The following is a 251551-nucleotide window of genomic DNA, read 5'->3' as shown; positions in this document are numbered from 1 at the left end:
GACTATAGTGTTATTATTGACAACTGTATGCACCATGTGAGAATGTATTCAGTCGTAGTATTAATGCTAAACAACTCTGACGGTCATTGCTGTCCCAGAACCAAAGATTAAGAGTGGTGGAGTTACTATAATCTAATCTATCTAGTGGCCAGGTAAGACAATGGAAAGGGGCAAAAAAATGTAACAGTAGCGGTAGGAGAACAGATAGTGACGTTGCGATTTTATGCTTGTTTATCTGTACGCACGCTGGTCAGAATTGGCAGTGCATGCTAATAATTTTTCCTGAAGATTGGGCGTCTTTGGCTCCAGCTACCGAGTGTGGCTAGGGTGGGACCTTTTAGATTTTAGTTTTGGGGGAGGTTTCTAACAATTTCACCTCGTACCTTTGAACTTTTTAATATCCTCGTGTATCTCACTTGATCCTACAAAATGATCACAATAGCCTTCATATATTAATATTTTTTCATATAATTAAACAACCCACTCCTAATCTTGTTCATATGAATGCATCACACAATAAAACACTTAATGGAAACCAAAATAAAATTCACTTGTGAAATAACCGATTATGTCCTTATGACATATTAAAAATTAATTTTAACTTTACTTGAAAGATCTGCAAATGAATAGAAAAAGATGTAAATTGGGTTCAAAAAAGATAGGGATGATATTAGTACTCCATTGTTTGGGGGATAAGATGTTGTATTGATGTGGTTATTGAATTTTTTTTGAGTTTAGCTGTGCAAATTTTTTAAATTTCGATTGAGTGGTGATAATGGCCATAATAGTACTAATTTGAGATATGGTAATATGAAAAGTTTAAAATAGTAGATATGCGATTTGAAAATGAGATTGAGATTTTATACATGTTCCATAGTTTTTAAATGATTTTATAAAAAGGTAAAATGAATTTCACAATTTCATGAGAGTATTTTGGGTTATTCATTGAAAAATTTTGACCATTAAATAGTTTTAGTTACGAAAATGGTGAACTCGGGAGAGATATATATGTAATTTTTCAAATGACAAGAGAACTAATTGAAATTGTTAAAAATCTAAAGGGAGGTTTATGAAATTATCACTTTAATTTTTTGGGAGGATGAAATTAGTTGATGAAAGTGGGTTAACTAAAATATATGTAGGAGTATGCAAAATCGAAAATTTTCGATTTATGAACCGAATTCGGAATTTTCGAAATTGGTAATTCGAAATTCGGCAATGAAATTGGAATTTTCGATTTCGAATTAAGCGAATTTGGCTCGAATTCGATAATGGAGTTTTTGAAATCGAAATCGAAATTTTTTATTTCAATTTTGTATTATAATATATATATATATTAATATACATCTATTTATATATATAATAATATTTTTTTATTTCAATTTCAATTTATAAATATATATAATAATTATAATAATATTTTTTATTTCAATTTCGTTTTATAATATATATTAATATATATAATAATATTTTTATAATATATGTAATATAAAATTTATATTGTATTACAATACATCTAACAAAAAAGAAAAAAAAGGAAAAAAGGTTTCCGAATTAGGTGAATCTGGAATTTACTGAATTCCAAATTGAATTCAAAATCGGAACTGGTAAATTCAAAATCGAAATCAGTCGGTAATTTCTATTTCAAAATTTTGAAAAATTTCGAATTCTAACTTTCGAATTACTGAATTCGAATTCGTTGCACGCCCCTAAATATGTGTCTACAACATATAGAAAATAAAATGGTGTGTTTCTTAAGCCATACCTACTAGTTAAAAATTTTCTTTTGAGGCTTGAAGTGATGAAATTTGTCATTTTGCAGGATGAAAATCTCAAAAGTTATGGTGATATTTGTCTCCTCTAATGATTGAACCCAACTCGGAGCAAACCTAGGATTTGGAAACTCCCATTATTTATGATCTAAAAAGTTTTGAAGGTACGGTTTCTCATGAGATAGGACAGGGTACAAAAGTTGTTTGGCTAGATATTTTCACCGATATACCATATTAGGTTAGAATATTTAGTACCGAGGCTAAAAACCGCAATTGCCATCGCGGAGGGTTGGTTGGGTGGTGCGGGGGAGTAGGGATGCACGTCGAAATCGAAAGCAGTTAATTTGATGAATTGGATAACTCAAATTCCAACCTATTTATTTTGAATTACCGAATTTAAATTTGTTCTGTTTTTAATTTGGAATTCGGTTTAACATCGAAATTATCGAATTGTTCCCCAGTTCAGCAAACCAGAAGCACAATCTACTCAATCTGAAATTTACATTTTAGTGATTTCACAACAAAATTAACCGAATTAACCTGTGTCAATTGTACCCAACACAAGAATAAGCACAATTCACATTTCACCATCACAACTGACAAATGATTACTGATAAGGCAATCACAACTTACTACAGGTCTACAACTACGAACCAACTAGTGGGAGTACCCGTGCTACGCGCACGGTGTTGACATTATTAAAAAAATAAAAATAAAAGGTGAACAAATAAAGGTAAAAAAATTGTACTAACAAAATTAAAATATAATATCTGTTTAACAATAATTTGAAATATAATAGAATGTGTATATCATTCACTGTCTTTTTTTCGGAAGAAGGGTCCTAAAAAAAATAAAAATTTATAGTAATAAAGGGAATGATTCTGTAGGGAATGTGTATATCATTCATATTTGTCATTGTCATTTATATTTATTATACTACTGTAATCGTTTTCTATTTATAAATTTTGTTTCATTTGTTGCTAATCTTAACTATCATCTACGTTCCCCACTTTCTATATTCATCGTAACTAATTTTACTTAATATATAAGTCTAATTTTATAATATATTTTCATAACTTATTTTTCAATTTTTATAAATTTGATTGCTCATAAGTAGTATTTCACTATTTTGTTTCAAGTCACTTATCAACTTCATATTTTTACTTATTCGTTTGAGAGTACATGACATTAGGCTTTAGACTTCCCATTTAATTAGGAAAAGATAATATAATAAGTTGATTAGAATGGGCATTATGCATGCCAAAAACAAATGTACCCTAAGATGCTTTAGGTCCCATTTTGCGGCTACGGTGTTTTTACTAAAGAAGGACAAAAGCAATCTCATGTGTTTGGTGAACAGCATTTATTGAAATTTAGGAGTAGAGTTTTTAGCCAATGAAACATTTATAGAATAAAATCAAGATTAGCGTTTTTAGAGCAATTTTTGTGTTACAATAAATAAAAATTGAAATTTATACATTATCAAATAAAAAATACTTATATAAGTGTACACCCAAACAATATGATAAATAATTAATAAATACATTGATGAAATTTTTATTAATTAAATACTTTTAACAAAGTACAATGACCTTAAATCTTATAGTTTTCAGATGCCCGACCCCCGCACCAAAATTGTGAACTGATTCGATTCTTATAGTTCAACACAAAATCAAATCGTAATTGCCCACGACCACACGATGCCCACATGGTCAAATAGTCAGTATATTCTCAAAAAAAAAAATTGTAATAATGCAGAATTAAAAACTAACTAAAAATCTATAAATTCATTATTTGGTCATCATTAAAAGTTAAAACTAATAATTATTGCATAACCATCATCTTATATATTCATCTAAATAAATTTTGCTTCGTGGGCCAAGTACCGGACTTATGAACATTTCTGACTGTTCAACTTCTTTTATTTATTTATGTATGATATTGTTGATCTTTTGTTCTAAAAAAAAGTCTATGTTCCTTTATATTTGGGAAATAAATGACGTTGGTTATCAACGTCAAAAAAGGTAGACTTGTCGACAAATATAATTCAATCATTTTGCTTCTTTTTCTTTTTCTTTTTTTTTTCAAACATAACCCTTGTCACATCATTTTTATCTCTGATAAAACACCAAACAATATAGTCTTTTAATTTGGCAGCCTCTATAATTTTTATTTTTTTCTTTTGGTTTAAGTTCAGTTAGAATTCAGAATTTTTCAAATACTAAGAGAAACCAAAATTTTTTTTTATCACCATCTTGAATTCCCCATCTAAAGACCGTTGTGGATTTACCGATTATGATTAGGATAGATGATGTGATTATTAGAAATTAAAAGCTATCGCCATAGTGTTTCCTTTTCCGTTTTTCTTTATTTCTTTTGGGTCAAGGTAATCCCTAATCCTTGCGAGAGGATAGGAAGGTAGATTTTGTACATCTTGATTGCTGGGCTTACTACATGTATTATTAGTAGTATTATTATTGATTGTGTGTGGTGCTCCTTTTATGAACTGGCCTGCTCTGGTTACGGAATTTTATACCAAAATGAAGTATGATTAACATGTAAAAGTATTAAGAAGAATGGGTCTCTCTATACGCAAATGGAAACACATAAATATTGACCCATCAGAACTCATATTCCCTAATGCATGAAGGTATGGGATGACTTCATCCTAAGTGGCAGGACTCGAAATAACACATTGCATTGGAGAGGGTAATTTAAGTTTTAGAAATATGCTTTAACAATAGACATCAAAGTGGAGTAGCATCCTTGCAAAGGAATAGAGGCTTATCAAAATTGTGTACTTGTCCTTATAACATGCGTCATTAAATGTCAAATAATGTCCATGGAATCACTACGTGATAAAAAGGTTTTAATCAACTGAGAAGAATAAAAATACCAAAAATAAATAAATCAATCAAAGTAACCGCTGTGAGGACAATGAAGAAGGCCTAGTAGGGTATAAGTCTTGGATGCGTCAAACATATCATAAAGTAACATGCATTAAGTTGGCAAGAGAGAGAAACTCTTTTATCTCATTGTTTTCATTAGCACACGAAAACTAAAAATGCATGTAAATGATAACACCTAGATTTTATCATTTAAGCAACACTACTATGGATTTTTGCACATTAATATCATGAATGCATTTTCAGGTGCATCAAAAGGTTAACAGATGGAAAAAAGCGATTCCTCTTCCTTTCATGCAAGTCACATCCTTGTGTTCAGATTTAGCCAAATTAATATCTAGTGATAGGAGAACATAAAATAACAAAAGGGAAAAAAAGTTTGTACCCCGAGAAAAAGAGAAAGAGACAGAGATAAGAAAAGAAAATGGATGTATCTTTGAAAACGTGAATATTCCTGCATGGCTGGACTCCCACATAGATAAAGAAGAAAAGATGTCTCTAATGCAGGTTGTCCAATGTATGTCACCGCTATTAAAAATTTAAGACACTACTGTTGACAAAGTCATTAGTCGACCATATCCATTGGCCTAAAGAGAAATAGCACGCAGCTGTTCACATGGCCTCTTTAAAGCATTGATCATGTATGCAATCAAAACCATCCGCCAGCCCAGAAAATAAAAGGAGAAAAAAATAAAGAAAGTAAAAGACCAAATCACCTTAAAAGAAAAGCAAACATGACCAAAAGGAGGGGCAGAGGGTACCAACTCGAAAATTAAGCCGGCAAGAATATACTTCCAGTTCTCCGCAAGAAGGTTGATTTCCGTTGAAATCTCTGCACATAATCTCTTCCATAACTGTTCACAAAAAAGACAAAATCAATACATTTACAAAATCAATAGATGAAAGAGATAATAGATTCTTGTTTTGGTTAACCAACAAATACGAATGAGCATGCAAGAAAATTGAAGGAGAATGCTACATTTGGAGGAGTTTTAATTGGGGTGGAATTCTTAATTGGAGAACTCTTAATTGGAGTAGGAAATGTGAGAGAAAATGTGGGGGGAAACGTAAAATGATGATTAGAGGATTTGTAGGAGTGATTGTAGGATGAGTTAAGAGATAGTGGAAATATTTTAAATTTAAATTTGATTGGTAATAAGGTGGGTTATAACCCACTACTTTTTATGTATTAAAATAAATACAAAAATTTAGAAAAAAGAATGAAAAGTTTAAAAATCATTGAGAGGGTTTATGCTAATAATCCCTTCTTGAATACATATAGATATAGATATCTAGCTACAATGATTCAAAAGAAACAATGCCAAATCACATGGCCACAAGTCACAAGTTGCTCAAAGGAGTCACAACCTAACACAATTGATAGATTACAGTCACTACACAATAATTAATCAAGTACCAATGTCCATTTAGCCAACAACAACAACAACAAAGAAAGACAAGAGAAAGTGAATAAGGATTGTCACAGCCACACCAACATGTTCAGGCCACGGAGGATAGGCTTCCAAGTTCCAAATCTGAAAACTGTAATCACTATTTGAGACCTCAATTCAAATATCAATTATTGTGCTTTATGCACCTCTCTTGACCAAATCAGTTATGAAAATAATAAAAAGAATAAAGTACCTTAAGAATATCTAAGAAATGAAAAAAAAATATTTCAAATTTGAAAGCAATAAAGAATGTAATTTACCAGATCCAAAATTTTCAAACTCCACCAAGGATAGCAAGAGGAAACCATAACCAGCCGTGAGTCTTACCTCTTCTTTCATTGAATCCGTTCTGCAAAGTAGTTGACAAGCAAGAGAAAGAGGACGACGAGCTGTGAGCGACCGAGTGTGCTGAAACCTGGACCTGCTGGTGAAGTACAGTGTTACATCTGAAAATAATTCTTGATAATTGTATTATTAATTTTTTATTGCAGTAATTGCATAAGTAGTGATTATAATGATTGCATAAGTAGTGATGCCAGTTTGAAGTTAGTTACTACTATGTCAGGCAAGTTGGTTAGGCCACGTTGGACAAATTAGTTAGTTGGAAGTTAATTTCAGAATTATAATGACGGTGAACGATTCTTGTATAAAGGGCCAAGAGGGATGGGAAATATATCATTCTAGAAAAATTGTGTCATTCTAATTCATCCTCTTCATTTCATCATCAATCAATAATATCATCATCTCGTTTGAGTTGCCCTCTCAATTCTATAACTTCTGATTGAGTTAGTTTCTTACAACAGATCTCTACTGTCTTTTGCATCAGTGATATCAGAGCTAGGTTAAACCAGCTCAAGTAACAATGGCAGAGAGTACTAGATCTCAATGTAGCAGGAGATTATAGGAAAGTGTGAAAGCCATGATGAAGGAGCAGAAGGATCAGTTTGAAAAAGAAATGGCAGCTCTTAGAAATTTGGTGTTGGAGTTACACTCTTAGAGGGGTCAATCTGAAAGAAATTCATCTTCCTCTGATAATGATCAACATTTGACTTAGGGAAGAAACTATCAAGCCCCTACTCATTTTTCTCGCTTGAAGTTTCCAAAATTTCATGGGGAGGATTTCAAAGGATGGTTGTTCAAGATTAAACAATTCTTTGAAGTAGATGAGACCCCCAATCATATGAATGTGAAGATGGTAGCTATGAATTTGGAGGGGAAAGCTCTTCAGTGGCACAAGGTATTTCTTAGGTTACGCATAACTAGAGATTTACCCCTGTGAAAAGAATACATTAGGGAAATGGCATCAAGATTTGGAGGATACTTATATGATGATCCAATAAGAGAATTAAAGGCTTTAAAGTGGGAAGGATTGGTGCTTGAATACGAGGAGCAATTTGATGAATTATTGAACAGGGTGGATCTTCTTGAAGATTATGCCACGAGTTGCTTCCTTAGTGGCTTGAAGGCAGAAATACAACTGGTTGTGAGGATGTTTATGCTTAGAACACTACAGTTTGTCAGAATGCTAGCTAAATTAGAAGAAGCCAAGATTCTGACTCAGCAAAAAAAGGGGATGATCAAGACTGGCTTCAATCCTAATTTATAAGACAAGTGAAAAAAGGAAAGGAATCCTGAAGGTTCTTGGAGAAAGGAAATCATTCCTGACAAAGCTTTAAAAAAAAATAAGGCTTTACTGCTGTAACGATTTGGGTCCAAGGGTTGGCCCAAGTAATTTTGGATCGATATTCACTGGTCGAAAATAGTTAACCTAAATTATTATGTAGTCCAAGCACCTAAGTTTTTAAACCATTCTTTTTCTCTTTCTCTTACCGATGTGGGATATCTTATTCTTCCCACCTTTAGGACTTTGTGTCCTCGCAAAACCCACAAAATTCAAACTGCCAACTTGGTCAATGCCGGAATTCTAGAGGTAGTTTGTACAAACTCTAAGTCTCTAGAGATGGCCCCTGTTCGACGTGGCACTTAGTCCCGCAGGTTCTAAATGTGGCATCCGTCGAACGTGGTATTTAACCCCATACAACACTTAACTCCTTGCACTCTCTTGCACAGTCAGAATTATAACGCACTGGTCCAAACTCATCCCACGCAGATGTCACGCGAGATTCGTTCTGGCACCAAGTATAACGACTCAAGTCCAAAGGCTGCCCCAAGTAATTTTGGATCGAAAATCACTGGTCTAAAATAGTTGATCCAAATTACTATGTAATCCAAGCATCCAAGTTCTTAAATCATTCTTTTCCTTTTTCTCTTACTGATGTTATCGAAAATTATACCAAAAAACCTTTTAAAAGACTGTCTTTTGTTGAAATGGATGAAAAAAGAGCAAAAGATTTTTGTTTTTGATGTGATGAGAGGTTTGGAGTTGGCCACATATGCAAGAATAGATATTTATTTCGATTGGACGTATGTGCAGAAGATGATGGTAAAGGGCTGGAAGTAGCGTTTGACGAGGATGGAGAAGATTCACAAGGTAACCTTGCTCATATCTCTTTGAATGCCATGACCCTAACTACTGTTCCTTAGTTTAGAACAATAAGAGTATCTGGTCATGCGAAAAAAATTTCAGTGAATATTTTCACAGACTATGGGAGTTCTTATAATTTTATCCACCCAGATTTAATTAACAAATTGGGTTTGAAGATTCAAAAAACTTCACCTCTTTTGGTGGAAGTCGCAGATGGCAACAAGATTATCACCAACAAACTGTATATTGATTTTACCCAGAAGATGCAAAATCAAACTTTCAACACTGATGTCATGGTACTTCTGTGAAAGGCTGTGAATTAGTGTTGGGCATTCAGCGGCTATCAACTTTAGGAGATATTAAGTGAAACTTTGGAAAGTTAAAAATGAAATTTCTAAATGGAAAGAGGAGGGTGGTGTTAAGAAGATAGGGCCAGCAGGCTATTCAATTGGTTCATAGGAGAGCTATGCAAAAGATTCTGCATAAATCAGAGCAAATTGCTTCTACTCAACTGTGTTTCAGCATACCTGTGTAGGACGCTTCAAATGAGCAACTAGGTAGCCTCTGTCATGTGGAAGGAAACTCTCAAGTAACCAATCCTGTATATGAACTTAAAGCATGTGAATTAAATAAGTTGTTAGCAGAATTTGAGGATATTTTTAAAGAACCATCTAAACTTTCCCCATATAGATCTCAGGATCACAAAATCGTTTTGAAGGAAGGGACTATCCCTGTGAATATAAGATCGTATAGGTATCCTGTTTATCAAAAGAATGAGATTGAAAAGTTGGTTCAGGAAATGTTGCAATATAGTGTCATTAGGTACAATACAAGCTCATTTTCATCTTCAGTTGTGTTAGTAAAAAAGAAAAATAAAACTTGAAAAATGTGTATTGACTATTGGGAGTTAAATTTAACCACTATAAAAGGCAAGTTTTCTATACTATTGGTAGAGGAATTGATTGAAGAGTTGTTTGGAGCTCACTTCTTCACTAAGTTGGATCTCAGATCTAGTTACCACCAGATAAGAATGTACTCGAATGATATTGCTAAAACTGCCTTTAGAACTCATAAGGGACATTATGAGTTTGTGGTCATACCATTCAAGTTGACCAATACACCCTCTACTTTTCAGAGTTTGATGACCATTGTGTTTCGACTTTATTTGAGAAGGTTCATATTGATTTTCTTTGATGATATTCTTATCTTTAGCTCAACTTGATTTGATCACTTGGACCATCTAAAAATCACCTTTGAAACTCTAAGACAAAATAGCCTGAAAGTGAAAAAAAGTAAGTGATTTTTTGCAAAAAAACAGGTGACCTATTTAGGGCATGTGATTTCAAGAGAAAAAGTGCAAGCAGATCCTCAGAAAGTACAAGCTATCCAACAATGGCCAACACCTTCTAACTTGAAAGAGTTAAGAGATATTTAGGATTTAGTTGGGTACTACAGAAGATTTATTAAAGATTTTGGCAAGTTGGCCAAGCCCTTGACAAATTTACTTAAGAAGAACAATTTTATGTAGATAGAAAAGGTTACAGAGGCATTCTTACGGCTGAAAATAGTCACGAGTTCACCTTCTGTACTTGCTTTGCCAGATTTTTTTACAATTTTTTTAAGTGGAAACAGATACTTCAGGTGATGGTACTGGGACAATTCTGAGTCAAAAGATGAGGCCTCTGGCATATTTCAGCGAGGCTTTAGTTGCTAAGCACAAAGGTCTCTCTGTGTATGAGAAGTAGATGTTAGCTATTGTGAGTGCAATGCAAAAATGGAGACCTTACTTGTTGGGTAAACACTTTGCGATTAAAACTGATCACCAGAGTATGAAAAATGGCATTATTTTTCGTGAACACATTTTCCTATCACCTTTTTACCTCACATACATCAAATCGTTACAGTATTTTTTCAATGAAAAACCCATGAAAAATACAATCCAAACACAACCTTAATTACCTGATTGAGTATAGGGTATATCTACACCTATGCAGCAGAAATGGGTAGCAAAACTCATGAGATATGACTATGAACTTCATATAGAAAAGGAGTTGATAATATGGCAGCTGATGCATTGTCAAAGCAACCTACTTCTGGAGTAGCAGTATTAGCTCCAATATCAGTCATCAGATCAATATTGATTTATGAGATTCAGCAAAGTTGCCATCGAGATCCTCAATTGCAAACTCTCATTCAATAGCTGCAGGACCTAACAAGTGCTCCTCACCATACACACCACACCTATCAATATCAATAATTAAGAAGAAAAGGGAGATTGCTGATAAGAAATTATTCAAGCTTAAGACAAAAGCTTATCAAGTTATGGCATGATACTCCAAATAAGGGACATTCAAGGGTTTAGGTAACCTATAAGAAGCTTAAGGAGTTAGCGTATTGGAGAAGTATGCAAAAAAATGTAGAGCAATATGTGGCTTCCTGTGATATTTGTCAGAGACACAAGGTTGAAAATGTGGCATCCTCAGGTCTGCTGCAGCCTTTACCTATTCCTGAGCGTGTGTGATTTGAGATATCAATGAATTTTATTGATGTTTTACACAAATCTGATGGTAAGAACACTATCTTTGTGGTAGTGGATAGACTTAGCAAGTATGGTCATTTCATTCCTCTCAAACATCCCTACACTGCACTTTCAGTTGCTCAAGCATTTTTAGACAATATATATAGGCTCAATGGTTTCCCTAAAACTATAGTCAATAGCAGGAATGTAACTTTCATTAGTCATTTTTGGAAGGAACTATTTCAGCTGCTGAAGGTACAACTGCATTTATCTACTACTTATCACCCTTCGTCAAATGGCCAAACTGAGGTTGTTAATAGATGTTTGGAAAATTACTTGAGATGCATGTGCAATGATCACCCAAAGCAATGATGTTTCTGGTTGCCTCTGGCAGAGTTTTGGTATAACACAAACTTTCACTCAACTATTAGGAGTACACCCTATGAGCTTGTTTATGGGCAGTCACATCCACTATAGATAATGTGTATAGAAGTCTGACCGCAAGAGAATCTACTCTTCATTGTTAAAGCACAACCTCCAAAAGGCTCAACATTGAATGAAACAGCAGGTTGATCAACATAAGTCTGAGAGAACCTTTGAGCTAGGGAACTTCGTTTATGTTAAACTCCAACCTTACACTCTTGTCAGAAGTTATCTCCATGTTATTTTGGACCCTTTCAGATCATTGAAAATGTTAGTTCCCTGGCTTATAAATTACTACTTCCTATAGATGTCAAAATACATCCCACCTCCCATATATTTCTTTTGAAGAAACATGTGGGAAATCAACCAGTACAGTAACACATTCCTACTAGAGTCACTGATCAAGGCCATTTGCTTATAGAATCAATGGCTATTTTAGACAGGAGGTTGGTGAGTAGAGAAAGGACTGCTGCTACGCTGGTTCTTGTACAGTGGAGTGACAGCTTTCTAGGGGATACAACGTGGGAATACTGGTTTGATCTTCACCAGCAATATTCTCACTTCAGTTCTTGAGGAAAAGAAATGTTTGAGGGGGAAGTATTGTTACATTTGAAAATAATTCCTAATGATTGTAATATTGAATTTTTATTGCAATAATTGCATAAGCAGTGATTGTAATGATTTGTGTAATGATTGCATAAGTAGTCATGCCAACTGGAAATTAGTTATTACTATGTCAAGCAAGGCGGTTATGCCACGTCAGACAAGTTAGTTAGTTAGCTGGAAGTTAGTTACAGAATTAGAATGGTTGTGAACAAATCTTGTACTAAGGGCCAAGAGGAATAGGAAATAGATCAATTTGGAAAAATTGTATTATTCTCAACTCATCCTCTTCATTTCATCATCAATCAATAATATTATCATCTCTCTCTCGAGTTGCCTTCTTAATTCTATAACCCTTGATTTAGTTAGCTTCTTACAACAGATCTCTATTGCCCTTTGCATCATACAACTGCTTGTGAGAGATGAATGCTTGAATCATTTAATTAAGAGGCGGAGGACGACAAGTCGTGATTGTTGTGACAGCTGTGGCTGGGGGTTTGGGCGACGAAAGCTGGAATGAGTAGAAGGAGTGTGAATGGCAACAACGGCGCTAAGGTTAGGAGTTGCAAACTTGGGTCTTGAAGTCAAAACCTAAAAGTTTCTTGTCTTAATCTCACAAGTCATTTGTCATTTGTGTATGTGTGCATGTATTTTTTTTTATTTCTTATTTGTTTGGTAAATGGCAATTGGTATTATTGTATTAATATAAGTATTATTGTTTTACTATAATAACTATATTTATATCTGCATAGGTATATATATGTCGATATCGAAATCGAAACTGGTAACCGTTTTCATTTTTGAATTATTAATTCGAAATTGGTTTATCAAATTTAAAAACCCTCCAATCCGATTTCGATACTAGTTCGATATTTATGAAATCGAAACTTCCGTTTTACTGATCATGTTATGTTTTACTGATTTCATTTTACCAAATTGAATTCGAAATCGGTTGGTAAATCGAAAAATATCGAATATGCACAGCCCTAACAAAGAGCAAGAAGTGTAAGCAAGAGGTTTCAGAATCGAAACATTTCACTTACACTTAAAAAAAAAACTTAATTGTTATTGCGAGGGAGGAATTGAGTTGGATTATAAGAAAGGAGGGATTGGAAATAGTAAATTTTTGATTCAAAACCTTCTACTTGTAAAAAAAAAAAAAGAGAATAAATATGAGATTTTGAAGTGGTGGACCACTGTGACAGAAGCCAAAGCTAGAACAGAAGGAAATGATCACCTATCTTTAACAGCCAACATCCTCTGGCACATATGGAAAAGCAGAAATGCAAGAGAGTTCGATGGTAAGCAAAGGCAGCCATGGAAAACGGTTCAGAAAGCTCAGGAAGAGTGGTTTGAATTTAAGGAAGCTAATGAAATACCATCAACACGGAGTACAGAAGAAACAAGAACTCGGCAGTCACAAGTGCAGCTACAAGAGCAAGACCATAATATAGTGACACTGAGATTAGCAATACAGGAGCGAAAGGTCACTTCTCAACTCGGAATTGGGATCATATGCACTGGGAATTTTCAACACCAGGCTCAAGGGTGGGCGCTACATGAGAGAAGTTCCGGGAATCATCTCATTGATGAATTACAAGCTGTCAAATTACTGCTTAGTAAAGCTGCTGTATACCAGTTTGAGAATATTCACGTGCAGTTGGACAACAAGCGAGTCTTTCATCTAATTCAGAATGCCAAAACGCTGGACATGCGCGTCACAACACTGCTAGAGGATATTCTCACTTTGAAGGCCTTGTTTCGAATGTGCTCTTTTTGTCTAGTTGATGGAAATAATAATCATTTAACTAATAGGATTAGCGCTTATGCGTTGAATATCATTCAAGATGAGGAATTTGTGATTCCTTAGTGCCATTGTGCACTAGTTGTTTTTAGTTATCAAGCCTTTGCTTGAATTGTATAGTTTATTTCATGATATAAAATCACTTATCGTTTCGACAAAAAAAAAAAAAATTCAAGGCCTACAAATTACAAAAAAAAAAAAAAAACACGTTGATTGTCATTGCAGGATTACTATCCAAAGGTTAGAGTGGTGGAATGAATCAAATAAGGGAAGGAAAAGAAAAGTAATAAGAGAACAAATAGCGGGGTGCAATTTTATACTTAGGAGCATAATTTATCTGCACAGCAATCAACATAGCTGTGAACGGTAATCATTTTTTAGGAATATTATTTGTGCCTGGCACACAAATTAATTACATTGAGACATAGTACAATACAAGTATCCGTGGACACCTGCCTTTATAACCATCACTATATTTAGCACAATAGCCAAAATAGCCATGTCCGGTAATTATCTTTTGAGATATTTGTCAAAATTTTATTTCTTGTATAGTCAACATATTTTTTAACTATTTTTTTATCTCATATATATCACATCAAAAAAGTGATACAAAATTTTTTTACAAAAGTCATTCCAAATAATTTACTATCCAAATACACTCATTATTTGTGTTTGGTATACACATTAATTACATTAAGACATGGTACACTCAAAATTAGTATTATTGGGCAAGGTATGTCTAGGCTCCAGCGAGTGCGCTTAGGAACTTGTATCTTGGGCCTTTAGATTTTAGCTTTGAGGCAGTGACATTCGTTTATGAAAGTGGGTTAACTAAAATCTGTGTCTACAACACAAAGAAAATAAAATGGTGTGTTTGTTAAGCAATACCTTCCAGTTAAAAATATCCTTTTGAAAACTTTTAAGTGACGAAATTGGTCATTTTTCGATATAAAAATATCAAACTATATGGTGAAATTTAAGAAATTACTGTTGTAGTAAAGATGATGATACAAGTAGATGAAAGAGACTACGTAAAATTGTATTATGAAAAATCTCAACAGAGATTTCTAAAATTATCCCCAAGTAGAATGCAAGCAAATGGTAATACATGGTAAAATTGCATCAACAGGTATACACTTGGGTTATAAGGTACAGTTGGTTTGTCTTGGAATTCGAGTAAAAATAGAAGGAACCTAGGAAAGTGAATATATATAATTGTCTTATACAATTAATTCATTAAACACTAAAATTGTAATTCAAAAAACTCGTGAAATATTTCGACGTTCGAGAAAGTCAAGAAACTATTTCTGTTAATCTGTTTTTAGATACATGAAGCAGATGGGAAAAGGCTTAAACATTTCTTCAATGAACCAGATGAACGTTCACCCCAAAAAAGGGGAACAGCAGCCACTATTGTTGCCTTCGTGTGATGCCAACATCAAAGCTCCGCATCTCAATATTAAGCCACTTTAGTCAGTTATCGATCTCAGCGTTGGTACTGTTCATTTAATACTCAGTGCTAAGCTTCAGATGTGCTCAGCAGCTGATAAACTACTGAAATTTAATTCGTTAATCACCAAAAAAAGATTGTGTCCTTATGCTAGGCGCACTTAAATCCTACTGGAAAAAAGGGGGCGTTCTTCTCTGCCGTACAAAATCATCATAAAAAAAGCGAAACTGATGATCAAGGACATCTGAAGACCACAGGGAGCTGAAGGATCATATAAGATTCTCCAAAAAATTGCCACATAACGAGTGATGGTTTATAATAGGAAAGCTACAATACTGAGATACAAATCATGCAGAGTTTGGGAGAAAAAAAAAACTATATTATATTGTGCAAGGGGGTAATCCTTGAAAAGAGATGGATCATGGATGCAGTTGACAACCGAACCATAAGGAAAAAGGGTAAGATCAGCCAGATGTGCGTCATCTTTGAGTTCTTTTGGAGGAAAAAATGGACATTAACATTATCAGTAGTTTGCTTGAGAAAACTGTGAGAATCAAAAACCCCTGATGACATTCATAGCGTACCAAGTAATAGCCATATACTTCCTATTCAGCCTCAGTCAATTACAGCAAGCACTACATTATCCTTCGAAAAGCATAAACGCCTCCAGACTTAAGCGTATTGCTCAACCTGCATAACACGATGTATGTGAATCACTAGTTCCAAGAAAGAGAATCAAAATGATGAACAGGCATATAAAAGAAAGAACTACAAAGACAGATAGCAAATATGCTACTGTTTGCTACAATTGCAGCTCAAATCTTCATTCAAGCAAAGAGGACCTGGGCCCGACTGACCCAATTTCCTCATAATAAAGGCATAATACATTCCAATTACTAAAAGCACCAACTCAAATTCAGCCAGCGTAATATTTACCAAAGGTTGCAATTTCAATTTTGTCCTGTTTCATGCCGATTCAGCCATGCAAGTTCAAATAAGGTAAACAAAAGCCTCTGTACCGCCACCCATGGACACAAGCTACGACCCCTAGAGCTCAGAAACTAACATAAACATTATAATATTCTAAAAGAAAAAGAAGTCTAAAGAGCTAACATGAATATGATAAGTTGGTCATATTGCATTCACCCCAGGGGACCAGTCAACAGCACTGGAAAAAGCTAACGAGTGATGCATGTTAAGTTTGGGTGTCTATAATAGGTTTATGATAGAGTGCAATAATTCCAGAGGATATCTCCAACAATCAATATGACTTGGCATTGCCATCAAAACTTTGTCTTACCAGTCCAAGCCCTCAAACAGGCCTTCTCCTTTTATGGCTGAAGTTTTGAAAATGGCCCACTGCCGGTTTTTAATCTTATGCAATTCTAAAGCCTCAGTCACTGCAGCATCATCAAGTGCACCTGGAAGATCCTGTGCATAAGAGAAAAAGAAATCAAGAAATATGTCAGCAGAAAACTAACCAATGCAACACGAAGGTACCAAGCCAAAGTCAATCTTTCTGTGTTTGAAAATAAATTAATGATTCAAGATTTTCATCTTTAACCAGAGAACAATAGCCAGTAACACTAACCTGCTTGTTGGCATATATCAGAACAACAGCACCTTTCAACTCATCCTCCTGTTAAAAGGTCAAATCTTGAGCTTTAATGGAAATTAACCCAATCTGACACAATTTATATTCACTTAATAGTGACTAAAACACTTGGCTGCTTTCTATGCATCAACAGTTCAACCACCTAGTAATAAAAGAAAAGCCATGAAAATGGAGGCCACCATGATAGCAAATATATTGATTTTCCTTAAGTGGAAGACAGCTTATCAAGTCAGCCAAGAAATCCATAATTCAAAATCTAACTATTCAGGAGTCATAAAGCTAGCTTCAATATATCAGATTCTCCAGTGCTTTCACTCTCAAATCACAATCGCTCTACCACAATACTTGACCGAAGAAAGAAAAAGCTTAACCCAAATCATTTGAAAAGAGGGACAATGTACCACAATCCAACTTCTTGCCAAATGATTAACTCGTATTAAAAGAGCCACTCCAAAAAGATGTGAGTTTTCAGACTCACCAAGACATCAATGGATAGCTTTTACAGTGCATCTCAATCAAAGCCATCAGTAGCTCAACTGAAGATCTTTTTCACATATGAAGCTAACAGACATGGCTATTGCTTGTAGACAACATATTAAAATCACTGGTAAACTACAGAGAGCACTCTTGAGGTTTCTCATCAATGAAAGAATATCCGATGTGGTTTATATACTTGAGGTTTCTCATCAATGAAAGAATATCCGATGTGGTTTCCTATATAAAACAGACCACAATTTTTCATACTTTCCATTTGACACTAAGGTAACAAATTTTCACCCATCTTTTAGCTGCAAGTGACTCCATTCTATGTAGTCTCTGAAGGAATAACCATGTCATATATCTTTCATTTAAGATAGGCCGAACAACTTTTTATGGTGTTAAGAGATATATGAGAAATTTGCTTACACTAAGTTGAAAGGAAAACCCAGGTAATTTAAGAACCTTTAGGTAAGGTGCCCGCATTCGTAATGAATACAAATGCAAACTAATGCAGTCTCAAACGCTAGACATGATCTTTGTTCTTCTTCGGAAGATAGTCCAGTAGAGATAGTTTAGCATGTGGTTAAACATAATCCCCCAAAATCTTACACAATGAAGATATGCTTAACTACCTACTTCTTGTCCTTCACATAAAACATTTAGTTCAGTTTTGTATTCATTGCTGCTATTTCATCTCTAAGACAAAATGCAAGGATCATGCAAAAATATGCAAGAAAGAATGTTTGACTCTGACAGTTTCAAGCTCCAATTTAGCTGTTCCAAGGAGAGAGGCTAATGCTTTGGTCATAAACACTTAGGCTGTGATTTCAATAATTCCCTCCCCCAATTTATGAACTGATTACAGAATGAATCATTCGCGATCATAGGTCTAGTATTCCAATTTTCTCTCATTGTAAAGTAAAACTAGCGAATTGAAACATAAAGTCATTGAAATAAAAAAGAGCTACAGCCAGTTTGGTTTACAACAAAACTTGCTAGGCCAAAAAGAACCATCAGGATCAAAATTGATGACGTATGAAGTAATAAGTGAAGCTAGCATCCACAAAATTCAATTTTATGTTGGAAAGAAAGTTCACAAGTAAACAACAAAAAGAATAAGACAGCAATCTGACCTCCAATATTGCATGAAACTCATCCTTAGCAATCACCAGCCTATCAGTGTCACTTGAATCAACAACATATATTATGGCTTGAGTATTTGGAAAGTAACACCTCCAATATGGTCTAAGGTAACAAAAGAGAGTCCAAATTCAATTTAGGATCTTGCTAGGAACATGACTAGCAAGCAGCAAAAATAAGTGTTTATATCAATATTAAGAAATCCAATTGAGGATGGATGAAAAAAAAATTCCATTATTCAATACCTTATACTTGTCTGCCCACCTGCATCATCAACAGGAGAGGAGGTGGGGGGGGGGGGGGGGAGAGAGAGATCAATAATGGGGTAATTTCAGATAATCAATGAAATGAAAATTTAGATATGAAATCATATGGCTTTTGTGAATTAAGGAAAATAAAACCTGGTCCACTCCCATAAATCAAACAACCAAGCAAAACAAATATATATATATATACACACACACACAGAGACGGACAGAAACAGAAACAAGTCAAAAACTACAAACTAGGATAGACCCAATAAACCTTCAATGATTTGTTCACATGAAATTTGTTCACATGATTTGTTCAAGTCTTTTTTTTTTTTTTTTTTTTTTTGTCTATTGTCACCATTGACACCTACTCCTACTCTAACCTATATTAGGGGGGGTGAACCAACAGGGCCACGGGAAACTGATGGGGACTAAACCACTATCGGACCATACGAGTGTAAGATGCACCCATATGGATCTAAGAGAAGCCACATTAAGTGGCAACTTTTTGATAGGAGGTAAGGTATGAACCCTTAACCTCCCACCCCACAAAGACGTGGTGGGCAACTACACTAGAGGTAGTTGGTTCAGAAAATTAACAGTCAATGAGTCCGCAGAGTGAATCTGGAACAGTATTAATGTTTTTAAACATGCAATGCTTTGATCAAGTTCAATGTTCTCTTTCGGAATGTCCTTGGCATGATAAGCAATAAAACAAAGAGTTATTCCTATGGTCTCTTCTTACTTTCACACATGAAGATGGTCCTAAAAGCAGATCACACTTTCAATTCTACTACAAATGTGGATATAAAAACCCTATGCACGATTCCAGTAAAGTACATTAAGCACCTAAGATATATACCACCAAAATGTTAATTAACAGATACTTCTAAGCTTTACAAGAAAAACCATGCTGCTTGTTCATTTTAGAAGAAAATTGCAAAATACTGACTAGACCCCAAACACAAGAATGAGTCATCTCGGTGTTCAGTGATATGATTTGCTCAACCAATCATTCAATTTGGATCAGCAGTAAATTAATTGGAACCCATACCTAGATCCCAAACTTGAAACTTTATGTTGTTGTATTGCACCGTCTCCACATTAAACCCAATTGCTGCATCCACCCAAACAACACACAATTAATACACATTCTTTCTAAACCCCCAAAAATTCAAAATTACAGCAACTTAACAGCATCCCTCCCCCAAAATTCCCTAAAACCTAGTCCAATTGCTCAAAATTACAAGGATAATCCCCACAATTATGGTAAGAATAACCTTAATCTTAAAAGAAAAAAAGGAACCAAATACCAACTTGGAATAGTGGAAACAACTTCACCCATCTGAAGCCGATCTGAAACAAGCAAAATGAAAACAATCCATCAAGAATTATTCAAACATAAAATAACACCAGAAAGACAAATATTCAAAAGTAGCAAAATTGAGGAGGGAAGGAGAGGTATTCGTACATAAAATGGTAGTTTTCCCAGCATTATCAAGGCCCAATACTAAGATCCGAGCTTCCTTATTACCAAAGAGAGATGAAAATAATCGCGTAAAAACAATACCCATTTGACCCTTTCGCTTATATCAATCGTAAAATACCGCAAATTAACTCAAATCAGATCGTAGCAGTCCTCCCTGTTAACAATAAGAAGAATCCCAAAAGCAACAAAAAAAAAAAATGAAACAATTGAATGCCTTGTTATAGGTAGGATAATTAAAGTAACTCAGCAGCTATTAAGAGTGAGAATTTGCCTACATTTCCTTCCTTCAAAAAAAAAAAAAAAAAAAGAAGAGAATTTGCCTACATAGAGATAGGGTGAAGAGACCTAGGGAGGAGGAAAAAATATTACCTGGGAAAAGGGGAGGGGTCTGCTTGAGAGAATGGAGGACGAATTGGGGATGAATTTTATAATTTTGAAAAGGAGAGGGGGGTTCTATTATAATTTGAGTGTAGCTGGGTTTAGGAGAAATGAAAAAATCTTCTTCAATCAGTAGAATCTGCGTAAGAGGGAGCCCATAGGTGCAAGATTTGGCGTGGTATGGACGGGAAGGGAAGGGCGTAAATGGGTGCCCGTTATGGAAAACCCGACCCGGAATAGAAAGAATTTTAGTGATGTTGCGGATGTCTAAGGTTTTTGATAATTTTTCTTATTTACTACTAATGTAGTAACATTTTGTAGATTTACTTATTGTTTTTCTTTTTTCTATTTTTTTTTTATTTTTACAATTTTGAAACTGAAACATTTTGGAAATCTGTATTCTATTTGATTTTTGAAATTAGTCAAATTTTCTATAATGCAAATCTCGCTAATATTTCTAAAGTAAGTGTCAATAGAGAACTCAAATTCTCACTTTGTCTTTTCCCCTCTTTAGAAAAGCAGATTAGTTATGATAATGCAGTACTGTACTAAATGTATGATGATTATTATACTTTTAACTGGAAGTTTTTTTTGAAGATTTCAAAGAGAAAAATGCTTTAAAGCAGTAAATTGTGAAGTTTCTGTAACATATAATTAATATTAGGCCTAACACATTTTTTCCTTTAAAAACAAAAAAAAAATAAGTCGAAATAAGTACGTTGGTGTGTGATTAACGGATTGTATTATAGTATTTGATCAATTGAGCGATGATCTGTACAGAAGAGTTAACTGACTCTCGATTGAGCCAATAGTTGTGACCTTTTCAGCTCGTTTCTTACATATTCTAAATCAAGAAAGATGAGCTTTCTTACAGTTTAAGACACGAGACAAACTTGAGTTTTGCATCAATCCGGGGGGAAGATGTGAAAGGGTTTGAATCTGGGTTAGAATTTCGCGACTTAACATGAGATACTGCTTGAAGTTCGAGTTCAGATGAACAAGAACGACGTTTAGTACAGTAAATTCAAGTTGAAATTTGAGGAAAGCAGAAAGGCCAATAGATCCAATTTCTTATTTCATAGTCAATGAAAAAAAAAAATCCTAATGTTCTTTGTTCGTGGAATTGTAATGTTCTCGACAGTAGCAATTTTCTCATTCAGTACTATAGCCTTTTATACATATCAAGAACTGGTGAAGAATTGTAAACATAAAATGTCACTGTACGACTGTGGAAACATTGGCCTAATTAAAAATTCGTTTTATTCATATGCTCATAACAAGCAGCTCACGCACCGTTCCTATTCTTCTATATTAGGAGCTGCATTATTTGATTTATTCTTTCACGGTGCGTAATTTTCCTAAGAATACACGAGCAAAAACAACTGTTATTGTTGCATTTGTGAATTTTCAGGGACAAAATACCACCCGATAATTAGTTCCACCAGGGCAAGTGAAGGTGCTAGCTAGTTTGATCATCCTTGGGGTAACTTTAAGCATCAGGGCTCGAATAATTCGTAGGTCCACACGTCCCGGAGTTGCAACAATATTGATCAGTCTTGAAAACTGTGCATGGATTGTTGCGGCCGCCGGGAGCCTTCAATGCTCTAGGTTGAAAGTGCACTTGGTTCGAGCCCAGATGCGGGCTTGTGCCCTGTGAGGTGCTACGTTGAGGGTCCAAGTTTGGCCGCGGTCTAGGCGCCGGCCACCACCGGGGACAGCTGCAGCCCAGACAGTGTAAGGGCACTGGTTTCGGATGGTAAGAGTAGCTGCATTTGTGCAGTTGATGAGAAGGGGCAGAGAGAGCAAGAAGCAGAAATGGTGTAAATATGCCATCTTATGAAGACGTTTCTGCAATGGGATGAGAATGAGAATATGCACCGAGACAACATGGTGTTTATATTGTAGGAGGATATGGTGACTGACTACTGGACTCCTAATGTATTAATGCAAAGATCGTACCAAGAAAGCAGCTCGTTGGAAAATTATTTGAGTAGTGTCATATTATATAACTGGTGGCTAATAGGTCAGTCAACTTATTTTGACATGAAAAGTTCAAGCCATTGAGTTTATAATCTATATTGTAAATCATGAGACTCTTAGTTGGATCTCGACTTTTCTCTTTTTCGCTTATAAAATAATTGAGTCTTCCTTAAAAGGGGAAAAAAAAGTTGTAGATCCAATGAAATACTCCAACGACAGTAAAGAGAATGTGCCGAAAATGTTTAAACATTCTTTCTGGACTGGGGGTAAATTGGGACTTTAATGATAGTTTTAGCTCAGATAATTTATACTAGTATTTTTCTAAGTTCCTCGTAGAGCAAGTCGAACAACAAAGTATGGCGCAAGTTAATGTTCTTAATGTTTCCGCTTGCTAATCACTATTGCTGCAAAGCGGAGAAGGATCCGTTCCTTGAAAAAACAACACACATGTCTGGCAATTTTGAAGCATAAAAGTAAAACTACTCGTATTGATTATCTCACAAACTCCAGTATCTGCCCAACAGCTAACGTAAAGTTGACCAGTTCCACAGAAGATGGAAACCTAAAAAGTTTAAAGCTCGACAATTTGACTTGTGCCAAAAAAGAAGTCCAAAGCAGTAAGAATAGAAGGGTTAAAAAAGAATTTTCAAAACAGAGAAAGAAAGTCTAGAATTGGGTCCTTCTCAAGGTTTCAAACATTTAAAATACAGCTCCTATCAAAAATTTGGTGCCTAATGCTTACATCAGGCCTGGTGAAAATGATTGAATTAGCCTCAAATCTTACAAGGCATTTGACAATTGCGTGAACTCAATCAACTAAATCACTAGTTAAACGAATTAATAGATATAATCACAATTTAGAACTAAAAAATCTAATTTGCCATGAGAAAAGTGTCCTTTTCTGATTGATATGTCCAACCCAAAAGTTAAAGAAATCATACTTGAGAGATCGAGAAATTGACATTATTTTTTTTTTCGAAGAGAAATAGAGTTTGAACTTGCAGTTATTGTGTAGCTAAGGGTTTGAGTGCACTTCAAGACGAGGAAAATTGCTCTCTAATTCTTGTCAACAAATTTCTGAGCATGAGCATCTTAATTAAAGCAAGAGGAAAGATTTTTTTTTTCTGATGTCCAAATTTAGGAATTATGTTATTTAGTTGTAGATTCTCAATTTTTTCTTGATCATACCAAATAATGGCCTACAAGTGAAAACAGGAGGTTCGATCATGCATAAATTTGAAAGCAGGGCATGCCATTTAATATGTATACTCTTTAATTGTTTGTTGCCGCTGCTATATGAGTGTTAATTGAAGTCTATTGCACATAGTTGCACAAGCCCGAAATTGATATAATGATATGTTGCATTTGCTAGCACTTGTACCTACAACCCCTCACTTTTGGCTTTGTTAAAATGACAAAATATAGTTTTACATAACATATTAACTACCTAATGTAACATACGGGGGGCATTTTTGGACCACAATGTCTTCTTTCTTTTTAAAATAAATTTTTACTTTTTTTTATTTTGAATTGAGTTGACTTGTTACAAGCTAATTAGTTTTAAGAGAGGCATCTAAACTCTTTTGTTTCTCAAAAACGGTTTTTGTATTTGGAGTCTACAGTAACACTCCAAATACAAGTCTAAAAACAATATTTTCCAAAATTATTTCAAATAATGTTTTGCTTGCATCACAAACATATTTTCCAACCTACCTTTTTATATTCCCAATCACCTTTTTATCTCACATACATCATATCACAAAAAGTGCTACAGTAATTATTCCAAATAATATTTCAAATAATACACTATCCAAACAAACCTGTAAAAAACATACACACTTTCAAATACATTTAAAAATAAATAAATAAATAAAATTATACCATCTTTCTTTTTTCACTCTTTTACCACCCACCACCAACACCACCTACCATCGGCACCTACAGCCATCACCTACCACGGGCATCACTCCCTCCCTCCTCCTCTCACTGTTTCCCCCCTTTCTTCTGCCTTCTTATTCTTACTCCCCTCCTTTCCTCCTCCTTGCTCATTTCTTCCTTCCTCTCTCTTCTCTTCTATCCTTTCCCGCCGAAACCCCCTTCCCCTCCCCTCTCTATAGTTCTCTCTGGTCACGACCTCAAGGAACTCCGATTGTGACTCTCTAGTTGCGATCTCCCTCTAGTTGTAATCGAATAGTCATGATTAGATTTGGTCGCTTCCCTCTAGTTGTGATCAGAGAGGGGATGAGAAGAGGAAGAAGAAGAAAAGGGAAAAGGAGGAAGAAAGCGGTGTTGGTGGTGGGTGGTAGCGGTGGATGCCAGTGGTCAGTAATGTTATTTTTCATTTTTTAAAATTACCATAAAATTTTTAAATTCTAAAAATACCCCAACATATATTACTTAAAAGCACCTTCAAAATAAGTAACAGTTTTTCAAATACATCGCTACAATAAAATTTTTAGAAAACACCCCCAAAAAAAAGCTAATTCAAATGGACCTATGTTTTTGAAATCTTAAAGGAAATCAGCGCAACTGTCAGAAACATTTTGACAGTCCTCGGCACTATTCAATACTGTAGTCCCGAAATGTTGCAACATCAAATGCGAAAAACCGACCGACAGACAGAAGTGATGTTTGGAGTTTGGGGATCTTATTGCTGGAAATTTATATGGGACATTTCTCTTTTCCCCGCATTGATAAGTTTCAGATTTACAACGAGATTATTAATGACTTTGTTGTTCCTGAGTTGTCCAATCTACCTCACAGTTCTGGGATTTTGTTCAGCGATGTTTGATTAGGGATGTAAACTCCAGAGCATCTGTTGATGAACTACTGAGTCACAATTTCTTGCATATGTTTCATTAAGATGTGGCTCTTTTCCGGTGGTTGTTTTATTGACAAGCCAGTCTTTGTAAGTTAGTCCCCTGTGCTATTGTCCGGTAATTGTTCTTTTGAGAAGAGTCTTCTTTGGGATTAGTATTAGTTGTTTTCACAAGTTAGTCTTTTGTTGATACTACTTACTTTAACACTGATTGTGGAGTCATCTAGTTCCCTAGCTAGGAGCTTGCTTTATAGACATCATAGTAGAATTGTCATGGTCATGGTGATACACATATTTAGTATAAAAGTTATTCACAAAAAAATACATATATTAAGTCTTACACAATATTTAGTAATAGATATATTTTTAACTCATCTTAAAGCATAGAGCACATTGATATTCACTAATTAATTTTTTTGTAGATCTTTGAAATATTACTAGGTAAAGATTTGTTAGAAATTTCTGAATTCCTCCTCCTTTATTGTTAACTATAAGATGTCAATTTGATATTTTAAATAACTATTATATATATCTCAAACCACTTTAATTGTTGGGTAAGTACGTTTTTGTTTGTGCCATGTGCATACAATCAAAATGGTAAGAAAAGCTCATAAATATATTTTAAAATATTTAAGGGCAATGACATAATATTTAAAAATTTTCAGTATTTGTAGTCAATTCTTTTGTATTTCTTGCTTTTGTTCTAATTAATTAATCTTTTTTCATAGTTATTTTACTTTAGTAATGGGGTCCAAAAATTCAACTAATTCAAATATCAACATGGTACTATATCAAACACAAAATAATATTAACACAACATATTATTTTATTTATGTATAATTGGTCTCTCTTTAATTAACATAACATAACATAACATGGTATTACAAGAGTTGAATGTGGAAATAAAGTTGTAATCTTGTAATGTTTTTTTTTCGTAATAAGAAAAGATTTTTTCTTCGTGGATGTATGTTTTGAATCATCCTATGCTGGTTCAATTACTAACGTGGTGGGACCAAAAAAAAATGGTGGGACGGGTTTGCTTGTAAATTTACTGGTTTCTGTTTGATTTAGTATTTGCACATTTTCAAGAGGATGATCGTTGATCAACATCCTACGCCAGAGGCCTAGAGGTCCTCTGAGAGCAACTACAATGAGGGGTTATTATACCCCCGCTACACCCTATGATTACGGACACCTACTGGAGCTGTGTAATAAATATTATCCGCATGGATCAAGGGCACTAATGATTGTCAATAATAATCGTTGTGAATGATGTAATATTTTCTGAATAAGGTGTAACTCTATCTGATCTACTTGCAAAATTCAATAACGGAGATATAATTATTACAGATGGGACTCACATAAACAGTAATAAAATATCACATCTTTGTTATAAAAATGTACAAGAAATTTACATAAAATTACAAAACGTTCAAAAAATGTTACAAAACATTCAACCGTCCGTGCCTCACTCCCTTACAGGCATCATTAGTTTTGCACCATGTAAATATGTAATAGAGCTAAAAGTGGGACTCGGCTATGATGATAACAAGGGAAAAGATCTACTCAACAACGTTCAATTCTGTTTTTTTTTTTTTTTTTTCCAACAGGCATTTTCTAGCCATTTACAACGGTCATTTTCTGGCCATTTTACAACAAACATTGACAACGGACATTTTAGTTTTCTCACTATAAATACACAGGACTCTTTTTTTTTTATTTCACCTCACAATCTCCTACTTTATTTCTTCTATTTCCTTATTCATTGTCTTCAACCTCTTTACATAATTTTTAAAATTTCAGTATTTTGTCATTATCGATGAGAATTTTAGTAGTTTTAAAAATAATCAATTTTAAAATAATAAATTTATTTATTTACGAGATATAAGTTATGCATTATTAAACTAAATATTTGATATGATTGTGGATCCATGTTATTATACTCTGTGGAGTGTAATTCATTGTGAATGAGTGTATAATAATAGAAGGGATAGTGAAATGGCATAAGTGTAATCTACTGTGAATGCCGTAAGGGTGTAATTTGTATAGTAGTCACTTTTTGGGAAAATGTTAAGTATTTCTTGTGATTCTCTTCATTGGCCATTGATTATCACATTCATACATCAAATGTAGCAGTGTGCAGTTCTATTGTAGGCTAGCCAAATGGTGGGTTGATTTTCCATTTTCTTAATTTCTTTGCGTATGGGAAGAAAACAGTAGTGCCATTCAAAGGCTACCAGTCTAGAAATCAGAGCTGGTATGCTACAGCCACGCTGGAATGGACTACGGCAAGGGCAAGGGCAAGGGAGTGGTGATACCAATACAATTTCATGTGCTGCAACCGCAGTAGTCTGTAACCCAAATCTTAGTGATGAAAGGACCTCGGGAATTTTGATAGCACACTTGAACTACAGCATCCTACTCAGGGTTTTGGATGCTGCTTATTTGACTAAGTTGCAGCTGTGCTACTTTTCAGAGACAAGCCGAGAAATGTGGAGTCCCCGAATGCTCATGTAGAAATGCGATGTCGAACCTAAAGTAGTTTTTGTTTCCTTTCTGCTGCCCTATATACAAGGGATGTTTCCACTGCAGGATCTCACGTCAAATCCAGTTGTTTCCTATTCAAAATTGACATGGAAGAGGTTTTTGAAAATTTTGATATGGCTCTTTGAAAATTTTTTAATTTGCATACTTTATTTGGGATGATTGGTGAGGAAGAATTTGTTCGTGAAAGTATTGATTTGAATAAAAATGTGTGTGAAAATATATTTGTGGGGTGGATGAATGTTTTGAAAATTTTTGTAGGGAAAAGTATTTGCAAAAAGAAAGGTATAATGTCAAGATTTGTGCGGATGATTGTCATGAATGCGATGGCCTTAATAGCGGATGGTGAATATTGATGAACTTTTTGATCAAGTGGGATTAGTCGCGGAATTATGTGCAAAGTGCAAGTATGTTCCACTTTCACTGGTGAAGATAGAAACAAAAATTAAATTGCAGTTGAATGCTAACCATACTACGACAGGGATTTGCACGCTCAGTGATTCAAGTTGAAGATAAGAGTTGAACCTCTAATTACTTGAAGAGCTTAACAGAGACGGTGTTGACAAGTCTCACTCAACCAAGCTAATTAGCATTTGATGTGGTTAATTAGGTGATTTGTAAGCTTTGCTTCCGTCATTAAATATCGATTGGAATTATAATTGTCTTTAATTGTTATGTTTTGATGAATTTTTGGATACTTTGCTGCGTAATTAAATGCAAAAGGAAAAAAAAAAATGAAATGCAAGAGGTTAAAGGTTAGAAAAGTAACTAAGCATGGGCAAATCAAATGCAAAATCGTTGGTAGTATATTTTTACGGAAGCACCCCTAAACACTAAGAAAGTGTTTGAACTTTTATCGAAATTCTAAAGGGCCCAAGCGACTTCTCATGCCCGCTTTTAGCCTTTAACAAATAAATAATCATTCAAAGCCTCTAATAAATAAGGTGTGGAGATTGAGCTGGTTTCGTGTCTCAATGCCATACGATCCTGCATTAAGTGGCGGGAACCGCTATCGTTCAATTTATTTTATGTGCAATTAACCTACATTCTGGTTTCCAATTCGATTGCTGCGCTAGGCGTCGTCCACTGAGGAGATTGAGGGGCTGACAGCGGCCGAGGAGCCAAAAAAGAGGCAAGCGGCAGAGGAGGAGGAGGAGAAGAAGAGCGAGACAGGGACGGAGGCGGAGACGAAACAAAAGGCGGAGGACGACGAGAGGAAGAAGAGGATGCAAGTGGCCGAGGACGAGGGGAAGAAGATGAAAACCTTGGCCGAAGATGAACGGCAGAGCCAGAGAGAAATGACTCCACCAAGCAATTGGTGGCTGCCGATGGTGGATCCTCCGCCGGGGGTGCCAACCATATACCTAGCCGACTACGAATATGACACGCGCTTGGGCTGGGGCTCCATCGGATATGTCGACAGGGTCCGACACAAACCCACCGGCCGACTTTACGCGCTGAAAGCTGTTCGCATCCATGACCACCAGCGCTGCCAAAATAGGGTGAGGGAGTACATGGCCCTTGCTCCCACACTTGAGTATCGATCCATCGTCAAATGTCACGGGGTTCAAACAGAGCGAGGTTACAGCCGCTTGTTGTATGACCTCATGACCTCCCCTCTCAGCGGCTTCCAAACTCATGATATGGAAATACTTTCCCATATTGCGGATAACATCTTGTTTGGCCTGCAATACCTGAGGAAGAAGAACATTGTCTTCAAATTTCTCAGTCCTTCCAATATATTCTACGACGACGCTGATATGGCTTTTAAGATTGGTGATGTCGGGGCTCCTAAGGATCTCTTGTTTGATCTAGATTGCCAGCCCGTGCCAAATGTAGAAGCGGAACGGTACGTGGCCCCTGAGCTCTTGAGTTATACGGTGCGTTTGTCTGTTGAAGGGGTGGAGAATTGGGATGTGTGGAGTCTTGGGATGTGTCTGCTCGAGTTCTATTTGGGGAAATTTCCCATTGACTATGACAAGAGGAAGGATACCAAGGGTGTTTCCCTGCCATTTTTTATGGCTGGGATGCCGAATCCTCCTCGAGCACCCCCCGAAGCATGGCCACCTTTCCGGCATTTCATCGAGTTGTGTCTCCAGCGGAGTCCAGCTGACAGGGCCAGTGTCGACCAACTGCTGTCTCACGAGTTTGTACTCACATTTGATTTTGAACACCAAGAGGGGAAGAGGAAAAACGAAGGGGATAGACTAGACTAATCTAGACTAACATGATGCGGGTGATCTCTCATTACATGATCTTTTTGGAAATGCCTGTATTGCTTATATCATTCCAGCACAGCTAGCACTCTATAATTCAATCGCTTGCCTTAACGTATCTCAGTTGACTGACATTATAGAGAGGCTAATTACGTCCAGTGTGCAGTACTATGTCCTTTGATACATGTAGCTATGGGCTTCTCTTTTAACTTCTCTTCCTCTGTGAATTTTCAATGTAACTTCATTGGACTTTCGATATCTCACCTTTGATTTCTAGTTAGTAGTTCATCTCAGGCTATTGTTACACTTTAAGGTCCTTACATGTGTTTCCTTTGGCTTCTTTTTTGACGTCTTTACTCCTGTTTGTTGTGTAAATGTAATTGATAACCCATCTCATAGGTTGCCCTTCCCAACTTCTCTTTGTGTAAAAACATCTTTTCCTCCGTGGAACTTTCTGTCCAAATTAATTAGTACGCACAGCTGTTTTACTCAGGATTTAAAGGTTTGTCAGTGCAAACTCTTTTCTCGAGTTGGGATTGAATGAGATGTTTATCGTTACATGTTTTCTTTGTTTCTTGCCTGACCAATGCAACTCTATGTGCATTACAGCTCTCTGAAATTCAATTGCTTGCCTTTGCACGCCTAAGTTGTCATTACAGAGAGGCAATTATACTTTTCCGGCTTACTAAGCTCTTAGTTCCAGAGCAGTTTTGTATCTTTTGTTATGGATGCGTATGCACTCCTCTTTTGATTTCTCTTGCTTTGTGGATTTTTGCCGTAACTTCTTTGGACTTCTGATCACACATTGCTGATTCTTAGTGGTGGTAGGTCTCAGGGTTTTTGCTATTTTCAGGTCCTTGTCTGTGTATTTCTTTGGTGCTTCGTTGACATCCATCTAATGCGTACTCGTACCATGCATCTCAGATTCGCTCTTTCAACTTCCACTTTGCAAATGCATTTTTCCCTCTATCTTGTTCAATTAGTAGCATTCTATTCAGGATTTAAAGGATTGTCACTGCAGACTTGTATCATGAGTTTGCTTTGAATAAGACGTTACAGTAACATGCTTCCTTTTGTAACCTCCACTGCCCATCAATCAACTCGCATAACTGCTTTGCAGTTAAAGGGTACCTCCCGTGTCTTTTGATTATTTCTTGCCAACACGGAAGAAGCTTAATAGGTTTAACTTTCCTTGAAGCAGTAGCAAAATGCTACATTGGGACTAATGGTATCTAGAAAGCTGTTTGGATCAAAAAATTAGGAGGCAAGTTGAATTCAAACATGCATTGGCTTTCACCAATACTAGAGAGAGAGAGAGAGAGAGAGAGAGATGGGGGTTCAGATCACAGAGAGCTATGTCATCAATTATCGACTAAATAGCTCTGTTTTCAAACTCGGACCGGACCGGGCGGTCGAACCGGTTGAACCGGGAACCGGCCAGGTAGCCGGTCCGAGTCACATTAGAAAACCGGAAATTTAAAACCCGGTCAAAGCCGGTCAAAAACCGGGTTTGACCGGGTTTGACCAGGAAAAAACCGGTTTTTCCGGTTCAACAGTATTTTTTTAAAAAAAAAATTCAAACTTTTTAATATTATGTTTTGACCCCCTAAATTGTTAAAACTTATTGATATACCTCAAATATTTGATACTTTATAAATATTGTCCTAAAATTTGATGTTATTTTTCAATTAAATTCATAATTTTAATTCTAAACTTGTTAATATTTATTAAATAATATAAATTGCTACTTGATTGTTCTAATTTCTTTGTATTTTCTTGTTAAATATATTTGAAACATCAAATATATATGAATATGCCTTTATTAATATCAATATATTATTAGATATTATATATATAACATTTTAATTTTAAAATAATTTTTATTTATGACGTCATCCGGTTCGACCCCTATCGACCCCCGGTCGAACCCATTGACCCCTGACCCCTGACCTCGGCCGAGTCGCTATCCGGTCCGGTTCTGAAAACATAGCTAAATAGTAGTCTTTAGCTAACTACACAAGGAAAAATATAAAAGATAATGCTGAGATGTGTCATCGACTCTTCGGCACTACAACCCGGTACTGCTGCTAAAAGGCACCAGGGATTATTCTCTAGAACAAGGGGCATGGAGGACGAACTCCGGAGGTGGGACAGAATTTTTGAGTAAAGGTGGTTTTTAGTTGAACGACTCTCTTCTATAATGCAGCCTGGAGAATCATCTCCGCAAGTTCCTAGAGCAATTTACAAGAAATTCAGTCAGTGAAACAGCAAAATGCACTAACAGTCGTTATAAGAACTGTTCTTGTCAAGACTTACCTGCTTGGCAGAAGGAACTTTGGGTTCTCCCCACTCCTTGGCTTTCTTCTCAAGCAGTTCGAAATCCGCCTTCCCGGCCTGTTATGACACATTATCAGTAATTCATTTCAGATAAAAGGAAGCAAAGTGATGACTAGTCAAAGCATCAGTTAAAAACTTAATCCAAAGATGTCACCTCGATCTGGGCTCCCAGTTCTGTATCAAAACTTTGATATCTCTTGCGAATAATTTCATCCAAAGAGCCATCCTGTTTTCAGGATCAATGCCCCAAAACAAACGTCATTGTTTGCTTAAAAAGTTTAAGCATCTTTAGAAAGGGAGAGGTGAAAGTAAAAAAGTAATTATCCAGTAAGAAACATCACCTCAATCAGCTTTGCAGCATTTCGAAGACCACGTGCAAGAGTATCCATTCCAGCAATGTGGCCAATGAACAAATCCTCAACATCTGTGCTCTCCCTTCGCCTGATAAATAGCGAAGAATAAAATTGTGAAGCAAAATTCTAAATAGAATCTTCATTGCAAGGCAAGGTTCATCCACGGAAATAAAGGCCAGAGAGGCCAAATATATTCTGCATTTTTCCATAATGGCGTGGGTTTACTTTCAATTCCACCATATCAAAATCGTTCGTATAATTGTGCAAAGAAGTTTACAAATTTGAGTTGTCTCCCACTTATGCACTGACTACAATTTTTTTTTCAAAGCACTACTAAACCGAGTTGCACCCATTCCATCTAAACATACTGGACAAAAATTACAAATAAATCCATGGTAATTAACAGGATATGCATTGGCAAAAGAAATGAGACTAAAACAACAAAGTGGGAGAAGAAACTAACAATTTGGCATCAAAATTGAACCCTCCTGGTGCTAATCCTCCCTGTAATCAACAGTAAAGCGTTAAACAGTGATCATTTAACATTTGCCATCAATTTTAATATGTTCAAGAGATAGACTATCCTGTTCATACATTTCTAATAACACTGAGCATAACCAAGGTTGCTTCCTGGATATCCATTAGAAATTGATCTGTGTCCCAACCTATAGCAAAAAAATTATTTTCACAGGATAAACAAGTCTCTGCCATGACCAAAAGAACAAGTCGATATCATGAACTTCATGTACCAGTTTGAGGGTCACCACTGTTTGCATCAATATTTCCCAGCAAACCATTTATTCTAGCAGTTTCAAGTTCATGATGACAGCTGCAACACAAACAGGAGCATGTAAAAACAACTCATTGCGTTTGTTCGCTTCGGAATTCAAATCAACTGAAAAGCCAGCTAAAGTGGAGATTTCAACTAGAATGTCGAAATCAGGAAATTTTCAAACCTGTGACCAGATAATGTGGCATGGTTGCATTCAATATTCAGTTTGAATTCATCTGCATAAGGTGGTACAAGCAGCGAATATCAAGACAAGAACCATCATAAAGCAAAGTTATCTCTTCCACTGTCCTCAAGGGTATACATGATGCTTATTTATGATTCGATTAGCTGCAATTACAGAGTTTTTCTATGCGGGCAAGCACAATTGCAGAACACTGATATCTCAAAAGATACCAGAAACAATGACAAATCAAGATTGGAGCATGATGATGCAATGGACTTTTGACTTTCAACACTCACTCCAAGAGAAATAATACGCACATTTACTAGTAAAATAGGGGCTACAAGAGCGTAAAACTCACCTATGAGGCCATATTTGCGCAAGAAATTAGCTGATGTTGCAGCATCCCAATCGTACCTGCCATCCATCAAAACAAATGAATATGCTCAAAATTATGGACTAAAATGCATAATCAAACATTAAAACATAAACGCACTGGTGTTTTGTAGGCTCTTGAGGCTTAGGCTCAATGAGAAAGGTCCCTGTGAATAATGAAAAAGAATTAGGTAAGTCAAGGCAAAGAGATAATAAGCACATAGGAATGCTAAAACACAGTTTCTACTTCAAAACCACTAGTCCTTAGCACATCATCTCATAAATCAATCAAATTAAAATATATACTCAACAAAGTGAATGGAGAAAAATACCATTGAAACCAATCTTCTTCTTGTAGGCAACAGCAGCTTCAAGAAACCTTGCCTGCGAAGAGATCCAACTAATTGTTATACTTAGCTAGTAGATAACAAATGTTACAGGCATGAAACAATGTACTAGGTTGCATAACCACAAAGAGAATAAATTCTTTAGTCTGTGGTAATGTTTAGCTGGATCTGTTTGATAAAAACTAATAGACAAAATAGCAAGAGATGAAAATGAAGACGTTGTACAGAAATATAAGTTTTAGCAGTTGCTCCACAAAAAGGCCGACAAAGAAATTACCAAATGATTCAGCTCTCTTTCCATATCAGTGTTCACAAGGGTTTGATAGCCCTCTCTACCACCCCAGAAAACATAATTTTCCCCACCAAGATAATGAGTGACCTGCAGAATTAAAACCAGCAAAATCAATTTGACAGAAGCAGGCAAGTGCAATTGACATGTAAAGAGCAGTTGCACTTAACCAACACATGCAACCCATAGCATCAGATGTGAGATCTATCAGTATCCCCTTTCATACTCTCACCACTGAAGTAAAGATTTTTTGTCCCATACCTCACACTTGAACACATAATAATAAACAACAAGGCAAGGCAATTTCAAGGATTATCAACACCAAAATGAGAAACACACCTCGATGGCTTTCTTAACTTGTGCTGCAGAATAGGCATATACACCTAATTCAGAGCTGTACTTCAAGAATTAAAAGAATATGAGCTCATCATTGATAATTTTGAGATCATTAAATCCATTAGAGAGCATGATTACCTGGTAGCAGCACCATGCATGAAGCGAGGATGCAGAAACAACTGGGCTGTGCCCCACAAAGGACGAATCTTCGTCCCCTGACGAGTTACACAAGAAATAAGAGAGAGAATTAAACCAGAAGAAAACGAAATAATTAATACTTATCAAGGATCCAACAGGGAGAACAGAGAATAATACAGACTGATCATTACAACATATTCTCTAGCAAGAGATCCATCTCAAAGCAGAAGACTAAAAGCCTAAAAAGACAGAATGACAAAACAGCTTTTTTGTTGCTTAAAATGAAATCTTATATTTTGATTACTGTATAGAACGTATGATATATACTTGATCAGTTAGAAATTACCTGAAGCTCTTTTGCAAGAGCTACCACTTCATCCAAGTTGGCATTGGTTTCCTGCATCATAAACAGTGAAATTAACGGCTCTTTCGGATAAATTTACTGATAATAAAATTCCAAATTGCAAAAAAACCATAAGAAGTGAATTTAACAATATTTGGCCAGTTAACTATATTATGAACTCCAGAAATTGCTACCTCCAGAAATTGCTACCTGGATAATATCAATTTCGTCCTATCCAGAACAATGGTCAAGCCAATAGTGAGAATACCAAACTAAGAAACTTTTCAACCTTTAGCCATACTGACTCGACTCTGCTATTAAGTTTGTGTAAGCATCCAACACGGTCCAAGTGACCTCTGTACAACAATCTCTTACTTGTGTCCTAAAAATAAAATGGAGTATAATAAACATATAAGAACGTAAAATATCTTACCTCAATTGTTTTACCATCCGGAGCAATGTCCCTATCATGAAAACACCATCGATCAAGTCCAAGCTTTTCCAAGAACTCAAAGTTTGCTCTCACTGAATCATACAAACATAATGTGAAAATTACCTATTTTAAAGATTGTACAGTTACGACAAGTAATAATTCAGAAGAGTAACAAATTGTTTATCTTACTTCTTCTCTTAGCCATGGCCAAGGAATTGGTACCGTCCTCCCACGGCCAAAGTTTTGTAGGTGCACCAAATGGGTCAGCTCCAGTCCCACGAAATGTATGCCAAAATGCAACACTGAATCTCATCCAATCCTAGATGCAAATAGTGAGTTCATGGATGCCGTTACTAAGCAACTTGAAATGACATTTTTTGGTTGGGGGGAGTTGGAGGCTGGGTTAGGGTAAATATACGTGGGAATTCGAATTCAGAAAATGGTAAAAAGTTTCTGAAAACTAACCTTCATCTTTTTTCCAAGAATCTCCTCATCTGCATTGTACCATTTGTATGCAAGTGGGTTCTTGCTCTTAGGACCCTACAGAAAGAAGTGAATGCATAAGACAAGTTCCTCCAAACCATCGAATTCCGGTGTAGATGTATTTTGAAACTACTCCTAAGTACAGCGTATTCATATGGTTTAAAGTCTATGCAACTTTCATCAATCAAGAACCTTCATTTTTCCTACCTTACCTCATATTTAATCTTAGGAATGCCTGGAAAGAATTCTCCTTGCCATTCATCTGAATCACTAGCACACCCACTACCAACATCTGCAGGACAAGTTGGCGGGCCCACAGCAATCTGCATCCGTGTTCAATCAGATGATGAATAAACATACAGCTTCACCATATCCCAGACTACTATAATCAAGGACGTGCAACCCAATAAAAACCATTAAGCTGCAATATGCTCCTACTATATGTACGCTATACAAATTGTTGGCAGAGCAAAATCATGTTTACCACAACGTTCAAGACTAAACTCAAACAAAGGCACAGCGATAAGATTTTCCAGGCCTTCATTGTGATGATCGCATGCAAAACTCTGCAACCTGTATCAATTAACTGAAAATGGCATCAATTTATTAGATAAAGAACGATAATACACCAAAAAAGAAAAAATAACAGGAAATTAATTTCATATTCCAAAGGCTGCATTCATAAAGCAACTCCATCTAATAACAACTTTACACGCTAAAATAAACTGCTTTCATTAAATCAAGAAAAAAACAAAAACAAATAAGGGGAAAAATGTAACGAGACATAAATAAGGCCTCCTTCCACTAAAATTCTGATAAAATAGATTAAAAAAAATAATACCCCTAAAAAATATGTTTACTTTATCCTATCAGTGAAAAACTAAGAATGTGAAGGAACAAACGTCATTAAGCAAATTATAATTCAATTGCAATATGGAGCCTTTTTTAGCCGCCTATGCATTAAAAGCCTTCCAACAAAATCCAGTGACAAATGAAGCAGGATAAGCCAAACTTTCGATTCTATCATCAACAAATTGACAAGATAAGTGCTTTACACCGAGTTGAAAAACCCCAAGAAAATTCCTACTTCCCCTGCCTCATATGATCATTCAACAATGATCAAAACGACAAAAGATTAATCTTTTTATCATTAAATTCAGTCCCTTATTCCCTCTATTCGAATAGAAATTGCTAATAAGCTGAAACAATTGTAAAAGACTTCCTTAAATGAACAGTCCTCAAAAGATCAATCATTTCTGGGATTATTTGCAGGCCCTTTTTACTTCTCCCCATTTAAAAATTGCTAATCAGTTCAGCCAAAAAAACTAGTACAATAAAAATAAAAATAAAAAGTAATGGAGAGAGAAATCACTTACTCAGGGATGTCAATGAAGAAAGACTGAGAGTTCAACAGAGCAAGGACAAGATTTCTGGGCAGAGAGAGACTAGGTGGGGTGTATTTTCTTTTTTTGAAGGAGCGAGGTGTTTTTAAGGTGACGTACGTTTCTTTGGAATTTGGATAGTCTACGGATCACTAAATCCTTAAAAAAGTGAAATTTAAAATGGGATATAGGCGTCTAATCAGGATAAAATCAGGTAATTATATATACTAATAAAGCCTGATTATAGATAAGGATATTACTCCTATCAAGATGGGATTTTTTATCATACGTGGCAAACATGCAGCTGGCAGATTTTTTTTCGTGGAAGAAAACAGAACATTTCAATCTTCAATTACAGCTTTAATTAACTAAAGATGGAGGGATTTTGCTGGAATATAAGTTGGTATATTTCCAGTCCTACACGTATGGGAAAGTTTACAGTATTGAAAGTTACGGTACAACATTCGGGCCTTATCCAAAAGGTTGCCCAAATTAGAGAAATCCGACTTCTTCACTATTCAACTTTTGAATCACATCAACAGAGTCGCTCTACAAAAGTCATGCCACCAATTCCAACTTCCTTAGCCCATTCCAAACCCTTATCAGCTAGTTTGGGAGTTTAGAATAGAAAAGAGAAGAAGAGAAATAATAGGTTAGAAAAGAAAAGGAAGGATCAAAGTTTCAATCTAAATTATTGGGAGTTTTAAAAAAGAAAAGAAAGTGGATAATTTTCTTTTGTTTGGGAGTTGAATGCAAAGGAAAGAAAAAGATACTCAAATAAATTATTTTACAAATATACCCTTTCTATAAACAAATATGAAATAAACATATTAATGTATATTTGGCCATAGAAAATAACAATGAAATAGAGATACCCCTTATTAGAAGCCCATCGAAGATATGGAAGGATGCAAATGGCCACCTATTTCTTAGAGGAAGAATATGATGGCTAATAAAGTGAAAGGAGATGTTCTATCGAGGGTTTTGCAGTGGAGGAATTCATCAGATATTAAAATATTTTGTACCAGAATTTTAAGGGTAATTTTGTCATATTAAAAAATTTACTTAAACTTTCGTCCGTTCCTTCCGTTTCCGCCCAAAATTAGGCAGAAAGTTTTCTAAAAGATGGAGGGGGGTGGAATCTTTCCTATTCTTTTCTTTTCCTTCTCATTTTTACTCCCAAACAATGGAAAAACTTTCGTATCCCTTCAAAACCTTTCTTTTCTTTTCATTTCCATCCTCCCAAACTAGCTGTTAAATGACAGCAAGAATTTCAGAAAATTCAGCAGATATAAAAGTAGTTTTACGGATTCTTCTCGCGAAGGCCGTCATGATTTGTCCTTCATTATCTCGGACAAACACCAATTCCCGCTTCCTCTGGAGTCCATGCTGCATCAACGTTGATCTTTAAAAGGCCTTGCTCTAGAGGGATGCCATTGCCTAATCAATTCCTTCGAGCTAGAAAATTTGCCTTCGTCTTGAGCTTCAAGAAACTCCAATAGATATGATTTAGCCCACCACAACTACTAGTTGAGGTCTCGCTACCTTCCTTCACTTTTTGTTTCCTGACATGCCCTTAACATTTGGGTTGGGGTTTCTAATTAGTATATGATCTGGTCCCGTTTGAATTTTTGGATGTGTTTTGGATTGCAATTTAAAAAAAAAAAATACATTTTTCGTAGATGCATTTTTTAATTACCTTTTTACTTCATATATATATCAAATCGCTATAATAATTTTTGTATAAAAAATTCAGAAAAATGCAATCCAAACAAAGCTTTTATTTTTCGAAGTTTTATTAAAAAATATATACTATAACAATTCCATGCATGTGAAGTAAATATGTTTGCAAAAAATGTGAATTTTTTTTTATAGAAAACTACAATCTATGTTTAGCTGTGATTAATTAGTGAGTGATACAAGCCTGTTTAAATCATTTTACGACTCAAGTTATTCAGGTGAGACTCAAAGATAAGAGTAAGGATGACAATTCTTAACACGACCCAAAAAAACACGATTCAAATCTAATATGAAATTAGAGAGTTTAGATTTACTCTTCAAGATTTCGAGTCAAAATCATGTCAGACCTCAATAACCTACCAAACAAATAGGTCCAAATCAGATCAAATTAGGGTTAACTTGTTTGACCCATCTAACCCATTTAATGTGTAAGTTTATAATTTAATAAATAAAATTTGGAGGTATAAAGTAAATAAAAAAGAAAACTAACCAAGCCTATAAATTAATATTATGAAAATGGAATCATGAATATTATGCAAACATAAGATATTTTATTTATGAAGTGTCATAGTTTTGTTTTTGTTCATAACCTTTTCTGTATAAAAAGGAAAACCAAAAAATTATTACCAGCACCATACACGAGATGTAGGATTGGACTGCAACTTTCTATATTCTTATGGAAACATCATTATAGAAAAATCCATCATACTACCAATGTGAGAAGAAAAAAAAAAAGAAAATTAAGCAAACAAGTTATTCAAATCGTATTCAGATAATTTCTGAAATTAGCAAATCGTGTTTGGGTAAAAAAAAGTTGACCCATTTAATTTTTCGATCGTGTTCAATATGACGTCTGTGCATTAATTTAATTGTACACCCTACAAAAACTGTGTGTGAAAGTCTGTTTCCAGTTTGAGAAGCCCAAGATGTGGACCTATCAAGTCCCACGTTGTGATGATGGCTGCTTGTGGTCAATTTGGAAGAAGCCCATCTCTGAGTTTTATGCAAGTCTTTGGAAGTTCAGATGGAATCTGTAGTTTCTCACTCCTAGGCCTAGCAATGTCTAATTCTGAGAATTAATGAGTTATAGATCATTTCAATTTTACCTATATTAAATATTATTTGAATTATATTATGTGTTTAAAAATTATCTTTAATTTTAAAATAATTTTAAAAAATAACTAATCTTATCTTAACGATATCTGCTTTCTATCAAATTATTACAACGATTATATTATATGTTTAAAAATTATTTTTAATTTTAAAATAACTTTAAAAAATAACTAATCTTGTCTTAATGGTATCTGCTTTCTATCAAATTATTACATAAAAGTATAGTAAAAACTTTTTAAATCACAATTATTGAAATCTTACATATCCCATGACTTACTTCCTTTCACCACCATATCATTGATTAGTATTCAAATTGTTCATTATCTCTTCTTAATTTTGAGTTAACTTAGTGTAAAAAAGAGAATTAACTGTTACACTGATAGATTTACTAATATTATTGAAAATCAAATATTTATTGATGAATAAAAATGGATTAATGGATCTTTTTCTACTTAATTAAGTATAAATATATAATTTTAGATTTATGGTCATTATAAAAATTTAAATTATCTAAAAGAGTATTTATAGAAAATAATATCTACCAAGTTTGGATATGGGCTACATTATTTGATGTATACTATCGTATTATAGTGAAAGTATGTAAACAAATTTTTAAAAATTAGTAAATAATTGAACATTTAAAATACATTAATTTTTTTAAAATTAATATGAATGAACATGTAGAACTGTGTTAATTTTTATATTTAAATTATTCATATTCCTATAAATGCACAATAAATAAATAAAAAAAAGAGACCATGTTAAGGCACCGGTAAAATTCTAGTAATCATGTTAGAAATGTTTGATCATTCATGTACCTCTTGTTTATTTATTTATTGATTTAATTCTTTGATAAATACCAATGACACATGTACATATGATGGCTATAAAGAAAATTTCAACAAGCAAAACCGAGGAAATGGTAAGAAAAATCAAACCACATGACGCTTTGATAATGTGGACGATTATAAATTCAACTCTTCAAATCAGTAATAGTTTCTTAAGTTCTGGATATTCAAACTCACTACCTAAACACATACGTGTTTAGAGTTATTATTACTTGAAAGTGTTCTAGTAAAAAACGTATGCGTTTATCCAAGTCAAATGTTTTATATGTTCTTATCTCTTTTTAACATCTTTTACTTTAGGTTCTTTAGGAAAGACCAACTTCATTTTATCAAAAAAAAAAAAAAAAAAAAAAAAAGATGAAATATGTGAAAAATTGACCTACCCATTTCTCTACTCTACTAGAGAGTATCAAAAAAGGACCAGCGTTCTCTGGTCATATTGACTACTTCTCAAACTAAGAGTTGGTAATCAAAAACAAAAAGGCCCTTTATTACATGTTTATCCAGTGATTTAAGAATTTGACACTCAACAAACATTCAAGACTAGGACTGGAAGCAATTAATTGATGGCTATTGTATATGTTGTTGTTGTTGTTGTTGAATAGTTGCTATTTCCAATTTTGCTGATCATGAGCATCCATACAATCTTTTTTTTTTTTTTTCTTATTTTTTGGGGGTCCCCAGAAGCAAAGATAAGTTGGATTTATGGCATACTAATTCGCAGAGTCTGCGTCCAGCATCAATCTACCACCACCCCAAGAGAAGAAGGGGAAAAAAAATTTCAAACGCAGCAGCTTGTTTGCTGTGTGGGGGCTCGGGACTCGATAGAATGGCAACATCAAGAAGGAAATGGATGTGGATTTTCTGCAGTCATATTTTTCTTATTGGATCCTACAGCTAATAAATAGCAGTGACTGATTTTAATTGAGTAAATAAGATAGATTGTGAATTTGTGACACACATTTCAAGGGATGTCAAAACTTGTAGAGTTTTTCATATTATTATATTTGCCATATTGGTGTTTACGTATTGTTTCATATAACTGGGACGACAATTGTAAAAGCCTCAAATCCAAAGAAACTTTGTCCTGGGCTCTTGGATTTCAAGAATGACTAGATGATTTTAAGTGGAACGTTTTTCAATGTTGCCCCAGCCGAAAAGCAGGATAATGTGGAAAACGAAGTAGAGAGGCCTAGCCCCAGAGAGATGCTCAACTCAGTAAGGACCCCTGCTTCGGATTAGCGCGAGTTAAATCACCATCGGAAAAAGTCATTAATCCGTAACAGTTACATATAGATTATATAATGACAAATTGATAGGAGGCAAGAGTTAAACTCTTGCCCTCCCGCTCCATCGAGACTTAAGTTGTCGTTGATGTTGATCATCAGCCCAAAGCACTGTCGGTGCCAATAACGTGCTATTGGAGTAGGAGGAAATTAGTACTTTCACCTAACCTTCTCTAATCTCTGAAGGACTGGCAGAATTAAAACAAGTATACAGAGTTAGGTTGAAATTTCTGGGCTTTCAATTTGACTGTTGAAAGTTTAAAAGAAAAAAAAAAACAGACGAGAAACCAATCATGCGTTGACATGGTGCAGGTGGTCTCTGATCCATTAGGCTTGGAAGTTTGTCAGATGTTGCTTCTGGTTTATTGGTTTACCAGGCTTGTTTCCCACAAAGTTACTCCCACCGGCAACCAGAGGGTTAGTTTGACGGAAAAGTACAAATTTGGAATCACAAACTCATTTCACCTTCCATTCAAACTCCCATCTCTCTCATTCAACAACTAGCCAGCCAGCATACAGGTCAATCCTCCCTTCTTTGCGTCATGCACAAAGGAGACAGAGTTCAAATTTGATTAAATTTTTTTAAGAACAAATATTCAACATAAAAAATTGTGGCCCTCTTCTTTAAAACTGCCAGAGCCACAAGAACGGGGCTTTAATCAATCAATCTCAGAATACATGGAAAGACTAGAAGTGCAGGTGCTTCACACGGGGACAATCAAACATTTCCAGGGAGTTCAGGGAAAAGAAGCTGCAGCCTTTTTTTGGAAATAAATATCTTGAGGGATAGGCATTGGTTTTTCTCCTTATGAAGAATGGGATTCTCCGACAAGATTGGCAAGTATCAGCTTAGCAGAACAATTGGAGAAGGCTCCTTTGCCAAGGTGAAATTGGCCATAAACACAACCACTGGACAATATGTAGCAATCAAAATCATTGACAAGCAAATGGTCTTGAAAAATAACTTGATGCAACAGGTAATTTTACCAGCACATCAACTATGTTTGTCTATCTTTAGTTTACTGTTTTTGAGCTTTCTCTATTTTGCAATTTTGTTTTATCTCTAAGTCTAAAATTTTCATTTAGGTGTCAAGAGAAATCAGGACGATGAAACTTCTACATCACCCCAATATAGTTAGAATTTACGAGGTTTGTTCTTTTGAATCAATCATGGGATGCTAATCAATTATCCATTCATTACCAGTGGTTGACCTCTAATTTCAGGTACTAGGCACAAAAACCAAAATTTACATTGTTATGGAGTATGTGTCAGGGGGACAGCTTTCTGATAAGCTGGTAAGCTTCAAAAAGACCACATTTTACCTAGTGGCAGTAATTACTATCCATGGAAACGAGTCATTCAAGACTAAAGTCCATGCCATTTCTTATCTCAGTCTTATTTGAAGAAGTTAAGTGAAAGAGAAGCAAGAAAATACTTCCAGCAGCTAATTGATGCTGTAGATCATTGCCACTGTAGAGGGGTGTATCACAGAGATCTAAAGGTTAGCATGGATTACTTCTCACATCCTTTTCTGATTTCTAGTCAAGATACTAAAATGCAGATACATGTAATCTTGCATATTCTTTACTTGCAGCCAGAAAACTTGCTTCTGGACAACAAAGGAAATGTGAAAGTGTCTGATTTTGGCCTTAGTGCACTAAAACAGGTAGGAGCCTTTTGTCTAAAGTGACCTCTCCATATTATCCTTTGCCCTAGCCTTTTTTAAGATTTAACTGACGGTTAGCTGATCCTCTACTTCAGAAACCAGGAAGCCTACTCTCTACTGCATGCGGATCTCCAAGCTATGTAGCACCAGAGGCAAGTGTTACTTTTTTCTTTCCGGTTGAAGAATTTGCTATGACATTTTCTGTTCTTTCCAAGGGTGAAAATCTGAAACTAAAAGGTGTACCTAAAACGGACGTCAAAAATTTGTGTGAAAAAGCCGGGAATATTTTCCTGATGGGGTGGAGGTAAAGTTCCCTTCACCTGTGACAAACACTTTGTCTTTGATGAACAGCTTTTAACTGATAACGGCTATGATGGAGCAGCTGCAGACGTTTGGTCCTGTGGAGTAATACTTTTTGAACTGCGGGCTGGATATTTACCCTTTGACGACTCTAACCTGACAAACTTGTACAGAAAGGTATGATGACTTCCAAATTTTGCAACAGAAACCACAGGCCAAGTAGAACTTCACAGAGTAACTACCTTTGGCTGGCAGTGCAGATATATAAAGCAGAATTTGCATTTCCAGAGCGGTTCACAGAAGGTGAAAAACAGCTCATTTCTAGATTGCTCGATCCAAACCCAAAAACTGTAAGTTTCAAAATAGCAGGATAAAAATTTAGGCCAAGAATATGAGGAACAAAGGTAATTCTTTTCTTGATTTGCAGCGAATAACTATAGCAGAAATCATTGACCATCACTGGTTTCAGATGGACTATGAGCCAGCTGAGGAAATAGGGCAGGAAGAGGATTTCAATGTGGATGATGTTCATGATGCATTCACTTCACTCAAGGTAATGGCTAAACAAATATAGCAACACTGAGAACAAGAAAGTGATGAGCCATTGCTAAATCAATTGATTTTGGTATAGGAAACTGAGACAGAAGTGAGTGTCCCCCGTGCCTCGAGTTTCATAAATGCTTTCCAGCTTATAGCAATGTCAAATGACCTAGATTTGTCAAGACTCTTCGAAGAAAAGGCAAGTACACGTCAAAACTCAAGCTGGCTCATCCTATGAATGCTTCCCCCTCCATTGAAAAAGTCACAGACGTTTCTGTTGCATAATAGGGAAATGAAAAGGAGAAAAAAACAATAGGATCTAGACACACAGTCAATGCAACCATAGAGAAAATTGAGGCTGCTGCAAAGGATGTGCATCTGGCAGTTGAAATGATGAACCACTCGAAGGTAAAATCTAGACCTTTCAAGAGAATGTTTCATGCATTTCAAGTGAACACGAGTCCTTTATAAATAATTTCAGATGAAAATGCACCCGCGGAAGATGACTAGATGTTCAAGATCCTGTCTTGACCTATCAGCCCAGGTAAATTCTCATGCTATGCTTCGTGTACAGGGATCATGTTGAGGATTTCATAAATTGTGTTATTTCAAATGTTAGGTTATCGAGGTGGCCCCTCAACATTGTGTTGTACAAGTATCAAAATCAACAGGGGAGCTGGGATTGTACAAAGAGGTAGTAGTATTACGCTCCTGTGTATGTTGAGACCTAAACTTAAAACCATTTGATATCCAGATAGATTACTTATTCTAGTAATCTAATCATGCTTTACCAGTTCTGCAAAAGTTTATCAAGTCTGCTGGCAGAAGAGCTAGACATGCCATCTGAAGTGACTCAGCATCAAGTGCCTGCTCAAGATCATCTTAACACGATTACTGAAGATCCTGTATCCACAACTAATTCAAATGGTAAACAGAACTTCAATCACCAGCTTGGTTGAAAATGTTTGAAGTTGTGGAAATCCCTAAACAATAAGGAGAGGCCTAAGTGGCTACCATGACATTTTATGCAGAAAGCAATACATCTTCTTCCTTCAACTCTGAACTCTATACAGATAGATTCTGACGTTGCTAATGTATCGAAGCCAATGGAGAAGGAATAAATTATTTTTCCCCATGCTTCTATATTTGGTCCAAGAAATCAGCATTAGTCAATTAATATTGTGCCCGGCATTTGTGAATTCGGTCAAAATAATAACTATTTGCAACCAAACCATTTAAGAGTTATTTGATGAGGGAGCAATTTTATACAGTTACATCTGAGGTACAAAACGATACCTAGGTATAGTTTAAGCCGATAAAATGCATCTTAGTCGAAATTGGATTTGTTAATGACGCATCATTACCTACACCTCTTACACCACAGGCTGGGCTCAACCGGAAACCATTTTCTCCTCTCTAATCAGAAATACGTTGCACCATCAACTGATGCAGACGGTGTAACCACGCAGCTTTGGCTATCTTAAGGGCTATTGCCAGCCCTGATTCATCGTTCGACAAATATCAATAAAATTTGTTAGGTAAACTACATATAAAGTTTTTTTTTTTTTATCAAGTAGTGTGAAATTCGATTCCTATTTAAAAGAAAAAAATATTTGGTAAGTGAACGTAATAAACACGAGCGTGAGAACTGTCGAACTTTATATGTTTATTGACGTTTTTAGAAAAATTTATTGCACTCCATCCCTCTCCCTTTAAGCGCATAAAAAAGGAATGGAGTGCAAGAGGATTTTTTTTTTTTTTGAAGTGCTAATATCATTTGCCAATCTCTCTAGGTATCTGTTAATATCGGCGGAAAGAGAACAAACTTCTTTCAGAAAGACAAAAACTGGTAGAACAGCAAGTTGGGTGCAAATATCATCGTAATGATAAACTTCAAAAAGTTTTGATGGTTCAATACCTTGACTTGTAATAATGGATATTCAAACACAGAATCAACTGATTTTTCCTTTTCCTTGTTACCATGGAAGCGCACGGCTTAAATACAGAATGAAATCCCTTTGTTTGGATGCAGAGAAAATAAATAGTGTACTTCTTGTAAAACTTAGCACTGATGTAGGACTAGCAACTTCAAATCAGGAAACGATGGAAGGCCCCAGCAGAGCTTTCTGTAGCAGCTCATAGAAATATGCAGAACTCCTAGTTATGGAAGAAAAAAAGAAAGGGTTTTCCAAAGTCCTTTTACAAATCTTACCGGTGGCCTAGTACGCCAATTAGCAGCTCTACAACCACCAAATGGGTGAAAACAAGAGACATCTGTAAACAAAGAGCAGTCAAAAAAGAAGCTCTTCCATACCAAGTCAATATTTAGGTTATATAAATACAGGGACGCTCATGCAATACCACAAGTAATGAGATATGAGTTAAGAGGAAATAATTTTCCACACATCCTTTTTAGCAGCGAAAATGATCATCCGAAGATGCTCGGCTGCTAATTGCAATAGTTCTTGTGGCGGATGGAGGAAATAATTGTCCACACATCCTTTTAGCAGCGAAAATGACCATCCAAAGATGCTCAGCCGCTAATTCAATAGTTCTGTAATTAAAAATTTCTTGTGGCGTCATGCATTTTTTCTCCCTTCTCTTCTATTTAGCTGGACAAGGGACTAGTTGTATGCTTCCCAGCCTGCTAACCACATGTATATCTAGTGAAAAGTAACTCTCCACACTCTACCCTTCTGTCTAGAACCTTAAGGCTCCAGGCGAAGATCTTCTATTTCAGCTGCAACTTAGGCCTTAATGAGAAGATGCAAAATTGTTCACGAACAGCAGCCAGGACTGAGCATCGAATGTACGACCGAGATGCTAATTAACCACATTTCACAGTCCAAGACAATATGTACAAAACAGACTGAGGGCATGTAAAAATGCGGCCGATCGAACAGAGACAAGCAACCTAACCCATCACTTGAATAAACACTTGCAAGGCTTCAATGTACACGGAAAAGAAGTATCCAGGAGTCAGTTGTTTAGACAATGAAGTTATCTATCATATGCTGAACCACATCAGCCCCATCCGAGTTCAACCAATACCGGTTGACCTGCATTAGAGTGGTAAAAATGTCAATTGATCAAAGGCAAGAAAGAGAAAAAAAAAAAAAAAACACATGCCAGCATCAATTGTCAGCCAACACCTCCTGGAAATAATACAAACCTTACCTATATAACAAACCAAATCTAACTTTTGCCTCTGACTTACAGCTTTCATCCTTTTAGAAGTTTTTACTCAATAGCTGGAAGAAAGAAGCAAGAAATGCATTGGGCTTAAAACGAACTACATATTCGAGTGACCCAAATTTGAACCATTCCAAGATATAAGCGCAAGAAACTACTGAACCAAATCCAGCTCAAGTCATTAGCCAGAAGAAACAACTTAGTGATCTTGACAAACAGCCTTTGCCATAGGCCTGTAGACGCATTCTCATGCTTTTACTCTAAAAAGTTATTGGGCATGCTAATCCCCAAATGATATGGAAAACAGTCATACTATATCAGAGTCCTATGGCAACAGACTGTTTCACCTTGTCATTGATAGACAGCAACGTGTTTCTTTAGTTTGTCATTCCTAAATTATTCAAGTGATTCTTGTTGACAGTATACAACACTTCCATGTCCAAGTTAGGTTGATATCAATTATTGGAATATTTCTGTAAGTACAACTCCAAGAACAGGATAACATGATGATGATTTAGTAAAACTCTGATATTTACTTCTACAAGCCTCTGATTTTTAAAAGCTATAGTGCTTTATCCACATCAAATGTTCCTAGCTTATGAAAAAAGGCAATCATAACTACCACTACCATAACAATCAAGTTCAAAAGCTTGCCTGAATGGTATTGTGTGCAACATATCGCTGTGTGCTTTTCTGAAAGCTAACATCAATACGTTCCCAAGGTACTTGAGTGAGGCCTCTAATCATCTCCTCTGCGCGCACAAAATGCAGGCTTGCATCAGATCCAGAATTGAAATTTTTTGTCTTAAAATATATGAAACAGATAACAAGCAGACAAGGAAGCATGTGTATGCCTTGTTAAAAACATATATATATGTACAATGTACATACTATTATGCATACATATACATAAAGGGTGACAATCTTTATTGCCAATCCTTTAGCTTTAACTGCTAGTCAGACTAAAGGTGGACCGACAATAAAAAAGAAACTTCTTGTCCAAAAGCTAAGTAGCATATAATACATAACATTCTCGCTACTATGACTAATTATTATATACATTTAATCCACAAACAAGAATCTTTCTTCACAACCCCAAAAAAGACACTAAATATAGTTCACTCTAAAGTATGTTAGCAATCTGTGATTTGTTGTGGGGAAAAAAACTAAACCAAGCATGTATTTGGATGACTATGTTTTATTTTCTTCAACATCATCTTAGCAATATGATCTACTATTTACTTTACAACATTTATCACAATGGACTGACCCATTATATACAGACAAAAGGGGGAGGGGAAGCAAAAGTCCGTTTGCATATAGTATTGATTTGAACTTGTGTGACTATTCCTGCAACATCATCATTAGATAACAGCATTAAAAGTAACATGTATATCTGCTTTTATATTTTTAAGCAACTGCTACTTATAGTGCTGCAAGAGCATCACAAAGAAGGGGCCACAGAGATGGTTCAGTAATTCAATTTACTTTTTAAGCCTAAAGATACATTATAAATCTCAGCAAGTGACAGAAAACATAGCCATATTTAGAAAAGAACACTGTCTATGCCCGACAATTGACGAAACCAAAAAATTCATGCCATCATTCTTTGCTTCTGTGAGAGACAGAATGTCAGAACTCTACCTTCTACAAGAATGGTGCACATGAAAGTTTCCAGAATATGGATTTCTTCAGTAAGTATTTATGATATCACCATTAACGCAGACAGAAGGAATATGACCAAATTCTTCTACGAGAAGATGGGAAATATTTTATAACTCATTGTTCTTAAATGAGATTTTCTATTTGATCATACCAACCTAAATTATTGTAATTGTGTTCTAATTTCTGGTGACATCAAAGGACCAAGATAATAAGATAGAAGATTGATCTTACAACCAAAGTGATCCTCTCCCATTAATTATTTAGTATTCAAACAATGTTTATACTCATTACTAAAAACTTTCACAAAACAAGGATGCTTATTTTCAAGAAGCCAAGTGACACCAAACACCTGTAGCTCTTAGCTCTTTGAAGAACCAAGAAAAAAATGAAAAAAAAAGGGAAAAAATGGAAGGAAAATGAAAACAATGGATGGGAAAAAAAACCATCACCATATCAATCTGACCACCCTCTTTTCCACACTTCCCCATCTAAAATTACCTTGTTCCTATCCAATCTCTCCTCCCTCTTTTCCGTTGTTCTCTATCATAAGAATCTGAGACTTTTCATGCTTCCCCACCTCTTTGAACAAACAAGGATGGTAGGACTCTTGCTCCCACCACATTGCTCCTCCCTCTTTTCCTCTCCTCTATCATAAGAACCCCAAGGAACATATTTGGAATCTTTCACTACTCCACATGAACAAGTTTATTAATCCAGTAAGAGAAACATTGTCCAGTGTATCCTAAGAGAAACAAATTTATTGATCATTCCCACCTATCCCATAGTTGAATCAGCAATGCATTTTAGGCTTGAAGAAAGTTGAAATTTCAATATTACAGATCTTCTTGTGCAACTATCCTTGAGCGTATACACTTAAAAGCAAAAACATGGGAAACTTTGTCTTTCTTCATAACTGTGACATAAGAGAACTTGAATATTGGCACAAGTGGACATCAAGGATGAGTAAAAATGGCAAAACAATGTACAGTCACAGGAAAGCCAAAGCACCTTCCAAATCAATTACTTCTGTTCCGACCATGGACAATGATCTGCTATTATTGGCTTCCATGCTTCCTTGATCAACGTGAACAATGTGAGGGTACTTCTCATTTTTCAGAAGAAGTTTAGCCTAGAAAGAAAGAGAGTTCAGTCAGTTGATGGAAGTTGAAATGTACGACAGACATAAATCAATTTAAGAGACAGTGAAGCACCTTTGGAAGTTCATCCTGGCGTCTGATTGATGATGTTCTCCAGCCAACAATATCTTAAGATCAGTAAAGGTAGACCACAAGACGCGAAGTGTGTATAAAAAGGAACTTCTGTGTATAAAAAGGAAAAATCTGACTTGCAAAGTGTGGATTAATCCAACAAAGGATACGATCATAGTTTGCATTTGCGTATGCCACACGACGCTTGAAAGCTTGCAAAGCTGACCTGTATAAGTCATAAATGATGTTATTCAAATCATGATGATAATCTTCTTTTTTTCTTCACTTTTGCTTATCAAGAATCAGGTGATGGAAGTTTAGTACAAACATGAATTTGAGGTCATCCGAGTCTTCAACCATCCGAAGGAGGAGAGGAGGCATTCCATTGTCGTTATCAGTTAGGAACAAATGCTTACCAGATCTCCCTGCAATCCAGTGTGCAGTTTGAGATGCACTTCTCTCTAAGAAAGGAAGACCGCAAAGTAGTGGGAGCTGATGAAGCAGAGAGACAAAAAAATATCAAAGAAAAGGCTTCAACGGTGCAACACATTAGATTGGTTTTTAAGGCACATATATGGACTCTGAGTCAGTCTGAATGATAAAGTCTTTGAGGGAGTGCTAGCGTGCAAATTTTGCAGATACCACCAGGATGTAAATTGAACCCTCATTTTAAGATCCACAATTTGATTTGATACGCATAAAATCTCAAACCTGTTTTGCGATTTTATCATATCAGGAGACCAAGAGCCATATTCATTCTCATCAATTCTAATAGGTGAATATTGATACAAAACCACAGAAGAAAAGCAGCTATACACAATAACATACTACAAAAGGAAGTTAATTTACTTGCAACAGGAAACAATATCAAAACAGAAGAAACCTGCTTATGTCCTCTGGAACCCAAATGCGGAGTTGCAAATGTTATAAAATTTACAGGCTCCAGTCCAGCAATCCTTGCTTCATAACATAGTTCATGGAGTTTTGCAGAATTATTTGCTTCCAATACTGAAGAGGGCTCATTTTGGTCAGCATTTCCAATCCTAGCAGAAAGTTCAAATAATCTTCCAATGGCATATCTAGCAATAAGGCCACCCAATGAGTGGGCAACAAAAGAGATCTTGTGTAAGCCAGGCCAATTTTTTACAACATTGACCACCTGCACTATAAAGGACAGAAGTGTATCAGTCTCTAGATATTATGGTGTCAAAGTATAGCTTTTTTCTACTAAACTAAGTTCCAGTAACCAGAAATACAACAAAAATGGAAGCATGATAAATGCTAATTAGCAAAATACCTCTTCAGCTAATCTCTCCCCCATCAAATCAACACCATCAAAAGTCAGCTTTGAAGTATTGCATTCACTACCTGGTATACATCAAGCTACAATATAATCACATTTCTCTATAATTTAATCATCTTCCATGAAGATAGAAATATCAATGCACATTCCAGAAAAAACTGCAAAAGAAAAAGAATAATTAACCTTTTCCTAAAGAAAGTTAAGTATAACTTGAAATGGAAAGCTAACGGAAAAAACATCACTACACATTCCAATAATTCTCAGAATGAAAAAGAAAGAGAACAACAAAACTTTTCCTAAAGAAAATTGAGTGTCAAACAAAATTTTAAGACCTTACAGAAGAAAAGCATCTGTTATCAGCAAAACCAACAAGAGAACTAGATAACTACTAAACACGATATTGGCTAAAGCAAATAGAAACACAATCTGTATATTATGTAAACCCCAAAACTCCAATCTCTGCGTCTCAAGTAAAAAATAACATATCAACTATTATTATCACCAAAGGAAAGGGGGGGGTGGGATAACCAATCAACCAAGTTCAGAAACAACTTTAAGCATTTCAAAACCAATTGCAACATCAAACAAAGCGCAAAATCTTCTGAAACCTGTTTAAGCAAGGATATTATAACATGAAGAATTTATTCAAAAATAGAAAAAATAAACCTTTTTCATTTTTGAAAAAGCTTAACTTACGATGAACAATAATTTTGTCAGGAACTCTTTTCACAAACTGTTCAGCAGCATATCTCCAATCTGCAGCACTGAGAACAGAGCAGGAGTACTTGTGAAAGAGTTGGTGCAAGAGTTACAAATTGACGTAAAAGTACCATGCCTGTACATGAGTGTTTACGGAAACAAAGTGTCTACAGGATAATGGCAGAGAGAGACCAGTGTAGAGAAACATTTGTTCATGAATATCAAGAAGAAGAAGCAAGCTTGGTACACGTCCAAAAAGCTCATAGTGGCATATGTCATTGGGTAGTAATACTAAATTGACATATTTTCATTGTAACATTGAAGATCTCAGATGTATAATAGTTCATTTAACTAGCAAATATTTTTCAAAACCAATAAAAAGTTTGCAGATTTTGTATCTAAAATGCAGAGGAATATAGGTTTTAAACCAATGCCTATAGCAATCGGAAGTAGTTTCCAGGATTTACATAAGAACTACACAATTTTTTTCTATAAAGGTACAAATAGTATTAACTAGCAGAAAAGAGACAACTATAGATAATGCGATAAAGGTACATATTAGATGTTTGCCAAGCCCTCTGTAGATCTGCAGTACTATCTTCGAGTAATACACCATTTGCCAAAAATAGACTGAGAAATAAAAAAAAAACTATACACTCTAAATGGAAGATGGCATTTGTTGTTACGTGGTACTATTTTTCTTGTAAACAACTCAAAAAACTCCTAACCTTGCACTTTAATATAAAATTTTCCTAATTCTACTCTTGCCAAAACCACTATCTTAAGTCTGTAACATCTGTCACATAATCTCAGCATAAAAAATTGAAAACACTAAGACGATCATCTCACAGCTTCTTAGAGGTCTGAAATCAAAATAAGGTAACCTTTTCCCATTACTAAACTTACACAAAGATCACAATTTGAGATGAGCACAGGAACGCTATGCACAAGAAAATTAAATCTGGTAACAAGCACTTCTACACTTGAGGTGAAAAAGACCAAGGCCCCTGTACAAGATATTATCACAAGCACTTTGTACCACTTACACCCTTCAGGTACTAAACTAGAAGCATCTAGCAAATGTCCAACATTTAATAGAGAGAGAGAGGTAACATATAGGAAATAAAGTGGTTCTTGGGTGGGTGTATTGTGCAAAGAATGGTTCTAATTCGGTTGGGGAAAGAAGTAAAATGTGACATGGGCAGATTTGAGTGGATTTATAGAAATTGAGTACACATGACTTGTCACATAGCTAAGCAAGGTGCATATTCTTGTTCTACATATTTGCAACTTACAAAGCAGTCATTTGGATATGCCATTTGGCAAAGAACTCCAACCTCTGATCTATTAGATTAGACTCCTTTCCCATGCAATACCATGTTACTAACTCCAATTTTCTGGATTGTACCTTGTGAAGTCTTTAGCACGTGCATTGAGAATATTTCCAGTGGATCAAATTGTGGTTTTTGGACAATTATCTGATATCAGGAATACTTGGCGGTTCTAGTCATCCTTATTATTGCAAAACTAAGTTCAACACTAGTCTATAACACGAACGATACACAACTAATAAGCACAGAGTTCCAAGAGCTAAACTAGCACAGTGTGGTCATCCATCGGAGAACTTTTGCAACTAATTATCTTTTTGCTGGATATAACAGATACCCAACGGAAAGCCCTCGCTATATCTTTCACTCAGCTGTACTTTTACCGCTTTCACGTCATGAAAATAGCTATATGATAATTACATCAAGGAGAATCCGCTACATTGCTTAACTAAATTTTCCTCCAACAACAATTATTCACTGAGGAACTATTATCTGATCTACCACATTTATCTTAACCCATTCCAAAAATGAGTTCAAAACCGTAACCTTTTACCTATTACGGCTACTGCACGCAATTAGCAACTAATACTCCCTCATCTCACCTTTCCGTACATAACCACCCAAAATTTCTATCCTTTAACTTTGATATAACCAAACAAAAAAACCCCATTTTTTCTAGAAGATTACCACAATAACAAAATCGCATAAAAATGCAGAGATAAACACACAAATACACAGTTAAGCTATTTTACCTTCCAGCAAGGCCATTGACCATTATGACAAGGTGTTGAGGCCGCACCTTGGATTCAGCAGTTGCAGCATCAAAAAAATCCTCGCCACCATTATCTGATTCAACTTCCACCTTCTGTCCCTTCTTTGGACTATCAGGAAAGCAACCTCTTGTTAATTTCCTCAAGAGTTCCATCCCACCCGAAGTACCACTCTCATAATCTGCCCAAATCAGCCTAAGGAAGCCTCCTTTTTTTCTGGGTTTTGTTGATCTAATTCCCAAGTTGAAACTCAGCACAGCTTTGGCAGAAAATCTTGGGGTGCAAAGGGTTCTTGAGATTTGGCTTGGGGGGTGAAGGGGTAGTTTTGCTACGGTGATCATGCGTGAATGGTTGGGAAAGTGAGAATCATTAGACTATAGACAAATGAGGGGTGGAGGCTTGCGAGTTGGGACTAGGAGGAAATAGTAGAGCAAAAAGAATCGCGATATGGCGTAGTTAAATTTAACTAGCAGAGAGCAAAAGGGGTTTAAGAAATTGCAGTAAAATTGGCAGCTCTGTCTGGAAAGGTCCCAAAGAACTGAGGAGGCGCGGGAGTTACGGTTGCGTAAGCAGAGGAAAGCAAGAGAGAGTAGTAGTATTAGCAGTGTCATGAGGAAAAGATTTTTTGTCATTGTTCCTTGGCCGGTAGTTAACTTTTTTTTGGATAAATAAAAGAAATGCATGATATTATTTAACTTGTATTTGATGTACAATCTATAGACGGACTCTCCAATCTTATTTGAAATATTCTGATTGATCTTGAAAATTAATTACTAGACTTGTAAAGTAGTTTATTTGATAGTGACTAAGGAGTAGTTTTTTTTTTTTTTTTCATATAGTTGTTTAAAAGAGGTAAGTATTTGACTTGGGAACTTGATGCTTTTGCCAGTCAAGGATCTTATACAGTATTTTGGGGCGGTTGGAAACAGTAGTGGAAAAACATCTTTCACGACCGATTAATTGCCAGAAATTTTCGAGCATAGTTAAAAGAAGACAGAGATGAGGAACAAGGATAGACTTCCAATGAATTTTTGACCAGAAGAACACGTAGGAGTCCGAATCCAACAAGTTCCAAGCATCCGTTTCACTTGTTAGCTGACTGAAACACGGATTTCCAAATTTTAGATCAAATATTCAAAGTCAATCGGAAGTTGCATTTCAAGAAATGGAGAGAGAGCATGCGTGTCCGAGACTAGAGAAACTTTTCCCCTTTCAGTCGTTCCAAGGCAAGAATGTTGTCCTCCAAGATTCATTCTCAGAAACTTTCTGTCATGCCAACAGGGATAAACCCCTCGAGATTTTGTTGCAGTCTAAAAGACATACTCAGAATTCCAACAAATTACAATCAATTGGTTGAACAAAAAAAGATAAATTTTTTCTGATCTTAGTTGCCACTTGCCAGACACTATCTGATCTTGACTGCGGGTATTAAATACAACTATTCCCAACTAACTCAACCACATTTATGATACACCATCTGAAGACAGGTGCAGCAGCACTTGACAATATAGACCTGAATAATGGGCGATGGGCTGCTCTAACTTCCAGAGAAATCGCTAGCATCCTTCCTTCCTGCCTCAACAAAATCTTAATTAACTATCTCGATGCTGCAGGAGTTACACTTGTTGATTTTTTTTTTTTTTTTGGCTTTTGGACACCACTAATTCGAAATGTAGTACCTAGTACTAATTTAACCCATATAACTTACATAGCTTTACATTTTAATGGAACTAGACCGAGCAACATTCAAAGAAATGTCACTTAATATGGCCGCTCACCAATATAATTCCCGGGTGGATAATAGTTGCAAGTCATAAACACATCCCCACTTTCACAAATAGCTCGAGCACATCCAATTCTCCTCGTGGTTTTCCACACAATCTGAGTATAATGCCCACACATCTGTCCGTCGGCGCAAGAATTAGCCTGGTAATTGTAATACTTCTCTTCATCAGCCCAAGCTTTGACTGCATCAGTTGGAGTCCATGTTGAGCCGCCTCCCCAGAATATATTCTCTCCTAACTTGAAATCGCCTTCTGGGAATGAATGCTTTAGCGCACAATCCGCTTGCCTTTGTCCCGCCCACGAATTTGCATATTGTTGTAGCTGAGAATCCCATATGAGAGGCAGCTCCCACTTTGCAGCTCTGACTAAGTTGTGAGAAAACAGGAACTCTATGGATTCTGCTAGGCAGTTCCAGCACAGTTTCTTGGAGATTTTGTAGATTGTTTCGTTGTCCGATGGCCTTTCCCTGGTTGCTTGAGGTGGGAGGGAGGCTTCTGAGGATGCTGAGAGGACGTTGCAAAGCAGAGTTGTGAGAAGAATGAACAATAGAGGATGATATTTTGGATTCATTTCGTCAGTATGGAATGGAACTTCAGGCTTGAGCACAGAACAATTAGAGCAGGACTCAAGAAAGTGCATAGAGGACCTTGGATCACTTGGCTTGAGACTGCAGCACTCATATATAAGCGTTTGGCAAGAGTTTTTGACATGCGAAGAGACTAATTAACAGTACGAGTGGAGCAAAGAGACAAATCTTGAATTGAAAAAGGAAAATGTAGACCACACACCACAAATTGATTGAACAATTTCTTGGAATTTGTAGGACACATGACACGAGCAAATTAAGGATGGGCCTGCAAAAAAAAAAACTGCATGTTATGTGGGGCGTTGGAGCCAATGAGTGTGTGAATTGAAAGGCGTTTGAGAATTACGATCATAGAATATAGGGATGGCTTTTTGTCCCAGCATAAGCCAATAATTCGAAGGTTTCGTCACTCGTGAGAAAGGGTGGAAGGGCAGGTTGTCCATGTTGCACCCGTGAACTGGCTTCTCTATTTGTAGTTCTATCATCCATGGAACAGCACGGAATGCCATGAACCATCCTAGAACATGCCGCGTGGCATTCATCAACTTTTACTTGGATTTCCAAGAATCTAGTATAATACAACCGAGATCCTTCTTGTTTTTGTTTTATGCTGGTTCACAAGCTCAGGATTTTCCTGCTGCTTCTTATCTTAGGAGGAGGTGCTGATGAAATGTTGAGGTTGACATTTTTCTTCACGGGATCACTTGTGAATTATGGACTAGTTCCCTTTCCTCCGCAGAAGAACATCTAATCTTCACTTGATTTGACTGGTATCAAAGGAATTCTTAGTACTAGCATTCTGCCAATCCTCTGTATTCTATTGCGCTAAAAAAAAAAAAAAAAAAATCATTGAGCGTAGCTCCAATAATCAAGAGAACCTCTTAGAGCTCCCCGTGCACAAGATCAATTTGAATTCGAGTTTCAAGTAAAAATGTTTGAACTTGTGCAAAATTCTTAAAAGTTGAGGTCGAGATCAAGCTCGAATTCAAGCTTATTTTACCTTACTGAACTTAAACAAATCAAGCTCAATCGATTTCTCAAACTTTACTGTTTTGGTAAATTTTATAACTCTCTTACCTATAAATGTAATTTTATAATAAATAATTGTATGATAAATTCACTATTCGATAAAGGCTTGACAAATGCTCGAATTTTGATTTTTTTCTATTTGCACTTGACTCGAATACCTCATCGAGTGGTTCGACATTGATTTCAACTTGTTCAACGCTAAATTTAAATTATCATTTAACCAAACTGTTTTGGCGTTCGAATTGAGTTGTTTGATTATATTAACTGCTTAGGAGTTTGAATAGAGTTGTTTGATTATATTACAGCCTTGGATATGATACTGAACATTACAAATTGGGTTATCGTCATTATCAGTTTGAATTCATGTAGTGCACTATTCGAGTAAAAACACTTCACTTCAATTTTGATTTTTTTCTACTTACACTTGACTCGATTACCTTATTAAGTAACTCGACCTCGAATCAAAATCAATCAACGTCAAGTTCAAGTCTAGCCTTCCAACCAAGTTGCTTACAAGTCCGAATCGAGTTGTTTGATTAAATTGCACCCTTGAGCATGATACCGCGCCTTAGGCGACTTACTGTGGGACTCAAACTCGAGTGGTAAGGATCAAGTCCTTACCAGTTGTCCTTACCAGTTGAGCCATAAAGCGGAGGCTCATCCCTAGTGGGTTACTAGTAGTTTACAGGATCCAACACATCCTCCGTTCGCCACTGGCCCAATGTCAGTAGTTCTTATTTGAACTTCCTCACCACCCACGATCAAATCAAATAAACCCAACAAGTCGCAACAGGTTCAACTCTATATATGATGGACTCAATGAACTTCATCCCACAAATTAAGGACTTCATTAATGCCATATCTTCTCAAATTAATTTCCAACAAACAAACCAAAGCACATTTTTTTTTTATCAATGTGAACGCAACCACGCATATGTTTATCAATGTACCTATGAATGCGGTGTTGTGTTGTTATGTATATATGAGCATTGCTGCTACATTTGTTTTGCCCTTTTTTTTTTTTTTCAATATAGACAGATTGCAGTGTGTCAATAAGAAAAAGAAAAAGACATATGACAAAAAAATCCTTCTTAATGCATGAATGAATTCTGTGATTTATTTACGTAGATTGAAGAAACTTTACAAGGGAATCAGATTTTAAATAGGAAAAAATCATCCAACCAGCTGCATGTTATACTTGATTTAGCTTTTAAAAAGCATGCTGCTAAAGGCCCCTCAATTTCAACATCGCCAGCTCTATATAATTGAACCTTCCCTTGAGCCACACCTCAAAAGGAAAAAATGGAAAAATGTTACTAAACAATTAATCAAACTTAACCACTGGAGTTGGCCAATGGTTAGGGATCTTAAAGTTCTTCTCGCTAACAAGTTCTGGGTTCGAATCGTGTGTCTGATAGTTTGAGATAAAAAGGCTGTGAGAGGGTTGAAAAAAAAACACACACGCGCGTGCATGCACATTTGACCAAATAACAGTGAAGTGTGCAATAAAATTGGATGAACTCTTTCTTCAATAGCAAAGTTCATAAATTACTTACCAACTTTCACATTAAAATTTGCAGAAAGGTTTCAGGGCATCTTTGTCTGGTCTGGTATAATACTCAATGCCACAGCGAGATTAGCACCTTCATCAATTTCTACCAATTACTTGACTATCATTATCAGGGCATGCATTACACACATGATGTCGAGATTAACTAATCTGCCTGATGAGGCAATGAATTCGTTCTCTCTTCCCTCTCTTCTTGATACTGAAACACAAAGGTTTCAAAACTTCTAATACTTAGTTTACTCTGTGTTTACAGAGGGAAAACTTTATTAGAAACTGACTAGGTTCTGGAAAGTGAAGCAAAATTTCCATCCTTTGCGAACGTGTAGCTAAGTATTATCATGAGTTTTATCCTTTGCGAACGTGACACATGACACATATCATACGTTCACACTGGAGTTGAAGTTAAAGAAAAAGAGTTTCAAAATTTAAAAATATTCCAAGGGGTAAATTCATTTGGAAGCCTTAGATAACACAATTCAGCAGAGTATCTCTCTCACTGCCAAAAGAAAAAAGAAAAAAAGAAAGAAAAACATGTTTGACATCAATCGCATGGAAACATGTTTCACATCAATCGCATGGGTTTAATAATAATGAGAAATACGGCAATTGATGTACACATGAAGCCCAAAAGGCAAATATGTTAGAAACAAATATGCATATTCAATAAGGTCTCTCTCCAATATAATTTCCTGGAGGATTATAATTGCAAGTCATGAAGACTCCCCTGCCACCAAAACAAGTCACTCTAGCACATCCAATCCTTGTAGTCTGTCTCCACACAATTTGTGTATAATGCCCGCATTCCTGTCCCAAGGCACATGAGTTAGACCAGTAGTTGTACCATTTCTTCTCCACCACCCACGCCGCAGCCGCCTGAGCCGGTGACCACCCGGTGCCGCTGCCCCAGAAGATGTTCTCGCCATAGGGTCCATCAGAGTGCCTCAAAGCGCAGTCAAATCTCCTTTGGTTTGCGTACGATTGTGCATACCTAGCCAAGTTTGCATCCCACACCAGCGGTCTCATGCGCAGGGCGGCTCGGGCAGCATTTTGGGTTGCCAAGAATTGGTTCACAAATCTTGCATAGCTGTTTCCATTTTTGACAGCAGCACCTGTGATTGCAATGTGGAGGAGGAGAAAGATGACAATGGAGCCATGGTACGGCCTCATCCGGGGTGGAAAAAGTAATTCTAAAGTTTTTAGTAGTTGAGGAATGTAGTTGGGGGAGCTTTTTGGTATAAATTCAGGAGTATTTATAAGAGAGAGAGTTTAGGACTTAGGAGTGGTTGGATTTGGAGCTTTTGTTTTCAACCATGGTGGGGTGGCACCCATGTTCGATAATGATTACCACATTTGTTTTTGCAGGGGCCAAGTGAGAGAACTTAGCCTGCTGTTTGTGTCCTTTGATCATCGTGTGCTGTTCTTTATTGGTTCTCTTGACTAGCATAGCATGGATATGTTATGCGACCATTATTCCATTGTCCAAGTGATTGTCCTTCAAGGATGAAGGATTAAGTTAGCTTCTGTAACATGTAGTTAGTATTATAAACTTTGTGAGAAAAAATTAAAATAAAATGTTAGGTAGTAAGAAATCATTCTTTTTTTCTCTTTTTTTTTTTTTTTTTTTGGTTATGTTGGAGATAGATGAAAATGAGTCCAATTGGCTTTTCCTTATCACTAAAAGCTAGAATTAAGATCTCAACCGCATTAGGGTTATCTCTGTTTTGAGCACTTTGGTGGCATGTAGAAGGGCCACATGATTTTTGTTGAAGAAGGTGGCGAAGGCACACGTCTTTCTTCCCCTATTTGAAGTTAATTAACTAGATAGGAAAATGAAGAAATGAACATCAACCTTTACTAATATAAGAAGTGCTACTTGCAAGTTAAATTGTGATCCATTTCAGATCACTTGTAGCTGATTGATGACAAAACAGTAGCAAGCAGCAATATTGCAATTGAGAACCTCGGTCCCGTGGTTGTATTTCCAGTTGGGGGAAAGTCACGTCCAGGGATCGAATCCCGGTTCTACCGTGGCTGGTGACGCTTGGGGCAGGCCTCTCCCAGCCCGCAGTGGAATTAGTTGGATCGTACGGTAACCAATCCACGGACCCAAATACCCACTGTGATGAAAAAAAAAAAAAAAAGAGAGAACCTTGCTGCATTCTTTTACTTGGGCTTGTTTGGCTTGCAATTTTTTTTTAGGCCAAATTATTTTATTTCATGTATATCAAATTACTATATTATATTTTTTAAATAAAAATTTCTAAAAATAATAATCAAAACGGGTGTTCATACGGATCCTTTAATTCACCTAGGCAAGCTTTTGAGCGACTCGAACTCGATTCTAGGGTACTTTGACCTCTCAACCTTGTGGGGTCGCATGCCCCCACCTAATGGAGAAAAGAATTTTTAGCCAGGATTCTGAGGTTGGTACTTAAAACAAGTAAAACATTTCTCAGGGTATATTATTGTTCAGGCGAGAATTTCGCCGGCCTTAAAAGCGCCGAAAACTCCGGTGATGATTCTGGCCTAAATTAGCGGACGAAAATAGCTTTTTCTCGATAAAGTCAGAAATGGAACCCCAATTTCTTTAACTACCTTTGGGTTCGTTTGGATTAGCTGTTTTTGGGGTTGTTTTTCAAAAACAGCACTGTAGCATTTCGTTTTTCAAATACAAGTTCGTTTGAATTAGTTGTTTTTGGGGTTGTTTTTCAAAAATTATATAAAAAGCTTTTACTGTAGATGTTTTATGGATTATTTTTAGATGTATTTTTAAAACATATTTTCGAGTATTTTTATAATTTATAATTTATATATTTTTATAACAATATATAATTATACATTTATAAATATTTATAAATAAATAAATTTATATAAAAATATATAAATGTATTATATTATATATAATACATAATATAAATATATTTATAAATGCATAAATTATAAATGAATATTATATAAATGTATAAATTATAAATTATAAATTTTATATATTTATATTTATATACATTTATGCATTTATAATACAGTTATTAATATTTATAAATAAATATATTTAAATATTTATAAATAAATATATTTGTACTTTTATAAATAAATATATTCATATATTTATATATAAATGTATTATATTATATATAATACATAATATAAATATATTTATAAATGTTTAAATGTATATTACTATAAATATATAAATTATAAATGAATATTATATAAATGTATATTATAATTTATAATTTTTATGTTTTTATATTTATATACATTTATGCATTTATAATACAATTATAAATATTTATAAATAAATATATTTATATATTGATGAATAAATATATTTATATATTATTCTAAATAAGTAAGTGTATTATATTTATAAATAAATTTATATATTATATATAAATAAATAAGTGTATTATATTTATTTATTTATTATATATTATATTTATAAATAAATATATAAATGTATTATAAGTGTATTATATTATATATAATACATAATATAAATATATTTGTAAATGTATAAATGTATATTATTATAAATGTGTATAAATTATAAATGAATATTATATAAATGTATATTATAATTTATAATTTTCATGTTTTTATATTTATATACATTTATGCATTTATAATACAATTATAAATATTTATAAATAAATATATTTATATATTATGTATAAATAAATAAGTATATTATATTTATAAATAAATTTATATATTATATATAAATAAATAAGTGTATTATATTTATTTATTATATATTATATTTATAAATAAATATATAAATGTATTATAAGTGTATTATATTATATATAATACATAATATAAATATATTTATAAATATATAAATGTATATTATTATAAATGTGTATAAATTATAAATGAATATTATATAAATGTATAAATTAATATATTATAAATATATATTAATACTATGTATAAATGTATTAATGTAATAAATATAAATGTATACATTTATTAATATTATGTATAAATGTGTAATTAATATTATGTATATTAATATAAATGTATAAATGTATTATATTATATATAATACATAATTTAAATGTATATTATAAATATACATAAATATATATATTATGTTTAAATGTACATTTATATAAATTAATGTATATTATAAATATACATAAATATATATATTATGTTTAAATGTACATTTATATAAATGTTCAATATATATAATATATATTATGTATATATTAAATATATATAATATATAACATTTATATAAATGTATAATAACATATTTATAATATATATAATTTATATAATATATAATATTTATATAAATATATAAAAATATATTTTATATAAAGTAAAATATTTATAATATGTATAAATAAATATATTTAAATTAATATAATATATATATCCTATACATAATTGAAATATATAAATTGAAATAAACATATTAAATATGTATTTGGAGTTGTTTTTGATATATTGTTTGGATATTGGTGTTTTTGGAGTTGTTTTTGAAATACACATTTACTGTAGCATTTGGATTGTGAAAAACAGTTTTTCAAAAACAGGCCCAAAAACAAGAATCCAAACGGACCCAAGAATTTTCCAAAAAGCCTTTCAAAAGAAACAGCAAACTGGTTTCAATAACATAAAACCTGTATAAGGGAGGAGGATTCTGGAGTTCAATCAATCAATAGATGTTGTCACAGTCCCTACTTCGTTAACAGTATAGTATCAGCTATGACATATTTGCCAATCCTTTCAGACAGTGAGAATCAGCTCTATTTTAAAAGGAGAACTTTTTTTGGTTGTTATATGAAGGTCACCACGTTAATTTAATATGGCCTAAAAAATTGCATGATTTAGCAATAAAGGAGAGCTTTTTTGGTTGTTTTATGAAGGTCATCACGTTAATTTAATATGGCCTAAAAAATCGCATGATTTAGCAGTATGTGGACGTTTTACTGGAGGCTGAAGCTGCAAAATAATAAGTACTGTAAGATCCAAATTCAAGGACCCTTGTTGAGATTTGTCGGATCAATAATAGTATTATATCCCCTTATTCAGAAAAATATTATCACTGGCAATGCCATAGATTAAGGCGAAGTTGATTTTTGTTCCTAACCACATTTATATAGTCATGCTCATGAGTAAAACTGCCAAAACATTCTGATTTCTTTTGAATTCTATTCAATCCAAAGGATGCGTGCATGTATGAGGTCTTAGTCCACTAGATAAAAAACCGATAATGTGATTCAAAAAGATGATTGCTGCTGTACACTATTTTAAAAGCCTTATTTTGTCGTGTTTACACCATCTTGAGCAACTTAGAAAAGACAGATCCATCGTTCAAATTAGAATATTTGTGATGCTTGGTGCTTGCAATTTTGTTGATCTTTTAAAGCATTCAAGTTTCTTTTCCTCTGTTCTTGCTCCCACTACATTTCTTGAGCAGCAAATCGCATTTGCTTCATGCCTAGTAGGAGCTAGTTAAGCTTTTGTATCTGAGAGCCTGAGAGCAGCAGTGCAGCTAGGGAGCAAAGGTAATGGATGATGACCAACAAATGCCAGACCTTGAAACGCCACTAATTTCAGACTCACAAGAAAAGGGTATTGAGTTGAAAGGACTATTCAGTAAAGATGATATTCTTGCAGAAGCGAAAAAGCAATTGTGGCTGGCAGGGCCTCTGATGTTCGTCAACTTACTGTTGACTCTAATTCAAACAATTTCAGTCATGTTTGTCGGTCATGTTGGAGAGCTAGCTCTTTCCGGTGCTTCCATGGCCACCTCCTTTGCTTCAGTGACCGGATTTAGTCTGCTGGTGAGTTGAGATTCAGTTCTAATCTCAGAGTATACTGAGGGATGTTTGTCGAATTAACGTTGTAGCTTAATTACTACTGTTGAAAAATATTGCAGCTTTCACATTTCACAGTTGTCCAACTTCATTTTGGTGGAAACTAGTCATTTCTTCGACTTACTGAACCTCAAAATTATGCTGTGTCTGCATTTGACACAATTCTGAAATTTCCTAATCTTCAATAATGATTGGAACCATATCAGGATTTGGTGTCTCGGTCAGTCTTAGTTAGACTTGTTTTGGACAATCTGTTATCTTCCTTGCTATTTATTCTCGTCAAAAGGTCTACTTTTGGTTTTACTCGAACTTTTTCACCGTAAGGATTTGCGGTAGTTTCACTTCAGCACTTCTTGGTTTCTAGCGCAATGTATTGTTAGTAGTGAAGACTTCATAAATCTGTCAAACATAGATAATTCTTTTCACGTTGACATCTGACTATTTCGCTGTCTAGCCCTCCTACCCTAAACCTCTTTAGGAGCTCAACATATTTTCCTTTGACTTCTTCCTTATATAGCTCTTCACAACAATGATGATGTAGGTTAGTTTTCTGACTTGTGCAAATTTTCCTAATGGAACTCTAGATCGGATTGTGTGGTGCACTAGACACTTTCTGCGGTCAGGCCTATGGAGCAAAGCAGTACCATATGGTTGGCATCCACACACAGAGAGCCATGTTTGTCCTACTACTCGTCTGCATTCCTCTTGCTTGTTTGTGGGCTAATACAGGACATATTCTTGCATTTTTCGGGCAAGATCCAGAAATATCAGCCGAAGCTGGGGTATATGCCCTTTACATGATACCTACAATTTTCCCTTATGCACTGCTCCAATGCCAATTCAAGTTCCTGCAAACACAAAATATTGTCATTCCTATGATATTAACATCAGGAGTCACAACACTGCTTCACATACCTACATGCTGGACTCTGGTATCTAAATTGGGTCTTGGAAATAAGGGTGCTGCATTGGCTAACGCCATTTCTTATTGGATCAATGACTTGTTCCTAGCACTATACGTGAAATATTCGCCTTCTTGTAAGAGCAGCTGGACAGGCTTTTCAAAAGAGGCATTCAAAGACGTCTCAAGGTTCTTGAGTATCGCAGTTCCTTCGGCCATCATGATCTGGTAGCTCTACTTGTTTATAAAGCTTACTACATAACTTTTAAATTATGTATTTGAATAACTACATCATCTTAATTTGGGATTTGAGTCATAACAGCTTGGAGATTTGGTCATTTGAACTGATGGTCCTTTTAGCCGGTCTTCTTCCAAATCCTGTAATTGAAGCATCTGTTCTGTCAATTAGGTAAGCTATTTGGATGCATATGAGACAAAGATCAACTGTGGTAACACATTGGTATTTGAGATTGTAAATCTTAATTGGATGTTGTTGTCTGATACATTGCTGATGGGTTGCACTTTTTGCTAGCCTGAACACGAATACCATGGTCTACATGTTACCACTTGGACTCGGCTGCGCAATAAGGTAAATCAGCCTTCAAAACTGTCCTATTCCGGGACTCGTTACTTCTTTTGGTTGCATGATCTTCTATATTATCTCAGTGTAAGAGTGGCAAACGAATTGGGTGCCGGGCGTCCACTGGCTGCTGGATTGGCTGTTTGGGTTGCAGTAGTCATGGTTGCATTTGAAAGCATTATGGTGGCTGCGATAATGATCTTGGGGCGCAGAATCTGGGGCTACTGCTTCAGCAGCGAAGAAAGAGTGGTGAAATATGTAGCAGACATGATGCTATTACTTGCTGTAACACACTTGTTGGATGGAACTCAATCTGTGCTAAATGGTATGGCCATTTACATTTTTCCATTTAAAGTGACATTTGCCTAGCATAATACCCCTTAATTTTCAAGGGCCTAACTTTCTTTTTCAGCATAAATTCAATCAATTCCACTTTAAAATTGCTGCTGCAGGCATTGCTAGAGGATGTGGTTGGCAAAAGATCGGTGCAATCATCAATTTGGGAGCTTATTACCTGATTGGTATTCCTTTGGGTGTGTTTTTAGCTTTTGTCCACCATATGGGAGGGAAGGTAGTCACAAAATTTTTCTCTTGGCCCTATGACTCTCTTCAGCAATCCAAATGAGAAAGTGTACTTAGATTCTGAATTTTATTCGTGATCCACATGCAGGGTCTCTGGACTGGTATAATAGCTGCTGTATTTTCACAGACGATGTTCCTTCTGATCGCTACAGTACGTGCTAATTGGCAGGCGGAGGTAAACAAATTTTCTAATTCCAGTAATGTTTATTCATTAGAGAATTATTTTCGCTGGTGAATTGTAACATAGTAATTTGTTGTGTTATCCTTTTGCAGGCAAAGAAGGCATCTGCAAGAGTTTTGGACTCACAAATCGCGAGTCATCAGTCACCATAATATTCAACACCCAGAGAAAGAGAGAGAGATGGAGAGACATTTCAACTTGGGAAACAGAAGGCAATATTTATTTGTCCAGCAGTTCAAGCTCCTTAGTTCGTTCTATGGGGGCTTAATTTTAATACTCCCTTGCCTGCGTTGTCAATGTCATGTTTTTACTTTATTGATAGTTCCAAAATAACAGTTATCATTTCAAATTCAATACATGCTTTTCACTTTTGCCATTTGAAAAGGTAACTTTTTAAAATTTCAAAGCACATTTAACAAGAAAATATTTTATGTTCAAAGGATACATATGTAAATTTATCAATATTTTCTCATCTAAAAATATTGATTATTATTTCTCCATAAAAAGTCGGATTCCAAAAAAATAAAAACCACTCCAATATTGGAACAAAGGGAGTATATAACACGATAACAATAGATCTTTGGAGAATTTTTCGAATTCCAAGAGGAATAAATGTAATAACTAGTCTGTTCATGCATGTGCTATCACACATTGGCAGGATAGTCTTAATTAAGTTCCTATATTCCTGCCTAAAAAAAAAGGCTTTTATATTCCTACGTCACCTTAAGTGACCAAGTAGAATCTAATACACTGGGATTTTTTTTTTTTCTCACTATTGTTTGATTCTTAACATGAATGTTCATGAATTCCAAAAGGAGTTTGGCAGCCAAAAAGGAATTGATAGAATGGAAAAGATGGTTTGAAAGAAAGGATTAATAACTCTTAAATTCCTGAATTGTAGAGACTAGCGTTTTGAACTTTGCTATGGACGGGGTTATATTTCAAATCAAAATAATATTGCATATATTTATAAATTGTGGAACAGAATAATATATATATACTTTTAAAAGTTTTAAGATGTGTACGCTTAACATGTTGAAAAAAATTTAATTTATAATGATTTACATGATAGAAGGATTGTTAACGCATTTAAGGAAAGGGTTAGGTTGGGTGATAAGATGAGAAAATTTTTCTTAAAAAAACCAATTTATCAATATCCGACAAAATATATTATGTTATACCCATATATCAAAACTTATATATAAAAAAAATTATAACCAATTTATTTTCTTCGATTTTTAGAAAAAAATATTATTCTTTCTCCTATCTTGTACCCTTAAAATTGTTGACTGCATTTAGATTAGCATTTTTCATGAATTTTAATGTAGATTTTAAAAAAATCTCTATAATATGTGTTTTTAGAGTTCTCAAAATTATTAGAAATCACCATCATTTCCCTTATCTCTTACACGCCAGCTAGTCATCAGATGCCTCCTACGACTTCTGTACCTTCTATCATGGTACCACTTTCTCTATTATTTTTTTGTCATCCCTGTTATATCCTTACAATTCCTTTTCTTCTTCTCCCCTTGTTCCGCTCATCCTTGTAACCCACATTTCTTCTTCAATCTTTTCTGCCATTTTTCAACTCCCCACCATTCCCTTCCCTCCCTTGTCCACCCAACCTTTAGATTCATATTCCTGCAACCCAATATATTTAACTTTATCTATCATAATGAAAATATAAAACTGAAAATTGATTGCAATGGTTGCAATTATTAGGATCTAAAAATGGAAATGAAAAACTGATTATATTTATAATACCCTCAAGTACTACAATCAATATATATATGCTAAATATATATATATTAACATATATATATATATATATATATATATTTTAACATAGCAAATACATATTTACATATGAAGATAACAATAAGAATACATAAAATAATTAATGATACCAAAAGTTATCCTTAGTGTTTGGGTTTTGCATTCTTATTCAAATCTAATCAGGATCAAATTTGGGTAAGATATATACAAATTAAGTGGTATTTTAGGATCGAATGTTCTATATCTTTCTCTTAAACTATAATCTTACTTTTTTAAAAAAAAATTTTTGGTAGAATTGGTGTTGTTATTATCATTATTTTTATCAAAAATGAATATTTCAAATTAAAATTTCCACGTTAAAGGCTAGTAGTAATTTGTTTTTTATTTAGTAATTTCATAATTTTGATTTCATAAATGATACTATTATTGATTTTTTAAATCCATCACATTATTTCCTTTTTGTTTTCTATTTAATTCCACCCTTTTACTTAGGATTACTAAGTTAAAAGATCAAATATTATCATTTGCTTTTTTACTTTTACTAAGTTTGGCAATGTTTTCTTTTTATTTACCCTCCCACTAATAAATTTCAAACCAAATTTCTATATAAGTGGAGCCACTTCTTACATATTTAAATTAGAAAGGGGGAAACGTGATGAGTTGAGGTTCAAATAGGATAACATGCACATTAACTATCAATTTGAAATGAAATGATTTTAAAAAGTAACTAACAATTTCAAATGTAAAATGTAGATAGGGAAGTTGAGAGGAATATATTTTATAAATTAAATTAAATATAAAATGCTAGAAAAATGGAATTGGGAGTGGGAAGATGTGTGGAGGTTTGCTGATAAAAATCCCTTCTCAAATTTATATAGATATAGATATAGAATATAGATTGTCACGCTATAATGCCGCGGGATTTGGAATACACCTTTTCTCCTCTTAAAAATTTAATCAAACCTTAGAACAAAACTATAGTGGATGTGGTCATAAGCACCCTCCATTGCAAGAATTTTGTTAAGGGTTATTTTGCCAGGGCGACATGCTTGAATATTTCTTTTTTCCCCAAATAAAACGTGTACAAAGTTTTTAATAGGCTCTGTGAAAGCATGAAGAAGCAGGTGCGAATTTTATTTCCACTTATTCATAAAATGCACTGACAATAAGATGCAACCGTCATTTTTTGTCACAAATTCAAGTTGAACGATATCAAAATTAACCCAGCATAAATAAAAATTGAACCATCATTTTTTTTTAATGCATTTTACATATTTCACATTTTGTGTTCATTCACATGACACTCTATAGCAACTTCCATGATTTTCCCTTTTATATTTTTATTATGTTTTGCATTAAAACTTTTTTTGAAACTATATACACTTGAAGTCTGCTTAAACAATAGTGCGTAAATTTTACTAGGATTTTTTGTTTTAATTAGGAGTAGCACACTATGACCTGCATTCGGTCATTTTATGCAAATTCATCGGGGAAGGAAGTTCCTAAATTTGAGAGCCCAACTGTATTAATTCGGTTCCCTCATTGCACCAAAAAACCGTACCATAATTAATGGATAGCTCTCAATCTCATCATGAAAATTGACAGTTTCCTCTCGGTCTGAAAGCGTATCGAGTACGCCAGAGTGAAAAGTGTGTCTAGTACGCTAAGGAAAAGTTAAAAAAAAGTAAAAATAATTATTTGTAGAATTTGGAAGACCACAAGACTCCTTACCCCGTCTAGTCCTATATATAGCCCTGTCAGTTGTCTCCTATAACGCAAATCCATCGCTCTGTTTCTTCCACCGTCTGTTGTCATTTTCTCTCTAGTCTAGACCAGCACAAAGAGAAGAGAAGGAAAGGAGGAAACAAAAAAAGATGACAGGAAAAAAGGCTTCCATTGGGTTTCTGGTTGCAGTACCATCACCAAAATCTGGTGTGGTGGTGAGTGCAGGAAGCAAGAGGGGTAGAACCGAGTCATTTGAGGCCGAAAACACCACAAAAACTCTGTACAAAAGCCATGGTGGTGGTGGGTGCTCAAGCAAGATGACCCAATCCCACAAGGCAGGGGAGTTTGTCGACAAGAGGAGCGGCAACAAAGGGTTCAAGGAAGAAGTCATGTGCAAGTCTTCTGTCAAGTTTGATGACAAATTTGAAGGGTGCACTACTGAGTACGAGGCACAAGTCAAGTTCAAGAAAGTCACTACTTTTAACAGTAACAACTCCAGCAAGAAAGCCCGTGTTGCTGCTGCTCCTAAACCTTCCGCAAGCTACAAGCGCATCAGTTACGACCATTGCGACTATTACGACTATTATTAGCATGTAGTTTGTAGGTTTGTCTGGGAAGTCTTAACTATTGAGGTTAAGATTTGATCTATATGACTATGGTTTTGTTTAGTTCTTGGTAGATATGGGCTTCATGTCAGATCTGATTATGGATATTTAGGTTCTTGTGCTAGTAGTTTTGACTATCAAGTTGTTGCTAGTTCCTATTTAGGGGCTTAATGTAAGTTATGAAGTTGTGGTTCTTTATGAAATTGTGTGGTTCTTTAAGAGGAACTAAAAGACATAGTTAGTGATGCAAAGAAATGACTTACAAAAGACTTTCCATTGAAGGTTTGAAAATGACTTGCAAAATCTGTCTCTTTGCTGGATTTCTACTGCCAAGAATTTCAGCAACATCCTGCTAAGAAGCGTTACTGGATTGGCAGAGTAATGGAATTAATGCTGAAGACGAACGGTTCCCTTAAAAAAAAAGAAAAAAGAAAAATTGACCGAACGGTTGCCCATAACTCGCCACGTGTACACTTGAAATTCTGATCCCCGGTTGGAATGGTTCGTGGGTTTCGAACGGCTGTAGCAGCCGAACCCGATAAAATTGCAATTACAACCCAAGAAGTAATAAGTGATTGGCCGTCGACTTGAAAACCTCCTATTTGCCAATAGAGATGTTGGCTTACTTCCGCATCGAATACATCGTGTAACTCTTTTACTTCCACATCGGTTATATCGTACACCCTTTTTAGTGTGTTTGCTAGAATATTCATATTTTTCTTTGAAAAAAAAATTAAACTTTAAACAAAATTATTCTGATTCAATCATCTCTTCGTCGGATGCAAAAAAAATCTATCAATTATCACATTAATTGATTTTTTTAAAAATTCGAACGAATGTGTAATGCTAGTCCGAGTTAGTGGTAGTTTAGTCCTCGTAGGCCCCTCTAGATCTAATTGGATCTCTTTCTTAGATTAGAATAGTATAAAATGCTGTAAACAAAGTGGCGATAAAAAAAAAGTCACTTGGATTCAAATAATTTCTACCCAATCTAATAGTGTAAAATACTATAGACAAAGTGAGGATCAAACAAAAAAAAAAAAAAATCACTTGGATTCAAAAAATTCCTACCCTACCCGACATTCATATCGAACGTGCTATGAAGACCTGCAAATAAGCACCCACGATTTTCCATATTCCCTGCTACGTGCGATCGAGGTCCAAGAAGTGCGCCCACCGCACCCTGTATTCCCTGGTATACAGGAGCCACTCACGCACACAGACACCGGCGGTTTTAGGTATCTTAAGTTTCATTTTTTTTATTCTCACTCTTTAACCAAAATCTAGTGTCCTTTGGGACAATAATAACGGCAAATTGATCAAGAATATAAAGGAACATGAGTAGAGAATGAATGGGGAATGAATATTATGTTTTCTCTTTCATATAATTGATTCGGAATCAGAAGAAAGGAATAATAGCTTCTTTTTTTTTTTTTTATCGAATCGCTAGATACATTTTTTTAATGAAAAAAAATTAAAAAAAAAGCAATTCAAATGGTTATAAAGTTTCAAGAATTCAACTAATCCACATTTCAAATTAGTAGATAAATGCGTGATTGTGCCTTTTAATAAAAAAGGAGGACAGCTTGGAACCGAAATGTTTTACCAACCAAAAGCTCACAAATCATTTACAGTACTACTCTCTCCAAAAGAAAAACGAAAATCATCATGTATCTGGAAGGGACATTCATAACGGGGATTTTATTGCCAAACCACATTGCTAACATTTTAACTCCAGGACACTGAAATGATAGGGAAATATATTGGAATACTCGAAGGAAATAACTTCACCAGGGGAAATTTTCTTTCCATCTTTGAGTAGGCAGCTGCCATGACCTGTACGTCTAAAGATCATCGGATTAACCAAATTTGCAGATGCAAATTCTCCACAACTTATTTCTACATCAAACACCACCACATTCATGTCCCACCCTTCATTGATAATTTGGACTGCAAATTTCGGTACGTGAAGACTCGTGAAACCTGAGGGGGACTGATAAATCCGAATGTCCCGGGAATTGCACCTTCCTGAATAATCGTGCCAACCTGCAAACATGTTATGAAAGCTCTGAAAATATGTAGTTTTTGATTTTAACCCAATAACAAAAAAAGCGTAGATTTGATGCTTAGAGAATTGGAATTTTGATGCTTAGAAAGATCACATACATGAAGTTGTGACCAGAAACAGCGAGAAGATACACAGAAAGGCAAAGCCACGAGGAATTGCCATATTTTTAGAAAGGGAGGTAAGGAAAATGAGAGCGTCTTCGTGTGCAAATGGCAGCATATGCAGCTGCAGGTAGGATTCACGGTGGCATTGAATCTTTTGTTTTCAAGAAACGTGGTTCTCGAGTCTTTGGTATTCATTTAATTGGCTGCCTTTTGTTGTTTATTGCATTTTCAAATATTGTTATACTTTTTTAGCATAAGCTTTATTGGGTTTGCAAAACGGGGAATTTGTTCAACTTCTCGTTGCATATTTTCATTAGCTAGGCTTTTGTTTAGAAGATATGAAGGAAGGAGAATTAGTGAAATTTTAAGTGCAATGCTAATGCAGCACTTAACCCTATGCCGTTCTAGGCTAACCTTCAGCGTTCGGGATTCTGCAAGAAGTTAATTTCTGAAAGGAATGTTGCAAGACAATCGATCCCAAGAAAAAAGCACGAGGCGCTTGGACTCGACCTATTGGCAAGAGAAGTCGAGAGACATCCATCTCTATCCTTGGGTGCGGGCGATATAGGCAGCACAGTAATAATGTACTACTATAATGCGTGATATGTTGAAGGGTAAATTATAAAGAATCCTCCACAGTTTCATTTATTGCTATATGACTCCCTTAATATTTTAAATGTCTACATCATCTTTTATGATTTTGTGTGAAGTGAAAATTTAACGAAAAATAACTTGTGTAACGTTGTTAGTCAAAATACTAGTAGTGTCTTCAATTAAATGTCGAATCAAATGATGACTTAATCACCATATATAAAATAAAGGCAAATTACGTAGATAAACATAAAAATGACAAGGGTAAAATGAATATTAATGTTGACCGGTTGAACCGCGAATCAACTATGTCTCCGGTCCGATTCAATTTAAAAATCAAAGAATTAATTGAACTGGTCAAGAACTGGTTGAACAGGTAAAAATTGGGAGGTTCAACCAATTTTTATTAAGTATTTATTTCCTAAAATAAATATTTTAGTTTTATTCAAAATTCTTAATACTAAAATGAATAAAAAATTATTAAATCTTTGAATCAAGATCGAATCGGTTGAACTGTTTGAACCATAAATCGAAAGGTTTTTTGATTCGCTCTCCAGTCCAGGTTTAAAAACAGGTTTTGACAGGTTGGAAAGTCCACCGCTGAGTGCCAGACTGAAGTCACGTTCAAGAAAATCACCACCACTAATTATGCTAATAATCCTTTGTCCAACGGGTCTTCAGGCAACAAGCGCATCGACAACTACAAGTATTACTCGAAGTATTACTAGTAGTTTAGTAGCATTTTTGTAATTAATCTTAGCCATGCAGCTGAGGGTGGTGAACGATTTATTTTCATCTATGTTGCTCTATGACTTTCTTTTATCTCCGATTATTAATTTATCTCTAGTCTTTCCTAGTTTTAGGTTCAGGGTTATGAACTGATGATGATGACCACGATCAAGATTTACGGAACTTGATATGCTTAATGGGTACTTCTGCTTTAGATAATTTTTACTTAATTTGTAGCTTCTTATGGAAATATGAGGATCTAATGGATGTTGCATTTCCTTTATTGGTGGAGATTGATTTTTGCAATTTCTTTATGCGGGTTGGATTCTTTAGTGCTTGTTCCATTGGAAGATTGCAGGCTTAAGTATCAGCTCTTTATCCCATCTGAAATTGGGTCAATTTTTTAATGCCTATATTTCACGAGCCAACAGGATAAATGAATCCATTTTGGTTGAAACCCTGAATCATTTTTTCACCCTTCGTTCATAATTAATCGTCCGTTAGCATCACATGACGAGTAATTGAACTGTGTTGTTTTGTCAGAGCCGCAAGCTTTGACTTGTGGCATAATTTTTCATTTCCTTCTCATCCCACATCGGAGCCTGCTGAAGAGAAGCCGGCTACTCGAGGCCTATAAATAGAAGGGTCCTTTGAAGGATTTAACTTGCACCACTCAAGAGAGTTATATGGGCTATTAGTTTCTTGAGTCATCTAGCCCATTCAGTTAAATATTTTAGGCTCTCTTGTATTGTGTTTAGGAATATTTCCTAAACTCTTTTGTAAGTGCCTATTGGCCTAGGAACCACTTTCCTACGGCTTTTGTATTTCTTCTTCATAGTAGAAATATTGCTCCTCTCTCGCCCGTGGACGTAGGTCAATTTGACCGAACCACGTAAATCTTTTGTGTCTCTTATTTGCTTTGTTATCCGTTTTTATATGGTCGGTTTTATCGCCTAATTATTATATGGCTGGTATCTACCGCCTATCTATTAAATGGTCGGTTATACCGCCTAATTTGTGCTAACTTGAGTTTGTCTATTTCCTGGCCCGGTCCTAACAAACTGGTATCAGAGCTGGTTGTTATATTTTGCAAGACAGGTTCATCTGGTGGGGGCCCGTTCATCTGGTGGGGTCCGTTCATCCTGTGGGGCCCACTCATCCTGTGGGGTCCGTTTATCCGTGGGGCCCGCTCACCTTGTGGGGTCCGTTCATCCCCGTGGGGCCCGCTTATCTCGTGGGGCCCGCTCACGAGACTTGCATATTTGTTTGGCCAGTTTTTTTGAGACAAATTTCAAGTTACAGATTTTGTGGCAACAATGACGATAACAAAGACGGTTGTCGAGAAATTCGACAGGAATGTCAACTTCGGCATGTGGCAGCTCAAGATGGAGGCCATTCTTGTTCAAGACGGAGTTGATTTGGCAATTCAAGGAATTGAGGAAAAGCCAGAAGATGTGACAGATGCAAATTTTGCTGAGATGGATAAGAAGGCAAGATCCAGTATTATCCTAAATCTCTCCGATGAGGTATTGCGTGAGGTAGCAACGGAGATTTCGGCCAAGGCTATGTGGGATAAATTGAAAGCCTTGTATATGAAGAAGACAGTCGAGAATCGGCTATATTTGAAGCAGAGTTTGTATATGCTTCGGATGTCTGAAGGTACATCTATACTCTCCCATCTTGATAAATTTGATTCCATTATTATGGATTTGGAGAATATAGATTCGAAAATTGATGATGAAGATCAGGCCCTATTACTTTTATGTTCCCTTCCCCAATCCTTTAAGCATTTCCGTGATACTATGATATATGGAAAGGAAACAATTTCGTATCGGGAAATTAAATCTGCGTTAAAATCTAAAGAGCAGATAGATAGGGATATTACTGGGAAAACTAGTGGGAGTCAAGCCGATGGCTTGTTTGTTCGGGGTAGATCTGAAAGGAGAAACACAGAAAATAGAAGTAGATCTAAGTCCAGACATAAAAATGTGGTGTGCAACTATTGTAAAAAGAAGGGCCATATTATCTCTGATTGCTTTAAATTAAAAAATAAAGAAAAGCAAAAGGAGAAAAGGAGTGAAACCACCGAGGCTAGTATTGCCGTTGATGAGAATGATGGAACTATTTTCTGTGCAACGGAAAATAATTTTAGGTCTAACAATGAGTGGATTTTAGATTCGGGTTGTTCATATCATATGTGTCCCAATAAGGACTGGTTTTCAACATATGAATCAACTGAAGGTGGAGTTGTCTTAATGGGCAACAACGCTGTTTGTAAAGTTGTTGGCAAAGGCACAATCCGGATTAAAATGTACGATGGTATTGTGAGGACGCTCACAAATGTTAGACATGTTCCAGATTTGAAGAAAAATCTCATCTCTTTGGGCACTCTTGAGTCTATCGGGTGCAGGTATTCAGGTGGAGACGGAGTTCTTAAAATCACTCGAGAAGCTCTTGTTGTTATGAAGGCACACAGATCTGGTACTTTGTATATTTTGCAGGGATCTACTGTGACAGGTGCTGCTGCTGTTTCAACATCATCTTTGTCAGATACAGACATCACCAAATTATGGCATATGCGTTTGGGGCACATGAGCGAAAAAGGCTTGGGCATACTGAGCAAAAGAGGACTTCTGTGTGGACAAAGTACCGGTCCATTGGAATTTTGTGAACATTGTATTTTTGGGAAGCAGAAAAGAGTCAGCTTCAGTTCACCAGCAATTCACAAGACAAAAGGTACTCTTGATTACATTCATTCAGATCTATGGGGTCCTTCTCGTGCTCCTTCTAAAGGTGGTGCCAGGTACATGTTGACTTTCATTGATGACTATTTAAGGAAAGTTTGGGTCTATTTTCTTAAGCACAAAAATGATGTTTTCCTAACTTTCAAGCAATGGAAAGTTTTGATTGAGAAACAAACAGGAAAACATGTTAAGCGGTTGAGAACAGATAATGGCATGGAATTTTGTGGAGGTGAATTTAATGAATTTTGCAAAAATGAAGGAATTGTTCGGCATCACACCGTCAGGATGACGCCTCAACAAAATGGTGTGGCCGAACGTATGAACAGAACTCTTTTGGAGAGAGCAAGATGTATGATCTCCAATGCAGAGTTGACAAACGACTTTTGGGCAGAGGCGATCAATATGGCCTGTTATATTGTAAACCGTTCTCCTTCTGCATCTCTTGATTTCAAAACTCCTGAGGAAGTTTGGTCAGGTACTCCTGCTGATTACTCCAATTTAAAAGTTTTTGGGTGTCCAGCATACATGCACGTGAATGATGGAAAATTGGAGTCTAGGGCTAAAAAGTGCATTTTTCTTGGGTATGCTTCTGGGGTGAAAGGATACAGATTATGGTATCCTGATCCCAAATCCCAAAAATTTGTAATCAGTAGAGATGTTACTTTTGATGAATTATCTCTGTTATCTTCCAAGAAGGAGTCTTCTAGTCCTTGTACTACTGATAGTACACAGAAGCAGGTGGAGCTTGATATTGGCAGTTCTGGTCCTTCTCAATCCAAATCTTCTATTCAAATGCCAGTAGATACACCTGAATCTACTGTTGAAGATAGTTCTGAAGAAGAAGAGTATTCCATAGCCAGAGATAGAGCAAGGAGAGACATTCGACCACCACAAAGATATGCAAATTTAGTTGCATATGCTTTGTCTGTTGCAGAAGAAACTGATGCAGTTGGTGAGCCTTCCACCTATTCAGAAGCAGTTTCTTGTGATGATTCTGCAAAGTGGTTGATTGCAATGAATGAAGAAATTGAATCTCTTCATCGTAATGAAACTTGGGTTCTTGTAAAGCCGCCGTCAGCTAAGAAAATTGTTGGATGCAAATGGATTTTCAAGAAGAAGGAAGGTATTCCAGGGGTTGAAGATGCAAGGTATAAAGCACGATTAGTTGCAAAGGGCTATAGTCAGGTACAAGGTGTTGATTTTAATGATATATTCTCACCTGTTGTTAAACATAGCTCTATTCGTGTTTTGCTTGCTTTAGTTGCCATGTATAATTTGGAGTTAGAACAGCTCGACGTTAAGACAGCTTTCTTACATGGCGAACTTGAAGAACAAATTTATATGAGATAACCCCAGGGTTTTGAAATTGAAGGTAAGGAAGACCATGTTTGCTTATTGAAGAAATCCTTATATGGATTGAAGCAGTCTCCAAGACAATGGTATAAGAGGTTTGATTCCTTTATGTTGGGTCATGGTTATTTGAGGAGCATGTATGACAGTTGTGTTTACTTCCGGAAGTTAAATGATGGTTCTTTCATTTATTTGCTGCTTTATGTTGATGACATGCTCATTGCTGCCAAGAATTTGTCAGAAATTCACACCTTGAAACTGCAGTTAAATAGTGAATTTGAAATGAAAGATTTGGGAGCAGCTAAGAAAATTCTTGGCATGGATATCAAGCGAGATCGAGGAGTAGGGAAGTTATTTTTGACCCAGAAAAATTACCTTGAAAAAGTTTTGGAGCGTTTTGGCATGAAAGATGCTAAACCAGTATCTACTCCTCTTGCTAGCCATTTTCGGCTATCTGCTGCTCAATCACCAAAATCAGATGAAGAGGAAGATTATATGGCACGGGTTCCTTATTCCAGTGCAGTCGGCAGTATTATGTATGCAATGGTTTGTACTCGTCCAGATATTGCACAAGCAGTCAGTGTTGTTAGCAGATATATGTCTTGCCCTGGTAAAACACATTGGCAGGCTGTGAAGTGGATTTTCAGATACTTGCGAGGTACTTCAAATGTATGTTTGGAGTTTGGAAGAAATAATAACACTTTGGTTGGTTTTGTAGACTCAGACTACGCTGGGGATCTTGACAGGAGAAGATCACTTTCAGGCTATGTATTTTGCATTGGCAGTTGTGCTGTTAGTTGGAAAGCTACTCTACAACCTGTCGTAGCTTTGTCTACTACTGAAGCAGAATATATGGCTGTGACCGAGGCAATCAAAGAAGCCTTGTGGTTGAAGAGTTTATTTAGCGAGTTAAGTCTATATCAAGGTGTTACTGATATTCACTGTGATAGTCAAAGTGCCATACACTTGACTAAAGATCAGATGTATCATGAGAGGACGAAGCATATTGATGTGAAGTATCACTTCATTCGGGATATCATTGCTGAGGGAAAAGTCCTTATTCAGAAAATCAATACTAAGGACAATCCATCCGATATGTTTACGAAGCCTCTTCCAAATTACAAGTTCAAGCAGTGCTTGGACTTGATTGGTGTTCGTTTGTGATTTAAGCCCATTGGGGCTTATGTGAAGAAGGTGGAGAAATTTTTACTATTGTCGATGATAGAATTCAAAATTATGCCAAGGTGGAGATTTGTTGTTTTGTCAGAGCCGCAAGCTTTGACTTGTGGCATAATTTTTCATTTCCTTCTCATCCCACATCGGAGCCTGCTGAAGAGAAGCCGGCTACTCGAGACCTATAAATAGAAGGGTCCTTTGAAGGATTTAACTTGCACCACTCAAGAGAGTTATATGGGCTATTAGCTTCTTGAGTCATCTAGCCCATTCAGTTAAATATTTTAGGCTCTCTTGTATTGTGTTTAGGAATATTTCCTAAACTCTTTTGTAAGTGCCTATTGGCCTAGGAACCACTTTCCTACGGCTTTTGTATTTCTTCTTCATAGTAGAAATATTGCTCCTCTCTCGCCCGTGGACGTAGGTCAATTTGACCGAACCACGTAAATCTTTTGTGTCTCTTATTTGCTTTGTTATCCGTCTTTATATGGTCGGTTTTACCGCCTAATTATTATATGGCTGGTATCTACCGCCTATCTATTAAATGGTCGGTTATACCGCCTAATTTGTGCTAATTTGAGTTTGTCTATTTCCTGGCCCGGTCCTAACAAACTGCTTAAAAACACGTATACTAGCACTACCCCATCTATTTGAAGTGCCTCTGCTTCCATAACTTATGAAATGGGATAATGACCAAAAATGCCAATCTTTTTTTGGCTGGTATATAGATAGAGAGGTTACTCTCCATTACTCCTTCTGTACACTTTCACTGTGTGAGATTCTCTCATAGTAAAAGCGGATAACTGGGAATGAGTAAGAAGCCATGCATGCATTGAATGGCGATGGGACGGCATTGGTTTTCTTGTCTTGCTGCCAAAGAAAGAGCACCGGCCTACAGTTGTACATGCTACATTCAATTGCAAATTCATCTTTTGGTCATTTTCAGCTCAATGCTAAAGTAGCCAAATCTCCAAAAAGAAAAAGGATGATACCTTGAATGGATTTATCCTTTGTGTTCAGCACACCCCGGCCAAAAACAACAAAAATCAGACTTTTAGGTACAGATGAGCCCACAGATTTAGAGGCCATTCGCTCGGAAGCCTGTGGTAGTAATATACAAGAATACTACGTTTATGTGATGTGTACTGTGTAAGTCTTTACGCTCCTGACTACATGAAATGGTCAGCAAGGTTAGACCACAGAATCCACTTTTTGGTACCAAACAAATTTTGTTCCAGAGTATCATGATACAAATTTTGTTCCTTTTTTTTTTTTTTTCTCAACTCACAAATACGCACATTTTTCTCAAAGATTAGAGAGCTAGAAATAATTTTCCTAAGTAAATGATAAGAATGTAAATTCATCAAAATTACTTGACATCATCATACATAATCGTCAGAACACTTCCTTACTCATGTCCCAGTCTAGTTAACCTTAACTACTAGTACATTTTTCCAAATAAATACAGTTCATATATCTGTAATGAAAAGTTTTTTTTTTTTTTTCTATATAAGAAGACTCAATAGATAACACGAACCACTAACTTAATTTCTATAACTTAAATTATAAAAATTCAGAATTTTTGTTTAATTCAAAACGAACCTTTATGTGTACTTCTTATTGGACACCAAAATTTATTGTAAACTACTGACAGTTTTTGAAGTCCACAAGAAACCATCCTAGTCTCTCCCCATAAATAGCGTCCTGAACACTACAAAAACTGCACCAGCAACAAATCCTGATCACAGAAACAGGAACAAGCAAACACCAGCCTACATCCCGAATCCTTACATCCAAAAATCCCTCTCCCATTTCTTCTGCATCCATCCAAAAAATGGGTGAAGAACACTGCCACTGTAACAATGGGTACAATCATCATATAGTCCCTCATGCACCCTACTGCCGTACACTGCGTAGAGGGCACAATGAAATAGTCCCTGCAGCTTCATTTCATGGTTATGGTTTGGCCATGGCAAGGGCCAGAAACGATGAACCATATGAGCCTAGAAGCACCATTAAAAAGGTTGTTCACAAGGAGCACCGAGGAATCTGTACGTCAACCAGGGAGTTCACCAAAACCCACGAGGCTGGACATTTCGTGGACGAGAAATCTGGAAAACTTGGGTTTAAGGAAGAGGTCAGCTACGTGTCTTCCTATAAACCTGGAGGGTGCAACAGCACTGAGTACAAGAGTGAAGTTAAGTTCCAGAACGTCACCATTTTCCCTGGCAATAATCCTAAGACTACCGATCCCAAGACCAATAAAAGCAAAGGTCTCCACGTCTTCCGATGCTGCTTCTCCTAAAGTCTTCAAACTACAAGCGTATCATCATTCATCAGCTGTAAATATATAGTACTAGTAGAATATATTATATATACCTTTGAAGGAACCTCATTAATCTCTTATGTCTAGCTATATTTCTGGATATTTACCTTTTTCTTTCTCCTGGTTTCGGGGTATGAAGTGATCATGATGATGGATCTTGATATGGACTAAAGGCAAAGGGTTGTTCTTCTGCCAACGCTGCCTCTCCTAAAGTCTTCAAGCTACAATTAAGTGCATCATCATCATTCATCAGCTGTATACAGTACTAGCAGCATATATTTTACGTTTGATTATCTCTTTCTATCTAGCTTCATTTCTGGTTACTTACCTTTTTCTATCTCTTGGTTTTGGGTTAAAAACTGTGATCATGATGATGGATCTCCTTAGGTATATCTGCTTTATACAAAAATTTACTTAATTGTAGCTTCTTATATATGGAAATGTGTGGTTAGATGGATGTTGCCTTTTTTTTTGGGTGGATTTTTTTTTTTTTTTTTTTTTTTGCATATTCTTTATATGGGTTCATTGTTTATAATTGCTGGAAGGTAGTAGTTTCAGTTAAATGTGTTTCTCATCAGAAATCAAAAGGGGGATATTTTGGTATTTATGTCATTTTGTAAAACTATAAATCCTTTTTCTTTGAAAATCCAATTTGATTTTACCCTTTTTCAATATAATTAACTAACTTCAAAAGTCTGAAAAAAAAAATATATATATATATATATATATTTTTGTTGTGACCATATTTTATTAGATGAAGCCCAAGTGCATCATTTCTTTTTATTTTTAGATCATAATTTTTGTTCTGGAATCACATGACAAGATATTTGAACTACTTAAACATAACACTACTACGGTAGCAGTTATTCTAAGTCGATCTGTTTCTTCTTTTCCAGTTTTATACTACTATTTGGGGCCAATTTTTAGAGGTAGATAGAGAGAGTTTCATTTTTCTACACCGTCACTGTGTGAAATTCTCTCATAGTGGAAATGGAGCGAGGAACAATATTGGATGGAGTGCATTCCCCATTTGGGAAATCTTGAGCTCAGGGGAAAGCACCGGGAAGTTTTTGCGGGCATGGCCGAGTCAGACTGTCATAGGCCTTTTCCATTCTAGTCGGGCCTTAATATAGTAGGACTAGGCTTCCACGTTTAGTAAGTTAAGATCATTATGGCCCATGACGGTCCATTAGTTGGAACATGCAAGAAACCTTTGTTGACTTTCTGTTACTTGGGCCATGTCTACTTTCTTCATTTTTGGATTTTCTTTTTCGTGGATGGTAAAGAAATAGAGATCCAAAAAAACTCCTCATTTCAGCATTTTGTCTAGAATTTGAAGGCATCACATGCTTTTGCAATGTTATAAATTTTTAAAAACAAAATTGTGGAAGTTAACCAGATACACTATCAATGTAGAACTAGGGCGAGTTAATTTTGTTGGAAGAAATGTCATTAAGTGTTACTTACCATAGGCTGCTATGTTTGGATTGTAATTTTTCTCCAAAAATTTTTTATATATTTTGTGAACACATTTTTCAATTACTTTTTTTTTTAATTTCAAATCACCACAGTACATTTTTTTAATATCAAAACTCCAAAAAATAATAATTCCAAACGGGAAAGCTTTTGCATTTTCAAACTCTCAATAATGCCTATTGCAAATTTAAGCACGCATGTTTTGTAAGAGGTTTATAAAATTGAGCATACATAGGATGTGTTGATAAGTTAACAATATGGGTTTGCGGATAGAAACATTTTTGATACAGCTGGTGTAGATTTCATTGTTGTGTAGGTTGGATTCTGTAGTGAATTTTGAGAAAACAATTGGGAATTGATATTGGCACTCCCTTTTTAGTCCTTTTTTTTTTTTTGGTACTCTAATTCACTCACTAAATTATATGCATCCAAGGAGTGTAAGAGGCTGATTTGGAAGTGTAAATATCACTTTCCAAAGAATTTCTTTACCAAAAATAATAAAGTGTCCCCTCATGGAAAAAGATTATGAAAGTAATAAGTGATACTTTGTTGCTTTTTCTAGCCGGAGGATAAATTATTTGGCCATCTTACCCGCTTCCAAACACCAAAAGCACCAGCGGTAAACTCACAAAATGGAAACAAGTGAAAAGATGAAAAAACACATAGAGCATTTTGTTAGAAAACTGGTAGGCCAAAACATTGAATTTGTCATACTCATATGCAGTTTACTTTTCCTGGTTGGGGTGTATAAATGCTCAAAATGTTTCTATTTTTATTTATACTAGCAAAGAGTCCCACGCAACGCGTGGGAGTTGATACCTATGTTGTGAATAAGTAGTTAGAGTAGCAATTAATAAATTTGTAATATTCAGTTGAAAAGAACATGGGACAAAGTAAAAAAGAACTGTCAATATGTAATACTCTAAATTTAGTCTTCTAAATATATAGAACTCATCATTCATAACAAGTGAGTGGTTTAATCGGTAAATTCACCGTGAAATAAAGCATGATTTTGTATAGAATAAAAAATATTATTTTCTTAAAAATGAGGGAACCTAGTACCGAAAAAAAATAGAGGAGATCAAGGCTACAAAAGTGAAACAGGTGCATCGCACTCTCATAAGATGAATAATAATAAGTTGAGTTTTCAAATGTATAAATTACCTGTAAGTAGTTGCACACCATACCTGGAACAATATCATCAGCTGAACCAATGATTATAATAGGAAATTTAGGATGAAAACACATGGCTCAAATACCATGGCCTTCAAGCATTCGGAGACAACTTTTGGCTTGATCATCCCACAGCTGATTGGAGTAAGACATGAAAAGGAGATCAGAATTGTATATAAATTTAAACTATTTAATGGATCTTAAGTATATAAGGATATGAAAAGCAAACCTTAATAGTGGGATCATCAGATCCAATGATTAGTTAAACCTGCGTCTACCAGGACTGAAACAATTAAACAAAAGCAGATTCCAAAAAAAAAAAAAGATACAACCCATTGATATCTTATCATACATATATAACAATGCTAATATGGAAAAAAGAACATCGGATTTTTGAATCAAAGAACTTAAATAACAAAAAACAAACTTTTCAAATCTAATCAAGGAATATAAGAAGGAGAAGGGTAGCAAAATAAGCATACCTTCACGAAGGGTTGAAATGGAAATCACAAGGAAAGGAAAGAAAAAGAGTAACAACATGTGGTATGAACCATAACCAGTTGAACCAATGAGGTTTTATATTAACAACCCTCATTATTCCAACTACCTCAAAAATTTGCTCAACAAATGCTACTGAAGAGGAAGAGTTTTACAGTTACACTTTAAAGATGCTTTCCAAGAGATTCCTCATCTCTCATGCATTACTCCTATGTTTAAGATGTCATAATTGCTCATTTTGATCATCCCACTCTTTGTATGAGTTCAATTGCACATGCAGAAGTTCAAGAGAGGAAAACGTCTACAGTTACACCTCCACTATAGAGTAGTCAATTAATCATCATCTTGATGCATTCATATGGTCTTAATGATACTTCAGTTACTGAATTCAATTAATCCTACTCTTTGCACAAGTTTAAATTTCAAATTCACCCAACTACCTCTTTGTCTTAAAAACAGATTTAATGGATGGTTAAAAGGGTAGAGTTGTCACTACTGCTACATAAGCTTAATTTGAGAATGTAATCATCATGCCACCAAGGGTACGCTTATCAACTCACATAGCAATAAGCATAGTATGCTTGCACTCGAAACTGGATCAGTTGTACTATGCCAACATGTTACCTAAATTACCCCTAAAAAAGTCGGATGAAAAACAACGAACAGTCAAATACCAACTCCTTTTTATATATATATAGGATATAGGATACGTAAAAATCCGAACCCCAACTAAAACCAATTTACGGTCAAACCCAAAATGCTAACTGGAGAGCCTACACTCCATTATAAATTTTCACTTGAGCACTTCAGATGCTCCTCCCTATCTTTTCTTCTTTTCCTTCTCTTTTGGTGGCCGGGGGAAAAAGGCTGTGGATGGGGTGGGTATACCTTAAGGTATCAGCATTTAGCGACTTTAGTTTAGCCATTTTGCTCAACTTGCGGGTAAACATGTGAAATCTGCACCGGAGTTTGAAGTGGAAGAATTTGAAAAGACAAAATGGAACTAGTAATGTAAAGGTGCGGGGAATGAACCGTTAAATGAAGCGTATAACCTCCTGCTTCTTAAAAATCTGAATCTTGAAGCAGATTGATATAACTCTGTTATTTCTTGCTAATTGTGAATATTATTCCCTTTTCATGTATCTCTTTTGGTAGATATTTTCCACCTTCTAATTCCAGTTATGAACACATTTCATCAAAATAATTCCTTAAATATTGTATGTTCTGCACCTTTTTCATTCCAATGTTTTGTCTCTAAGCTTCAAGCTACTTAGCGCCTTGGCTGGTTTGTATGAACATGACCGAAAAATGTCAATGCAATGGGACGGGAACTTTAACACGACGCTCAAATTCATATAAAACTGTTCTGTCGATCAACAGTCATATCGAATACATATTTGCAAGAATACAAGGACATAACATTATTCACACAATTTACAACAACTCAGCCATCAGTTTTTCCATCTTCTCCTTCTTATGAGTAAAACAATATTCTCCTAGAAGTTCATATGACTTGGACTAGCCTAGCTACTAGGCTTGCTTACATATTGTACCCTACTGCATAATCCTGATACATTCCTCCGGATTGTTGAAGAAGAGAAGCAGAATCCCAAGAGTTCGAGGATGCTGAATTTGTATCCATGTCATTAGACCACCACATCAGGGCGTCCCTCACACCGTCTATCTCTTTGAAGCAATCAAATTCAGCCATCTGATTATCTGATGATAGAAAACCAGCGGTTTTGCTGCTGAGAAGATTTTCAATTTCAGCTGGTGTAAAAGTCGAAATGGGCTGATATTCTGAACCAGGCTGTTGCATAACGTTTGATTTTGGAGCCAAAGTTGAGTCTATGGGATTGTTTCCGGGATTCAAAGGGTTAATAGAGTTCTCCAGCTCTTGTTGAAGCCTAGAAGAAATAGCAGATTGCTCGAGGAATTCAATATTTTGGCCCAATCCAGATTGAGGGCTAGGAGAAACTTGTTGCATTGATGGATTCTGGGATTCAGTCAGATTTTGGAGGCTTTGGATCATCTTCTCTTGAAGGGGATTTAACTTGGGCCAAAGTGCTGGATTATTGTAAAAAGAAAAAGGGTTTTGTAGGCTCTGAAGTTGCATATGGAGTTGAAGCCTCTCAAGAGCTGAGCTGCTCAAGTTTTGCAAGGTGTTTTCTTCGATACCACCATGTGCATCCTTTTGGTCCTGGCCTGAACCCGAAAGTCTGTTCATTTGGGATTGTTTACGCCTTCCCAGCAACTTCTTTTTCAGTCTGGTGTTCCAATAATTTTTGATATCATTGTCCGTTCTTCCAGGCAACTGGGCTGCGATGATTGACCACCTAACATGGCGAACATGCACTTCACACAATCAGATTTTTGGTAATAATATTGAAGATCAACAGGAAAGAACATGAAAAAATTTGTACAAATTAGGATTTATGTCCAAGGATGAAGAATTTGTTCTACAGACAAAAGCATAGTTGACAAGGGCAAAAGGACAAGCAAGTACTAACCTGCTGCCAATACTAATATAGAGGCTGCAGATGATATTGTCTTCTTCTTCAGTGAATCCCCCATGCTTGATGTTGGGTCGGAGATAGTTTAACCATCTAAGCCTACAACTTTTTCCACACCGCTTAAGCCCTGAAGACCAAATTCATCAGGTCATATATTTTCTACGTATACTATTGAAAAAATCAAGCCTAGGGTGAGATCAAGCATTCAATCATCACGTGAAAACATACCGATCTTCTGGGGAAGAGCAATCCAATTTCCACCAGTTCCATGTTTCTCAATATATGCCTTAAGCTTAGCATCTTCTTCAGGAGACCATGGACCTTTCTTCACGTTAGCTTTGTCACAGCATGGAGCTCTGCCCATCTTTATCTTTGTTCAGCTTACGAGTTTGCCTGTATATTTTCTTCTTTTTTTTTTCGGGACAAGTTTTCTGAACAGATAGAAGCTATCTTTGATTTTTGATAGAAAGTGTTTGATGGAAGATGTTAGAAGAGAAGACCGGGCTTTATAGTAGGAAGACTGTGGGTGATGTGATGCTTATGAGAAGCAAAAAGTCTTCACATTTCTTCTAGGGTTTCTGCATCTCTCTCACACGGAAACACGTACATTTGGATTAGTTCAGTCAGCGTTTTTTATTCCTTGACAATTAATTTGTGTTGTAATCCGACAAATTACTACACAAATTTCTCTCAAGTCAATTATAATAATCAGGTTGCTTTTTGAATTACCGATTAGTTTATTATGTGGAGGCAATGCTATTACAGCTAAAATCAAGAAAGAAGACTCCATCATTTTAATTTGTCACCAACCTCTCTTCAAAAGTTCGACTATTATTGGGCTTCTTTTCGTTTTTACGTCTCACTAGAGATAAAACGTTCCGTGAAAGTGGTCTGACATGATTGTGGTGATGAGAAACTATCACAAAAGATTTTTCAGTATTCCGATTTTTCCATTCCAAAATATCCCAATTTGCTTTGCAGTCATTACTCATTAGTCAAAAACTTCATGTAGAAGCTATTCTCAGTAGATGCTATTAATAAAAGTTTTCTGAAAAACACGGTTTAGGGATACTAAAACATTTTGTCACGAAGATAGAGATTTGAGACTTGAGATATAACAACGCTGCAAGCAACGAGATAACAAATGATATCCAGAGTTTAGTCATTAATGTTTCTAAACTAAGAATTAATCATGCAGTTCTTTCCACAAAGTTTAGATTGGGCAGGAAATGGTTCTGAAGTGTTTTACGTACTGGAAGAACAAAAGGGAAAATTAGTTTGATCAAGATAACGGCCATCGCAGCTTTAGCTTGTAAAACTCAAGAGAATGGGAGTGATGTGATAGTGAAGGCCTGAAGGGTGGTGGGTCGTCTGGCTTTAACAAGATTACGTGAACAATGCCTCAAAATTCTACCAAGAAACAGAAATTCAATCCTTCGAAAGGTTTCTTTGTTGAAAAAGGACCAACACGGAAAAGAAAAAAGATGGGAGAAAAGGGGGGCAACCATAATACTTGTTCACCACCAATCAGATGGCTTGAAATTTGATCTGTTTCCTACGGCTTTTGTCCTTCTAGACTTCTAGTTGGCATTAACTTTTCAAAGCAGAGGTGTATTGTCTTCACAGAAAAAGCAGTTCTATGAATTGTTTTTCTGTTCTTAATTCCTGAAATAAACCGGGACTTTTCATGTTTCTAAAGAACTTACGGAGTATATTCATTTTCAAGCTGGATGTCCCAAACTTATCACCTGAGCCAATCTAATCTCTCACTCTCTCTCTCTCTCTTAATGAAAACTCAAGCGAATCAACCCTAAGAGATGTAATGCCTAAAAAGTCAGTTCTAATATATGGATAATGCTCAACACACATTTAGATAATTGAAGCCTAGATTGTTGTGTTCTAACCAAGTTCTTTAACCTGAGCTAAATGCAAGAAAACTTCCTCAATTTGCTCTCAACTAGTTAGGAAAACCCCCTAATTATGCTAAAATTAATTTGATACCACACTACTCTATTTTCTTGCACCTTACTTCGGTGAGAATGTGAAGGGAAAATAGTGCCTTGGAGAGGGTAAAAAAAGTTAATGCACCATAGTAGGCTTTAGAACTACAGAAAAAAAATGCTATTTGTGTTATTCTAGGGCATATTGCTGAACTTCTTTGGTGAGGTTAATAATTCTGTGTTCTTCGTATGGCCACATAAAAGGAGAAAAACACAAGCCAAACCAGAAATAAATAAAGGAAGGAAAATTGAAGGCGAATATATAAACTTTTAACATTGCAGAGAATTGGAATTTAGGTGTACTTTAAGATGTCAAACAACTTCAGGTAGTGATAAAAAAAAAAAAAACTACTTTATATAAGTGAATGTCAATAACTAAGATTTTAGACAACCAAAAGGGTAGTAGAAGTTTTAGCATCCTTTTGCACTTAAAGCTGGTTGAAATGTCAAGTTTAATTATTGTTTGCTAAGATTAAAAGGAAGGAAGACTAATCTGAGCCATTCATAATTAAGTAATAGTACACCACTGCGGTTGTCAAATGTTTGAGTGGGTATTGAGGAGAAATGGGAAAAAGTGTGTATCGTGGAGGAGCCCAATCCATACTCATCATGGTAAAGGTTTCAGCTTCACCTTAGGTTAATTTCAAGGGTTAAAAGGTTTCAGCTTCAGCATATGTAAACTGTAAAGTAGATGAGGAAATTAATGTTTTTTTTTTCTTGAGTTGACAGAAACTACAATATTTATAAGCTGGAAATAAATGCTGATGTCTACGTACTTATTTGATTGGCTTGAAAAGTTACATTTTAGATACTAAATATTTATGTTGTTAACATTCATGAATGTCCACAAAGGTATTGGTTATGTACGTGTAAGTACAAGAAAGTTTCCATGAATTTCACCAGCAAAAGCATCGCTTTTCAGCCTTCCACAGTTTCCTCGAGCTGCAAACAAATACGAATGAGCCTAAGTAATAAGGTAGCTAGGATTCAGACAAAGCATAAAAGCATTGTAAATTTTCAACTCAACCTCTCATCATAGACGCAAGTTGAATTTCTGGTGCGTGAAATGAATTTCTTGTCATTTGGTAGCTAATTACGGCATCATGATTGATGATACACCTTGGTTTTTTTTAGTCATTCCTTTTGGCCTTTACACCTCAAGAGCTACAAGTTGTCAAGCTAGGATTTTCTTAGATATTACTGGAAACTAAAAAGCCAATGCATGATTCTGAGTATAAAATATTCAAGAGCTTTTTGGGCAGCAGGCCCATTGATTGACCTTGGTTCCCTAGATTAATATTTTTGCTACGGTTAGGGCTAATGAATGAAAATTTAAAAAGAACAAGGAGGTCCAGGACCGCACTTAGCGTAGAAATAACAAGCAGAAAACTATCAAATTTCAAAAAGGGATTCTTTGAGATATTAATATCTTAATGGGCAAATGGACTCAGATCTTTGGGACGAAGAAAACATGCTTCTGCTTGTCTTTCTCTCGCGGCTAGAATCTCTCTCTCTCCATTGACACTGCATTTCATGCATCATCAAAGAAGACCAGCTATCTTAAAGATTTTTTTTTTTGGGTAGGTTTAATTCTTTAAATATGAGAGCTGGTGAAGGTTTTCTTGATGAGAAGATAAGAACGGGCCACAATGGCCTAATTACCAAAATAATACGGAATGATTGTTGCTAACCTAATTTACTTCTCTGGATCATTTGCATATTAAACTCTCTCTCTCTCTGAGACAAAAGAAAAACCGCTCCCAAAGTACAAGTCGGTGACTTCACAAGTCACAACAACCGTACACTTGCTCGAGCTTCAAAAGTACATGTACATGAATGAATTATGATGTATCTGTTGTTTCACATTAAATGTGGCTGTGTAGGAGTTTTCTTGAAAACATGAATCTCGTCGTCTAAAATCAGTAGAAGAAGACATTTAATTCAAGCAGAATGGAAGAAAGAAATCTAGTGCGTAGCTACGGATAAGGATTTCTGAATGTTGTGAAAGAAACCAAATTCTTTAATTCCATATCCTAAAACTGTCTCTATCTATTCATTTTTTCAACACGGATATCATCCTCGTAAGCAGATCTTTGGAAGAGGGTGTCAAAGAAAAACAGTAATTTAAGTTTCTTTTATAGGGTATAATACCCAGATTTAAGATAGAAAGCAACGGTTAAATGAACCAGCTCGATGCATCATTGGTCATAAGACGTTCTAGATCCACGCAGAGCAACTTTGTGCAGGGTCATGTTCAAATTGTTCTGCTGAAAATCTTGCTTATTACGTTTGCAGAATTGAAACTCTATCCAGGTTGACTGTAAGATTAAAATACATTATGCGGGTTAAAGCTAACCTAAGGGTTAATTTCTAGTTTAGTTGATGCGACCGCCTAAGTGCTATTTGTTCGTTAGATGTGACTTTTATTCCTTATGTTTTAGAAAAGAAGAACAGGAGATTAGTGGTCAAGGTTCAGCAAGAAGTTGGTAGCACTGGATCAGAAGAGAAACCAATAACTAATTAGGTATACAAAAAGAGTGTAAAAAGGAAGTTCGTGTCAAAAAGATTAGCTGAAAGAAGGAACGAAAGATGATGATAGAGGTAGCATGCGAGAGAACACACGGGATCTTCTACTAAGAAAATTGATGTCTCTCAAACTTCAACATAAGAGTAATTAGCCCGCGAAATGTGTGTCATTCTCTTAGTCTACTTGATATATAAAATGAGAAGTCATTTTCATTGAGCCAAAATTCTACATAAAGTCCCTTATTTTCAGCTTGCACTCGTTAGAAATACTTTTCATAATTATTTCCTCCCCATGCAGGACAAATGTTTTCTAAAAACTTTAATCCGATTCTAGCTTAACTAGCTATCTCCCACCTGACGAGTTAGAAGCTTAATGAGCCACTTGACATTTAAATCATCACATGCATGTAAAGTGGGTTATTAAGGCAGGGGGTGGGGGGAGGAGGGACCGCTGAATTGGACGGTAAGAGGAGAGGGATCATAAGTAGAGGGTTTGAATTCAAGATTTTTCACTTACAAGAAAAAAAAAATCTGTATACATCAAGTAATTTACTATGTAGATTAAGTATGTATAAGTTGAGTACATTTTGCATGCTACTTCACTCAATGTGTTGCCCTGTGAATTTATCCGTAATACTGAATTGTTGCATCTCAAATCTCATATTCCACCGGTTAGCAATACTACTATTTTTTCACTATTGACTACCAAGATCATGCATGAATAAAAGCATGGATAAGATAAGAAAAAGATTTTTTTTTTAAAAAAAAAAAGACAAGAAAAAGATGATACGTATCAGTTGAGGTAATGCTTGATTAGTTAATTAATGATTATTTCTTGGCAACAAAACATATCTTCATGGATATATACTCGACTTGCTCCATGCCAGTTGTCACTCCTCTAAATAATGGAAAATAGACCTTATATTTCTTTATATTTTGTGTACAAGAAAGTGGTAGGCACAATACACCTCCATTTTATCGTAATATACTAATAAAAAGTGATTAGGATGTTTAAGCCGAAGAGGAGTGCAAATATGTTTTTCTTAGGCGTACTGCCGATGTATGTATTACATTAAGGCAGCAAACTCTACGAAACTGAAAGAGTCCCCTCTGCAAAGGGGTTGGCAAACATGCTAACAGGGGACTAATCTAGATTAATTATTCCTAGAATGAGACACTAATGACTTTTGTTTAATTTAATTAAAGTAGCATGTAGATTAATCAAGCTGTTATTGTCGCCATGCACTTTTTGTAAATGATCAAGCAAAGACGCTGCAAGCGGACGCAGTTGCTGAGCTCAATTGTGAGTCCTAATCCCTCCAATAACATGTTTTCTATATCATCGTCAACTCCATCGTTTAACAAATCCATCACTTTATGGCATCCAAGAAATTGACTTGTGCCTTATCACTTGCCATCCTACAAGTAAGCCGGTTACCATGCACATGCGCCTCTTTTATCCCTCTCTTCAAAGTTCAATTTGATCTCATTTCCTTTATATTTTAAAAATGATTCAATATATGATAGACTATTATTCTGACACGAATCTGTCCTTTTTATAAAGTTTAAATTGATATTTTATGAGACACCCAACTCGTCATAAAGTAGAGTAAAAGATAACCCATCTCTTGATTTTGTTTCAAAACCATTCTCAAGTCCATGTTTATCGTATAAACATCTCATGTTTTTATATAATTGAGCTATAAAATACATTTATTTACTTATTTCCTCGAGTTTCCCTATTGTAGCTTAAAGATATATTCATCTAAACCATACCCATCCCCCCCCCCCCCCCCCCCACAAGAATTCTCCTACCCAAGGGAATCGCACAAGGTGATCATGCACAAGCTACAAAGATTGGACGAAAGTAGATGAAAGCTCAAAATGTTGATATTCTTCATTCCTGACAGTAGTCGAGGCTAAAACCTCGAAACAAACAATGCTCAAGCAGGTGTGTTTTGTGTTCACCTGGCACGTGGCGTGAAGTCAAGCGGCAAGTAAGAATGTTGACTTTCAAATGAAAAGTCATACCCCGCGTATTAGGTATACAAGAATAGTCGGCAAGTGAAAGGCCCAGACATATATATATATGGGTGCTGGCATCAGCGAATTTGACCTTAGGATAATTTTAACTTGGTTGGTTGCTTCAATAATTAGCAAGCCTCAAAAGTCCACCCAGCTATCAACGCCGTTTCATGCAGGGGAAGACAATCAGGTCAACGGCACACACAAACACACACGAAAACACACACAATCATCTAATCAAGTTGGTAAAAGGGTGGGTCTAATGAAAAGTACAGGCAGTTTTTGTTCTGTCACAGTCGTTCATACTTGAAACAGATTTTCTACTCACCACAAAAAAGGAGAAGAAGAAAATAAAAGACACAGATTTCCAACACAACAAACCCACTGGGGACTCGCACTTGATTCTGGCCAGTTTTGCATCATTCTTGAACAAAGTTGAGAGAGAGAGAGAGCGGAAAAGTTGATCAATTACGTTGTATACTTTCCACATTGATGGTGCAAACGCAATTCCTAATTGGAAATTTGGGTAAATTATATTGTCAAAAACAGGAGTGTAAATATAGCTCGAAGTTTTGGAACTAAATCTTTGGAGCAGAGGAGTGGTTCCCTATTTAAAGCAACTAAAACTATGTACAGTAGCAAGACAATTCAACCTCAAGACGGAGATAAAAAAAAGGCTTCCATATTGGAAGAACAGCCTTGCCATCTTAACACCACTATGTTCGACAACCTGCACGTCAAAGTGTAAGCAAGCAAATTACGATCAACCAAAAAAAAAAAAAAAAAAAAGCATTTGACATACAGGGTTAGAATACATTAAAAAAAAAATGTCTTTTGTGAGCACTTACAGTCTGATCATGCAATTACGTCTCTCCTCAGGCTTTGTTGAAGTATATCCTAGCAATAGCAAGACCACAGAGCATACTGTTTTACTTCATGAAGATGTGTTGACAAAATAAAGGTGATGGAGAAGCAAGCTAATAATACTGCATTACTAGATTAATGAGAGTTAGGGAGCGGCAAGGATGAGAGTTGCAGATGTTTGCCTGCTTCATATCAACTTACTGTTCCTCTCAAAAATGAACAAAATCGTACAAAACAAGCAAATGGTTGCTGCAATATATTCATTATCATTTCAGATTCATTGCTGCTGCCATGCTTCTCAACTTCTGGGATATTTCTGAGAATGATGGCCTCTCTGCTGGATCAGCCGCCCAGCAACTTTCCATCAATGATTTCCATTCAGGATCGCACCAAGTTGGTATTTGTGGACGCAACGTGTTGTTTACAATCCCACCTGCTCAAATTATGGATAAATAATGAAAAGAGAGGAACTTTGAAGGGTGTAGCCAGATAAGGTCGAAGGCATTGAAGTATCTTTGCACATTGTGGCCAGATATGTATATTAAAGACCCAAAACTGCTGCTACAGGGTAATGCATTTCTTTTCTAAACTTTGATCATATGATACACAAAACCCCTAGAAACCCAGAAGAACACAGTTTATATACAAAAGATAAAAAGAATGCCATGTCAGAATATAGCAGATACCAATTATGGAAGCACAATGCATTTCTTTATATGGCTCGTCACCAGTTAGCAGCTCCCACATAACAACACCAAATGAATAGACATCAATCTGCAGAGCAGAAAAGAAAGTTAATTATACTAAAAGGAACAGGGAAAAAAAGAACAAAAAAAGAAAAAAAATGATTATGGTGGCCATAAATTTCATCAATTACGTTGGACAAATGTTACCTTTTCAGATACCATATTGCTTTTACCACTAAGGAGCTCAGGTGCCATCCACGGCAATGTCCCACGAACCCCTCCCGATACCAGAGTATGTTGTTTTACTTTTGATAAGCCAAGATCACCAATCTACAAGAAAAATCAGCCATAAATGACCAAAAGAGCCAAATAAAACGCAAGACATATATTATCAGATTATTCAACAGGATTCCTACTGTAAAACAGCAATAGTTTGTACAGCTAATCAAATTACAAAACTCAGCCCTGTAGATAGTTGAATCAAAGATAGATTGATTGTCAGATTAAGCATATTCAACATACCTTGCACACTGGTCGATGTGGATCTCTCATATTGACCAACAGATTTTCACATTTTAGATCAAAATGCACAATATTTTTTCCATGAAGATATTCCATGCCAAATGCAGTATCCATAGCAATCATAAGTCTCTTCCGACGGTCAATTGTTCTGTTGAACATGAACAAGAGAACCATCAAATCAATAATTAATTTAGATTTCCCCCATGAAACAACAATGTAACTTTTACATGCAAAAGCAAATTCTAGATAGTAAATAGCAAAGACGAGCAAAAAAATGTTAAACATACCTGTCTTTTTTCTGTAGGAACTGCTTTAGAGATCCATTGACCATGAACTCTGTCACAGTGGCCAAGGATCCACCGGGGCCATCACGGACGACACCATAGAAAGAAACAACATTTGGATGGTGTAGTGAGCTTAATATCAGAGCCTCTTTCCAGAAATCTGAAATCTAGATAAACAGAACAAATCAACAGATCAGACCTGACTCAGAAGTAAACTACTCATACTGAACCTACTATATGAGAAGGACAAAAGGCCACACTACACACAACTTACAAATAGCAGTTAATAGAAGACTAGGAATTCTAAGAGTCTTGGACACTGCATGTTTTAAATCGCAGGTTAAGTGTGCAGCTCGATTTGACTCTTTAATGTTCCAGCCAAAACCTACTTAAAACCTATTGTAACAGAAAATATAGCAACATCCTGCTTATAGGCAGTCACAGAAACCTCACAAGACAGCACATATGCCAATGTTGTCAGAACTAGCAGAGAGACAGTAACAACTAGACCTTTCTCTAGCTAGTAAAAGGAAAAAAAAAAAAAAAAAGAAAAAAGTAGAGCGAAAAGTATAATTATGTCATCCAAGGTAACTCTCCACAATTTGTTAATTTTTATTTTGAAATGTGGGGAGATTGGAGTTAAAAGAGCCTAAAGTGCTAGTGAATTCACTACTTCCTTAGGTTACTAGTATTGTTAAACTCATGAGAACTAGAGCATCTCTTCAAATGAAATTGTCAACCAAGAACAAACCACTCCTAAATGCCATGAAACACAGCCAGTCAGGATTTCTTCAGGTGACTCAATATTAACAGTAATCAACTGACACATAAAATTCTAAGCAATCCAAACGAAAATTGACCCAAAGTGATTAACCTTTTGCGACAGCAGTACTTATGGATATAAATAATGTGGGAAAGCATACAGGGGCTTGTGGTGGAGAAACACTAAAGGAAGGAAGGGAAACTACAAATTCTGTCGCTCAAAACATGATAATAACTGGCATTTCCTAAAAGAAGCTAATTTGTCAAACTTCAAAAATTTCATCTACCCAGCACTTCATAGTGCAAAAGGAATATGTAAAATCATGCTGCCACAGTTCAAAGAACGCTTGTTAGTTTTGCCATAATGGAGACAAGCATCATGACCCAAGCCAACGGTGGACCTATAGAACAGCACTGGAGGGAAAAATGGAGTACTACCCAATATACTAGCTGTTGATGGTGGTTAACAGATGGCCTTCATTGCAAGAATATACATATATTAATGGGCCATGATTTCAAACTGCTAACCACATTATTCAGGTAAAAAACACAATGGAAAACTTAGAAGCTCATTGTTAAGAAAATAGACAAGAAGAAAAATTAGGATTATAGCAAAATGTTTGACTACAATGCTGTAGTTGTGAATTTACATACCTATGCATGTCAGTTCTAAAGATTTGAATTTTTCAACTAATTAAGTACCCAGACCAAGATTCTTGAAATATCATCTCTCCTCCAAAAGCAGAGAAGCCACTAGAAAACAAATCCTTGTTTCCATTCATCCTTCAATTTCAAGCTCACTCCTTATATTACAGTGCTTACACTTTTAAAACATGATGTGAATCTATCATTTCAGCTATTCTCAAGGATGCAAAACTAAATATAATTTGCTAGCTCCCATATTTCACCAGAAAAATATTAAACAAAAGCAACAGACTTTCATTTACAAAGCACAAGAAAACCTTAAAGAAATTAAGGAAATAAAAAGTAAAAATGGAAGAATATTCAATACAATTAAAATACATCAGCTATGCATCAATATAGCATGTGAGATGCTAATGTCCACAACTGTGAAAGAAAAATACACTTACTATGACCTACCTTTCATGTTAGTGCCTGACATGCACATGAATCACTTTAACAATATCAATCATTGAAATTGATAGGTTTACAATCCATGCCTACCAAAATTAAGATAGGTTTACAACAGAAAGGAAGGAAATAATCCTTGTCACATTTGTACTTTGACGAATAAAAAAAAATTTACATTGCTCAAGCATTCACAAAATTTTAGGTAAATTTGCAAGACTTGAGAAACTGGAAGAGCAAGCCAACTGTTTTAGATGACCAACCGTATCGAAACCCATATCAAAACCACCACATGCTTCAGCTGACAGAAGCCCCAAGATAATCAATGAAATAGCTCTAGACAAGCAACGTACTACCTAATCACAGTAGTCTATGCAAATGCTAGTATTAAAATGACGACTGCAGAAGAACTAGAAGAAAGATTGAAAACTACCAAGTAGTAGGAAATTAGTAAAATGAAACAAAAAGATGAAATTTCTCCTCTATCTGAGATAATATTCAGGGTTAAATAGTTTTTACCCACTCTAGCCATTGCACCACACGTAATAGCTGATTGCAAAGAAATTCACGAGACATGCTACCATATGAAATTATCAAAATTAAAATTTTTCTGTAGCGTTGCATGAAAAAAAAAAAGAAATCTTTTGTATCTACACAGACCCACTAACAAAAATGACAAAAAGAAACAACACATTTCTTAGGAAAGTAATGATGTTAAAAGGGAATACAGGGTCATCCAGGAGAGTTTTTCCATCTAGGGAAAAAAAAGAAAAGAAAAGAAATTAATAAACAAAATGTAAAAGAAAGCATACCAAACGTTCTCTTTCAGATGGCCTTCCAGCAAAGCAGCTGGCCTTTATCCTCTTTATTGCTACATCAGATCCTTTCCATTTCCCATGGAAAACAGCACCATACGTGCCCGAGCCTAATTCACGGATCTCCTCCAGATCTTCATTTTTTATTGTCTATGTGGAAAATCACATGGCATAAATGGTCATACTAAAGTAAATAAATGAATTCTTCTCAAAACTCCATTCATAGAGATAGGGTTAGGATACAATTACATTTTCAGCTATCAATTCTTTCTCAAAAAGAATATGGTGATTGATGGGAACTCTCAATTGTTTTATTAAACAAAGAAGTTTTTATCTTCTTATGTTGGGGAAAAAAAAGTGTCCCAAATAACTGAAGGACAATAGATCAGTAATTTATAAAACACAAATGTTTTATTTGTCTACCTGCAATCCACGATTGATAGCTTCTTCCTCAGCTTTAGTTAGCTCAATCTTGGGACTATTTGAATTTTCATTGTCAGAATCTACCTCCAAGTCACCTTGAGCATCCTACCAAAAATGGGGAAATTTATTTGCTTTGCTTGAAACCAGAGACAATGTAAGGCAAAGCATGCAAATGACTCACCGACGCATCTGCCTCATTTTGATGTTCTTCTTTTACTGCTGCATCATGCTCAACATGCGGATCAGTAATATCTTGAACTTTAGCTTTCACCTCTTCAATACTATCTAAGGTCGCCTTTTTTGCAGATGCAATCAATTCAGGTAAGCAGCTTAAACGGTCATCAGACTGTTCCCTTTCAAGAGGGAAGCAAGTATCCTTTTCTTCAGGTTTTGTAGTGCCATTGCTTCTTGCACCATGCACCATCGGACCAGAAGTGATGGATTCAGGAAATTGGACATTATCAGAGTCTTTACTTCCCTTAGGATGGGATAAAACACCTATATCTTCAGCCTTCTCCAGATGAATTGCTTCTTTATGCCCTCCTTCAACAGTGTTATCCACCCAAACTGGTCTCAAAACATCAGTCTCAATTCTTGGTTCTCCTCTAGAAGTGGCTGATGAAAACAGCTTGTCATTTACAGCTGGTGCTGAATCAGATCTCATAAAAGGATCTGTTGGAGTAGCAATATTTAGCACATCAATGTTAGATCTGACAGGTTCTGTGTTATATAGAAGCTGGCTCTCCTGATTGTAAGTAGTGGGCACCAATTTTAGTGCGTGGCCATTAGGATAGTCAGATAGTAGAGACCCATCATTACCCACTACTTTCTGAGAGGAGTCTACCCAAGGATTCTGGTTCTCTAACCCAGCTCGCAAACTAGGACTGCCTTCCACTCTAATATATCCAGGACTGACCAAACCACCAGGCAACTGAGGGGAACTGGATCCTTCATAAGAAAGACCCCCATGCATTGGGCCATGAATGTTTCTCCATAAAGCATGCGCAGGTGTATGTCCTGCAACAGGGTAATGACTATCAGGAGCATAAGCATAAGGTGGATTCGCATACCGAACTCCTCTTTCATCTGAGGGTTGACCATGTATATGAGATCCTGTTGCAACAGTTGAGTCATGAAAGATTTGGCTCATCTCTGGACCAGATCGGATATAGCGAGGGTCATCTGGATGGACAAAATGTGATGGAATGTATAGAGAATCAGACACATTTACATGCCCATGCGAGATACTCACGTTGTTATCAACAATGTAGTGATCACTCAACCTTCCAGCAACAGAAACATGTGGTCTTGGTTCCTCAGGCCTGGTATTCGACTGATGTGGCAAAAGCCATCCTCTATCATGACTCTGACTTTCACTATAGAGTTGTCGAGGATCCTGGTCCCTAGGATAGTATATATGATGCATGTTTGGATCTGTGTTCAACATGAGAATTTCCCTATTTGGAGGGCACTCAGCACATGGGTTAGTGGCTTGATGAAACCCATTCCCAGGTGGCTCTAAATGTTGATGTTCCCCAGGCTTCCAAGGAGCATCATTATAAACTTGATTTCTCTGGAAAGGAACTCGACAATGATCACAAACACTGTTTCCTTCAAAGACATTTGCACCATGAAGTATGTTACCAGGGAAACCAGCCTTGTCACTGGTGTACAAGGCTAAATTCTCTGAATATTGAGGCTGGTGTTCATACAGGGATTGATGGTTCATTTGAACCTCAGGCATCCTATCAAAACTCTTGTCCGAGAACTCATTATACTGGGCCCGGTAGCGTCCCGACGAAGGTGAAGTTGGAAATTCTGCCACCTGTCTTGGGTCCTGGTGCCCATGTTGCCTAGGGGAGTAGTAAGCAGGACTCCATGGAGCATCCATCTCATTGTAACGCTGACTAGCTGTTTGCTGAGGCTGTCCTGAAACTAAAGTAGGTATTGTCAGTTGTCGAAGATTCATTTGTGGCATAGGCATCTCAGTGTTCCGCTGGTTTTGGACCACAGCTTCAAGATTCAGTTGGCTTAAAAACTGCTCCGCAACAACATGGGCATCATCTAATGGACCAACAAATTGGTTGTCCATAAGATGATTCCTTCTATATTCAGGGGATTCATTAAGGCTGTTTAAAGCATCCACATACCTCTTCTCATGGTCCCTCTCATCCCCGTCAATGAAATGCATAGTTCCATCTTGATCAGAGTGTGAAAACAAAAAAATCCGCAGCCTAGTGAACCCATCACCAGCACCCAACTTATCATACTCCTCCATCATATTGGTCACATCATCATCATTCACAACAGAGACAAGAGCATCAAGATCTTCATCCGGTTGCTGATACTTCAAAATCATAGCCCCCTCGAAAAGCTCCCTCATTTTTGCCATAAGCTCCTCATATGTAATATCACGTGGAACGCTCACAATTCTCGTCTCCCCACCCACATACCTAAGCTTCCCATCATGAGGCCTAGGCAATATGCTACCTCCAAAGCTACACAAGAACTTAATACGCGGGTTCTCATCATTCAAGTTTGGCGCAGAACCAGAAGCCACAGTCGGGCTGTCCATCAAGTACACAGCTTGATGCTGCTGCTGTTCTTGATTAATGGGACACTCAGATTCCAATTCTGATTCACTCAAAACCACAGTCCCTTTATTACACATGAATTTGTCTTGTTCCTAAAGCTCAAAAACTAATTGCGTCACTCCCATTTACCCTATAACGCACCCCAACACCACTCCCACAACTTTCATCAAACCCACAAAAAGAGGACAAAAATCACACCTTTTCCAACATAAAATTCTAAACTATTCCCAACAGATTAAACCATTTGAAAAGTACTTACCCCAATTAATCCAAAATTCATCCACGGAATCCCTATTGATCAAGCAAAGATTGAAACTTAAACAAAAAACCAATCAAAATCTTCAATAAAAAAAAAAAAAAAAACGAAATGACACGCAAACAAAAATGCGACAATCAAACAGTACCTAAAATTGGTGATTCTGATAATTCTGAAGCCAACAAAGCCTTGAATTCACCCAAGAAGGAATAAAAAACCCAATTGAGAAAACCCTTTGCTGAATCAGTTTGCCTCTTCTACAAACTTCCACCAAGCTCCTCACCGATTTAATTCAAGGAAAAAAGATTAAAAAGAAAAGAAACAATTGTGCATGCAAAAAGGTGCAAGAGCATATCTGGAGTTTGTCTGCGTGTGATTCTGGGGTGTGTGAGATTTCATGTTCCAGAAGAGACGAGCGCCATTTGAGGGGAGGAGGGGGACAGGCGTGACGAGGTGGGAGGGCAGTGGCAAGGCAAGGGTATTGATGGAAGATGCTTTCGGTTGGGCTGTGGCGATGCCGAGGTTGCCAGGTAAGGAGGACACGTGGCAGCAGATGAGTTCTCCAAATTTAGGAATCTATTTATCTCCACTCGGGCATATTCGTTTCCAACTCGCCCAAAAAGAGCGTGGGAAGACCGAAATGTTCGAGTCACCAGCTCGCCATAATAAAGGATGGGATTGGAACACCGATCGAATTGACCCATTGACAGGGATCCGGATCCAGACCCTGGCTCAGCAGCCCACACACAGCATTGATCATAAAGGACAATTTATGGCAGCAGATGGATTGATTTAAAATTGGATAATTTGGATTAAATTTGCACATTCCTTCCGTTTTTCTAAAATACTATAAAAATTTTTAAAAATACTCTAAAATATAATCTAAATTTTTTTAATGTTTAAAATATATTTTAAAAACTCTACTACTCTTAAATATTTCAAAATATTTTCTAAAAATATCCCAAAATATACTCTGAAAACTCTGCTACAATAAAATTTTTCAAAAACACCTCCAAAAACGGCTAATCCAACCGGAGCCCCTTGTAAGTGACAAAAGTTGTATAATTTTACATACCGTTGTCTTAGTGTCTACGTTGTTTTAGTTCAATGTCTACGTTATTTTTTATATCATGCAATTGATGTTAGCAATTTCAAAAGTCATAGATCCTTTTTGTTAGATGCTCTTGGTTTGGTATGCGATTCAAGCATAGATAAATGAAATCTAAAACTTAATAAACTTTCAAGTTCATATTCATATGGAATTTGATTCGATAAAAGTTCGTAAATTGTGATTTGGATATTAATCCCAATTTTATTGTCTATTTAATCAGTTAACAATACTAAATAGCTATCATGCAATTGAAGTCCTGAAATCTTCTGTGGTATCGGGTGAATATGGAGGCAATACCCTAGCTACTGTCCCATCTTCATTCGCAAAGAAAAGAAGTTTCTGAAGAAATGTAAATGCAAAAAAAAAAAAAAAAAAATCCAAAGTGCTTGCACTGTTTGTCTGGTTCCGAGGAAAAAAGCAAAAGTGCCAGAATTTACAGCATATGGCCATACCAATATATTGTGATTTATGAAAATTTACCTGCTAAAAAAAAAAGAAAGGAAAAATACATCACTTGAACTTCCTCTTAATAAGAAATGATTTTCCACATAAGACCATGAGCTTTTGTGAAGTCCTGATAAGAGATGATTTTGCTCGAAAAGGGAGTAAGTAATATATGATGGGATCATGCAAGATATTGAGAGATGCTTTTTGTAACATTCATTGATATATATGTCTGCCAAAACTTAGAAATGATTTTTATTATGTTAAACAAAAGCCGAACACTACCACGCTGAGGTTGCTTTTACCTAAATGTACATTTTTATGCCCCCATGAAAATGAAGTATAATATCCCGCAACGGATCTTCTGTCCCATATTTTGTGCCATTCTCTGTCACACTTTTAATTATATTGCTATTTCTCCTTCATAAATATCATGTTTTAGTTCTATTTTTGTTTCCTTATGATTCAATAACTATTAATTCAGTAAAAAATAAATACAACAGCTTCAAAAAAGTAATATATAATAGAAAATTAAAAAATACAGCAGAAAATGCATAAAAAATCTCATTTTTTTTATGCATTTTGATTTTTTGAGTTTGTTAAATTTTGTGTATTACTGCATTAATAGTTATTGGATCTTAAGAAAACAAAAATAGAACTAAAACATGATGTTTATGAAGGAGAAATAGCAATATAATTAAAAGTGGGACCGAGAATGGCATAGAGTGTGAGACAGAAGATCCGTTGCGATAATATCCCCCTTCGTTTTCTGGACCACTTTTTTTTTTTTTTTAACGTCTTTTCATTAACTATCTTTCTTTTCTGCAGATATTATGCATTTTGTCCAGTACCAAATTGTTAATCATGTCCATGTGGATACAGTTTGCATGAGTAAATTTCTTTGTCATGATTTGTACTATCAAGTCCAAGAAACTCCAACTGAAACTCCATTCTTCGACTATGATGGAAACCACAGCGATACCGAAATATTACGCGTTGTTGATATTTAGCATTAGAATTCAATGCTAATTCTACGAAAAATGTCACATCCAAACACAAGAATTGGAATTCTAATTGGTCCAATTCTATGGGGTGCCAAACACGCCCTAAGGAGAAGCAAGTCCATGAATTCTGTGAATTCACACAATCGTACGTTTTACGCATTAAGTTCTAAGTTTCTTTTCATTCACAAAAATCCAACATGTATTTTATATTAGAACAATTTTTTCATTTTCGCGTTGTTATCATTTTTCCGTCAAGAAGAACAGTTAATAGGCTCAGCTGTCAAGTTGTCTGTTGTTGTATCTTCTATCCCTATCAATGGAATATGCTAAGCTATAACGATAAGGAAGAAACTAATGGAACTCCTTAATTAAAAATATGCTTCGTATGGAACTCCTTAATTATGTGCATCATGCATCCGTGCACATAAATAGAGATGAAATTAATTTATCGTCGTTTGATCAATACAATATACTACCTGATCACACTGCAGTTCTTTTTTTTTTTTTTTTTTTTTTTGGGGAAAAAAAAAACAACAACAATGTGAGGAGGATCTAATGGTTGAAATCAAAGAATGATGTAACCATGAGTTTAAGGTGACACTGGGCAAAAATAGCAGGTAACCAGCACCTATTTGTGTGTGTGTGTGTGTGTGTGTGTTGTGAGACATCGATCGGGAGAAGTTCAATGCTTTTCTTTGCATGGGCAATAGAAGAGTGGAGGGCCAAAACTACAATTAATTACCAAGAACAGATCACAGCTAATGTCCAGTGGTATTTGTAATTTTGCATGCATGCATTACCAAAGGGTGCTGTGTTAGGACCAAATTTCCTCACTTGCAAGTTTCAAATGGTGATTAGTTCTATTTTTACTTCGTATTTGGAAATTGAAAGTGTGGTCAAGTTGAGAGGGGGACAAAATTCATCCCACTTGAATAATCATAGTATTATTACCTAAGGGGATTGATTGGCTCTGAGCACGCTGAAATTTGTGCTATATTTTAGAAGGGTATTGGTTGTGTAGGAGGTATTCATGTCCCGTATGTATTATCCTGGAAAGTGATGCTCTCGCCATTATCAGTAGACTAGGAGAATCAAAGACCCCACAAGAGGATAAAAATATTTGGCACCTCTTGGACATTTTATTCAGTTGATTATATAGCACTTTCTACTAGTTTTAGTTCTGTTGATTTCAACCCTGCGTACAAAGATGGTAGTAATACTCCTGGCTCCTGCTGATTCTTGTGGAGGAAGCTCCAGACGTCATAATGACCCGAAGTAGAGAGATTGACGTTGGGTTTTTCTATGGAATACAACAATTGACACACTGTACATGAAACTGAAAAAAAAATAAGAACCAGGCACTCCCCAGGAGTATAATCATGGCATGTTTATTGAACTATCTGCAGCCTTTTTAAGTGGTGTCTACTCATCTTATGAACAGGGCACTGCCCCAAATATTTCGTGGTACCCCATTTTCGAAGTCAAGCAATGAAGAACTTGACATCTTGAGATCTGTAATGACAAATCACCCAATTTCTTTTTTTTTTCTTTTTTTTTTTTTTTTACATATTTTAATGCCCAAAGGAAGGATTTCGATTACAATTGACTAGGGACAAAAAAGCTGCGATATTGATATATTAAGATCGTTCAAAAATTGTCACATGGACTAATTTCTGTTATAAATGGCAAGTTTCTTGCATTAGAAACAAGTAGAAAAAAGAAATAGAAGACAAAAGAGAAAAGGACGAGAATGTCATGTCAGTAATATGACATCCTGTTTTCATATTTCTTTCTTTTTTTACCGTCTTACTATTCATTTTGTGATGAGAAGTGACATGGTACTTGGTTTCCACATATTTCTTTCCTTTTATTGCCTTATTTTTCATTTATTGCATCAAGACACATGTATTATACAGACCATTGGGATAAGCCATGCAAATAGTGATTTTATCGTTGAAATTTTCAAGTGTTTTGAGTTTCTTCACTTTGTTAATTGTTCTAGTACTGCATACATCCTTTTTAGCCTTTAAAGTCCGATGTTTGTAGTATACTATACTTACAAACTTGATTCTGTATATGTCATCGGAAAAGCTTGGAATGCCTTGATTTTTCTTTTCAAAATGATGCTTAATTTTGATTACCTGATGTTTACTGAAGTCGGTAACTTAGATATATACCCCGCTGTCGCAGTTTATTTCCTGTCTAGGGATGTCCAAAAGGTTTGGAAACAAAAAGTCCATCCTGATGATCAAGGAACGTTAGGATAGTGTTTGATCAATTGATCTGAGTTGAACTGATTTGACTGCCAAACAAACTAACGAGATCATCTCAATTTGTTTCAGCTCCAGTTGTATCATCAAGGCCAGTTATTGCGTTTCTCTTTCTTTTGGTATTCACGATACCAACAATTGGTGCTTGTACTACTACTATTACTTCCATCGAATCTAGGCGGACTACATCATGGTGCTGTTGCAATGGATGGTGGACGATGTTCCAAAACTGGGAGGCGTATTCTGCTTGAAGGAGGCCATGCTGTTGATGCTTCAGTAGCTGCTGCTCTTTGCTTTTGTGTTGTAAACCTGCTTCCGGTGGAATAGGTAGAGGTGCATTTATGCGTGTAAGATCGCATGATGGCGAGGTAAAAGCATTTGACACGGGAGAAATTGCACCAGGATTAGCTTCTGAGGTACACATATTTGCAATACTAGACCATATTTGCATTAGGGTTTGTATGCACAAAATCCTAATGGGAAAGCAGAAGGTGTACTGTCTATTGCAGTTCCAGGGGAGCTTGCAGGCCTTTACAATGCTTGGCAAAGATACAGAAGGCTTCCCTGGAAGAGGCTGGTGAAGCCAGTAGAGAGACTTGCTCGAGAGGGATTCGAAGTATCAAAATATCTCCCACGCAGATGGAAAGTAAGGAATCAGGAATTTCAGCTGATGAAGGACTGAGCAAAATATTTGCACCAGCAGGGAGGCTATTGGAAGCAGGCCAAATCTGTCGAAATGAGAATCTGTCTAGAACGTCAAAACAAATCTCAGAATATGGTGTGGCTGCGTTTTACAATGGATCAATTGCAGTTGATCTTGTTACAGACATAATGGGGGCTGGAGGAATCCTGAAAATGAATGACCTGAAGCAATGTAAGTCGAACTTAGAGAACCTTTGGTTAATGAAGTTAAAGGGCCTCAAAATACTTGGTATGCCACCTCCGTCTTCCGGTGGTACCGCTGTGATTCTTGTAAGTTTCACTAGTCACACTGTCCTTCTAGCATGAACATGAAATGTGGATAAAGGAAAAAGGTACTTTTGCTTGTCTGCTGGCAGATTCTAAATATCCTATTCAATATGAAGATACTTCAAATATTTCCTCGTCACTTCAGATTCATCGAGAAATTGAATCTCTAAAACATGCATTTCCTGTGAGAATGAATCTTGGGGATCCTGATTTTGTTGATGTGAAGAAAGTTCTATCAGATGTGCAATCTCATGAATTTGCAGCTGAGCTGAAGAAAACCATATATGATAACATGACTTTCGACTCAAATTATTATGATGGCAGGTAACTAACCAGACGAAAAACATGATTTTGGCGTCTCAAGGAATCCGGACCTCAAAGAAACCAATTACTCGTTAGGTTTGCTAATATCTTGAAGGGCACTAATGTACTAAGAATAATTTATCAAGTCAGTAATTCCCAAATTCTCAGTAGCATTCTCGCCTGACTTTTTATATCTTCAAAATCTGAACCTCTGCGCTGATATCCTTCCTCTTATATTTCTTATGGAGTTGCTGATATTTACGAGTGGAAACCGATGCTTGACCATGGAACCAGTCACTTATCAATCGTAGATAGTGAAAGAAATGCAGTTTCCATGACAACTACCATAAATTCATATTTTGGGGCACTGTATCTCTCCCCGAGTACAGGAATTGTCCTCAACAATGAGATGGTCGACTTCTCCATCCTCGAAAATGTCACCGGAGATGGTGCACCACCTGCTCCTCCTAACTTCATCTGTCCCTTTAAACGGCCATTGTCATCCAAGACTCCCACCATTGTCCTCAAGGTACTGCTTCCTTCCTCTTTGCTTGTAATTGTCGAATATTTTCTAGTAATTCAGCTGAAGTTCAACAGCCAAACTCATTTGATCTACTTGTCACTGCACACTAACTAGGATGAGCAGTTGACAGCAATAGTAGGAGCAAGAGAGAGGAGCAAAGATAATTCCTGGAACCACGGAGGTGTTTCTGAGTCATTTTGCCAATAGGATGGATCCACTCTCAGCAGTCATGGCTCCAAGATATTATCATCAGGTTATCATGCACTTCCATACTACTATGTACACAATTTTCATACTTTCATGCAAGTAGCAGCAAAACCAGTTGTGGTCATAGGCTCGTAGCAGCAGCAAGAAGGATGATAACAATATGATCTGGTCATGCTCATGCAGTTGCACCCTAACATACTGCAATATGGAAACTGGACCACGGTACGTAATTGAAGACCACTTCGAACTTCCAGAAAAGAAGGGCCATAACCTAACGAGCCTTGGCGGGGGATCAATATATCAATTTATTGTTCAAGAGAACGGCCATGTCCTAGCAGCTGTAAGCGACCCAAGGGAAAGGGTGGCTTTCCAGCTGGTTATTAATCAGAACTATGTACTGACTTGGACTCTTTATATGATAAATTGAACAGCTTCCTCAAATCTTGACTGTTCCTCTCACTACTCTTCTGGAGATGACATCCTCGCAGAATGCAAAATAAATTTGGAATGAAAAGAAATTTGTTTTTGCTCGACTGCTCTCAGTTATCTCATCGTTTACTACAAAGATTTTGTACAACGTACAAGCTATTCCAAAAGCAAGAAAGAAGCACAGCTTGTCCTCTGTATGCTATCTGATTATTGTGATCAATCAGTTCCCAATGCATATGGTCTTAGATCAAGATCGACCTAGTACAGTTGCTTCATTCTGTGGATTTTGGCCAGCTTTAAATTACAATGAATCACAGGCTCACCCAAACCATGATCAAACATTTAAGTGGCACCAACACATTATATCAATTCTTTGAATGAGACCAAATTTTGCAGGAATACCGCACAATCTATATTGCCCCCTTCAAGCACATTGTCTGTTAAAGTATTACTTCATGCTTCGGAAGCTGAAGACCTGCGTTTGCAGCATGCCCAGAAACGCTACTATCAATCTCACCACAAACATAATAAGGTCAGATCCCAGAACTTGCAAATTTGGCAGCTTTCCCAGTTGAGGAATATTTCCTCCCATGTGAAATTGATCGAATATTAATTGAACTACGGACCATCTCTGGCGCCTTGCACCACAGACCTGATTAAGATCTCATGGCTTTTGGACAATAGAGAAATCAAAATTAACAATAAACGTGCACATACTTCGCGAACGAAGCCTGCAAAGTCTTATACATGCATGCAGAATCCAGCTAGCATGCTACCTCATTCCTAGTTTAAGCAGATAATTCCGTCCCTAAGATCACTCTCTTTCTGAAGCCCATATACTGTCCAGATTGAGAGGTTTGACCCATACATCCTCTTTGCCATTCATTTTACAGTTGCATAATAGTGCCCCAGAGACGGTGGGTTGGAGACAACAATGTAGTAGTAAAGCAAAGGATTGGAGGACGACAATGGGTGGTTTGGGTAATTCAGCTTCCATGAGATTGACTCCTGTTCTTTTTTTTTTCCCCTCCTTTTTTTAATAGTATTTCAATAGAGTCCGATTTTGTAGTAAAAATAAATATTGGTTCAACCAACTTAGGAATTACTTTCATTCTTCAAATTATAAGAAGTTAACTTAGTAAAAGTAAACGCAATAAGCATCCAAAAGACCTGTAACAGTATAGCTTGCTTAAATTTCATGCCATCCAAAAGGCTGAGAGGTATATTGAGGCATATCACTCCACTACGGTTTACAAATAGAAAGTACCATTTATAAATCAAAGTTGCATTCATCTACCTGATTTGCTTCTCTATAACATGTTGCTTGGGCTTTTTGTAGCTGCGACGAAAATGCCTCCTATGCTAAAGCTTTAGCCATGATTGAACGATGCTCCAGTTGTTGCTCATAAAGTCCACGGAAGATATGATATTTAGCATTATGGTAATTCTTCACCTTAGGATCTTGGGAAGGGTAGACAACCTGCCAGCATAGAAGCATGCAATTTGGACCAAAAAATAGAAACAAAAAGCGAAAATAAATGAAAGAACAAAGGATTTAAGAAAAGAAATTCAAGGGTTGACAAATTATAATCAATCTGGCACATTTGAGTCTCCCGAGTGGTAGTCATTTTTCAGCTGCTAGAAATTTATATCAGTTTAGTTTTCGTACTTTGTTCTGTATAATTGTTCATTCAACTTAATGGACCCAGATTGTGTTATGGCAAACTCTAAGCACCCACACTGAAAAAATAAATGCATTTCAAACTAAACCAATCTAACTTACCTCTAGACCAACATAATCACCATAATTTTAAACCTCAAGTTTGCCTCACCTAGTAAAATAGATGCAACTGAAGATAGAAATGGTAGACCGGATAAAAGCTTGATAAAGTATTAACTTTCAGTTTGAATAGTATTCACTCATCAAATTCTTGCTCAAGTCAAGCAACCTAAATTTGCATGACCGGTCTAAATCTTCAATGAGATTTTTCATCTGTTCCTTTTCGAGGATAAACATTGTTAAAATAGGATTATAACATAAACATTTCATGAAGTTTACACATTCCAGTACAGTTGCAATAAACGGACATATATGTAAGGTACTCGCTAATCCAAACGCAATCAGTTGCTGGGGTTAATTTACAGTAAAGTAGACATACATAAACACGCAAATCTCATGCATCAGATGCTTTAGTTGTTCATTCTGTCAAAACTTGAAAACTCCTATTTTTCTTTGGAAAATTCCAGGAGTTGAAGAATCTTCCAAACTATTTTACTGTAACGTCCCATGTCATACATCTCATAACATGCAACTCACCATCACATTGGTTTATCATACCTTCCCAAAATAAATAAACTACAGCTGGTTCCCCTCCCCTTCCAAGCAAGAATTTATCACCAAACAGATGTTAACAAGGTTCATATACCTGACCAGCTGCATTCAATGCCTTCATGGCGTGTCGGATTGTAATGTATTTCTTTGAAGCAACAGCCCCCAGAATTGCAGCTCCCAAAAGCACTGATTCATTTTCCCGTGGTAAAATTATAGGATAACCTGATAAAATTTCATGAAGTTTACTTAAATATGTTACGATTCCACATACTTTGAATGCTGCGGGTTGACTAAACATCTTTACTCATAAAACTGAACATTTTTGGATAGGAGGATAAGTGAGAAATGCACACAGAGAAAAAGAAAACAACACAGAAATTGGGGGGGGGGGGCGGAGGGTTGGGGGGAGGGGAGAGAGAGAGAGACCGATTATATCTGCATGTTCTTGGATATAAAGTGGGTTCTTTGCAAGTCCTCCACAAGCGAGCAATGTATCAACCTGCGAGCAAAATCATATAAATGACTCGGAATGAACTACTGTTGAGCAAAATTGCATAGGGAGAGCAACTTTATTGATCTATGTACAGGGTTAACATGGATTCAACTTAATTTACCACAACTTATACTACTACCATGAAAATGGAGCAACTGAAGTGGTGAACTCTCTCTATCCCCCCCTCCCCCTCTTAAAACAAAAAACCCCCAACAGGCACAAACCTATATTGCATTTCCTTTCACTATCTAAATATGATAATTTAACAGCAAAAACTCATGAAATGCGAGACTGGACAATAGGTACCCCATTGGAGAAAAATAGCTCTAGTATAATACAGTACAGTCAAAAGTCCAGAAAAATAAAATAATTATATTACATCAACAGCGGGAATACACACAGACATGTTTTTAACTCAGTCAATTGCACAGTCCAATTCTTCTGTTACAATAGACTCCAGACAAAAATAAATCCTGACAATCAGTACCAATTGTTAAAATAATGCTAAATAGGACAACTTAAGCATGGTATGATATAACATCCCCTGGCTTCTCGCCAAAAAAGGAGTACACATGATCTTTAGTAAACAGCATCCTAGTTCATGGGCTGCTCTTCATAACCCAGTTTACAAAACACCTTTGGGTTTACAGTATATAATTGAAATTAAAACATAGCAGAAAGCTTCACAGTAAGGTCTTGGCAAATGCAATCAATTTCATTAAATTGAAAGCTCATAAGAATTCTTGGTCATGATCACAGTGGATTCGCACAAGTTCACATGAAATATCCCAAGAATATGCACAACAAAGTCGTCTTCTTATTCTGCACATTCTAGATATGTATCTGGGAGTTCCTCCCATATAAATCAGAGTCTAAAATAAGTGCTCAAATTTTTCAAATTTTGAATTTAAAGATGGATAAAATTAATCACCCACAAAGGCAGAAACTTTTGCTAGTATCAGATGACAACAGGGATGGACCTTACTGGAAAGTAAAAAGCTGAAGTTCAATGAGGGGATATATTAAATGAGTTTTTACAACTTCCTTCTTGTTCAGAATGGTTAATATACATAAATAATTATATTGATTTTAATGTGTTATTATCATGTAGCAACATCACATTTCGAGTGAATTTTGGACTCCGCATAGATAGGACAAGAATTTATTGCAATATCAACAATAACATGGCACTCTTACTTTGTGTCCATGGGCATTGCAGTGCTCTACAATGTGACGTGTGCCATATGCAATAGCTTGTACTGTGGCAAGGTATAGAAGAGCTAGTTGTTTTTCACTAGCGTCAAGAGTTAAGCCACACAGCATTCCTTTCGATTTAGGGTCTGCAATGGGAGATCTATACCAAAGTGTTAGTAGATATTTTCTCAAAATTGCCCAACATACTGTATGTGAAAGGCATTACTCATCTTTGAAAATCACCTGTTACCATGAAAGTCGGGAAGAACATGTGTATCATTAGTCAAAGCAGCAAGAAATGGAGAACCCAGCTCATGCCTCATTGTCTCCAGTATCTCATTCAACAGCTCGAAAATTGAGATTCCTAGAAGTTATAATGAATTAAGACAACATCCAACTTCATTGCATACCAGGACAGACTTGTAAAGAAATAAAATTGTTCAATAAAATAATGCAACAAACAAAAAATTACTTACTTCGTGAAGCGGCAGATTTTACAAGGTGGGGTGAGGCAACATGATTTTCAATTACATAATCCAATAATGCCCCTGTGGCACTCTGGCCGCCCTCAGTGAGCCAATACTCAGGCACCATACCTTCAGATATTTAAAAAGAAAAAAAAAAAAGAGAAAAGAAACACTAGCTCACTAAAATAGAGTGATGCAAAACAAATAAAATCATCAGATACAGGCCATTCACTGTTGCTCAAAACACAAAATGGTAGCACAAAATGAGAGCTCAGAGGCTCAATTATCTTCCTCCATATAGAACTTATTAGGGAATAAAGGATCCAAACACCACGAACAGATCAGTCTTATTTAGTGAAGCAGTCGAAACTGCATTTAACAACAGGTTCAATATTTCAAGCCAAAAAAGGTCCCTATTTCTTCTTAGCAACTATAATATCGGTTTGACAAACTTCATTAAGACAGACAGCCTCCAGGAGCATTGAGTTCCTAAACCACCATCCAGTAGAATGCTGGCGCAGTAGCTATCTTAGTGGCTTAGTTTAATGAAGAAAGGGATTAAGGAAAAGGTAAAAAAATGGCACCAAGAGGATGAGCCAACAGTTTAACTAGTCCAGTTATTGTGTACATTGGCAACCCAGATGACAATTAACATGCGCCTCTTGTCATCAGGCCTTGAAAATACAAAAGTGAAGACATGAACTTATTAGAATAAAACATGGACCATTACCATACCAGACCAAAATGGTCCCCAAACTCCTGGAATGAACAGTTTTGTATGTGATACTGCCATATGGCAAGTGGATGTTCCACATACTAACACCATGCGACGACATATAGCTTCCACATCAGTCTCTACAAGCACAAAAATGAGTCACTAACAATGAAAAATAAATTGAAGTCAAATCAGAATATCCAATCCCATTTTTTATCCACAAGTAACAAGAACCTTTTGATTCAGGATCTGAACCAGCCTTGCTTTCCATCACACCAACACCACCAGCATGGGCATCTATCATTGAAGTACCCACAGGTGTCCCAGCCAGAAGGCCCAATTCCTGTAAACAGATACGGCAGCTTAGCACAGACACGGAAACACTAACTGAGCACAATTATTCAGCAACATGTGCACCCCTTGGAAAGTAAACTCGCATTGTTTGACCAAAATTGATAGACCTCAAGGGGAAGGCACTTTAAACGATACAAATTCCACTGAATGAGATCTTGCCTTTGCAGAATCTATTGTTAAACCACAACCCAGAGCATGACCAGGGAAAGCTACACTCCGTCCTGTGCACAAAGACACTCATCTCATAAGGCAACCAAGAAGTTGAAAGCAACATCATGTCTCTTCGATGCAATGACTGAATCCCAGTTGATCATATAGTTCAAAATTTTATTTCAACTTAGATGACAGAATGCAGGAGAAAAGGATGAAAGTAAGACACAAAAATTTTGCATAGAAAGAAAGTATGTAAGTTTTCAAAGATCACACTTAGGAAACAACGAAAGAAACTTTAATATCCATGTTCGTGGGTATCAAAGGAGGTGTACCAAAATAATTCCCAGAGCTCATGCTATAGGAAAGATTACCTTTAAGAACACAGATACAATAGTACAAAACTCCATATTGAACAAACAGAAGGCTTCGAGGAGAACTGAAAATAGTAGAAAACTTCATACTGACAATTGCCTATGCAAGTGACTATACTACAGAGAACCGACAATAGTAGAAAACTCCATATTGAACTAACAGAAGTCTTCCAGGAGACAGAATATTCAGATCAGCTTCAAATGGATATTTTATATTTGTATCTTCAAATAAGCACAAAATTTCTATCTTGCTCGATAACAATACAAAAGCCCAATACTGCTGATTCGAAGTAACAAACAAACTGATTAAAGTACATAACAAGCGTAACTTGTAGAGAAGCAAATGATCATCTGGAGCTTCTAGAACTCACATGCTTTACACTCAAACTACTCAATGAGTTTCTGTATTTAAAGAATTGTAGGAGGGATAAGCAAGAAACTTTTTCCACACCACTCTACAAGATTTAGTCCATAAATAACTCTTTATCTCTTCTTCTTCTTCTTCTTTTACTTTTTGGCTATTTTTCTTGGTAGGATTTTCACTAATCATCTTTTCTCCCTTGTCAAGATGATCTAATGTGGAACATAAAATAAGCCTGGATGATAAAACTTTCAGTAATTATAAGAAGCATTGTGCAAATTTAACTTTGAAAACCGTGCACTCTCATGGCCAGTCAACTACATTTGAAATTTTAGATTTAACAACTAAGTGTACCAGCAATATTGGTCCCATGGTCTAGAAAATTAACTCATCAACAAGAAGAGTCTAATGGCTGAGTTTGTTCATGAGAAACTAGCTCATGAAATTCTTTTTCACAAATGACCACATGGATTCTCAAATTCTGCAGAGATAAAGCTAAACGCTAATATACACAAGTACAAATGGACAGAGTCTGGAATCCATCCATGCAAATAAGATGAAATTCTCTTGTTTTATAATCTGAAAAATTAACTATAGGTCGTACATTTCATAAATTTCACTGCAAGCTCATTCACTAATCTAACCAGAAGCCTTAACCATTTTCAAAGAGGGAAAGCCATTTCATCCATTTTCAGAGTGAATACAGAGGCAAACCAAAAACAACATCATCAAGCATTAGTAAAAGTTCGAAGAAACTTACAAGCATACCTATCTTGGCATGATGGCCATCAACAAGATCACCTAAGCCAATCTCCTCCCAGAATTGATCATCCCATCCACAAGCTTCCATGTCCCGAGAGTCTTCTTCAGAGGCTTGATGCATGTGTGCATGACCCAGATAGGTCCATTTGCAAACAGTAGAGCACAAGCTCCTAGTGTCATCTCCTGTTGCTCTACAAGAATTGAGGATAACTCATGAGAGCCCATAGGATATGAAACTCAAGCTGTGTAAACCAAATGCATAAAGGCTTACTTATAAGACAACCAATCACTAAGGTCCATCCAACGAAATGCCATTGACCAAGATTCTTTCAGATTATCTTTCACCCACAAAAGCTGCAACAATTGTTTATGCCATATTAGATTGACACAGTAATCCAAGAAACCACCACATGTTTGGACAAGATTTTAGACTTCTAACACTTACAAATATCTTTCTCCATTGACAGACATGGTTCAAGGTGCAAAGTACTATGTTCAAAACAGAGGACATGTCAAGCAAAAGACACAGGCAGGCTCTGAGATATGCTATTTAGTGAAGATCTGATCTAAGCAGCATAACCTAGCAGCAAACGAAACTGAACATTATTTTGAGTTTCCTAGATACCTTTGGTGGTTCCATTTCTGGAAATACAGCTCCACCACAATACTGCAGAACAGGTGAGTTGGAGGAATTTATCCGTTCAGCTTGCTTTACTGCTCTATGGTCCATCCAAACTATGATATTCCTCCTAGTATCACCACTCCAAGAAACAGATACCGGCTCACCATCAGAATCCACAGCAACTGCACTTCAAAATCACTTCACCCAACTTATTTCTAGGCATCAATACAGATAAGAGGTAATGAAAGCACTTGAACAATTTCCTTACTGAGAACTGAGTTAGGTTATACCAAGGGAACAAGTGGCAGCAAATCCCAAACTTGTTACTTCTTCCCCGGCAACATTTGCAAGGGAGCATGCTGCTTTTACAGCAGTGCAGACGGCAAGCCAAATATCAGTTGAAGATTGCTGGATGCCAAAGTTAGATTAGGCATGTCAGAGGTCTATCAATGATCTAAAGACAAATTTTAAATCAGTTTGCCGCTTTGCTTGTCGATCATAAGATAAAGCAAGCATCAGACCTACAAAGAGTGTGTGTGTGTGTGTGTGTGTGTAAGAGAGAGAGGGGAAAGGAAAAGGAAAACATTTTGTAAGTTTGTTTCCTTACATGTTTGACCTATTCTAACATGTAAAAGGAATAGGTAATCAGGAGAAGTTATGTGATTATATAGAATATCCAAGCATATATAATCTCCATATTCACAATCTTCGCTTTCAAAATAGAATATTCAAACATCAGACTTCCAAAACAAGAGAGATAGAGACAGATGAGAGAGAGGAAAAGTAAAAGTAAAATGTATACTACATTTGTTTCCTTACACTTTTCACTTATTCTAACATGGAATAGTTATGAGGAGAAGTCATATGATTATACGCAATGTTCAAGCATCTGCATACTATTCTCCAGATTAATAATCATCGCTTTCAAAATTACCTCGATGCAGTCACCTTCTTTCCAAATCTGAATTGGGCTACTGGCAGAACCCAAAAGTTTGCCATCCCCGTCGAAGAGTCCTGCAAGTGAATTAATAGATCAGGAATAGCAACAGGTAGAATGCGCATTCATTTTCATAGACAGAAAATAAGGTAGTTACTTCGCATGACGGCTTGAACTTCAAGATGAAGAATTTCCTTGAAATCTCAAGTAAAGATCAGTAACATGAAAACATGGCTTCAAAGAACAAATTTGGAGCTTGTAGTATCTATAGTTTGAACCCCAGTTTGAACAATGGGATAATCCTAGCTTCTCAGAAATCATTCCTGACATTTTCTTCACCATACCCACTGAAAGCTGAATCATTTCGGCTTACAAGAAGGTCCATCTTAATCTTTAAAGAAAATCATGTAGTTTTTAGTCTATGCAACACTAGGTCTTTATTTCCATCCTTAAAGGTTTGCACATATAGCTATGATACAAGGGTTACACCACCTAAACCAGCTACACATTCATTTGCTAAATGACTCCTTGGCATGCTGACCCATCACCAATGCTGGCACTATCCTTCTAAGTACGCTTATGTCTGAGGAGATAAAGAGTAAAATATGCCACGGAAAAAACAGTGAAAAAAATAAAAACCTACCAAAACCGATTTCCAATAAAGCCAGCAGAAGATAATCAAAACCAAGACCGCCAATTTTAACTACTGTATACACAAAAAGACCAAGAAAACTCACGTCATTGGGAAAAGAGAGAAAAATAGTGGAGAGAGAGGTACCTGCGCGAGCACTCCCGGTGCCAACATCGACGCCAAGGTAGACTGTGCGGCGAGGCGGAGGAGGTGTGGTCATTTCGATGGCGGCAGGATGAGAAGAGAAGCGGTGGTGGTGGTGGTGATGGTCGTCGTCGTGATGATGTTGTTTTAAGAGTGGTGTGGTATCAGAATATGAATGTCTTGGGCCAGACATTTTATATTGCCATCCAAACACTGTATTAATTATTGCTATCGGATTACTGGTAATTTCTAGTTATCTATCCAAATTCTAACAGTAGTGTTTTACAATTTAATGGAAATCTAAACCGGAATTTTGAATTTTGATGTGAGATTAATGTCCATCAAAAACTCTGCTCATTCTTGATCATCTCTGGCTGTCCCTTTTCACCTTTCATTATGTTCCTCTTTTTTCGTTGCTTGGTGGTTGCCATTTTTTTATAATCAATAATTGCCCAGTTGCCAGTTGTGATTTGATTTTTGGTCTTTTCCTTTTTTTTTTTGTGCCTGTTTTTTTGTGCTTGTCAGCATTCAAGAATCGCTACAAGCCAGGGCAATGGTAAGTGGTGCTCAAAATTTGGCTACTACTAAAGTAAAGACGTATGGACCAGGTTTGACAGTAGATTTGGATGGTAGGAGGAAATGAGCAATGCATACTACATTTTGATGGGTTTTAATACCACATTATTTTTAGATTGATCTAATTTGATCGATAATGAACAGAAACCAAAAAATTTTATAATAATACCACTTGATTACGACTGATTACTATTTTAAGAAAGCATACTCAAAAACTTTATAAAATTAGACGTGAACTCTATGTATTTTGAATACACAAACAAGCTAAAGACAAGATAAGAAGATAAACTTATTGAGCGTGAAATAATTCAACATTAGTTTTTCACATCTCATTGAATGCTTAATTAGCTAAAAATTTAGTATAAATCATAAGCAAATCAATTTTGGGTACAAACGCGATTCAATCAATAATTTCATACTCAAACTGTAAAATTCAGCTTATGTCAATTTGTCAATTATTTTTATGTCTAACAAAATTACTAGAGGAGAATCCCGAATTTATTGAAGATTTTAAAATCCTTCCACAATAGAGGGGATTTTGGCGGTACGAGTGATTATTCCATTAGTCACATTCATTTACTACAAGAATTTGCATTTTCTCGAAATAAAAGGTATTTTGAGTCAATTTTTTTTTTTTTTTTTTGTCAATCTTCAATATCTAAGGCTAGGATTATATTTTTGTGTGCTACGTGATTAACTTACCTAAGGCAAGCTAATTATATTTTGGATGATAAAAAAAAAAAGTTGAATTTAAGTGAATAACGGATGTCACCAAAACCTTTGGAAGTTAAAGTTGAATTTCAGCAGGGGCCCCAAAACCTTAAGAAGTCAGGGGACAGAAGAAAACCTCGGAGGTCAACAAATGAGACGCGGGCAATTATAGAGGGGTAAATGTAGCCAACTCTTGCTCATTTAAATGTCCTGTCCATCGTCCACCTGCTCTACGTACTCCTCTCAACGTCGTCGCTGAAAATATATTATGCTTCTACTTGCAACTTTATCCAGACCACCAGTCCGCCGCCGTTTACTCCCTATATGTCTACTGCACCACCGCAACATCCACGCACAACCACCACCAGCACCTCCTCCCCCACCCACTATTGAATACCCTTTGAGTCATCCCATTTACGCCATTTGGGCTGCTAACACTTCACTCGGCAAGACCCTCGTCTCCGCCGGCCTTTCTATCGCTTTTCTCAACTCCTCCTGCTCTTCTACGTCCAAGAAATTTGTCTATCTCAAGCCAGTCCAAACGGGTTTTCCGGAAGACTCTGATTCCCGCTTCGTGTACTGCAAATTCTCTCAGTTTTCCCTCCAGAACCGTCCCAAGTTATCCGTTTTTGCTTCGAATCATGTTATCAATACTTCGTTCCCGGCATTGAAAGCCCTTTTGGGAGAAGACTCCAAATATGGGAACTTTGGCAGTGAAAAAGTTGGGAACTTTGGGGGTGCCTTTGAGAATTTGGGGTGGTACGAGGAAACGAAATTAGAAGGGGCTGAAAATGATGAAGCAAAGGGGGTGGGGTTGTGTTCTGAATTGATTTGTAAGACAATTTATGGGTGGAAGGAGCCAATTTCGCCTCATTTAGCCTCTGAGAGAGAAGGGGCAAGAGTAGAAGACTCTGAGTTGTTAGAAGTGTTGATGAGGGGTGTGCAAAGTGGGGATGAAGAAGGTGGTGATCGAAATGTAGACGTAATGTGTGTGATTGAGACTGCTGGTGGAGTCGCAAGCCCTGGCCCATCTGGTACTCTACAATGCGATTTATACCGGTATGTGATGTTACTCGTCCTCGACAGAACGATGAATTCTGTTGTATTTTTTTTCCCACAAAGATGAGTGCGGGATGGTTTCTGGCCTAGTATTTCTCGCTAGTGCAGTTGTTGAGTCTATTGCAAATATGAAGCTAATGCCTAATATTGTTAATTTTACTTGATTATAGCAATCTAAGTGAAACAGTTTAAGGATCCATAAGTTGGAACCGAGGTTAATTTGCACTGTACAAAAGAAATGACTGCAAATCACTGATTTTGTTTTGGTCGATTTGTGATGGTTAATCCGTGATCACCTAGTTTTGGAGGCCAATAATATCGGACCTATCAAGTTAGTTAAATTGATCTATATTTCTTTCCTGATGATTTGAGCTGAATCATGTTTGAAACTTTGGCCACTAAAATTGGCTAGAGTTGCAATTTAGCTGAGTTAAACTTCTTCTTAGGTACTCTTAAGACAGGTTTCTCTTAGCACCTTGACAAAGTTTCTAAATTTGCCTATTGAAGTGTGACATCTCTTTGGTGATATAAGCGCCTATGATTTTTCTCCGCAGGCCTTTACGGTTGCCGGCCATTTTGGTGGGGGATGGACGATTAGGTGGTATTTCTGGAACCATTTCAGCTTATGAAAGTTTGAAACTTCGCGGTTATGATGTTGTTGCCATAGTGTTTGAAGACCATGGTCTTACAAATGAGGTGCCATTGTCTTCTTACTTACAAAATAGGTATGAGACCTGTACATTTATCTCACGGATTTGATCTTTCTGTATCATTTTCAACAAGTATCAAGCCTGTGCAGTCAAGCAGCCATGATTGTGAACTATTTTGTGAAGCACAAGCTTAATTTTTGTGTAACCTTGTTTTGCATTGTGATTATGTGCACTTGTTTCTGTCATGGCAAATTTTGTCTTCATTACAGACAGGTTTATTTCGTGGACATTGTGATTTCCACCTCTGGCTACTTAGCTGTATCTTCTTTTTTATGCTCTTGGTTATGAAGTTGTTCTGCCTCATCTCAGGATCCCACTGTTTGTGCTTCCACCTGTTCCACAAGATATGTCAAATGACCTGGTTGAATGGTTCGAGAAGTCTCAAACTGTTTTTAGTTCTCTAAAGGACGTAATGTTGTCTGCATTTCTAAGAAGAGTGCGGAAATTACAGCACATGAGAAAGAAGGCTTGTGATATTCTGTGGTGGCCTTTCACTCAGCATGAATTTGTATCTGAAGGAAATGTTACTGTTATAGATTCACGCTGTGGGGAGAACTTTGCAGTTCATAAGGTGAGCTAGTTTCCCATATTTTATAGATGCGCAAGTGTTTTTTTTTTTTTTTTTTGTCTTGGTACTGTTGGAAATCTTGCTTGAGAACTTAAAGCAGATCGGGTATCTCAGATTTGTAATGCTTTTGAGTTTCATCGATAACATAAATTTCTTTGTCTTGGTAGGAGTTTCTCTACAAGTGCCACGAACATAATATTTGTCATTGCAATCATATTATGTGCTTATTTTGTTATCTGATTATGATATAGACCAGCAACTTGGAAACAATTACTCAACAATTTGATGCTTGTGCAAGCTGGTGGACACAGGGACCTGATGCTAATTTACAGGTCAGTGCTAACTTACCATAATACTTGTAATCTTCCTCCATACTTTTATTGAATGGTTGCATAGAGTAAAGTTTAGATAGATTAGGGCATAAATTTTATTTGTCTGGGAAAAGCTAATGCATCATCTTAAATGGAATGCAAGCATTAAATAGCTGCTGTTGGAGGCAGGGAAGAAAATAGGTTGGGATAGAATTGTCGAATAAGAAACCAATTCAATTAACTTGGATAACAATGCATACTTGCAACTGGGATGATTTATCTAACTACTGTACTTCGCACGAAACAAATTTGAAAGACAACAACAAAGCATGTCGTGTCTAGTTTCATATTGTACAATTCTACTTCCCAAAACTGTTTCAGTCGGTTCTTCCTTTCTTTGATCCATCAATTTAATGTTTAGATTCTCTTGAATGAAGTTGCCTTGGTCTCTGATGGCATGAACTGCAACCTAGTAATATATGCCTAGTACTTTCTTCCATGTTTTGTTTTTATTTTGTGTATGGTTTTTTGGTCTAAGTGATCCTTTTGGAACCAGCAGAAGATGTCTTTGAACAATTAATGAAGCTTTCATGAATTTTGATGTCTTTGAACAATCGAATGAGTAAATCATTGAATAAGGAAAAAATGCCTTTGGTTCTGTGTCTTGGTCAATGGACGTGGTTCTGCAACATGGCCTGCAGATGTGGTTCAGTGGCTTGATGAGGCTGCATGGAGTCCCGGAACTTGGTTCTGTGGCTTGGTTCAGAGAAATAGTTTTCCAAACTTGTTCACGGTGGCTTGGTCTGCGGCATAGCCGTGGGATCTGGTAGATGGGTACTGGTCCTTGATACCAGCACTTGGAATGTGGCAGCATTTGCTAAGATAGGACATGATACCGGCCCATTAGTGTCAACTACAGCTTTCTGGATCACTTGCTGATAATGCATGGCATTGAGTCTCACGTATTTTCCGTGCTTTTTTACCTTTCGATTGTTCCTTGGTTCTTTTGAAGACTGCAAATTTGTTCTTGTTTTCATTGGTTTTTACTTGGTCATGGATAAATGGTATCAAAATGGTCCATATTTATTCCTTCAATTTTCTATTTGCATTGTAGTACTAATTGGCAAAAACTTCAGACCCTCTCTGTCATATGTTGCAAAGCATATCTGTAAGATTCTTTGCTGCATTTTTGTTTTTAGGTGATTTCAGATTGAGTTGGCAAGGATTGTTGGCTATACTATTGGTCGTTATGGTCATGTAATGTTTCCCGAGAATGTTTACGAGCCAGTTCTTGAATGTGCTGAACTTTTGCTGGAAGGTGTTGGAAAGGGTAAGACTTTGCAGCTTTGCATAAGTGCCATTCTACAGTAAACTATATTCATCTTCTAGTTGTGGATGGAGGTTTAAATGTCATTTCCACCACAATAAGCAATATGTCATGCTTGGTTTTCCTGAAAAGTTGAATGTTTTATGTTCCAATTCCTTACTTCATGTACCGCATAGGTGGAGTTTTCAAGCTTTTGGTTATTACTTAGAAGCGGCTTGTTTGCCTTTCTCTCTCCCTCTCTCTCTCTTTTTTCCTGTAACGTGGATAACATTGTGAATTATGTTGAATTACCATTTAATGACATAGTCATAGTTCACGTATCTATTATTTGGGTACTATACAAGACCCTAGCCCTCTTCATTTGATTAGCCTGAGTGGATGTCTTCATAATTTGGAATATGAAACAGATACTGTCCTAGTTAAACATATGGGAATTCATACTTCTGTCTTTTTAATGATCCTATCTGCAAAAGCAAAGCAACCAATTATTCCTCTCAGATTTCTTTTTCCATATTATTGCAAGTATAAATACCAGCTACCCTGTTTCTTCTGTACTAAAACTTCTTTCCCCTGGCTAATCTGATGCCTTTCCACTTACTTTTTCCCACTTATCTAGCAGTTCCCAAGTCAAGCTCTATCTCTTGTATAATAGGACTGCCATCATCTATGTTAACTTGTAAGGACACCTAAGTTGAAAAAGTGTAATTGATAAAAAAATTTGACCTAGCTCTATATGTTTGACTTACGGTCAATCAGCACAGCCATCACTGGCATATTAATCTTTACATACCCTGTATGGGCTACATGAACAAATTAGCTGCCCTGAATCTGGGACTTCTGTTCTGTTTTCTAGAATTTATTCTGCACAACTGGAGCATATATGTATACAATGTAATGGGCAATTGTATGTGTACCCATGCTAGAGATTTTTTTTTAATGCTTTACAGAAAGTTGTAATTACTGAATCTTTTACTTCTCATCTTGCAATTTTTGAATTTGAGCTTAAATATTGAGAATCAAATCTTACAAAAAGAACTCATAAAAATGAATAATTTGTAAAAGACAACAGATATTTGATGCATATATCAATTCTACTTCCTTTTTTTTTGTATTTCTGAGCTTGGAAAAACTCCTTGTCAGGATGGGCTTCTCGAACATATTTCTCAGATAATGGATCAACAGCAGTTGAAATTGCTCTCAAAATGGCATTTAGAAAATTCTTGCTTGACCGTGGAATCCAGTTTGACCAGCTTAAAGTCAATGCCTCTGAAAGATATATCAATCTGAAGGTGAATTGTTTTATTTTCTTTTGCTATTTGGGTCCTCTAGATGAAATTGGTTCCATGCTATATCATGAAGTAGAGAAATGATTAAAGTGGCTCATTTTAGCTGACAATTTTAGGTACATTATCAAATTTGCAAGTTACTAGCTGTATTTTGAGAAACAAGAATCTTGTATAGGAGTCCTCTCTCTCTCTCTCAGAGGGATTATACACTTGCTGTTGCATGATCTTCTTATCGGACACGTGGTGTGATTTACTTTTTAACTTTTAGTCAGAAATCAAGGTTGCTTATTATTTGACCTTTAACCTTATTTTCAGTTAGTGATTGGATTTTTTGTCTCTTATGTGTGTTTCATTTCAAGAATGATCTTCATAGTACCTTCTTTTCTTGTCTTGTGGTTTACCTTTACTGTTTGGACAAGAATTTGAGTACTGGCTATCATTATATGCTAGTTTGTGCTTCTTCTTTTTTTTTGTTCAAAGCCATGAAATATTGGATTATGTATGTCTATTTAATACATTTGTATGACTATTTTAGTTTCTATTTTATATTTACTTACACTGGACTAATGTGGAGATTTTGTTTTCAAAATCAGGTATTAGCTCTCAAAGGATCTTATCATGGTGATACTTTGGGAGCTATGGAAGCACAGGCACCATCTCCTTATACTGGCGTTTACCAGCAACCTTGGTACGGATATTTCACTTTTTCACTTGTGTTAGATACTAGAATAATGATAAAACATTCTCACAAGTGTGACAATGTTTGGATTGTGGTCATACAAGCTGCACTTAGATGGTAAAAAGTAAAAGTATAAATAACAGCAATCATATGTTTATAAGGTAAATGTGTGTACAAACGAGCGTAAAGTACTAAAAATAACAAAACAATCTGGAGAAAAGCTTTTTTGAGCTGAGGACCAGACATAAATTAGGAAGAGCCCAATTCTTTGCTGTAGAAGATTTATGACTGAAAATTTTTGCATGCCTCAATGACTAATCTAATTTTGGCACTTCCACTTCCTCAGTTTTTCTTGATAAGCATTAGCTTATCCTCTTACAAGAAGGCCATATGCTTCTTCAATACATTGTCAACTGGTTACCTTCCTTTGATGAGGCATAAAAGCAATTATTGTGGTGGACTTGTGTGGATGGGGCTGACGGTAAAGAAGTAAATCTTTCTGGTGCTAGGAGGAATTACCATATTTGTTGTAAACGCTTATGTGTGCACTTTGATGACAATTAATAGTCTAAATTGCATAATCAGGACATAAACTAGGGCAAGACATGCTTCTTTTTAGTCTTTTACCAATTATTTTGTGGAGAGGGTTTCTGGAAGTTCATCTTCAGTTCTTTATGTTACTGCCTTATTGGCTGATACATCTTGGGAGCATCATGTTGCTTTCTGTGTTATTTTTTTGTTACTTATAGTTGGTGAACTTGACATTGTGGAAGAGTCTATGTTGTGAATTCCTTGCCACAAGTAGATATCCTATTATTGCAAATTTGTTGCTAATTAGGAAAACTGGCTTAGTGCTATGCTCAAACAGTCGTATTCTTGGATGTCATTTTGTTCAGAAGAAAGCTAAACAGTCAGAGATTTGTGGCTTGTCATTGCTCCAACTTTAAGAAAACTTCTTCGACTAACTAGTAATTGTATAGCAAAAATTAGGTCAATATGGTTCAGAATGGTGGTTATTAAATCAAGAAAAATCTTTCAGGTACTCAGGAAGAGGTATTTTTCTTGATCCTCCAACAGTTTTCCTTTGCAATGGCATTTGGAAACTCCAACTTCCCAAGAAGATTCAGGTTGAAAATGTGAAAATGGATGACTTCTGTAAGTGAAGTACACCATATCTAAGTTGTACTTTTCCACCATAATTTATTATTCAGTTCTCATTAATGAATTTGTTAAAATTCTTTGCAGGTTTTAACTTGCGTGACGAAATTTTTCAGGAGACCAGAGATGCCTCATTATTTGCCAGTATCTATTCATCATACATTTCAAAGGAGTTATCACATGTTAATTCTACACCATACACTGACATTGGAGCTTTAATCATTGAACCAGGCAAGATATTGCTCTGACTGCATTTTTGTTTATATTAAAATCAAGCAAATTCCTTGTTATTGTTATTTAGTGAGTTTATTTTGACCCATCTTCCACTGGCACTTGATGAATCATCTTAGTTAACTTCCAGCCTTGTGCTGGGTCTAAATTTCTATATTCTTCTGGCTTTATGTTTGCTGTTAAATTGACTGATTAAACTCATTGGAGGAGTAGCTCATTCCTGGACCATCTTTTGTTGGTCACTCCATTTATCTGTTCCTTATACATATGTCTTAAGGGAGTACTAATTGAGTTTCTTGGACCCAATTAAGATATGATAGATTTTAAGTTAAGAAAGAAAAATTGATTTTCCAAAGGGCTTAGAACTACTGCATATGTGTTGCTAAGGTTGTGACTTGGACTGATCTGGACAAACACAGAAATTCCAATTTAAACTATTTCTTCGAAATGTCAATAGAGCATTCTTTTCCGGGTGACCACTTAAATTGGTGAAGGATTATTTGAGATCTCTTATTTGAAGGCTACTGTAGTAGATTTCTGGGTAGTTGAGTGATGAAGTTGTATTGTTTTGTAGTGATACATGGAGCTGGTGGAATGGAAATGATTGATCCCCTATTTCAGCGCATACTCGTTAAAGAATGCCAAAGCCGAAAGATTCCCGTTATCTTCGATGAGGTTTTTACTGGATTTTGGCGCCTTGGAGTAGAGGTTGGTGTGAAATTCTTCTGCTTCTGTTCTTTTTGTTTATGTGTGATGTTAACACTTCCCTTTGTCAGTCTGCTGCGAAACTACTCTGCTGTCAGCCAGATATAAGCTGCTTTGCAAAGTTAATGACTGGTGGCGTTGTGCCCTTGGCTGTTACTTTAGCATCAGAGGCTGTTTTTGAAGCATTTGTTGGGGAATCAAAGGTAGATCATTTTGTTCAATTATCTTACTACAAGGAAGTGGTTATTTGTATTCAACTGTTGACTTGAAAAATGATCTCGTAACTCAGTGTCAAATCACAGCAATGTAAGCATTGATCTTAATGGCTCTGAATGACTTTGGATGGAGAAGTTACTCTTGAGCTATATCCTTTACTGTTTATGATGGTTAAAGTATTGTGGAATCTGTCAAATGATACCTTCACATGTATGAACTTGTTAATGATCAGTTTCCCTACTGCATCCTAGTTACGTGGATGCTTGGTGTGTCTTGGGTTCAATTTTTATGAGGAAACTCATGCCCAGGGTCTGACAGTAAAAATTTAGTTTGATCCGGAGAAGCTCATATTTAGATTTTGTCATGTCTGGTGACAATTCTGTATCTTTTGATTTGCAGAGTTGGTTTTGGTAAATATGTTTTTAGTTGCTTAAGAAAGCATCATCACTTTTGTAAGTTTTGAATGTTCACGTCTGAATTTCCCTGGTTGCAGCTCAAAGCCCTTTTGCATGGGCATTCCTACTCTGCACATGCTATTGGATGTTCTGCTGCTGTTCAGTCCATTAAATGGTTCAAGAATTCCCAAAGGAATGTTAATTTGATACCTGGAGCAGATTTGCTTCGAGAGGTAGGTCATATGATGCATTTGCATTGTTTAAATACTCTAATATCTGCTCTCCTCACCTTTGTTCCACTTGAAGTCTAGATACTCTATAATACTGGGGCAAGAGATCATCTTTTTTATATCTTTCATGCATTTTGTACCATAGATTCTTGATTTTGTCATAATTTGGCAGGGTAAATCTACTGTTGTCTTCTACTAGCATTTTCCTGCATCTCTGTTTGTATATCCTCTGGGAAACATGCTTGAAATCTCTGTTTTTTGTTCTGTCCACTCTCATGTTGGAAATGCTTGAGTCAGTTTTCGGTTTGGATTCACTAATACACTTAAACTAGTTATGTTACTTATATTCATGTCTCACAGGTATTCACAAAGCATGAAATCCAGTGCCAAACATCCTGAAAAATGCAGTAACTAACATTTGTATTTTATAATTTGAGAATAGTTATACACTGATTTTCACTTGAAATTTATCAAGAAAGGTACAGCAAGTTGAAGAAAAAATAATGAATGATGGCTGCACTGCAAGTCCAAGATGATACATTGAAATACTATCCTATGTCATTTTCATTTGGTATTTGATTATATGAAGCCTGGCACATAAGATATTCTTGAAGAAAGTTGAACACAATGGTGTACCCATGTAGGGCACTGTCATCAAATAGCCGGAACTAGCTGCAACTTATGTATTTCTTTCCTGCAACTAGACAATGGTAAATGTCCGACTTGTTTTGGTGCTTGCAGTTATGGGACACAGAATTGGTTCACCAGTTATCCTCACATCCAGCAGTCAAAAGAGTAGTTACAATCGGGACTGTGTGTGCCCTGGAACTCAGAGCTGAAGGCTGCAATGCTGGGTATTTACACATTTATTCTGGTTTCCTGTTCATTAGACATATCTGTGATTCCAGCAATTTACCCTCTGTAAAATCTTTTTTCAAAATATATTTGTAGTCAAAAATTAAAGATTATGTTCGAATATGTAAGTTCATGACTTAAAATATTCGAACATCTTTTTCCTGGGAGAAATATCGAGCATTTTGCTCCAAATATATGCCTTTTTCCTTTCCTGGTATTATTTACTCCAGAATCTAGACTATCCTTATTCCACCAGAACTGATAAATGCCTGCTGAATAACTGCAGGTATGCGTCGTTGTATGCAACTTCTCTTCTCAAGAAGATTCGCGAGGATGGCATTTATACGAGACCTCTGGGAAATGTCATATATCTCATGTGCGGACCTTGCACTTCTCCTCAAGTCTGCAGCCAAATAATGAATAAACTTATTAGAAGGCTTGACGAATTCAGCGAAGTGAAGAACGTTGAGGCCTGTCAACCTTAGGAATTCTAGTTATGAAATGCTGCAGTTGTTATGTCTACTCCAGTTTTTTGGTTGGAATTTTGTCTTTCTCAGTTTGCTGGTTGATCTATGACAAATTTTAGGAGGGAAAGAACAAAAAAGAAAACTTGCTACTATTTATTGTTCTGTGGTATTCCATTTTATTGTAGTTCAGCGACAAATTTTGCTACTTTTTTCTTCCGTTTGAGCTTTCCTGACTTATTTCTCGAGATCTTGAGTTCAGCAGAGTAGATGAATTTACACTATTGCAGTAATGATTTATTGGTGTTCCGTTGATAACCCATTGCTTACTACTACTCCAGGTTTTTTTTTTTGGGGGTCCTGCCTTTGGTCTCAAATAATGAATACAACCGTACAATATATCCCGGCCAGGTGGCAACTGAAAAGTTCAAATGTCTCAGACGTAGTAATCCTGAACTAGTGCAAATTTAATGAAGCATGCGGTTGAGACTGTCTGCTTCTGAAAAAGTACAAAGACCATTCTCTATAATACAGAAACTCTTTAATTCATAAATATATCTTACAAACAAAGCCAAGTTGGACACCATTTCCTGACCACCAGCCTGGAAATGCATGGCACTGCAAACTACGGCTTACAAACAGGAGGACTATTGCATGCAATGCATTGCATTATTCCTATCCATTTTCACCACAACAAATGATACAAATATCGGCTTACAACAGCAGGATAGATTTCCACAATGCATCAGCAAACTAAAGCCAAGAGAGGGTCTCAGTGAACTGATGCACATCATACCACTTGTGATCTTGAACCGCTACTCTTTTTTTCAACAACAGGAGCGTCCTGCTGCTGTTATCCTTAGGATTGTATGCGATAATACGGCTGGGTAGAAGAAGTATAACCTCTATACTCTCCCCATCTGGAGCCCTTCTAGTACTCATGATTGAGCACAAATAGTACCTGGCCGTATGAATACTAGTGTCGTTTTCATCATCAGTGTATTGAGTATTCACCCGGATTTCTCTAGTCATTTCTGGGAATTCCATTGCTATGTTATTGGGATCAAATCTGTGCTTCAAAATCCATCCTGAATAATCCGTCCTCATCTCATATATATCCATCGGTGGATTATGATAAAGGTTTGATTCAAAATCAACCAAATGTAGGTACCCTCCAGACTGCCCTAAAAACCTTAGCCTCTTGGTAGTATAAATATCGCTATGCATGGGAGGCATTGGCATAATTTTCATGACCTCGTTCTCAAGAACAAAGTAAAATGAGTCGCCCCCAAAATTAAGCCAGTGCATTGCACCATTGCAAAAAACCCCGCGATCAAAAACTTCCAGAATATCGAAAGGATTGCAGAAGGAGCCGTTCCAGAGTTTCCATTCGTCGGTTTCTGATGAGTAAATCTCAATTTCACAACTTCCAGCGTCCTGCATGAAGTGTTGGCCAACGCAGATGACTTTAAAATGAGGTGAGTTTGATGGGTCAAAAGCCAAATTCATACCGATAATCAGGTTGGTCGCGAGCATGCTCGGGGGAGGAAGTTTCCTGAGCTGCTTAGTTGTGATGTTGCCAACGCAATAAGCGTACTCGTGTTCTTTGAAGGCTGAGGTTATGAAACATAGCATCAAGCCACTGCACATCCCCAGAATCCTCATGGTTACGTCTGCGGTGATGTTGAAGAAGCTAAATGATGGGATTCGATAATCAGCATTAGTATTATTCTCATGGTTCCCAAGTGAAAGAAGGATTAAAGATCGATCATTGAGCATCAGCAGGCTGGATGATATGGGTTTTGAATTTCTACGAGTGTGATTGATGGAGAAGTAGGGAGTAGAAATAATGCTCTTCCATCTCTTGGAAACGCATTTGAATCTAAGTAGAGATTTCACAGGCAAACGGAAGAGAATTTGGATAAGCAAATCATCAGTCTCGCCAACTTCTTCAGCACTAGTAGTGGTACTAGTACTACCTTCAGCAGTAGCAACACTCGTACTAGCACCAGCACCAGCGGTGGTGCTAGCACTGCTGGACAGGCTCATCATCATGATCACTAAACCGTACACAAAGTTTATGTGAGCCATGAGGACAACGAGAAAGGGAGGATAGAGTATAGAGATTTGTTTTGGATTTTGGTGAAGAAGGGAGTGAAGGAAATGTGGCTCCATGAATGGAATTTATATGGGCTAAGTCACGATTTCCTTAGGTGGCACCAGTACAGGATGCATGAGCTAGTTTTGACAAATGGACGTGTGCATCCACGGAGTACTTTTAACGTGGCAGTCTAGGTTGAAGATCAGCCTCTTGCATTTCATCTCACGCTTTTACTCCTCTCTTCTTTCTAATTTGCTCTTTTTCAATTTTTAGAAATTATACCCATGCAAGAGAAAAGAATTGCCAGAGCAAGCACATTGAAAGGGGTTAATTACTTAATTAGGTAGTAAATTATTCATTCAAGACGTCCACATAGCTATAGCACATATGAATTCTCAGTAGCGAATCTAGCCCCATCATACAATGTCCATATTATTTACGTGAAGCAGTGTTTCTTTTTTTACTCCATGCTCATGGTAGACAAACAAACATAAAAAGAGAAATGAAAATATAAAAAAAAAAAAGGTTTAATCGTAAAAGTCTTCTCCAAATAATCGAATTTCAAGTTATAATCCAAAATCATTTCCAAAATTTTGCCGTCAAATTAGAAACAAATTTACTTCACTCTAACTATGTTTGTCCAGTTCAATTGATTACTTACTACATAATGCAGTAGAAAAATACTCGATTATGTATTTATTGTCGTTAGTGACTACCATCTGTTACGATTAATGAAAATGACTTACAGTTCAAAATTATTCTAAATTCCATAGCTCTAAATTTACATCTTGTCCTTTATGCCAAAGTATGGACAGAGTTATTGAGTATATACACTAAATACTTGCAAATATTTGTATGTGTGTTTATACACATGTCTCTCTCTCTCTATATATACATACATATGTATGTATTTATGTATGTATTACATACATATGTACACACATACGTGCATGTCGGGTGCGTGCGAGACATATATATATATATATGTATATATGTATGAATACATGTGTATGTATAGTTATGTATGAATTACATACATATGTACATAAATACATGCATGTCGCGTGTGTGCAAGATATATATACATATGTATGTATATGTATATTTATGTGTGTATTACATACATATGTACATATATACATGCCTGCAAGACAAATCTTGTTTCAAAAAAAAAAGAGTTAAAAAAACTAAGGTATAGTGATAGGCAATATTGGTTTATAAGGTAATTATGAATCACATCTGTAGATATTTGTTGTTTGTTAAGAGCATCTAAAATGTAGATCATACCAAAAAGTCACTTTTTTTAATTTTTTCCTTGTGATTAAGGTTGAAATCCTAGAATTTAGAGGTTCTAAATTTTAATCCCCTAAGTCCTCTCCATACTTCTTAAATTTTACTTAAAAAGTCACTTAATAATTAACACAACAAAGTTTCTTTTTTGTAAAAATTTTTTCTTTTGCTTTAGCTAGACTAACAAATATAAGTGGATGAAGCAAAAAAAGATCTTTAAGCTTTGATCACAAAGAAATGTACTTAAAATGAAAGTACTTAAGCTTCTTTATAGTAACAAGCTTTAAATGTGCCATTTCTTCGATTATATCAAACACGGGCAAATAAATACGAAAAGAAAACAATCAAAAGATAGATTTATTCCTCTTATGGATTGAACCTTGATGCAAAAATGGCATAGTTAAATAAAGGGTTATTTTATAGTAAATGAAATAGAATCTAGTATGGAATAAAATCAACAAAAGGGTCAAAATGGAAATGATGATTCATATACCCTTTACAGTTTACACAGAATATTTCTATACCCCACACGGGCCACACCATATGAAAATTGAAACGTAGTTAAAGAGAAAAGTAAAAAGAAAGGTGCAAAAGCTGTGCAGGCGAGGACAAAAATTACAGCTTGTACCGGGTTGAGCGAGGTCTTTTTAAGTCTTAGCAGCAGCTCGCTTGCTTAGGTTGTTATCCCACATCGAAGGTTTGGGTGGAGGGGGAGTTTTGGGTAGTTTATAAGTCTCCTCAGGAACCACAAGAGTTGTCGGCTTTTGTGATTTCCTGTGGAATTAGGTTTGTAAAATGCCAAAAGACCAGAATTAGGTTTGGAAAAAAAGACAATAGCCTGTACCAGGTTGAGTGAGGTCTCTTTAGGTCTTAACAGCAGCTCGCCTGTTTAAGTTGTTATCCCACATCGAAGGTTTGGGAGGGGGGCTTTGGGTAGTTTATAAGTCTCCTCAGGAACCACAAGAGTTGCCGGCTTTTGTGATTTCCTGTGAAATTAGGTTTGTAAAATGCCAAAAAGTCAATTTCTGGCTTTGGAAAAAAAGAGGAAAAAATTATTCCCCCGTCTCACTTTGATAGTCCTGTTTTCCTTTTTCGTCTGTCCCAAATTATAGTTTACTTTTCAATTGAAGAATATAGTTATATTTTAATTTTTCTAAAATATCTTTATTCAATGTAAGTTATTGTTACTATAAATCTATCTCACTTAATAAGAGTTTATATTTTTTTTACCATCAATTCAAGTTCTTATAAGTGATACTCTAATTAATGTGAGGGTATTTTAGGAAAATAGTTATCTAAATTGATTGTTGTAATAAAGTTAACTATCTTTTTTTAAATTATGTAAAAAAAATCAGAACTATCAAAGTGTGAAAAAAGTAAGGACTATCAAAGTGGTGGTGAGACGGAGGAATAAAAGTAAAAAATGGAGGAAAGATGACAAATTCTGACGAGATAACCTTTTTATCCACAGCCGTCACACAACTGCAAACTGACGGCCTAGATTTCACAAAACGTAGCATCCAACTGCATCCCGTCATCAAGCCGAGAAGTCCAAAAGGAAGCAAAAACGAAAAAGATCTTGGTAAGTTTGCAATTATCCTTTTTCAACCCTTAAGAGCCCAATAATTGTAAAACGGCGCTCAGTATTTTGATGTTTCATTTTCATTGCACTCGGCAAAATCTAAAAATGTAATAGAACTTGAAAAGTAAATAAATTTAATAGTTGGAATGAATATGCAATCGTAGATAGCTTGCCAACTAGAATTTGAAATCTTTTTTGTATTAACGTGTGGTGTATTAATGAATTTATATTCTCAATTTGCCTTCTCATATTAATTTCTATCCACATTTTTCTAATTTTTTCTACATACACAATTTCACTTATAAGATTGTTATGGTATATTGTAAATACATTATACAATAAATAGGATAGCACAAAATTGGCACAAGAAATGAGATAAAGGATTTGAAGTTATCCAAGATGAGAAGATCAAATGAGCACATAAATTGTATCGCTTTGAATTTCGATGATTTTTTGTCAAAAATTCTTTATCCATTTTCTTGAAAATTATTTCTTATTCACTTGAAATGATGACACTTAGTTTATCTTTACATTCAGTAAAAGTATTTAATGAATACAACTGACACATACTGTCAGAAAATTAACATGAAAAAATTTTCTTAACGTATTTTCTTGAAAATTATTTTTTATTCATTTGAAATGATGATGCTCAATTTATCTCTATTTTTAGCAAAAGTATCTTCTGAATACAACCGACATTTATTGTCAGAAAATTTACATAAGTAAAATTTGACACATTGAATCAGACTTATAGAATATTAGAAAATATATTCACTCATGAAAAACGCACGACTTATCCTAAAAATCAAGATCCATGTTTAGTAATCAAGTACACGAAAAACAAAAAATTTCATGAAAGTAAAGATTTTGAGCCCATTTAATTTTTTGATTGTACAAAAGCATAATTAGACTAAAAACTCACAGACACATTGAACCAGACTTATAGAATATTAGAAAATATATTCACTCATGAAGAACGCACAACTTATTCTAAAAATCAAAACAATGTTTAGTGGTCAAGTTTACCAAAAACAAAAATTCCATAAAAGTAAAAGATTTTGAGTCAATTTAATTTTTGGCTGTACAAAAGCATAAGTAGACTAAAAACTCAAGGACCAAATGCACAAATCCTCCACATATCTGAAACACTGTACTTGGCTGATACAAGTAGGCGAGCAGCTAAGATCCCCCTTCTTACCACATAGTCGTCAGAGTAGACTACACCCACTTCACCTAGAAACACCCAGTCGGTCGAATCCCGCCCGAGCTTCAGCTTCATCCTCGTTCGGACAAAGTATTAAGTCTTGTAAACTCATTTCAACTGTCAATCAGGTAAAGGATATGTAGACTACACGTCTTCGTATTTATCTATTTGTAAATAAGTAAGTTTGGCGAATTAGGGTTTTTAGCTGATTAATTGGTTTTGGGAATGTTTGTGGCGGGAGATGGGGGGTGCTAGACTTTTGTTGTGCTGAATTTGGGTCTATTTATAAGATCTGTTTGTTTTGTTGATCGGCTGATTTTTTTTTTTTTTTTATTGTAGGGTTTGCGGTATTTGTGGAAATGCAGACTAGGAAGAGGATTTTGGACGGTGAGGATGACCAACAGCAGGAGCGAAAACGGCCTGCTCTGGCTAGGTATAAGTTCTAACTTTGGGCTGATTTTGTCAATTTGTGTTTTCTAATTTATTTAATTTTATTTGGTTGAAGATTGACTTTGGCTGGTTGTGGGATTTGGTTGAATTCTTGTGGATTTGAGATTGTGTGGAGTGGCATTTTTGGAACTTAAATACATAGTTGTGTTCCTGTTCTGAATCTGGTTGCGAATTAGTTGATGTTATTTTGGTTTGGGGCAATTTGAAATTTGAGTTAGTCTTGGAGGCTAATGTGGTTGAAATTTGGTTGTTCATTTTGGGAGTTTCAATTATTTGTAAGGGAAATTTTGTAGCTGTGTTGGATACTATTGATTTCATAGTTTGTTATGCTGTATGATTTATCACGGGTATATGTAGTTGGGTTTAGTCTTAGGATCACTGAAAGTTCGGAATTTAGGTGAAAATTATTGTTCAAGATTCAAAATTGAGTAGCAGGTTACAAATTTGACAGTGATAGCAAAATTGGTGATTTTCTATCAATTTAAGACCTAGGAATCAACAGACAAGCAAACTCAGTCACGCATTCTCTATGTCTATGTAGCTATTTGTATGTATGATACATATATGTATGCTGGAGCAATGGTGGACCACATATGTTCAAGTGTTAGCTACAATATCTCTTTTACTTTATTAATGTATGTATATGTGTATATACGACGTATACATGTAGAATATGTATAGTGATTGTGGGCCTCATTTCTTGAACCATTGATTCTCTCTCCTGTACTATACATGATTGAAGAGGATGTTTTGGAGGATGTAGGATTCAGTAGTGGTATACATTTAAAACACGTAAAGCTGAAACATCTGGCAGTGCTACTTAACTTTAACGTCTCTTTCCAGTTCACGTTTTCCTTTTTGCTCTCTGGCTCCCACTTTCCCCCTCCCATATGAAACCGAGTCTTTTTCTGGCTCTAAGAAAAGAACTGTTTCAATGTCACACAATTCACCTTTAAAAATAATTTGTTTTTGGCAAAACACGAGTTTGATGTGGTGATGTTAAGGCAAGTGAACTAGAAGGACAAGTAGTTTACCCAGTGATCATCAGGAGCAATTATAATAGTTCAATTTTTAATTCTTAATTTTGAGAGTATACTTTGGATCAGTGTTATTATTAGGAGTTCTCCGATCTTTTGCATGGAGCAGCATCCTAGGAGAATTTCAAGTTAGGTGGGTCTAATAATTCCTAAAGTTGGATAGAGGGAACCAATGGATGACATCGGTAGTTCACCGTGTTCAATTTCTAATGTTAAAGATAGTGGGCGTCATTATTTTGCAATCCACATGCCAATGTTGATATTAAGCTGGCATATAATGCATGAAGACAGCTGGTATGTAAGGTGTTAAGTTTTTATGCGTGGTTTTAGTAGTGGACGTGAGTTTGTGTATTGTAGTGGGGAGGTTGGCCAACTTCCAAAATACAAGATACGACAAGAAGTTAAAGATAGCTGGCGTCATTACTTTGCAACCCACGTGCCAATGTTGATATTAAGCTGGCATATAATGCATGAAGATAGCTGGCATGTAAGATGTTGAGCTTTTCTGCATGGTTCTAGTAGTGGACACGAGTTTGTGTATTCTGGCGGACACAAGGTTGGCCAATTCCCAAAATACAAGATGCGGCAAGAAGTTAAAGATATCTGGCGCCATTGGCGTCATTACTTTGCAACCCATGTGCCAATGTTGATAAGGTTTGTGTATTGTAGTGGACACAAGGTTGGCCAATTTCCAAAATACAAGATATGACAAGAAGTTAAAGATATCTGGCGTCATTACTTTGCAACCCACGTGCCAATGTTGATATTAAGCTGGCATATAATGCATGAAGACAGCTGGCATGTAATATGCTGAGCTTTTCTGCTTGGTTTTAGTAGCGGACATGAGTTTGTACCTAGGTTTGTGTATTGTAGTGGACACAAGGTTGGCCAATTGCCAAAATAGAAGATACCAGGACAAGAAGAAAAATATGCAGGGAGTATTTGGATATGGCGCAACGCATAACATTGTCCCTAATTTTAAACTTGGGGTTCTAAGAATCTCTGTGTGCATATTGTAATACCAGATTGGGTATTATTGAATTGGGCGTTTGCTGATGGAAGCTAGATACCCTGAAGGATGCTACCAAACTTTCACCATTGTAGTCTCCTTTACTTCTTGTAGGTGCTGATTAACACTAAGGTTCTTTAGAATAGGCTGTAAGCACTGGCAGAGCCAAATATAGTTCAAGATGGACAATTGCCCTGCCTCCCCTCCCCTGGGGAGATATTTGGTAAAATCACAACCTAGATTTGGGAAATTTGAAAAGTTTGTAAAAATGTATCATTATTGCTCCCCCAAATTTTGTGATATTCCCTTTTATGGCTGCATTGCCACCCGTAACAATTAATATTTCATGCATTACCTTTCACAAGAGTGTTGGACCTACCTCAAGTTATATAATGTTAAACATTTTTTAGAAGAAAAATTTCTGATAGATAGAATTAAGTTATTGCTAAATTTATTATTACTAATTTAAGTCGTATTTAAAATTAACAGTACATGTAAGACAGATGTTTATTGGCCAGTGTTATTATGTTGCACGTAATAGTCATAAATTGCGCCCCCTTACCTAGGGTCATGTACCTGCCACTGCTGTAAAGTAGTTCTGAGCAGGGATTAATAAGGTCCAAGAGGCCTCATCTAAAGTCGTAATGCCAACTAAATATTTGACCAAATTTGACACATATTACATACCTGCACCGGTGTCATGTCCTATGACATGGGTACTTTGTGGTTTTATTAAGGGAACTTGTCTTATCTTCTACATTTCATTTCACTTTGACCAAGAACATTCACGGCTTTGATCCTGTCTTTCAAGGACATATAATTGTATTTCAATTTCAGAGATTGCATTAACATTAGCTACTTTAGTTGGAAAATTCTGTATGTTGGATTGAGAACAGAGAAAGATGGAGAACAAAATATGAAGTTTAATTTGGAAATCATATATTTCCTGCCAAAGGGTGCAATTTATAAATTTCTCAAGGTCTAAAAAGATATATGTGGTTTTTGCACCCTTGTTAATATGGAAATGGCCTGTAGATGATTCAAAGAATCAGGCCCTGTGAGACATTAAAGCTTTTTATGAAAGAATTCTCGCTTTTATGATGATATGGCATGCTATAAAAGAAATCTTAATCTAATGGTCTGTGAAATTTTTGAGAAAGTGTAATTCAAATTGTTTTCCTTTAATTGCTGCTTATTAATACTTTTCATAACTGCCAGAAACATGTCATTTGTATCTCTATCTCTAAGTTTGCCTTTCTAAATTGGTTTCCGGTTGACTTGTTACATCATGGTTTCACACTGTTTAAGAATACAATCTTCATGCAGTGTCATTGTGGAAGCGCTAAAGGTGGATAGTCTTCAGAAACTCTGCTCATCCTTGGAGCCAATCCTTCGTAGAGTTGTAAGCCCAACGCTGATGCTTTATAAATGCTCTGCTGGTTTTTTAAATATATACATATATATATATATATATTTTGGGGGGTTGGGGGGGGAGTAATTTCAATACTTCCATATGAAAGCTAACATTTGCAACCACATATATGCATTTAGATTAACCTTTCAAGTCTAAAGTTTTAATCTTTTTTTTTTTGCCTGCAATTTTGTATTGTTTTGCACTTGTTCAGTTTTTGTCTGTGATAACATATATTTTCGTATATTTTTCTGCCTTAGTTGAGTACACAAAGATGCTTCTTTGTTAAACTGGTTTTATCATATGTTGGGAGTGATAATATGACTTAGATATCCATCCGTGAAAGAGAACAGTTTTGTCTACAAGCTTACTGAAATTGAAACTTTGTCCCATCAACTAAATCTACATTATGTTCGAAACAAGTATGTGTATCTTCATGCTAGATCAGGTAGTTTAACTGCTGCTGCTTCTTCCTCTTCAGTGTTGTATGATTTTTTATTGATAATGTAACTGAACATTTCACCCTGTTTTTGTGGTATAAATTCTTCAAACAACTGTATGATAGCAGACAAAAGCTGCATCTTTACCATGACTATATTTTTCTTATGTTTATGTTACCCAGTAGCTTTTTGTTTGCTTAATGGAGTCTCAAGCTTCTTTTGTCTTATGTTCAAAATTGTTGCTGACAGGTTAGCGAAGAAGTTGAACGTGCTTTGGCAAAGCTTGGTCCTGCCAAACTCACTGGAAGGTTAATTTCTGGCTATAATTTGAAATTCTAGTTATTTTTTATGTCAGTGCATAGCTTTTTCCACTTTTTCAAACCTCTTCGGATTTGTATGTGAATAATTACTTTTATTGCAGGGTAGATTTGGTTATGTAGAATTGTAATGGTGAAGTAGTTAGAGGTTTACGTCTCATATATGGTTTAAAGTATGCATGGTACTTTTTCCTTGTAGCACATTTGTGGGCTATCTGCATTTTTGGTTTAAGTAGTATTTACTTCTTGCTCTCAGGCTGTCTCTACACTTTCACTACCTAAGTGATAAATGTACAGCTGTGTATGCTGCATTGATGGATGCACATATGCACAAATTACAACTTTTCAGTGTGGCTGAAATCCTTTGCACAAAATGTTTTTCTTCCTTGCTTTTGTTTTCTATTGATGAACTTGCTGATCTCTTGAATCAAGTACTTTTTAAATTGGAAATTTGCTTCCTGAAAGTTTGGAATTTTCAGGTCATCGTCACCTAAACGAATTGAAGGGCCAGATGGAAGAAATTTACAGCTGCATTTTAGGTCCAGACTTTCACTGCCTCTCTTTACTGGGGGTAAAGTAGAAGGGGAGCAGGGAGCTGCAATTCATGTTGTCTTGATTGACGCAAATACAGGGCATGTTGTCACTTCTGGACCTGAATCGTGTGTTAAGCTGGATGTTATTGTGCTAGAAGGTGATTTTAACACTGAAGATAATGAAAGCTGGACTCAAGAAGAATTTGAAAGCCATGTTGTGAAAGAGCGGGAAGGAAAGAGACCATTGTTGACTGGCGATCTACAAGTGACACTCAAGGAAGGTGTGGGAACTTTAGGAGAGCTTACCTTCACTGATAATTCAAGTTGGATAAGGAGTAGGAAGTTCAGACTTGGCCTCAAGGTTGCATCAGGATATTGTGAAGGCATACGAGTTCGTGAAGCAAAGACTGAGGCTTTCACTGTCAAAGATCACAGAGGGGAATGTAGGCTGCTTGATGATACTTGTTGGTTGACTTATTTGCTTGTTAACTTTGATAATTGGTTAAAAAGTTTTCTTTCCTTGTTGCAGTGTACAAAAAGCATTATCCACCTGCGTTGAATGATGATGTATGGAGATTGGAGAAGATTGGCAAGGATGGATCATTCCATAAAAGACTAAACAATGCAGGGATATTTTCAGTTGAACACTTCCTTAGGCTTGTGGTCACAGACCCTCAGAAGCTGCGAACTGTAAGTCTACTATACTATCCCTGCTTCCAGTATAAGAGAAACATGCCTTATTGGTATTTGACATATTCTTTTGGTGTTAGAGCAGATTCTTGGCAGTGGTATGTCAAATAAAATGTGGGACGCCCTCATAGAGCATGCAAAGACTTGTGTCCTAAGTGGGAAGCTTTATGTATACTATTCTGATGATTCAAGAAATGTTGGTGTTGTCTTCAATAACATCTATGAGCTGAGTGGCCTTATAGCTAGTGAACAGTATTTTCCAGCAGATTCACTTTCTGACAGCCAGAAGGTCTGTACTAAATTTGGTTGGGGAAGCTCCCAAAATTACCAATATCTAAATTTCATTGGCATAGCAAAAGTTGTGCATATTAACAGAATTTTCATTTCTTCTACCTGTAGCTATATGTTGATGGTTTGGTAAAGAAAGCATATGACAACTGGAACCTAGTTATAGAGTATGATGGCAAGTCTCTTCTGAACTTCAAGCAAAATAAGAAATCAAGTGCATCCCGGGATGAACTTCCAGTTGGGCCAGTGGATTATCCTAATGCTTTGGATAATCAGCTTTCAGATCCGCCCCGATTACCAGTACCAGTTCCATCTGAGCCATCTCCAGTGGATCCAAACATGCTGATTGGAGGTAAAGTCAACTTATAGAATATCAAATGAACTGCTATCTGGTTTGCTACCTTTTGAGCATGCAGTGGATGACTGGTTTGCTTTTTGTACAAGATATATGCATCTGTAATCTCCTAATGTCAACCCCATTTTCCCAAATGTTTTCTCAAACAACACATACAATTAAAGGGGAAGATGCATCATATTCTAAAGTAATGAAGCCATAGTAACATTTCAGTTAGGTAAACTATTAACATTTCATATTAACCTCTTGGACCTAGCATAGGCACCTTTTACTTTTATTTGAGTTGGGTAAACTATAATATCAGGTCAACATGATTGTTTTCCATGTTGTTGAACTTGTTCCCAGCTTCTCGTCCTTTGCCATGTAAGATCCATATGTTTTCTTTTCTTTTTCTTATTGCATTTCTTTTCCGTCCTGAACATTGAAGTATATGCATTTATCAGAAAACTTGGGTAATGTTTCCGGTTGGGTAGGATAATATGGCTTTGCTCTCTCTGATATGTTCCACCCTAAGGGTTGAGGCATTGTAGCAGAATTTGGTGAAAAGGATCCGACGCTTGTGGTTTGGAGTGAGAAGATTGGATACCATCAATCATGATATCAAGAATACCTAGGGAAGGATGTATTAGAGGATATAGTGCATGGACATGATCTGGTGTATGGAACAACTTGTTTCCCCTTTTCTTTTTATGTTTTTTTGTATCTTGAACTTTTTCTGAACCCTAGTGAGTAGTCAATGTGAAACATTCATATGAGATGGAGGCAATATGTGCCAAGACTGATGCTTGCTTATATATCTCCTTTGGGATTGAGAAATCCTCTTCCTTTGTTGCTTATGAGTTTATCTTCTATTTGAAAAGGGGTAAGTAAAGACAGGAGATTTGAATGCATTTCATTAGGGATGTTTTCTTTTCTGATCTCTTGGTTTCTAGTGGTACAAAACTGGGGGCTAATTACCTTTTCCTCCCTATGATTTTTCCATTTACATTGTGTAGTATCTTCTCTCAACTTCATTTACATATACACATTTACCGGTATGTTTTGTGGTTATGCAATGTTACTTTTGTTGGCCACTTTACATCTTACTGTAACCTTTACTACTACTATCTCGTGTTCAGGTTATAATGATAATATGGCTACCAGATATGCTAACCAGTCTCAAATTCTGAATTCAAGTTCCCGCAATCAGTATGGTAGTACTTCATATGGTTTACCTGACCAGCAAATCAGCAATTCTCACCAAATTCAGAACACAAGATATGATAATAGGGCAGCATTGGCCCTTGCTCCTCCACAGTCATCATCATCATTCCAGACAGTTGGGTCATCTGTTCAGCCATCCAACCTCAATCCTTTTGAAGACTGGACTCAAAATCGTGACAAGAGTGTGGATGACTTCTTGTCGGAGGAGGAAATTCGTTTGAGAAGCCATGAGATGCTCGAGAATGAAGATATGCAACACCTACTTAGACTTTTCAGCATGGGAGGCCATGCAGCTGTTAATGTGCCTGATGATAATTTTGCTTTCCAATCTTACATGCCATCGCCATCTCCAAACTACAGTTATGAGGAGGATCGCACCCGTTCTGGGAAAGCAGTTGTTGGCTGGCTAAAAATTAAGGCTGCAATGAGATGGGGCTTTTTCATCAGGAAGAAAGCAGCTGAGAGGAGGGCACAGATTGTGGAGCTGGAGGATGAATAAAATCGTGTTGGAGATAAACAATTGCCTGTGCAAAGTTGCTGATACTTGGCAATGCAGGTAGATGTTTTAGGATTCAGGACTGTGCAGACTTAGATTCTCTCAGGAGTCTCAATGACCATGTCTGGTTCTGTAACAGGCATCTAGATGTACATTCTCTTGTACAGTAAGAAGTTGGCATTGGACTCATAATTGACTTGATTGTTTCTGACTCTGCGTTTAAATTTGTAAGGGCTATGGGTTTGACTTATCCTGAGTTTTATGTCTGGTTCTATCCTTCCTGATGTAGACATTTGGGCAATATTTGTACAATTTAAGCATACTTAATGTCATATTGACAGTTATTTCTTCTGTAACTTTCTGTAAGATGGTGCTAATCATCTTAATGTGCGGAACGTTGTTTTGATTGCAGGGCTGGTTCATACCCGACAAAAGCTTTCGAATTCTATACGCCCTTTATTTTGCATGAGATTATAGAAATTGAATCGCTTGGGACTTACCAATTAGCCAGTTGTGGGTCATGAGGCACATTTACTTGCAAAGATGTCTATAGATAATTAGGGTCTTACCGTTTTTGTGGCAAGGATGTAGATAAGCTGTATGATAATTCCGGCAACGCGGGACAAATAGCTGCAGAAATATATCATTTACCATTTGATTTTGAGGGAGAAGATCATGCCAACAAGGTGCTGGTACAAGTACTTATGCCCTATTGTTCGTTGCTCGGGTTGCCCAATTCCTGTTTTCTGAAGTGAAAAAAAAGAGGGCTTCAGCTCTGGGAATACTGCAAGCAATTTCTCTCTCTCTCTCTCTCTCTCTCTCTCTCTCTCTCTCTCTCTCTATATATATATATATATATATATATATATATATATATATATAATTCGAGGAAGTTATCAGCTTGTGAGTTTCGATAGAGTAGACTTCCAAGTGGCACAGATAAATTCTCCATCTTGGAGACTTTTAACCTGATGCAGACTCTTTCAGGTAGGGGGAATTTATCGTCCATTAATGGTTTTTCATTCCAATGTCTTCGTGATAAATTCTGAAAACACATGGTGCTTCACAATGATTCCATGAGATTAACACAACTATAGAATTGTTTAATTTGCCGTGGAAAGTATTTGGGATCATGCAGATATTTCCAAATGCAGGCAGGGAGAAGAGAAGAAGGGCTTTTCTTCCCTAGGTTTCTCTGAAAATGACCATGAAGGACGAAATTAACCCTAAATTCTGACCTCCGAATCCTACAGGCTACATGTCAAATGACGGCTCTAAGTACTTGGTTGGGAGGAAAGCTTTTTCTCCACTGATTCTCTTCTTTGCAAGGCAAGATTTTAGACCCTTTTTTTGGTTAACAGTACCTCTCATTTTACCACCCAACACAACTCAATCCCCTGCAAAATTTCAGACTTGTCTAATCATTTGCTTAAAATTGGTTTATCTCTATATACATTGAGTTTTTCCCCCTTTTTTACCAATAATATCTTTTCCTTGTCTAATATCTTTTAAAGTTTAGACAAGCTTTGCATTTTAATCAGGAGTTACACACAATCATTATCTTGGACTTTCATATGCAACGAAAACCCAAAAAAAAAAAAAAGAAAAGAAAAAAGTGGTACCCAATTTAATTTTGGATTCAAGCTTTTTTGACGAAATTTCCTTGTTACTACGATGTGTTTTAACTCTTTATAGATTAGAGTCGAATACTTCGTAGTACCTCACTTCGTTTACTTTTTCTTTTAATAAACTTCGAGTGATCAAGAATAATAGTAAATTTAGCTGACTATAGGTACTCCAACACTTTTGAGACTTTAAAATATAAAGAGTACTTGTTCTCCAATTTTCATATTCATTTTGGCAAAAGAAATGACATCAGAAGAATTAAGTAAAACAGATATATTCACAAATTGTCATAACAATCTAGTAATATAACTCATTTTCGCAATTTCTACATAAAAAAAAAAAAGCCACTAAATATGATAACAAGCTAAAGAATCTTTGGAATATTGCAATATAAATATTCTAGCTTTCATTCTATTTCAACTTTTATTCAGGTACACAAACGAAAGAATATATAAATAATTATAACAAACACAATACACAAAAAGCATAAAATGCAGCAAACATTTTGCCCCTGATCAGTTTCTTATGACGATCCATTATTGAAGAGAACACTCGGCAGGAAAGCCTTGGGGAAAGCGTTTTGTATCAGTGCAATAATTGTAAATCATGTAATTCTTCCGGACCCATTGTAGCCTCTGTTGGCTTGTGGCATCCAACTCCTGATTCAGCCATGCATTATTGGAAGGAGAATTTGAATTGCACGAAGATTTTCCTGACGACCAAATACAAGCATTTTGGTTGAGGTTTCTGTAGGAAGCAGTGAAAGGAGCTCTGGACCAGTCTGTCTTGACAAGTCCACCTCTTGTTGCCCAGTCATCAGCATTCCACAGGCTTGAGTACATCTTCATTGGTTGGTTCTTTGGGTATGGAACACCCAGAGACTCGGGATTCTTGTATTCCCTGATAGGTGTGCCATCCACGGAAAAGCTGAAAATATAGAGCCAAAATTCAGGATCAAAACAAACTTGCATGTTTTGAAACTCTACTGACTAGTAATTAATTGAAAAAAAAAAAGAAGAAAACTATAAGTTGTATGTCATGTAAGTATAGATAGAACCATAGATTTTACGTTAACTATGGAAACTATAGTATATGTAAATTTAAGTATGCAACGTAAATTATTTTTAAAATTTTTGCAGGGTGTATGTTTAAACTAATAAAGAACAATATGCGAATGTTTTGATGTGGTCAAGTTTTTAAGTGACAGAATTTCTTGCATTTGTAGTTGTACTTACATGATGCGTTGTGGGTTCCAAAGGATTGAATAGGTGTGGAAATCCGCAGTGGGGTCAAACCAAAGGTAGAATTGTTGCTCCCGGCCACCCTTGCCTTGAGCGTATACATTAGTATGAAGAATATAAGGATCGCCACTCAGGTTTCCCAAGAATTCGTAGTCTATTTCATCATGAGTTGGTCCTTGTGATGATAGCTGCACCATGTGTGCAAGGACGTGGTATTAGTAACAGGATTTTTGAAAGGAAAACTTGATATATTTGCTCAGCAATATTAAATAGTACTTGGAAGAACCGTTCTTACATAATAGGCAGTTACAGTGCCAGCTGAATTTCCAGGGACAAGCTTGAGCTGCATATCAATCTTTCCAAAGAGATATTCATTCTTGGATTGAAAGCCCGAGCCTGAAGTTTTATCAAGGGAGAGAGTAAGAAGGTCTCCGTTGTTGAGGATTCTTGCACGGCCATCGCCCCATGTAACATCAATATTGTTGTAGAAATTTGCGAACGCTGAGCTGACAAAGAGAGACAATAAAACAAATACTATTGGAGTCAAATTCCAAGAAGAAGAAGCCATTAGTATTTCTCTATCTGTTGAAGAATATTAGTTGTACTTTGAAGAGAAATGTGCCTCAAAGATGATTTAAACTGAAGCTTATTGGTAGATATATATATATAATGGTGGGAAATGTGCAAGACAAGAGACACTTGAGCCGATTGTTCGAACGAACCAAGATAAGTGTGGGGTTCACAAAAATTTTTTAGTAAAAGATTGAAAGATTAAGAGGGAGATTGAGCTGGACACAGAAGGTAGAGGGGCAGAGGTTGTTATTACTTATTAGCGCATGTCTTTTGAGTACGCAGTGACCAACCCGGGGGCGGGCGGAAGGAAGAGTCCAAGAAGGCTCCCAATAGTAAGTTGTAGTACCAGTGATCAAGATTAGGAGTCTCACGAGTTGCTGAGTTACTTGAGTTGTTGTTTAGTTTAAATCGATTATGTAACTTTTACATCATCTGATGTAAATTAGTAGTGTAACTTATGCGATTAAATTTATGAAAAAAATCACACAATTACATTAAAATTGTTTGAATTTATACCCACTTATCCAATCAGTTTGAGTCAGAACTTGCGAGGTCCCAAATTCCTAGTAATCACTACTCAGACGCGGTTGTGTTGAATGGTTTTACCGCTGATGTGAGCTTTCTTTGACCTACAAAAAGATGCCTCTCTGGACGATTGGTGACTTCTCACCAACTCTAACTATTGTCATGAATTTTACTTTGTGAACTTTTTCTTATTTGTAAGATTACGTTTTAAGAAGAAAGAACGACACAAGTCTCCTTCATCTCACCAATGCCCCTGCTTCTTTTCTTTGCTACCATTGAAACCAAAGCGTGTTGTAAGTGATCAGGCATCTTATTTATTATGCAAGAGAATGGCACCAAACGTAGAAGCCATTGACCCCTTATGGTAATTTGACAATTTTCACAAGATGGGCTGCTGGAGAGGCCTGGCCAACACTGCACCAGCGTACCAACCAAGAAATATGACGTTGGACTGCTGGAGGTTTGGAATGGGTATACAACCCAACCCTCACAAGATGAGATCGCGCTTTTGGATTAGATTTAGAGGTGCTTTTTTTTTTTTTTTCCTTTTTATTTGACAAGACCTTTGGACCCCCCGATTAATTAAATGTGAGCTGAATGGTATCCTATTAATTTTGTTGTACATGCATGCAATCTTGCTATGTATATGCTTGCCAGCTGCTACGTCGCTACCATCCCCAACTTCATCTCTCTTTCCAATTCCAATCAATGCTGTATTATTAACCATATATTAATTATTGTTGATTTGGTCACTCTAATTCTTCCAAGAGGAAGGAGGAGGGGAGGAAGAGGGAGTCGCGAGAATCAGATTAGAGATTTTATGGTTACTTGGCTAACATTTGTGTTTGGACAGCCAATTATTTGGCCAAATATATTTGCTGACATCACTATTACAATTTCCAATACACATTTTTATCTTCCCAATTACCTTTTTATCTCACATACATCACATCACAACAAGTGCTACAGTAAAAATATTTCAAATAACTTACAATCCAAACACACAAAATTATTATTCTTATTAGTTCGGTCATTGATATTTTTTGCGAGTCGAAAAAATCCTATGCACATTAGATTACGGAATCCTCTGCTATATAACATAGGCCGGTTCTTCTTCTTTTTTTTTTTTTTCCTGATACAGAGATATTCAGGTTTTCAGCCTTACTAATTCCCTGTGCGATCCGAGAGGAAAGGTCCACTCTTCCCGAACACAATATCCGGGGAACTCAAACCTGGGTCGGCAGCCTTAAGGAAGAACTGGCCGGTTCTTGATTGCTATAGATTTTACAAAAATAATAATAATAATTGGAATTAGTAAAAAAAAAACACTCTTGAATAGTGCCTAGACTTTGGTTTTTTGGCTTATTAAAAAAATCTAAACATTCAAGCACAAAACCAAATGAAATCACAGAAAAACTCTTCTTACATCTAGGTAATAATTAATCAAACCAGAATGCCCTCACATACAGTCCTACTTGTTCATAGTCAAATTACGTACTAAACTCTTTTTAGAACATGATGGTCTTTTTGCAAACACTTTACAGGTGGTGGTGGTGGTGGTAGTAGCACTAGTACGAAAGATCTTGAAGTCGAACCCATCCTGTTGAGTCTTGATATCCATTAGCTTAGATGGTAAAATCTGCACACCAAAGACGACACAAGTCCTTTAAATTTCTAAAAAATTGATATGGCTATCATAATGATACATGTCCACAACGACCTGTAAGATCCAGTCCGAGCTGCCGTACGTTCACCTAATCTTGCTTTGTTTAGCTGGATACAGATGGAAAATTAAACAAAATAATTAAAAAAAAAAAAAAGTAGCATTTGTTGATTTGAAAGCATGCAGATAAGGGTCCACAAGATTTGACTCGTTTGAACAATCCAATCCATTCACCTTCAATATTTGTTTCCCACACTCGTCGGTTTTATTATAGCTTTCCTGGTGGGAAGATCATCGATTAAAATGTGCACTTCATGCTCAGCCGCCACCGGCACATCAGAATTCAGATTGTGACTTATCCAAATTAATTAGATTTGACTTTTTTATTCTCTGAATTGTGGTTCGATTTCAGTTGTAAAAAATATTTTAATTCTTTTTGCCCTTTTCTGGGGAAGCCATAGCTCATCTTAAAAAACTGTCCCGCTTGAATTGTTTTTTTTACCACCTCTTTGATGGGGCGGGAGACAAGGGTTCGAACCTAATAGAAGGTTGCCAAACAGGCCCGATTCTAATAGAAGGTGTGTGCATGAAAAAATATATATATACAACATTTTTAATCCAATTTTTTTTCTTTAGAAACTTTCCATCCAAATGCAGAATTCTCATGTACGATAGATGCATCCTTTCTCGAAATGCATTCAATTTCCTCCTCTTTCTTTTTTTTTTTTTTAAAAAAAAAAAGAAAAATATTTGTTATGACGTTGTTAATGTGCTAGTAATAATCATCCACCACCAAATAAACATTTCGGATTAAATAAGCATTTGGCATGTTTTGTAGAACGATTTTATAGAAAAAGAATCAATTCTGATTCTAGCATAGTACAATTATCTTCCAACCACTTTGCAATTTCATCTATTAAATGATTTTCCTCGCACAATTAGTTGTTTTACCAAGTCCATACCTCTTTGTCAGTGTTGATGCTATTTAGTGTCCGCCAACTTTGATGCAGAGTCCTAAGTCCTGACCAATTAATACGACCACAGCAACTTTATCACGGTTAAATACTCCCTTCATTCCAAATATTGTTTGTAGTATTTTGGGATTCTAACTTTTTAATAATGATAGTTTGACGCTGATGTTAATGAATTTTTTAAAATTATTCATTAAAATTAAAATTTTAAATTTAAATTTAATATGAAATATAAATAAAGATAGAGATAACATTAGAAAAAGAGCAAATTATCTGGTTGGCCATTAAACTTTTGCAATTGTCGAGTTTTGGTCATTCAACTATTAAAAGTCTGATTTTGATCACTAAAATGTATAAAGTTAAGATGCAAGACCATTCAATTCTGTTAGATTTAACCGTTAAATTCGTCGATCTGTTTGTCCACGCAATTTCCAAGACAAAAGGCAGGGTCAATTTAAGAAGTTCAACATTGGCCATTCTCTTGCACAAATTCATCTGGATCCTACCACAACTTATGTAAAGATTGGATGAAAATGGGGAATTAAGCCTGTGGGTTGGTTGCAGGTATTTGGTTTTCAGCGGGTAGAAAGTCCAAAGTTTGAGTTCGATGTAATATGGTTGAAGTTGGAACCATCCTTTTACCTTCATCTAATTGAGAGGGATCCTACCACAAAGCTCCCTGAAGGTCCATGGAGTTCCACCTCTGCAGTGGCTGACCCCAAGAACCTCCCCAGGGGTTACCAAATCTGCTTCTCTGTCTCCAAGTTTGACTCCTTTGTTCAGGCCGTCAAGGTTGGAGTATACATTTGCTGTGTAGTGCGTTTAGTTTTTTATTTTTACTATTATTATTATTATTTTTTAAGCTTGATATTTTGTGGGTTTGAATGGACTGGTTATTTTGATGAAATGAATGCTGTGTTTTAAATTGAAACTTCAAAAAAAAAATTTTTAAGCTTTGTTTGTTGTGGTTCCGAACTACTCAAATAGATGTTTGGAACAGAGTTCTTCTTTGTTGGTCTTAAAGTTAAAAGAATACAAGAGTACAGAAGTCAATTGACTTCTGATTCTTATTAAGTAGAGAAGTTGGTGTTCCAAAATTGAATCTTGTATTAAGACCGTATTAAGCAGACAGCACTGAAAGAAGAAGTGTTTTTTGGTTGGATACGTCAGAGAGAACCCTGTGATCACCGCCTCCCGGAGGCCCCGCAATAGACAAGAAATTAGAACCTGAAAATGTATGGACCTAAAAGATTGAACGCTTGATAAGAAAAACAATAGCAGTAGCATTCAGAATTTACTTGCACTGAAGAAGAATGAAATGACGAATTTTTCATCCTCTGAGTCCGTTGGATTTTTAACTCTTCTTACAGCTACTTTTGTTTGTTGTTTGTCCATGAGATTTCGGGATTCAATTTGACGGCATTAATATTGCCAAAACCTTACTGTCTTATTGTACAGAAACTATTGCGGATTTGATTCTCATGTTGGTTGGCCAGTGTTGAACTTCCTAAATTGACCCTGTCTTTTGTCTTGGAAATCGTGCGGATAAATAGATTGGCGGACTTAACGGCTAAATTTAACAGAATGGTCTCGTGTCTTAACTTTACACATTTTAGTGGCCAAAATCAGATTTTTAATAGTTGAATGATCAAAACTCGACGATTACAAAAGTTTAGTGACCAACCGAATAATTTACTCTTAAAAAAAAAAAATAACAACTTTGACTTTGGCAAAGTGATAGGTGTTTGTACTTTCAAAATAAAATGCAAGATATTTTCAATGGAGCAAAGGAAATAAATGAAAAATTATAGTGAAAAAGAATGAATTTTACTGCATGGCACTGGAGGGTTCAAGATAGGGCCCTGGGGGCATAGTCCCCAACTAGACACCAAAAATTACTATAAACCCTCTACCAAAGTAAGCAATTCTACTAATTTGCCCCTTCTAATTTTGAAAACTATGCATTGCCTCATTGATATTAAAGAATAGAAGATAGCTAATGTAAATACTCTTTTAATTTTCTCTTTCACTAAATAAACTACAGTAAATAATAACTTGAAAAAAGAAAACTAAAATGGCTAATTAGTTATGCTCATGCTATATTAGTTAATGGTGCAATCTTCTCATTAGTATATTTATGGCCCTTTTAATTTCAATTTTGTTATATATCTAGTTAGTAGATATCAATGTAGAGCTATTATCTTGTAATTTACTCATACTACTTCTCCAAAACTTTAGTATATATCCTCTATTTTCATTTATTAACTTGTTGTGATATTTTTATATTATCTCAAAATTAAAGCTAAAATAATTGACTAAATATGTTAGTATTTAGAAAAAAATTTAAAAATTTCATGTATACAATTTGCTAACTTTGGCTCTGTATGAAATAGCTGTTTTTGAGAATGTTTTTGAAAAGTTTAACTGTAGTAACATATATAAAAAACTTTTACTGCAAATGTTTTTTATTTTGTTTTTTGGAGGTGTTTTTAAGGATGTTTTGAGATGTATTTTGAGATTTTTTTTTAGAATTTAAAATTTTTTGGGGGTTTTTTTAATTTACACCAATTATCACCACCACTACTCCCTACTCTCTTATCTCTCTCCCTCATTCTCCCTTTTCCTCCTCCTCCTTTTTTCCGTCTTCTTCCTTCCCTCCCTTCCCTCAGAACCACTTTTCATTGCTGGCGCGACCTTTTTGGTTGACCTAGTTGCGACCGGAGTGGAAGGTAGGTCTGGAGGGGAAGAGGAAGGGAAAGGAGTGGAAAGAGAAGGAAAAAGAGGAGAATGAGAAAAGAAAGAGGGAGAAAAGAATGAGAGAATAGGACGAAGGTGGTGGCGGTAGTGAGTCATGATGGGAGGAAGAAAAAAAGGTAATAGGATTTATTTATTTAATATATTATTATTTTGTTTATTTTATAAGTTGTATTTGAAATATAAAATAATGTTTTTTGTGGCGCTTTGAAATATATATATATATATATAACTGTAGCATTATCCATGAAAAACACTTGAATTCAAATTGAGCCTTTATTTTAATATATTATTTTGCTCTTATCCTTGTAAAAGCTGACTTCATTAAAATGAACCCAAAGTCTTGAACTTTTAAATTGTGAAATTGAATTATATATGTACATTGAACCTTACATAGTGTGAAACCTATAACATAATGTTTGAAATTTGTATTTGAGCCTGAACGAAATAGGTTGGAAAGTGCCCCCAATAAAGAAATTTTCTGGCTTCGCTACTGCTGCATGGAGATTGGAGACAAAGATTGCTCCTTCCATGTAATATACCAAGATTCTGCAGCTTCTACTTGCCCGTGGCTTTTCGAGAATGCATGGTCGGATATTGCTGTGTATGAGCTGTTCCACTTCTTTGACTGACTTATTCTTAGTAAAAAATAAATCTCAACATGCAACAGAGTTTTTACTCCAAAAATTTAGAAATTTCTTTCATTACTAAAAGAATTAGCTACAGAAACAAAGTGGTACTTTACTCTGAATGCTTCAGGTAACCAATAGGAAATAAAGAATTAAAGAATTACAAAACTTTAAACTGATAAGAGCACTAGTACTAAATTTCTTTTCCTATGAGGACCGATTGATTGCACATTCTGGGGGGAAGCTTTGTGGAAAGCGCTTTGAATCAGTGCAATAGTTGTAAATCATATAATTCTTCTGCACCCACTTGAGCCTTTCTTGGCTAGTTGCATCCAACTCTTGATTCAGCCATGCATTGTTTGAAGGAGTGTTTGAATTGCATGAAGATTTTCCGGACGACCAAATACAAGCATGTTCATTGAAGTTTCTGTAGGAGGCAGTGAAGGGAGCTTTGGACCAGTCCGCTTTAACAAGTCCACCTCTTGTTGCCCAGTCATCTGCATTCCACAAGCTTGAATATATCCTCATCGGTTGGTTCTTTGGGTACGGAACACCCAGAGACTCAGGATTCTTGTATTCCCTGATAGGTGTGCCATCCACGGAAAATCTGGAGGGAAAAAACAAACCCAAAAGTTGTCGTGTTAGAAAAGGTTGCACACGAATTTGCTCAATCGAATGGCAGGAATTGTTCTTGTTCTGTAAACTTACATGATGCGGCGTGGATTCCAAAGGATGGAATAGGTGTGAAAATCTGCAGTTGGGTCGAACCAGAGGTAGAATTGCTGCTCTCTGTTTCCCTTGCCTTGGCTGTACACATTTGTGTGAAGAATATAAGGGTCACCACTAAGGTTTCCCAAAAATTCGAAGTCTATTTCATCATGGGTCGGTCCTTGAGATGACAACTGCAAAATCCCACCCAAATTATTAGCATTTTAATCTAATAGAGTACCTGAAGAAGTATATATTATGAGGACCATATGCATGGCAGAAAAAATGTACTGGATAGCTACTTACGTAATAGGCTGTGACAGTGCCAGCAGAATTTCCAGCGACAAGTTTGAGTTGCATGTCGATTTTGCCAAATAGGTACTCTCTTTTAGATTGGAAGCCAGAGCCGGAGGTTTTATCAAGTGAGAGAGTGAGAAGTCCACCACTGTTGAGTATCTTTGCCCGGCCATCGCCACCCCAAGTAATGTCGACATCTTGATAGAAGTTGCTAGCGGATGCAAGTACTACGAAAGTGCTTCCTATAAAGGATGTTAGCAATATTCTTACTAGACTAGATGAACAAGAAGAATAAGCCATTTTGAAAAATTTGAAGTAAGGGGTTTTTTTTTTTTGCCCTCTTTAGTGACTGAGATAGGTAATTTTGTGTTTTGGGATGATTTGAAGATTTCTGCCAAGTAGAGTATTTATAGGGAGGCATTAGCACTCAGGAAGAGCTGAGGAAGGTTCAGCAGAGGAGGCGAGTTGTGGGGGTAAAAGTGGTTGAACAAGTGGGTGATCACTTGATAACATTTTTAGCTGTACCCAGATGGCTACTAGAAGCAAGTGGTTGTGATTTGTGACAATTGACATAAGAAAAATGCCCAGCTAGCTGACAACAGCCCGGACCTGGACCTGGACCTGGACCCTGTTTTATATTTATAACACGCGGTTCTGGTTCTTGGTGATCTCACAGGGATTAATCTACTGGTTCCCTAACTACTTATACCAGTCATATGAATAAAACACAAAGTACAAAGAAACAAATCAAGGTGAACTCATGGGTTTCTTTTTTTTTTTTTTGGGGGTTATCTTGGATCCGTACAACCCTACTCCAATTATTTTGTTTATCCTTCTGGTACACCTTTTCCAGCGTCAAATGAGATGGACCAATATTAGACCCTGAGGCTGAAAGGACTACAATTTAAGAAGGGATTGTTAAACCACTAAGGTTTGTTGGATGGTATTGAAATGATAACCATGACGGATACAAAAGGATAACCAAGGGTCGAAGATATCAGCTTAGCTGGTAAAACGTAAAAAAAAAAAAAATATTATGCTCATTACACTTCGGAGCTAAGAATCCTACCCAATGATGTCTATGATGACCTTCAACCCATTTGAAAGCCCAGGTCCATATGAGAAAAGTGGTAGTAAACTCCAATACTTTTGAGGAATAAAAGGTCAAAGAGGTAATCGCCTATTTTGATGTCAAAATGAAATGATGTAATATTTTGTGAAATAGTTAGATTAAGTTATTACTCCCTCCGTCCCGTTTTGTTAGTCTTGGTTTTTTTTTTCACACAGATTAAGAAAGTATAATTAATTTGGTTGGAAACATAAATTTAAATTAATAATTTCCTAAAATACCCTTATGCTAATCACGAAGAGTGCCAATTAATATCAGTTACAACTAATGGGTTAGTATTAGAAAAGCTCAATGTATTCAATGTAGTGGGTTAGTATTTAATAACAATATATTAATAACAAGATATTTAATAAGGGTATTTTAGACAATTTGAAAGATTACTACATTTCTTAATGGGAAAGTGGACTACAATTTGGGACAGACGAAAAAGGAAAACAAGACTATCAAAATGGGACGGAGGGAGTAACATTTTTGACCACTAGGGTTAGTCCAGTAAGTAATTAAAGGAAGACTCGTAGAGTGATTCAGGATTCGAATCTTAGGTCTGACAGTTGAAAGTAAAAAAGATGTAGCGAGCAGTGAAAGGGTAAAAAATTCTTAATCATTTTAGGTCTCATGCATTCTTGCTGGTTAATTACCGTATATGGTAATTCCATCATTAATATTTAACACCTATTGCTGAAAAATTATTGAGGAATATTGCACTCTAAAATAAATGTAGCGGAAGAAGTGAACTAGCGAGCTGGTGCCCTTAGAGCAAGGAGCGAGCTGGTGCCCTTAGAGCAAGGAGCTTTAACCGCAAATGTATGGGTGAAAATTGCAATAGACATGGAAAATCAACGGAGCCTGTGTGGGGAGTAGCAATTATAGAGAAGGCTAATTCCCAAACATAGAAACTCATACCACAAGATTAAAAAGAATCAGAAATACTATATATGTATTACTGGTAATAACTGAAGGCTAAGAAATGGAGGGGTACGAGAAATATGGTCATGCAAAGACGACGATTCTTCACATTTTCTTCATCAGTAACAACCCCAAAATGAAATGGCATATCCATCAAGAAACTACTCTTACCCAACTAGGTCAAGCTCAAGGTCATCTATTCATTATCTTATACTTCTTGCCTTCGCTGCTGTTCTTGTCTTCAAGGTCCATTTCCAAATTATTCTTTGGAGACTCCATTTAATTTCTCTGTTTTTCTTTTTTTAAATTGATGGCAATTGTATAGGTTTATGCATGCATATGTCTGCAATAATCTTAATTCTGGGCTGAATTCATCTGAGCAGGTGGACGTCCTGATATCCCAATCGATCTTTGCAGCTCGCCGGAGAGCAAGCACGTCAAGGAATTTTGTGAGGCCAACCTATCGCCGCGCATCCAGGTACATCAAGTCTTATGGCCGAGGAGCCTCTGCTAGGCCTCATTGTTTTTTTTTTATTATTTACCCGACACGATAGACCTACATTATTCTATACTAAGACGAGGGGAACCCGAAGAGGTTCAAGGACAATTTGAAAGGAACTGAACCATCATCGATTTAAATGGGTGCTTACACACCTGCTGATGATATTTTCAGGAAAGTTTGGATTTATAGAATGTAGGCAAGAAGATTTGATCCCTTGACTTACACTCATGTACATATTTACAACTCTCTTGGTTCTGCTAGGCCTCATTGTGTTGCTTCAATTTTTGATACTCAATTCTGCCAATCTAAATTTTGTAAGATTCTTGGATACGTAATTGTTTTAGTTATTCTGGTATAATTGCGAAAATATGGTTTAGGAAAACAATTTAGAATCTTGGTACTAGATTTCTATAAGGTTTAGGATGAACTTTGTTTTGGATTGCCAAAGAAAAAAGAAAAGAAAAACAATGAAAAACGAGAGAATATCTATATGTCAAGTATCTCCAATCCTTACTTTTTATAGAAGTTGTGCGGTATTCAAAAATTTAATGCATGAATTCATATGTAGTCTTTGAAGTTTGGCCCGCGCATCAGGATTTACAAGCCATACAAGCCCTTGAATTGAATTGTGCTTATCATACCATGATTGGAATGGTTAAATTGCATTCTTGTTGGGCAGCTCGATCACAGGCTTCACAAATGGTACCTTCAACCGAAACTTTGTCCTCTCATGGGGTGAAGAACGGGGAAAGATCCTGGAACATGGTGAGCTTCTTACCTTATCCCTTGACAGAAAGTCTGGCTCAGGGTTTGAATCAAAGAAGGAATATCTATTTGCAAAGATTGATATGCAAATAAAGCTTGTCCCTGGAAATTCTGCTGGCACCGTCACTACCTACTATGTAAGGCTTAATGAGGAAGTGTTTTAATTAGCTTTGATTTCCTGTATCATTGGATAGCACTAGTTGACTAACAACCTGCATAAAATATTGCAGTTGTCATCAGAAGGGTCAGCCCATGATGAAATTGACTTTGAATTTTTGGGCAATTCAACTGGTAATCCTTACACTCTTCACACCAATGTTTTTAGCCAAGGCAAAGGCGATAGAGAACAGCAGTTCTTCTTGTGGTTTGATCCAACAGAAGATTTCCACACTTATTCCATTCTTTGGAATCCCAAATGCATTATGTAAGTCTAGTTTAATTAGCTCAACAATTCTCACTTCCAACTTCCAAATGCATTATGAAGGTAAATTATTATTATTATTATTATTTTGGGTGTTAGCCTATCTGTGGATGGCAAACCTATCAGAGAATTCAAGAACATGGAATCAATTGGGGTTCCATACCTCAAAGGCCAGCCCATGAGAATATACTCAAGTCTATGGAACGCAGATGAATGGGCTACGCAACATGGACTAGTCAAGACCGACTGGAGCCTAGCTCCCTTTACCGCTTCTTACAGAAATTTCAGTGCCGAAGCTTGCATTTGGTCTCCAAGAACTAGAAAATCTTCTTGTGAATCAACAGATTCAGCAAAAAGCAATTCTTGGCTGACTGAAGAGTTAGATTCAAGAGCTCGGGAGAAAATGAAACAGCTGCAGCAGAAGTATATGGTGTACAATTACTGCGAAGATCCCTGGAGATTTCCACAGGGACCTGGTCCAGAATGCGGTAGCAAGAGCAAAATTAATAGGCAAAGCAATAGCAACAACAACATTAACACCAATGCCAACAATAATGACAACATTATTGTTCCTAGGAAACCAAGGCGACCTAGACGTCGTTCACGATCAAAGCGAGCGAACAAGGTTGCTCAAATTGATTGAACGTAATGTTGGCTTTGTAATCCGGTTTCAAGGCGTAGAATATGTGTTCTTTTTCCTTTCTGTGACGAGAAGGAAGAGTAGCAATTAGAAATTAGTTGAAGACAAATATTGGGCTTTTATTTATTTGTTTTTTTTTTTTGGGAATTATATGTGTTGAGCTTGTTGCATGGTCTTTTTAGTATGTATGGAAGTTGCTGCTCCAGATTCCAAGTACGCTCGGAATGTTCTTGAGGAATAGTAGCAAAAGCATAAACCCCCCAAATTATGTATGCTATCTATTTTGGTACTTGACTTGAGCATGAATCCCTCTATAATTATATGGCTTAGTGACCATTATTTCTTGTAATAAGTTGAAATGAGATTTTTTTTAAAATTTTTTTTGGTGTCAAATTGGATGTAGTGATACCAAAATTGGTTAGTTAGCCATGGCAGAAAACATTAAACAAGCTGTAGGTACATAATTAACATTCCATTTCCAATTCTTTACTATTAGACTATACTCTTGTTGCTTAGATTTTTCTTCCTAATGGATCGAGGTGCCACCTAACACACTTATCCTTCCATCCAGTTAAGCCTCTCCCAGATGCTGCAACTTATATACTGCTTTTTCTTCCGTGTTGACCTCTGAGACATGATCGATTATCCATTGTGCTGCCAACAGCAAGAGGTTGTTGGTAAATGTCCAGGTGGGAAGGGAGGTCAAGAGTTCAACCTTATTTTTTACTTTGTCATTTAATTATGAATTTTTTTGACAAAAAAATTCTGTCAATTCTTTTTCTCCTTAGATCAGGTTGGTGTAGATTATACATATCATTAAAAAAAATTATCCATTGTGCTAGTAAAACATTCCAGGGGGTTGAAAAAACTTTCCTAGGAAAATCCAAACATGTAGCGACGTGTGGCTATGACAACTCACGTTGTGAATAGATTAATTCTTGTATGGAGCACATAATCATTCACTCCATTAAGGTTCCTAGGGGCCATTCCTTCATAAAAATGGAAAAAAAAAAAAAAAAGGTTCCTAGGGGCCAGCAGAAGTTCCTAGATGAAAATTTTGCAAGCCCTTTAGATTTTAGAGCCTGCACTAGTCCGCGGTGATGCCGACCCCGTGAAGGGCTAAAATAGCAGCGTACTAAGCAGGGAGCTCTTGATTCTTGAATTTGTGCCACGCACATAATCCAGACTCATTGAAACCGTGTGTGATGTGTGAAGTTCATTCACTGTTTTCTTGATGATGACTCGACTTTGATTACTTGGTGCTACTCAAAATGTCCACTTGGAACTTGGAAGGCTTCCAAATTGAGACACATCAGACCATGGGGATTGGGACTTGGGGCCAAGGCACTTCAATAGTGGCCATTAACCATATGCCAGCTGTTAAGCCCATTGCTAATATCACCAAACCTCTTGACTTGAGGGAACTTTCCTTGTCTTAAATTCTATTCAGTTCACACCGGCCACCAAAACCATTCCTTGTCTATTATATATAGGCTAAGCCAGGACTCATCCTGTCCAATTAAGTTGAAACAGACTTCATAGCAACAAGTCAATTGCCCTACCATATCCCTGATCCTATCCAACACTAACAACCCTTTTAGTATTGCGACTAATGGCTTTTGATTTTTGCTGTTCTTGGAATCCTAGTTTATTTTTGCTGCTGATAATTGTTGCCTTCTTCAATTCTTCACAATCTATCTTGGCTGGCAACTTCGATCAAGATTTTGCGGTCACCTGGGGCGATGGCCGTGCCAAAACACTCAACAATGGGAAGCTTCTCACCCTTTCCCTTGACAAAGCCTCCGGATCAGGCGTACAATCCAAGAATGAGTACCTGTTTGGAAGAATCGATATGCAGCTCAAACTCGTCCCTGGCAACTCTGCTGGCACCGTCACAACATATTACGTAAGTTCATCTTTCATCAAAATTTACATATTTTGGTAACTTCGTTTATTAACTTTTTGTTGAACATGCAGTTATCTTCACCAGGTTCAACCCGCGATGAGATAGACTTCGAATTCTTGGGAAATCTTAGTGGCGATCCTTATATTGTTCACACTAATGTATATGCTCAAGGCAAGGGGGATAAAGAGCAACAATTCTACGCCTGGTTCGACCCCACTGCTGATTTTCATACCTATTCCATTTTATGGAATCCCCGCTCAATCCTGTAAGTCTTGACATGCTTAACGAAATTTTTCATAGCCTTTTGTTATTCCTTTTAATTAATTAACCAACCTTTTGTCTTTGTTTTCGTTTTTATAGTTTTTATGTTGATGGCACACCAATTAGAGTGTACAAGAATTTGGAAGCAAGGGGGATTCCATATCCGAAGAACCAGCCGATGAAGGTATACGCTAGTCTATGGGATGCAGAAGACTGGGCCACAAGAGGCGGCCTTGTCAAGACTGACTGGTCACAGTCTCCCTTTACTGCTTCCTTGAGAGATTTCAAGGCCGATGCTTGTGTATGGAGCTCTGGGAGATCTTCTTGTGGATCAAACTCCACCAAGCCATGGTTCTCTCAGGAACTTGATGCCACCAGTCAAGCCAGACTGAAATGGGTGCAGCAGAATTACATGATATACAATTATTGTACAGATGCCAAGCGTTTTCCTCAGGGCTTCCCTCCAGAATGCACCGCCAACAACTCCACAGCCTAAAGAATTGTGACTGTTACTTCTCCCATAGTTAATAACCCCCGCCCCGAATTGATTCTTTAGTTTTGGTACATTTATCGACATTTAGTATACTACACTTTTTGTCAAAATGTACCGTGGAGTTAAATACTTGTGAATATGAATTTGTGAAATAAAACGGAAGTAATTGATTATTACTTTTTAAATTGGAGAATCACAACTGAAATAAAAACCCAGTATGGTAACAGTAGCATGCAGTATGTAGGAAATGTATCAGCTAAACAGAGGTCTCCCTTCTTCCTTGATTCGGAAATCAGAGTCCCCCTTATTGAAAAAGAAATCTCTGGTCCATATGATCGATTTGAAAAAGGGTCAAAAACAATGAAGTTCGTAAAGATTTCAACGCGTAACAGTAATGATGATACTGCCACTGGGCAAGTGATGTGAATTCCACTGGGCAAGTGACGTGTCCCCATTGCAGATTGAAGATGAGTTGAACTGGTGCGAGCCGAGAAAATGCCAACTGCCCCCGCTTCATTGTACTTTTGTTCAAAAGGATAACTCGCATTCTAGTTCACAAGAACTAAAAAGAAAACAACCGATTTCGAGAAAGAAGAAAATGAAAATGAAACCCAAAATGCTCAAATTAAACTCCAACCATGACACAAAACCAGGCATGAAGCATACGCCACATTGTAATTACCAGACCTCCAAGCTATGTATATAATTGAACTCGCGTAGTTTAGTCCAAAATGATGTCCATTCAATTGTCATTTCCAATATTTACTCTGTCTGATTTCTTTGTTTAATTTTCGGTTGATGATTCTCCAACCCAAAGCTCTAGATGGAGTATGGACCTGATCTGTCTTTTTATACTGTAAAAAAAAAGTGTATCTGCAACACAAAACAGAGCAGCTCACAAAGACATGACACGTACTCCTCAACTTCTGCATGCATGACTTCAGAGCTTCAGAGAAGAAGCAGAGTCGGCAGAAAGAAACAATCTCCAATATCGAGACACTCTCTCTTTAGATAATTCTCCTACTAGTAGTCTTATGAGTCGACAACAGCTTACAGCTTTGATGACCATCCACACTGGGGATCAAAAAAAATAATAATAATAAAAATTTATGCGTTATGCTTACCTCCACAGCTGTTCACAACTTACAAATAGTGTGTTATACTCCCATTTCTAAGTGACTTTTTCCCAGAGTTTCAGAGCTACCTTTTTTCCCGATGCTACCGTTCAATTCTCTATAAATTGGAACCTCTGTGCAATTAAACCATCAGTAACAGGACTTTATTTTCCCTTCTGAACGCTAATACAGTCACTGTACTTGTTTCGGTTGAACGAAGTGTTAATCAATGGCTTCACTTTCTTTGATTAACGTTCCATTTCTTCTGGTGATATCTTTATCAATAGTCACTTCTTCAATGGTGGCTTCTGCTAATAATTTCTATCAAGATTTTGACATAACCTGGGGAGGTTCCAGGGGAAAGATACTCGACAATGGGGAGCTTCTTACTTTATCCTTGGATAACATTTCTGGCTCAGGGTTCCAATCCAAGAAAGAGTATTTATTCGGGAAAATTGATATGCAGCTCAAATTAGTCCCTGGAAATTCTGCTGGCACTGTCACTGCTTACTACGTAAGCTTAAGACCAATTGATATATATTTGAGTGAGCCAAATTATTCGTCAGCAAAGTTTAGCATATTCTTTAATTCGTGTTAATGTTTTGGCAGTTGTCATCAATTGGACCGATCCACGATGAAATAGACTTTGAGTTTCTGGGAAATTTGAGCGGTCAACCTTATATACTTCATACCAATGTGTACACTCAGGGCAAAGGCGAAAGAGAACAGCAGTTCTACTTATGGTTTGAACCAACTGCTGATTTCCACACTTATTCAGTCCACTGGAATCCATCAGCTGTTGTGTAAGTACTGTAATATGTCTTTAATTTAATCCAAGAAAACGTACTTAATAATTCTGAATTGATTAAGTAATGCTATATGATTGAAATCAATGCCTCTGTCGTAGCTTCTCTGTGGATACAATTCCCATCAGGGTTTTCAAGAACTTGGAATCCATAGGTGTTGCATTTCCGAAAACCCAGCCAATGAGGCTATATTCAAGTTTATGGAACGCAGATGAGTGGGCCACAAGAGGGGGCCTGGTGAAGATTGACTGGACTCAAGCACCATTTATGGCTTCCTACAGAGGTTTTAGTTCAAGTGCTTGCAGTCTGGCTTCTGCAAAACCTTCTTGCGTTTCATCAATGCCAAATTATAGTCCGTGATTGTCAGAGCAGCTGGATCCACTCGGTGAAAGGAGGTTAAGGTGGGTGGAAAAGAATTACATGATCTACAATTATTGCACTGACGCAAAGCGTTTTCCACAGGGATTTCCACCAGAGTGCAGGGCCATCTCTTGAAAGGAAAGAATATGTCCATTCTGATACTCGTTTCCATCTCCGAATTTTGCTTTCTAGTTAATCTCTTTCTTAAGTGGTGTTTCGTGCTAAAATTTTGTTGTCGTCCTCGAAGTTCTTGTAGCATAAATGCACAATGAATATGACATGTAATATGAACTCAAGAGTATATTGTTTTGATATGAAATCCTCTGTACGGCAAAGACATGCACTTAACCTCATTGATTAGGACCACTAAACCGCACTCCTATACATTGTTGAAGGATTTGATTAAACTAGAATGATTGAAAACAGGTGCTTAATGTCCTTTTTGTTTAACTTCTATATCATAAATAATTAAGGTACTTTAATTCATTAACTATCTGACGTCGTCTTCACTCCAACCCTATATCTTTAGAGATGCATTGAGCATTTTCGGTAGTCGAAGCAAAAGGTTTCTTGGTATCCTTTTCACCGATCAAGACTACTTGAGGTTGTGCTTGGAAACCGGTTTTTCATAAATTGTCCCCCCTTTTCTGGTCATGCACATTGGCGTCCAAGCTCAACTGTAAATGTTCGCAAGTTGACTCCCATACTTCTGAGAATTGCAATTGGACCCAAGAAACGTTGAACTTTCACGAGACCGACATAAATCATGTAGATTATGATCAATTGTAAGGTTGTGACGATTCTGAAGAGAGGAAAAATCGGGGTCAATCGTAAAATTTTGCATGCCAGACATCCGTTTCAAGGTTTACCGCATCAGGTCCAGTAAAAGAACTATAGCAAAAATTAATTTCAAGTCATTTTACCATTTGAAACTATGAGTTCTAATTCAAACTGCATAATTTTTTTAAAGTATGAAAAGAGAATTTGCGAAGATATTGGAAAAGGAAGCGAGATAAAGAGTTGGACAAAAGATTCGTAACAAATTAAATGAGCCTTCGATTCATAATTTTTTTTTTTAATCTTAGTCGGGCAAGGCTAATTTTAGTTTCCCATAAATAATTCGATATTCTTTTTTAATCAGCAATTGTGGTTGAGATGCAGTAATGAAAGGTGGGTATTAGTCGGCTATCAATCTCTATGATTCCTCATTAGACTATATATAGCTTGAATACGGGATGCCCCATCTTCACGTGTACCTTTCAATAACCAGAAGTCTCCCTTCATGAGCGATCTTCCTTCCCATTTCATTTGCCTGAAAAGAGAGAGAGAGAGAAAAGAAAGAAAGAGAAAATGCTAAGAATAGTACTATAAAATGGTAGAACGCAAGCAGCTGCCTAGTAAGATAAGGAAACAAAAAAAAAAAAAAAAACTCCAAGCTCATATTTAGGGAGCAAGATATGGACACTTTGGTTCTTAGGCTCTTTGCGACGTCCTCACTGGTTCTGACCGCTTGTCTGGTGGCTTTTGATTCACAAACTAAGCTTCTCTTCTACTCCATGGTCAGAAAGGCCTCCTTCAGGGACCTCAAAGCTTTGTCGTGAGTTCTTTCATTCCCCAACCCCCTTCTTTCCAACAGCTATTATAATCTCTGCTGATGATCATTTTTTAGTGACGAGGTTGTCGATATCCATGTTTTTCAGCATTCTGGTGTGGGTCGCCTCGGCTGCTGCTGCCTATAATGTGCTCCAAATATTAAGAAGTCGTCTCTTTCCCCAAATGGGCAAAAATCTGGCTTGGTTTGGTTATTTATTGGACCAGGTAAATTTTTCAGTATATATATAATATAAATGCAAGCATTTGGATATACAGCCTCTTCTATATATTGGTAAGACATGCAAAAACTGCCCTTGGAATTTGCTTTGAAAAGTTAATTTGAGGGTGAAAGAATGATTTGTGTGGAAGCAGGTGTGTTTGGATAGGAAGTACTTGTCCAAAAAATTTTTTTTTTTTAATTATAAATAAATTTTTAAACACATTTTTTTAATTATCTCTTTATCTCACACGTACATTACATTATGTACTACAGTAATTATTCTTAATAATATTTCAAATAATCACCTTAGAGATAGATGGACATATACGTAATTAAAATCATTATGTACCATCTTTAACATGACTTTCCTTTTTATCTTTTTGGGGTAAATTATTCTCAATTTTCGTCCTCAAAAGTTACTCTCAAGTGGTTGGAAAACATGGCCATAGTCTCATGATTCTCTTCGCAGAATAACATAATCACGATGCAATTCCATTGCAGAGTAGAAAAGCTACTGAACCAAACATAATCAGAGAGTCTCGTGATTCTTTTCGCATTAAGTCTGGACTGAAGCTGGCCGTAGGGTTCATCGACAACAGTGTTGTGACCATACCAGAATTTAATGAAACAGCTGCTTAGTGAGTACATTAATTAAAACATTTTTCTCGAATCCCAACTCCAATAATTGCTGGATGGTGGCTCCCCATCAAGAAATGAATTAATTAATGGCGTTGTATCTGTCCTAACCTCTAACTTCCCCACTTGTGTCATTTTCCGGTGCATGCATTTGACAATCGTCGGAGGGATCATCCACTAGAACGTACTGAGAGGGAAATGTCTAAGCCTAGTACTGCTTCCACTCGAAGCCTTTCCCATTTATTAACAATACCTTCATATCTAGTACTCTGAAAAAATTAAAAATAAAAATCAAGTGCTCTAAAAGAGAGGAAGAAATATTGCATCTTTTGCGTAATTTAATTTCCCTCGTTATTCTTATCAGCGGTTAGAGTTAGGCATATACTGGCAAGTTTTTGTGCAAACAAAAAACCAACAGAGGGAACACAGCTTGCCGGCAACCTTTTTTGATAGACTAAATAGTTCGAGAAGTACAATAATTTTGATAGATGTACGCTAGCTAAATATCGTAGAAAAGTATAATAACCTGACACAACCCACCTGTTCATATCATTTTTGTAGAAAGATTGAAATCTCGAACGAGAGAACCAATTATTTGATCTGAAATTTTCATGCACAAATTGGCAGGCAGTGGCATACCTTGTATTTGCAGCAAATTCAGCAGCTCTTCAGGGCTGTGTTTTTGCAGTAAGCGGCCAGAGTAATTTTGGGTGGATGAAGGTATGCGACAAATACACAAGGTTCTGCATCCAAATTGGTGGAGCTTTAATATGTGGTTATGCTGCATGCCTTGCAATGGCTGTCATTTCAGCGCTCTCTGCATACGGTCTTTTTAGATTGTATTCTCCAAAGCACTTCCTACAATTGAAGCACCAGTAATATGCTTCATTATCTGTTTGCTTATGCTGATTAAACACAATAATCTAAGCTACATTATAATGTTAAACTAGTAGCCGATTTTGGCATTGTGTTGATGGCTCTTTTTCTGTTTTCTCTTCTACTTCTTATAAACTAGTTTACTTCATTAGCATTTTTTTTTTTTTTTTTATAGTACCATTCGATGATGTACCCCAGATTTTTTTTTTCTTCTTCATAATTTGGTCGTTCTGCTTGGAACTATTGATAGCCACCCTAATCTAATTAAAAGGTTAAAACTAACTAGCTTTGCACATTTACATTTTTGTTATAGAAAAACAAAAAAGAATAGAAATTCGTTCTTTATGATAATATCCTTTAACTATTCCTGTAGATTCTTAGCATCGTATGCTCTCTTCCAAAATCAGATCAACATTTAAAAGTGTGAAAGGTCTAGTAGGACATGAGTAATTGTAAAGGTCTAGGACAGACTACAACAAAGGTACACAAAGCAGGGTGTTGGACCTTCATCCCTTAGTCTGGATGGAGACATCTAGCCCCATGTAAAAGAGCTAGAAAACTACCCAAGTGCAACTTTGCCGGGCTCCGAATACTGGGTTGTTCAGAGGCATGAATTCTTTCATGCAACTCCTTGGGCCCAAAATGTGTTGCGATTTCTTGGCAACCCAGGGTCGAGAGGATCACGTAAACTAATGTAACATATGTGAAATCAATAATTGAAAAATATATTTCTAATATAAGTAAAATAATATTTAAGAAAATTTTTGTATCATGCAATGCATTATGAGGGAAGCCAAGATGAAATCTCCCTTCCTATCCTGTATTTTTTAAATATCATCCCTTCTCTAATATAATTTTTTTTTAGAAAAAAAGCAGAAAAAATTTTGAATTACAATTTATATATCACATTTCAAGGATAGAGGAATACTTAACAAACATCGATCATTATCTCACTAGACGCAAAGAGCCAAAAAGTGTCCCCGGACCTAACTTAGCTGGTATGGATATCAGCCAAGAAACCAAAAGGTCTTTTTGCTGTCTCTCAAGTTCTCTCCTCTCTCCTTTCCCCCTCATAAGACTTGGGGCCTTGTCTTGAACCAGAAAAAACAAACAATAATTCATGGTAATACATGTCATCAGCAATTTGACTCTTCTTGTTTTAAAAGTAAGACGGACAGATCAAGTAACAAGAATTGTAAAGCTGTCAGGTCCTGTATTCATATTGAAAACTTTGCGCATGAACTTCACTTCCGATCATGGTGTTAATCGGTCATATGTTTGGCAAGAAATTTGGTCATAGTAATACCTAGATAAATGGACACAAAAGCTCCTACAGGAGGTTTCTTATGACCACTTGGGATCCTCGATTACATTTTTTTCAGTGCCAATCCAATGCCACCACTAGAATTCTTGTTGTCATTAGCACTTTAGTTTTTTATCAACTCAAATTGATTCAAAGTTAACACAAATTTTCTTATTCTCTAAAACTCTGAACCAAAAGGCACCCGGCCGGTCTAACTCCTGCATCAATAATTTTGTACAGCTGCTGCTTTGGGGAAAAAGAATAAGAAAACCCTCTGTTTCGCAGCATCTCAGCCGAGAGACAGGTTTGAAACAGGAAAACAGCATTGTCCATAACATTCCCAAGAACCAACTGTGAACATCCCAGAACACTTCCACCGGCAGTCCATCCACCAAAATAGTCTGGTTCCCTCTGAACTTCCACCGGAGCCGCTTCACCTGCAACACCGCTCTGCTATCCAAGCTGATGGCCAGAGATGGATCGTTAATCCCCCCAGTATCGCACTCAATTTCGATGTCATGTATCGGCCCGTGGTCACAGAATTGAGCCTTTGTAGTGTATACTCTCTTCCCAAAGATGCGCTCTCTTTTGGCAATAAACACCGCATTAGATGCAACAGGGCTAGGACCTATTTTCTTATACACATCCTTTTGCAAATCCCCGAGGAGCAGGACAAGTTCTTGGTTAAATGCAACAGCTAAATAGAACCCCTCTAGCGGTTCCGGGCCAAAACCAAATTTTGCGGATGAAAAATCCCAATATATGTCAATTGCAGTGGAATTGGCCTCTAAAAAAATATAACCGAGGATCCCAAGTGTCTTATGACACGGTCCACCAGTATCCAAATTAACAAGGCACCACGAACATGCACTACCTCATTCATGGTAATGCTAGAAAAAGTCAAGACCGGTAATGATTTTTGTTGCTACGAGAAACAAATAAATGAAAGGCCATAGAGGCTATGGCCAATGTGTAGAGCTTTTGATAGAAGTATAAGGGCTATGTTCGAGTTGTACAGAGGTTCTTCTAGATTATTTTGGAATCCTCGATACTTCTCTTCATGAACATTGTGGAAATGCTTAGAGTTCGTACATAATAGACGATAGGATAGGATCTAGAGTCGTATACAGGGTTTTAGAGGTGAGGCTTTGTATAGCAACTTGATAATTATTTAGACTACTGTAGCGGTTATGGGCAAGACCCCTCTCATTTAATTTGTAATCGTTCGTGGATTGGAGTTCCATTTGCAATACAAGGGCTTCCCAAGTTCTCTTAACTTTCCTTCTTTACCTCGAAACCTTTTGGTTGTGTCTGATCATAGGCGCGCTTTGGCACGAAGGCTAAACTGGTATATCTCCATCTCCTACCTTCTGTGTTCGAGTTTGCTAGTGCCGCACGACTTTGCGGGACAATGAAAAGCCAACCCGTGACACTTCAACTTTTATTCGAGATAAATATACAAGACAGCATAAAGTTGTCTTTGTTGTCCATGAACACTTCTATTTTCAGTTAATGCAATACACATTGCTGTGTGCACTTTGGGTTGGGTAAATTCGAAGATAAGCTAAAATCCTGTCCATTTAGTGTCCTTCTGACTGAGTTGGACGTTGATTAGACGACATAATATTGTCAGAAAGTACGTCAAGGTTATCGATCAACCGATGTGGATCGGACAGTGTTAGATTGGAAAGACGCAAGTTCTTCATGGTTTCTCTTTCTTTACTTCTTGATGTGCCAATTGCTTCATTTTTTAGACAACCATGAATTAGTTCTTCATCACAATCTTTTAAGACTTTATCGTTTCTTGCATTTGCATGCTTAATTGACTACAAAAACACTAAAGGAAAAATGGTAGTAACTATTAAGCAGTCATCAAACTTGTGTACGTAGCTAAGTTTTGGTCAGAGTCCGGCAAATTTTGCTGAGCTCAAAATTCCAGGAAAGGAAAGTGTGAGAAATTTCAGGCATACTAGAAAAGGAATCTCCTTTAATTTCCTCACAACCAAACACAAGCACATTAAGTTAGAGTTTCTTTCTCCTTTTTTTTTTTGTTTTTTCGTTTATTTGGTTTCTCCTTCTGTTGGGGATCGGATATATATAAAAAGATTAGGAATAGGGAAAGATGGTACTGGTCCACCATTACATTTTTCAACGGTGTTACCTTCTTTCTTGGTGTCTTTATATTATTGATGTGCTTGTAATCCCATAAATGACTTCTAGCCGCTTCCACGTTCGACAGACCACTTTTCAGGAAGTATTTAATTTTTCCAAATAGGAGAAAATATTTTTTTTGAGGACAGATTACTAGTTGACGTCGAAAATTTGCATAATGAGCAGTACTAAAAATGAGTAAAGATGGAAAAAAAAAAAAAAAAAAACTCAATCATTGATAGAGGGAGGGCAAATAATCATCACAAAATTTTCCTTAAATTTTATGAGAAACTACGGAGAGTAAATTCTGCTAGGAGGCTGTCTAACTCAAAACGTCGTGGCAGCTTTAGCTTTATATACAATCAAGAATCTTGGCTCACGAGGAATTACAACACAGCTTGCTAAAGAAGACAAGACAAGAAGCTCTAACATGAACTGCACTATATAACGGACGACCGTGAAAGACCGATGATGAAGACTTTGGTTCAGTACTTTCCTACTTCTAAGAGAACTTGAAAGAACATTATTGTTTTAGAGCACCATACAAAAACTGAAGTGATGGTATTGAGGGTTGGCCCCCATATATATATATATACACACACACACACACATATGCATCTGTTGCGTGTTAAATTGTCTGATTGATGTGGTGTAGCTAAACTGAACTAGTTTAACGTCCTCATGTGCTAAAAGTTCATCGCATAAAAAATCAGAGGTGAGAACCTGATAATAGTGGGATGAATAGGTAAGAGGCACTACCCTAAGGAAACTATTAAAGTGACGATCAGCTGCCTGAGTTGGATGTTGATTTAATATCACATCATTTCTTTGTTTATGTCTTACAAGAAAAAAGTTTGGTCACAAATTTACAATATTGACGGCAAATTAGACAATCAAAGCTTGCCTACCCTAGCTTTAGCATAAAACTTAGCACACAACTGTTGCAAGGCTTCAGCTTCAAAAAGACAACACCATGTTCGTCCTACTTTAACTTGAGATAACACCATGTTGCTCAATGCTGATCTCACACCATACATACAAATCTTAAAAGTATGACACTTACTTTTATATGAATGATTCGTAACTAGGTTATAGTGGGTCTAGTTCAAATACTTAGGTAGAAAGTGCAAAATGTTGAAACCCAAAGCTTTAAAATGCTAAACAAAAATCTTGGTGTATATATTCGACATATGAAGCGACTTAAATTCTAGTAAATTGGATTTGATAGCTCTTAAGCAAAGCCTAGGGGACTGTTTAAAAATTAGAGCCGATACTTGTTTTACAAGTAAACTGTGAAGTATACAAGTGATCAGGGCACACTCTTGGAGTAAAGGAACGGTGGGCGTCCATTTAATGAAGAAGGAAGCATTAAATGATTGTGAATTTTCTATGTTAAAAAATATATAATCTTTGATTTGCCCACCACTAGACTGCAGGATGATCGCTCTTGACGTTATTGGGTAACGTATTGTTGCTTGCAAAAATTGAAAACATTAAATCAGGTATACTAGCTGTAGTATTCAAATTGCAAGTCAAATACATTGCTTAGATTCTGTTCTTTTGCTCCAGAAACACGGGATACACTCCATAGTTGTATTTTCGAAGAAAAAGCATTGGTTTTTACCTTGCCACGCTACCAGCTTGCCAATCGTGTAGGAAACTTGAAGATTACTACCATTATTTCCCTGCGTGAGAAAAATAAATTGCAAGTTTTCAGAACCAGACATGGTAGCCAAAGAAAAATACTGAATTTGGATTAAACAATATCTTAGGCTCTGATGAAGAATGAGACAGATACCAAGAAGTTAGGTCGAGAATAGTAGTTTTACAGATTATCACAGTTCTTTCCACTGCATATGTGATATAAACACGACAAAAAAGGAAAAAAAAAAAAACACATACACACACAGCCCACAGAGACAAACAAAAGGAAGCGTTTGACCAGTTTTGGAAAGTCAGGTGACGCTTTGCACCTTTAGCATATACATTTCAATCAGAAGAACAACGAAGATCAAACAGACAAGAAAACAAAAGAATGGATGTACTCAAAAGACATCTTTACTTAAGACTGGAAGTTCAAGTGCCTAACGAACAGCCAAGCATTGAGAAAATTATGTTGTGGGGAGACTAGATTTGGCACTATATTCCCAATAATGCACCTTTAACAAGGTGAAACAAGTTTTTTTTTTTTTTTTTATGTCTTATCTAATTTCTAGTGATCAAAGCAACACCATTACAGTGTTGGTATTCAAATTGATGACTTCCGCAGTAATGGAAGTACGAATTGGCTACTTGAAATTGCTGGCAAATTGGCAGAGTATATTCGTAAATGGCAAGTCAAATCACAAGTGTATGTCTTCCGTGAGGATAAATATGTTTTGCACTTTAATATAGATAATGTTGTTGCAGTGTTTTTCTTCATGTGGTTCCATGAGAATTACAGAGAAGATGGAGTGTTATTAATAATGTTATCTGAAATATTGAGTTAATCGGATTCTAATATTTCAATTCTATTTTTTAAAAACGGATTTTAGTTTTGAGGCGTAGGCAGCTATTAACTACGTATATTAAATAATCAAAGTTATAATACGCCAGTGTATAATTTAGAACACCTTATTAGGAGAATCACATCAAAATTAATGCAGATTCAGTTGTGTATCAATGTCATGTGTACCACTTTTGCATCTCTATGTATCCTGTTTCTTAGTAAAGCCAATTTAATCAGTAAAAAAAGATTAAAGCATGATCATCTCCATGTTTTAATTCTTAAACACTTTCTACATAATTGATACTTGCCGCATTATTTGACACGGTGTCATTGCTACATCGATTATATATATATATATATATATATATATATATATATATATTCTCATTTCAGCGGTTGCATTGGACGGGGAGCATGACAAAATGATGATTGAAAGCAACTCCCTATAGCCTTAAATGGAACAAGCTGCTTGGAAAAGGTTGATTGAAAGTCCCCGATTTTGCTGTAATCAACCTTAATGTGTCCCATATGGATACAGTCGGAATTGTCAGTTCAGTTGTGTTAAGAGTGCCTAATGTGAATGGGTTGACTCGAATCCGAGTTTATTTGCTAGTTATGATTTTTAGAATATAAAAAACTGAAATTAAATTAATCAAAAGGTATAAACTGAATGATAAAAAAATAAATAAATTATGATCCAAGAACATTGAGAGTTATAGATGAACAAAGGCTACTTCTTGACTAACCTCATTTGCATGATGTTGGTATTCATTCACTTTAAATGTCTATCCATTTTTTAAACCTTAGAGGGGGAAAAAAGAGTAACTAACTAATTCTTTTGTGATAAATTATCCTGAAGATCCTTGAACTTTTTCAAAAGGATTAGTTATTTTATAAAACTATCAAAAGGTCCTATTAAGTCCCCCAAACATCACAACGCGAAAATTTTGCACCTTGGCGTCAAGAGAGAAATTGATGTATATATGGATGACATTTTAACCATTGCTTTCTTATTTTATAAACGCTCATACAATATCGTTAAAAGTAATTTTCACCCATAATAGAACTGGGGCAAGCATTCTGGTTGCCCAACTAAATGGCACTACATTAGCAGATTAGTGTTTGTTGTAGGCAATTAAGCCCCCTGTACATTCACTTTGAGTTGAAATGATGCAGTTCAAAATTCATTTTTGGTGCCAAACTATTCAAATTCATACACATGCTAGTAAGAATTTCGAACGATGAAATTATGCTTCGACTAATTGATGTAGTTGTGAGTAACTACTGGTTCACAATATTCATTTCGTTGGTCATATATATATATATGAGCCATCGATTTGAATAATATTCTTTGTTAGAAGGGTCCATTTGATTTTTTTTTTTTTTTTTTTTGTCGACAGTGGGTATTTGGGCTCGTGGACTGGTTATCGTACGACCCAACTAATTCCACTGCGGGTTGGGAGAGGCCTGCTCCAAGCATCACCAGCCACAATAGTGCGGGGACTCGATCCCTGGACGTGGCTCTCCTCCAACTGGGACTACAACCACGGAATCGAACCCCGAAGGGGCGAAGGGTCCATTTGATTTGTAAAGGAACTTTAGAGACAAAACTAAGTCGACATTCAAATATTAAGGATTAAATTGAAAAAAAAAAAAAAAAAAAGGCTGAGGAACAACGTAGGCCCTTTGGCAGAAGTTCATGCATGGAAGCTTTCTTTCTTATTTTGTTATTTCCTTCATTTTTGACTTGCACTATTTCTTTGCACAAGGGGACACAACACTTAGATATTATGTGAAATCTCTCTATTTTTATTTAGCTTAATTATTTCATAGGAATCAAACAATCCTATTACGGGCCACGTTCAAATCGAGGGCCCTATAAATGCAGATAAGAAGGGAAACTGTAAAGGACCACAAATGCTAGTTTTTTAGACGTATGAATTCGTCGCCATTGTCGAGGACCACCAAAGATGTTAAATGCAAGAATCAGACACAATGGAAAGCGGTCTTCCCATTACATGGCCACACGTCCATGCATTACAGTTCGGAGAAGCTATAGCTGGATTTTTCCAATTTCTGAACTAGCCGACTGACCAATAAGCTACAAATGATTGGTTTGTGTTCAAGATGTTTTGATTGCAGACTCCTGAAATAAGAAACTTTTGGAGTATGCAAATTATTTACGTTTCCGTTGTAGGACTGTTGATATCGAAATCCTACGTGGTGCTGAAGAATACGGGGAAAAAAATTCCATAGAAAGAATTCAACTCACGTTAAATTGAGCTAGTCGAATGATAAAACCCTTCAATCTGAATCTGTTAAATTTCTTAGAACTCTTATATAGTCGCCTCAAGTGAAAGCTACGTATAGATTGTTGGGAGGCAGTGAGAAAGTGAATCCAAGAATCAGCCGGCCGGGTAAAAGTTGTAGAAAACCATTGTGGGAGACAAGAATGAGACCTTATCATCAAGTCACAAGGAAGGAAGACAAACTGTATTATATCTTATCAAAGCCTAGCAGCACAAACACTACCATCTTCGCAGGTGGCTAAGCTTGAGATACTAAGAAAGAATTGTAAGTATTGGATTCAATCTGAAATCTCCCCTTCTCTATTGAAAAGAATAACTTTAAAAAAAAAAAAAAAAAAAAGAGAGAGTCTAACAGCACGACGCTACCATCTCCGCAAGCGTCAACAATCCTCCAGCTAGAGTTTTTCAGAAAGAGCTCCATGAACAATTTGACTCCATCGAGCATATGATCAGTTACAGCGAGAGTCGGTAAATTCAAGAGAAAGCAATCAAGAAATTAACTGAAAGTTGAACTATATTATGGTATTGAATTATAATTGTGGGTTAGGACCTTTTAATCAAGCATGTTGCCCTATGTAATTGTGCTTCATGTTTAATGTTCTCGCTCAGACATAGTTTATCTACTGCGTCATCGTTAGCGATCACTGGAAATCTCATATATAGATAGTGTTGGTCAAATTTTAAATACACGGGATGGTGGTGGTGAGGCTTAATTAACTCTGTTATACGCAGGATACAGTGAATACATCGTCGTCAGGCTGCTGGAAGGAGACAAAAAGGACCATCTCTCGTTTCATTTTCTCCTTGTGGCTGCCTACTGAAACATACAAAAGTTGTACATACAAAAGAAAAGAAAAAGTTGATTAGTCGATGGCTTAGATGAGTAGACCAGTGATTATATCGGCAGGCAATTTCTATTTGCCATATCATTTTCTAAGGAATCTTGTCAAGTTGTTCTCAGCGTCAGCCAATTTTTGGACTAATTGAACTTTACGCCCTTAACAATTCCAATATTCTCAGCTACACCTTGAACTTTGGTTTTAAACACTTTGCTCCCTCAACCTTCGATTTTTGCATTGAAAAATTTGCGCCCTAAAATTACTGTAGTTTTGCATGTTCTTAGTGAAAGTGTGCAAGCAAATATGTGCGTAAACACCAAATAACTCTTCCTCTTAAAAAAAAAAAAACAAATTTTAAATTGATTTCGGAGACAGAGAGAGAAAATGAATCAACACGTACGTATGTTTTTGTATGTTGTTTTATTCACAATATGAAATGAGTGAATGAGGTAACTTGAGATACTTCGATAACTAAAGGGTGCAAAATATCTAAAAGAAAAGTTAAAGATACAAAAGTAGAATCAATGCAAACTCAAAGGACGCCAAACGACATTAATCCTTCTTTTTTTCCTCTCTCTTTCTCTCATGTCGATCAATAGCATCCGTATCAACTTCAAGAATATCATGAAATTAAAAAGTAGGAAAAGTTTCAATAGTCGCATTTTTCTCGGCACATAAATTGAGGATCAAACCACATCGTACCTCCTTCAAATCTTATGGATCCATGCCAAGTAGCATTTTGTAATGAATCAAGTGGACCCTGAAATATATCAATTTTGGAGCACGCCGAAATCATTCGACAATGTATTAAGTACCAAAAAGCGTACTTTAGATATGAAAACTTCCAGACGGAGAGCCAACAAAGAAAAAAAAAATATCTACAAACACTATATGTTGATTTGCTAAGCTTACTCTGATAAATAATTTAAGCTAAGGGCGGGCACCGGCGGAGTGGTCTATATATATAAGATATAGGAACATCCCTGGCTACGTGCAGTGCAGGGCAGGTTTTATGCCTTACTTCTCCTTCCCCTGTTTATCCAGAAAGATGTAAGCCATCTTGTTAATTAATTATAGCTAAATTCCACATTTCTTGCATTAAAAGTTTTAATGCGAATGTTATTCCTCAACCAATCCTTCCAGCCTATCGGGCGGATCTAAATTTGACAATTAAAAGTCACTAGTATTTTCTCAATGCAATTTGTGGGGTAAAAATCCCTAATAATGGTTCATCATATGTTTCAGATCAATAATGCCAAGTTTCATGCATGGAGTTTCTACTTTCTATTTTTAGAAACTTCCTTGCAAAAAGATGCATAACCTTCCATAATTTTCATATCAAGCATTTTGTCTTGAATCCTTCTTGAATTAATTTATAGATACCTCGACAAGACACAAACTTGATGCTGCATAAAAAATAAAAAAAATAAAAAAAATTAGAGTACTACATCTAGATAAACTCTTGGGAAAAAATCACAGCCGCAGAGACAAATCAATCTGGCTATAATCTTCTTGCACACTTTCAGGCTTATATACTCTACTGCTCCAATGATGGCTTTCTATCCTCGAATCGTAATCCATCTCTCTTCTTCCATAGCTCGTATCGCTCGTAAATCGCCTATGCCCGTGATGATCGTGGCCCATGATGGGCGGCTGAACGTGATTTGGAGCACTAGAAACGGACCCTGATCGGCTGCTAGAGCCCGAATGCGGCCGAACAGCTGAACTTAGCTCGCGGCTCTTTTTAGCTAAGGTTCTTTCAAGTTTGTGAGCGTTTTGGTGGCCTCCTAATGCTTGTGAACTATAAAACTTCCTTCTGCAATAGTTGCAAGAAAAAACCCGTGGTTCTGATGGATTTAGAGGAGATGAGGATAAGGAAGATGTTGATCGGTCTAGGATTAGGTCTAGGTTGAGGTCATTGTTGGTTAGACCCAAGTTAAGGGCCGTGCTTGGTTCGTAATTCATGGTTAAGATTTGTCAAGGAAGAAGAAAAACAAGAAGAAAATTCAACTTGTACTAGAGAAATATGGGATCAGGTTTGAAATTTTTTATCAAGAAACTCTAGAGAAGAAATTGGAGTTCATGCAACGGGCATAGTTAGGAAGACTAGCAGAGATAAGAGATAGCTGATGAGGTAGGTAAGTAAAGCGTGTTGAGAGGACGTTATATAGAAAATGTCAAGTGTGTGTTGTGTGTGAAAGAGGATGTCAAGGAAAAATCAAAGCAATCTATGAAAGGAAAAGAGGAGCAGAAAACTACAAAATTGGATTAGATTAGATATAAAGTGGACGAGGGGAAGTATGCATGTATGTTCTGTGTAGTATGTATACTAGTATCGAATCATATGGGGTGCTAAGGTTTACTGTACCAGAAGCCACAGATAATACAATTAATAGGAGGTCTCGAGTTCAAAAATGGAGGACATTGGATTATTTTCCACATGAGAGTGAGGGAGACCGAGACAAATACCTGCAAATATCAGTGGATGAATCAAATGGTTGTCGCGTCCATCAATGGCAGCATTCCATCTCCCTTGTCGGTCCATAAAAATCCTTGCAATTCTATAGTTGCTTTGTAGTTTTTTTTTTTTTTTTAAAAAAAGTATTTGAATAAAGGATTATGAAAAAGATTAGCAAATATACTACGTGATAATTATTTATTGTTTCTACATGTCTCACTTGTTTTTCTGTAGTCTAATAATGAATACATCGATTTTGGCCATCTAATCATGGGTCCAATCATGGCTTCGTTTTGGCTTGCCACCCTTTGTTTACCTAGGACAGAGAGAGGAGTTGAGATCTTGCTCTAAAATTCCAATTAAAGTACATGAAAGTGATTAAGATAACCCATCTTGACTAGACCAATTACGCAATATAATAATGCACCTCACATAATTTTCCCCAACTCACTTCTTCTTGCAATTAAAGTACGTTTTTAGGTTTGCTCCACCATTGACTGTGCTACTGGGGTTCCATCTTCGAATCATCTTGCTTGTCCTCGCAAGTATGCATATGATTCTGATCAAGGCGATTCTTGTTTCATCTCCCTCCTGGAACGAATCTCATTGTTCCTTCACGGAGGTCCAAGGCTTCAGTTAATTGAATACATGTAGCTTGATTGATTAATTTAGTACTAAATTATTGCCTCAAAAGCTTGTCGCCAATGATTAGTTTTGATTTGTCAACGAAGACCTCATGTTTCTGGAGCTAATAGCTTTGAATCAGCACGGATTAGCAATAAAGAAATTCCAAAGAATACTTTAGCCGTCGACAGGGAACAAATTTATACTCGTAGTCTTGAAACCAATACTTACGATCACTCCTCGAGTCAAACTTAACCTCTTATCATTTCACAGTTGGCAACCACTGAAGTACTATAAATTAGTACTATAATTTTTTCGTCAGATCCAAAGATGATGTAAATATGCCTGCACTCTTTCGTCTTCTATGCCAAAAAAAAAGTGTTTTTTTTTTTTTGGCAAAAAACCTAAGCGACCACTAAACTATTGGTCAGATTATGTTTTGATCATCAAACTATTTTTCATCAGTAATTAGTCACTAAACAACTTAATCAGTAAATTCGTGACCATTTAGTCGATAATTGTTCTTAATATATGAAATTAGCTGTACATGTGGCAAAGTGCGGGGTAATTTTGTCCAACAATTACGATACCCTATTTCACAGATTAATTGCTAATTTTACAGATTAAGAGCAATTATCAACTAAATGGTCACGAGTTTACTGATTAAGTTGTTTAGTGATCAATTACTGACGAAAAATAGTTTAATAGCCAATATATGATCTGACCAGTTGTTTAGTGGCCGCTGAGATTTTTTATCCCTTTCTTTTAACACCAAGTTCCCGATAAAAGAGACATTAATTGATTGGCAGGCAATATTTTGCATAGTAGATAAAACTAACACCACACAGGTGCTTGCAAGGAGCCATACGCTAAACATTTTTTTGGATCACCTAAAATTATTTTTAGATTGTATCATTTTCCATTAACGTACGGCTAGCGCTATTTGTCAACCAATTTGTTCCAAAATCATCTGCATAAACAATCTCTTGTTAGTGTATAAAGTCAAGCAATTAATACATTTAATTTTGCATAGTGTCATCAGCTCTGACCGCCTCAAAATTATTTTGTACCTCAATTAATCTGATCCACTAAAAATTCAATTTTGATTGGACTGCCCCTCTTACGTACTATTGTTTCACCAATCTTAAATCAACAGCCTTTGAACCACTCGGAAATATATATATATATATATACATAATGGCTAAGAGCCTAACGGACGACTAAGCTGTCTATCTACCCTGCATCACATCTCGAATGAATCTCTCTACCCTCAAATTTGACATTTCATTAAACCCACTAGCAGTGAAGGTAACTGAGCGAAGCACATGGGGATGCTCTATTTCCACTGTAGAAACAAGTATACACGAAGTAACGCAGAAAAACAATGGCAGAATTTGCTCCCTTTGAATAATTCATTCTAAAGAATGGGCTTCTTCCTGCATTAGCAAAAATAATAAAGATAACGTAACGTTTTGTAATCACGTCAACATAATCTTGGCTGTCGGCTATAATTGCGGTGACCATTGTCCGTTATTAGCGGACACAACATAATCTGAGACGCAACAAATTGTTGGAATATACTTAGCCATAAGATTCCAAGGCAGAAACATTAATTCCAAGTTAAGACCATTTTTATTTATTTATATGCAACGATTCCAAGGCATGTCTCTTCTTGCACCTCATTAATCCCCACCGCACATGTCTCAGACCTTATCTTTACGAATAATTTACACCGCAACAATCCTTTTCTTGTTCTTTGCTGGCATGATCGGTCGTTATGGCCGCACCCCATTTTGCAAGCTCAAAAATAATCAAATGAAGTAAAATTGCTAGGAATTGCCTTCTCTTCATTTTAAGAAAATGTGCATATATATTTTAATGTACCAAAGCAAACATGCTGCAGTAGAGACTGACAGCCGTTTAAAGCCCTGGTTCTATCTTGGGGTTGAGACTTGAGAGAGGGGGAGACCGAGGAAACGAAGAAATGGCAAAATTTAGACAGAAGCGGTGATGATGCGGTGGGGAGCCTGTGGTTTTTGCATCTAGAAATGGAATTTCCTATGTAGGAACTAAAAACTGAGATGTGTGGTCGACATGTTTGAGTTGTGTCGGATTTTTAAAGATTTATGGGGTCATCATGGAAGAAGGTCTGACCCATGAGACTCATGACTACTGCCTTCGCTTCTCTTCTCTTCTCTATCTACACGTGGATAATGACTCTTACTGTGTTTAAGTCATATACCTGCGCTGTTCATCTCCCAATTCATCCTGCTTCTCTCTCTCTCTCTAGTATTGGAGTTTGTAAACTTCGAAGTAAGACTGTAATGGTTGAAACACGATGAATAAGATTGTGAAAAGATGAAGCCTCATCTCTTACTCTTTGTTGAAGTGCATATGTGTGCTGGTGCAGCTCCTGATGTTGAAACTCGACTTTGGAGTATCTCTTCATGTTGCTTTTGTGGTGTTGCTTCGCTGCCATCCCATGACTTAAAAAAGGAGGGTCCCCCCGCCCCCCAACCCCCACCAGGACACTTTTGGTCTTCTATGCATTGTTCACCTTTCTTCTTTTTGAAATTTGGATGCATTACATTGATAGTATTTATTTTGGCTACAAGGGTGTGTCATAAAACAGATCAGAATCAATTCTCTCGTGCTTTTATCCAAGATTTGGTGCCATCAATGATGGCCAATTCTGATGGGGTACGACATTGCCTGCATGAGTGAACATGATTGCTTAATAAATTTTCATGCACGGATGGTTGATAAGATGACAGCACAAATAAAGATCAATAGTTGGTTAATTTAGGCACTATTTGTTTGTTTGTTTTGAGGAAGTGGGAGGGAAAGGAAAGAAAAGGATTAGGAGGAAGAGGGAGGGATGAGATTTTGTTACTCTTTGTCAATCTACTCTCTGCTCAAAAGTGGGCAGAAAATGGAGGAAAAAGATACCAAAATCAATGAAAATTTTAAATTTTCGTATCATATCATGTATTTATAAATTAGACTTTTAAATTATAGATAAAAACATAATTAGTGCATGATAGATTTCTTTCTTTTGCTCTCATAACTCAAATAAGACGGATGAACTCAAGTTTTCCTCTACTCTCCTCTCTTTTCTTTTCTTTTCTTTTCTTTTCTTTTCCACTGAAGCTCTCTCCTTCCCTTTTCTTCCATCCCAATGGTGCCTTAGATTGCAAAGATGGATTTTCAAGTAAGCGTAACTTTGAGTGGGTTTCAGTAGGATTAATCCAACTTTGATTATTCCATCAAGAAAACCAAAATTCAACTGCAGTATTAATTACATCTGGGCATAAGGACTTCCTAGAAACAAGTTGCATTGGAGAAAAGATAAGAAGCATAGTCATATTTCATCAATGGACACGCTAGTTACATAGTTGCTATCCAAAACTCCTACTATTGTCAACATCAATTTAGTCGCTATTGCACCTAACTAGGCCACATGAAATGACTCTCCACATATAGTCACAAGTATAAAATGCTGAAGGATGTCAGCATATCTAGTTCTGGCTAGAGTGGTAAAGGTTCTTAATGAACAATAGTAATTTCTAACACAGAAAAAGTGATTATATGATTCAGATTTGAGAACAAAAAATGTTGAACAAAAACAAGGATCGTGATTAAAAGAACATTGATAAACCAGTGGGGTGGTAGCTTTGCCTGTCTTAACGATTTCTCTGCGGGAAAATAATGATCTTTTTAGTGTTTATCCAACAAAAAATGTATGTTCAGAAAACCGAACATATTAGATGGAAACGCGTACAATTGTACTTATCAGACTGGTTTCCTACGCAATATATAATGAAATTGTTACCTTCCTTCTCATAAAAGAAGACTTTGTTTCGGAACCAGTCTCCTGAATATTTGTCCTCCCCATCTTTCAAATTTTCCATTTTGGCCTTGCTTGCATTCTTTTTTCCCTTTTTTTTTTTTTTTGGGCTTATTCCTTGGTACCCATTTCATGTATATAACCGACTTTATGAGTGGAGGACATAAAAATGTGATTTTGGCACAGGTCTCAAGCGGTGGACAGCAGATGGAATTTTCCTATTCAAGCATATGCAAAACTATAGTGTCGAGGTAATGGTAACGACTGTACAGGAAACCAACAATTTGTAGCAGTACCACATTGTTCAGCATTATTTCTTTCGCAGGATTTATTTCTTTCCTTTTCTTTTCTTTGTGCATGTTTTAGTGCGTTCATGAGCATCGTCAGTATATATGTATTAATTCTACAAAGAAGTTTCTCGATCATTTGACTTGAAAAGGTAAACTTTCGTCGCAACATCTGCACTATTATCTCTTTTTGGATAATTTTGCATTTTGAGCATTCACTAACAAGAAGAGGAAAATCAAATGATGATATTGTTGAAATCTTCAACACTTTTTTACTAGTACTAATGAATGATTAACCTTATTTTACTTTTTCTTCTTTTGAGAAGATGAAATTTGGATGACCATCGCAACGTAGTTACATTTGCAACATTATTATTATTTTACCGTACCTACAATTGTCACGAGATCCCCGCATAGAGCTGTATAAATAAAAAATAATGGTTTGAGTCACTTTTCAAGAGGAGCGTCCAAATTAGAGCAGCCAGCTAATGGCATTTCCCTTCCTCTTTTACATTGATCTGTACCCCAAATCATTCACCAATTTTCATGTTCAAATTTAAAGACAAAAATGCGTGGGGATTCAACTTTTCCAAAGAAGCTGTTCGTTTGATTGTCATCATATCATATCATGGTGTTGAGATGCCGCTGAGCTGTTGGGTCTTGGTTTTGGATCTATTTTTGGGTCCAATCGGCCGTTGGTTATTTGAATGTATATATATATATACACCTTATACTCGATCTGTAAATAATCCTGATCCGTTCCAGCCCTAATAAAATCTGATTTTCCCCCAAAATTGTTCTTGTTTTGTTGCGTCTGGTACAACACACGGACAGAAAGAACGGACAGAAACAAATTGAATTTTGGATAGGCATCCGTGAGCCACCATGCACACAGGGTTCTCATGTTTCCAAAGGTCTGGAGGGTTGCCTTCTGGTTTTCGTACAAGTTGAAATCTGGACCCTCATTGGTGGAATGGCACGCCCGGTTCTGGACCTTCTGCTAAGTCTGAACTGAAGAACATATGGACAAATGGCATAGAATGGGACAAATCACATTACGATGTACGACTAAAACTCTAAGCCCCCTTCTCCTCTATTTTCTCTTGCATGCTTTGGAAGGAAAGCAAAAGCACAGTGCAGAGAGAGTAGAGAATTATAGGTGGCGGACAGAATTGCAACATAAGTTGACCCTAGAAATTGACACGTCGGCTATTGGAGGCTGATGTGTCACCACTTCAGTCCTTGGAGTGGGGGTCATGAGAATATTATGATTTTTATGATCTCTCTGTCTCCTGCGTTCAAAAGAGCTGCTGTACCAATGGATCAGTTTTTGTGTTTTGATATGGGATTGAACCCCGAATGAAAGATAAGGAAAGGGGGAGAAAGGGCTGCTAGAGTTAACAAACAAGTGTCGCCAATAGCCAAAAAACCAAACCATGAATACACTACACATTTTTCATTATTCTCAAGTGTTAGCTAGCTTTTGCCCTAAAGTTTAGACAACAAACACACAACATACGTAGGTGGCGCTGTGCAAATATCGATAACATTTCTTATGGAAAGTACGCGAGAAACTCTCAAGTGCAGGTCCAGTTTCGTTTGAGCTGCGCATGCAATTAATCTCTCCGATGCACTTTTTCTTGTTAGACATCCTTTTCTTGTGGTGTACACATTCTGATATTCAGCAATAGAAATGATTTTTTCTATACCAGAAAATTCTTTCCTTTGCATCTTGAGAGTCACCCGTTCTTACCAGCATAAACCAACCAACCACCAAAGCATTAAAACTTGATGGGGGTGGGAGGTCAATGGTTCAAATCTTATCTCCCATCAATTACTAAATTAAGTGATTTTGCTTAAAAAAAATCAAGACGGATGCCAAAAAAAAAAAAATATCAGCACAAACCACGTATCCAAAATTCGGCATATTGGGTCCTTCTACCGCATGCCCTTGTTCCCTTATGAGACTAATGGGCTCGTTAGGGGTTATTATTTTATGAGGCCTCGCTCTGTTTTATTGCATGATTGGCTCACCAAAGTAATTCGCTGTAATGGGCAAGCATTATGGCAGTGTCATAGATGATGGACCACTTGGAAGTTGACTTGAAGCCCAAGCTCTTGGAGATACAACTGCAATCTGGGGAGTTGGTGCTAATATATATATATATAACTGCAATTTGTAATTTGGATCCAGTCTAGTGCACTACAATTGTGAAATACATGTACTATTTAAAAGGGGAAAAAAAAAAAGGCAATAGATATTGAGAAACAGAATAACATATACTCAAAGAAAAAACAAAATGACATCTATCCGATAATCGTCTAGCTCAAACCTTGTCCAATAGTCTTCAGTCATTTGGAAAATAGAAGCATGTTGTATCATCATATACATAACCCAAGAAAGAGAAAAAGAGAAACAGGATCAACTTGAGTTGAGGATGAGAGGAGATCTGACACCAGATCAGAAGAAACATACACTACTTTCTCTCCTTTTCTCCCAAAACGCATACAAAATTAACAGCGTTGTTGTAGAGACTGTTATGTATATAATACAGTACTCTAATTGCAAGCAACTTCAGCTGCAAGCTTAGCTCTTAGGTCCTTTCTCAATATTTTGCCAGATGGAGCTTTAGGAATTTTATCCATGAAAAACACCCGATGGATTCGCTTATAAAAAATCACCTGCACAACATAAATGACAACGAACCCATCACCGCATGGTTAATCCTCAGACGAGCTTATTCTAAATATGTTGTGAAGAGTAGGATTTAAGAAGGGAGATTAGAACTCAAACCTTCTACAATTAAGAGTTTTAATTTTAATCACTAGATCAAGATCTGTTCGACATTGTGAGAATGAACTTACAAGTACGTGTTTGGAAATTGTTTTCCCATTTTATAAATTTAATTGAAATAGCATACAGCATTAAAAATGTGAGCTCATGTTTAAAAAGATAAATCCTTTTTTTTTTTTTTTTTTTTTTTTGGGTTTACCTGGTTTGAGATAAATTGTTTGATCTCATCCTCGGAAATTTTGGAACCACTTGCTCTCACCACAAAAGCAACAGGAACTTCTCCAGCTGCCTCATCTTTCATGCTGCAGTTACATTAATTAGCCAAAAAAAAAAAAAAACTGTACATACGATTACTGCTAGATGGAGAAGAAGTCCAAGTAACTTACGAGACAACAGCTGCATCAGAAATACCAGGGTGAGAAAGGAGCATGGCTTCCAGCTCTGCAGGTGCCACTTGAAACCCTTTATACTTGATTAATTCCTTCAATCTGTCCACTATGAAAATTTCATCATCATCATCAATGTACCCTATGTCTCCTGTGTGCAACCATCCTTCTTTGTCGATTGTATTCTCAGTTGCCTCCGGATCATTAAGGTAACCTGATTACCAATCAGTGCTCATCAGATATCAGCCAAAAAAACATGTTAATCCTTGCTCTATTGCGCACGAGAAAGCAAAATATATTATTCTGTTTTGCTTTTTTGGTAAAACTCTACTCGTCATAGTCATTTAGTCAATCAGATATTCTGTGTCTTTGCAGTCTATTCTTTTTGTTTTCCCGGTGGGTTTTGGACTTCTGAATTTAGTATTGGGCATCATCTACCTTTCATGATCTGGTCGCCTCTGATGCAAATTTCTCCAGCTTGATTGCGGGGTAGAGAGAGATTAGTTTCGGGATCTACAATTTTCATTTCAGCATTCCTCACAACTGTCCCGCAAGCACCTGATTTGACATCAAATGGCTCCTTTGCAAACGCTAAGCACATGGACAGCAGAGGTCCTGCCTCCGTCATGCCGTATCCCTGACCCAATAATGTACAATCGCCATCACAATTCAAGAACTCAAAAGAGCATGAAGACTTTCTTTCCACTCGAAACAATTAAACACACGTATTACATGTTCAATAATTTTGTTAAACTGAGAGTCATCTTTTGTCACTTTCATTCCTCCTTTACCTGTCATTTCTCGCACACCACAACATTTACTGGGATTGAAAGGACAAGAAAGGGAAAAAAAATCAAACATGGGGGGGGACAAGCAGAGATAAAAGTCAATATTATGAATTTTCTTCTTGTTCTTGAGAAAAAGACGCGGTAGGTGAAGATTGACAAGGACCATGAAATATAAAGCCGAGAAGTGACTTGCCACCGACCGCACCAAATGGAACAAGGCGACGTTCAGCGAGAGGATGAAGTTAATGAAGGAACGGGTATACGTACAACCGATTGCCGTGGAATCAAGGAACTGGATATGCTTTTGCTTACATGACAAAAAATACATGGGACCAACAGAAAATAATAGTAATAATTTGAGTAGTGGTAATTTCGGCCAATGAAAGAAGGAAAAAAAAAAAAAAAGAAGCAAAATCTCCACTAGGCGACGGTGGCAAATCTTTAATGCGATGACGCACTGAAGTAATGGCAATATGCATTTAGTTCATCTCCCCACACGCCAAGAATGGCAGGAAGGGGATGACATCCGCTTGAAATTGGCCCCCCACTAACTATTCAGCCGGACAAGGATTTTCTAGCCTAAGAATCCAAGAGAAGGCTTAGTGGATACAAGTCCTACGCTGAGGCCCCATTTGGAATTGCAATAATTTATAAAGAAGTACTTTTGATACAAATTTCTTTTAAATTATCAAATATTGAATTTCTTAAATTACAAAAAATTAGTTATCAAACATTTAATAGTACTTTTATTGCCTAAAAACACATTCTTTTTTTTTTTTTCCGTTTTTCAAATGCATCGCAACTTCCGAAGGACCCTAAATTTACCTTAATACATGGGTACCACTGTAAAGAAAGCCAGGCATGTTCTGTTTTATACGACTAATTGTTTCGTCTTTCCAGGATAATTTTTCTGCCTTCCCATATTCTAATTTACTTAATGTTGCTGCCTCTTCTGCCTTCCCATAATCTATTTTACCCCATGTCTACCAAACTGTCCTTTTCTTGATTGATTGATATGACATATGAGTTCAAGTATTGATGAACTTGCTCCTACACAATTAATTCTTTTTGGCTAGTAGTAGTAAATAAATATGGGACAAAATTGCTCAAGAATATTTTTACCTGTCCGAGCACTGCCTTTGGGAGCTTAGCTCGAACGGTGTCCTCGAGCTCCTTCCCCATGGGTGCCGCGCCGGACATCACCATTCTTATGGATGAAAGATCATACTTGTCCACCACAGGACTTTTGGCAATTTCCAAAACAATTGGTGGCACAAATGGAGCAATTGTCACCTTATATTTTTGCACAAGCTCCATTAGTGCATTAATCTCAAACTTTTGCATGATCAAAATTGCCGCACCAACTCTTAGCCCACAAAGCAACACAGAATTCAGTGAATATATGTGGAACAAAGGCAAAACGCACAATATCACATCTTCCTTGTGAAAATAAAGATTGGGATTTTCTCCATCAACCTGCTGAGCAACACTTGTGACCAACCCTTTGTGCGTCAGCATGACCCCTTTTGGTAGACCAGTGGTGCCTGATGAATAAGGCAGTGCAACGGCATCGTTTGGATTGATTTTCACCGCTGGAATGACTTTTTCGTCAGCCGACGACAGCTCCGAAAAATGCAAACAACCCTCCGGAGGGGCATCAGTGCACATGACTTTGACATTATTTTCCTTAGCAAAGTCCATCACTTTCTCAACATAACAGGATTGTGTGATGATCAGCTTGGCTTTGGATGCTCTTGCTTGCTTTTCGATTTCAGCCGGCTTGTAAAATGGATTGGCAGTTGTACTCATGGCCCCCCGGTAGGATGCTCCGAGAAGTGCAAATGCAAATTCAGGTGAATTTTGGAGCAAGAGCATGATAACTTCACCTTGTTGGATGCCAATTTTGTCGAGGCCGGCAGCAACTTTACGTGCAATGAGTTCAACATCAGCATAGGTGTAGATGTCCCCTGTGGTGCCATTGATCAGGCAAGGACGGTTGCAGAATTCGGGTATGTTTTCAAAGCAATATGAATGCAGTGGGAGGTGATTAGGGATGTATATATCAGGAAGTTTTGATCGGAAAACAAATTCTTGTTGATCTTGTTTAGTCTCCATTTTGATTTTTTGATGGAGCAGGGCAAGAAAAATGACTCGAGGAAAGGTGGCAAGAGGAAATTAATGACCAAGGAAAGGTGAGCTTTTGGTTCTTGGTAGTTGTTTGAGAGCCTTTCCTGGTTGGTTTGGGGGTTGTGGATGGGAATAATATACCCACAAGGTGGAGTAGGTGATGGTAGGGGAAAGCTGCCAAAATTTAATTTGATTTGGATGAAGTTAAAATATGTTTTAAGTTGCACTTGCAGAGTAGGAAACCACAAATTTGAAAAGTATGTCCCTCTAGATGGACTTAATTGTTCAACCTAGAAAAGTTAAAAGAATGCATTCAGGGAAATAAATTCAGTTTGCACCACTTCTGGCAAATTAAATCATCTCACTATGTTAAAATTAGTCTCCTAATAAAGGGATTTGCAGCCTGCGATGTTAGTGAAGTAACATTAAACTAATCTAAGCAAATTTTACTCCCTCATTAGAAGTCATAAATGTTGTGAATCTTGGACTTAATTTCAAAGACTTATAATTTTACCCCACTCAGTTGGTGACCACGCGCTATAGCATTTCGTATGTCATCAGTTTGAATCTTGCTACGCTGAATTGCTGTGCATCCTTGAGCGGGATTCTGTACAGTCTTAGGGATTAGTCCGGCAAAAATGAATACCCCCGTGACACAAAAAAAAAAAAAGTACGAGCCTTAAACATCCACCGCAGGTGTGTACAAAGTACAGAGTCTTACTAATAACTACACTGTATTGACAAAAGCCAGTGGTTGGTGAAACGCGCCTATTATTTGCTTGAGGCCAAAACTTGAAAAGTAAATTGCACCTGTCACGCCTTGAACAGGCTTGATCATTTTTGTTCTTTTCTTCTCATTCCCCCCTCGGGCGCTAAGTGTAGTAGGTGGAGGAACCAAACAAACACACCTCACTTCTTTTTCCTTCCAAGTTCCAAATGCGCTTTAATATATGGGATTTTGTTGTTGTTTGGTGAGTTCTTTCTTCCCCCGATCAATTGGAATATTGCTCAACTTTGAACTTTCACAATCATACCTAAATTTTTAAATATTTTAAAAGGAAATTAATTTCATGCTGTCATATAAGTTTGCTGTATTCAACTTAAAACGCCCAGGTGCACTAAAAACTTGTTTTATTCCCAATATTTAGCAGAAATTGGTTGAATGATGCAATCTAAAAAATCCAAGTGACAAATTGTCTATGCATTAGTCTTTGATTTGGGGAAAAAATTGCCAACTTAGGCAACGGATTTGCCACATTAGAAACTAAAACATGTGTCTTAAATTCTAGTTACGCAACGAAGTAAAACAAAAATAGATTTTTTTAAAAAAAAAAAAAAGAATTGCCTTAGAAAATAATTAATGACTATTATTAGCACTTGCTGAGTCAATGAAAGCTCATTCTTTTCTTTACTAATAATATGAACAATAAGTTGGTGCCCGAAATACCCAAGAAGCCTCGGAGGCTGGAGCCAGGAGTCCGGCCAAAGCGGACGGCGACCTAAAGATTCTAACGGTGAAGTAAAGTAAAGAAGACCCACTCTAATGGCCCACCTTATCATCTTTACCTACTACTGCAATCTCATCCATCCAATTAGGATCCACATTTTTTTTTTTTTTTTTTTTGTGTTGTGGAGATTGACGTCTTGTTGACATAAGACATACGTGATCACATCCCAATTCTAATTTCTAAGTGAATTTGACTTGATCATTTCTGATCATTTGGCAATTGGCAAATCGCTTTTCTATATGGAGATTCTTGCTTGAATTAGTGGGCATGCATTACAATTTCAAGGGTATATTTTTTTGGGAAAATACCGGTTTTCATCCTCAAACTTTGGGGTAAGGACACATTTCGTCCCTCAACTTTTGGGCATGATACATTTGATGTCTGAATTAATATTTTTTGACTAATGTCATCCTCAAACGGCAATTTAGCCAATTTTTAACGGAACTAGTCACGTGAAAATCACATGATCGTTAAGTAAATTTAAATCACATTTTTAACAAAACCTGTCAGTTTCCTGCATGCAATCAGTCAATTTTTGACAATTTTGACTAAGCATCCATCAATAAACACTTGCGTCCCGTACGTAAGAGGGGAAAAAAGCTAAAAATAAGGATAAAACGAAAAATAGGCAAGAAAAGAAATAATCAGCATGAAAAATGAAAAGAGATAATTTCACAAACATCCCTTGAGATTTTTAATAGTTACAAAAACTCCCCTCAAAATTTAAAAATTACATATACTTTGCATACTTTTACTATTTATATAAGAGCAAATTATTTGAGCAGGCATTGAACTATTTGAATAGTAAAAATTTGGCCCTTCAATTATTCATAATATATTTTTATCCATTGAACTATTAAAAGTATAAACTTTGAATTATCCATAACATATTTTTACCCATTGAACTAGTATGTTTTGTATTTAACATAAATTAAATATGTGAAAGTTAAAAAAAATAATAAATTACCCATAACATACCAACTCTTTATGAGAAACTGGCAGGTTTTGTAGTATGTTTTGTACCAGCTCTTTATGGGAAATATACCAGTTCTTTATAGGAAAAATTGGTTAAATAGCGCCCAAAGGAAAACTAGTATGTTTTGTATTTAACATAAATTAAATATGTGAAAGTTAAAAAAAATAATAAATTGCCCATAACATACCAGTTCTTTATGGGAAATTGTAGTATGTTTTGTATCAGCTCTTTATGGGAAATATACCAGCTCTTTATAGGAAAAATTGATTAAATAGCGCCCAAAGGAAAATTAGTATGTTTTGTATGTAACATAAATTAAATATGTGAAAGTTAAAAAAAAAAAATTTGCCCATAACATACCAGCTCTTTATGGGAAACTGGCAGGTTTTGTAGTATGTTTTGTACCAGCTCTTTATGGGAAACATACCAGCTCTTTATAGAAAAAATAGGTTAAATAGCGTCCAAAGGAATACTAGTTCGTTTTGTATTTAACATAAATTAAATATGTGAAAGTTAAAAAAAATAATAAATTGCCCATAACATACCAGTTCTTTATGGGAAACTGACAGGTTTTGTAGTATGTTTTGTACCAGTTCTTTATGGGAAACATACCAACTCTTTCTAGAAAAAATATGTTAAATAGCGTCCAAAGGAAAACTAGTTTGTTTTGTATTTAACATAAATTAAATATGTGAAAGTTAAAAAAATAATAAATTGCCCATAACATACCAGTTCTTTATGGAAAACTGGCAGATTTTGTAGTATGTTTTGTACTAGCTCTTTATGGGAAACATACTAGCTCTTTATAGGAAAAATTGGTTAAATAGCATCCAAACGAAAACTAGTATGTTTTGTATTTAACATAAATTAAATATGTGAAAGTTAAAAAAAAATAATAAATTGCCCATAATATACCAACTCTTTATGGAAAACTTGTAGGTTTTGTTAAAAATGTGATTTAAGTTTATTTAACGGTCATGTGATTTTCACGTGACCAGTTTTATTAAAAATTGGCTAAATTGCCGTTTGAGGATGACATTGGTAAAAAATTATTAATTTAGACATCAAATGTGTCGTGCTCAAAAGTTGAGGGACGAAATGTGTCATTACCCCAAAGTTTGGGGATGAAAACCGGTATTTTCCCTATTTTTTTTGCATACGGGGGAGAGGCTGAGCCACTTAAACAGCTGCCAGACGTGTGGTCGCAGCCCCAATAATATCCATTTCTAGCAACATCCTAAGCTCTGCAGGTGGGTCTACGATGAGCAGCAATCCTGACACCTGATTAATGCTCCATTTTGGAAGCCAATCTGCACATCTATCTTCTCTATTGGCCCCTCTCCATGCATGCTGAAGATGACACTTCCAAGGACCCTGTTGCCATAATTTCCGATCTGCCAAACCATGTTGTCATAAGGGGACTCCCTTCCTGCTGTTCTAATAAGCTCAAGGAACGGGTATATGCCATGCGTTTTGATGTACGTGTAATGTGTACCAAATCATGAGTAGGTAGTAGGTAGTACTTCTCTCTCTCTCTCTCTTTTTTCTTTTTTTTTTTTTTTGTGTCAAAGGTCAACTTCTATATATTATATATAAGGTAGTACTTCTCTTTCGGGATCCAAAATTTTATGATAGTAAGTTTCCATCTCTTATTTATAAATTAAATATTATTTTTTTTCCCAAATAAGTGAGGACATATGTCTGGTACTTGTGAACTTAACACCTCAGTTGGCTTTGTTTCGATTGTGATTTTTTACAAAAAAAAAATTTACGTTTTTTATGAACACATTTCTCAATCACGTTTTTACTTCACATGCATCAAATCCGCAACGGATCTTTTGTCTCATTTCCTATGCCACTTTTTGTTATATTGCCATTGCTTCTTCATAAACACCATATTTTAGTTCTTTTTTATTTTGTTAAGATTCAATAACTATTAATTGAGTAAAGCATAAATACAATAGTCTCAAAAAAAATAATATATAATAGAAAATTAAAAAAAATACAACAGAAAATTCATGAAAAATCTCTTATGCATTTTGATTTTTTGAGTTTGTTAAATTTTGTGTATTACTCAGTTACTAATAGTTATTAGATTTTAAGGAAACAAAAAAAAACTAAAATATACTAATATTTATGAAAAAGAAATAACAATATAATAAAAAGTGGGACAAAAAACTAACATATGGAGTGGGACAGAAGATCCGTCACACATCAAATTACTACAATACATTTTTTTTATATAAAAATTCTTAAAAATAGCAATCCAAAGAGTTCTAACATTGTACGTTCCTCTCATGGAAGGGACGAGGGAGGGTTGAATGTGCACTCCCCATGTAACAGGCAACAAAAAGGACCACAAATGCTAAAATTTGTTGCCTTACACCCAATCAGTGACCAATCACAACTTAAAAAGGTGAATAGTAATCATTCATCAGAATCATATGTAATTGGAATGACTCATTGTTTAGTATGGCTAGTGCACAAGAGCGGCATCGCGCGCTGTCCTCCCTTCTTGCTTATATGTAAATAAATAAATAAATAAATAAATGTTTGATTCCGCTTAATTTCTGACCGTCCTATTCAATCTGGATTTCATTTGTTGATATTATTTTTCAAAAAGTATTGCTGTGGTATTTTCTTTGAAATGAGTATACGGTGATTATTAAAAAAACGTCGAAAACATGTTAAATGAATGTTGAAAAAAACTTCATCCAGAAGAGAAAAACAAAGGGAGTAGTGAATCGTTCCAGACAACCACCTCCGTGCTAGAGTTGGTGGCAAGTATTAGAGGCTATTTTGTTGGATTAGTTCAACAACTTAATTGCAACGTCACCGTATTCAGCAAACCAGCCCGATAACGAAAAGAAATAGAACCCGTGATTAGGCAAGCTTGATAATTAGTCGTTAAACTGTCCTTACTCAGTAGCGTTTCTGCGATATGCAAATAGTTAATTACGCAGAAACCTATAACTTAGCTAAATCAGTCATACCCCTTGAGGTATCAAAAAGTGTCACCTAGACACCTTTAATTCTGACTAAGTGCTAAGTACGCTCCTTCTACCTTGTTCGGATTACAATTTTCTACCCAAAATTTTTTACGTTTTTTATGAATAAATTTCTCAATTATCATTTTATTTCACATACGTTGAATCACTACAATAAATTTTTTTTTTTTACAAAAACTTCTAAAAATAACAATTCAAACAGAGCTGACTACATGTAGAGCTGTTAAGCCAATCAAGTAGCTCGAAAGCTCGTTAAGACTCGAGCTCGGCTCGTTAATTTTGGTTAACGAGCTCGAGCTCGAGCTCGAAACATGCTCGTTTAGTTAACGAGCCGAGTAAGCTCGGCTCGTTTGATACTCGAGTAGCTCGTTAGAACTCGTTAATGAAGGGTATATTTGTCATTTTAGAAATCAAAATTATATAAATTAAAAATTATAGATTTTTATTAATGTTAATTTGCACGAGCTCGAGCTCGAGCTCGTGAAGCTCGACTCGTTTGTGATAAACGAGTCGAGCTAGAGCTCGAGCCACATGTTCATTTAACGAGCCGAGTTCGAACACATTTTAAAGCTCGTTTTCTTAACGAGCTCGAGTCGAGCTCGGCTCGAATTAAACTCGAGTCGAGCTCAACAGCCAAATACTCGGCTCGACTCGGCTCGATTAACAGCTCTAACTACATGTCAACGATACTAGCCAAACATTATGCGTTAGGGGTTCATTTTAGGAGCTACCAAACATCCAATAAAAACACACAAAAAAGAAAAGCCTCCAGAAAGATTTTCCTTTCCCTTTTTAAACAAAAATGTGTAATCATGAATAGCATATATTGTTTTTATTTTGAGTCTGTCTAACGAGTGGACACTCGGATGTTACTAAAAAAGTAAAATAAATTTAAAAAGTGTATAAATGTAAAAATTAAAAAAAAAGATAATAATTATTAATATATACATTCATATATTACGTTGTTGGATGTGGTTTAAATGTATTAACAAATTTCCATTAAGTACCTATTTTTACTATTGCACATGAAGAGAGAAACTCAATACATAGAAATAAAATAAGAACGCGTTGACTGTTGAATTCTCACCTAACACACATACAAACCAGAGTCGTGACGAGGAATATCCAACTACCTTGTGTAATTGACTCAATTACAACCCAAGGTATGGACATAGTCTTGGTCAAGTAAATATTCTATTACGTGTCCTCTTTAAAATAAAAATAACGAAAATGTTAAAACTGTTCTATTACATGGACAATACAGTTTTTTATTTCCATTTTATTAATTCTGACGTAAACATCAACTGGACATTATCAGAAGCTCGATCGATCATGTTAAAACTATTTGACAACCCAAGTGAAAATTAATGTCTGCTTGAAAAATACAAGTCTACTCCTATAAGAAAATGGCCCAAGAAAATCAAGAAGCCGAGTCCAATGTCGCAGTCTCACCAACCCCAGCCAGAAATTTCTCTCCTTCCCGGAAGTGTTGAGAATTTTGCACTTGTTTTGAGGAGCTTTCTTCATCAAGAACTTTACAATGCCTGCCTAGGCTATTTACTCGACACGAAAAAGAAACGCATGCGCTTCAAGGCATCAAAAATAATTTGTTATCAATTATATGAATCGTACGTTTTCCAATTTTGTTTCTAATCTAGACGATTTCTATTCTTTTCTTTTCTTTTGTTTTTGGGTATCAATTTTTAACTTCTTCGGGCCAATGAGAACTAGCTGGATCACTGGGAGACAACCCTTTTCTTTTAACATGCGACTCTCGTTTATTGCATTAGTTTTCCTCTTCCAATGCTACATTTGAAAACGAAAGGGTAAGAAGCAATGGAATCAGTACATTTGGGAAAAATTGTGGAGACCAAGAATAAGATACAATATCACTTTGGACATATTAGCATAATATGGCCAGGCGTTTGGTTCTTTACAGACAAAAGGAACGACCACAGCTTGTGTGCTTTTGATTCATTTGTGCGAAATTAATCATGTGAAAAAAGGCATTAAACATTGCAGGCATTTCTTTGCTTTCATTTAGTGCTCATGCAGCCGGATGGGACTCAGGATCTTAAAATTATAATCTCACCCTGGATGAACTATTTTTGATAGCCGCCCCAACCACCAGAGTCCTTTTTTTCTTGTTAAGTAGCTTGGGCAGGCCACCCAATGCGTGGCCAGTACCTAACGTTGTTGGTCACTTTTGTTATAGTATTTGTTTACTAAAGATTTTGAGTGAGGTTTTAACGCATCATTTTTTACCCATAAAAAAAGAAAAAGAAATAAGCTTGTATGTATCAGAATACAATCAATACAAAAGGACGTATTTAACTTGATACCTCATGCCAAATTTCATAAGCTTACTCCATGCTTAGGCCTCTGCGAGGCAATTTCACCTTGCAGATGATAGGACAGAAGGAAACCAATACCAGGAACAAAAAAAAAATATATTGAGTGTCAAATTTGAACATTTCATTTGGCAAGTGAGTTTTGTAAGTGTTTGTGTAAAATTTTACGGTAACTTATTGTAAAAGTTGTAGAAAATTTTTTTTTAAGCTTGTAAATTTTTGGATATTTTGAAATATATAGTTTAAAAACTTTGAAATTTTTTTTAAAATTACTGTAATTAAAGTTGTTAAAAAACTTGTAGCAAACAAGCTTGTGCAAAAACTTTACTTGCCAAACAAGGCCATAACTTACAACGAGCAAAACGTTATTAAAATGATTTGTTAACTTGTTCAAAGATACTGAAAAGCCAATGTCAGTTCTTAACTCTTTACACAAGTGAATTAGGATTTACCTAGATGGCTTCAACTTGACTTTGAGGTGTGTTCTTCTTTTTCCTTTTTTTTTTTTTTTTTGATACAAGTTAAATAGAGAGTAGTAAACTAGATTAGGAGCTTACACCTATGTCTATATTTAGGGTACAAATAAGGCGAGTCAAATCGAGTTTGGGCATAATCTCATCGAGTTTGGCTCAATTTTACTAGATTCGAATTCGATCTAACACCTAGCATTAAAGTCAACTCAAGGTCAAATTTTAAAACCCAAGTCTAGCGGAGTTCAAGTTCTAGCCTTATTACAATCAAATAAATATAAGAAATAATTTTATATTAAGTGTTGGATCATAGGCCCCGCTTCACCAGTTTGGTGAAGGGCTTGGCCCATTAGTGGCTGGGTTAATTGCGTCTATCGGCCTCGGAAATACATTTGAAAGGTTTTCTGGCTTAGATTGTCATTGGAAGATCCAATAGAGAATATTTCGTGGAGGATGGGTAGAGAGAGTGGGCGAGGCGAGGACGGATCTGCCAAGTTGGCCCATCTTATGAGGATGTTCGTCAGCTGAAAGTTGTGACAATTTCTCCACAAACCATTGCTATAATTTTTCCTGTTTGAATGAATGACTCAGCCCCCGGGGGTTAGCTCGGCCGGTCCTGTTGTCTCCTCTTCAGGAGCAAGGTCCAGTGTTCGATTCTCCTCGTAACATGCTGGAATCCTTGGGGCGGGCTCTTCCAGCCTGGGAGATTAGTCTGGTCAGAAATAACTGGAATACCCCCAGTAGACAAAAAAAAAAAAATGAATGACTCGACAAATATCTGGACCTTATTAACACCGAAGAAATGCTTTTCCAGATTTAATGATGCCCATAGGAGTAGTGCGAATAGTTCATGCACTCTTTTTTTATTTCTGATTCAAGTTCTTGCACTAGAATTTCAACGATTCTGTTTTTGTGATTATGTTCAACATTTTGAAATTACCGTATGTTTGTTGCAGTAATACTTTACGGATTGAACTTACAAAGAGCCTGCAATCAGTCAATTAGGTCACATTTGTGACCTTCATCAACTGAAGATATTCCTTAGTGCGAAAATGTGGATTAAAGATAAATCTAAAGGAGATTGTATGGGGATTTTTCTGTTTCGAATCATTTAAACGGTGGAAAATAAGGGCTTGGACAAGCTCGGTCCTTGAAAATTACAGCCAAAATTTAAGATCATCCTCATTTGCAGTAGACACAGTCTGGTGTGTATTTTTTCTGATTCTTGCTGCTTGCTAGGTGTAGCTTTTAACTCAGCCCCACACCGTTTATTTTCTTTTCTTTTTTCTTTTGTGAGGCAGATTTCAGGACCATCCTCCATCAGGTTCTTGCTATTAATGTCTCACACAGCAGGTGACAGGACAATTTTGCAAAGCAATTTTGATAAAAGCATAAATCAATGGTCAAGACATATTCAGCATATGGCAACTCTTTCAAACTGGATTCTTGCAGCTGGATTCAATTCCGGACCACAACGTTTTGGAGGCCTCAACAGTCGTACATTCAATCACCCAAAAAAATTAATACTCACAACAAGCCATATTGTCTATATATAACTAATAGTAGTGTATATTACAAACCCAAAACTCAATTTTTTTTGCCTTCTGTTTTCCCTTATGCAATGATGGGGAACAATTATTGAAAAACAAAAGAAGGAATCAAAACCTACATCAAATGTACAAAATATCCACACCGGAAAAAAATTAAACCGAAAATATACTGCCAGAAAACCATGAGATACCAAAATGGTGTTCTTCGTATGACTTCCATGAATTCCTTGACCTGCAATGGAGATCCTTCCCTAAAACTCAAGACTCCATTAAACAAGAACTTAACTTTGATCGACCAAGATCAATTTAAGCAGCCAAAACTTTGTACATTATCCTCCATTTCAGAATACTGCTCTGTAGTCTGCACTGAAGAATGAAGATCAATCGAAATTCCATACCCCTTTTTCATCAAATTGAAGGGCATATAAACAAGAATCTTTCTTCTATACATTCAGCAGCAAAAGAATCAAACCCTTAAACCTCCTTATCATGGAGATGCTGAATCAAAGCTGTCAGCCCTAGCATAACGTAGCTCCAGGGAAATCTGTCTTTCTATCTTAAGCTGCCGGTAAAAGTTGGCAATAAACATCTCAGCTCTCTTGTCAATATCGTCTTCATCAGATGGACAGCTAATAGTTCTCTGAAGGGATCTTCCTCTAGCCGAGCCTGAATCAATAGAATCTGAATCATGATCAATACACGCCCTCAAGCCAGGCCGATCATTGAAGCTCAACCGCCTTTTGACCGGTGAAGCACCGATGATTGAAGCAAGTTTCCATCTGTTAACATTGAAATTCAACAAGAATCTGATCTTCTTCACTGCCCCCCTTAGGCGGCCTAACAGGGACCACTTTTCTTGGCTCATGCTTAATAATTGAAAGAATAAAAATGGATGTGATGCAACTGTTGAAGCAGATAGAGATAGAAGATTAAACTATCCAGCTAGTGGGGTCTTGAAGCTCGATGAAGTTCTTCAACTTGTTCTGCCGGCTGATATTTGTAGAATGAGTGGGGTCTTAGATTGAAGTACCAAGCATGTCTATATATATATATATATATATATATATATGTATACGTACATAGAGAAGAGGGAAGGAATTTGTGAGAGTGAATTGTAGTACGAAGGAAGATAAGAAATTGCTGGGTAGGCAGACATGAAGAAGCGTGGGGAAAAGTAATACCGCGTTAGCTCCATGACAACTATTGTGTCTATTGGCGAGTGAGAATAACGGCTCTGGTCATAGGTTGATCAATTCTTCATTACTACTTGATCAAAATTCATGGCTTAGTGTTGCTGTAGTAAAAATTGTCTGCGTGACATTACATTGAGATAAGTTTTATCCATTCCTTCAAATTCATGGAGTCTATTGAAGTGAACAATTTTACTTCTTGTAGTTTAGGATAGGTAATCATCACATGGTGAACATGGGCGTTGTTATTATTGGCTGCATTTTTTTTTACTAATTTTGGCAGTTTCTTCGAAATATATTAATGTGAGATGAGTTGTAAAGGGAGATGCAAAAAAAAAAAAAACAAATATATATATATAGATATATGTATATACATTAAAAAAAATGATGAGTTGTAAAGGGCTTAGTCAAGTCAAATTTTCAGAATTTTCACTGATTTTGTTCTCTAAAAGTGTAAAAATGTTTAGAAGGCATGGACCTGGCAGGGAGCCGGTTTTAACAATTAGATGATCTGTCCTTAAATATTCGGTATTAATTCCACAGTTCCAGCAGTTATGGCTGAAAATCAATTCGTCATCACACGCTAACTGGGGGAAGCTTGACATGCACGAATTATATTTCTATAATTTAACAATTTCCACATCTGCCAATTTTTTTTTCTTTTATTCTTTTCTCCTTTTTCTTAGAAAAATTTTATGTTAGTGACTCTGGTGATCCAGGGGGGGGGGGGAGCAAAACATCCCACATCCATAAATAATTTGCATAGAATTTAATTCTTCACACATTCCTTAATTTCTTTAACACGATCTGTTTGAAATATTATTTGGAATAATTACTGTAATATTTTTTGTGATGTGATGTATGTAAAATAAAAAGGTGATTGAGAATATAAAAAGGTAAATTGAAAAATCTATTTATGATACAAGCGAAATATTCAAACAAACCTGGCGTCAAAAAAAGAAAAGATTCTGTCAAGGGAAGGGACCATCTGGGTTTACTTTTCCATTGGAAAAAAGAAGAAAAAAGAACCTTTCTTGTGATTTGCTAAAGCAACAGTATACACAAAAGGGTTAAAAGTTCCAAAAAGTATAGATATATATATTCTCATTGGAACATATATATTAGGGAAAATCGTCCAAAACGTCCCTCACATTTTATAAAATGACTTTTTTCGTCCCTCACTTTTAAAAGTGTAATTTTATGTCCTTTACATATTCACATCGGTCAAATTTAGTCCCTAACTAGATTTCCGATCATTTTTTGGCCGGAATCCATCACGTGCAAGGCACGTGATCATTTTTAAGGGTAAATTTGTCAAATTATATTTTACATAATCTGATCTATAGTCCTCCACATTTTATAAAACAAATTTTTTCGACCCTCATATTTTATAAAATGATTTTTTCATCTCTCACATTTCACAAAATGAATTTCTCCATCCCTTATATTTCAAAAAATGAATATTTTCATCCCTCACTAATTATGTATGTGAGGGAAACCCTAAAAAAAAATGTGTGAATACATTTTGTTTAAACACATGTATATGTCTATTTGATTTTGCTCAATAATACGAATAGCATAAATATATGTATGTGTCTATTTGATTTCACTTAACAATACGAATACCATATATTATACGTGATCATTTGATTTCATCTGGTATTAGCTAGTAAATAATCTTGCATTCATTGTCAAGTTGGCCAATAAAGCTATTTTCAGTCAAAATACAATAAGAATATGCAAATTAAGGTTCTATTAGTAAATATTAGTCATAATCATACAAAAAGAGAAGATAGCCCACAAGTTGGGCCCAATTACATACATGTGTTTATGCTATTATTATTAAGCAAAATCAAATAAACATATACATGTATTTAAAAAAAAATGTATTCACACACATAGTTAGTGAGAAATGAAAAATTCATTTTTTGAAATGTGAGAAATGGAGAAATTTATTTTGTGAAATGTGATGGATGAAAAAAATCATTTTATAAAATGTGAGGGACGAAAAAATTTATTTTATAAAATATGGAGGACTATAGATCAAATTATGTAAAACATAATTTGACAAATTTACCCTTAAAAAATGATCACGTGCCTTGCACATGATGGATTCCGGCCAAAAAATGATCGGAAACCTAGTTAGGGACTAAATTTGTCCGATGTGAATATGTAAGGGATATAAAATTACACTTTTAAAAGTGAGGGACGAAAAAAGTTATTTTACAAAATGTGAGGGACGTTTTAGACGATTTTCCCTATATATTATTATCATCAACTTAATCTAGCACAACCAACTTAAAATTAAAACAGAACTGAATACGCACTCATTAGTGTTTATTAGGACTAGTTTCTGGGGTCATGAAAAGCATTTTGTGTTGATCAAACCTCCAAATCCCATCCACAGAAGAGAACCCGTCAACTAGGGGCGGAGCCAGAAAAAAATTAGTGGGTGTAAAAATAATATTAAAATTTTTTATCTACTCTTTTTCTAATTTTTTGAGCAAAAAAAAAAGTCTCATACATAAAATCACCATTTCACAAGTTAAAATATTTATCAAATAACCCATTTATTTGTTATTACATTAACTAATCAATTTTCAAATTTTTTTAAAACAGTAATAGTCTCATACTCTAGAAATATATTTGCAAACAAATTTAAAATAATAATAATAAGAAATAATTGTTTAGAACCTGATTTTAATGATCTCCTAAAGTTGGTGAAAAGAGCTGCAAAATGTAGCGGACCCAAGTCCTAGAAGATCAATTGATTCTGGTGCAAACTCTAAATCGGATGAAATGATCAACAGAAAGAGTAACAAGCTTTGGTTGTGGAAGAAAAAGTGGCTCTTATATGTATGTTGGAGAGTAGGGACGACCGAGAGTCAGAGGAGGAAAGGGAAATTGGGGAGTGGGGACAAAGGAAGTAAATAAAGAAAGAGTAGTTGACTTAAGTGTAGAAAAAGAAAAGCCGGTTGTGAAGGAAAATAGAGGACTATAGGAGTAAAGGGAACTTAGGGAGTGGGGATCAAAAGGAATGACCGATATAACTGGTACTTGGCTCTGTTGGAGGGAAAATAGGGACTAGAGAAAGAAAGTGAATAATATAAATTTTGTGACCCATTCTTTCATATTTTTTTAAAAAAAAATTCTGAAAACACTTTTAAAATTATATCAAAATTATAGATGTATTATAGGAATTTAAGGGGGACAACGGAGCCGTGCCCCTAGTGCCCTCTTTAAATCCGCCCCTGCCGTCAACATAAGCAAAAATAGACGGCGGGGCAACGTGCTTGAATCCAGTTACTTAATCGCAGCGATTTGCTATTACAACAAGTTAATTAAAAGACTTGCTTCCAAGTTTTAGCTTTTGCGCTATGGAATTCGGGGCTGACGATGAAAGCTACGAATTACTACTTTTTTAGATTTGAGGAGACAAACTGATGAGTACTCGAAAAGAAATTGCGTAAAAAACTTGTACGGCTTATTAACTAAGGCCTGTTTGAATTGCAGTTTTCCGTCAGATTGAAACTTATAAGTACTTGGGATCAATTGAAGGGGCGGATTCTCCCCGTCCCACTTGTGATGTTTAGGGATTTGGTCAAGTGCTTTATGACGTCACTGAACTCAAATGTATTGAGATAGTTACTTTTGCTCTAAAATGTGTTAGACATAAATTATGATTTCTATTTCATATTATTTGGTTTATCAATCCCCCATTATCCGAGAAGTAATTTGGAACTTGGAAGTGCTAATGTATTAGTACTACTCTATTTCTGTAGCTAATCTGTTTATCGGATGTAAACCGCATATATAATTCTTAAGATCTCCTAAGTTACATTAAATTACCAATATTTTGGTTTGATTGCCAAGTACGTTCCCTGAATCGAAAATTAATTTTTGAAAGTCTACCGGAGGATATGAAATTGACATAAGCACCCGAAGTTTAGTAGGATTGTGGGTTTTTAGCAGACAAAATAAAATTTACTAAAAATCCGAAAGCAACAGCCATGGCGGGCGGCGCTGTGATCTTTAGAAAGTTCAAAGCTGGTATTTTTTGGGCCCATTAGAGAGCGTCCATTTAACGCCTCCAATTTCAGAAAAAGTTTTTGTTGATGAGAATGAACCGAACCAAACCTAGAAATTTGCATGAAATCAATTGGGGTTTCGTTCGGTTAAGTTTCGAGTAGTTTTCTTATTTATAAATTGGGATGAGTTCAGAAACTTCCCCTGAGGTTTCTGATAATTTCACTGAGTTCCCCTAAAGTTTAAAAAATTACACTTACGTCTCTTGATTTGATAGTTTTAGTAACAAAATTTTAAAATAATATTGACTTAGATAATTTTTTAAATGAATACCCAAAAATACCCTTATGGAATGAGTGTTAATTTATTTTCCTATACAATTATAAGATTATATAGTATCATTATAAGGAAAATGTGCCAAATTTTTCATGTCCATATCTACTATTTGATAAACAACTATAATAATAATTTTATTACTATGATATGATATTTTTATGGTATTTCATTATGGATTTAGATTTATAAGATAGAAAAGAAAATGTTGAAATAATTCATTTAGGATTTATAAAATTTTGAAGTAGTGGGATTATCATAATTTAGTAGTGCTTTTGGGCCATTTCTTGTTGATTTATTGTTAATTTCAATACCAAAAAATTAGAGAGCAAAGATCAGCAAAAACATTGGATTACATATAAAATTAACTCGTTAAAAAAATCACTAGTTCGACATTTGGTTATAATAGAAACCTAGAGGTAATTAATAATGGTAGTTCTATAGTTTTATTGACGAAAAAAAAATTAAAAAAAAAAAAAGGAATAAGAATGAAAAAATAATTTTAAAACTCATTCTAAGTATAAGCATACCAAATAAGAGAATCTTATTAAAATATTTAAGGGTAAAATTGTCATTTTAAATTACAATCAGAGGAGGTTTCTGAAATTATCCCTTATAAATTTGGTTTTTTATACTTAAAACTCCAAGAATTAGAGTTCTTCTGCTTCAAAGGCCTCCTCCTAAATCTTTTCAGTCAGGATACTTCAGGTTGCCTTGTTCATCTGGGTTTAGGCACCGGCGTCTCGTGTCTTCTTCAAAGTCCCTATCAATTTTCGATACTTAGCAATAGAAACTCGTTCTGTCTGTGCTTCTCTATATCGGGTTTTAAATTTTTAAACTGCCAATCAGCAACATATGTATCAATCAAAAAGAAAAAGAAGAAAAAATTGGGTTCATAATCAAGTCTAGTTGTCATTAAAAGCAAAACAAAGATGCATGGCAGCTTAATATATGCCTGGTTTTTAAATGATTGCCTTCTTCCTGGATCCACGAAGTATGAGTACTCGAATTGTGAACACCGATGCGTATTAGTACACCATACATCTTGGATCGGTCGGAAGAAAAGTAGTGAGTGTCTTTTCTCAAGTCAATGGCTTTAACACTAAGCATGCAGAAATTGAGGTAACCCTAAGTATGCCATGTTCGAGGTTCCTCTATTGGGTTCATGCTAAAATACCTAATCATAAATTGTTGACCAGATCACGGGAAAGAGTGGAGTTGACGTTAGGCTCAATTCCACTCTCCCTTCTTCTGCCTTTCTGCATAGAATTGAATAACCATTCTAATTGACCAGCTCGATGTTTCATATATATACTATAGGAAGGCTGTACGTTGTTCTCGAAAAGACCATAAAGCCCTCAAAGCAAGAAAGCATGCTCTGTCAACAATAATAAGCGAGATGTCGGTCATGTTAAAGATTTTGAGTAATTCTGTGAAGCCATGCATAAATGATGTATCAAAATCGTTATCCGTTCCAAATTTTAGTCGGTGTTTCACTATTAAGTATATCAATTGCATAACATTAAAAAAAAAAAAAAAAAAAGTTACATAATGTGAACTATTAAAACATAAAAGGCATGTTGAGCAAAAGAATCAATATGTAATTCGAGATGAATGTAATAAGAATCCATCAATCCAACCAATTGCTCTTGTCTTGTGGGAGTTTATGGATCTTCATCTAGCTAAAAGTGTGTCCTTTACCATTATGTTGCGAAGCCACCGTCATATTTAATTTCAAGATGAGTGAATAGAGTTAAAAAGGTCAGTTCTTCAGGCCATCTGACGTTTAAAATCACAAAGCCCGCCATCAATTATTAGTTAGGTGTTCATGGTTTGGGCAAAATGGTATTTTTACTCTCTTAATTCTCTTTTTAATACACCTTCCTTCAAGGATGGAAAGTCCAAATTGTGAACTGAAATGCACGACATTGCCAACCCAAAGCTTTACATTGACGAAACCTCTCGCAAATCACTGTCTTCAAAGCCATTTTCCAATGCCCATTTCTGCATCCTCACCTCTCCACCATCTCCTTTCCATGTCCACCATTCATGCCGATACGATGAAGCCAAGCAGATCGTCAAATGGCCAGCGTTTCATCATAACTTCCTTCTTCTTCATAGTTTTTCTTTGTATTCTAGCATCAATAAACGAAGTTAGATTCGATAGTTTTTTAAGATTTGGTAGATGTGCATTTTCACGCGCACCCCATTATTCATCCGAAGAAAAATTTCTTGCAGCTAATTCATCCTCCACGTCCAATTCATCATCCACCGATGACGTTAGAATACTGATAGGAATCCCAACACTTCCTGATCACTACCACAAAAGACACTTCCTACGGCTAGTCTACGGCATACAATCACCTCAGAATGCAAAAGTCGACGTGAAATTTGTATTCTGCAACCTCACAAAGGAAGATCAAAAGGTTCTCGTGGCACTAGAAATTATGCGTTACAACGATATAATCATCCTCAACTGCAGAGAGAATATGAACCAGGGTAAGACCTATACCTATTTTTCAAGCTTACCAGAGATGCTGAACAACACAGATGGACCATTTCCACCATACCATTATGTGATGAAAGCTGATGATGATTCGTATTTTAGGTTAGAAAATTTGGTTGAGTCTTTGAGGCCGTTGCCTAGGGAAGACCTGTACTATGGTTATGTTATTCCATGCCCAAGTATGGACCCTTTTGTCCAGTACATGTCTGGAATGGGGTATTTGGTTTCTTGGGATATTGTAGAGTGGATTAAGGAGTCTGATATTCCATTGAAGCATCTTGAAGGGCCGGAAGATAAGGTTTTTGGAGAGTGGCTTAGAGATGGTCATCGCGCTAAAAATAGGTACAATGCTAAATGGTCTATGTACAACTTTCCCGAGCCTCCCACAAGGTGCACTCGCGAGCTATGGCCGGACACTATTGCAGTTCACCTTTTGAAGACTCAAGAGAAGTGGATTCGGACATTGAATTACTTCAATGTTACAAAGAACCTGAAACCATCTAAATTGTACCATATACCTTAGTCGATATGAGTTATGACAATTTTTTGTTTATTCTTTCCGGTGGAGAATTCATATGGATTATATCCATATACACAGACTAATTTTGATTATTGTCGTTTCTTGGAAAATAATTTTCATGTATTTGAATTCAGGAAGTCAAAAACAACTATTGGTTATTCTCTGGAACTAAGGAAATTACTACTCTTTATCTTAGACTCAATAATGTGTTTATTTGTCATTCCATCAGCCTAGGGGAGTCACTCTCTGTCAATTGGTCTTTTGTTCAATAATGTGGACATATTTGCTTTGATAATTTAGAGGGAAAACTTATGGAGATCTAAAAACTTATTGTGGCTGCTTATCCTTCAAAAAGGACAGGGTAACCTCAAGCCTTGACATATAGAGTCTTGACATTGTCAAATATTATAGTGACATTAGAATTTCTCTTGTGGAAATAACATGAACAAGTTTACCTTGATTGATAACAAAATAGATACATCTTAATCCTTCTCTAGTCAACGTAAATCCATCCTATAATAAGTACTAAGATTTACTTGATTTTCCTGTTTTCAACTTTTTTTTTAATCGTCTTTTCTAATATTAAACACGAAAAGTGCACTATTTCCTTTAGTATTATCCTTTTTAAAATAATCAAAAACTATCTCGAGATGGTATGACCGTCAGCTAGATCCTACCGATTTACTCGTAGATGATAATCATAAATTTTATGGGTTGAAAAACAAACAGAACATTGCAGTGAAGGGGATATATACACACATGCAGGTATCCACATTACCCAAGTGGACAAGTCCCATGGGTTGAATTGAACCCTCCCCTCCCATGGGAGAACAAGTCCCGGTGGTTATTCACTCTAAGTGTTAAATTACTTAGTGCAGTATTCTAGTGAAGGACCATTAGAAAGGATGGAAAGGACAGATTAGGCCTCCTCGGCCGAAATACACAAGGAACGATGGGTTACATACATCCGTTTACATTGATTTATTTTTGCATTTTCCTACAAATTGGCAGTAGCTTGAGGTACATATGATTCAGCACTTGTCCACTGACCCACAAGAAGAAGGCTGCCATGGATAATCCCAACAAGTAAACTTGTTTAAAATTGGATTCTGAAATTGTCTCTCTCAACAAGAAGACTCCCCATATATCCAAATTTGAGGATTCTGCACTTGAGATTTTGTTCCCCCCTCACCAAAGGCAGGCCTATAGAGATAAGAAGATTCGTGCGGACCTTTCCATTTCTCCAAACGATATGGACATCTAAATCACCATCTCGTTCCAGTCTAGTTGCTAACAAGTAAGGAACACTTGCGTCGTAACATTACCCAAAACCCTAAAACCCGAGGATCGGAGGATACAACAATTCTAGCAAACCTTGTATGCTTCCCAACTTGGGGGCTACTACAACTATTGTCCTGTTTGGCAACTTCAAAGTCTCGTACGACTGTAGAACAAGAAATTTTCCAAACAAACCACAGTTTGCCTGTGCTACAGCAAAACCTTAAGCCAGCACTTGAGGGTTTTTAATGAATAAAGCAGTCCTACACCATGCTCAGCAGAAATCGCCCATCAAGAAGTAATGGCCCTATGCATGAAGAGACCAACATTATCTGGCAGTACCCTGCAACCTCATGCCAGATTTCCTTCCGAGATACAACACAAATAATGATCCAAAAACTTGATACAAGTATGGATCATGACACAAAACGTTCAAGAGAATCCATCACAATTATCACGACACAGGATTTGCATATAAATGCCACATTCACAGGCGGCGAACTGGAGATCATCTCATTGTTTCTTAATGAAAAACATATCTACTAATCATCTCAATTAACTCAGGGAAGTTTCAAGGGCCACAAGACCTTGATGATGCCTTGTTGCTTAGGTTTGCAGCAGTCAAATCATTTTATTAGGTAAGTGAAGGCATCTTATCAAGAAAAAGATCTTGACTAAACATTGGTTGCCACCCAAGAACTTCCACGTAGCTGGAAAAAACACCCTAGTTATATTATAAAAAAAAAAAAAAGGAAACCAAACTGCATCCTCAAGAAACCCCATCCCTTAAAAGCTCAAGCCAAACCACCATCAATCACTAATGTTTCCAACAACCAGGGGATATTGGGAAGTATACAAAACTGAAATTAAAGTTGTAAAGATCAAAAGTCAGGTGGTCGCATCAACTTAGTATGTTTGCTGAACAATTAAAAATTAACCAAACCGACAGAATCACCTGGTAGACTTGTCTAAGCAAAAGAAGACAACATTATGCATAATTTGATAGTGTATCTCAATAACATAAAAAGTTAAGAAGAAGCATCAGTTTTTTAAGGACATGCTGGTGGGAGGAAATAAGTTGAATTTTATGCATAATAAGACTCTAAGCAATTAGCAACAAACATGCTTCATTGCCTAAAACCACGAGTTTAACAAAGAAAACCATCCCCAGATATAAACGCAACAAAACTGCTTAATGGATAAAAATCTAGAACACGTTTGCATCATAGTTATCCATTCAGTAAACTACATTGTAAAAGAAAATCATAACGCCTTCTAGTAACATAATGCTATACCCAAAAATTTCAACGGACTGAAAGACCTTCCTAGTACATTTATAAGAGAATAAGATTGACAAACGCCTAATCAAACAAGCTGAATCCCATATCTTCATCACTCTCCTCCTTGGGCTCCTCCTGAAAAAAAAAAAAAGCAATCATCCCATTTAGTATCGCAAAATTTTGCTATCCAAATGAAGTAATACTGTAAACATATTTGGTAAATTTAAATATTCATAGGCAACTAACAATACAAAAAAGGAATAGACAAAGGTATAATAAAAGTACCTTCTTCTCCTCAGCGGCAGGGGCAGCAGCAGCGGCCGGAGCTGAACCAGCGCCGGCACCAGGAGCAGCAACAGCAACGGCAGCGCCACCGCCACAGCCAACGTTGACGATAAGATCTTCGATGTTCCTCTTCTCGCAGAGCTTGGCAAAGAGGCTAGGCCAGTAGGATTCCACGGTCACATTAGCAGCCTTCACCAATGTAGCAATCTTCTCTGCCTGTAAAAATTGGACTAGGAATGAATATAAAGCAAAAAAGAATAATAATTCCGAAACAAACCAAAAAAAATGGCGAATGAACAAAAGCAAAAAAGGTTACAGTGACAGGGATCCCATCGTCGTGGAGGGCCAGACAAGCGTAGGTGCAGGCGAGTTCTGAGACCGACATCTTTTTCTGATGATCAAATTGACGAGAAGAAATCAGAAGAATAAAAAATCAAGAATTAATGAAAAAGAAAACACAAATAGAAGATATTCTTTTTTCTCTGACCACTTGAAGCCGACGGAAATTTAGGGTTTTGTGTGGATATCCTCTGATGCTGCGGCCGCCCTGCGGATTTTCATTGATTTGGAAAAGGGCAAGTTTATTTTATAGGGTTGCAATTAGGGCACGCAACTAATTAGAGGGGCTCACTGGGAGTTGTGGGCTGCTTGTGACTAGTGGGTGGGCTTACTTCAAAGTGCAGCCTAAACGGAGCCTGCTAAAGTTTTCTTGTGATGAATCTATGTATGAATTGCATTGGCTAAATTGCATCTCGCATTTTGTTTACTTAGTTGCCATAAGGATGAAACACAGGTTAAGTACTCGTATTGTACTCATATAATACACAAAAAAAAACAGTTGAACGAATTTCTTTTGGGATTAGGTTTAATTAACTAATGTCAAAAGTCTAAGGAAAGAAAAACGAATTTCTTTGTTTCATTCATTTTAAAAATACTCTAAAATATAGTTGTACTTTTCACATAAACTTATAAAACATGTACTCCTTCCGTCCCACTTTGATAATCCTGTATTTCTTTTTCATCTGTCTCAAATTGTAGTCCACTTTCCAATTGAAGAATGTAGTTGTATTTTAATTTTTCTAAAATACCCTTATTCAATTTAAGTAGTTGTTACTATAAACATACTCCATTTAATGAGAGTTGATTCTTTTTTTACCATCAATTCAAGTTCCCATAAAGTTGTACCATATTTAATGTGAGGGTATTTTAGAAAAATAACAATCTAAATTTACTTTTCCAACAAAATTAACTACTTTTTCTTAAACTGTGTGAAAAAAGAAATAAGACTATGTAAGTGGGACGGAGGGAGTATTATACTTGTGGTATATTATACTTCTTAAGTTATATTTAAAACATGTTCTATATTTAGTGTTCGGTCAATTTTATCCCACATTCCATCAACGTTAATGGTTAAATTTGACAAAAATCCTTAAACATGGCTTTTCTTTTTTTTTTGGTTGAGATACCTATTTGTAACAATGTATTGTTGAGGGATCACCAAAAAATGCAATGAAAATAGTCTAAAGGTAGGACATATAATTAACTCAAAATACGATAGTAAACACCAGGTTATAAGATGCGTAAAACTATTCTATCTTACGAAATTATACACATCACTACAAGAAAAGCACCAACAACTTGGTGTTGCATTAATCCAAGCTTGTTACTGTGGGTAAGCATTTTATTTTCATTGGAATAAGGAAAAATGGTAAATTCAATTCAAGAAAGCAGGGAACAAAATATGAAAAGAACTTTTGTCATCCCCACTATATCCAGGGCCCTAAATTGAAAACAATTACTAAACAAAATTAATCATTAACCACTGTAAGAAACCAACACAGTTTTGATTATTGATACTTTCACATTTGACGGTATAGAACCAAATATTGAATATCAACAGCAATTGTCCACTTACAACACCAATTGCAAAAGGAATTTAAAAGACTACACTAGCACCTTATACCATCTTCCAACGAATCCAAGTGTATGCCAAAACCAAATGCTACCTCGAAATACAAATACCATATTCCAATGGATCCAAGCATATTCAAAAGCAAATATCACCTCACAATACACAATCAACTTCAGAACCCTGAAATAGCAGACCTAAACATACATGATACATCTTTTGGTTCATGACAAAATAAATTGTTTTTTCAAGATATTTCAATCACTCTTGTCTTTATGAATTCTTGACATTTACTTCAACTATCAGAGGTTTTGGACTCTTTACCATCAGTACACACATTGTCATTTTCTTCATTTGAAATCATGAGATTTTGACTATCAAATTTCTTGGATTCTTGTCCATCATTCGACACATCTCCATAATCATCAATAGAAATCAAAATATAGCAAATTTCTGACACTCTTTTGCATTAGTCCATTCGTGCTCATCCTCATTAATCAAGATTAAAGCATCTTCATGAATTGCACTTGTACTTGTAGCAAAATCAAAATTATGATTAGAAGTTTTGGACTCTTTACCATCAGTAGACACACTGCCATCTTCGTCATTTGAGAGCATGACATTTTGTTTATGATATTTCTTGGACTCTTGTCCATCAATCAACAGTTTTCCATGATCATCAATAGAACACAAAATATCTTCAAAGTCCTGGCACTCTTTTCTATTAGCCCAATCACTCCCATCCTCCTTAATCAAGTTGGCAAAATCAAAATTATGATCTTGCTTGGCTTGAGCCAATTGCTCTAAAACGATATTCAACTGATCACACACACTTTGATCATCTCGTTCTTCCAATTGTCTGATGATTCAAAGGCAATCTCTGACAAGATCTATCTTGTATCCTCAAATAAGCTTCATATATCATCGATTGCATACCATTATGCCTATCTCCAACTTCAACTCTTTGCAAGGTTTGTGCGATCTTATTTGTCCCAAAGACATTATGAACATTTTGAAAATTTACTTCTTGACCTGGAGCTGTCACGAATTGTTTGTTTTCCTATAAACCAACACATCATAGGTACTAACAAATTCTCAAGACTTAAGTTATGAATGGTTGGCTAGTTTAGCCTAAACACAAAGTGTGCGGAAGTTATGCAGAAGTGTAAAAGTAACAAGCAAGATAGAAAGTATGTGTGGCAAACGAAAACTTATATTACATTCAAAATTCTTATACTAAGGTTGCTATAAATGGAAAGGGTTTGGTCTATTTATAGGCAAGTTAAGAACACTACGCATCTCTAGAGAATGTTACAAAGTGTACACCTACACATGTTCTCTAAAAACCTCTACACAAAGTGTATGTACATTTTGACCCTAAAAACATCTACGCAAGTCTCATCTGACCTACAAGATGCTAGATCGTTCCATAAGGCTCTTGAATAGTTTAGAATGTTCAACAAGCTTCTAGCATATGTTACACAATTCTAGTAACTTGTGGTATAATCTCCTTGCCTTAGCCAAGCCCACAGGTCTTGACACTTAGGGTTCGTTTGGATTGTAAGTTATTTGAGATATTTTTACTGTAACATTTTTTGTGATGTGATGTATGTGAGATAAAAAGATAATTGGGAAGATAAAAAGGTGTATTGGAAATTGTAATGATGATGTAAGTAAATATATTTGGGGACATAAAGGCCAATCCAAACAAAGTCTTAGTTAAGGGAATGAGGTGTGGGTCTATTAACAGTCCTAACTTTTCTGTCAAAACTACTGTGTATAGTGCTGCGGGATTGGCCGGCTAGGCACGATCACACGCGAGCTGGATGCAATCCATGTCAGAGGGAAGAATGGTGCAAAAATACAACTCGATTCACATTTTTTACGTAACAACTTGCATGCAGCACAAGCTGCTTTTCATTTGGTGTCGATTGAGAGAAACTCTCTTTTTTCTAGAGTTTCTTGATGCATGATAGTTGTTTCTTCATGAAAGGTTGATTCTTGATGAAAAAATTTCAGGATTTGATTGACTGAATCTGTGAAGATCATAAAAGAGTAATTATGGAGTAAAAGCTTATGCAGGAGAGATGCTAAATTGAGATGTTGGAATCGATGAAAGTATGGATAGTATCTATAGAAAATTAAAGAAAAATGGTGATGGAATGGTGCACAAAGGAAGAAGTAGGGAAGAATTGAAATAAAGATGGACGCGGAGGTCGATGTTTACGCTCTGTTAGTGGAACGGTGAAGTGAAAAAAATTATATTTGCATTGGAGTCAGCGTAATTCATTTGCAAATTGGCAATGAGTCATGTCCCAGCAAACTCATCCAAGCAATATATATATACACACACACACACACACATACTAGTGGACTTTAGTTTCAGGTGTCCACTTAAAATTTCAAGAATAATTAAGTGAAACCATTCTTTCTCATAAAATCAATAGGAGCCAAAGTAGAATATATGCCCACTTATGTATATTACTAAATAAAAGAGAAAATCTTAATCCTATCACTAAATACTAGTAGGTAATTACCAATTAGTTAACTTAATTATAACTATACTTAGAAGTAAAATTTTAATGGAAACTGATACATTGGAGTTTAGCTTAACAATTAAATTTAAGTTCTTATTTATTTCAAGGTTGTTTAAGAATTGAGATTATGAGTTAGAACTTAGGATTATGAATCTTTTTTTTTATATCATGTTTGTTTGATTGTTTGATTGAATTTTATTGGAAAAATGTATAAGATATTATTTTGTTACAATAATTTTTAAAGAAAATTAAAATATTTTAACTCACTATTGATATTTTGGATTTTGGATATTTCCGAATTACAATTCTTTGATCTAATTTATCTAAGGTTTAGACAGTAATCGGATATTGGTCTTAAAAAATTAATTTCCAAATTACCAATTTTTTTTATTGAATTCCTGATTATTGACCAATGAACACCTATAAACATAAAGGCCATACTTGTTTGATTTGGCATGAATAAAAGGCAAAAGGAGGAAAACCTACAATGGCAAGAATAACAATATGCAAGAAATATTATTGTAGGTAATAATAACGAAACTGTAATTAGAGTTTAATTGAAATCTATCTTAGGATTCAAATCTATTAGTAGTCCATTAAACCTAATCCAAGAGTCATGGTTTAGATAGCACATCCACCCGACCAAATTACAAGTTAATTAAATTAAGATTAACCCATTGGGCCTCAAAGATTAATGGTTTCATTTATTTATGAGTATTTATATTTCCTGCACTTTCTCGAAATGATTATTTTGCATGATTAATTAACTGATCACTATTTAAGTATCGAAATAATCTATTGCTATCTAAAATGTCAGATCTGTAATCCTTTCAAATTTGTGATTGTTTGATTGTTTTAGTGTTTGTGCCAAGGGACGTAATTTGACTATATAAGAAACTTTCAAATGAATATATAATCTGAGTTATAAAAACCCTCGTAACATGTTTGTTAGTTAAATTAGTAGCTTTTCTAATTCCTAATGCGGTTAATAAATTAAATGCTAATCATATATAGAGTTGTATTTTAGTTAGAGAAGTAATGGTCGTAGCTTGATTATCAAAGAAAAAGGGAAAAAAAAGGTAGGTTGTTAGAGTTTATCGATATCCAAAACCAATTTATTCATGAATGTATGAATTTATCTTGGTATTGATAATCAATTGAATAAACTAAAGTCAAAATTATTCTTTTAAATAGAAGTAATCTCTCATTGGTTTATTTTATTTAATTTTGTCTTGCTATTCTTTTTATTAAATTGTTTTAGTTTAATTCCTTGAAACCCCCTTTTTTCATTTATAATTTTCACAAAAAAAAATAAATCACCCAGTACTTGTGGAGATGATTCTATTCACCACTGCACTTAAAATTATATTTTTGAAGTAGGAATTTTATTCGATATCCATCACTTCATAAAAAGTAGGGGGACTAGAAGGATCAGACCACAACATTTCTTATCACTTTAATTAAATTTCGTGAAAATTAGGGCTAAAGGGTGGAAGAACCAGTAAGGAAGACGAGAAAAAAAAAGTTAGAATGACATTCAATTAGAATGAAAAGAAATATAATGGTTTGATCTTTTTAATTGTCATTCCTTCGTGTATTCTTTTATTATAAGATAGATGATGAAGACTATGAAACTTTTAACACGTATATTTAAATACGTATCATAAATTTATTTATTTTTATATGTACACGATTCTACTCCTACTCCTATCATATACTAAAGGGAGGGATCCAAAAAGGAGTGGACTCAGAGCGTCGTTAAGGGACCGGCATAAGATTGAACTGCCTTCAGACTAGATAAGTGCATAATCTTAGAAAATTAATTGTCCCTTTCTCGTGGCCATCTCAACCGTGTTTGGTTGGTTCATATGGTAAATTAATTGATATCTAAGAAAACAACCAATATATTGTTGAACGTTTCCACAGACAAACATGGTTTCTGACCCCCAAAACAATGTGTCGTTGTGATGGAGGAGTACCAGCTCAACTTAAATTAAAATTGCACAAGATGATCTACATATGGGACAGGAGTTACTTCTAAGCAGCCAATTAAGCATGCATACCCTGTGGAAGGTATGGGAGCAAGGTGATTCAACAATCCTGTCTTTAGACGGAAGGAGCCTATCCCAATAGATTGAACACTCTCTCACTTCTGAATTAGCAGTAGTGCCATTACCATGATGCTGATCAAGAGGAAGTTTGATCACTAAACCTGCCCTAACTTCATCCAAGACGCCCTTTGATTCTTCAACATACTTGTGTAGCAGCCGGTGCTTCAGGACACCTTCGATCTGCTCACTATTTAAATCAACCTGATCATGAATCCACTTCTCCTGATCATCAAAACCAGAAGGGACAGCAGTATTCCTAAGAGATATAGATTGGCATGCTTCACCTCTCATTGTGACTTCAAGGTCGATAAAGATAACGGGTTTGGGACGCTGCCCGTACAAGATTTCACGATTGAAAAGAAAATTGCAACGCAGGTGTACTGCTGTTTGTAGGACAATTTGGTCGAGATCACTGCATGCACCAAGAAAACCAATTTGTTCAAGTGCAACATGTATTAACCTTAGCGTCGTCATAAACGAAGTCAATTTCCCCGCTTGGGATTTGGAAAATAGTGCAACTTTTGCCTCCGAGTGCGAATAGTAGCAGCTTCCCGGATGATTGTTTTCTGGTTAATATGTTTTCAAATGGATAAGAAACAACCCGCCGAGGAAAGACATGGGTAACTTTTGTTCCACTTGAAAACGCGGATGTCTGCTTCGCACTTTTCAATCATAGCCATTATTCCGCACGTCAAAATAAAAGATCTGTTTAAGGTTCTATATCGATCGATCGATATGTGTGTGTGTGTGTGTCTATATATATATATATATATATATGCCAAAAGCCAGAGTGCTAGCCGTTCTGGACTTCCAACTGGTTATTTGGTTCTTTCTCTTTCCAATGTTGATTCGGAAGCTCAATTGGTTTCTTTTTCCCTTTTCCTATATGAATTTGTTTTTCTTCAAAACAGTGAATGCGCTTTTTTATTTCTTATACTAACGGTTAGGTTAGCCATGTGTTTTTATTATTCTTCATTTGTTTAGATTTGCTCTCCTAATCTTCTTAGTTAATTAGTCCCCGAATCATTGCTTTATAATTTGATACTTGGAAGTGTATTTTATTTCTAACACTGGGAGGGAAATACCCGTGCATCGCGCGAGTATTTGGTGTTTGTGATTGAAGAAGATTTTACAGTAGTTCAAACGAATATAAAAAAACTCACGTACCTTGAGTAACAATATGAAATAACAAAATATCTAATGTATACTGAAAGATGGAGAAGAAAATTATATATGCTATCTTGCTCAGTTCATATATTTTGAAACAAATACTTGAATATGAGTTTTTCATTAACAAAACTAAATAAACTTTAAACAAATACCCAAATGATTAATGGCAATAAACAAAGTGATTATCCACTTAAAAATGCATCTACACAACATTCTTGTTGATGAAAGTAGCCAACTTTTTTAACAACGACAAAACCTAGTCTCAAAAGGTTTGGTTCCATCCGATGATTCAGCAATGGATCATCAACCCCCGTAGATTTTGGGTGAACATAATGCCAACTGCCCTTAACATAGGCCTTTACTTGTAATTTCATTAACTCAATACTAATTAGATCTTTCCCCCAAAAATAAGGACAATTGAGAAAAATCACATCAAAATCGAAGCCGTTTAGTATCTCCAGCCAAACCCTTGATGCCATGCTATGTGCTAAATTACCACCAGCACTATCCCCACCAAAAAACACCCTATCAAAGCTAGCATAATCCCTAAGTCATACCTCAGGACCCTCGCTATTTGAATGATGGGCAACCCATTTGACTGCAATCTAAGAATCTTCATAAGCAATAGGCAAAGGATGCTCAGGAGCAAGCCGATAGTTAATTGAAACTGCTGTAACACCAGCTTCTGCAACTACTACATTAAGGTACGTGTGATATGTAAGAGAGAAGGCAGATTTAATCAAAAAGCCTCCACCATGTAAGTAGACCAAAAGAGAAAGTTTTGTATCTCTAAACCTATTCCAACAAAATCACATCATTTAAATTGTATAGAACAACCAATTTTGTGGGGAAACAATAATATCAACATTAAATTGCGCTAACAGAGTATCCAATTTTGAAATGAAAGCATTTAACTAACAATAGAAATTACGATTTTACAAAGCAAATCATACCATTAAAAAAAAGAATGAAACCTCACCTCAACTTAAACCACCAAGAATAACTTCACCAGAGAACCATATTGAAATCCATAGTACAATGGCAATACAAATAAGTATTTATCGGAAGACGAAAGAAACATAACGGAAGAATGTGAAGGGGCAGACATTTGAAGAATTGAAATTGAAACTAATACTCAATCATAAATTCCTTAATAAACCACCTTGTCCTTATTTTAATTGAGATGAAAATGACGTTTGAAGTTCTTCAAGTTATAATAGCAAAGTAACAGTAATAATTGATACAAACCAAAATGAATGTCTCTGCAAGGACATTTAAGTAATTACACCAATAAAGAAGCTATTATAGGTTGTACCCATTGTAGAAAAGATGATCAAATAATCTCACATTTCCAAACTATCCAAACATTTGAACAAATCATTACTGCATCTTTTAGAATATAAGGACATTTCAGTAAACACCATAAAACACATGCTATCTAAAGTAGTACCCAATACTATAACTACACTCAAAACAACCTCACAATTCCAAAATACCCCTACTATTGCGGTTGAAATTCAAAGCCATTCTTTGACTTAAACTCATTTTTATATAGTACAAGGATTTCAATTTCTTAAAAGTCATAATTGTCCTTCAACTATGATTTAGCTATTTCATTTAGGGCATAGTTCAAAGTCAACCCATTCGAAAAAATTGAGATCCCCGTGTTATATATTATATTAAAAAAATAAAAAATGTTTTCCATTAATAAGCATTTGTTCTAGAGGAATTGGTGATGCTAATCCTCCAAATAAAAAGGATATATTAATTCATTTCGCTTACTTTGTGTTTGATACCACATTATCATATTGTTCAAAGGCTACGCTTGGATTAGTTCACGATCGAAAGGTTCTAGTTAAAACCCTAGATTTTTTATTTCTATTTTTTGGTAAACTCTATTTGTTTTGTGCGGCAATCGACTTTCTTTGAATCCAAAGATTCAATAAATGAGACTGATTTATTAGTAGAGGAGAAAGGTTTATCATTTCACTCCTTTTCTTTTTTTTTTAATTGACATGCAATGCAATTGGTACAGTCGCGCATTTTGTGCATACTCTTTACATTCATTGGTTTTTCTTAGTGGTGCCAAAGATTGAACCAGAAGGAATTGGATTCAATCAAGAGCTTAGAGTGCAACGGGTCTAATGTTGAAGTTTAGGATGCAAAGCGAAAATTAGATATAAGTAAGCGTGTACAAATTAAGTAAAATAAATCAATTTTTTTAAAAGATGTGCAATTCTACACTTGCACATTATGTGCACGCTTATTAATTCTATCAATGCTATTAACAAAAGGGGACTCAAATGAGATGATTAGAGAGTTTTGGGAGTAACGTGTCTTAAATTAAAATTAAAGGCGCAAAATGATATTTGGATACAAGTTAAGAAGTACAAATGACCTTCGTGAGATATTATTTTTTCTTTAAAAAAAAGGTTCTTTTAATACATTTATTTGTTTATTTTTGGTAAAAGTGTTGCAATTTAAGGAATAAATGATAACTTTTAAAGTTTAAACCATTAATAGTGAATCCTTCTTTTTTTTTTTTTTAATGGTCTTACAGTGTGCCTTCATGTGAGCAAAATATAGAAAAACCATGTATGAATTTGCATCGTATTGCATGCCAAATTTTGGTTCAACGACAGGCCTGTGACACAATAGCGTAAACGCCGTAAAGGCGTAAAAGTAACTAGTAACGTCTTTAATAATAATAATTACCCATCACTGCAACCTAGGCGTAATTCAGCTGAGCCGCTGACCTCTGCTTTCCCTGTATGCCACGCCGTTAAACCTTCCCCATTAACCTCCAACGCCGTTGTTTGCTCAGGTCGTCGCTTATACGGCGATCGTCCTGCTCTCCTTCAGCTCTTTTTCCTCCGTAAGCTCTCTTTATTGATGCATATATGTATACGAAGCGCAATATATTATTTTTGTGTTCTTTTTTTTTTTTTTAAAGGTTGTGCCCACCTTTTCCCGCAGCCCTAATTTAACTCCTCCATTCCTTGGCCAGCTGAGATTAACTTGTCGAATTGGGTCATTTGGGATTCGAGAACTATTTTTGTTTTGTTTTAGTGTGTTTAAATTTGATTTGGGCGCGTAATGCGGAAGGTAGTATTTGTCTAATTGATTATTCTGTTGTTGTCCCATCAGATTTTGTTTGAACCTTTGCGATTTGAAGAGATGAGCAGCGGTCCGGCCCCATTTTCAGAGATTGGACGACGGGCTAGAGGTATTAGTAGTGAAAGTAATCAATGGATTAAATTTAATGCAGGATAATTGTATCATCGTGCCAATGATAATGTGTCTAGCTATCTGGTATAGCGGGTTTATAAGAATGTTTCTGATTCAAGTTTCCATCGTTATAGATTTAATAAACGCGTTGTTATAATGGGCATTATTTGAATTGAAAATGTGAAAGTAAAGACTTCTGCTAATGGGGTTTAATAGTGAGAAAAAGGTAAGTATAAATGATTTTGGAGTGGCACGTTTGGTTCTTACCATGTAGGGAGAAGCTAGGAATATACTTCTTGAAATACAAAGGAGGAAAAAAGATGGGTTTACTATATCTGTTCTTCAAAATACCTTGAACTGAATATGATTTTTGTGTTTATGTGCAGTGTCTTACAGATGGAATTGATCCTTTGCTCATTCGCTATTTTTCTTTATGCTGTTAATCCCTGGAAGTTTGTGTTGTGTCACTTCTTAAGGAAATTCATTGAGCCTGATCTATGTGTCCCAAACTTCTCTGAAAATTGCCTTTTGACTAACTGCAAATGTTTTTGAAGATAAGCTCTGGATGTCTTTTTGAGCTGTAGCTACATTGACAATGTTGACAAGACATAGAAAGTATTACATCTATAGAAGCCAGCTTCTGGCATTCCTTTCCTTCTGTATATTCTCATATAAAGACATGAATGGATTTCTTTGCTTCTGCTAAAATTGTCTGCTCTCTGGCTAAGATTTTTAATGCGTCTTTTCAGATGTTTTGGCTAAAGATTACAACTATGACCAGAAGATCACTATTTCCATTCCAAGCGCCACTGGAATGGTACTATATCTTCTAAGCTTTTCTCTTCATTCTAGATGCTTATGAATAATTTTTCAAGCCTTTAGCAGCTATTACTTACAGCTATTATGTAATTTTGAGAAAAATATCTTGTCTGAAAAATAACAAAAATTATGTGACAGAGAATGTTGAATAATAATATATGCACTTAATTTTTACAGTAAGCATGATTTAGGCAAACTAATCATGGTTTTCATATGGGTTCTACTTTACTAATTAAAACAAGCCGTAACTATTACTTTCCATTTCCTCATTGAGACCATGAATTAGTGAATTTCCTTCAGCATGCACTTCAAATTATTATTATTTTTTAATTTCTTTCTCTTTTTATTAAGTTGTTAAAATTGACAATCAATCATTTCGTATTTTGCCAAGGCTCTATAACAGAGTTGAGTTTTTTTCCAGGGTCTTACAGCAACTGGTGTAAAGAGGGATCAAATTTTCGTCGGTGACATTAGTACACAATACAAGACTGGAAGGACTACTGTTGATGTGAAAGTTGATACGTATTCAAATGTATGATATGATTCCTACCTTTCAGCAGATTAATGACTGGGACATATAGTATTCCTTGCTATATCTTCAGCTTACTATTTTGTCCCTTGTAAATGATTCCCTTGTATTATATTCTGCCATAGAATAGGCATTCATTGGTATTTGCCTTTGCAGGTATCAACAAAGGTAACCTTGAATGAAGTCCTTTCATCTACAAAAGCAGCATTTAGTTTCAACATACCAGATCACAAGTCTGGCAAGGTTTGTCTTATTAAATACAGAGTGAAAACCATTCACTCATCCAATGCGGTCATCTTTTAAAATCTTTTCATCTATGTTTATTAGTTTCAAGATACAATTAATTATGATAAATTGCTATACTTAAAAGTAAATGGTGCAATAAAGTGTGTGAAAATATCACAATCTGGTTTTATTGTTAGACATTCTTGTTTCCTTGATAAGATTCTGAGATGGCATATCCGAATTGATGTCATCTGGTGTGATAAGATTCAAAGGAAATTTGAACTAGTAAAATGTGAAAATCTAAATCTACTCCTGGTTGTTCTAACTAGCCGACTTATTCTTGAGCTAACAAAATCTACCCAAATCTACTGATGGACACAGTAAAAGTGGCATATCTCAAAAAGTTGCAATTTGGTTCTCCAAAATGGACTGTCACTAGGACCAGTATAGCTGTTTGTTTTACCACAATATTCTGAAACCATTGCATTGCACATCAGATTTCAGTTGAAGATATGAATTCTCCTAGTCGTAACATAGGCACACCTTGTAAGTATTATGTTCCTTGTTACCTGCCCCTACTCATGCTGATACAAGTTTCTTGATCTGGCCTTTTTTTCAGCTTGAAATACATTACCTTCATCCTCATGCAGCCATTAATTCCAGTATTGGCTTGAATCCTTCCCCTTTTTTGGAGATTTCTGGTGCAATTGGTCTAAAGGAATTAGCTGTTGGGGGTGAAATTGGATTTGATACTGCTTCTTCTTCTTTCACCAAGTACAATGCCGGAATAAGTTTCAACAAGCCCGACTTTTCTGCCGCACTCATACTGTATGTATTTGAAGTTTTCTGCATAATCTTGGTGCCTTGTTATATTTCTTTTATGGCTGTTTTGTGCAGAATTCTTTTTGGTTTTACTGTACGTGGCAGAGGCTTTGTGGTATGCTTGATTTGATGTGCTATGGGAAAATTTGCCAGCAAAAATTCTTAGTTTTAAGTCTTGTAGATAGTTCTAACTCATTGCATTCCTGTCTATTTTGAGAATTCATAGCCACTTGAGGTATTCCATAAACACTTTTGAGAGAATCCACGATCAAAGTAAATTATACTTGATTCTCTATGTAACTTTCTCCATTCATTAGGTGCAGAATCCACCATCAAATGGAGCTGAACATGGGATAAGCAAAAGTGATGAATTTAGAAATAGAAAGCAGTTGGGAATTAGTTGATTTGGAAGTTTCCGATAGAAAAAGATTTTGGGCTTAATGCACAAAAGAAAATCTTCCTAGGCAGCTGGAAGAACTGAGATGAGTAGTTGGCATTTGGCTAGAATAAATGGGTTGTTAAACTTAAGAAATAGTTAATGTTCTTCTCAGTCTTCTTTGTGGGGAAAAGGATAACCTTAGGAAGAGAAACTTCATGAACTAGAGAACTTGTGAAAAATGTGAATAAACTCTTCTTGAACTTTTTAGCATTCAAAAGTTGCTTATGATGAGCGAATCATGCAAGGAGCATTGATGACTAGATTGTTGCATTCTGGAAAACTCCAATCTGAGAATTAGTATGTCTTCATGCTGATTTTTGTTTGCAACAGAATGTGATGGAAACATTATTATGATCTAAGGAATTTATGTTCAGTTGTAGTGGTGAAAGGCTGGATGATGCAAATTTAATTGTGACATTTGGCAATTCATGCTGTGGCTTCTTCCCATCATTTTGGAGCTTAAAATGCAAGATTTTGCAACTTTAACAAATTTATTTCATAAAGGTTGTGTATTATCCAGCTTGATAGCATCTTAGCCCTAAACTTCTTTTTTCTTCACAATCTGGATCTGAGTATCTTTTACCTGGTAGATCGCCTGGCCAAATGGTTCTTCTGTTTAGCATTTTTCATTACTGTTTTGGTTACATGCCTCAAATTACAGTTGTGGCATTATTTATATAGATTTCATGCTAGAGATGAATTGACCGGGGACCCATTTCTATAGTAGTTGCCTACTTTCTTGTTGGAGCTTTTAAAATGAGAGGGGCATTATAAATGTCTGTATGCATAACTTCTGAATCCTGAAGTCTGGCCATGGTTGTTTCCTATTTTTTGTGATCCATTTGTGATACAATTGACGCTTTATGCTGGAGATTGATGGGCACCTAAGAGGATGAATTTTGTGTTGGGATTCCGTTATCCATGGCTGGAGCAACACTAAGTAATGATAGGCGCATGAACCTATTGATATATTTATGGCTGGGTGCTAATATAGAACTTCTAGTGTGTACCTTCTTTATGTTCTAAGTTTGATGTTGGCAGAAAGCTGACTGCCTCTTATCACCGCACTTGCCTAAAATCTAATTTGGACTATGTTACTGTGCTGGGCCCCTCAATCTACTTATATACACTGACATCTGATTTCTAGTATCCTTTTGAGTGCATTGCTATATGGGATAAAGATTAAAGATTATGCATGTGATTATTACCCTCATGGTAGTTCAGAGGAGAAGTAAGCTCGTTTTGATCATCCCTCTAACGTTTTATTCTTTTCCACACAGGACGGACAAGGGAGAAACCCTAAAGGCATCATATGTTCACACCATAAATCCTTTGAGCGGGAATGAAGTTGCTGCTGAAATGATTCACAGATTTTCTACATATGAGAACAGTTTTAGCATTGGAAGCGTTCACAAAATTGATCCTCTCACCACAGTAAAAACAAGATTCTTTGATAATGGTAAGATTTCGATGCTGTGCCAACGGGAATGGAGGGCCAAATCCCTTGTTACTGTATCGGCCGAGTATGACTCAAAGTCCATTAATTCAACGCCCAAGTTGGGTCTTGCCGTAGCTCTTAAGCCTTGAGCAAATTTTGATGCTTCTCTGGTTAAGATTATTTTGTCTGGCACCTTGATCTTAACCATTCGAACAATGTGGTGGTCTACAATTTGTTTCAATCATATGCGGGTCTAAGAATTTAGCTTTTTGATGGATTTGCTAGCGTCCTCTGTGGGAAATGGACCCAATTTTGATACATCCACACAATTATGCTGATAATTTTGAAGAACGTTGTTACCAAAATGAGCAGCATAGTTGACTGTATTGTAGTTAATTGCCTGGAATGGCCGAAATTGTGGGGTATTGGAAGTGATCTATTCTGAGCTCGAATTTTCATTGTTGACAATAAGCATTTCAGACAGATTCGGAAGCTTCTTAATTTGTTGTCGTCTTTACTTCTGGTTTAATAAGATGGAGATATCTCTGTCCAGGAAATATATTTCCTTTTAGCAGGATGTTAAAGCAGGAAACTCTTCAAGTTCATATTCTCACTCTCCTTTTTGACCTGGGTCTGAATTTGCAGCTGTATATGATCTAGGAAGCAGAAGACACAGATCTTGATGCAGAAAATATCGACAACGTATGAGAAATATTTTGGTGACCAAATTAGCCATCGTCTCAGGGCTTTTAGAGTGCTCGTGAGATGCTTATCAAAGTACACTGCAACAGTTTTTCGTCGAACTGAAAATCTGTCCGACTTCTTTTGCCCATTTTTGAGCACGAAGGTGAAGGTGATATCTTTTATTACAAAACCTCCATGACGTGCAGACAAAACCTACATAAGAAATTCGAGTTAGTGATTGCATTCAACTATAGTTCTTCCATCTTTCAAAAAAGAAAAAAGTATGGGTGTGTTTGGTAAATAAGTTTTAGCCAAGTTTGTCTTTCATAAATTTTTTTACAACTTTAGTCAGTAACTTCAAAAAATTCTTCAAAATTTTTAAGTGATACATTTAAAAATTTTTTTATACAATTTCTGCAATAAGTTAGAGTAAAAGGGTCATAGTTCTTCGATGAAGATAAAATTTACAAAATTTTAAATAAATATTAAAAAAATTCATTTGGCAAACGAGGCCACAGGTCTTCCAATGAAGACAAGTACTATATTAGTAGGAAGAGAAAAGTCCACAGGTCACGAATGGTTGAATTTCAGTAATCCTTCAATTACAGCAAAAATGAAATAAATGTTTCTTTTTCTACTGAACAGTAAATCCTTAGCGGTAATGATAAGCAGCAGCAAATTACACAAATGCACCCCAAATATTGCTATTGTTGTTGGCCCGGGTATATCAATCAAATAAGCACACTCCACGCCAGACCAATTTTACTTCTCATCTAAGGAAAAAAAAAAATAGGGGGGGACGAAGGAAGAAGAAAGGGAAAGCTTTAGAAGAAACAAAAACCCAAAATATTTCCTCCCCTGGAACGATCAACAGAACAGATAGCATCATCATCGCCGCCCCTCTTCACCGACTGACCACCCGGCCCACCTCTCCCAAGTCCTTCGCCTGATCTTTAATTCCCCCGGCCAAAAGCTCTAATCATATCACTGAATTCCCAGCTCAAAATCAGCAAATTTCTGCACAAATAAGCTCAAAAAAAAACCGACAAAAAATGTCCCGCAATCCCGACAGCGACACCATTCCTCTTCACTCAACTTCTCAATCCGACATCGACGAGATCGAAAACCTCATCAATTCTCAGCCTTACCCTTCTTCCGTCCTCCCGGCTCGGCCCCCTTCTCCTCCACGCGCCTCCATCCCTATCTCCTCTTCCCCTCTGCCTCCCCCGGCCCCACCTCTCTCCTCTTCCTCCAATTCCACTAAGCCCATCCCCGTCCCTCCCGCTGCCGCCAAATTACCTCCATTGCCACCGTCTTCCAACACCCGCTCTAATGGGACCAGTAATGTTGGTGGCTCGTCCAGTATTGCGGCTGCTGGGTTTGGTCCCGCTCCCAATACTCTAACCGAGCCCGTTTGGGACACCGTGAAAAGGGATCTGTCCAGAATCGTTAGTAATTTGAAATTGGTGGTTTTTCCTAACCCCTATAGGGAGGATCCGGGCAAGGCCTTGAGGGATTGGGATCTGTGGGGGCCTTTTTTCTTCATTGTCTTCTTGGGGCTTACCCTGTCTTGGTCTGCATCTGTTAAGAAGGTAATTTTAGCTTCCATTTGATCTGTTATTCTCCATTTTTGTGTGATTTTTATTTTTCTGACTTTCTTGCTATAGATTGCAATTAGTTCGCTGCCCATTTGATGTTTTTTGTCTGCCTGTCTATGTTTATGTTTATCTTGCTCTAGCTGCAATTGGGCTACTCTCATTTAGTTTTCTAGTTAGTAATCCCTTGATCTGTTTCTTAGCATTTTTATGCTATTTTTATGTTCTCGCTGGAATGCGATTCGCTTCTTGTTATTTGTTGGATTTTGTGGTTGGGTAATTTATAGGCTATATAAGGAAATAATACTTGGGATTTTTTTTTTTTTTTTGCTTCCCATAATTTGACTATGCGCTTTGGTGCAACTTGCATTTGGACCTTGGTTGATGCAGACATATGAGATAGTTATGTAACCTCTAGGCATGCAGAATATGGACTTCTTGATAATGCATGAGTTTAAAGAATGTTTTGAGGGTTTAAGGAGATGGAGAATGAATTGATAGACAAGAGACTGTATTAGTAGATAGATATGTATGGTTTGTCCAACAATGATCTAATCTCCAAGTTTTGGGATGGGACTCTGTTCAGACGTGTGTATGTGCAAGAAAGGTTTGTGTCAGATTTAATGAGACCGCTTTGCTGGGTGTAACTAAGTAGAAGTGAAAGCTACAAAACCATGATTCATGTTTTGAATTTAGTTTATCTAGGAAATTTAAAGTGGCAAACTGATGGAAATTGATGGCTTCATTTGGCGTCTTTCTTTTTGCTTCCTCATTATTGATTTCTTGATAGTGTAAGTTGTCCATTAGAAAGAATGTTGTCTTACGGTTCGAGTTTCTTTTTTGCTGATATGGCAGTAATAGTTGTTACTGACTATATCTGTAGATTCGGTATGTTTATCTTCGATAGGAAAACGACCGGTAGGTGTGGACTCAGTTTTAAGAAAAGGGTCATTACCAAATTTGCATTAAGAAAACATTTTTATGAAAGATGTTTTATAAATGCTGAAAAATGCTTGTGGTCTAATCATACTTTTTTCCATGGAATATTGGTTTACCTTTTCCAATCTTTATAGTCTGCTTTTAATTACCACGTTCTAGATTGGTTCATATGTTTCTTTTGAGTATCATCATCATTTGGATCAAGTTTGCTATTGATAACTTTTTTATCACAAAATAAGGGATAAACTAATGATGGATACTTCTTGATATTAAGAGAAAAAATTAATTGATTGATTGAAATTCGAATTGGAGTTGTCTCTTTAAGGACGTCTGATAATATTGGAATGATACTGAAAAGATTAGCATGGACCCTACAAGCTTGACCTATAACTACGCCTTTTGGTAATGCATATGTTTTGCATGTGTTCTGCATAATTTTACTGGAACTTCTTCTTATGGCATTGCATTAGTTCTGCCTTCATTGGCATAGTACTTAACAGTTTTATACTGTTAGAGCTAAATTTACTCTTGTTTAAGGATTGTTGTTTTCTTCTTAAAAAAATCCCTGAAGATTACAAATATGTCCATAGTTTACATTGGTCATTTGTGCTTTAGGAATATGTTGGCGACAAAAGGTAATACCATATTGAAGGGAAAATTTGTACATGCGCACGGTGTATTGGCGATTGTCGTCTTTCCAGCATCACTTTGGCGTTATTATTTGCATTTATTAACCGGATTTACTTTTTAGTTTGACTTATGTTTGTGAGAAGGAATAATTATACATGTGCCTGGCGCAGCACTCTTGTCCTTTCGGGATCATGTTGGCCTTATCCCTTGCATCTAGTGAAATCATATACTCTTCAGTTTGATTTTGAGATAGAGAGAGAGAGAGAGAGATCCAATATTAAGTTATATTAACAATTTGAGCAATGTTGCCAGCCAAAAAGAGTTACTAAGAATTAAGTTAGTGTAGTTGCCATGTAACAATTACTGGCTTATACTAAAACTGAGAAGTCTTGAAGCTAGAGGTCATGGTGCTAATAAATTGAGATAATGCTTTAACTTTTTCTTGAATCAAATGAAAGAAAAGTTATATATATATATATATATAGATATGCATAAAGGTATTGATATGCAATTTATCTTGCTACTATTTGGGTCTGTACTGTGAAGGATTTGTGTCACCTGTGCAAGTAATTTTCCAATAGTCAACATTGAGAATGCTTCAGGTCCTTATTTTGATAAAATGATGGATTAATGCATCTCTATGAAGTTCTGAGCTTAGTTTGCATAATTTGAGATCCCCTTCAGAGATGTTGCTCTTGGTTTTGCATGAACAATTTGATAATTGTTTCTTCAGTTCTGTTGCTTTTGTATGCTCGTTAATTTTATCTTTACAGTTCTACTACTTATTTTTTACTCCTTTGCTTGGGTGCACATTCAGAATGGTTTGAATGGCACTAAAAATTGATGTTTTCTTTATCTTACTTTATCAGAATCTAATGTTCTGATTTCATGTGCTTTTGACCTTTTTGCAGTCTGAGGTTTTCGCTGTTGCATTTGCACTACTTGCTGCAGGAGCTGTGATTTTGACATTGAATGTATTGCTGCTGGTATGCATCCTTGCCTTGCTGACTTTTGCAAATATAGCTTGCATTTGCATGCATCTGCGTCATTGTAGTTCATGCTTTTGTCCTTTCATGTTTTTTTCTTTAGGAATTAGTAGCTCTACTGTTTTAACACTTTCAGAAATTGGAATTCTGTTTATTGAGCTGAGAAATTCTGAAGTGTTTAGTTCAAAAAGCTGTAACTTTTCATGTTCATATTTTAGGGCGGTCACATAATCTTCTTCCAGAGCCTGAGCCTTCTGGGTTATTGTTTATTCCCTCTGGATGTTGGTGCCTTAATCTGCATGTTGAAGGACAATGTGATTTTGAAGGTGGTTGTGGTGTGTGTTACTTTAGCTTGGAGTTCATGGGCTGCTTATCCATTCATGAGCACAGCAGTTAATCCTAGGAGGAAAGCTCTAGCACTCTACCCTGTGTTCCTCATGTATGTATCTGTCGGTTTTCTGATCATTGCAATCGATTAATGCACTACTTTTGGTGGGTGCCAATCATAGCAATTTATACAAAGCGGATGACTCTTAGATGGCATTGTAGGGACTTGGTGTCTCGTACGAAAATTTTCTTGGATCTTCTGACACTATTTCTGACTGGATCTCCAGGTTTTCTGAAAATATCGCTTGTACTAGTTGTATGTAATTCCTTTACACGCCTTCCTTTTTGTTTTTGTAAACCACTCGCTAATGCAAGTTTCTTTGCGCGAATTGTAGTAGCTATTGCAAGTCATTTTATCTCTTGAAGAGAATCGTTGAACTTGGTTTCAACAATTCAACAGCTCTCTTTCATTTGGCTGCAGAAGGAAAAAGAAAAGATAATCATAACAATTGACTACTTTGATTTGAACATGCTCGTGAAAACCTAGGCTAGGATCCGTGTATCACTGATCTTTGACGGTATGCATGGCCGAATTTTTAACAGAGAAAATGCGGTACATCTTTTCCTGTATATGAAGATGGGAGTCATCTCTCCTGCATGGAAAGAGTTGAATCTTCAGCATTGCTCGTCTACCACAGTAATTGCTATCGCAGATAACCTGGTTTTGTTGGTTAACTGCATCATCTGCGGCTTGTTAGCTATATATCACGTACAGGACCTTTCGCAAGAGGCGATGTATGTTATCAGAAGTCATGTTGAGTAGCAGCAAACTTCAATTAGGCCAACAATACTTTCATCCCAGAATCACTCTCTTTTTCAAAATTCTAAGTGCGTATGGCCTGTTGATCATGGATCAAACAGTTAACGTCAAGATCAGAATGGACAAATGGAAGGTATTAAAATTTAAAGGGGAGGAGAGGACGGGAGTAATGTTTAGAAGATGAACATCTTAGGGGTTGCAGATTGATGAATAAAGATCAGATGCGGGGTTTGACTTGGGAGGGGTTGCAAAAGTGGGAAGGAGAAAAGGTGATTTGGATGAGAAAGAGGGAGAATGACACATGCGCTGGAGACGATGCCAGTGAGAAAGTACTGAGAACTGAGGTGAGTTGGGTCTATTTTAAATTAACAAAACTAGTGGATTTCTTTTTTACATTATGAAGAACAACCTAAAGACTGATGTCTGTGACTTAAAAGAGACGCACACCTTGACATAAAAACTTAAATAGTAATCGACGACCAAAACCCAAGTTGAAATTTGACTTCCAGGCTCAAAGCCATCATCCCAGCACATTGGAACAAGCTGTTTTTTCAAATTGCCTTTCACCTATACTGTATCTTTTCAGCCTGGCTAAGATTCACGCAATATAATAAAGTAAACAAAAACACATTGCGGGTTGGAAGAGCCCACAAGTGCCTTATGAGTATGCCGCCACAACCACCAATGAAAAGGATATTTCTCAATAACTATTATGTTATGTGAATGTGAGTCGACGGGGAGCTTCCGAGGAAACCAACCAGTGATGATGGCGAGTCCAAGATGGGATCTGTATTAACTATTATTGATTATCTTCTAATCTTTCCTTGTTTGGTACAGTTGAGTGGTGGCAGCAAATTGATGCTCAACAGTCAGCACTTGAATGCCCATTATTGCCTCTAAAGCATAAGAAACAGTGGAGGTGAATCAGCATGCAGTCATCCTAAAAATGTACGCGTGATAAAGCTCAAGATTATTTTCACTACTATGAGCTTTTTCTACAAAGCTTTTCCTTTCTTCATTTCTGGGCGACTTTCTTTATCACTTTACACCTTTCTGAGTCCGGCCAGAGAGGTTATATCTGTTTGTGGAAAAGGGAAAAAGGAGATGGTTAAGTTCAATGATGCAATTAAACTACTAGAAACTTGCTCACGTGAAAATGGTGAGGGAATCTATGTCGCTAGTAAAGGCCGTGTTTTATGCAGAAACAAAAGTGCATTACTGAGAATTGGAGTATTTAATTGTGTGCCTATTATAATTGCACTACCACTCCTGTCTCCATGTTGTGCATTTTTTTCTTTTTTTTTTTTTTGCTAAAACAGTCTTGTGATGGGATTTTCGGCAAATTCAAGCCTCAAAACTTGATTCGTAATGCGTTCTTGAAAAATCCTCTTTAGAAGTTTCTTGTAGCAGTGTACACAAAAAATGTCATTGACACAGCAAAATGTCTGCATCTGGGCTTAGCTAGAGTAGGCTGAAACAGGGCGGTAACTTAGTCTGCATGAGCTGGTAAAAATGATGATGATATTGCTGCCGGGGGGATGGGGCGGGGTTGCTTCTTCAGAGAGCTTTACTTGCTGGCGTGGCCCTATTCTTGTTTGGTTTTGTTGGGAAATTGGATGCAGAGGAAGAAGAAATAACCACCCAAAAAGAAAGAAGAAACAAAATATTGCCTGCGGTCAGAGAATTCAGACAGACTTATTAGAGAATAGGGAGAGAGAGGAACAAACTCCACAAGAGGATTGATGATTCATTTCTCTTTGGATAAAACCAAAGGCAATTGCAAAAGTGACTTGTCCTCATTCAAGTCACTTCGCATTAGTCGCAGCCACACCAAACAAAAAACGAATACTATACAGTTTTTGTGTATTACCACACATATTAGATCATTGTCCAGATATTGGATGGTGTTGGTTCTTATCTGCTGCTGCTGCTGCTGCTGCTACTATGCATGGGATTGTGTAGTGGGCCAATTAAATAGTTGTTAGTAACTAGTCCATTTTTTTTTTCCCATTCCTTTTTGGGTGCTACCATTTTTTTGCGCAGTGGATAAAGAAGTGGCCATGATAGTCCCTTAATCAGTTATTTATTTTGGTTGAATCCGGCTATTACAGTTAGTGTGTTGACGTTTTTGACAATATGATACGAGAATTATCCTTGAGCATCATTAGATTGAATGATCAAAGAGCAATTACCACCAATTAAGCAAATTTGAAGTGATAATTGCAGCCTATAGGTGTTTGCCTCCAAATTTCAACTTAGTTGGTGAGGATGCTAGTCAGGTGATCGTAAGGCCTCTGATGATTCGAACGTGGGCTTGATAAATGAGGCGCTAATCACATGAATCGTGTGTCCTTTTATGTTCTTCGACTTTGCTTATATGCATTCTTGAATGTATGGATCAACTTTGCTAGAAAATTTGCCTTGAGATATCTCATCATAGAGTAATTTGAAAAGATAACTATTAATTGTGTGACTAAGTAGAACAATGCAAAAAGGCGACCAAAGGTGTACTTGTTCACAAATATTAGATCACTAAGTAACGAATAAAACTATACAAGAAATTTTATGATCGCACCAAAATAATTAATTTCATATTTTAAAACTTAATTCAGTTAAAAAAAATTAATTACATTGGCGCAAATTCACAATTCTTATGTTACATGACGAACTTCAATACATGCAATGACATTTCCATTCTCCTTATATCTCTTCTTTTAGATACATTGATGCATCCTTTTCATTAAAACGGATAAAGGTAAAATATCCCATGTTTTGAATTGTGATATAGACCAGAAATGGTTCATACTTGCGCAGGCAATTGTCCAATAAAACTAGAGGATTATGGGATCGGTTGCTTGTTTTTTTTTTTTTTTTTAAAGTGATTCAATCAAGCTGTGTGTGTCGAATTAGCACTAGTACTCGACAAATTAATAACACTAGGAGGATCAGGATGTGATCTCAAATTTTGTTCACAAAAAAAGATGCATTATTGTAAGCCATTGCAGTGTTTGGAATTGCAAATATTTCAGTGGATACTAGTCACAAAAGATGTAATAAACCTTCTAATTCTATGTGTACTTTTGCATCCAGGTAGAAAAAAAAAAAACAAATGTTGGTTCCAAAGATTGATACGATCGCAGAGTTAGTAACAAATGTATTACTAAACTGGACTAGTGTCGTGTCATTCAATTAAGACAGAGCAAGAGTTGAGGGATCCACCAAAAAAGTACAGTGATCCAAAGAGGTAATACGATGCAATCCACACCAAAGGGGCTTGGATTTATATTTATAAATTATTATGCTATATATTTTGGAACTTGAATGATTATTTTTTCAGTTCCTGGGGCTATTCATATTTGATAATGACAGATGACTTTGGACTTATTTCAGCAATAGATTTCTGCTAAGTACTAAAGTAATTTTTCTTATATGGAATCTAACCAATCAAAATTATTTTGTTGTTAAGATATTTTGTAGACACTAAATAATCAAGAATGCAGTGGAGGGGTATTGTTGACCCATATCCATTTTGTCCCAAAGCCATCGACAAAAAAGGTAGAAAGCGTGCTTTCAAACATGTTTAGGCATTAGACAATCGATGAGTTTAAACTTAAAATTTAAGCTGTTTTTTGGTTTGCTTCTTCTTTTTTCATAAGCAGAGAAGGTCTTGAACGGAAAAGGGTGCAACCGTTTGTGTCGGTTGTGTGCATTTTTTACCGTGCGTAATTTTGATTGCATACGGTGTAATTTTCTTTGCACACGACGTAACTTTAGAACAAAATTTTATGAGTTCCACACACGACGTGAAAATTGAGTTACAATATGTGATTTGAGCCGAAAAATTTTTTTTTAATCAAATCATAACCTTGAACTGCCAGACAACCGTTCCTGCCCCATTTCCGTCTTGAACCTGCTGTGCTCCGCTTAAGAAACTGTCTAATCTGGCTTTGTTTTTATGTACTTGCTTTTTTAGTTGTGGAGTGAACCGAATCGGGGTCAAATCTATGCTTTTAAGCCCGCACGAATCAATGACCAAATACTCAACTAGTATTAATTTCATACTAGTCCACGCTTTTGAAAAAGAAATACTACTCACCACAGCTATAAAGAACGAAAAGAACAAAGAAAACTTGGAAAAGCTTGTACCAACATCAGAATTGGTGGAGAAATGACAGTAGTACAAGTGTCCATCAAATTGTGCTCAACTCCATGTGCCCAGTAATTACTACGCAATAGCTTGTTGCCCTTTGGTGGATTTTTGCCAATAGAGAAAAATGTAATTTTGGTACCTAAACTTTGACGCACGAACGATTTTAATTCCCAAATTTTAGACGAAAACAAATTTGGTATCCGAACTTTCAAATTTTGAGTACATTAAGTACTTTTGACGATCTTTTCCCAAATTGTTACGGAAAAATTTTGCCACAAAATTTGTCCCAGTACATTAATCTAAGAATCAAGTCACAAAATTTGTCTGAAATTGGAGCTCATTTGTATCAGTTCTTGGGTTTTGTTGACTCATGTGATGCTATTTAGTTCTTGAATTTTTTCTTTATTACGCGATTAGTCCTTAAATTTAATACTTAGTATTAGAATGGCATTTGACATTTTTTGGGCCTTTTTTTTATACAATTGTGGCCAAACACGTGACTGTCATATGACTTTTTTCAATAATAATTTGAGAAAAAATCGTCAAAAGTACTTAATGTGTTCAAAATTTGAAAGTTCGGGCACTAAATTTGTTTTCGTCAAAAATTTGGGGATTAAAACCGCTCGTGCGTCAAAGTTTAGGTACCAAAATTGCATTTTTGGCCTTTTTTAATTCCATTGCGGCCGGACACGTGATTATCACATGGCTTTTCCAGGTAACAATTTGGAAAAAAATCGTCAAAAGTACTTAATGTGCTCAAAATTTGAAAGTTCGGGTACTAAATTTGTTTTCCTCCAAAATTTAGGGACTAAAACCGCTCGTGCGTCAAAATTTAGGTACCAAAATTACGGGCTTGTTTGGAAGTCCAAGTTTTTACCAAGTTTTTATTATACAAGTTTTTTAACAACTTGTGCTACAGGAATCCCAAAAACTTATCAAAATTTTTTAACTTACACACTTAAAATATCCAAAACACAAAAAAAAAAACTCCCTTCCCCTTTTCTTCTTCTTCCTCACCCACCACTATCTCCATCAACTACTCCGTCACCGGCCACCACCTCCGACGCCGGTTCCGACGCCGATCACCTTTTCCGGTGCCGATTTTTTTTTTCCTTTTTTCCTCTCCCCTTTTTTTGTCCTTTTTCCCTTTTCCCCGCAAGTTTTTTTTTTATCTCTGCGTCTCCCCCTCCTCCCCCACCCCCCTTCCCCTTCCCCTCTGGCCGATCTAGTCGCAAGACCAGATCGCACGGAGGGAGGGTGAGGGTGGCAAGGAAAGAGGAGAACAGAGGGAAATGGGGGATTTGCCAAAAAAAAAAAAAATTTTGACGGGTGGCGGGATTCGGGGGTGGTAAACGGGAAGGGGAATAGGGGAGGGGGAAGGGGCCAAGGGGGTGACGGGGGGAGGGGAAAGGTGACGAGGGGGTGGCGGGGCAGTGAGGGTGGCGGGGTAGAGGGGGAAGGTGGGCCTGTTTGGAAGTTGCAGCGAGAGAGGGTGGTGGAGGAAGGGCAGAGGGAAGCGAGGTGAGGGGGTGGCGGGGGGAAGGGAAAGGCGGGCAGAGGGGGAGAAGCAAAGCAGGAGGAAGGCATGGGGAGGGGGTGGCGGGGGAAGAGGGAATGGTGGAAAGTAGGGGGAAGCGGGGTGAGGGAATGGCGGGGGGAGGGGGAAGGCGGGCAAAGGGAGTGGCGGAGGAAGGAGGTGGCGGAGCAGAGGAGGAGAAGTAAAGCAGGGGGTGGCGAGAGGTGGCATTGCTGGAGGCAGAGGTAACGGGGAAGGGGGAAGGGGGAAGAAGAAGAAGAAGAAAGAAAGAAAAAAAAGAGAAAGGAAAGAAAGAAAAAGAAAAAGAAAGAAAAAAAAAAGAAAAGAAAAAAAGTTTTTAACCCTACAAAAACTTCTACAAAATTTTTCTCCTTACAAAAAACTTCTATAAAATTTTTTCAAAAACTTATACAATGCACTGCAGTAAAGTTTTAGACAAATTCTCAAAAAATTAGGTTCCAAACAGGCCCTACATTTTTCTCTTTGCCAATAATACTCCGGGGACGAACCCTATTGGGCTGGCAAATCCAAGTGTATCATTTTCTTTTCCACTTCAAGAGAGTGATATAATTCACTTGAAAATGTGGCACGTGAATTAGGACAACTTGATTATATATACAATAAATAAATACCTGCTCTAATCTTTCTTAATAGTATAGGAGTAGTATTAAGCTCTTGAAGAAATACTTACTAGTAACAGATAAACTAATGATCACAAATAAATACTACCTACCTACCCCTAATTAAAATTAATATCCAGTTGTAGTACTTAGCTTCTAAAACCACGGTCCCTAGCAGGCGTTTGTCTGAAACGTTTCAGACAGGTCAGAATTCAGATGCATCTGCACGGAGCTCATCAACCATCAACATAGTAAGGCAAAACTGCTCTATTAATGTGCTGCAGATGGGGTCTATCTAATGCCTATTTTCAGGATTTAGAGTATATGCCCACATAATACACCTGGTTAAGCATAGATCCAAAATAGAAAAGAACCCCACAAGCCAGAGGCAGCAGCAAATATCAAGAAAACACCAAAATAGAATCATCACCAAATCTTCTTCTTGGGGATGGATGATATGAGTATGATACAAGGGTATTTCTTTTCTTTCTTTCTTTCATTCTTTCTTGAACCCCGCCCATTTTCAGTTCCATCTGCTTTTGGATTTTATACTTACTGCGCCAAGCAACAGTAGGAGGGGTTATCGAGTTAACAACCAGCTTTGGTAGGCGAGAAATTATCGAAGTTGGCACTTTTGATGAATTTAGCATTAATATTTTTGTTGATTCATTCATGCAGTCTGACTAATGGCAAGATGGACTAGAAATCTGCTTCCAATGCCCACTTTCAGTTCTCTTCTGCATTTAATAAATGTGTTACATGATTGATTGTCTTTTCTCTTTTTGGGCGGCTGGAGTGGAGAGAAGACCAAAGAGGAAGTAAGTGATTTCAAAGACTTGATGAGTCAGTAACAATTGTGTTTGGACAGGAGATTAATTGGTAGTATAATTTTTTTAAAAATTATTGTAGCATTTTTTTTATGTAATATACGTCAAATAAAAAGATAATTAAAAAATGTGTTGATAATAATATAAGCAAGTTAATCTGTGTAAATAATGTATAAATCAAACACAGTATTTGTGATTATAATATGATATATATGAAATAATACGAAAATTGGAAAAAATAAAATGGTGATGAGAAAATGTAATTAATGATTGTCATATGTTTTCCCCAAATAACATTCCTCTTCAATGTTCATAACGCATCTCAACCGAATATTTTGATGTACTAATTTGTTTGGATAGAGGATTATTTGTCAAAATTTATTTGCTCACACCATCGTTACAATTTTTAATACACCTTTTTATGAAATTTATTTGGTTGGAAAAAACTAGTAATCAAATTTGAGTTACTGCCACAACGTACTACTGTCCGGGAGGGGAACTATTCACAAGTCGGCAATTCAGAGTGAAATACGTGTGGTCTGACGGCCTCTTCCCCTCTCCATTGTCCCTTTCCAAAAGACCTTGATATAACATCCCTCTCCTTTCACAATCTGGCAGAAGCCGGTTCAAGTTTTCCATTATAGGGTACAAGAAAACTTAATAGCAAAGGATTCAACCCAAACAATTATTTCCCAAACCAAAAAAAAAAAAAAAAAAAATCCCATTGGAATTTGTCCATCACAAAATTCCAACCCTAGAGGGCTACGACCCTAACCTAGACCCCATCTCTGTGCTTCTCTGATATCTTCTCCAAATCAGCCATCAAAAATCCTTTTTGTTTTTTAGTCCTCTCTCTCTCTCTCACTGCTGTCTTTCTTGTACTACCTATAAAAATTTTCACTCAATTGCCAGCCCACTCACCCAATAGTCAATACTCTTTAAAAACTCCCCCAACTCTATAAACTCCTCGAGCTCAAACCCCTTCATTTCCATTAATTTCCTTCATCTCACTCATTAATTTCTTAAAAGCTCTCTTCACCTTTTTACACCCTTTTCTACTTTATTCCCCCGCAGGCCCCAAACCCGCACCCGCATCCCCTCCCGTCCACCCCTCTCAAGTCTCAGCCACAGCTTCGAGAATCCCCCAACCAACCAATTCCCCCACCCAAAACCAAAAAAAAAAAAAAAAAAAAATACCCTATCCCATTTCTCCTCTCTATAAATCTTGCAAAACCCTGCTATCAAAATCCATACAAACCCACCCTCCATCTTCCTCGTTCGCATTGATAAAAAAAGAGAGCCCAAAAAGGAAAGAAAAATGAAGGAATTTTGGACAACTCTAGCATCAGTAATGGGGGTATGGGCATTTTTCCAAAGCATTCTCCACACAGTTTTCCCACCGGAGCTTCGTTTTGCATCCCTCAAACTCTTCCACCGCTTCTTCAATTGGTTCTCAGCCTACTGCTACTATGACATCACAGAAATCGACGGCGTCAACACCAACGAACTCTACAACGCCGTCCAGCTGTACCTCAGCAGCTCCGCTTCCATCACCGGCAACCGCCTGAGCCTCACTCGCGGGCTCAACTCCAGCGCCATCACCTTCGGGCTGTCCAACAACGACCGCCTCATGGACAACTACGAGGGCGTGACGGTTCTGTGGGAGCACATAGTCACTCAGAGACAAGCCCAGACATTTTCTTGGCGGCCGTTGCCCGAAGAAAAGCGGGGCTTCACTTTGCGCGTGAAGAAGAAGGATAAGTCGGTTATTCTGGGATCTTACCTAGATTTTGTCATGGAAAAAGCTAGCGAAATACGTAGGAATAACCAAGATCGGTTGCTTTACACCAATTCACGTGGAGGGTCACTTGACTCCCGAGGCCATCCTTGGGAGTCCGTACCCTTTAAGCATCCTAGCACTTTTGACACGCTAGCTATGGATCCGATCAACAAGGCCGAAATCATGGCTGATCTTAAAGATTTTGCTAATGGGGAAGCATTTTATCAGAGGACTGGCCGGGCTTGGAAGAGGGGATATTTGTTGTACGGACCACCTGGGACGGGGAAGTCTAGCATGATTGCTGCAATGGCAAATTTCTTGGGGTATGACATTTACGATCTGGAGTTGACTGAGGTGCATACCAATTCGGAGCTGAGGAAATTGTTGATGAAAACCAGTTCAAAATCCATTATTGTGATTGAAGATATTGATTGTTCAATTAATTTGACTAACAGGAAGAAGAGCGGAGGCGCTGCTAATTCTGGTGGTGCTAGGAGTAACAATTTTGACGTTTCGCCCCCGGGGACTAGTAATGGTGGGGAGGATGGTGGGAATTCGATTACTCTTTCAGGGTTGTTGAATTTTACAGATGGATTGTGGTCTTGTTGTGGGAGTGAGAGGATATTTGTTTTCACTACCAATCATATCGAGAAGCTTGATCCTGCTTTGCTGAGGAGTGGGAGGATGGACATGCATGTCTTCATGAGTTACTGTTCTTTTCCGGCATTGAAGATTCTCTTGAAGAATTATTTGGGGTACAATGATGGCGATTTGGAGAGGGATTTGGAGGAAGAGTTCAAACAAGTGATGGATAAGGCTGAAATGACACCGGCGGATATAAGTGAGGTGTTGATTAAGAACAGGCGTGACAAGGAAAGAGCTGTTTGGGAGCTTTTGGAGGCTTTGAAGATGAGGGCAGAGAAGAAATCAAGGGGGTTGAATGGTACAGTGGTGGAAGACGAGGAGCAGGAGAAAAGGGCTTTGGATAGTCCAAAAGAAGAAGAAGAAGAAGAGGAAGATGATGATGGTGAATTGCAAGAAAGTTGTAACAAACGTGATCAGAATAATGGTGATCAGAAGAACAATTAAAGTAGTAGTATCACACAATTGATGCATTTTTTTTCTTTTGTTTATGTTTTTTGGGGGGGATATTCTCTTGACTCACGAGGGATTATTTTAGGAAATGGACAAAGATTATCTTGAAATTGCATATGAATGAGTCAAAAATTCAAGGGGGGGGGGGACTTGGGAAAATTGGTAATGCGGCAAAGAAAGCTCATACTAGTTTTTTTTTTTTTTTGGTCCATCTTTGTTGCTTAGCGCAAATAATGAAGAACCTCTGAATACTGTATGTTTCATACGTGCACAAATGTGCATGTGCAGTGTTTGGCTATATTGGCTTGGTTTCTGTCAATCCCATTCTGGTTCCCACCACCATTGATAGCATCCAACTGAACAATCATCATATCATGCGCCATACATAATAGAGCAGCTGGCCGGCCAATGACCAATGTATGTATGTTACAATGTACTAGTAACTAGCAATGTATGCACACACTTGTGTGTGTGTGTGTGTGTGTGTGTGTGCGGGGTTCACATGGGCATTTGGAGAGGAGGAGGAGTACAAGATACCACTAAATCAGAGATCCTCCTGTGTTTACTTTTTGTGTACTTGCACCAATGTTAGCTGGATGTGATGCAGAGTACACCTGCCGGCACATGGGGGTTTTTTGATGTATCCAAAGAAGAGAAGAGCCATTAATATTTATTTGGACATTCATTCTTTCGGCTTTATTCTTTCTATTCCAAACGTGCGGTATATGTTTTCAAGCCTCATCATCATCATCATCATCAGTAATGACACTGGTCCGCTCACTGCTGTGGGTTGGATGGCATGGCATGCCATTTATAATAGGCAAATAAATGAAGCCACAAACACAACCCATTCCAATTGACTGTGTTTATTATTTTTTGGGATAATTGCAGAAACTTCCCCTGAGGTTTATGACACTTGCACTGACCTCCCCTCTAGGTTTAGAAATGGCATTCAGCATCCCTGAATAGGAACAATTCGTTGCAGAAACCTCCCCTCAGGCTTGATGTCCAATTAAAAAATTTATTTGTAGAAGTGAAATAAGAAAATTTTTCTAATTTTGCCCTGATCTTTGCTTGACAATTAGTATTAACAAGGGAGGGGCATAGACATTAAGGATCAAGCAAGTTTAGGGGGTATAAATGCAATATATTTTTCATTCCAATATCTAGTTTGGTTTGATGAGTGTTTCGGAATTAAATGCAATTAAATTTCAAAATTACCCCTGATATAACAATTCTTATAAAACAAAAGAATTACACATACGACAAATTAACATCTCAATAATTGTAACTACAATAGTTATTAACTTTTTTGATAAAATATAAGAAAATCATAAACCATAACAAAAATTAATACTAGAAAATAAATATAGTGGCTGTATTAATAAGGAGTAAATTCCCAAAAAGAGAGAATTTTTAAACTAACTTTCTAAAGGGTGGCGATTTTTTAGTCTCTTCCCAAATGGTGAAAAATGCATCAAAGGAGTGCGTTCTTCCAAATAAAAATGCAACTTTCAAATACGTTATTTTAATTTTCATAAATTTGTTTAAATATGAAAATTGGTTAAATAACGCATAACATACCAGTTCTTTAAGAGAAACTGGCAGGTTTTGTAGTATGTTTTATACCAACTCTTTATGGAAAACATACAAGTTCTTTATGGGAAAAATGGGTTAAATAGCGTCCAAAGAAAAACTAGTATGTTTTGTATTTAACATAAATTAAACATGTGAAAGTTTAAAAAAAATTTTGCCCATAACATACCAGCTCTTTTATGGGAAACTGACAGGTTTTATATTTAATGCACTATTTAACCAATTTCGTTGGCCTATAGAGCTAATTAACCAATTAGTGCATTAACTAATTAGTTAATTAGATAAACAGAAATTAGTTAATTAGTTAATTAATTAATTAGTTAATTAGTTAGTTAATTAGTTAAGCAGTTAATTAGTTTAACATGCAAATAGTTTGTTAGTTTTGGACAGCTTTAGTTAATTAGTTAATTAGATAAATAGAAATTAGTTAATTAGTTTAACTATGCAAAAATAGTTTGATTAGTTAATTAGATAATTACATAAATAGAAATTAGTTAATTAATTAATTAGATAATTAGTTAGTTAATTAGTTAAGCAGTTAATTAGTTAATTAATTTAACATGCAAATAGTTTGTTAGCTTTAGACAGACAACAGCTTTAGTTAATTAGTTAATTTGATAAACATAAATTAGTTAATTAATTAATTAGATAATTAGTTAATTAGTTAATAGTTAATTAGATAATTAGTTCATTAGTTAATTAGTTTATCTATGTAAAAATAGATTAATTAGTTAATTAATTTAACTATGCAAACATAGTTTGATTAGTTTAATTTATTTAACAAATTAAACGTTGGTTTTGATGAAAGTACTCAAACCTTTCATCTGATAAAGTCAAATACAATTGGGGGTACTCTAGTAAATTCACACACTTTTACCTTTTAAATTGGCTCCAACTTTTTCTAGGAGAGGTTAATGCTATTTCAAAATTGATAGGAGAGGTCAGTGCAAATATCAGAAATCTCAGGGAAGGTTTATGCAATTTTCCCTTATTTTTTTTTTCGTGTTTCCTGTTCAAAATCAACTAGGATCAAAACTTCTTTGGACAATCATGAACTTTGGACAATCATGAACCTGAATATCCAATTTCCGGTGAACACCCCTTGGGTAGTGAGTGGCTTGTGGGTTGTGGGGCTTTGGGGGAGCTTGATGATGTAGCTACTTTAACTACTTGCCCACTTCATTTCATTTCGTTTTCAGGATAGTTGGATGCATATCTTGAAAATGCAGTACAAAGTAGATTAGCATTAGGAATAGTATAATAATAATATTTTTACGCAATGAATGTTTCATTGGTCATTGGTCGTATTTCCTGAGAACCTAATTAACGACTTGTTGCCTTTTCAACTAGACTTTTTCTAAGTTGGCATGGCCTAATCTTGTTTTTAACACACAAATTTTGAACTCAACTCCTGTAGCTAATTTTACTTTTAAAACACCAACCACCGGCTGCCTCTTTTTTTTTAAAAAAAAAAAAAAAAACTTAATTTGATCTCATCTCTGACTAATTTGTATCCACCCCTCCCCTCCCCATTTAAGGATTTTATCAATTGCATCAATTCGTGATTAAACATGTGGCAAATGGGAAAACAAAAAAAGAAAAAAAAAAAAAAAGGGGGAAGAAGAAGAAGAACGTAAATCAAGACGTTGTACAGCCAAAAATTCCAAAAAGGGGCCAATAGAGATGCCAAGGAAAATGTACTACCACCACAATTTGAATGCAAGCCAAAAGGGAACCAAGCACAGAAAAACCGAAGGCTTTTAATTTTGTCTGGGCAGCATTTTTTGAAAAAGCAAAGCAAGGATGCATAAGTAGAAAAACAGACAACTGTTTGAATGGATAGAATTAGAGGGGTCATAATAATTACGCTACTATGAACGAAAAAAGTAGGAACACGCAAGCAAATCCGAAGATTTCTTGTTGGGTAAAAGAAAGATTTACAAACAAAAGCGGCTTGAAAAGTCTTCTTATTATGATGACAAAAATTGACGTCTTCTTTTATTTCTTGGGACTTTGTTATGAGTTGGAAAGGCCGATTGTCATTTTCCGATTTGAGTCCGGTGTATAATCGCCGACGTACTTGACAGCTACTTCTAAAATAAATAAAGACCTGTCTTTCTTTCTTTCTTTTTTTTGTTTTTTTTTTTTTTTATGAGGCTGAACGTGAAAGAAATCCGCTTTTTCTCAGTTCTTTTGTTTGTATCACCCGCGAAGTGGAGTTTTGGTAGGGTCGGTTGCATGAACAATATATTGAGTCATTGACCGTGGAACATGACTGGGATGAGATTGTGTGCAATTACATCTCCAAACTGTGCGCTCAATAATTTGCTGCTTAAATTATTGAGTTGTGTTTAATGTGGATTGATCTAATTAAACTTCACAATTATTTCTCATTTGTTCATATAAATCAAGGGTATTTTAGTACTGCAAACGAATCAAGCGGACTCCGTCAAAGCTAAAATTAAATTGTGGAGAATGTTGAGTTGAACTTATGTATCGCCATACTAGACTTGCTGACTCGTCGTGCAGCTGGCTTGATTCTATATATTTTGAATGGCTATTCTATTAGCAGTGAAATTACATGTATATCCTCATAATTTGATTATTTATTAGAATAAAATGACTCTCCTATCCAGTTTAAAAATATCATAATTATTACTTCGTTGTAATTTCAACTTAGTTTGGCTCAACTTCAGTTGGAGTTGAGGTTGAGTTTTACATTAAAAGTTTAATTAACTTCTCACTCAAGTTCGAGTTTGACAAATATAAATCACACTCAATTTGATATGACCAGAGTTTATACTTATTTTCACCTCTAGGCGATTTACGTCAAACCATATAATGTATTATATTATCTGAGTCAAAAAACGGCATCTATAATTATAAATCTTGAATTCAAACCTCTATTTTTTATTTAAGTCTCTCCTAAAGAGTTGTAACGAAAGTTTTTTCTCTCCTAATGGTTACTCGTTAGAGTTTTCGTCCCCGAGACCCAACTCACCTAACCTAGTCACAGTACATTATCTAAGTGATCCAAAAGATCTAGTTCAATTCTCAAATCTTCATCTTTCTGCTTATTCCTATAAGCTTGGGAGCCTTCTTTGAACCAAACAAAACACTTTCGAAGGGAGCTACACACGTTAAATCGTTTTCAAGTCAAGAATGATATAACCATCAAAAAAAAAAAAAAAGGAGCCAAGTAAAAGTAAAGAAAGTGAAGGTCCGAACCTCCATAAATTATTTGATGGAAAACCTCCATAAACAGAAGTGACATGAGATTTTACCTCAAATTGCCGGCCAATAGATTGGGTTGATAGTAATTGACTCCCATGTAAGCTTTCTGTTTGTCATTTCCCATGCACACGGTCTTGATTTCATTATTGCTTGGCCCAAACTGCCTCATTGGTGATTAGCCACAACATTGTCATTTCACGATTCTTTCTGTTTTCACATTTCCTTTATTGAGTTCATGACAATTAAGTAGCAGTAGATCAATTATTCAGAAATTGACTTATTACCGACCAATTTTTAACATTCAACCCCTTCAATGTGTAAGCCACGAATTAATGGTAATATTCCCATTGCATGATTTGTCTAATTCTCCCTTCTGTTTTTTAACTATAATCTTTTGCCAGTAGAACCAAACAGAAAACATATATATTGCTCAAAGAACAAGCAGTACTTAGTTTGGCGAGGCAAGGTAAAGACTCGCGGACTTTGTTTGGACGGCAATTTTTTTACGTTTTCTGTAAATAAATTTCTTAATCACATTTTTATCTTACATATATCAAATCGTTACAGTAACTTTTATGTAAAAAAAAAATCTGAAAAATGCAATCCAAACACAAATCTATACTAATTTTAAAATTGAATGGTACGAGACACCAATCTAACTCCAGCAGGAAAAAGATCCAAGGGAGATATCTACTAGCACGTACTATGCTAGATTCCTGCCTAAGATGGTAATCAATGCCAAGCAGGAGTCAATAATGTCTTTGAAAAAGATTGACACATGCCCATAAGAAATATCTTAGGAAGAGCGCATGGGATGAAGGACTGAACGTATTAGGAGACAAAAGGGAATTATTATTATTAGTTTCTATTTTCATGGATGGAGAAGGGTAAGATTATTAATATCCAAAATTCCCAATTGTGTGAATGGATTATAATGCGCCAGATGTTTGATGCGTACGTCCAGACCAGGTTGACAATGCTGCATGATAGCTAAGCCATGTGTTTACAGCAAATTAGGCCGCCG

At 36.2% G+C, this 251551-nt stretch overlaps 30 protein-coding genes and 1 pseudogene across 42 annotated transcripts; 15 read left to right on the top strand and 16 right to left on the bottom strand.

Annotated features, from left to right (window-relative positions):
• Nucleotides 1-15670: 15670 nt before the first annotated feature.
• Nucleotides 15671-20910, bottom strand: LOC113693919 (ADP-ribosylation factor 3). Of its 2 annotated transcripts, XM_027212696.2 has the most exons (9): nt 20757-20910; nt 20370-20541; nt 20216-20254; nt 19953-20015; nt 18893-18911; nt 18641-18752; nt 17004-17051; nt 16713-16843; nt 15888-16102 (listed from the first exon to the last, which is right to left on the bottom strand). In XM_027212696.2, the coding sequence occupies exons 2-9, from the start codon at nt 20470-20472 to the stop codon at nt 16048-16050; spliced, it is 570 nt and encodes a 189-aa protein (XP_027068497.2). In that variant the 5' UTR covers nt 20473-20541; nt 20757-20910; the 3' UTR covers nt 15888-16047. The 2 variants fall into 2 exon arrangements, with proteins under 2 accessions (XP_071909053.1, XP_027068497.2); XM_072052952.1 differs by lacking the exon at nt 20757-20910 and having other exon boundaries at nt 15671-16102; nt 20370-20719.
• An 11422-nt stretch (nt 20911-32332) lies between these two features.
• Nucleotides 32333-38285, bottom strand: LOC113692573 (xylose isomerase). Of its 2 annotated transcripts, none has more exons than XM_027210990.2 (21): nt 38087-38285; nt 37195-37296; nt 36923-37033; nt 36693-36767; nt 36417-36546; nt 36228-36319; nt 35798-35848; nt 35452-35528; nt 35317-35371; nt 34966-35067; nt 34674-34725; nt 34463-34508; nt 34328-34383; nt 33970-34021; nt 33763-33842; nt 33608-33678; nt 33477-33517; nt 33002-33101; nt 32815-32886; nt 32640-32717; nt 32333-32554 (listed from the first exon to the last, which is right to left on the bottom strand). In XM_027210990.2, the coding sequence occupies exons 2-21, from the start codon at nt 37252-37254 to the stop codon at nt 32519-32521; spliced, it is 1437 nt and encodes a 478-aa protein (XP_027066791.1). In that variant the 5' UTR covers nt 37255-37296; nt 38087-38285; the 3' UTR covers nt 32333-32518. The 2 variants fall into 2 exon arrangements, with proteins under 2 accessions (XP_027066791.1, XP_027066792.1); XM_027210991.2 differs by having other exon boundaries at nt 37195-37283; nt 38087-38225.
• Nucleotides 38286-43444: 5159 nt separating this feature from the next.
• Nucleotides 43445-46729, top strand: LOC113692575 (CBL-interacting serine/threonine-protein kinase 21-like). 3 transcript variants are annotated; one of them, XM_027210994.2, is made up of 14 exons: nt 43445-44056; nt 44166-44228; nt 44304-44375; nt 44474-44581; nt 44675-44746; nt 44842-44898; nt 45098-45223; nt 45307-45396; nt 45516-45599; nt 45678-45785; nt 45875-45994; nt 46068-46130; nt 46206-46283; nt 46381-46729. In XM_027210994.2, the coding sequence occupies exons 1-14, from the start codon at nt 43895-43897 to the stop codon at nt 46543-46545; spliced, it is 1368 nt and encodes a 455-aa protein (XP_027066795.1). In that variant the 5' UTR covers nt 43445-43894; the 3' UTR covers nt 46546-46729. The 3 variants fall into 3 exon arrangements, with proteins under 3 accessions (XP_027066795.1, XP_027066793.1, XP_027066794.1); XM_027210992.2 differs by having other exon boundaries at nt 43454-44056; nt 45474-45599; XM_027210993.2 differs by having other exon boundaries at nt 43469-44056; nt 45474-45599; nt 46206-46280.
• Nucleotides 46730-47863: 1134 nt separating this feature from the next.
• On the bottom strand, nt 47864-56326 carry LOC113692939 (uncharacterized). 2 transcript variants are annotated; one of them, XR_011815847.1, is made up of 11 exons: nt 55734-56326; nt 53651-53718; nt 52949-53019; nt 52535-52810; nt 51980-52143; nt 51822-51877; nt 51655-51707; nt 51452-51572; nt 49433-49530; nt 48764-48837; nt 47864-48645 (listed from the first exon to the last, which is right to left on the bottom strand). XR_011815847.1 is itself a non-coding variant. In XM_072052951.1 (10 exons), exons 1-10 carry the CDS (start codon nt 56090-56092, stop codon nt 48574-48576), a joined length of 1338 nt encoding a protein of 445 aa, XP_071909052.1. In that variant the 5' UTR covers nt 56093-56325; the 3' UTR covers nt 47864-48573. The 2 variants fall into 2 exon arrangements, 1 of the variants encoding a protein (XP_071909052.1); XM_072052951.1 differs by lacking the exon at nt 48764-48837 and having other exon boundaries at nt 55734-56325.
• A 778-nt stretch (nt 56327-57104) lies between these two features.
• LOC113695827 (pathogenesis-related protein PR-1) lies at nt 57105-58350 on the bottom strand. The gene has a single exon (XM_027214991.2). It carries the CDS (start codon nt 58173-58175, stop codon nt 57513-57515), a length of 663 nt encoding a protein of 220 aa, XP_027070792.2. The 5' UTR covers nt 58176-58350; the 3' UTR covers nt 57105-57512.
• A 2787-nt stretch (nt 58351-61137) lies between these two features.
• On the bottom strand, nt 61138-61949 carry LOC140007981 (pathogenesis-related protein PR-1-like). The gene has a single exon (XM_072051627.1). The coding sequence runs from the start codon at nt 61886-61888 to the stop codon at nt 61382-61384; it is 507 nt and encodes a 168-aa protein (XP_071907728.1). The 5' UTR covers nt 61889-61949; the 3' UTR covers nt 61138-61381.
• Nucleotides 61950-66097: 4148 nt separating this feature from the next.
• Nucleotides 66098-69117, top strand: LOC140007980 (protein DETOXIFICATION 16-like). The gene is made up of 8 exons (XM_072051626.1): nt 66098-66525; nt 67143-67687; nt 67782-67868; nt 67992-68048; nt 68126-68364; nt 68492-68610; nt 68710-68796; nt 68895-69117. The coding sequence occupies exons 1-8, from the start codon at nt 66250-66252 to the stop codon at nt 68952-68954; spliced, it is 1470 nt and encodes a 489-aa protein (XP_071907727.1). The 5' UTR covers nt 66098-66249; the 3' UTR covers nt 68955-69117.
• An 8653-nt stretch (nt 69118-77770) lies between these two features.
• On the top strand, nt 77771-80418 carry LOC140008627 (uncharacterized). Its single transcript, XM_072053455.1, has 4 exons — nt 77771-78059; nt 78811-78818; nt 78902-79203; nt 80406-80418. The coding sequence occupies exons 1-4, from the start codon at nt 77771-77773 to the stop codon at nt 80416-80418; spliced, it is 612 nt and encodes a 203-aa protein (XP_071909556.1).
• An 8076-nt stretch (nt 80419-88494) lies between these two features.
• On the bottom strand, nt 88495-90178 carry LOC113692308 (transcription factor MYB36-like). The gene is made up of 3 exons (XM_027210699.2): nt 89882-90178; nt 89651-89780; nt 88495-89476 (listed from the first exon to the last, which is right to left on the bottom strand). Exons 1-3 carry the CDS (start codon nt 90015-90017, stop codon nt 88681-88683), a joined length of 1062 nt encoding a protein of 353 aa, XP_027066500.1. The 5' UTR covers nt 90018-90178; the 3' UTR covers nt 88495-88680.
• A 6486-nt stretch (nt 90179-96664) lies between these two features.
• Nucleotides 96665-105130, bottom strand: LOC113691823 (uncharacterized). 2 transcript variants are annotated; one of them, XM_072052949.1, is made up of 11 exons: nt 104648-104979; nt 101831-104534; nt 101650-101754; nt 101224-101376; nt 98564-98727; nt 98277-98424; nt 97962-98084; nt 97755-97842; nt 97270-97501; nt 97053-97101; nt 96712-96934 (listed from the first exon to the last, which is right to left on the bottom strand). In XM_072052949.1, the coding sequence occupies exons 2-9, from the start codon at nt 104318-104320 to the stop codon at nt 97335-97337; spliced, it is 3438 nt and encodes a 1145-aa protein (XP_071909050.1). In that variant the 5' UTR covers nt 104321-104534; nt 104648-104979; the 3' UTR covers nt 96712-96934; nt 97053-97101; nt 97270-97334. The 2 variants fall into 2 exon arrangements, with proteins under 2 accessions (XP_071909049.1, XP_071909050.1); XM_072052948.1 differs by having other exon boundaries at nt 96665-96934; nt 97053-97501; nt 104648-105130.
• A 4402-nt stretch (nt 105131-109532) lies between these two features.
• LOC140008626 (glutathione hydrolase 2-like) lies at nt 109533-110336 on the top strand (annotated as a pseudogene).
• A 7-nt stretch (nt 110337-110343) lies between these two features.
• LOC140008625 (glutathione hydrolase 1-like) lies at nt 110344-111830 on the top strand. The gene is made up of 5 exons (XM_072053454.1): nt 110344-110621; nt 110895-111129; nt 111238-111314; nt 111514-111670; nt 111762-111830. Exons 1-5 carry the CDS (start codon nt 110344-110346, stop codon nt 111828-111830), a joined length of 816 nt encoding a protein of 271 aa, XP_071909555.1.
• A 1096-nt stretch (nt 111831-112926) lies between these two features.
• LOC113695964 (uncharacterized) lies at nt 112927-121796 on the bottom strand. 7 transcript variants are annotated; one of them, XM_027215210.2, is made up of 15 exons: nt 121164-121796; nt 120518-120597; nt 119874-119991; nt 119587-119765; nt 119233-119315; nt 118968-119152; nt 117474-117535; nt 117195-117303; nt 116981-117100; nt 116255-116374; nt 116022-116142; nt 115782-115938; nt 114518-114590; nt 114186-114313; nt 112927-113239 (listed from the first exon to the last, which is right to left on the bottom strand). In XM_027215210.2, exons 1-15 carry the CDS (start codon nt 121486-121488, stop codon nt 113117-113119), a joined length of 1983 nt encoding a protein of 660 aa, XP_027071011.2. In that variant the 5' UTR covers nt 121489-121796; the 3' UTR covers nt 112927-113116. The 7 variants fall into 7 exon arrangements, with proteins under 7 accessions (XP_027071011.2, XP_027071012.2, XP_027071013.2 ...); XM_027215211.2 differs by having other exon boundaries at nt 121299-121718; XM_027215212.2 differs by having other exon boundaries at nt 119587-119770; nt 121299-121461.
• A 948-nt stretch (nt 121797-122744) lies between these two features.
• Nucleotides 122745-132984, top strand: LOC113693770 (bifunctional dethiobiotin synthetase/7,8-diamino-pelargonic acid aminotransferase, mitochondrial-like). Its single transcript, XM_027212451.2, has 14 exons — nt 122745-123641; nt 124196-124366; nt 124661-124922; nt 125171-125251; nt 126440-126560; nt 127698-127846; nt 128437-128531; nt 129562-129677; nt 129768-129911; nt 130486-130619; nt 130688-130819; nt 131326-131460; nt 132199-132311; nt 132599-132984. The coding sequence occupies exons 1-14, from the start codon at nt 122851-122853 to the stop codon at nt 132795-132797; spliced, it is 2643 nt and encodes an 880-aa protein (XP_027068252.2). The 5' UTR covers nt 122745-122850; the 3' UTR covers nt 132798-132984.
• A 311-nt stretch (nt 132985-133295) lies between these two features.
• On the bottom strand, nt 133296-134956 carry LOC113692936 (F-box protein At5g07610-like). The gene has a single exon (XM_027211537.2). The coding sequence runs from the start codon at nt 134949-134951 to the stop codon at nt 133530-133532; it is 1422 nt and encodes a 473-aa protein (XP_027067338.2). The 5' UTR covers nt 134952-134956; the 3' UTR covers nt 133296-133529.
• A 3985-nt stretch (nt 134957-138941) lies between these two features.
• Nucleotides 138942-147538, top strand: LOC113691975 (calmodulin-binding protein 60 B). The gene is made up of 9 exons (XM_027210303.2): nt 138942-139081; nt 139293-139386; nt 142776-142851; nt 143550-143608; nt 144097-144593; nt 144680-144840; nt 144926-145129; nt 145240-145480; nt 146602-147538. Exons 2-9 carry the CDS (start codon nt 139313-139315, stop codon nt 147183-147185), a joined length of 1896 nt encoding a protein of 631 aa, XP_027066104.2. The 5' UTR covers nt 138942-139081; nt 139293-139312; the 3' UTR covers nt 147186-147538.
• A 1667-nt stretch (nt 147539-149205) lies between these two features.
• Nucleotides 149206-150690, bottom strand: LOC113691979 (xyloglucan endotransglucosylase/hydrolase protein 22-like). The gene is made up of 3 exons (XM_027210306.2): nt 150345-150690; nt 150044-150237; nt 149206-149735 (listed from the first exon to the last, which is right to left on the bottom strand). Exons 1-3 carry the CDS (start codon nt 150615-150617, stop codon nt 149345-149347), a joined length of 858 nt encoding a protein of 285 aa, XP_027066107.1. The 5' UTR covers nt 150618-150690; the 3' UTR covers nt 149206-149344.
• Nucleotides 150691-157222: 6532 nt separating this feature from the next.
• On the bottom strand, nt 157223-158557 carry LOC113691977 (probable xyloglucan endotransglucosylase/hydrolase protein 23). Its single transcript, XM_027210304.2, has 3 exons — nt 158179-158557; nt 157873-158066; nt 157223-157771 (listed from the first exon to the last, which is right to left on the bottom strand). Exons 1-3 carry the CDS (start codon nt 158467-158469, stop codon nt 157372-157374), a joined length of 885 nt encoding a protein of 294 aa, XP_027066105.1. The 5' UTR covers nt 158470-158557; the 3' UTR covers nt 157223-157371.
• Nucleotides 158558-160345: 1788 nt separating this feature from the next.
• LOC113692935 (xyloglucan endotransglucosylase protein 7-like) lies at nt 160346-162618 on the top strand. The gene is made up of 5 exons (XM_027211536.2): nt 160346-160450; nt 160588-160682; nt 161386-161608; nt 161702-161895; nt 161992-162618. The coding sequence occupies exons 1-5, from the start codon at nt 160346-160348 to the stop codon at nt 162533-162535; spliced, it is 1161 nt and encodes a 386-aa protein (XP_027067337.2). The 3' UTR covers nt 162536-162618.
• Nucleotides 162619-164040: 1422 nt separating this feature from the next.
• LOC113691978 (xyloglucan endotransglucosylase/hydrolase protein 22-like) lies at nt 164041-165377 on the top strand. Its single transcript, XM_027210305.2, has 3 exons — nt 164041-164438; nt 164510-164703; nt 164799-165377. The coding sequence occupies exons 1-3, from the start codon at nt 164145-164147 to the stop codon at nt 165193-165195; spliced, it is 885 nt and encodes a 294-aa protein (XP_027066106.1). The 5' UTR covers nt 164041-164144; the 3' UTR covers nt 165196-165377.
• A 992-nt stretch (nt 165378-166369) lies between these two features.
• On the top strand, nt 166370-167826 carry LOC113691353 (xyloglucan endotransglucosylase protein 1). The gene is made up of 3 exons (XM_027209456.2): nt 166370-166821; nt 166917-167110; nt 167215-167826. Exons 1-3 carry the CDS (start codon nt 166537-166539, stop codon nt 167471-167473), a joined length of 738 nt encoding a protein of 245 aa, XP_027065257.1. The 5' UTR covers nt 166370-166536; the 3' UTR covers nt 167474-167826.
• Nucleotides 167827-168723: 897 nt separating this feature from the next.
• Nucleotides 168724-170896, top strand: LOC113691354 (CASP-like protein 2C1). The gene is made up of 3 exons (XM_027209457.2): nt 168724-169070; nt 169174-169291; nt 170550-170896. Exons 1-3 carry the CDS (start codon nt 168931-168933, stop codon nt 170799-170801), a joined length of 510 nt encoding a protein of 169 aa, XP_027065258.1. The 5' UTR covers nt 168724-168930; the 3' UTR covers nt 170802-170896.
• A 1247-nt stretch (nt 170897-172143) lies between these two features.
• LOC113692934 (uncharacterized) lies at nt 172144-173626 on the bottom strand. Its single transcript, XM_072053453.1, has 2 exons — nt 173562-173626; nt 172144-172971 (listed from the first exon to the last, which is right to left on the bottom strand). Exons 1-2 carry the CDS (start codon nt 173624-173626, stop codon nt 172242-172244), a joined length of 795 nt encoding a protein of 264 aa, XP_071909554.1. The 3' UTR covers nt 172144-172241.
• A 7607-nt stretch (nt 173627-181233) lies between these two features.
• LOC140008482 (uncharacterized) lies at nt 181234-182092 on the bottom strand. The gene has a single exon (XM_072052944.1). The coding sequence runs from the start codon at nt 181851-181853 to the stop codon at nt 181362-181364; it is 492 nt and encodes a 163-aa protein (XP_071909045.1). The 5' UTR covers nt 181854-182092; the 3' UTR covers nt 181234-181361.
• A 7335-nt stretch (nt 182093-189427) lies between these two features.
• LOC113692569 (4-coumarate--CoA ligase 2-like) lies at nt 189428-193327 on the bottom strand. Its single transcript, XM_072052943.1, has 5 exons — nt 192195-193327; nt 190723-190921; nt 190285-190498; nt 190098-190200; nt 189428-189786 (listed from the first exon to the last, which is right to left on the bottom strand). The coding sequence occupies exons 1-5, from the start codon at nt 193185-193187 to the stop codon at nt 189664-189666; spliced, it is 1632 nt and encodes a 543-aa protein (XP_071909044.1). The 5' UTR covers nt 193188-193327; the 3' UTR covers nt 189428-189663.
• A 10222-nt stretch (nt 193328-203549) lies between these two features.
• On the bottom strand, nt 203550-203927 carry LOC113691858 (uncharacterized). Its single transcript, XM_072053452.1, has one exon. The coding sequence runs from the start codon at nt 203925-203927 to the stop codon at nt 203550-203552; it is 378 nt and encodes a 125-aa protein (XP_071909553.1).
• Nucleotides 203928-210558: 6631 nt separating this feature from the next.
• On the top strand, nt 210559-211785 carry LOC113692606 (beta-1,3-galactosyltransferase pvg3). Its single transcript, XM_027211037.2, has one exon. It carries the CDS (start codon nt 210606-210608, stop codon nt 211638-211640), a length of 1035 nt encoding a protein of 344 aa, XP_027066838.2. The 5' UTR covers nt 210559-210605; the 3' UTR covers nt 211641-211785.
• A 2326-nt stretch (nt 211786-214111) lies between these two features.
• LOC113691321 (large ribosomal subunit protein P1y) lies at nt 214112-215107 on the bottom strand. The gene is made up of 4 exons (XM_027209423.2): nt 214968-215107; nt 214797-214871; nt 214481-214696; nt 214112-214330 (listed from the first exon to the last, which is right to left on the bottom strand). Exons 2-4 carry the CDS (start codon nt 214863-214865, stop codon nt 214277-214279), a joined length of 339 nt encoding a protein of 112 aa, XP_027065224.1. The 5' UTR covers nt 214866-214871; nt 214968-215107; the 3' UTR covers nt 214112-214276.
• A 9830-nt stretch (nt 215108-224937) lies between these two features.
• Nucleotides 224938-230202, top strand: LOC113691613 (mitochondrial outer membrane protein porin 4-like). Its single transcript, XM_027209837.2, has 7 exons — nt 224938-225082; nt 225355-225433; nt 226185-226252; nt 226676-226786; nt 226940-227026; nt 227628-227836; nt 229550-230202. The coding sequence occupies exons 2-7, from the start codon at nt 225385-225387 to the stop codon at nt 229854-229856; spliced, it is 831 nt and encodes a 276-aa protein (XP_027065638.1). The 5' UTR covers nt 224938-225082; nt 225355-225384; the 3' UTR covers nt 229857-230202.
• Nucleotides 230203-231144: 942 nt separating this feature from the next.
• LOC113694062 (protein YIP4b) lies at nt 231145-235257 on the top strand. Its single transcript, XM_027212917.2, has 3 exons — nt 231145-231983; nt 234467-234541; nt 234760-235257. The coding sequence occupies exons 1-3, from the start codon at nt 231444-231446 to the stop codon at nt 235018-235020; spliced, it is 876 nt and encodes a 291-aa protein (XP_027068718.1). The 5' UTR covers nt 231145-231443; the 3' UTR covers nt 235021-235257.
• An 8309-nt stretch (nt 235258-243566) lies between these two features.
• Nucleotides 243567-246036, top strand: LOC113694155 (AAA-ATPase At5g57480-like). The gene has a single exon (XM_027213018.2). It carries the CDS (start codon nt 244141-244143, stop codon nt 245689-245691), a length of 1551 nt encoding a protein of 516 aa, XP_027068819.1. The 5' UTR covers nt 243567-244140; the 3' UTR covers nt 245692-246036.
• The last annotated feature ends 5515 nt before the right edge of the window (nt 246037-251551 follow it).

The sequence above is a fragment of the Coffea arabica genome, chromosome 6c, assembly GCF_036785885.1.
Source record: "Coffea arabica cultivar ET-39 chromosome 6c, Coffea Arabica ET-39 HiFi, whole genome shotgun sequence".
Classification (NCBI taxonomy): Eukaryota; Viridiplantae; Streptophyta; class Magnoliopsida; order Gentianales; family Rubiaceae; genus Coffea; species Coffea arabica.
Note: the sequence above shows the minus strand (reverse complement) of the source record. Positions and strands in the feature narration are given on the sequence as shown.

Excerpts from the sequence above, each read along its gene's own strand:
- LOC113691975 (XM_027210303.2), top strand. The coding sequence starts at position 139,313 with ATGCAGACTAGGAAGAGGATTTTGGACGGTGAGGATGACCAACAGCAG. Across the intron at positions 145,130-145,239 it reads CACTTTCTGACAGCCAGAAG|CTATATGTTGATGGTTTGGT; the intron begins GTCTGTACTAAA and ends TTCTACCTGTAG. Across the intron at positions 145,481-146,601 it reads TCCAAACATGCTGATTGGAG|GTTATAATGATAATATGGCT; the intron begins GTAAAGTCAACT and ends TCTCGTGTTCAG.
- LOC113692308 (XM_027210699.2), bottom strand. The coding sequence starts at position 90,017 with ATGGGCAGAGCTCCATGCTGTGACAAAGCTAACGTGAAGAAAGGTCCA. Across the intron at positions 89,781-89,881 it reads TGCTCTTCCCCAGAAGATCG|GGCTTAAGCGGTGTGGAAAA; the intron begins GTATGTTTTCAC and ends TTTGGTCTTCAG. Across the intron at positions 89,477-89,650 it reads TATATTAGTATTGGCAGCAG|GTGGTCAATCATCGCAGCCC; the intron begins GTTAGTACTTGC and ends TCGCCATGTTAG.
- LOC113693919 (XM_027212696.2), bottom strand. The coding sequence starts at position 20,472 with ATGGGTATTGTTTTTACGCGATTATTTTCATCTCTCTTTGGTAATAAG. Across the intron at positions 20,016-20,215 it reads AGTTGTTTCCACTATTCCAA|CAATTGGGTTTAATGTGGAG; the intron begins GTTGGTATTTGG and ends GGGTGGATGCAG. Across the intron at positions 16,844-17,003 it reads TGATATATGCCAACAAGCAG|GATCTTCCAGGTGCACTTGA; the intron begins GTTAGTGTTACT and ends TCTTATGCACAG.
- LOC140007980 (XM_072051626.1), top strand. The coding sequence starts at position 66,250 with ATGGATGATGACCAACAAATGCCAGACCTTGAAACGCCACTAATTTCA. Across the intron at positions 68,049-68,125 it reads GGACTCGGCTGCGCAATAAG|TGTAAGAGTGGCAAACGAAT; the intron begins GTAAATCAGCCT and ends ATATTATCTCAG. Across the intron at positions 68,611-68,709 it reads TCCACCATATGGGAGGGAAG|GGTCTCTGGACTGGTATAAT; the intron begins GTAGTCACAAAA and ends ATCCACATGCAG.
- LOC140008482 (XM_072052944.1), bottom strand. The coding sequence starts at position 181,853 with ATGAATTACGAACCAAGCACGGCCCTTAACTTGGGTCTAACCAACAAT.
- LOC113691978 (XM_027210305.2), top strand. The coding sequence starts at position 164,145 with ATGGCTTTTGATTTTTGCTGTTCTTGGAATCCTAGTTTATTTTTGCTG. Across the intron at positions 164,439-164,509 it reads GCACCGTCACAACATATTAC|TTATCTTCACCAGGTTCAAC; the intron begins GTAAGTTCATCT and ends TTGAACATGCAG. Across the intron at positions 164,704-164,798 it reads TGGAATCCCCGCTCAATCCT|TTTTTATGTTGATGGCACAC; the intron begins GTAAGTCTTGAC and ends TCGTTTTTATAG.
- LOC140007981 (XM_072051627.1), bottom strand. The coding sequence starts at position 61,888 with ATGAGGCCGTACCATGGCTCCATTGTCATCTTTCTCCTCCTCCACATT.
- LOC113692569 (XM_072052943.1), bottom strand. The coding sequence starts at position 193,187 with ATGGAGACTAAACAAGATCAACAAGAATTTGTTTTCCGATCAAAACTT. Across the intron at positions 190,922-192,194 it reads CAAAGGCAGTGCTCGGACAG|GGATACGGCATGACGGAGGC; the intron begins GTAAAAATATTC and ends TTATTGGGTCAG. Across the intron at positions 190,499-190,722 it reads AGGCGACCAGATCATGAAAG|GTTACCTTAATGATCCGGAG; the intron begins GTAGATGATGCC and ends ATTGGTAATCAG.
- LOC113692606 (XM_027211037.2), top strand. The coding sequence starts at position 210,606 with ATGCCCATTTCTGCATCCTCACCTCTCCACCATCTCCTTTCCATGTCC.
- LOC113691354 (XM_027209457.2), top strand. The coding sequence starts at position 168,931 with ATGGACACTTTGGTTCTTAGGCTCTTTGCGACGTCCTCACTGGTTCTG. Across the intron at positions 169,071-169,173 it reads AGGGACCTCAAAGCTTTGTC|CATTCTGGTGTGGGTCGCCT; the intron begins GTGAGTTCTTTC and ends CATGTTTTTCAG. Across the intron at positions 169,292-170,549 it reads TTGGTTATTTATTGGACCAG|GCAGTGGCATACCTTGTATT; the intron begins GTAAATTTTTCA and ends ACAAATTGGCAG.
- LOC113692575 (XM_027210992.2), top strand. The coding sequence starts at position 43,895 with ATGGGATTCTCCGACAAGATTGGCAAGTATCAGCTTAGCAGAACAATT. Across the intron at positions 44,376-44,473 it reads GACAGCTTTCTGATAAGCTG|TCTTATTTGAAGAAGTTAAG; the intron begins GTAAGCTTCAAA and ends TTCTTATCTCAG. Across the intron at positions 45,600-45,677 it reads ATGCATTCACTTCACTCAAG|GAAACTGAGACAGAAGTGAG; the intron begins GTAATGGCTAAA and ends ATTTTGGTATAG.
- LOC113692936 (XM_027211537.2), bottom strand. The coding sequence starts at position 134,951 with ATGGAGCCACATTTCCTTCACTCCCTTCTTCACCAAAATCCAAAACAA.
- LOC113691979 (XM_027210306.2), bottom strand. The coding sequence starts at position 150,617 with ATGGCTTCTTCTTCTTGGAATTTGACTCCAATAGTATTTGTTTTATTG. Across the intron at positions 150,238-150,344 it reads GCACTGTAACTGCCTATTAT|CTATCATCACAAGGACCAAC; the intron begins GTAAGAACGGTT and ends CACATGGTGCAG. Across the intron at positions 149,736-150,043 it reads TGGAACCCACAACGCATCAT|CTTTTCCGTGGATGGCACAC; the intron begins GTAAGTACAACT and ends CTATATTTTCAG.
- LOC113692935 (XM_027211536.2), top strand. The coding sequence starts at position 160,346 with ATGGCATATCCATCAAGAAACTACTCTTACCCAACTAGGTCAAGCTCA. Across the intron at positions 160,683-161,385 it reads ACCTATCGCCGCGCATCCAG|CTCGATCACAGGCTTCACAA; the intron begins GTACATCAAGTC and ends CTTGTTGGGCAG. Across the intron at positions 161,896-161,991 it reads TGGAATCCCAAATGCATTAT|CCTATCTGTGGATGGCAAAC; the intron begins GTAAGTCTAGTT and ends TTTGGGTGTTAG.
- LOC113691858 (XM_072053452.1), bottom strand. The coding sequence starts at position 203,927 with ATGAGCCAAGAAAAGTGGTCCCTGTTAGGCCGCCTAAGGGGGGCAGTG.
- LOC113692939 (XM_072052951.1), bottom strand. The coding sequence starts at position 56,092 with ATGATCACCGTAGCAAAACTACCCCTTCACCCCCCAAGCCAAATCTCA. Across the intron at positions 52,144-52,534 it reads GTTCCAGAGGACATAAGCAG|CTCCCACTACTTTGCGGTCT; the intron begins GTTTCTTCTGTT and ends CTGCTTCATCAG. Across the intron at positions 48,646-49,432 it reads TTGCACACAATACCATTCAG|GTCAACCGGTATTGGTTGAA; the intron begins GCAAGCTTTTGA and ends ACTCTAATGCAG.
- LOC140008627 (XM_072053455.1), top strand. The coding sequence starts at position 77,771 with ATGTGGCAGCTCAAGATGGAGGCCATTCTTGTTCAAGACGGAGTTGAT.
- LOC113691613 (XM_027209837.2), top strand. The coding sequence starts at position 225,385 with ATGAGCAGCGGTCCGGCCCCATTTTCAGAGATTGGACGACGGGCTAGA. Across the intron at positions 225,434-226,184 it reads GATTGGACGACGGGCTAGAG|ATGTTTTGGCTAAAGATTAC; the intron begins GTATTAGTAGTG and ends GCGTCTTTTCAG. Across the intron at positions 226,253-226,675 it reads TTCCAAGCGCCACTGGAATG|GGTCTTACAGCAACTGGTGT; the intron begins GTACTATATCTT and ends GTTTTTTTCCAG.
- LOC113693770 (XM_027212451.2), top strand. The coding sequence starts at position 122,851 with ATGCTTCTACTTGCAACTTTATCCAGACCACCAGTCCGCCGCCGTTTA. Across the intron at positions 127,847-128,436 it reads AAAGATATATCAATCTGAAG|GTATTAGCTCTCAAAGGATC; the intron begins GTGAATTGTTTT and ends TTTCAAAATCAG. Across the intron at positions 131,461-132,198 it reads GAGCAGATTTGCTTCGAGAG|TTATGGGACACAGAATTGGT; the intron begins GTAGGTCATATG and ends TGGTGCTTGCAG.
- LOC113695964 (XM_027215210.2), bottom strand. The coding sequence starts at position 121,488 with ATGTCTGGCCCAAGACATTCATATTCTGATACCACACCACTCTTAAAA. Across the intron at positions 120,598-121,163 it reads TTTATTGGAAATCGGTTTTG|GACTCTTCGACGGGGATGGC; the intron begins GTAGGTTTTTAT and ends ATTCACTTGCAG. Across the intron at positions 117,304-117,473 it reads TAACAATAGATTCTGCAAAG|GAATTGGGCCTTCTGGCTGG; the intron begins GCAAGATCTCAT and ends ATCTGTTTACAG.
- LOC113691823 (XM_072052948.1), bottom strand. The coding sequence starts at position 104,320 with ATGTGTAATAAAGGGACTGTGGTTTTGAGTGAATCAGAATTGGAATCT. Across the intron at positions 101,755-101,830 it reads AAAATGAGGCAGATGCGTCG|GATGCTCAAGGTGACTTGGA; the intron begins GTGAGTCATTTG and ends CATTTTTGGTAG. Across the intron at positions 101,377-101,649 it reads CTATCAATCGTGGATTGCAG|ACAATAAAAAATGAAGATCT; the intron begins GTAGACAAATAA and ends TTTTCCACATAG.
- LOC113691977 (XM_027210304.2), bottom strand. The coding sequence starts at position 158,469 with ATGGCTTATTCTTCTTGTTCATCTAGTCTAGTAAGAATATTGCTAACA. Across the intron at positions 158,067-158,178 it reads GCACTGTCACAGCCTATTAC|TTGTCATCTCAAGGACCGAC; the intron begins GTAAGTAGCTAT and ends GGGATTTTGCAG. Across the intron at positions 157,772-157,872 it reads TGGAATCCACGCCGCATCAT|ATTTTCCGTGGATGGCACAC; the intron begins GTAAGTTTACAG and ends TTTTCCCTCCAG.
- LOC113691353 (XM_027209456.2), top strand. The coding sequence starts at position 166,537 with ATGGCTTCACTTTCTTTGATTAACGTTCCATTTCTTCTGGTGATATCT. Across the intron at positions 166,822-166,916 it reads GCACTGTCACTGCTTACTAC|TTGTCATCAATTGGACCGAT; the intron begins GTAAGCTTAAGA and ends ATGTTTTGGCAG. Across the intron at positions 167,111-167,214 it reads TGGAATCCATCAGCTGTTGT|CTTCTCTGTGGATACAATTC; the intron begins GTAAGTACTGTA and ends CCTCTGTCGTAG.
- LOC113691321 (XM_027209423.2), bottom strand. The coding sequence starts at position 214,865 with ATGTCGGTCTCAGAACTCGCCTGCACCTACGCTTGTCTGGCCCTCCAC. Across the intron at positions 214,697-214,796 it reads ACGATGGGATCCCTGTCACT|GCAGAGAAGATTGCTACATT; the intron begins GTAACCTTTTTT and ends CAATTTTTACAG. Across the intron at positions 214,331-214,480 it reads CTGCCGCTGAGGAGAAGAAG|GAGGAGCCCAAGGAGGAGAG; the intron begins GTACTTTTATTA and ends TTTTTTTTTCAG.
- LOC113694062 (XM_027212917.2), top strand. The coding sequence starts at position 231,444 with ATGTCCCGCAATCCCGACAGCGACACCATTCCTCTTCACTCAACTTCT. Across the intron at positions 231,984-234,466 it reads GGTCTGCATCTGTTAAGAAG|TCTGAGGTTTTCGCTGTTGC; the intron begins GTAATTTTAGCT and ends ACCTTTTTGCAG. Across the intron at positions 234,542-234,759 it reads CATTGAATGTATTGCTGCTG|GGCGGTCACATAATCTTCTT; the intron begins GTATGCATCCTT and ends TTCATATTTTAG.
- LOC113694155 (XM_027213018.2), top strand. The coding sequence starts at position 244,141 with ATGAAGGAATTTTGGACAACTCTAGCATCAGTAATGGGGGTATGGGCA.
- LOC113692934 (XM_072053453.1), bottom strand. The coding sequence starts at position 173,626 with ATGTGTATTGCATTAACTGAAAATAGAAGTGTTCATGGACAACAAAGA. Across the intron at positions 172,972-173,561 it reads AGACAACTTTATGCTGTCTT|TGCATGTTCGTGGTGCCTTG; the intron begins GTATATTTATCT and ends TGAATGAGGTAG.
- LOC140008625 (XM_072053454.1), top strand. The coding sequence starts at position 110,344 with ATGTGGATAAAGGAAAAAGGTACTTTTGCTTGTCTGCTGGCAGATTCT. Across the intron at positions 110,622-110,894 it reads TCAAATTATTATGATGGCAG|TCACTTATCAATCGTAGATA; the intron begins GTAACTAACCAG and ends CCATGGAACCAG. Across the intron at positions 111,671-111,761 it reads ACGGCCATGTCCTAGCAGCT|CTTCCTCAAATCTTGACTGT; the intron begins GTAAGCGACCCA and ends TAAATTGAACAG.
- LOC113695827 (XM_027214991.2), bottom strand. The coding sequence starts at position 58,175 with ATGCACTTTCTTGAGTCCTGCTCTAATTGTTCTGTGCTCAAGCCTGAA.
- LOC113692573 (XM_027210990.2), bottom strand. The coding sequence starts at position 37,254 with ATGAAGGCCTGGAAAATCTTATCGCTGTGCCTTTGTTTGAGTTTAGTC. Across the intron at positions 33,843-33,969 it reads GCCACATTATCTGGTCACAG|CTGTCATCATGAACTTGAAA; the intron begins GTTTGAAAATTT and ends TTTGTGTTGCAG. Across the intron at positions 33,518-33,607 it reads TGCTCAGTGTTATTAGAAAT|GGAGGATTAGCACCAGGAGG; the intron begins GTATGAACAGGA and ends TGTTGATTACAG.